Source organism: Zootoca vivipara, chromosome 6 (assembly GCF_963506605.1).
Source record: "Zootoca vivipara chromosome 6, rZooViv1.1, whole genome shotgun sequence".
In the NCBI taxonomy this organism is placed as follows: domain Eukaryota; kingdom Metazoa; phylum Chordata; class Lepidosauria; order Squamata; family Lacertidae; genus Zootoca; species Zootoca vivipara.
Genome location: NC_083281.1, coordinates 49,014,786 through 49,303,143, shown reverse-complemented (window position 1 = coordinate 49,303,143; position 288,358 = coordinate 49,014,786). Strand labels below are relative to the sequence as shown.

Genomic DNA, 288,358 nt, shown 5'->3' with positions numbered 1-288,358 from the left:
AGCCTATGCAATTCAAAGCTGAAACACTAAGGCTGGCCCAACAGCATCCAGCAAAGAAGAGGCATGTATTCAGCCAAAGTAGGAAATCTATTGTAAGTTGGACCTCGCTTACAAGGAAGATTCAAAACGCAAACCACACTCAGGCTCGCTTTTAACAAGAAGCAATTCCACCTTCAACAGTCTGCCATATCTCTGCAGTGCAGGAGGCTGCCACACTTTCTCTGGTTCAGTTATTGCCTCTGCCATGAATTGGCTTGATGGTGTCTGGTGAAACTACTCTTCTTAGCCTCAACTTCTCCATCTGCAATATGGAGATACTGTAATAATATTGATCTGCCTTACATGGAGTGCTCTCAGGATTCCAACAAGATAATGAAAACTGTGCATTAAACTTCCATAAGCTTTTTAAAAATAAATATGCTACATAAACGCTTAATTTATCTGCAGTGACACTTTGGTGGGAGATGTTCAGGGCCTTACTCAGCTGAATGCAATGAAGGGCTCTTGTTCAGCAACATCTGGAAGGCCAAAGTTTCCCAGCACCTGTTCTAAAACTATCAGATTGCATCACTGTTCCTGTCCAGATGTAACCAAGCCCAGCTCACAGGCATCCCTTGCTACCTTTGCCTGTCTCTCAAGTGGGTGAAAGTACATTCACCCTTTCACTGCCTGCATGGCAGATGGAACACAACGGAGTCTACACAGGATGAATTTCCAATGCTCTTCAACATAGCATGTCGGACTCAAGCAAGTGTTTCATTGACCTTCTGGTCTTAACTAAAACTGGAGAGCAGGTCTGTTTGTGACAGAGTAGAACTACATATTTGGATCAGAAGTTGTGTAACTAACAGATGTTCTGCTCTAAGGGATTTCAACAAGTTGGTGCAACAGCAGAAGCAGTAATTGGTTTGGGCCTTGTGGCTGTGTCCTCCTTTCTTTTCAGTGATCTCTGGAGGTTTTTTCTGCCCAAACAGAGCAATCTATGGGACTTCTGGTTTTGGCTGTTGACTTCAACAAGATGTGGACTGCACAGACAGATGTTTCATAACAAGCCATGTTGCCAGAGAACTGTTGGCAGCTGTTCATGCTACAGTACAGTGGATCCCCCTCCCCCGAATAGATAGAGCAGGATTTTGTACTGTACTTTCTTTAATATCCCTCTTTACAATCTTGCACATTATAATTAAAATTGCATGAGTGGTATATATACCTGAATGCCAAACAATACTGTACATTATGTGGCATTGGATGGAAGTGGTTACTCCAAGTTGTAGTCAGGGATAAAAACTAATAATGGGGGAGAGCTTGGGGGGGGGGGTCAAGTCCCTTCCATGAATTTTCAGTTTCTTTGGTTTTTTTTTAAAAAAGTTTATAGCCTTATAGTTTATTTTATTTCCTATTTTATTTTATTTATAAGGAGATATGCAGGTAAGATCATTCCCTCTAATAGCAAATTCAGGTGGCTGAGTGTTAACAGGGTTATAGCCAAAATGGGGCCAGTAGGAAATAACAGGGCGCACTTGGACAAATCACAAGATTTGTAGAAGTACAAAACCCTAAAATGGGGGAAAACCCCTATGCAGTAGCTCAGTGAAGACTGAGCACACCCAATAGCTACAGACTCCTGTGTGTCAGGAAAGAAAAATGGAAAGCTCACGGGTTGGGTGAGGAGGAGAGATGGAGAGGAGGTTGCCTTGCTTGTGCTTCAGGATCCCTAAACAGGAGCACTCCTCTGAAGTGAGGATATACTACAACATTTTGTTGTTGTGGGTCCCACTTGCTCTTCCTGATTGCTTACTATATCTTCAATTGCTTACCTCTATCTTCCTCGGTCCCAGCTCCTGCCAACCTAGCAGTTTGAAAGCATGTCAAAATGCAAGTAGATAAATAGGAACCGCTACAGCGGGAAGGTAAACGGCGTTTCCATGTGCTGCTCTGGTTTGCCAGAAGCGGCTTTGTCATGCTGGCCATATGACCTGGAAGCAATACGCCGGCTCCCTCGGCCCATAATGCGAGATGAGCGCCGCAACCCCAGAGTTGGACACGACTGGACCTAATGGTCAGGGGTCCTTTTATCTTCCTTCTAGCATTCCATTTGGCGTGCAAAAATACTAGAAAAACCAGGATTATTTTAAAATCCTGCAAAATGTAAAAATGTATCTTAGTAATATTTAAATACATTTAATCTACTTAAATTATATATTCTGCATTTGCATTCTGGTTGTTCAGTAGCCACTCCCAGCCTCCCTAGCTCCCCTCACTACAAAAGCTGTGACCTTTGGAGGAAGAGGAGCAATTTTAAATCTGAAATACAAAAGCAGTTAAAAACAACAACACAACCCTTCCCTGCTCACCTTTCCTTGGTACCTGACTGCCCATTCCCCCCACCCCCTAAAAAGAAAAACCACGGGGAAGTTACATGAATGCCTGCCCTTTAGTTCTGAGTCCTTAAAGTTAGTGACAAACTGTTATAGGACTAAGAGCAGAGCACGTCAGCTGTATTTGCCTCCTGTAATTCTAGATCCTGCTTGTGTTTGCTCAGAAGTTCTCATTCATAGCAGCCACTCCCAACATCCCTAGCTCTAGTAGAAGATGCCTCCATGATTATGCAATTTGTATACATGTGTTAAAAATCTCTCCTTCTTTTGCTTAGCGGGAAATGACCAACCATTCATGTTCATGTTCATGCAAAAGGCAAAGAGTGGGCAAAGTGTTTCTTGCAGCAGCTTGAGAAGTTGCATCTCAACAGAAATATGTAGGTTATGGTTTTGGCACTAGTGTGATGATGCCTAGTTGTCCTGAGGGAATTTAGAAGCAGAATATTAAACTGGGGCAAATTGTTGAGCAAGAGGAAAGATATTAGGCATCCATTCTGCCATATAGCATTGATCCAGTGATATCTTACAGGCATGGGTGCCCTGATTCCCCCTGCCTGCACATTTTTGCATCCATTCTACCTACCACATAGCATTGATCCCACAGTACTTTGCAGCTTTGGGTACACTATCTATCTAGGGAGCTCCCTCTGTCTGCAAATAGGATTGCAGATTTAGGCATCTATGCATATGAGGCTGCTGGATCTGGCCCATCCAGTCCAGCATCCTGTTCTCACAGTGGCCAACCAGATGCCTGTTGGAAACCGGCAAGCTGGACAAGAGCGCAAGAACACACTCTCTTCCTATGGTTCCCAGCCACTGGTATTCAGAAGCATTGCTGCCTCCCAACTGTGGAGGCGGAGCACAGCTATTGTGGCTAGTAGTGATTGATAGCTCTCTCCTCCATGAATTTGTCTAATCTTCCTTAAAAGCCACTCAAGTTGGTGGCCACTGCTGCCCTCTGTGGAAGTGAGTTCCATTGTTTAACTGAGCACTGTGTCTGTTACAGCATGTAACTTGCCACCTGGGTGCTCTGATGTTTTATGTGGTGCTTCCAATGTCTGCAAGTTGTTGTTGTTGTTGTTTAGTCAGAGCATGCCAGGCACTCCTGTCTTCCACTGCCTCCTGCAGTTTGGGCAGACTCAGTTTGGTCTGCAAGTAGGATTGCTTAAAATTTCTAGTACAGAGCCTCTGATTCAATGCAGCTGGTGAGAATTTTTGCCAAGTGGTGCCAATATTCACTTGCTGAATATTAAGGTTTTGGGCAGTTGTTAAAGGCAGGAGTCCCACTAGGGGAAAAAAAGATGCAAAGACTGACACCTACATTTCAACAGAGCCAGCTAATCATTACACAGCTCTGCTGTTTCTTCCCTGGATCATTTGTACAGCACATCTCTGGAGTAGGGTGTTGGGCTGCGCTTGGCATGCCTCTGAAAAATTACAGCTGTTTTCAAATGTAAAGGAAAAGGGGGGCAGGCATTCACAATTTCTTTCATCAGTCTGGAGAAGGGTCATAGCTCAGTGGCAGAGTTTCTGCTTTGCATGCAGAAGTTCGCAGGTTCAATCCCCAGCACAGCCATGTGAAAAATGTTTGTTAGGATTATTTGCTGATATTTAATTTTACATGTTTAGCTGGCTGGCTCCCTGATCAGAACTGTTGAACCTGGGACCTTCTGTGCTGCGCTATGAATTATGTCCCCCAGCAATATATGTTTACTTCAACAATTTTTTTTTTGGGGGGGGGGGGTTAGCTGGTGGTAGAGCAGATACCTTGCATGCAGAAGGTCCCATATTCAACCCCTGCATCTCTACCAGGTTGGGGTAGGAAAGACTCCTTGTCTGAAATCATGGAAGAACTGTTGATAGACTTGGTATAAGGCAACTTCCTGTGTTGATGCATTTGCTGTGGAAAGGTGGTGTGTGTATTTTTAAAAATGCTTTATTATTCATTTTCCACATACATACAACACCTAGTCATCTTCACTGTCATCAATCCAGAAAAAATATCACAAAAGATACATGCAATTTCAACTATGTGCTTTCTACCTGAACCCATGACTTCCCATCTCCATGTTTCCTTTATATTAAACATCTTGCTTTGATTCGTCATTATTAATTTATAAAAATTCTTTTTTCTATTTCAATATCATTTTCCATCATATATATTATTTACAGAAATCATTCAAAGGCAACTACCGTGTTTAAGTTACAGCTATTTATCCATGTGGGAGCCTCTGGAAAGCTATTTTAATTCATCTTTGCATGCATATTTTTACATGCTCAGCTACTACTTGTTTCAAAAACTGCCTGATTTTTGGTAATAAAAGCATATTGTACACCATTCTAGAATTTATTGAAAGGTAGTAGACAGTAATTGTTTCAAAAAATTTAAATTTAAATAATTGTATATAAACCTGCCTATCTTTGGTAGCAGGTTGATCCAGGTGCCTACATGTGCCTTCCTACCCCACCATCCTCTGGCCACACGGCCAAGTATACAACATCCCCTGCTGATATCAGCAAACACAGCTGGCAATAGAATGCTAACAGTCTTCACACTGGCATGTTCAAAAGCATCACTTCAGAAGTTCTCCACATTCACGCCACCTAAATTTCAGGTGCAGACACCAAAAATAATTTGTTCAAAAACACTTGAGCAAAATGCCTCACTGACTGCTTGAAAGCCTACCTGAGACTCCGCCATTAATGAAATTTTGTTTTAAATAAGGCGCCTGCTGTGGTAATGGCTTAGTTATATTTAATTCTGCTCACTCTGGCAGCCTTTTCTCTCTGCATCACAGGGGGAGCACTGCCCTTAAATGCCCTTTCCTTTTAAAAAATTATTTGCCAAGTTTCAGCAATCTGCTCTCAGACGACAGAAAAACAAGGGGTGCTTGCTCTTACTCCTCCTTGAGTAAGAGCAAGGAGCTCAAGAGCCAAAACTTGACCAGCCACACCATCATTCCAACACTGGGTGACTGTATTAAAAGGATGCAGCTGTTACTGCTGCAGGCAGCGGATGGCTTGACCCTTTCCTCCAGCTTATGCTTCTTCTTTCAGAGGATACCGTTCTCTGAGCAGAAGTCAGGCAAGACTCTAATCCATGATGCAAGGTAACGATGGTGCAAAGGATCGAGGCCACTGCAAATCATCAGTTCGCAGACTTTTCCTTTTTAACCAGCTCTCCAAAATGCTGTAAGATAAATCATTTAATTTACTGTGTTTGCCTGGATGCTTCGTAGGAAAGGGCTGCACTTGCTGGCTGACAGAACAGCCACCACAGTCTGGGCTGCCTTCTCCCCAAGGCCAAGACAAGTGTCGAGCAAAGCACGGGCCCGGCCAGTCAAGGTGGGGAACGAAGTGATCATTTCATAGTCCATCTTGGACAACAGCTGCTGGGAACGCAGAACGTCTAGGAGGTGGTTCAAGCGCCCTTCTGTCATGCATCTCAAGATAGTTTCCCGCCCGCAGGCTAGGATAGAGCAGTTTCCCTCTCTGCAGCAAGGACCTGGGTCCACAGGGGAAAAAAAATATTTTTTTCATCAAATTCAAAAGTAATAGCCAAGCCATTTGTAGCCCCACTAACACCCCCGCCTCCAAATGTTGTGGGAGGTTTCCTAACTAATCCTAACAGGCTATACTTTATTTATGACTCCTCTGCTCCCAACCAACGCCACTTCATATAACTTTGTGAAGTGGGTTAGGCTGAGAAGCAGCAATCAGCCCAAAGTGACATTCCTTACTGAGTGAGGATTTCAACCCTGGGCTCACAGGTTCTGGTTTGACACTCTAACCATTACACCATGCTGGCTCCATACAGTTACAAAGCACAGTAAGTTAGTACCGTATTCCAAGTGGTGGTAGTGTATCTCCCCCAACCCCCAACCCCAAATACAGCACTTCTTTCATTTTTATACTCTCACCTGTTACTGGGTTTTCAGGCCCATTGTTCCGAAGGTTGCTGTATGGGAGGCTGTCATCAGGTGCTTGCACTAGTTGCGGCAGCCGTGGTTGCCAGCCCTCTGACTCTTTGCAAAATGTGGAAGGACTTTTTACAAGTGGGCTTGAATCGGGAATAAGGAAAGGGGAAGAAGAATGTGGATGACTTGACTCTTTGCTGCTACAGAAGAGATGACCTACAGAAATAACAAATATATATATAGTGAGTTGTGAATCAGGGAGGGAATAATGGGCAGTGCATGAGTTTTATGTATAGAAGACACTAGATACTTTATTTGTTGGTGTGATGAGGCGACCCCCGGGGGGGGGATTCTGAGGCTGGTTCTCTCCCCACCCATGCTGGCTGTTTGGAATTAAGCCCGGGTGTACTGCAGGAGGGTAGACTTGGAAGAACAGAGGAATGGAGTGGGGTTGTTTCTGCTTTATAAGCCACAGAGAAAAATTGAGAAAGGAGGACAAAGAGAAGAAGAAGAATGACACACTGTAGAGAATGCTGCAGTGGGTTTTTATTGGGCATATTTGGTGCCTAATAGGAAGCTGCCTTATTATCCAGTTGGACCACTGAGCAACCTAGCCCAGTATTATCTATACTTGCAGAACTGGGTTTGCTGTTCGTATATGTGCTTTATATGGTCATGTGGAAGGACAAGGGACTACACAGAATACCACTGCCCTGTTCCTAGACTACCACAAATGTTTTAGCCACCCCCTGGGCTTTTTTTTATAAAAATGTCTGCAGATACTGCTAATGCATTTTCACCCATTTTCACAGCAATAAGGACTAGAAACTTGCTATTTATTTATTTATTTATAAAAATAAAGCTGATATTCTCAGGAAGTGAAATTATGCACTTAATATCAATCTTTGTGCTCCTCTGTGGAAAGTAACTCAGTTTAAGGTCCTCAGTGGCAATACGTTTATTTATTTTTTTGAGTCCTATTAGAAGAACATCATGATTTTGGTTCCCAAAACCATTTCTGTCATATTAAGAATGTGGAAGAAATGTTCCATTTCAGAACAAAAGCTGCTTTGCACATTTTCTATTCATACCCTTAAGATGTGTGAAGTGTATGGAATGTCTGCAGATGCTTTGGGCAAGCTTTGGTGAGGTTTCCTGGATGCATTTTTAATGCACATTTACAAAAAAAATAATGAGCTTCTTTGACTGTTTCCCAGGCAGTTCCCTACTTGTCTTAAAAACAGAGTAGAAATCAGATGGGAAGTGACTCTAAGGTGACCTTCCACCTTTAGACTTGTTTGTTCAGACTTGTTTTGCATCCTGCTGAAATGTTGGGATCCTGTCAGGAAAACAGTGCAGTAGGACAAAGCCAGGCAGATTCCAGTTACACCCAGCTTTTGCCTGTATCTAGACCTTGATTGGGTTTGCTCATGCCAACAGAGCAGATCTCAGTACAGTGTATTAGGAGGAAGGATGTTGCAGGTTGCAGCCATCCTTGTGAGTTACAGCTACATAGGAGGTACTGCTTTAGTACTTGCTTTCCAGCTACCAGCCCGACCTGTGCTCTCAAATTGTTTTTGGAAATGCATCTAACTGCAAGTCTACCAATGGGGCTGGGAAGCAGAAGACATGCCCCCACCACTACAGATGTAGCCCTCCAATTGTGCTTTGAATGCAGCTCTTTTGCTTGCCAAGGTGGACCAGGAGATCTGGGGCTCCTCCACACTGACATTTAATGTGGATAGGAAGCTTCTCCATTAATCCTCCATTGTCCATATGGTGTTCCCTTCCAAATCACTGCTTCCCCATACTTTTCCCTCCCTCAATCTGGATTTTCCCATACCAGGGATACTCCGAAAAGGAGAGAGACAAACAGGGATTTGAACAGGACAAGGTACAATTTATAGAACTTTGGAAAAGTGAGGTGGTGGGGGTTAGTTACAACCCTTTCTTGATTTTATGAATTTTGTTTATTATTATTCTTCAGGCATAAAGGTAAAGGGACCCCTGACCATTAGGTCCAGTCATGACCGACTCTGGGGTTGCGCGCTCATCTCGCGTTATTGGCCGAGGGAGCTGGCGTACAGCTTCCAGGTCATGTGGCCAGCATGACAAAGCCGCTTCTGGCAAACCAGAGCAGCACATGGAAACGCCGTTTACCTTCCCGCTGTAGCGGTCCCTATTTATCTACTTGCACTTTGACGTGCTTTTGAACTGCTAGGTTGGCAGGAGCTTAGACCAAGCAACGGGAGCTCACCCCGTCACAGGGATTCGAACCGCCGACCTTCTGATCAGCAAGCCCTAGGCTCAGTGGTTTAACCACAGCGCCACCTGGGTCCCCATACGTTTTCTTATTCTACTTGAATTTGAATCTTGGATCCTATTTCAACCTTCACCTCTTTTTTCCTTATTTTGTTTATAATTAAGTGCTAGATGGTGTTATAATACAAACTTCATTTGGTGTGTCTATATGCATACCTTACTATTTACTACGATTTGTTTGTTAAGGATATTGGTGATAATGTGTGCTTGATTTTAAAATACAGTATGTGGAGAAAAGGACGCGGTTTTTTGGAAGATCCCTGCCCCGCCCCATCAGCTTAGCTGGGTGCTGGGACCAATGTCCAGTGAGTGTCTCCCCTCCTGTAGCAGGTGTTGCACATCATGTGAATTCATTATGTAACAATATCAAAGAGCTGGACACCACAATTCAATTATTTCCCTTTTTCCTATTCCATTTTTTAAAATCAAGGAATGGGAGTGGGGCTTGTTCTGAGCAGGACTACAGCGAGAGTAAAGGGTTAAAGCCCCCTCTCTGGACTCCCTCTCACATTGTGTTTTTCATATTGTAGTTTTATGTTATGAACTGTCCTGAGATCTGCAGCTATAAAGAGGTATACAAATTCTCAAAAAACCAAATAAGAATAAACAAAATTTTATTACCAATTTCTCCCACCAGTATTCACATTTCTGTATGCAGTTTGGACTGATATAAACATTATTTTATTTTATTTTTTTGGCAAGCGATTCCCCGTGACATAATGCATTGTTGTGTTACTTTCACTATGGAATGTATTTTTTGTACATAGTTTTTGGCTGGAGAACTACATCACAAAACTCATAGTTTTGTTTCAGTTCGCATGTTGATCTGAGAAGTGTGAGTTGAGGTAGCTTCTCATTAAAATGCAAACAAAGCTCAATTTCTCCCCCCATCCCTACCCATACTTATGGTAGATTTAGGAGTTAATAAAAAAATGCTACCTCTTTCTAGTGCTCTGTTTTGAGTAGTGTTGCTGGCCAAGTCTGTCTGGCTGCCATCCTTCCCTGTCCTTTCTGCACCACGCTCAAGGTGAAGGTCAGAGAAGCTATGCGATTTTAGAGTAACTTCTTTGTTGAGCCTGTTGTTGTTCTGAGGACAGATAACCTGCAACAAACAAGAAACAGTAAATCCACTTTGGATAATAATATTAGTAAATGCACTGGCTTTCGACACCAGAACCCAGAGCACTGCATAAATTAAGGACAGAATAAATAAAATAGTTATAGCTTAGATCCAGACTTCTCTCCCACAGATTGGAGGAGGTGGTAGGTTTTGCTGATTCCAGCCTTCCCTCTGCAGCCTCCCCTCTGTAGACTTCCATGGGCAGGAGGATCCTTTCCATCCACAGAAGGTGGAGTCTGACTCCATCTAATCCCATTTTTGTACGGTAGCTTCTAGTAACACAGAGACCATCAAAAGGGTCTCTGCAGAATCACAAGGAATTTAAAAAATAAATAAAAATAAAACAAATGTGGCAAATACAAACTTCAAAACATTCTTTCCTAGGCATCACGTCCCATGGAGCTTCCAAGTGGACGGACACAGGAGGAAAGTGCTGTGAGCTTGTTTGAGAAGCCTAAGGTTTTCTCATTTTAAAGAAAAATCTGTGTTGTGGTTTTGTGACATATTGAAATCAGCAGTAGTAATGTTAAAATGAGTTGGAGACACACAACAGTGCACCACCCAGAAATTTGCTAAGATGAATAAAAATTAAAATAAAACATTATGCTGGAAGTACTGATCCCCCAGGGGCTGTTCTAGCACATGTATGAACCAACCCTCATAGAATGACTAGCTTGGAGCTAATTAACAACTTACTTTAAACAATATGGTATTGTTTATTATAACATTACTAAATCTAGATAGATTCTAGTAACATGTTATGCAGATAACATATGACTCTCCCACCCTGTTTTCCTTATTATTTGTAACACTGTCTTGGCTTAAAAAAAGAAAAAAAATACATGGCTTACAAAACGTATCGTGGATATAGAATATAGACTATAGAATGGATATAGAATATAGAATATAGACTAGAATGCCAATGAAAGATAAGTAGGGAAGTCTTTACTTACTATGATAAGATGATGGATGGATATGTTTTATGTAATTTGAAAAATGTGTAAAAATAAAAGTGGAAAAAAACCCATTCCCTTTCCATCCTTTCACAATGACATCCAGGTCAGAGACAGCCCACATTAGTAGCCTGCTCAAAATACTGCAACACATCTGAAAACCAACACCTTGACCCTACTACAAAATGGCCAACCCCTGGCATCTCCAAGTAGGGCTGAAAAAGGCCCTTGTCTGAAACCCTGGAAAGCCTCTACCAGTCAGCGCAGGCAACAAACTAGATAGACCGTTTGGTCTAATGTAGTATTAAGCCGCTTCCAATGCTTACCTCTAAGTTGCACGCATGTGTTTTAAGTGTATGAGAAACTGGGCTTTTGGCAGAATCTATTGCACAGTCCTGAAAGAGAGGAATACGGCATGAAACAGAGTTAAGAGGAAGTGTGGGTACATCACATTAATTCTGGGAAATGGCCCTCTGGAATTGCTTAATACTAAATATCTCATTGTTCCCTGCTTTCATCGGATCAACTGCTGCTCTTAGTTTCATAACCAGTGTCTATGTCAGTATATTTAAGTTTACTGAAAAGCTCATCCAAATTTGTTTACATTTTTGGAGAAGCAAACCTCTTCTTCCTTGCTTATATATTCCCAGTGCTCTAAGCCAGGCATCCCCAAACTGCGGCCCTCCCATGATACCTAGCTAAGAGGGCCAGTGGTCAGGGATGATGGGAATTGTAGTCCAAAACATCGGGAGGGCCGAAGTTTGGGGATGCCTGCTCTAAGCCATCTGGGATGTTTGGCCTGGAACTCACTGAACAACCTGCTAGTCATGTGCTACAGAGAGAGCCTGGAGATTTGGGATCACCTCTCTCAATAGCACTGGGTGTTGTTCTTCGTGGCATCCAGGTGCATGAAGGGTATCTGAACAGCACTGTTACCTCACAGGACACCTGCCAATTCGCTTAACCATACTTCCAGTTAGTTTGGGCATTTAAAAAAACGCCAAGATGCTACAGAGAGTACACATGCAGAACTCTCCCACTGAAATCAATGGGACTTCATGCTTTATTCCAATTCCCCTCCCTATTTCTATTTTCCTCCAACGGTCAGCTTAGCGATTCCTGCCTGCTAAGCATACTCAGTACTTATTCAGTTGGTTTTAGGAGGGAGTCTACCTGATAGTTTTTAATATATATATATATATTCAGTTCTTCATACCTCAGAATAGTCTGGTGATGGTATTTTACTTAGGTGTGAGTAGTTTTCTTTTGGCTGCATAGGGGCCATTATTGGGAGAAATGAGATCACTATTTCTACAAGCAACTCACCTTTGCTTGAATCATGTTGTATATTGCGTCGGAAATCATCTCCTCCCTAAATGTGCCAAGAATTTCTCGTAGAAGTATTGAGCATTCTGTAGAAGAAAAAACACATGAAGCAGCATTTATGTGCCTGCAGGCAAATCTTTGTACTATCACAGGTCAGAACCAGTTGCTAGCTTACATCTCCTCCTTCTCCCTCCCCCCCCCCGCATATGCTAGCAAACCCCTTGACCAAAAACCCCTTGACATGTAACCTTTGCTCACATAGGTGCAGCAACATCTGAGCTGGCTTCCAATTATGCAGTCTTGCACCCAGATATCTTGTAGAAACACAATATTTACACACCATGCAGCAGACAGATTATCAGCTGGGGTTCAATTTGGAACTCACATAACCCTTGCTTTAAAACAGCTGCTCTGATTGTCAGTTCATTTCCAGGCCAAATTCAATTTGTGTTAGTGTTTAAGGTTCTAAATAGCTGAGACCACAAACTTCTAAAAATACCACCTCCTCCCCATAGACCCTCTGACAAACAAAGCCATAGCCAGAGGCAAGCCAGACCATATCCTTTTAGGGTAAGGGCTCATCCAGGCTTCCTTCTGTGCTGCGCTTTTAGCAGTGCTGGTATAAGCTAAACAAGCTATAGTTTAGGTCGCCACTCTCTTAGAGCCCCCCCCAAAAAATTAAAGGAAAAAACCCCTGGTTGTTCATTTCCAAAATATAAGAGAAAAAGCAAATAAAATAAAACCTACATACAGCAACAGTGCTTTGTGTTGTGTAGGCTCCTATTTGTTATGTGCAAATGGCTTTAGATACCTGTTAGGTCCATAAATTACCATATAGCATATATTCAACACAAAAAAACAGTGACAATTTGTTGTTGACAAAGGACAGCTGGACATGTAAAAGGCCCCTTTGCCTTCAGTAGCTTAGGGCCTCATCAAACCTAAATCCGGCCCTAGCTTTTAGACACAGGTTTGCACTTTAAAGCTCTGTATGCAAGTGCTTCTTCTTCTTCTTTCCCCCTGCCCAGGGCTTTCCCTGCCAAAACGCACTCTTTACTGCTGAAAAGAATTGCATGGGAAACCCAAATTGCTGTTTAGTCCAACTCAGTGTTAAATAGCAGGTTTTCATGGCGAAAGCCGCAGGGCGAAAAGAAAAAGTGCTCATACACAGACTGGGAAAGCGTGGGCCTGTGCTTAGAAAATGCAGGGCAACAGATGAACTCTCCAGGAGACAGAGAACAACTGAGGTAAACAGCCGATTCAACAAGGTTTATGCTTTATTGCTGTCTCTGCTTTTCCTCAGCTGACACACTCATTTTCAGATCTGAGCTATGAAATGGTAGCCAGATGGTTTCCCAGTGGTGAGCAACAATAGATGTTACCTGTAGCATGTGGTCTGTAGCTGGGCTCTTGGTGCCAGCAGAGAACTATGAGCTGTAGCAGCTTGTTGCTATGTGGCAGACTGTTTGGTATGAACTCTGGTTCAATCCCAGGGCGCAAGCCACTGCAGACTCCTGTCACAGCTTCCATCAAAGACTTCTTGCCTGAAGTAGGAAAAGAAGTAGGATCAAATTTCCATGTAACCAAAGAAAGCAAGAAAACAACAGCCACAAGAGGGCAGCATATACCTAAAAGTAACTGTAGTTATCGGTACTTTATTTTCCATTCAGAGTAGGAAGGAATTCCTTCCAGAGTCCAGACCCTTCATCATCTTGCCCACCTCTGCACATGTTCCAGTTTGTCAATGCAGTACAGTACCCTTCATTTCGTTAGCTTTGGCCCCAATACTAGAAGAACATGCTACTTGCACAATGTTTGAAGAGAATTAAGACTGTGAAAAGATGCTGCAGTTGTGCCACCATTCCTGGAATAGGAATGCAGCTAACCCCACCTAGTTGACTGCTGGTGCCAGGCAAGAATGGAAGCCCAAAAAACAACAGACAGAACAATTTGGGAGCTACCCAAGTCAAATGTGTTTAGAAGAAGTGCATAGCTGCCAAGTTATCCCTTTTTTAAAGGGATTTTCCCTTATGCTGAATAGGCTTCCTCGCGTGAAAAGGGAAAACTTGGCAGCTATGGAAGTGATGCATGGAGCCCCTGACCTGAAAGTCCCATTGAACCCTGCAAGATCTACTTCTACATAAACCATAGCTGTTAAGTTTTCCATTTTCTCGCAAGGAAGCCTATTCAGCATAAGGGAATTTCCCTTTAAAAAAAGGGAGAACTTGACAGCTATGACTATAAACATGCATAGGGTGGGGTAAAGGTAAAGGGACCCCTGACCATTAGGTCCAGTTACGGACGACTCTGGGGTTGCGGCATTCATCTCATTTTACTGGCTTCCGGGTCTTGTAGCCAGCATGACTAAGCCACTTCTGGTGAACCAGAGCAGCACACGGAAACACCATTTACCTTCCCGCCAGAGCGGTACCTATTTATCTACTTGCACTTTGACATGCTTTCAAACTGCTAGGTGGGCAGGAGCAGGGACTGAGCAACGGGAACTCACCCCGTCGTGGGGATTTGAACCACCGACCTTCTGATCGGCAAGCCCTAGGCTATGTGGTATAGGGCATACTCCAGAGGTTCTAGGGCTCATTTGTTTGAGATGCTAATGAGAACCCTTAGGTGACCATTTATGGTCATTGTCTTACAGAGAAACTTGTCTGACTAGTTCAGCAATAGAAACCTCTGTTAGATTCTAACCCTCACTTGGTACAGGGCCCAAGAATTGGACGGAACTCTGGGTACCATTTAGATTGACTTCTCTTGATCTCTCTGAATTTCTGGAGAGGATTGGCTAATTGTTTGCTACTCCATTTGCCTGGCTATTTTAAAAACATGCAATGTTTGCTTCCTTAGCTGGTGTTGGTTGTCCCCAAATGCTAGATCTCTCTTGAAAGCTACCTGCATTGTTAGGTTTATGTACAGACCAATTTATAAGTTGCCCAACAATAAATATTCTCCAAGTAATATACATGGTTGAGTAGGCAAAAATAAACCATACTGCAAAAGATTTTATCAAGATTTGTCTGGCAGGGGAGAAAACCTAGAATAAAACATAAGATTTTGGTAGATAAGAAAGAAAGAGGTGGATTCGCCCTGCCAGACTTGAGACTTTATTATGAAGCGTCCTGTATCTGTTGGATAAAAGAATGGATAACTCTAGAGAATACGGACTTGTTAGATTTGGAAGGTTTTAACAATAGATTTGGATGGCATGCATATTTATGTTATGACAAAAAGAAATCACATACCGGGTTTACGAATCATGTGATAAGAAGATCTCTGTACGAGGTGTGGGAAAGAAATAAAAGGCTGTTAGAGACTAAAACACCCTGGTGGGTTTCACCAGCAGAGGTATTAACAGTTAAGAAAGTAAATATGGAAAAGAGGCGGGCCACGTATGAGGAAATCTTGACGAAAACTGAAAAAGGATGGAGTTTAAAACCTTTTGAGGACATTAAAGGAGTGTTAACAGGATGGATAGAATACCATCAAATAAATGATGTGCTTAAAGAAGATAGAAAAATAGGTTTTGAGGATAAAAGATCCAAATTTCAAATAGAAGTGCTAGAAGGCAAAACAAAGCTTTTGGCAAAGATGTATGATCTGTTGTTGGAGTGGTATACAAAAGATGAGCTGACAAAAGAAGTGATGATTAAATGGGCAAAAGATTTGGGGCATAATATTGAATATGATGCGTGGTTGAAACTATGGAATCAAACTTTAAGATTTACAGCATGTACTGCCTTGAAAGAAAATGTATATAAGATGATGTACAGATGGTATTTAACTCCAGTTAAGTTAGCTAAAATGTATAGAATGAGTGATAAAAGTTGCTGGAAATGTAAAGAGAAAGATGGTGAATTTTATCATATGTGGTGGACATGCGAAAAAGTTAAAAGATTTTGGGAAAGTTTATATAATGAATTGAAAAAGATGTTTAGATATACCTTTCCAAAAAAACCAGAAGCATTTTTGTTAGGAATAATAGGAGGAGAGATTAGAAAAGAAGATCAAACACTGTTTATGTATGCAACAACCGCGGCTAGGACTTTGTTAGCCCAAAAATGGAAATTACAGGAATTACCTACAATTGTGGAGTGGCAGATAAAAATGATGGACTATGCTGAACTTGCTAGATTGACATGCAAGATTCGTGACCAGGGGGAGACAAGGTTTCAAAAGGACTGGAGTAAATATGTGGACTATATGGAGAAAAACTGTAGATCATTAAAAACTCTCGCAGGATTAAAATAAACCTTACGAATTGACCAATATGTTAAAAAAGGAACTGCAAAAAAAGGAATTAACAAGAAACCCGCATGAAGGGAGGGGGGGAAGTCATAGCTCGGCGGAGCAAGGTAAAAGATGTGAATATAAGATTTTGTATAAAAGATTGGTTTTGTTAATTTGTTGAATTCGGAAAATTGGAATAAAATGTATTTAAAAAAAAAAAAAACCATACTGCGCAATGACTCAATAAAACCACAAATCACTGGAAACAACTCAGCAATAGTACAACAGCATAATTGAATCATAAAACATAAGTGAGACACAAATCAATGCCCCAATCAATCCAACAAAACTCAGCCAATCTACAAATGAGTGAATTGTCATTGTTCTGCAGAGAGAAAATAAAATTGCATCAAATGAGCACAGACATGCAAAACTGACATCAACCAGAAATAGATTGATCTGTCCAGCCCTGTGACATATATACTTAGTAAAGGAATTATAATATATGAGTGAGGAGTTGGCAGACTCACTAGAGGATCCTTCAGCCACCTCCAAATTATGAAGATGCAGAAGTCTGTGGGTTGCATCCAATTGAAGTTCTTCTCAAAGCACATCCACAGAACTGAAGGACTTAATTAGTTATATCTACTAATTTTTCTTTTCCGCTAAAGCAGGCAAGTCCACTAGGGGCTTATCCACACTTACCTCTTTCCAGGCATAGTCCGGGATTTAAAACTCTGTGTCCAAGCACCACTCCCCCACCTTTTTTTTTTTTTTGCCCCAGAGCATTTCCTGCAAAAACCCGCTCTTTAAAACTGGAGCAAAAGTCAATCCCCAGAAAACCTGAACTGACATTTGCTCCGATTCAGCTTTAAGGAGAGTGTTTTTGTGGGGAAAGCTCAGGGCAAAGCTGCACTCGGACACAGAGTATTGATGGCGGACCTCTGCCTGGAAAGAGTGGAGCCCCAGGATAGAGACGTCTCTTATAGATGTTTGATGCAGATTTGTAACCATCAGGGAAGAATAAACAGCAGCAGTAGCCATGACACTTAAAAGACTCAGAAGGCATCTGAAGTTGCTCCTTCTTCAAATGATAGCCAGCAGAAAAATATTCCAGTATGATTGCATTTAGGAAGGGTCCAAACTAGATAGGAGGAGGTTAAATTAAACAGCACTTCTTCTATATTATGGGGAAGAAGCTAGGAGGAAAATACAATGAAAGGCACACATGCAGATGCCTACCTTTCAATGGCTTCTGTCTGACTAGGATTTCCCAGCACATCATTCCAAAACTAGGCACAAATATGGAAAGAAAAGCATCTGTTACTTTGGAATATCTGCTACCCGTACCACTTAGTTCATAAACTTCGTGCAAAAATCCATTTTTCCTCATTGATCAAATTCTTATTTCAATTGTTTTCAAAACTTGAGCTTCCACAAGAGTTGGTCCACACCCGAGTTTTTCCAGAATGTAACAGTAAAACTCTTCTGTAGTCAAGAAAGAAAAGAAGTTTGAGCCTTTCCAAACCTAACAGCCCTGAATCCGGAAATGGAGAGCAAAAGAAAAAAGAAAAGAAAAAACACCTATGACTAAAAAGACCAGAAGTTCCAGTTTATCTAAAGTATACATCTGCACGAAAGCTTGGGAAGGGCTCCAGGATGCTGCCTTATCACTCCGCCCTTCCACTAAAACAGAAAGGGTATTCAAACAAGTAGCCAGTGTTAGGAAATTGTATCTTGGTATTGCACAGAAAACATTACTATGATCTTCTAGCTAACCCAGATAATGCTTAGAAGTAAGTGATACGCATAGCTGTCAACTTCTGGATTAAAAAATAAGGGCTCAGCAGCGGCGCGGCACCGGAAGTCACTTCTGCGCAATTTCCGGTGTCCAGACATGCACAGAAGCGACTTCCGGTGCCGGCCTGCCTGTGTCCGCATGTCTGGGCACCAGAAATCGCTGGTGATTTTCAGCAGCACTCGGCAATCCCGGGGGATTTAAGGGATATTTTTCAATTCGGGATAACAGCAGGAAACATTTAAATACGGGGGTTTCCCGTGAAAAACGGGAGACTTGACAGCTATTGTGATATGTACAATTGATGATGATGTTGATGATATTAAACCACAAGTTGTCAGGCTCCATCTGATTTCTTTCTTTTGTTTTATTTAGTGCAAGCCTTTGCATGCCTACTCTGAAATGTCCCATTGAACTCAATTCTCATCAAGTAAATGTACAGTACTGCAGTACTGAGATGTTTAATGCCTCTTCCTTCCAACTTCAATGGAAAAATTTCAGTATTACAATAACTTTTAAAAAGAAAATAATAATAGAAATGTAAGCACAAGCAAGGTATAGGCATAAGCAGCAGTTTCAGTTAAAAGCCAGAACATTATATGACAGCAGTGATTTAGCAAATTAAACCACCTGAATAAATTCAAAAGGTCACCTTGTGTTGAACAGATGCAAGACTCATTGTTAAGTGAGACACCCGGAGGAGACCATTTCACAGACTGTCACAGCTTTTGGTCCATTTTGATATCTCAAGTTTTTTGAAAGAAAAACTCACCTGTAAACATCATCTTCTTGTGAAAAGCTACCCCCTTGAAGTATTTCTGGGGAGAGATAAAGCAAATCCCAACAGCTTCTGTTGTTACAGTTCTGTAGGACAGATCTTAGTTGCTGCCTTCTCCATGTGGCTAGGCCAAAATCTGAGATCTGAAAGAGGTGAAATTTAAGAAACAGGATATGCTATTAACTGACCTAGCCCTCTCCTATGCAGTGCCCTCCAGATGCTTTGGACTACAACTCCCATCAACCCCAGCCAACACTCGGGTGCTGACTAAGGCTGATGGGAGTTGGAGTCCAGAACATCTAGAGTGCACCAGTAAATGTTTAAACAGACCCACCTTAGCTCTGTACTGCAGATCTAGTAGGACATTTGAGGGTTTTAGGCTGTGGTGAAAGACGGGAGGCTTCAAACTGTGTAGATAACTTAGGCCCTCTGTCACATCTGTTAGGATTCTTACACAGAGAGGAAAAGGCAGTTCTGGGTAGAGTTCATGCTAAACAAACAAACAAACAAACAAAAACAGGTTCACAAAGCCATTATTTTATCACTACTTCAGTAGTATCAATATTATCTAATGCACTATTTTAAAAAAGGGATTGCCAGTGTAGCATCCTTCAGATGTTAAATGGACCTCAACTCCAATCCTCCCTGAGGATTAGTTGTTCTGGTTTGGGCTGATAGGAGTCCAGCTACATCTGCAAAGTACCAGACTCTCTTTCTCTAAAAACATTCATTTCCAACCCAATTCAAATTAAATATCACTGTGGCTCCTGAAGAAATTTTAACTGGGTGTTTTTTTGGTGAATATGCTTATGTTGTGTGTGTAAGATATGTTCCTTTACTAATAATAATTAGTAGAGGATTCGTTTTAGTATGTTTGGTTTTAAATGCTGCATTGCTATGCATTTTGTGGTGTTAAGTCATTTTGAGATTCTTCTGTAGCAACAAATAATTTTATGCCCCTCCCCAAAAAACACAGTTGGCCATCCAATTCTATACATGTTTGTTTCTGAGACAAGTTAGGCTGACCTCCAGGTTGAATGTGTTTACAGAATTGCAGCCTAAAATGCCTGCTGGAGAAGAACCTAGAGGTTCCAGCCCAAAACAGACCCATTCCATATCCCAATTGTTCATTCCCCAGCCCACAACCAAGACAACCTAAACCTTGCTCTCATTGGTGGTTAATTCAGGACGACCAATACCAAAGTGTTCCTTTACAGAATGAACAATTAAATGATGGAATTTGTTGCCAACTTTTTAACAACACAAAACAAAACAAACCTCCCCTTCCCTGTTACAATGCGCTATCTGAAAAGATAATGGAGTGTCATGTTACTGAAGACAAATGCAGGCAGAAATTAATTATACCCTGTACAAGCAACATAAAGGGGCTCAGTAGAAACTCACAATGGATACTTTGGAGGGCTTGACAGAAAGAACCCACTTCCTCTTACATACCTCATGAATGAGCGAATTGAGAGATCCATTATGCATCCATTCAGTGGCCACCCCAAGAACTCCTTGGAACTTGTAGATCCCAACAGGAGGCATGAGCCTGTTGCACTGTATGCAATGTATGCTGGCTACCTCTTGAAGAAGTGCATTTAAATCTCTGCAGATGTGATAAGGATCAAAAGACAGCAGTTATGCACTGAAGATTTCATTGATGAATTCAGTGAGAGAATTTGAATTCATTACTGCAAAAGTACCTGTCAAAAGTACCTTTGTGGTGCACAGCAATTAAACTCAGAAGTCCATGGTTAACTATTAATTTCACATTTTTGCCTGAACCAGGGATGCTGTGGTTACTAGGTTGCCTCTGGACTCTTGGCAGCAGGGCTTCTATTAGCCTTAGGGGCTGAGAGGCAGGGAAAGTTTACAGTATGGGATGTACTGAAACTGCACTGTTAATTTATAGTGCCTTGCTGAAGGACCTTAACACCCCCTGGAGCAAATACTGAAAGTAATCTACAATCAGTATCTGGGGGACCCCCCCCCCGTTTCTGAATCCTTTCCATATTGTAAGTGAAGGCTGGCAAACCTTGGGCCCAAGTGCCAAAGGTGGCTCTCGAAGCTGCTCTACCTGGCTCTTGGAACTCTGCTCAGGCTATACCACCTCTGTAGGCCACGCCTCTTGCTGGCACTGCTCCGCCCCCTCATCAAGTGCCTCTGCCAGGTTGGAATGCGTTCTTGGACTCTCACAGATGGAGGAGGGAGAGGTGAGCGCATGTTTGTGTGCACAGAAATTCTGACTGGATGCAGCCTACCATACATCTGTGTGTTGCTCCACTCACTTTTGCCTCTGGCTCCCTGCCCCCCTCACTGGCATGTGGCTGTCATGAATTCTGACAGTAACTTTAATTTTTAAATTTCCCCTGAGCCTAGTGGTAGAGCGCATTCTTTGCTTGCAGAAGGTCTCAAGTATGGTTTGGAAAATCTAGTCTGAAATCCTTGAGTCATCACTACAGCCTCCTATGTTGCAACCTTGTACCAGTAATCCATACCTCGCCATATCTACTTCCTTTCACTTTCTCAATATTACATATTTGTGTGCATTCCCACCACTGTAGAGTATTCTATTTCTGTGCAATTCACACTTATTTCCAATGCAGCAGCAGAAGTCACCACCCATTCTAGGAATGAAACAAACAAACAAACAAACAGGAAACCCACCTCTCTGTTGTTCTCTGGCTAGTCAACAACTTCAAGGAGACATCTATGTTCTGAGGTGCATAGAAGGCTTTGAGAGCAAAGCCAAATCCCGTCCTAGTTAGACAAATACTCTCCAGATCTTTCTGGGAAAGGATGGGCATCAGGTTTGACATTTTGCGATGTTTAGAAAAGGACTGGAAAAGAGAAGTGAAGCATTTTGTTCTGATTGCTTGTTTTTAAAAGATCACTACTGCCAGCATATCACACTGCAATACAAAAAGTCCTGAATTACTCCCAAGAGTGCAAACCATTGTACTCCAGAGTCAGGAGCAAGTTGTATGCAAGTGATAATCATATGTAGCTTGAGGGTCTTAGTTGGTGTTGTAAACTGAAGGGAGTTATGTTGAAGCAGACTGGCCAAGCCTGCCATAATTTGCTTGTGTGATTATTAGATGACCAACTCTGAATTAACTGAAGGACAAGCCAGGGACACCTCATCCTCTGCAGCATACATCTGGGTCCATAATTCTCATGGAACTTGTTGTCATGGAACTAGAGCAGGAGAGTCATCCCTTACAAATTAGGAATGTAGAAACAGGTGCATGAATCAGAGGAGCGCCACATGTTATGGGACAGCAAACTCCTACACAATACCTCTGGAGCTGGATAAGAGATAGCATCAATAAATGCGGTAGTGTGTTCCAAAAATAGAGAGGGACTTAAGCAGCGTTAATCCCTAAGTGCATTATATGCAGACATCGCTGAGTGAGTTAGGAAAGCCAGGCTGAAATTAAATATTCTTCAAAATAGAGAATTTAGGACCGTGGCTTTCAAGCGCTGTTCAGGTAAACTCAGGGGCTCCTTGGAAGCTTTGCAAAGCTCACCTATTCATGCATGGGAATGAGCATCAACGATCAGTGGCAGATCTTCCTCTGCTACCATGTACATTTCTATCCCTTCTTGCCATACGTAATAGCTCAAGGTGACTCACAGCAATAAAATATACTAACTACAATAAAATAAAAAGCAATAAAACAGAAGGGTATTGAGTATATTTTAGTGTTGTACAAGCAACATTCAGGCACAACAGGTCTCTGCACCATTTGAAATCTTTTCCATATTGACAAATCTGCCAAGGAATCCTTGTATATTGCAGAGGATTGCACAGGATACAGATGAGGGTGCACCCTGTTTCAAGCAGAGTGCTGGACAGGTATATAAGGCAGCTCTGAAAAACTGCTTCACACGAAGCAAAATGTCCTACAAAGATACATAGAGAAGTGTATATGTTTTGTACCCCATGTATACCGTATTTCATGCCATACATGTGCATCAGCAAGCCTCAAATGAAGACGAATCCCTGTGGCATATACTTGTAGCACAACAGACATGTGTACACTTTTCACATTGCATTTACCCACACATACAATATCAGTTTTCTACATGGAAATGATAAGGCCTCATTGATTGAACCAAGTGTTTCCAGCAGGAGGGAGGGGGGAGAGATAGCAAACAGGAACATGGAAAAGCTGTGTTCATTTCTGAGCTCTGCAAGTATAATCCTAGATTACCTGCCTAGATCACATCATTAAATCAAGATGTCTCTATACTCCCAATTTGTACAGCTTGGATGTTCTTCCTTCAGTTTACAAGCTTTTTGGTATAATCTTTGTCATTATGTATATTTACATGACCATGGAAACCAATGCCCCAAACTAAGCTTTTACCTCTGTGCAAGCAATATTAATTCCAGTCACATAGGCTTGCTAGTTTGTTGCAACAAAGGGTCTTATGGCATCTTAAAGAAGAAGAGATGCATTGCAGCATCAGCTTTCCCGGACTAGAAGAGGGATAGGAAACTCTCCAAATGTTGCTGGACTGCACCTTCCATCATCCCAGACCACTGGCCATGATGGCTGGGGCTGATAGGTGTTGAAGTCCAACAACATCTGGGAGCCACAAGTTCTGCAGTCCATTGTTGTCACAAGCACAAGCAAGTTTGCTGTCACAAAAATAGCCACAGAATTCAATCATGCTCACACACAACTGGCTGATTGTCCTTTGGCTTATTACATTTCCAACTTTAACATTTGAGAACCTGACAATGATTTTCCTTCCTGTAAGATTTACCCAAAGATAGCAATACTTCATCCTACAACGTGCAAGGATTTCAAGTGGATAAAAGGGAGAAGATAGTGGAGAAGGCTCAGAAAACCTTGAAAAACTATTTTGAAATAAATTTGAACACGACAGTCAAAAAAATGCTAATTTGGGACGCAAGCAAGGCAGTTATGAGAGGATTTTTGATTCAACAAAATGCAATAAAGAAAAAAGAACAAAATGCAAGAAAAGAGAGTATTCTAAGCCAAATAAAAGAAAAAGAAATGAAATTAAGATGCAATCCCAAGAATAAACAGATACAAAAAGAAATTAAAGCATTACAGATACAGTTTTCTCAATTGGTAAACCAGGAGATAGAACGGAAAATTAAATGGATGAAACAAAGATCGTTTGAATCTGCAAATAAGTGTGGTAAATTGCTTGCTTGGCAATTGAGAAAGAGACAGAAACAGAATACAATTACAAATCTCATGCAAGAAGGAAAGAATCTGGAGCACCCAGCTGAGATTAGAAAATGTTTTCAAAAATATTATAAGCAGCTGTACAAAAAAGAAAAAGAAGATAAAGACAAAATAGAGCAATTTTTGGAGAAAAATGGATTGCATAAAATTCCCCGAAGATAAAAAATCCCTACTCGGTCAACAAATCTCAAGACATGAAGTGGAAAATGCAATTATGCAAATGCAATTGTGTAAAGCACCAGGACCTGATGGACTGACAGCTAAATACTATAAAACTTTGAAAGATTGGATAATCCAACCTTTAGCTGAGCTATGGAACCAAATATTGGAAGGAGGAGAGGCCCGGAGACCTGGAGAGAGGCTTACATCACTCTGATACCGAAACCTGATACAGATAGAGCTCAAGTGAAAAATTACCGCCCAATTTCCTTATTGAATGTGGATTACAAAATATTTACAAATATTCTGGCCTCCAAATTGAAAAAAAGTTTTAAAGGACTACATACATCACAATCAAGCGGGTTTTTTACCCAGAAGATATATGAAAGATAATATTAGGAATGTAGTGAATATTTTGGAGATGCTTGAACAGAAGAAAAATACAAAAGCTATATTAATGTTTATAGATGCTGAGAAAGCCTTTGACAATATTTCTTAGTTGTTCTTAAAAAAGAATTTAGAAAAGATGGAGATTGGCCAGAACTTTTTGAATGGAGTAAGTGCGATCTACTCTGAGCAGAAAGCAAAGATCATTGTCAACAATGTGGTATCAGAGGAAATTAGAATTGAAAAGGGAACAAGGCAGGGGTGCCCCCTCTCTCCTTTGCTGTTTATATCTGTCCTGGAAGTTTTACTCTCTATGATTAGGAAAGAAGAAGAAATTAAAGGTGTGAGAGTAGGGAGAAAACAATTTAAACTTAAAGCCTTTGCAGATGATTTGGTATTGACCTTACAAGATCCTGAATCCAGTGCAATTAAAGCACTGGATTTGATATATGAATTTGGAAGTGTAGCAGGATTTAAATTGAACAAGAGTAAAACCAAAGTTTTAGATAAAAACCTAAATATTAAGAAAAGAAAGGAATTACAGGAAGCAACTGGTTTGTTATTTGTTAAAAAGGTGAAATACCTTGGTGTAAATATGACAGCAAACAATTTGAATTTGTTTAAAGATAATTATGATAAGTTATGGAATGAAATCAAGAGACATTTAGAAACATGGTCGAATTTGAAATTGTCTTTGTTGGGCCGTATTGCAACTGTTAAGATGAATGTATTGCCAAAGATGTTATTTTTGTTCCAATCATTGCCAATAATTGATAAGATGGACTGTTTTAAAGAATGGCAAAAGGTGCTTTCAAAATTTATATGGTAGGGGGGAAAGCCCAGGATTAAATATAAGATTTTAACTGATAGTAAAGAAAGAGGGGGCTTTTCCCTGCCAGATTTAAAGATTTACTATGAAGCGGCTACATTTTGCTGGATGAAAGAATGGTTTATGTTGGAAAATACTGATGTATTAGATTTGGAAGGCTATGACAATGCATTTGGTTGGCATGCATATTTGTGGTATGACAAAGTGAAGGTTCACAAAGGCTTTAAGTATCATATAATCAGAAAATCATTGTATAATGTTTGGATTAGATATAAAGATCTGTTGGAAAGAAAAACACCTAAATGGATTTCATCTATGGAGGCTAAAGCACACAAAAGACTGAATATGGAAACCAGTTGGCTTAAATATAGGGACATGCTGATAGAAGAAGGAGACCAATTTAAGTTAAAGACATATGAACAGCTGAAGAATCAGCTTGATGATTGGCTCCAATACTATCAGATTAATGAAGTATTTAAATTGGATAGGAAATTTGGTTTTCAATCAGAGAAGTCAAAGCTGGAAACAGAATTGTTAGAACCACAAACAAAAATACTTTCCAGAATGTATAAGTTATTGCTTGAGTGGCATACAAAAGATGAACAGACAAAGAATGTTATTATATTCTGGGCTAAGGATGTGGGACATAATATTTTGATGGAAGACTGGGAAAAATTATGGAAACAGAATTTAAAATTTACTGTGTGTAATCTTTTAAGAGAAAATATAATGAAAATGATGTATAGATGGTATCTTACACCAGCGTTTCTCAACCGCTGTTCCATGGCACACTAGTGTGCCGCGAGACGCTGGCTGGTGTGCCGCGATGTGCGGCGACGAGAAGGGCGATTTGCATTGTCACGTGCCTGGCGGCCGCCAATTAACAACGCTAACCCGCCGGAAAGGAAGCCGGCCGGGTCACGACGCAGGGCGAGCGCAGCTCTCAACAGCCACCACCACGGGAGGGTGGTTTTAGACAAACTTAAAGAAGCTGGCTGGATGAGCTCAACCTGAAACTTGCTGAGCAAAGGATTGTGCTGGCAGAGAAACCAGCGGCTTGTGAAGCCTTATTACAGGAGATTGCAACCAACACAGCAATTGGCAAGTGTTTCTTACAGTCATAATTATATAGTCAATATAGGGCGGCACAGAGTTAATTTTTTTAACTTTTTTAATGGTGGTGTGCCTCGTGATTTTTTTCATGGAACAAGTGTGCCTTGGCCCAAAAAAGGTTGAGAAACACTGTCTTACACCAGTAAAATTAGCTAAGATTTATCATAATCAGGATAATAAATGTTGGAAATGTAAGAAAGAGGAGGGATCTTTTTATCATATGTGGTGGACTTGCCCACTAGTAAGGGATTTCTGGGAGAAGATTTATAATGAACTAAAGAGAGTGTTGAAAAACACATTCATTAAGAAATCAGAATCCTTTCTATTGGGTATAGTTGGGAAAGAGATTCCTAAGAAAAATGTCAACTTTTTCATGTATGCTACAACGGTGGCAAGAGTATTACTAGCCAAGAACTGGAAGATCCATGAATTACCAACGGTGGACGATTGGCAAATGAAAATGATGGAGTATATGGAACTGGCTGAGATGACCGGGAGAATTCGCGACCGGGGAGAAGAAGCGACAGAAGAAGATTGGAAAGATTTCAAAATTTATTTGAAAAAATATGGTAAAATTGTATATTGAGATTAGATTTAGAAGTTTATAGAAACTGAGGGTTTGGAAATTATGTGAAGTAAATTGAAGCATGAGAGATTTGAAATTGTAAGGAATTTTAATACAATGAATTGGAAATTGCTAAAGATAAAGGAGTAATGAATCGCTGATGGAGGGAACTCGAGGAAGTCCCCTCATACAATGTTAAAAGGAAAGGACTTTGTATTTGGATTTTTGTATTTGTCTTTTTAATGTTGTTTTATTGTGTTTATTGTTATTGTTATATTGTGTTGTAAAATTAATAAAAATTATTATTTCAAGTGGATAAAAGGAAAATAATCCAAGGCTTTATGCTCCAGTGCACACAAAGATCCTGACTGCATAACTATCCCTGATAGCTTGGCAAGGTTAAGTCCTAGTTTGAACCCCCACAACCCTGTTCCTCCTATCTTCCCCAGACCCCCCGCCATCTGGCTGAGTGAACAAGAGTGGAGCAGTTTTTATCACACTGCCTAATTCCTCACACCTTCTCGGAAATAAGGCTATTTTAAAATGTGCTTATGAAATACTTCTAGTCATAGTTGGGTTTTTTTTTAAAAAAAGAAAAAGATGCAGTGAAATTGGCAAAGCCAAAGACTGTCACCGTTCTTTTAATCTATTTCACTCTGCTGAAGAAGCACGTAGCCTTGGCTTTATCTTTCACTCCTCTCTTTTATCCACACATTCAGACTGTACCCAAGACTGTTTCAGTTACAACACAGGAAAAACACAACCCTTTCTCAAAAGCCCTGGTGCATGCTCCAGTCACCTCTCTCGTAGAATACTGCAATCTTCACTGTGGCCTCCTCACATCTAACCTGAACTCTGCTATCCAAAACATTAAACTCTCTCATTATCCTGGTCATGCTGCACTCTTGGCTGTTCCCAGATTCCCAGACTAGCTCTATGTCCTTAACTTTGAAGACCTCTATATCTTTGCCACCACTTTATCTCTTTGTTATTATATCTAAATACACCCCTGTCCACAATTTCTAAATCACTTGCTCCACAATCCAAAGGGGCTCCTGATCCCTTCTAACAGCTCCACCCTGTCTTCCTTGCTTGGGACGTCTTCCCAGATCATGCTGCCACCTTTCTTGCTTTCTTTAAATCTCTCTTCAGAACTCACCTTTCTGTACTGAAATCCATAAAAGTTCATAAGGCAAGCTGGAAACAGGGACAAAGTCCACAAACGTCTTGATTTGTCCCCAAAGTGGAATGTGTGTGGAGCAGAACAAATAGAAACCAAGCAGAACAGAAAGTGTAACTAGCAGCTCTGGTGATAGGGCTGAAATAAAAACTGTATCTGAGCTGACCCAAGGCCTCAACCCTGACCAAAATATGGTTTACCAGTAGCAGGCCAAAGTTTGCTTTCACTTTCACATTGTATCTATTCTAAGCTATCACTTGGCATTTCTCTTCAAAAATAATGTCAGTGAGAAACAGAACTTGTTCACCTACTAATGTAAAATGCATTGCAAGGATGTTTAACTTGTTTAAAACCAGCAACTGTGCAACTAGCCCCCAGAAGAAAAGTGGAGCATCTGATTCTGCAAACTGTACCCATTCAGGGCATGGCATTATGTCACAAACAATGGATTTAATTAATTGCGCAATGTAATAAAATCAGTCTGTGACAGCACAATCCTTTTCATGTAAATCCCTTTTAGTTCAATGGGTTGTATCAGTCCAATTCATAAGTGTTTATCAGATAGCAGTCAAAAAGAAATGTTGGGCAATCCTTTTCAGCATTGCTTCACAGAATGAAGATTTAGTTTCAAATCGGACTAAAAGTGAAAGGGCAGGAAAAGTGACTTCTTAAAGATATAAAGATATAAATAATTCTTATATGGCTCCTTCTCATTAGGGTTTTATTCCCCCCCCCCAATATACCATTGCTATGCAAAGAGGTGGGGGAAACAGTATGTTTGGTGTTCTTTTGGAACACAAAGTGTTTAACTATCATCTGACCTGCAAGCATTGGGAGACATTTGAGAACTTGTCCCATGTTACAGAATTTTATTTTTGTTTCTCAATTATGCTTCAAAAGTACCTCCAGCAGTCACGAAAATTTGCAGTGTCATTAAACTACTAGTTGGTATAACACAACAAAGCCTTCAGCAGATCCCATTGTCACCTCCTGTTGTGGGATGCTTTAACAACCCCCCACTAAAACAAGGCAAAACACCATTCGGTAAAAAGCCCACTTTCTTCAGCCATATGGGGTGGGGTGAGGGTGGGGTGGGGTGAGAACACTTGCAAGGGAGCATTAAAACTTACCTCAAAGAATGTAAGCAGCGAATACGCAGGATTGATAGCGGTCAACTGCTCTGGAGAAGACAAGAGAGGATCTCCAACGCAGCACACTTCTGCAACGCAGTCTTGTGCTCTGCTGATTATGAGTCAGATGCACAGACAAACTCCTCCTTTATTGGCTGCTGACAGAGGCCAAATTTTTCCCCAGGCTAAGTTACAATTGTAACTCTTCCGTGCCCACAGATGACTTCATTTTCAACCGTGTCTGCCTTCCTCCTGACATTCTGCAAACACATTTAGCAAAAATTCATACAACATGCAAGAAGGGGGAATTCTGGTTTCTTTGTCAGTAATAAACCCTAATTAGTCAATTCAGACAATACCTCAATACCTTTAACCATGATCCTCTATAATAATAATTTATTTAGATCCTTTTTATATAAATGTGACTTACAATAATTATAATAATATGCAATTAAACATTAGCATAATATAAAACAATACAACAATAAAAACCAACAGTTTAAAAAGAAAATGGAATTCAGACAATACTGCGGTAAGATGCAGAGAAGAACAGAAAGGACAGGGGAAAGAAAAAGGACACAACCTCTTACTCCACTCCCTTGGCTGTTGCATGTTTTTTGTTTTGTTTTAAAAAATGTTTTCATTTCTGGAGGGGAGAGAGACTTTCTGCTGGCCATCAGGCAATGGCTTTTTCACCTGCCTTGACACACCCTCCAACCCAAGAAGCCTTTTCCAGACCATGACTTTGAGAACAGCAGAAGCAGCTGGGGAAGAGTTCAGGGATATTTTAAAAAAAAATTATATGTTGTCTGTCCTTCTTTCTCAATTTGACCCTTTTACATGGTTTTTATGTTTTGTGGTAATTTACGCTGTGTGTTTTGCTGTTATTTTTTTATTGATTATAGATTAGCAATTATTTATTGTAATTGATAAGTGTAAACTGTTTAATTATTATTTGCTGATGTGTTTACTATTAGATTCAAATGGATTGTTGAATATTGTTTTATTTGGTAAGTTGTTTGTTTTAAAGTTATTGTGACTTTTTTATATTGGATCAGATTGTTACTATTAATGTTTGATGTTTTATTATGTTTTTATATGTGTTGGAAACTGCCCAGAGTGGGGTATAGTCCGTTCAACTCCCGAAACCGTTAGAAAACCAAGGTGTAGCTTCCGATTGGCTGCAGGAGGTTCCTACACTCAAGTGGAAGCTGTGTTGGATGTTCAGGTACTGAAAAACGTTTGCAAACCAGAACACTTGCTTCTGGGTTTGAGGCGTTTGAGTACCAAGCCATTTGAGTACCAAGGTACTACTTTCCTAGTAACAATGAAATAAAGGAGGTAGCCAGGCCTGGTAAACATTTGGCACCCGGGGGCAGTTGATGGGGTTTCACCCAAACATCTACCGGTAAGCCCTGATCTGCCTCTTGCCCAGCCCTAGTGTGAAGTCCCACCTGAAGGCTGAAATTGCTGGCCGACCACTTGCAGGCTGGCTCGCAGCAAGAGCTTCACTGTTTGATTCCACTCAATGTACAGAGTGGGCTGCACAGTTGTATTCCTTTTCTATGCAGCAGCTTGTCCTGCACTGGCTTCAGAAGCATAAAGAGTGGCTGAAGAAACCCAGCCAGATGGGCAGGGTATAAATAATAAAAAATATTATTATTACTATTAAAGAAAAAATGTTCTATCCTGCTCATTCTCCAAATGCTAAAGATTTCTTGTTGTTATTATAGCTTTCCAGCATTAATGAGACTGCCAGAAACCTTATTTGGGAGCATGGCTAAAACATATCACGTCATCAGTCGGGTTTTTTGAGGCGGTATGCATTGGTACTCTGTACCACCACCTCACAGGCAAATGGTGATGGGATGGGGGGCATGGTGCATAACAGCCCCTTTTTTCACTGTATGTCATGAGACAGACTTCTAAATAAACCCACAAAAGTTACTAGCTTGGGGGGGGGGGGAATCCAGTCTGCTAGGAAGCCAGAAGCTTATGTTTCCATGCAGGCCACAGAGGATGGGAATTCCCTTGGCATTGGGGGGGGGGGTGTTATAAAAAAATGAAACTGCCTTCTACAAAGCAGGATGGCAAAGTACAGGTGGTACAATCTAGTTCACCTTTGCCAGCCCACTGTTTCCGTCTGCCATGACTAGCAAAGAAAGCAAGTGGGTTGGTAGAGAAGCTCTCTGCCAGAGCATCTATTCTGCATTCAAAAGGTCCCAGGTTCAATCCCCTGTATGTCTAGGAAAAGCTGGAAGAAACCCCCATCTGAAATCCTGAAGAGCTGCTGCCAAAGCAGTGAAGACAAAGCTAAGCCACATGGATCAATGGTCTCACTCATTTTAAAGCAGCTTCCTACATTCCTGTGATCTGTCCCTCCTCCACCAACCCACTCACTTTCCTGCATTGAATTCTTTGTCAGCTACCTGGTGAGTTGTTAAATACAAGCCTGCTGTGTGCAAAACGGCTTGACATGCTACATATTGCATGACTGAAGAACAGCAACGTAACAAAATATTATATCTCAAAATGGGCTCTGGCCAGGACACCAGAAACCAAACAGCAACACATTGCTGTTGCAGATAAGACTGCAATTCCTTAAAAATAAAATAATAATAATAAAAACCAGCTGCCACTGTCAGGTTATATCTTTAATAAAGGATTCAGCTTTTTGTGGGTTCATTGGCTCTTGAAAAGTTGAAGAAAATATACTTTTTTAAAAAGGTGCCCAGGTTTGAAAAATAATAATAATAATCAACAGGTATTAGTTTCAGTGAAAGAAAATGTTATGCAAATGCCAGTGTGGGGTATAGATTAATTGAGTTGATCCCATCAACAACATTCAGAAAGGCTAACATTGTGGATGAGCAATGTATTTCTGACTAAGAAATAAATGAGTCAGAGTATCAGGTGGCAAAACATTGCAAATAAGTAGCATGTAGGCTACCAAATACCACAGCCATTGCACATCCCTGTTCAGAAAGCCTATGGGAATGCTAGGAAGGTGTTCTGGTGAACTCTTTCAGTGTCATTCTGGTTATTCAGGTTAGGCAGCACCTTCATTTGTCTGGATCTGACAGAGACAGAGGACAGACCTATGCTACAATGTCTTGTTGCTCTTTGTTATTTGCCTCTGCACAGAGAAGATGAGCATGAAATGATGCACCGAGCAATTAAAATGACAATGAGCTGTTCAGGCCTGGAAGAGCTGCCACCTTCACCTATTCACAGGTATGCTTCCCATCGGCAGCTGTGAGCTCATGCCATTTAGGTGTACTACAACCAACAGCAGCCTCCTCCAACGTGGTGTCCACAGCTTCATTGGTCAGGGGCCAATGGGAGTTGTAGTTCAAAACATCTGGAGGACACCAGGCTGCCCAAGTGTCTTGCTCAGAAGCCTTGCCTACTGTTTCCTCCATGACATGTTAGTTTTTGCATGCATAGTAGTGTGCGATTAATATGGAGTACCATTCATTTACATGCATCACAATCTGCAGTCTGGTCTGATACTATGCAGAAGTGAAATACGAACCATGTTCAGCTTCTGCCCATTTGAGCTGCGCCTTGTGAATGCTTTATGCAAAAAAAGCTTTGCACCCAAGCAGTCATGTTTAGTTCAAGGCCTGAGCCCTCCGAATGTAAATCAAGAGGGAGAAGTAAAACAGTGATGCCTCTTGGCTGACTTGGCAGGACCACCTGTTTAGCACCTCCCCTCCCAGAACTGCCTCCATCAGCATCGATTCCACCTGCCTCCATCAGAGGGAGAAGCGAGACAGTGAAGCCCCATATGCTGGTTTAGTGGGACATGCTCCTCCCATCCCAGTGTGGACTCTTTGCAGTGGCCCTTCCACTTAGTCATTATGAAAATCAATGGCAAAGTATAGGCTCTGCATGCAGAAGGTCGCAAGATTAATTCCCATAATTGCTTGCCAGAGGATTTCAATGAAAGACCCCAGAGAGTCCTTGCAATGCTGTGATGCATATATGGCAGACTCACATGAACTTGGATTTGTGTGTTTTCCTCTTCCCTCCCCACCTCTTTCTCCTTTTGCATTGTATCCATTAAGAGCTCACAAACTACAAATCTTTTTACAAGCGGTCACAGAAGGGCACTACAGTGGTACTTCTACTTATGAATTTAATGCGTTCTGAACGCACATTTGTAAGTCGAAAAAAATTGTAAGTCGAATCCCATAGGAATGCATTGGGAGAAAAATTTCGTAAGTCGAAGCAACCTATCTAAAAATTCGTAAGTAGAAAAAATCCTATCTAAACTGCATCCAAGATGGCGGGTGGAGCTCCATTCGCAAGTAGAAACATTCTTAAGTAGAGTTATTCGTAAGTAGAGGTACCACTGTATATAAATTCAAAAAACAAACACTATGCTACTGTAGCCTAATGATGCAGCTATGAATCAGAACATTCCCAGTTCATATTTCACCTCTACTATAAACTTGCTTAGGCAAGTCACTCTCCCTCAATCTGAAAAAACAGAAATAACAACATCAGCTAACCTTACAGTTTTGCTGTACAGACAGCAGCATGGTAATACAGATAGCATACTTTGACCACCTTGAAGCACTTTATTAACATTACCAAGCAAAGCCTGTCCATTGCTGCGTTTAGTCAAAATATGCAGACTAGTCATCTAGATGTGGAAACACATACTTCCCATCTCCTCAGAAGAACACAGGCCTTGTTATTGTCCACACCCCCTCGTTAACATCCACAACCCTTTGTTAATGTCCACACCCTTGGGACATCAAGTGCCAGGCCTACCTAGTTCCAGGATGAAGTCTTTGATGATTTAAGAAGCACTGATGATTCATGAGAAGCACTAGGCCTCCCAGACCTTTCCCTGGTTTCTATAAATGCAAGAGCTGTGATACTCTCATAAGGGAAAATGAAGACACAGTAGTGGTTCACCAGCTTCTCCAACAGCTCACAATTCTGGAATGAGCTTAGAGCCCTTTTCAATTTGTAGGTCACATTCTTTATGGGGGCTGCATGCCAGTGGCAGGCAGTGCTAGAAGAAAAAGTGGGTGGAGCAATCAGCATGACTACATCCCAGCCATGCAAAAGTCCGAGATTACACACACACACACACACACACACACACAGAGAGAGAGAGAGAGAGAGAGAAGTGTACATGAGAGTTGTAGCTCAAAGACACCTGGAGGACCAAAGGTTCCCAACACCTGGGCTAGAGCAGGGCTGACAAAGGTGGTGGAGCTATGGAGAGTCCCAGGGTCTAGACAGGGAGGCCTTAAGGGGTGTATTTGGCTCCTGGGCTTGAGATTCCCCAGCCCTGCCTTGGTCCACATCATCCTCTGCAGCCTTAATCAACATGATAGGAACACCTTCCGCAGTTCCAATTTCATGCCATTATTTAGTAACATTAAGATTACATGCCTAAAATACTGGTACTAGCAAATTTAAAGGATGTTGTCAGCACTGGCTATCAATTTTTGTGTCCTTCCTAGGGCCAGTTCAGAGTACTGTACTGTTTTTGACTTGTATCTCTGCCCGTTAGTAATCACCCGAGGCTCTGCTCTGGGTTCCTCTGGGTTTAGAGGTTAAAAGAGGTTTAAAGGGTGGAGAAAGAAGGGAGGACTTCGAAGTTGCTCCAAGGACTTCCTTTTGTTTCTTCTGAATCTTCCAACACTGAGATTCCCTGGATGATCCCAGCTTCCATCATGATGAGAGACTACTTTCCCCACACACTGCATAATTATACACACACACACTTCTATAGTGTCTGGACCTTAAGTCTGATCATGCTATACTCTGCTTATGTTTTTAAAGTAACCCAAAGTGAAGTGGTGGTTCTAGGGTGCTTTCCAGGCAATGCTAAACTGCCCAAGGCAAGTAAGTATCCCTTTCAGCTCTTGGCAGAGCAAGTGACAATGATGAAAGGGACTTTCCCAAAACCACTATTAAATTTAACTGTCTAATTTTAGAATATGGGGGAAAAACATTTTGAAAACCCAAAGGAAAGAGCAAATGGTACGTAGGGTATATAACAGATATCGGTAACATGAATGAGAGAATATTCTTATTTACTGACTGTGGGAAGTGGAAAGAGAGAAAATGGAGAAAAAACTAGTGATTTCTCTTAAACAACCCGAGCTCAGGCACAGTGACTGGACTTTCAAACCTGGCCCTATACACCCTAGATTTAAATACCTAATGTCTCAATGAGTGTGCCACAGTTAAAAAGAATAGAACAAGCTAACACACAACAGTAAAACATTATTTAACATTATTTAACACTGGTATTAATAACCTCCCCAGACACCTAGGGAGGTGGAGTGGGCATAGGATGACCACTTGTGACCTTCATGATCCCTTTACTCAAAAACCAACCCCGCCATGTGGGAATCACTTGCAAATGATCCAAGTCAGGTCATGTATCTTTAATAGTGACCAGAGGAGAAATGACTGCTGGGAGGAGTGCAGAGAGAAGAAATGCCATGGTGCATCTGCAGCAGCACAACTGGATGCCTTCATCTGTCCTACCTGCAATAAAACATGTCTCTCCCATATCTGCCTCTACGCTGTAACCTTCCAACAGTTCGACTTCACCCACCAAGTCTCACTCCTCCATTGTCAGATAAGACCCATGGAAGTTGATGGACTTGCCATTGAAATCAATGTATTTTAAGTTAGTCAAGTCCATCAACTTCCATGGGTCTTCTCTGAGCAGGACTAATATTGGCTAATAACCCACACTTTTACCCTCACAGTAACCCTATGAGATAGGTTAGGCCAGGCATCCCCCAAACTTCGGCCCTCCAGATGTTTTGGACTACAATTCCCATCTTTCCCGACCACTGGTCCTGTTAGCTAGGGATCATGGGAGTTGTAGGCCAAAACATCCGGAGGGCTGCAGTTTGGGGATGCCTGGGTTAGCCTGAGAGAAAGTGACTGGGCCCAAGGCCACAAAGTGAGCTTCACAGCTGAATGAGGATTTTAACTCCAGGTCTCCTAGGTCCTAGTCCCACACTCTAACCCTTACACCAGGCATCCCCAAACTGCAGCCCTCCAGATGTTTTGGCCTACAACTCCAACGATCCCTAGCTAGCAGGACCAGTGGTCAGGGAAGATGGGAATTGTAGTCCAAAACATCTGGAGGGCCGAAGTTTGGGAATGCCTGCCTTACACCATGATGGCTCACTTAGTACCTTCATGACTACAAGAACAGAATGGAGCTTGCTTCTGCTGTTCTGATGCTAAATGCATTTGCTTGAGAGTAACCACTAGACCTTGCAGGTTCTGTAAGAAATTCCATAAAAAATTATTGCTATGGTGCCAAAGCCTTTCCCTTTGTAAATGCACATTATTTTGAGGAAACAATGCAATTTTTTTATTACGCTTACAAGCAATCTGTTGATAGGAAAAGCCCCAGATGATTTCATTGTTTAGTGACCTTTCATTCAACTCCTGTGGTAATTAATTCAAAATGATCTAATGCGCCTGGAATTTAGAACTGGCCTGATGTAATCTGGAGTGATATTCCTCCTCTACTTTTATAGAAAAGCAAAAGGCACACCACTTGAAAACGAAAAGCAAGGAGGGGAAATGCTGCTAGCCCTCCTGCAACCAGAAGCAGTTTTAGGGTGGCCCGACTAGTGTGGTCACACTGGGTGCCACCCTGCAGGGGGTGTCAAAACAATGCTGTAGAAACGGGGGACAAGAGACAGAGGGGTACCAGATTTTAGTGTCACACAGGGTGTGCTGAAATTTGAGAGCCCCAAATCCACCACTGCCACAACAGCTCCTCACTACAAACAAGACCAGAACTTTTGTTGTAGGAACGCTGCCCTCTATAGGAGTCAGATGGCTGCACATGGTTCACCCGCTTCCATTTTTTTCTTCCTACCTTTGAGGTAGGTTAGGCTGAGAAACAAACAGGCCCAAGGCTCAAAGTCACCCAGTGAGCTTAATGGCTGAGTGGGGATTTGAACCCTGGTCTGCCAGTTCCTAGTCCAACACACTAACCAGTACACCTCACTGGCTTCTAAGTGAGTTATTCCAAGCTAAGGTGGCATTTCCAAACAGACATATATAGGACTGAAAACATTCTGTTCTACAATATTTTGAGGTTCATTAGCATTTGGGCATAAAGGATGTAGTAGGAACGGGTCAAGTAACACAAGCCTATTCCAGCAAACTGTTCTCCATTCACACAATGGGTTTCTGAAGTGATTCTGCAAGTTCATACAAAAGTTAAAGTGAAGCGAGTTCTCCATATCATTCTTTTAAAAAGGTAATTCCTTGACAAGAGTTAAAAACAGGAATCCAGCTTTCTGTTTATTGAACTCTCAACTCACCCAAGCAAAACTGCACACTGTATAACCTATTTTGTTGCAAAGTTTCCAAGGGCATTAACTCAAAGAGGAAGTTTTTAAAGATCAGCAACAGGAAACATGACAACAGACTCAACCCTAAACATTCTGTTTTCTTTGTGAGACATGCCTTCCTCATCTGTAGCAAGTTTATACATGACATCAACTTTTGGAGAGAGAGGGAGAGAGAACCCTGCAAGACTCACATATCCAACTGGCTGGGTAGACAGGGGTAAAGAGTGAAGACGTTGCTCAGCAGTAGTGTGTGTGTTTTGCATCTGTGTCTGCAAAGGGCCCCACACCCAAACTTCAGTATCTCCATGTAAGGCTGAGAAAGAGCTCCTGACAATCAGGGTTGGACAGAGGATACACTGAAACCTATTGGCTGATCTCTGGCTGCTTTGCAGGAGATTGGCAAGGGATTGCAATTGCTTAATGATAGCAACAAAAAACAACTTTTCTCCACCCGAATCAGGTTGCTGACATGACGAACCAGGAGTAGACTTTTGTGTAAAAGCACTGTGAGCTAAATTCAGTTCTAGTACTGTTCTTTCATTCTTGCTGTGTCTTTTGCACATAGCTCTGGTTAGCAGAATTTGAGTTTTAGTGAAAAAACACAAAGAAGATCCAATAAGTCTGAAGTCTGCTCATCCTTGACACTGATAATATGGAACGAGATGGGTCAATGGTTTCACTTGAGACTGCTTCCTATATTGCAAAAGAAATGCTTTAGAAATAAATAATGCTCAGTAGCAACTTATTCACCAAGCAGATTCAGTCATGGTCAAAAGCTTTGTGGGTGGCAACATGGGAACACTGTCTCCTGTCTGCTACAGGTAGCATTTCTCTTTAGGTGTCAACCTTGCATGAAGAAGGCCACAGGTCCCTCTACTGGCTGGTCTGAAGGCAGGCGAAGTCACCATTTAGGTAAACCTAAGCAGATCTGGTCAGTGTCTGTAAAGCATATGTATGCCAACTTGGGTTTCATGATGAAGAAAGGTGGTTTATAAACATATGGAAAGTATATGCACAAGCTTTTTAGCTTAGGTGTGAGCTATTAAATGTTTGTTTATTCAAAATATCAATATGTTCTCTTTAAGAGGAAATTCTTCAAAATAAATATAAATATTCCTCTTCGCGGGGGGGGGGGGGAATCGGGGTCGGACCGCGCGTGGCCGCCGTGCCTCCTGAGTCCCAACGAGGTGCAGTAGCGCAGCCGAAAGCGCCCTGGCTCCGCCGCAGCGCGCCTTCTTACCTGAGCAGCGCTAGCACCTCAGTCCCGACGGGGCGGGGCCACGAAGGTGGAAGTTGGCAGGGTTGGGCAAGCAGTACCTGCCGCCGCCGCCCCGCCCACACCTTCCAGCGGGCCAGATCACCACAGGTGTGTAAGAAGGCGCCCGCGCGACGTCTCTTCCTTGGCCCGACGACAGGGGCGGAGCTTGAGAAGAAAGGGAAAGCGCGGGAACGGAATCGGGGGTCCACCAAGCCCCGCTGCCTGGGCTTGGGTAGGCTGAACGGACGTCTCGCGCACTTTAGCAAGCGCACGCGAAAAGGCGTTTGGGTGGTAACTAGGTGTACGCGCGCTGGCGCCCCCCCTCACCTGTGCGTGCGTGGGGGCGTGGCCCCGCTCACCTGCGGGGCGTCGTCGCAGGCAGACCGAGGCCACCTGCTGCTGCCTGGACTAGCGGAAGAGGAGGACTGACTGACTGGCCGGCGAAGGGCCGAGCGTGCGTTCCGCCCTGCCAGCCCCTCGCCGGGTGGCCGCGAGAGAGACTGGCGCGCAATTATTCCCCTCACAAGCAGGTCAGGCTCCCGCCGAGCCTGCCTGCCCCTTCTGCTGAGGTCGACCACCCCGACTACCTCATGGCCTCTGGCTCGTACGACGTGAGCGGCAGCCACGCCCCGGCGGACGTGGGCCCGACGGCGCAAAACAAGCCGGACAACACGGCGTTCACGCAGCAGCGACTGCCGGCCTGGCAGCCTTTGCTGTCGGCCGGCACGGTGCTGCCGCTCTTCTTCTGCTTGGGCGCGGCCTTCATGGCCCTGGGCTTGGGGCTCCACTTCTCCTCGGAGGAGATCCGCGAGCTGGAGCTCGACTACACCGGCGCGCCAGGCTCCAGTTGCTCTCGCTGCGCCAACGTCACCAGCAGCCCCACCCGCCATGCACCTTGCACCTGCGTGCTGCGTTTTGAGCTGTCCGTGGATTACCCTGCGCCCGTCTGCCTCTACTACCAGCTCTCCAACTACTACCAAAACAACCGGCGCTACAGCATCTCCCGCGACGACGCGCAGCTCAGCGGGGACTCCTGGGCGCTGACCAACCCCATCACAGAGTGTCAGCCTTACCAAAAGGACCACAAGCTCCCTATCGCCCCCTGCGGGAACGTTGCCAACAGCCTCTTCAATGACACCTTTGCCCTCTACCACGTGCTTCCCAATGGCTCCATGGTCTCTGTGCCCCTGGACAAGAGAGGCATCTCCTGGTGGACCGACACCAACGTCAAGTTCCGGAACCCCGAATTGGTCAATGGGAGCCTGGCTCTGGCCTTCAAGAACACCATCAAACCTCCCAACTGGCCCTACCCAGTCTACGACTTGGGCAACAACACGGGCCCAAACAACACGGGCTTTGTCAATGAAGACTTTATTGTGTGGATGCGCATCGCCGCCCTGCCCACCTTCCGCAAGCTGTACGCCCGCATCCGCCAGGGGAATTTCTCTGTGGGGTTGCCCCGTGGCAAGTACCAGCTCAATGTCACCTACAACTACCCTGTCCTCTCTTTCAATGGTGGCAAGAAGGTCATTTTCAGCACACTTTCTTGGATGGGGGGAAAGAATCCTTTCTTGGGCATTGCTTATCTCGTCTGTGGTTCGGCCTGCATCCTCACTGGCATTGTCATGCTAGTTGTGCATTTGAAATATCGTCAGCAAAATGAGGAAGATTAATAGAGCAGACTCCGACAGTCAACAGGTTTAGGGGAGGACTGCTGCATAAAGTTTGCTGGCCAGATTCTTTCTGGTATTAGAATTAAACCTAGTTTGTAGCCTTTCTTTTTTAAAAAAGAAGCCTCATCTTCAGAGTAGTCGAGAATCAAATAGAGGCCTCTAATTGTGTGTGAGAATGTGTGTGCTGCCATCTTCAATCTCTATAATTCAGACATGTAGGGTATTTCTGCCAAGGATAGCCAACCACTGCATGGTTTTCTTTATTCACAACAGAGATGCCCCCAAGGAAATCCATGTTTAATTAAGGATACAGGAGACTCTCCTCTTGTTTAGTGCTTATGAAACATGGCCTGTTTTCAGAATACTGAGAAGACATGTCGTTTGAAAAGGGGTACTGTGCCAAAGTTTTAATACTGAGAACATACTTCAGCACTTTGATTTGTTCTCCAGAATTGTTCCCAGGTTGAGAGTCCTACTGGAATAACTTGAATGTAGTATCATACATTTGTGTGTCTTATTTTACAGCAGTCTTCTGTGGATGTGCTGTCTGTCTAACTTTGCAGTCTAACATGTCTAACATGCAGTGATACACAAAGTGTGTTCACTAGTGGGGTTTACAGTATTCTTCATACTCTATTGTGTAGACTATGAGCCAGCTGCACTTGCTTAATAATGCATTTTAAATTCTTTGTTGAGATTCAACCATCTTTGGATGCCTTGGGTTTTAAGATATCAGTTACTTTAGCCTTCTCTTTCACTTATGAAGACATGCCAGTTGAGATTGATGGTAAACATGCTACTGGGAGAAAAAAAGAATATAAAGTAGCATGCATAGGAAATCCACCCATGTTGATTTTCTAGTGTTCTGTTTTGCTTGCAGACAACTGACTGGAAATATCTTTTCTATCGTGCTTTTTGGTAACTAATCACATTTTTAAATTCTCATTCCATAGAAGGTTGAATAAATCTGAATGACTGAAACATATTTTAGTGACATTCCATTTCAAAAAAACCCACCCACCTAGCAGGAAGTCCTACTTATTTCACTGCAGCTAAGCAAAATGTAGTCAGGAGGAGGACTTGGTTGTTAGAGTGACAGAAGACTAAAAGATTGCTTGGTTTTCAGTGACATATGAATGGATAAGAAATCACGTTGCTTGGAGGTACACTTGAGTTCACTTGTTCCCACCCCACTCCCCAGGCTGTATGTGGAAGGCATATCCAGTGATAAAATGATTGTGGGACATCCCAGTTTGGGTGTGACCTTCAGCATATAGTGTGATGCATAGGAGGGGGGTGGAAATGAAGCATCCAAGCTCAAGGACCCTTCCTGATCTTGCGCATTTTGTAGAAAGAGTGGAAATAGCATCTGAAGAGCCCTAGGCATGGACGATGTGAAATGTGTCCTTCTGCCAAGGGGGAACTCAAACGCTTTAGATGTAGCTGTGCATCCTCCAGCATGTAGAGTGAAAAGAAAACTTTACATGTGTGAGGTATGCAAGAAATCCAATTTGCTGACATCCACAAAAGGCTTCTTTCTTCCAGCACCCAGGAGAAACAGCAGCAGTGGTGGGGAACCAACCATAGGTTGTTGACAAATTTTGCCACTGTTTTCCAGCTAGTATGACCAAAAGAGGTAGCCAGTGAGCCTGACCTTATGTATTCAGTCTTTTAAAGAAGTTAATGGTTTTAATTCATTCTCAAGTGGCTGAAATGGACATGGTACAGGAGACTCATGATCAAAATTTCCAGGTCTGTTTCTTTCTTAACTTCAAGTAGGTGGGATTGGAATAGGCACACTTTTTATAACAATAATACAAAGCTGAAAAGGAATGAACTGCAGCTAAAATCTTATGTTCGTTTTTCACATGGTCTAGTCCTCATCTGAAGACTGCAAAAAAACAAAGCCCTACTTCCCCTGCCCACCCCTAATATACTTATGAGGGTTCCTTCTCCAGCCAGAGAGTAGCTGGAAGTGGGGAGGCAGAAAAAGTTCCTCCTTTCCTTCCAGCAGGGGCAGTTTTAATCTGAAATCTTAGGCGTAGTACTGTACCCAGAGCTCAGAAACTGCTTGCAGTAATGAAATTCCCTGTTGCAAAACACGCCTAGAACAGTTTTGAACGCTGATGTTGCTTGAATGCCTTCATCAGACTTCGTTAACCAAAGGGTCAAGATGTAACAATAGCTGCCAATACAGCCACAAAGGTTATCATACACTTGAAAGCTACATCACGTTATTCTTAGCAAGCCAGCCTGAGCCAAAAGTAAGAAATGAATGTAAATGTTACCTTTGCATAGTATGCCAGTTTCTGCGTGTGTGTGTGCATACACCCCCCCATATTGCCCTCCATTCAGAAAAGCAGAGGAGACCCATTCCAGCCAAGCAAAACCACTCAAGGAATATGTGCCGCAAGGCCTGAATGAAGTGTGGAGGGGGAGGCAGGCATGTGGCCTGCAGAGAGTTCTGAGGTTCCCCACCTCTGTTCTACTTCCAGTCTTGAAGTCAGTCTCTCTCTGAATTCTAGTTTCTCTCCCAAGTGGGGATAGTGCTGTTGTGCACTAATCCTACTCAGAGTAGACCCACTGAAACTAATAGACATGGCTGATTTAGGTCTCCTCTGAGTAGGACTTAGTTGGCTGCAACCCTTTGTATCCAGGTCTACCCTGCTTGGATAACTCATTTCATTGGTTACTTGTTAATGGCAGCAAGAATAGGGGAAGCTAGAAGCAAAGGGTTTGAATACACAAAATGGTATAATATAATTTGGGACATAGCACTCTGAAAAAACTGAGGCAAAACTTGGCTAGATGGCAAAAAACTTGATTCCTGCATGGCAGACAGGTGGCCATTCATACAGCATGCAAACAAAGTATCTCCAGAACAGAATGTACCTGCTGCATTCCATAATATATGATTGTGTTAGCAGTCTCCCACTACTACTACTACTACTACTAATTTATTATTTATACCCTGCCCATCTGGCTGGGTTTCCCCAGCCACTCTGGGCGGCTTCCAACAGAATATTAAAATACCATAGTCTATTAAACATTAAAAGCTTCCCTAAACAGGGCTGCCTTCAGATGTCTTCTAAAAGTCTGGTAATTGTTTTTCTCTTTGACATCTGGTGGGAGGGCATTCCACAGGGCAGGTGCCACTACCGAAAAGGCCCTCTGCCTGGTTCCCTGTAACTTGGTTTCTTGCAGCGAGGGAACCGTCAGAAGGCCCTTGGCACTGGACCTCAGTGTCTGGGCAGAACGATGGGGGTGGAGATGCTCCTTCAGGTATACTGGACTGAGGCTGTTTAGGGCTTTAAATGTCAGCACCAACAACGCTCGGAAACGTACTGGGAGCCAATGTAGGTCTTTCAAGACTGGAGTTATGTGGTCTCGGCAGCTGCTCCCAGTCACCAGTCTAGCTGCCACATTCTGGATTAGTTATACTTTCTGGGTCACCTTCAAAGATAGCCCTACACAGAGTGCATTGTAGTAGTCCAAGTGAGAGATAACTAGATCATGCACCACTCTGGTGAGATAGTCCACGGGCAGATAGGGTCTAGCCTGCGTACCAGATGGAGCTGATAAACAGCTGCCCTGGACACAGAATTGACCTCCACCTCCATGGACAGCTCTGAGCAGGGCCGGCTCTAACGCAAGGCTGGGTGGCGCAATGCGCCAGGGTGCCGGGCCGCCAGGGGGGGGCGCCACGCTGCTGTGCCCACAGCAGCCGTGCTGCGTGCTGCGCCCGCCAGACAGCTGCGCTGGAAAATGGGGCGGGGGGCGCCGGAGGGATCTTCGCACCATGGCACAAGGGCACCAGATACGCTTAAGACGGCCCTGACTCTCAGTCCAAAATGACTCCCAGGTTGCGCACCTGGTCCTTCAGGGGCACAGTTACCCCATTCAGGACCAGGGAGTCCTCCACACCTGACCACTTCCTATCTCCCCAAAACAGTACTTCTGTCTTGTCAGGATTCAACCTCAATCTCAATAATAATACTAGCAGCTTTCAGTTTCTATGCAGTTCAGTGCTTTCATTAACTTTACTATTATTGTTTACATCTAAATTTTGTCTTTGGGATGGGGAAAGGGAGGAAGAGGGGATGTTCAATTAGTAATTATTTTCTTTTCCATAAATAAAAATGAAATAAACTGAGTTATTATGAAATAACAAAATCTTTGGTCATGATCAGCTGCACAACGGAGTGGGTGAAAGAAAAAAGTTTTGCCCACCCCTCTACTGGAAAAAACCCATGCTGTCACCTAGTCCAGACCGAGCAGAAGACTGTTGTTCATGCAACTTGGGAATTTTCTCCCTGCTCCTAAAAAAATCCCTTTTGCCTGATAATTGCTGAGCCATCAGATAATGTTATGTACATTCTCATTCCTTTGTATTTTTATAGGAAACAAAAGCTTCACCCCACCTGGCTTACAAATAAAATGCAGATTAGGAAGTCTCTTTTCACACTCAAGTACTCCCCCTCTTTTCTTCAGTTATGCAATAAATATATGCCTTAGCAAAGTGCAGTATCCAGAAGTTAATCATTTGCATAGAGGTGATAGTAGAGTGAACTGCTCTATATGTCCTGTGGAAAGAATGTAAGCAGCATGTATGTTTTACCAAAACTCTGGGCATTTCCCTTTCTTCTAATGGAAATCAGCCAAGGCACTTTCTGCTTTTTGTGGTGCTTTTTTTTTTTTAAAAAAAGAAATACTTGCAACATGTGGCAGGATAAGAGACTTTCACAACCACAGCTTGAAATGGAAGAACTATGTCACATGGATAAACATTACTCAGAGTCAAAGAAAATGAGGTATAGCATCATGAGATGTCCTTGCTCCTACATAGCCTCTTCCTTTTTTGTGCCTTCAGCCCACAATGGGACTATTTAGACCTGGCATAGGTCCTAAATGAAGACAGGAGTGCCTGACGTGCTCTGGTCCATGGGGTCACGAAGAGTTGGACACGACTAAACAACAACAATAGGTCCTGAATTGGCTTGTGAAGCCATTCCCCCACAAACTGTACCCATCTTCTGTCAAAAACCTTACAAAACACATACACACTTTCATTGCAGACAGATGCTCAGTTATTTCCTTGAGTCAAATTTATATGTAACTTAGCAGGTAGTGAAATGCCACCTGCTATAGCTTCCAAGTGACTTTCCCTGTGCCCAGTGGAAAGTAAATATTTAGTCTCATGCAAAAAAGTGAGCTGCAGGCACACCCTCCTGCTGTGCCCTTTCTTCCAATTGCACTTACTCCAGCAAATGGTAGTCAACCTTCCTTTGTTCTCCATCAGCTCTTTTATTAGACAACGGTGGCGGCGGTGGTGGTCATGGAGAAAAAGCAACCTTACCTTTTCAAATCCCTTCAAGGGATTCCACGTATTGATCTGCAGCAAGTTTCCAATGAATGGCAGAGGCCGTGGTCCAGGGGGAAATCGCTTTGGATGGATATTCTTCCAGAAACCCTACAATAGCAAGGAGATAACCAGCAGCCAGCTGAAGAGAGCCATGGTAGCAGCGTGGGAACAGCTACCGTGTCTTAGAGTCTCTGCTGTTGTTTGTGATGGTGATGCAAACATAATCTGATAAACTGAGCTTTCCAGTTCGGCTGTGTATGTGATTCGAAATCTTGAAGGATTAGGCGTATCTGTCCATCACACACCCCAGGAAAAAGCACAAATGTAAAGTTGGTGTGTAGTGGCAGCGGTGGAGCATATGCCTCTGCACTCCCGAGGGGGGGGGGGCAGGGCACGGAGGGTGCCCTCCTACGTGCCACAGTTCAGGGTAGGAGAGGGGCTGAGAAGCTGCTGCTTACTCTCTTCCTGCTCTCCGCAGCTGAGTCAGACATGATCTGGCAAGGGAGCTGCTGCGGCCAGGTGCGCCTCGCCACGGATGGGGAGGGCTGCTCTCTGCCGCCGGGTCAGAAGAGCTGCTGCCGCCGGGCACGAGGTGTGCCATCCACTCGTCTGCCATTTTGCCACCCCCCTCAGTCATGACACCCGGGGTAGACCGCACCCACCGCTCCCCCCTTCCTACGCCTCTGTGTAGTGGAGAAGCAGATTCCCATTCAAGCCAACTAGGATCCCTCCTCCAAGAAATGGGAGTAGGCTTTGCTTTATAGATAACAGGATCAGAATATTTAGGGAGGGAAAGAAGTAAGAAGTTAACTCAGCATAACAAGGAAGGACCCAAATAAAATCTTCATTGTTACAGTTGGTGATCAGTACCAGTGGTAGACTTTGGACTCTCAGATCTCAGGGGGGGGGGCTGTGTAGTACTAAGATTTGGCTCCCCACCTCGCCTGCTCCATTCTACAGCATTGTTTTGGCACCCCCTGCAGTGCTCTACCTTAAAACTGCGTTTGCTGGCCTAAGGAAAGGAAGGACTCACCACATTTCTGAGTTTGTAAGTTGTTTTAAACAATTATTTACATATCAACCATATTACAGTCATATCGGTCATGGGAATTCCCTCAATCTCTCTGAAAGCAAGTGGAGGGACAACAACCAAAGCAACATTCACAACCTTACAGCGCTGGTGGAGCTGTAAAAGAGTCAGTAATTTTTGGATAGAAATTTATGAGAGGCTAAAAAAAATGTTAAAATGGACATTCGAAAGGAAACCTGAGATATTATTATTAAGCCTAATCCCTGAAAACATTCTGGCGGATAGAAGAAATATCCTATTGTACGCATGTGCTGCGGCCAAACTGTTGCTTGCACAAAAATGGAAAGGAGACAAGTTACTGGCCATCCAAGATTGGCATATTAAATTGGTGGAGTTTATGAACCTAGCGAGATTAACAGCAATAGTTAGAAAAGTCCCTAAGCAAAAATGGGAAAAGGAATGGAAATATTATTTTTGTAATGAAGGTATAAATTCCAGGTGGGTGATCTGCGTCGATTAAGTTCGCACAAGTTTATTGGATTTATTATGTATATAGGAAGAAATTGAGACATGAAATAAGGAATTAGTTTCATAAGAGGAAAGCATAGTTAAATTTATTTGTATGTAGGGAACTGATATGGAATGCTGGGAAGTTTACTTTGTTTTATGTTTGTTTGTGATTTCTTTCTTTTTTCTTTCTTCTTTACAAGTTTGTTTAATTTTCTATAATTTTATATTTGCGTTGTGTTGTGTTGATTTTGTTGATTTATGTTGATTTGTATTTTATGTATGGTATTAAATAAAGATATTTTTAATTAAAAGAGAGAGAGAGTGACATCACTAAACAGAGAAGAAGACTGACTAGGTGATGCAATCTGAAAAGTTTTATATTTCTCTCTCTGTGTGTCCCCCCCACTGTTTTTTTCTGCAGTGTGGTAACTCTTGCTTGACCACAGGATTAGAGAACATTTACAGAAAAAGATCTGAGCATAGTAGCATGTGAGGTGGCAAAACATAGCCACAAGCCTTGCATGAGTTCCCTTGGAACAGAATCTTGCAAGAATGGAGAACATTGGATTTATTTATCTTCTGTTATGCACTGGATTTGGCTAAAGCCAGAGCCAAATATGGCACATTTGGAGGAACTGGGGCATTGGATGAGTTGAATGCAGAAAGCCATGAATTGCTACACTACAGGTCAGGTTGGGTGGATCAGAGCAATTTGTTGCTGTCAGGGGGCAGAGAATTAGACAGGAAGGAGATGCAGATACCAGGAAGAAAAAACCCTGCAAAAGGGCCGAGACCTATCCTGAGTGACAACTGAAAGTCATAATATCCCTGAGATTTACAATGATCCTCACTTCCTAAGGCTGTGATCTGACAATAATAAGCATTAGACTGATTGCACTAACAATCTTCTCCTTCTTCCAAATGCTTCACTAAACATGGGGCATTTGCAGGGGGTGACCCAGGTCCTGAGATCTCCTCCCATGAGCCCTTTTTAACTGGCTCCCAAGCCACCAGAACCCTGCTCAGGTCCAGGACCTCAGGGATTCCTATCATCTGGTGTCTAAACAACTCTCTCATAAATCACAACTCTTTACTCATTGGTTAAAAATCTCTGAAATCCAGGAACCACCAGGCTGACTCCAAAACCTCCAACATTTATCTGATGAAAATAGGGGCATCCTATTCCTCCTGCATAATCATCATTTCATTATTTCTATCCTGCCTATCTGACTGTGTTGCCCCAGCCACTCTGGACAACTTCCAACATATAATATAATAAAACATTAAAACAGTTCCCTATACAGGGCTGTCTTCAAAGGGTTGTATAGTTGTTTATCTCCTTGGCTTTGGGGGGGGGGGGTTGGATAACTCCATACCTTCCAATATTTCTCCAATGAAAATAGGGACGTCCTAAGGAAAAGCAGTACATTCCTGGATTAAATCAGAAACTGGGAATGTTTCTGTAAGTCTGGGACTGTCCCTGGAAAATAGGGGTACTTGGAGGGTCTGTGACTCATTTCACTGAAATCACTTAGAAGGACATTTTGCTAGATAACTTTCATTCTAGGAGGGCTAGAGACTGACTTCTATTTTTTAAAATGCTCCGAGTCTTGGACCCATTGTTTCACCAGAGAGACACCAGTTCCTGCCTTCACCCATTCCCTCCCTTGTGGTGCCACCTGAAGTGGGTCTCTTCACCCCACTGAATGGCAGGGTTGGCCCAGGGATGGCAGGCAGCAGTCTGTAGTCTTTCAGAGCTCTGCCCGCTCTCTTTTCTGTTGCCATACCATCAGGGTGGAAGAATTGTATGCCAGCAGTAAAAACCTGAGCCCACAGTGCTCCACTTGCATCAAGTGGTGCTGAAGTTCCCAATACTTCTTGTATTGGTTCAGAAAAAGGAAGCCCAGCTCATCCTTGGAGCAACAGAATAATGTGAGCTGAGCTTTGAAGTCTGCCTTGACCCTCAGTTGTTGGGATGCAGAGCCCTCTTGTGACTTTACCCCATCCCTGCATGCCTCACCTCTTCTTTCCCCCTACATACTACTCTTTTTTGTTTAGATGCTTTTTAGGTTAGTTTAGATCAGGAGTTGGGCACCAGTAGTTCTCCAGATGATATGCAGCCCTCCACATGATGCAGCCCTCCACATCCCTGACCATGTGCTATCCTCATGGTCTGGTGGGAGTTGAGTCCAGTAATGTCTGGAGGCCCACAGGTCCCCCAACTACCTGGCTAAAACCCATCATGTGAGCGGCTCATTCAGTTTGGGGGCAGTGCATTGCCCCCTGTACTTGACACTGGCCAGACAGCTCCAGTGGGATACTGGCAGGGCTCCAAAGAGTACCGTACTTTTCTGTGTATTTTTTAAAATATATACTTTAAAATGAGGTTAAAAATCTGGGGGCATCTTATACACAGATAGTGCATATGCCCATTTTCTAAATTTGGGGTCCCCAAAAGTAGGGGACATCTTATACATGGAGGTGTCCTATACATGGAAAAATACGGTATGTGGGGGAGTCAGGGGGCCAGAAGTGTGACCCAGGAGAGGGTCCCAGTGATTTATGGGGCTTGGTGCCACAGGGAAGAGGAAGAGTCCGGGCAGTCTGAGATGGAAGAAGCCACAAGGGATGTGGTGGAGGAAGAAGAAGCTATTCAGGCAAGAGAAGGGCCAGTCAACTCCCTACCTTCTCCTGCCCTGCTGTCTCCTCAAAACAGGAGCTTGAAGAGAGAAGAACAGCAGTGACTTTCATGGGTGCGACCAGTCAGGGGAGGGTATCTAAGCTGGAAGAGGGCCAGGGCCCCAATGTTGCTGCAACTGCTCTGCAGGGCCTAGACCTGTGGACTGCTGGCTAGAGGCTAGAAGCATGCAAGCATGTTTGTATTCAGAGCACTATGGAAGCTGTTATTGGTGCTTCACTTGTCGATAAAGAGTTAACTTTCTGACATGTGCCTTCCTTAGCTGGGGTGGCTGCCTGTGACAGACACTGACCTGCTGTAGAGGAAAGGAAATGGTGGATCAGTTAGATAGTGAAAAATCAAAACAAACAATGGGCACAAGAGAACACAGATATTGGCCTAGCAATCACCAAGGGGGCCAGTCCAACCTCCTGTAAAGTGGCACAAAGCCCTCTACGCTGAAGTAGCTTTGGTCAGCTTGAGGATCGCTTCAGTGTGGATGAGGTGCACAGGGAAACTAGCCTGAAATCAAAGGAAGCCCATTGAAAATGACGGCTCTGAGTTAGTAATGCCCATTCATTCCAATGAGCCCACCCAACCCCATTAACTTCCATTATTGTTTGCAAGCAACTCTTTGAAATTGTGCTGTATTTTATTTTACCACTGGGCGGCAGTGAAGGACTGCCAGTTTTGCTTCCTTTTTCTTCCTCCTTGTCTGAATGGACTTCTGCCTGCCCTTGTCTGCCTGCCCTTTCATTAGCCCCTTGTCTTCAGGTGTGTGCCTGTGCTTTCCAATCACAGCGCCTTCTCCCCACTTCTCCTCCCTACCAAACAATTGAGTTGATTCCGGCTGTTCCTGTTGGCGTCCCCATTTAATGAAATCTGGGGACAGTCTGGGGTCAGAATTTGTCCGGGGACAGATTTGCAATTCTGGGGACTGTCCCCGGGAACCGGGGACGCCTGGCAACCCTAGCCTGGGAGAAACTCCAGTCTGAAATCCCGACTGCCAGTCAGTGATGACAATACTGAGCTAGGTGGACCAGTTTCCTGATTGAAAGAAAGTCCTTGCATGGGCCCAGACATGCTACTGCCTCAGTTTTTGCATGGTTGTGGTGAATTCTTTACCTCTACCCCTCTTCCTTATTTTGAGACAGAAAAGGTTCTTCTCTGTATACAGGCTTTATCATGCTCTGGATTTATAGCAAGCATCAGTGCTGCTGCTAGGAAAGCAAAACCCAAAACTGAGTGCATCAATGTACTCAGCTGACCTCAGAGCTCCATCTTTCAGCCGCACCCCAAAGATTTCTGAAGAAGCTTTTGTCCAGCTCCCTGCTGCTAGGTGTCTGGTTACATGGTTGTCATGGGAGCAAACATTGCTCCGTGATCCCGAACCAAGAAACCAGACTCTGATGTCTTACATAACTTGCTTGCCTCCTTTCATGGCAAAGCCAAGTTCCTTGAAATCCAAATCATGGCACAGTACAAAAGGGTGGAGCACTCAGTGACATAACAAGATTAGGAAACCTTTTTTATTATTATTATGAAAAAGCTAAATGTTCCTGCTTCACTTGAGGCAGAGTTGTTGCCAATGCCCTCAGGTCAGCCAAGCAGAGGCAGAATGAAAGTAGGGGTGGAGGAGAAACCCAATTCAGTTCATATTTAAAGGCAAACCTACCAAATTATCACTTTCTGAAACAACACGTGAACCCATGTTTTGGAAGCCTTCTGAAACAATACACAACCATGTTTCGGAAGTCACACCAACCAGCCAAGTGTTATGTACGGGAGTGTGTCTACCAGCGTGAAATGCACATACAAATATATACATTAGTGAAAATAACAAGCAGTGACACATTATATTGTGATACATTGGCTTTGCAAAAAAAAAAAAGAGTGCCTATTGTAATTGCGAACAAAAGATGCATAGATTTGAAGAAAAACTAAAATGCTGATGAATTTTCATGGAGAGCTTTTTTAAAAAAGAATCTTCACAAACTGATGCAGAATTATGGAAAGCTGAACTTCATACCGGAGAAAATGTGAGAAACCAAAATCAACGTCATCCATCCTTAGGTGGGAGCAACTCATTCTGGGAGCTTATATAGGAGCTTGGGGCTCCCCACCCTGTGATGCTCTGATCTAAGCAAGTATTCCCACTTTCCCCTGAATAGCCTCACTAGCTGGGAACTTGGGTGGTGCTTCTGAAGTTCTTTGCCTGGCTTGCTGTATCACCTGCTTCTGTGGCCCTGAGGAAGATGGTGCATTTGCCAAAGCTGCCTTTCTTCAATGACTGCAGCTGTGTAGGTCAGTTTTTCATGATCTTATTTCCAATAAGGGTGTTTGTTTCCTCTCTCTTTCTTGGCATATCTCTGCAGAGCAAAAAGTCCTGCATTGCAGGGGATTGGATTAGGGTACCTTCCAACTCCACATTTCTATGGTTCTTTGATTCTAAACAAACTTAGATGGAGTGATGTGGTGGGTCTGTCACATTCACCTTAAAGCCCTCCCTATTCCTGGCTCTGTTAAAAATTGACTAGCTGGCCCTGGAGGATAAATGTTCCCCAAGGGTAGAAGCCATGGACCTCTTCCAAGGTTTATTTGTTTCTCACCTTTTGACCCCACCTTTCCTTCAAGGAGCAGACAACATGGTGCCCTCTTTTCCCATCTCTTTATCTTGCCCGGGTCTCATTAGGTAGATTTGTCGAGAATGCTGTTGAGGCCCCTATCGAGTGTCATGGAGAAGTGGGGATTTGCACCAAGGTTACTCTCACAATCTGACACAGCACTACCAAGCCTTAAAACCAATCCAGTTTAAATGGGAGTACAATCCCTGTCCAGAAGATGCTGACCACCACCTACCACCATCTGTACCACTAGCCTGTCTGAACCACCCACCAGCAGTGCCTCTGACTTTTCTAAATTTAACCTCAGTTTAATGGCCTCATCCAATCCATTAGTGCAGGGGTGGGGAACCTCATGCCCAGGGACCGAATATGGCCACCCAAGCCTGTCTGTTTGACTCTTGGGACTCTCAACAGGCCACCTCCCTCACCCAAATTTTTCTGTTGATCAGGCTGGTTAGCCTGCTTCAGACCAAGGGGCACAGTCTTTCCTGGGGATCATGTGCTGGTGGTGGCTGTGCCCAATGCACACCATTCTTCTTCCTTTATCCAGGCAAGCAAGGAAGGCACTGAGCAGGGCCAGGGAGGTCCGAGGTCTGGGAGAGTGTGGCCTGGGCAGAATCCCAAGGGCTTATAGAGAGGTCTAGGGGGCCATATTTGGCCCACAGGCCTGAGGTTCCCGATCCCTGATGCAATGCAGAACAGCAGAGAGAACAAAATAAATCCCTGTGGAGCGCTATCACATAACTGCCATAGGGCACAACAAGTGTTTCCCAGCACAGGAAATTGCCATGCAGGTAGGAACGGGATCAATGAAGAACAGAGTCCCAATTGCCACCTTGGACAACTCAGGCAACATCCTATTTGGGTTAGCACACTTGTATGTGGAGCTGCTAGATGCATATCTCATATGCAATTAAAAGTACCATCCAGCTTATTCAGTGAGGCTCAGACGAGCCATTAAGATACATGGTAAGTATCTGCATCAGCTACGCACCAGAAATTTCCTTTGTGCATGTATCTCCCTTGTGGATCAGGGCTAATGTGCTTCTCCAGAAGATTATATGTAAAGATGGAAAAGTTGTATTATTTGCAGTTCATTGGCTGCATTTCACCTAGACCAGACACCCCCAAACTTCGGTCCCCCAGATGTTTTGGACTACAATTCCTATCTTCCCCGACCACTGGTCCTGTTAGCTAGGGATCATGGGAGTTGTAGGCCAAAACATCTGGAGGGCCGTAGTTTGTGGATGCCTGACCTAGACCTTATAGAGCTACAAAATTGAATATCATTGTCGGTATGTTTGCTTTCATGCTCAAGTGTAAACATTTTCCAAAGGACTTTGACTTGTTTATACAGCTCTACCAATGTACATTGCACTTTGCAGAATTATATTTTTGGGAGAGTTTGTCTTTGCCTCAGCTTACATTCAAAAGCTGATACACAAATTTATCTCCGTTTTGGGAGATTTCACTCTAGAAGTTTTGCTTCTCTTTCTTCAGATCCCTCCTTTTCTGCAAACCCTTGATTTAATCATTTAATCCACATCACAATCTGAGCCCCCATCCGCACCCTGGGAATGGCATTTTCTGTTATCTATTGTGACACTCATTTCTCCCCCTCTCCCCTCCATCATCTCCCCAAGCATCAAAATTTAGATTGCAAACTGTTTTCAGCAGATGCCTGTCCTATTTGCTTACAGAGCTTTAAAAAGCTCCATTTACGTTGATTGTGTTATGTAAAGAATAATTACAATAAGGCTACTATTTTTAAACATCATGGGTACATTTAGCCTGGTGATAAGAAGCCTGGATGGAGCCCTAGCACACTCTTCAACTAGTCACAGAGATCTAATGGCCTCCAGATGCAAGGGGGTAGATTTGGGCTGAACATTAGGAGAAATTTCTTGACAGTTTGGCTATACACACATTGGTGGTTTAAAATGCAGTTGCAAGGAGAAGTGACTACTGCAGCTTCTGGGTTCCAGCAAGATTTCACGAGAGCCCTGCAAAATCTGGCAAGAGCCCCATGCAGAGGCCTCTACACAATATCACGGGGCTCTCAAGTGGCCTGGAAGCTGCAGCTGTCTCTCTCCCCCCCCCCAGGCTTTGGTGGGGCTGGCAAGGGGCGTATATGGTTCAAGTGCAGGGCAGCACCTTCCTGTTTCGCCTCAGGTGGCAAAACAGGAAAGGCTGCCCCTACCCTCAAGACTCTCTCTTAGCCATCTTCTCTCCCCAAGCCTCACCCCACCCCACTGGCCTTGCTCCACTGTCTCTTTGAGTGCTTTTGCCTAGTTGGCGTGCGTTGCAGCTCCACACTACAGCATTTTATTGCGGTTCCAGCTTGTCTTGTCTGTGATGCACATGCGTGTAAAAGCAAAGGTTGGGAAAGTCAATCTCTCTCCCCCTCAAGAGACAGAAAGAGAAGAAAGAGACACGCACACATTTTGCTTTTTCTAAAGGATCTGGGTAAAAGCAGCTCTTGTGTCCTGCAGCAACTCGTATTCAAAGGCATTCCACCTCTGATACTGGAGGAAATATGTAGGCATCATGACTAACAGCCATTGATAGCTCTCCACCACAGATTTGCCGAATTCCACTTTAAGGTCATCCAAGTTGATGGCCATTGCTGCCCCTGGTGGTAGCAACTGTGAGCTGCGCGAAGAAGTCTTTCCTTTTGTCTGTCCTGAATCTTCCAAAATCCAGCTTCATTGGATGATCTCCCAGGTTCTAATATTATAGGCTAGGAAACCTCTCTCCACTTTCTCTACACCATGCAAAAGTTTACACACCTCCGAGTCTCCACCACCACCTTCCTTGACTTTCCCTCCCTAAGCAAAAGAGCCTTCCATCCTAGGGCAGCTGCTCTAACCTGCCGATAATTGTGGTTGCCCTTTTCTGCCTTCTCCCTGACATTGCTCATTTCCTATGTGCAGGGGATTCATGAAGTAGCATCCACTGCCACAAGCCCTCACCTGCAGTTTCAGATGGTGCAGCCCCCATCCCAAAGTTTTCCATCTTGGTGAGACCTAAGCTCTAGGTGTCAAAGGCATGAGTAGCCTCAGCTAATGGAGATCGCAAAGGTCATTTTATGTCCAGTAGTAACCTATTTTTTTTTAAAAAAATGCAAAAGCTGAAATTGTGCAAGTTTTTTTAAAAACTGTTTTTAGAGGGAGGAGAAAGAGAATTTGGACCTAATTCAGCATTTGTTGAGGAAAACAGGTTTGTCTGGCATTGGGCCAGGAATGCAGTCAAAAAGCACACCTGCCATTATGTGCCTGTTCAGTACATTTAATCTAGATGAGGCCTCACAGAGCTGGTTCTGAGGTCATGCTGTGCTGTCCTCAGATTTCATGAAAGCTTTCTTTTCTCTTCCTGGCACATTTGCACAGTGCTTTCGAATTTCTTTGTGATTTCCATGGGTGTGAGGCTCAGCTTATCTTGTGAATACAAAGTGGTTGAGGGTTATGCCTGTGTGTTTTTGTTCACATCGCACATCCCTCCCATCATGCCACAGCTTCCTGTGCATCCCAAACTGAAAAGGAAGTCAAATGCCGCACTAGTGGGGAACCTCTAGCCCACAAGCCTAATTAGGATCACTGCCATGGCCCCATGGAGATGACTTGGAGGCAGCAGCCCAATGGGGAGGGGGAGGACCAGGAAAGTTTGCAGATGTGGCAGAGTCTGATCCAGAGGAGAAGCCTGGCAGGATGGAAGGTGGCAACTGGGACAGGCCAGAGGGCTCTGGCCCATTGGGAACTGGTGATTTGGGACTTAGATATAGACCCAAACTGGCAGTTTCTTAGGGGGAGCTGGGCCAGCCATGTGGCACACACAGCTCTGCCCTCCAATGTTTCATTGCCACTACCCAACATCTGCCGCTGGAGGCAGATGCTTCACTCTGCCTAATACCAGTAGTAGAGCCAGCACTGAATAAAGATGGTGCTCTTAATACTGAGAGAGAACTGGCCAGCCATCCTTCTACTGTACTTTTGATCGTGACAACACGTACTGAATCATAAATTGTAAATTTACATTTGAAATAGGTCCAGTGTTAAAACTTGGTTAAACAGAGTACAGAGACCATATATGTAGTGGAATGTTTTCACATGTTGAGATTCTGTCGAGAGAAAATTTTAATAATTGCAGGATTATTTGGTTAACCAGGATATCATTGTAATCTGTAGGAAGAGGTGATTTGATCAAAATGTACTGTTGCAACTATTATTTTCCCATGGGGAGATGCTTGCCTCTTATCCTCACCTATTTTATCTCTTTTAATGTTTAGTTTAGTTGTTTCCGACAGCTGACCCGCAATAGAAGCAGCCATCCATGTATGATAGTCTCTGATGCTGCATGAAATATTAATCTGATAGTTGGCTTGCAAGAGCATTCCATGGATGTTGTTTTAACTTCATTTGTTTGTTCAATCAACTTCACCCTTGAGTAGGTGAAGGGAAAACACCTACTCAAATTTAGATCCCAAAATAAATAGCTTAATTCAAAAGCCCTAAATCAGCCTTTGAGCTAGTGGCACTCCAAGCACCTCCAGGTAGTTGCCATTTCCCATTTCCCACAATGCTCCAAAATAGCACCACTCGCAGGGGCTCATTTTAATTTCCCACAATGCCTCAAGGCCATACGTGCCAAGTTCCGGATTGAAAAATCTGGGACCAGCAGCACCGCGGCACCAGAAGTCACTTCTATGCACTTCTGGACATGCGTAGAAGCGACATTTCCAAAATGTTCGCAGTGCCAGAAGTTGCTTCTACGCATGTCCTGAAGTGCATAGAAGCAACTTCTGGCACTGCGGACATTTTGGAAATGGGCACAGCGGCATCGTAAGTCGCTTCTACGCATGTCCGGAAGTGCGTAGAAGCGACTTTCAGTGCCGGCGCGGCACCAGAAAAACATGGCCACCAGCAGGAGCTCCGTAATCCGAGGGGAATACGGGGTATTTTGCCATTCGAGACACCTGCAGGAAACGGTAAGAAAATACGGGGGTTTCCTGGGGAAAACAGGGTACTTGGCAGCTATGCTCAAGGCCAATCTGCATTCTGGGAAATCAAAATGGCACCTGGAGCCAGATGGCACCCTTGCTGCTCACAGTGCTGGCCCAGGCTTTTTCCATGCGGGTGGGGTAGGAGCAGAGCAGAGCCACACCAGTACAGGACCCTGCCAGGCCACAGGGAGGGGGGCAGATACTGCCCCAGGGTTTCTGGGTACTGATTCCAGCAGATCCTACACAATGGGAATGATCAAAGATCCCCATACGCTCTCTCCAGCATTCTTGCTGTTTCTGCCTGTATCCAGCAAGGGTGCACTGCCAAATTAATGGCTTCAGGTGAAGCTGTCCCTGACAAGCCACTTTGTGATGGGATCAACTTCTTGCATTTCTAAGGAATTATTAAACACCTTACATAATTTCCATCATCGTAGTCATGACATTGTGTATAGGAGCGGCTTGCCATTGCTTGCTTGTAAGAACAAAACCGCCTGTCATTTGGCATTATCCCACCCATGACTTATTTATACAATGTTCTGACTTTGTTTTTGTTCCAGTATCTAAATGAAATCCATCTTGATGTGGGTGGAGGGGAGCTGTGCTTATGCCTCAGAGCAGTACAACTTTGAAGAACCACGTTTTGGCCTATCCCTCATTGCACTAAGACAGAGTGATGTTAAAGAGGAGAGGTGAATGCAGGGTTAGCTATACACTGGCTTTTGAACGTCCTGAATTTTCTGACACAGTCATTAGATAGATAGATAGATGATATAGATCAGGCATCCCCAAACTTTGGCCCTCCAGATGTTTCGGACTACATTTCCCATCTTCCCCAACCCAACCACTGGCCCTGTTAGCTAGGGATCATGGGAGTTGTAGGCCAAAACATCTGGAGGGCTGCAGTTTGGGGATGCCTGATCTAGATGATAGATAGATAGATAGAGAGAGAGAGAGAGAGAGAGAGAGAGAGATAGATAGATGATAGATAGATAGATAGATAGATAGATAGATAGATAGATAGATAGACAGACACACCCATCCCCGAGTAGCTTTTTTGGGGGGGCCAGTTGCAATTGGAGGAGAGGTTCTGTTGTGTGAGCAGAACTCACACCATAAGTTTGTTGGACTATGCATAGAAATTCGTATTTTGAGAGAAAATATAAGAACGTAGGGAGCTGTCTTATTCTAAATGATACCACTGAGCCACCTAGCAAGTGTTGCCTACAATGACTGGCGGTGGCTTTCTTGAGTTTCAGACAGGATTCTTTCCCAGCCTCATCTGGAGATGCTGGGGATTGAACCTTGAACCTTCCACCTGCAAAACAATGTTTAGAAAAATATATATTGGGACAACGGCGTTTCCGTGCGCTGCTCTGGTTCGCCAGAAGCAGCTTTGTCATGCTGGCCACATGACTGTCTGCGGACAAACGCTGGCTCCCTTGGCCTATAGAGCGAGATGAGCGCCGCAACCCCAGAGTCGTCCGCGACTGGACCTGATGGTCAGGGGGCCCTTTACCTTTACCTTTATATGGGGACAACAAATGAGTACAATTAAGAATTAAATATGTATTTACACACAAATTTCCATGCAGATTTTTTTTTTCCATGCAGAATGGACTTGGGGCAAACAAATGGAAATAAACCTACCGTAGTATGTCCATCCCCCATTGAATCCAGTTGCAGCTGTACACAGTTACATATGATTTTTATTTGGATAATAATAATAATTTATTATTTATACCCCGCCCATCTGGCCGGGTTCCCCCAGCCACTCTGGGCGGCTTCCAACAAAACAGAAATTCTAAAATACAGAAATCCATCAAACATTAAAATACAGAAATCCATCAGACATTAAAAGCTTCCCTAAACAGGGCTGCCTTGAGATGCCTTCTAAAGCAGCGTTTCTCAACCGCTGTTCCGCGGCACACTAGTGTGCCGCGAGACGCTGGCTGGTGTGCCGCGACGTGCGGCGACGAGAAGGGCGATTTGCATTGTCACGTGCCTGGCGGCCGCCAATAAACAACACTGACCCGCCGGAAAGCAATATTTCTCCTCCTCTTTCCCAAAGCTCAGTGCAAACGAGCCTGGCGGCCGCCAATACACACCGCTCACCCGCCAGAAAGCAATATTTGGCAAGTGTTTCTTACAGTCATAATTATAATATAGGGCGGCACAGAGTTAATTTTTTTAACTTTTTTAATGGTGGTGTGCCTTGTGATTTTTTCCACGGAACAAGTGTGCCGTGGCCCAAAAAAGGTTGAGAAACACTGTTCTAAAGGTCTGGTAATTGTTGTTCTCTTTGACCTCTAGTGGGAGGGCATTCCACAGGGTGGATACAAATGTATGGCACTATCAGTCTAGATAGTGCTTTCCAGAGTGACATAATACATATAACAAATGCTAATTAATGTGTAGTCAACTCCAGTTAGGAGGGAAGGTAGCATAATATCTACCTGCTGGAATATGATGTGACCTTCTCTGAGTGGCACCACATATGCATCAAGAGAGAAGAAAAGAGGAAGTTTTAACTTTGTTTAGGAGGACATTGTGCCTGATTCTTACAAGATTCTTGCCACTCTTGGGGAGTGGCAACGGCATATTGTTTATTTCAGAGGACTGTTGCTGTTTTGGAACTAGTACTGCTAGTTCACGTGTCCACTTGATTACCACCTGCTCAGTCTGTGTGTATATATAAACATCACAAATCTCCAATTTCTTAGTTCCCCTTTCTCTTAGAGCTTACCCACACTTACTGTGTGATTTAAAGCTCCATGTCTGACTCTGAATGCCCTTTTCTTTTGCTCCAGAGTTTTCCCTGTGAAAACTCTCTTTAAAACTGAATCGGAGCAAACAGTAATTCAAGTTCCCTTTGGGTTTCCATTTGCTCCAATTCAGCTTTAAAGAGTGTGGGCTTTCATGAGGAAAGCTCATGAGCAAAAAAGAGGGGAGCTTTAAAGTGTGGATCATGCTTGGAAGGCTCCAAGGAAAGCTAAGTGTGGATAAGTCCTCAGAAGAAAATTAACCTTATAAAGCAGAAGTGGAACTTCCTAACTGTCAGGGAAGTGGGGAATGTGAAATACTGTATGTTCATATTTTGCCCACATGGAGCAGGAGTACTCTTGTCACAGTTACTAGTTTATCAATGCTTCTAACTCTTCCACTCCAAAAGCTGGTTGAAGTGATTGCAGACCCCCAACCTCACAGATCATTGTTAATGACTACCTGCTTCAGCTCTCCCTCCTCTGCAACACTGTCCCAGCAGGCTATATGTTCAAACGCAACCCTTCCAGCAGGGACAAGCTGGATCCGCATTCTCTCCTCTGACATGCTACTTATGTGAATGGTCATAAAGATCACCATCACTTCTGATGTGTTGCTACAGGCTGAAGACCTAGAGATTACTCCTAACTGCGTAAGTGTGCACTCCCCAGGAAAGGAATGCCATTGCATTACCTTGAGAGCATTGGATAAAAGTCTTAATAGAAGAGGCACACTTTTGCATTTGGGAAGAGGGACAATAAATTGGGATCTTAGCTGGCAGGAAACCTTGGGGAACTGCAACAGTGCCCCACAGCCTGCAGCAATTGGTCACACAATGACATTCCCCCCTGGAAACTTCATAATGTAGACGATCACAGCAGGCTTACTGTAAGTGTTGAACAAGAAGCCCACTGGAATCTACACCTACAGTGAACTCGAAAGCTCAGCTTGACTTGAAGCACGTAATGCAAAGAGTGTTCCTCTGTAGGCATGGCTCAGACTGCACCCACAAAAGACTTTGTTTTTCTTTGGTCACCTGACCTCAGTGTAACTTCTGGGGGTTGACAGGTAGGAAGTCCTCCCCACCCTCACCCCATCCAATGTCCTGAGGAGGGTGGGACCAGGAAGATCAGGTTCTGTCCTACTGGATTTAGGGTGAATGGTGCCATTTTGGAATCAAGACTCAACAAAGCAAAATTGTGTGTAATGTTTGCATTCATATATAGATATAGAAATATCTACTTTTCAAAGGAAGGGCTGGAACTCTGTGGTACAGCCTTTGTGTAGCATGGGAAATACCCCAGACCCAATTCCCATCATCTCCAGATTGGGCTGCAAAAGACATCTGTGTCTCTGACCATTTGAAGAGCTGCTGTCAGTCAGTGCAGACATCTCTGAGCCACATGGACCAATAGCCTGAGTTAGGGGCAAGGCAGATTCCTATGTTCCTAAATAGCACAACCTAGTCAATGAACATGATTCTTAAACACGATTATTAAAAATGCAGTACCCTGCCCTGGGCAGCGTACTTTACAACTGTTTTGGGATTGGGGAATGGGCATTCAAGTAAACAAAGGATGGATATGAGTAAATGAGTAAACCCCTATGGTTATGCTGTTATAATTTGCGGGTAGCCATCTGATCTTATTTTGATTTTAATCTGATTTTAAGCTGTATTTTATTGCTGAATTGTATGTCTTAATGTACTATATATTTTGATAGTTACAGGTAGGTAGCCGTGTTAGTCTGAGTCGAAACAAAATAAAAAAATTCCTTCAGTAGCACCTTAAAGATCAACTAAGTTTTTATTTTGGTATGAGCTTTCGTGTGCATGAATAAGTGTTCTGAAGAAGTGTGCATGCACATGAAAGCTCATACCAAAATAAAAACTTAGTTGGTCTTTAAGGTGCTACGGAAGGAATTTTTATATATATATTGATGTTAGCCACCCTAAGCCCGGTTCTGGCTGGGAAGAGCAGGATATTAATAAAATTTATTATTATTATTGTTATTATTATTATTATTATTATTCTAGCTCTTTGTTTGAGACAGGGAACCAGGGATCCAGCCAAATGCACCGCAGGAAAAAAGAGTTAGGGGTGGAGGATTTGAACAGGGAGAGAAAGAGAGACACAAGTAGACATTCTCCCTTCTCTCCTAATATTGCAGAAACAAAATAAAAAAATACCTTCCAGCAGCACCTTAAAGACCAACTAAGTTTTTTTATTTTGGTATGAGCTTTCGTGTGCATGCACACTTCTTCAGATACACTGAAATATTGCAGAATTATCCAATGAAGCTGAATGTTGGAAAATTCAGGACAGACAACGGAAAGGACTTCTTAGTTAAACTCTGGGATTTGCTTCCATAGGAAGTAGCGGCAGCCACTTAAAAATTCAGGCTATCAATGGCAGCAACCACAATGGCTATATTCTGCCTTCATTGTTGGGAGCAGGTTGCATCTGAATTCCAGTTGCTGCAAATGGCAAGTAGAGAGAGTGGTGTTGTATCTGGTTGGCCTCTGTGAGAATAGGATGCTGAATGAGATGGGCCTTTGGTCTGATCCAGCAGGGCACTTCTTACGAACAGAAAGAATTTTAAAAAGCAGCAAGTGTGTCAGTCTCCTTTGGTACACAGTCAAGAAGACTTCAGTATTAAGGGTTTAAATTGAGGGCTATTCACAGTTTGGGGCTGTTGAGCTAGTTTATGCATGGAGGCAAGGAAACCTCTGTTCCATGATGCCCAGACTAGCTAAGGTTAATAGCAGTCAAGGAGATTGTATCCATGTTCGTGTTTCTCAAAGTGACCTTGCAACAGTCATAAGTCATATCTCAGGATGAGGGTTGCTGATAAGATCATGGCTGGCATGACTCCACCATCTCTGAAAAATGCAAGAAGCTTCAGGCAAAGCAAATCAGAGAAGGCAAAGGGGCCGTGATGCATGCTCAGAAATGGAAGGATGCAGATCCCTTTCACGTGCTATCTTCTGCATGATACGGAAACCTCATTTAGGGGTAAGAGCACAGCATCTCTTCTATAAGCAATGAGTGTGTCCAAGGATGGGACAGGACAGTGGATCAGGAATTGGGGTGAGGAGGACACAGTTCCAGGATTTTTTTCATAGCAAATCTGATGATTGTCAACTCTTAGACTGAGCACTAGGACTGGATCAAATAAGCGGTTCAGTGAAACGCATTGTAAACTTATACAAGGAAATCTGGTAGGGAAAGACGGGAATCCACAGTGCCATCTAGTGTCACAATGTTATATCACATATACAATGCATATAAAACACTTTTCCTTTACCTATCTAGTTGAGTCTTATGGTAATTCTTTGCCCTGGCAAGTGATTAAGGGGATAACAAGGTTTTCATGCTTTACTATTGTTTGTGACAATTCAGCATAGAGAAAGTCAGAACATGAAGAAAATAAATAATGAAACAGAAGCTGGGTACGTCTTTCCTTTTATTTGATGAGGTTGCCACTTCATGCTAGCAGTTTATAGGCTAACACCTCTGGGCATGTGTAATTCAAATCTAAAGACTGCATTTTAGCTGACTAAACATGTTTTATTGAAGCTCCATGTGTTTTTGACAAGCTGAACGCATGCAGTCAGAAATAAGCACGACTGAATTTAGTGGCACTTACTCCTATAGCTGTGTGTGTTTTTGGATTCCCCTTGGGGCCTTGGCTCTGGCAGCTCTGGTGATGAGATTCCACACTTCAAAATTTACTGCTGCATCACTAGAAGAAAGATGGGAATAACCTTGCTGTCATTCTCTCTGCTTCCTCTCTTTTAACCCCCTAGTTTTAGCATCTTGCTCTGAGCACACCACTTCCTAAACCACCTACCGTAGTTTAGAAAGCAACAAGTGCAGAGAAGTAGCTTATTCAGTCACAACATTCTGCTGAGTCACTGTGTCAGGAGTGATTAAATGATTCAGCCCTATCTGGCTGCAATGGATGATACATGCTATTTGCAGATCTACAGATCATATTCAAGGAAAGATTATATTTTTGTGTCAACAAAGATAATTTAGATATGTGAAATCAGGAACTCTTGGATCATGACTGTACGATTTGTAAGTTTGTCTTAGCAGAATGCAGGAAATATAAATGGTGGTGATTATATGTAAGTTTATTAGTAGATTAGAGAGTCAAAGAGAAGATAAGGGAAGCAATTATAACTTTTAAAAAATCCGTAAATATGCCTGAAGATGTTGATTAATGAATAGCACAGGATATACAAACGTCATCTGTTAGGTGCCAGTTTATTATAACTAAAATGGATTTTTAAATGGTTTTTTAAATTATTACAGCAATTTATTTTCCCTTTTCTGGTTTTACACTGCTTGTTTTTATACTGACCTTTAAACTGTCATCATTTTGTGCTATTTGTCTATGGCTGGTTTATAAGATGTTAATGTTTTTCTGATTCTGTTTTGTATCCACCATTCCTACCACAGTTTTCCTCGTGTAGGACGGGTGGAACCAAGTTTTCTCCAGATTAACATTTGCTCCAATTTAGCACTAAAGAATGGGGTTTCACTGAAAAAGGGGCACTCAGTCAGTGGGTGGCATTGAAATGTAGCAAGCAAGAAAGAAAGCAAACAGAACTCAAAAGTAAAACTAGGCACAGCACATAATTAAACTGTGCGATTTGCTGCCACAAGAGGTAGTGACAGCCACCAACATGAATGGCTTTGAAAGAGGATTAAGCAAAACCATGCTTGAATATTTACAGCTGGCAAAACTAACTGACTCAATAAGGGGATCATCACCACAAAAATATATAGAAAGAATGGAGCGTCTATAAAAAATATCTAAAAATATACTATCCAAACAATTCTTTATTAGCAGAAATAGAGTAACGTCTGAGAAAGACAAAGATGAGGAGAATAGAAAAATCAGGAAAAGAAAGCAGAAAATCTATAACATCAACCCGTGGTACAGAAAGAATTTGATATTGGTTAATAAGGAGGTCTGGAAGTATCTAAGACAAAATAGGAAGAGATATGTTAGTTATAAACTGTTCACATTGCGAACAAAGAATTTTGTGTTTGATTATATATTCTTTGCATATATTTTTTTGTTGAATTGGAAACTATACTATATATTTATGTTATATCCATGTAAATTTCTTTTTAAACAATAAAGTTTGCTAAAAAGAAAAAGAAAGAAAGAAAGAAAGAGGATTAAGCAAAACCATGGAGAATAAGGCTATCAATTGCTACTATCCACTGCGGCTATGTTCTAGTTCCACTGGCAGAGGCAGAGATCCTGGGAATGCTAAATGGAGAGAGTAATGTTGGCCACTGTGAGAACAGAGCGCCGGGCTAGGCAGATCTTTAGCCTGATCCAGCAGACTCTCTTGTTCTTAAAAGGGGGGGGGTGGAGTGTAATATATTTATTTGTATCTGATGCACCCACATTCAGCCTTCAGAAACTTGGTACCATCTCCAGATGTTTTTGTGCTATAGCTCCAAGCAGTCATGTTGACTGGGGCTGATAGGAATGGTAGTCCCAAACATTTGGAGGGCCCCAGGTTGGCAAATGTTCTAATTGAACATTCCCGAAGGCTGTTCCAACCAAACGTTCCATTCCACTGACTGGCTATTGAAAGAAAGGCAAAGGACCAAGAGTTCATTCCTTACCGCAAAAGCATGCCAAGCCATGAAATCATCTCATGTCACTAGCAAAAAATAGCATCAATAAGAAGCACCTGACTCTACCTTCTACAGTTAATCAATAGCTCTTATCAAGCTGTTGCATAATTCATGTGCCAGCTCTTTCGGCAATGTTGGTAAATTAACTTCAGCACGTCTCCTTGTTAGGAAGGAAGGTGGCCCTGTGATGTTCATCTGATTTACTGCTATGAGTGCCACCTGCCTTTATTAAAACAATAAGGAGGAGGGCATCAAAGCTAATTCAACTCCCTGTAAGGGCAAGTGTGCTAGGATAGCTTGTAGTTCTCAGGACTGCGCTACCTTGAGCTCTTGTATTTATAAACAAGCAGCTTGCGATAAGGAAAAGAACACATCTTTCCAAAGGCATTCCAGGATTGACCTTTGATTAGGCGGTTGGATTTCAAAGTGTAAGTTGGATTTTCCCTGCCCCTCTCTGAACAACAAACAAGGTACTGGTGCCAGGAAAGGCATGCCACTCTTGGTTGACAAACTGAGAAGCAGGGCATGCCCTACCATACAGATGGACCAGGTAGGTACCAAGCAGGGTCGACCCTGCCAGCAGGCAGAATGAGATGAACACTATAGATGCTTAGTAGGCCAAAGGTGTTTTACCAAACTCTTATTCAGTGGGCCTTATGAGAAACATATCATTGCAGTCCTGCAAAATAAACAAAACAAAAAAAGCATGCCGAGATTAGCACTTATCACAGACAGGCTTTGATTTCTGATTTGGAATTGCTTAAAAACATGGGGAGAGAGAGCTCAGGCCCAGGCACCAAATCTACGCCTCCAAGCCTCTGTGGCTGGCTCTGTCCTGGGAGTTTGTAGTCCAAGATGTCTGGAGGGCATCAGGTTCAGGATGGCTGCACTAATTCGCTCGTGGCATTTCCAACACCGATTCAGGCCCCAAGGTGTGTTTCTTGCTAGCTAACTTGAGGATTAACCACCATCTATATTTTAATTAGTCAGGAGACCAAGCCAACTGAGTGATGCAATTCTGAAGAGTGGTGCGAACTTGCTGCTGCCCAAAACGTGTTGCTCTGAAGGTGTGATTGAACACGTTTTAAGTCCATAAAACAACATGTTCCTAACAAAATCCAGGAAGTTTTTGTTTTGTTTTCTCTCCCTCCTCAAAAGAAGGGCTGGAGGGTTAAACAGCTTTTCAAATTATCTGGAGGAAAGGGTGTTGCCCCTTTTCAACGGCAAATGATGAGCTTCTTTGTCTCTGCTTTGAACGGAGGCAGCTAAAAGCACTGTAACCAAAAATGGTGCACATCTGCAAACAATAAAATATTGGATAGATGAAGTGGAAAATGCAGTAGAATGTGCCAGGGATCTCTGATTATATCTGTTTAGAATTGCATCCAGCACTGTTTTACCCAGAGTAGACTCACTGAGCAGCATCCAATGAAAGAGTTCCATTAGTGCAAGGACTTTTGACTACAAAGTGGAACTTTTCCTTGTTTTCCCCTCCCCATCCCTAAATCTGTTCTGGGTCCCCCCACCAACCCCTTTTGCAGAACAAATTTGGGGATAGGGTGTGGGGAAGGGAGGGGGAGGGGAGGTTCCATTGGTACAAGACAGTAACAGAATTACTTTGATGGATAGCATCCAGTTAAATTAATGGACCTAAGTGACTCATAGCCATTAAATTCAATGAGTCGACTCCATGACTAACATTGGAAACAACCATTATTTTATTTTATTTTTAAATATATACATACTGCCTTTCTCCCAGGTATCAAGGCAGTGTACAACATAAAATCAAATACATTAAAATTCCATTAAAAATACAATAAAACAGCATACAGGGAGCCACTGAGCAGGTAAGAGGGAGTTCCAGTAAATGCTTGGGCAAACAATTCCTTTTAATTGTTTTTTTAATTTTTTTAAAAATCAAACTAGGGAGGTTTTTAATGACTGATGTTTTAATGTATTTTTCATATTTTGTTGGAAGCCGCCTAGAGTGGCTGGGGAAACCCAGCCAGATGGGCAGGGTATAGATATTATTATTATTATTATTATTATTATTATTATTATTATTATTCAGTCCCCACAAGCATTCTAGTGACTAGATTTTTTGTGTGCATTAGCTGAGGCTTCTGAACTGCCTTTAAGGGCCGCCCTACATTGAAAGTATTACAGTAGTAACAAGTATGTGTGTAACTGAGGCCAGCATGCTGTCCTCAGATTGGGTTGCACTGGTGAACCAGCCTTAAGACCTTAAGATAAGCCTGTTGGGTCATTCTAACGTGCATCTAGCCCAGCATCCTGTTCTCATGGTGGACAGCCTGTGGGAAGCCCATAATCTTGAACTGAGCGCTACAGCATTCTCCCCACTTGTGATTCCCAACAGCAGGCATTCAGAGGCAGACTGCAGCTGACAGTGGAGTTAGATCATAGCTTGCAGCCATTGAGAGCCCTCTCCTCCATGAATTTGTCTAAACCTCTTTTGAAGCTATCTATGTTGGTGGAAATTGCAGCCTCCTGTGAAGATGAATTCCATAGTTTACCTATGCACAATGTGAATAAATACTTTCTTTCGACATTGACAGCCTTGGCTGTGAAAAAGCATCTCTAGTCACTGTTATTACTGACGTCATTTGAATCACTTAACCTGATTGTATCCACTTTCCTACAATGTGTAGATCCTGTACCAGGGGTCAGCAAACTTTTTCAGCAGGGGGCCGGTCCACTGTCCCTCAGACCTTGTGGGGGGCCAGACTATATTTTTTGGGGGGGAAATGAACGAATTCCTATGCCCCACAAATAACCCAGAGGTGCATTTTAAATAAAAGAACACATTCTACTCATGTAAAAACATGCTGATTCCCGGACCGTCCAGGGGCTAAGGATTTAGGCCTTAGTTTGGGGACCCTTACTGTATGCTAAAAGGAGAAATATATTGGGCAATTCAGCTTGAATGGCTCTTCCAGTTTATTTCTCCATTCCCCCAGAAGCAGCCAAGTGTCTGCAATCTCCAAAGTCAATATTTGTATTTAAGTTTGGTTGGGACAGTGAGCTGATGGGATACTTTGCCCTCCCTATAAGGCATCAGTAGCAAAGTCCCACATGCAAAGCCAGGCAAGGTGCCAGGAGAAAACAGCAGCAATTTGGGTGATCCTTCACCCAGTTCCAGGAGATCATGAGAGAAAGCTAGACAACATTTTCTGTTAAACTTAAGAGCTTGGCTGACAAGCCTCTGAGAGAAATTATATATTTTGTATTTATTCATTATATTTCTATCCCACCTTTCCTCCAAGGAGCCCAAGATGGTGCAGCTAACTTTCCTCCTCCCCAGTTTATCTTCAAAACAACCTTGTAGGGTAGGTTTGGCTGAGAGTGAGTGACTGGCCCAAGGTCACCCAGTGAGCTCCATTACTGAGTAGGGATTTGAACACTGGCCTCAAAGATTTTAATCCAACACTCTAGTCCACCACCGTGCACAGTAGTTTTTCATGGAAACTGAACTGTAGTGGACTAGAAACAGCGCTGTTTGCAATAAAAACAGGCTGAGGAAAGATATTTCTGGAGTGTTTTCTCAGGGATACTATGGGAGAAGGACATTCCTGAGAATATTTGGTGATATGCCTCAATTTCTTTGCCTACAAATAGGGTTAATTTGGGCATGCCATTTTCACTAAGCCCTGGTTTGAAAATGAGCTTATTTTTGTCTTATGACAGATTAATCCTTGTACACAGGAAGTTGCCATATTGAGTCAGATCATGGATCAATCTATCTCAGTATTATGGATTGGCAGGATCTCAGACAGAGGTCTTTCACAGTCCCACAGTGAGATGCCAGGAACAGAACCTTGGAGTTTCTTCATGCAAATAGTGTGCTCTCCCATTGATTTTTTCCTCCCATTAGGATAACCTTTGCCTATGTCCCACACCTGAAGCCAGGTGAGTGACTAGTGGGTGCTGCCAGCTTGAAATAGCCTCACAATTCAAACTGGAAGGTCCAGTGAGCCAGCGATTTCACCACCACCGAACTGAAGCTTCATTCTTCCAATGTACACTGAACTGGGAGCAAGTGGGACTTACTTCTGAGTAATCAGGATCATGCTTCTCTCATGGCCCCCCTTCTACAATTTGTAACCTCCCCAACTTACCTAACTGACAGGGCTGCAGAGAGCACATTCTCGGACAATATGCAATCAAACAAGTAGGAGGTTTTTCAGAAAAGCCACCTTTAGGTGAACTCAACGCCCCAGGGCACCTTGCCTTGTGTGATTGGGAAAGCGCAGTCCCCATGTTGATATCAGATAGCCCTCTGGGCAAGACAGTCACAGGGCAAAGTTCTGCCTAAAAACAGAAAAAGAAACATGGTTGGATTCTCCATGCCACCCAATCTCAAATCACCTCTAAACATGAAGTCATTAAGCTTATGGTTAAAGAGGTTGTGTCCCCCTGCCCTGCATCCCAAATGCAGCTGCTAGGTGTCTAGCAGACATGGAATTGCATAAGGATTATCATTCTCTGCACTGGTCTTGGTCTGCAGTGTTATTCTTCCTGGCTGGGAAGTCAATACTGGGCCACAATGGCTCCTGCAGCCAATGAGTTTCAAGTAAGGTTGCTTGCTGATTCCAAGCTTCTCGAGTGAATCTCTGGACAGCAGGGAGCTGATTAATGGACCAAAAGATTTCAATATACTGCTCTCTTGGAAAGCATTGTGCAGGTCAGCTGGGAAACAAGGCAGAGATGCCCAAATGCAAGGTGATGCACATTCAAGGTGATGGGGGAGGAGGACTTCAAAGCACCATGCAGGACTTGCAAAGGCCTTCCCTGTGTTGCTGAGGCTCATTTCTTACAACAACAACAAGGAACCGAGTCTTTAGTTTCAGTGGCCCAGTCCCCAAGAACACTCTGCCAATAGAGATTCAGCAGGCACCTTCTGTGCCAACTTTTAAACGTCTGCTGGAAATGTTTCTGTTCCATCAGGCTTATGCAGGCAAGTAAGACTATAATTAGCTGGTTTCTGATTTTAACATGCTTTTTAATGTAAGGTTTTATATAGAATTGTTTTCTACCAGATTTTTTTTAAAAAATGAATTGTTGTTGTTTAGTCGTTTAGTCGTGTCTGACTCTTCATGACCCCATGGACCATAGCACGCCAGGCACTCCTGTCTTCCACTGCCTCCCGCAGTTTGGTCAAACTCATGTTCATAGCTATGAGAACACTGTCCAACCACCTCGTCCTCTGTCGTCCCCTTCTCCTAGTGCCCTCAATCTTTCCCAACATTAGGGTCTTTTCCAGGGAGTCTTCTCTTCTCATGAGGTGGCCAAAGTATTGGAGCCTCAGCTTCACGATCTGTCCTTCCAGTGAGCACTCAGGGCTGATTTCCTTCAGAATGGATAGGTTTGATCTTCTTGCAGTCCATGGGACTCTCAAAATGAATAGTGGCACATAAATACTTTTATACTTAAATAAACAACAAAGAAGCCTGTGTGGTGTTTTAGAGTGCTGCTTCTCAGCTGATGATCACTGCTTCACAGCCCCAAGCAGGGCTCTTTGCAATGAACAAGGGGCTTTCAAAGCATCCAGCTTGGCTTTTCGCAAGACCCTTCAAAGATCAGCCAGCTGCAGAGTTCTCCATGGGTAACTCTCTAGCACAGCTAATCTCAAGTCAGCACCAGTCAGCTGATAGGCAGTGGCTTCCAGGTTCTGCTTTCTGATGGGAGTTACTGTGCTATGGAGTTCCCTGTGGGTGACTCAGTAGCACAGCTGATCCCAGCAAACTTCACTTGCCAATGCACAACCAGGAGTGCATTTTAAGGCTCCCAATTTTGCACTGGAAGCCGCATCTACTGCTGCCCTTCACCTGACGTAACAGGTGGCGACAGGTGTGGGGCAAGTGAGTGTTGTCTAGGGAAAACTGCCTTGTGGGAAAAGCCATGCTGTGCCAAAGAAGGCCCATAGGCCATGTTAGGGTTAAAAGCAAAATCAGCAGAAACTGGTTGAGAAACTTACACATAGAGACCAAGACTTAAACAAATGCTTGGTTTAATGGAGAAAGTAAAAATAACAAAAATTAAATTAAGCTTGCACAAAATACCCGCACAACCAAACCACCCACCAAGAGCACACTGGGAAAACGCCCAGCACAGAGGCAACACACAACACCCCTGATATACCCTGCATCATCAGCTTCACAGCAACACCTGTAGAGCTGCTCCACAGCTGCAGAGCCCCAGTCATTAAATCTTTCCTGACTCTTAAAGGTACAGTGAAACAATAATGACACTTTTACACAATCATTCAACAGGCCATAGGTTCCCAACCTCCAATGTACACCCTCCTCAGCTCCTTGGAGGAAGGGAGGGACAAGAATGAAATAAGTAATACTTCCATCCTGAGACACTAAAGGAAGTATAAGAGCCTGAGGCCAAAATCTGGTTATTTGCATTAGCTCTTCCAGTAAACAGCCACCCTTCTGTATAGTAATTTGACGTCAGTGAAATTCCAATACTATTATTAGTAATTTACGTGTATTTGCTCTATAGACCATAGACATCAGATACAGTACAGGGGTACCTCTGGTTACGAACTTAATTCATTCCACAGGTCCGTTCTTAAGTTGAAACCGTTCTTATCCTGAGGCGCACTTTCGCTAATGGCACTTACCTCTGGCGCGCAACTTCCACTCACATCCTGGGGCAAACTGAGCCCCTGGATGTTTTCCAGTAAATAAATCTATCTATCTATCTATCTATCTATCTATCTATCTATCTATCTATCTATCATCAATCAATCACATCTTTAACCTAACTTTCCTACATGGAGTTGAGTATGGCATAAATTGTTCTTCCCATTTTTATCCTCACAACAACCCTGCGAGGTAGGCTAGGTTGAGAGACTGTGACTGGCCCAAGGTCATCCTGTGAGCTTCATGGCAGAGTGGGGATTTGAACCCTGCTCTCCCAGGTTCTAATCCAACACTCTAACCACTACACTGCACTGACTTTCTAATTTACTGAGTTTGTAGATCCAAAGTCTGGATGGGATTCCATAGATCAGTGGGCTGGGGTATCTTAAGATGGTACCATGAATGGGAGGCAAAATGCCACCACATCTCCATTGTGGGAGTATTGGGTGGGGGCAGTGGGGAGTGGTACTGCTGCCAAAGCAGAAGTAACAGAGTAGGCATGTAGAGTGAACCTTGTGCAGGTTGGGTGGTGCTGGTGAGTGGCTGCAAGCAGTGCCATGCCTAGACCTGCCCAAGTCTGGTGCTCACCCTGGTGTCTGTGTGTGGCCCAGTTGATCTCATTGGCCCTAGAGAAGGTGATCCTGCTGCTTTTCCTCACAGGGCAGGCCCTCTGTGTGGGGTGGAGGGGCCCAGCCCAGCCAGCGAAAGAAGCAATGACTGCAGGTGGCACTCCATGTATTCTTACAGCAACTGTTTAGCAAACTTCTCATTAGCAGGACTGAACGGGCCAAGGCAGGGTGTGCTGTGGAATGTCACTGTGGCAACCAGCGTCCTCACTCTGTATTTTGTAATGAGTGCATAACTTACCAGCATTACAGGCATCAGATTCTTAGAAGCATGTGGGGCTGGGCATGGGGAAGCAGCCCAACATCCTCTTCTCTAGGTATGCTGCAACTACCTCATAGCATAAATGGTATTTCCTCCACTATACAAACAGCATGGGACCAGGTGAAAGTTCTTGGCCATGATGTGATGAAATTCTTGTCGCTGATCTCACCCGTTCACTGCAACTCACACAGTGCAACAGGAAGAATGTGGGCAGTGTTCACAATGGAGGGAAGTTCTCTGGACAAGCACTGCCTAGGCATAAAGGCATTTGAGATTTCAGCAAATCAACTGATTGCATCTATTTTGCAATTTTTGAAAGTGAGAGGGGAACGGAGGCTGCTAAGTTTTTGTGATGCATAGAATGTTATTATTATTTATTACTTTTTTATATTGTTCTTCATCCAAGGATCACAGTGATTGACAATAAAAACACAAAAATACACACCATATTAAAAGAAAATAATGTGATGATGCTGACATTTATATCTCACCTTTTCTCACCTTCTCCACCTCTCCAATTTATGTTTACAACAACCCTGTGGGGTAGGTGAAGCTGAGCTATAGCAGCTGGCTCAAGGTCACCTAGTGGGCTCCATGGCTGAGTGAGGATTTGAACCCTGGTCTCCCAGGTCATAGTCCAGAATTCTATCTGCCTTGTAATTTACAAGTCCTATGGAGACAGTTGAGAACAGGAATTTACAAGTCTTATGGAGTAAGTTCAGCTGAGTAAGTTTAGCCCAGAGAAGGGAAGATTTAGTGGGAGTACAGAGGGTGAAAATGACTTCACTTTGCATTTGAGGACAAACCTACAGACTTGCACTTTCCAAAACAAGGTGTGAACCAAAATCCAGCCAACTTTCAGAGACATGTAGAAGTAGCCCAACAGTTATGCTTATTGAACTATGTGCACCGACAAGAGATTGTTAGATGATCTCATATACAAACTTTATTTGCAGTATAGGAACCATTGCAAGGGTATGATATCCTAAAACTAAAAACAGAATGAAAAAGAGAAGCTGAACTAATTAGGAAAATATGGGAGCAATTAGAGATTATGAAATTAGTGGCAATGATGAGTCCCTACAAAAGCATTGGAGAGGAAATGGGCAAGTGGGTCACAATAGTAACATTTTAAAAAAGGGTCCTGGGCATAACAGATACAGGGCTAAATTATATGTTGCCGTAAATAACTTTTATGGAGGGAGAGGTGTTCGTATGTGTAAAAAAGTCTAACATTTGTGTGGCTGAAATGTAGCTGACAATACAAAAGGAGGAGTCACATATTTTGCTCCACCCACATTTTTCCTCTGGCTCGGCCCCCCACTGGCACACAAATCCCCCCCCCCGGAAGGTTGCTCATGAGGGAGAGTGGCCTTTGGGCTGAAAAACACCCCTGGCATCACTGGTGCATGCCATCTGGCACCTATAGACAATTGGTGCACCTGAAATAAGAATGTTAAGAATATTACATGTGTTGTTATGATCATGGTTTCTGGAGTGCCCTCTGTGCCCCACCCTCCAGATGTTAGATGGGTTTCAGCTAGGAAAACAGCCTCTCCTGTTGTGCTGCCCTGACTCCAATGACTGGATGCTGGTGTGCAGTTAAGTGTTAGGTATCAGGCTAGGGTTTTTTATTTGCCCAGGCTTTTAAAGACCAAGAAGAAGAAGAAGAAGAAGAAGAAGAAGAAGAAGAAGAAGAAGAAGAAGAAGAGGAAGAAATTGCAGTTTTACCGTATTTCTACTTCTGGAGCAACTTCCTTAAAAAGGGGGGGGGGAGAATCCACCCTAACCTCTCTTGACTGTCATTTGTTTTAAAGTGATTTAAATAAGTTCCAATGAGTTCAGTGGGACTTGCTCTCAGGTCAGTGTGCCAGCCATCCTATGCTCAGGTACCTGAGACTGAAGTCCAACTGTGCTCAGAGGAACATACTTCTGAGTAGACCTAGGGTCACCCTGGCCTGGAAGAAAATGAAAAGGTAAAGGGACCGCTGACCGTTAGGTCCAGTCGCGAACAACTGGGGCTGCAGCGTTCATCTCGCTCTATAGGCCGAGGGAGCCGGCGTTTGTCCGCAGACAGCTTCCGGTTCATGTGGCCAGCATGACTAAGCCGCTTCTGGCGAACCATAGTAAAAATCAGCCTGGCCACATCCATCCTTTTTGTCATGCTGAAGATGGCAGGGACCATCTTAGCTGTACAGTTTTTTTGGGGGGGGGGGTTAATCCCAGCACTGCACTGTTACTGTCCCTTTGGCTCTAAATAACAAAATCTACAAAATGGTCTTCTATGCCTTTGGCACCAGGGGAGTGTCAAGGCTACTTTTTATCCAGTTCTTTTTCATTCTAGGCTGTGTCCGTCCGTCCCCCCAGTCCCGTCCCCCCACGCAGCAACAGTTACTGTGTAGCTCCATTCATAAAAGTGCATAAATGACTCGGCTGCTGCTGCTGCTGCTGCTGACTCATGCTTATGAGAGAGTTTCCTAGCCCTGCCCATAAGGCCCTGAGCCCCGCCTCCTTTGGACGGGAGACTTGCCTGTAATATATTTAAACTGCAGCTGGAGAAGGGAGGGCGGGAGAGAAGCAGTTTCTCGAAACAGCCGGCTGGTTCATTCTTTTCTGGCTAGAGGGGCACCTGTGACTGATAGGCCTTTCTTGAGATCCAGCAGACTTTTTCCAAGGTAAGATGACACTGGAAGGATGCCAAAAAGCTTTGCTTAGTTGACGGTCAGTCCGCATTGTAAGAAATAAGTGCATTTTAAAAAGAGAAAGGCATCAGATAACCAAGAATTCACCCTCGTTCATGCTAGGGAATTTTTGGGGGGTATGAATCAGCCGAGCAGAAGGGAAGCACTCCTCTTGACAAATGGGAGCAGAGATGTTTCTGCCTTTTAGAAAGCAGAAGGTGGTGTGGGACCGTGGGAAAATGCCAAGGGGGCAGTCTCTCCACTGTATATTCAAAATTGAAGTGACCGGAATCAAAGGAGTGTCTGGTGGCATGTGACTTTGCATTCTTGGGACGCACCTGTCAGACTGGTATGGCTGGCAGAACTTTTTAACTCTCTTGCTTCAAAATAGCTGTGTGCGGGGGGGGGGAATGCTTTTGTAAAAGGCTATTTGGGTCCTAATGAAATCACTGGTAGATCCTCTAGCAGAAATGCTATCACTTACCTTTGGTGTAGGATTTCTAAGATACAGTTTCTTCAACTTGGAAGCATCTCCCTGACTCCAGTGGCCAAACATGGGTGAACCTGGCATGGTTTGGCCAGAGGGAGGTCTCTCTGCTGAGTATGGTTATGTAATGTTATCACCACGGTGGGATACTGGTGCTGGCAGTGTGAATGTGGAATCTGCAGATCAGTTACAAAGAAGTGGAAAGATACCAGAGAGCAATTTCAAGGGATCAAAGGCCAATTTCACAACTCTGAAGTCATCCTGAATGATAAACTCAGGTTTATGTATTTAGCACACTTTCTCTCTGCTGGCAACTATGGCGTGCCATAAAATGAGGACAGAAAAGGCAATATTACACATGCATTTTACATTCAGACTGTATTCTTAATGTATGACAAGACTTGGCCCTCTTAATATGTTTGCAGAGTGCTGTATGCTACAGCTGGACAAAAGATAGAATTCTTTGTTCTGTTCAAGGCCTTATTTTGTTACCTTTCAAATGATCTGCTTAAGATTTGCAGCTCACCTCTTGCTTAGCTTATCTTTCTTCCGTCAAGAACTGATGCCTCAGGAAACAAATTTCTTGAAGTTGAATATGGCAGTTCTTCATTTCTCACAATGCACTCAATCTAGTGTCTCTCTGGGGTCACTGTGGGAAATTAAAAGGGTGTCTAAACCCAGTTGCCCAGTGCTGTCTAGAGCTCTGCCAGTGCAGCTAGGTAAAGCCACAAGGACCCAGAAAACAGGGCCCATTTAGTTCTGCATTGCCTGTACTGATTGGTGGGGTTTCAGACTGGGGACATTCCCAGCCCTACCTCAAGACGCCAGACTTTGAGCATGGGACTGTCTGCATCCAAAACAAATGTTCTGTCACTGAGCTATGGTCTTTCCCCAGGGCTGAGCTCTGGCACTGCAGACATTGGCTCCATCCCTAGCTTGAGCCCACTGTCCTTCACCAGAATACCCAGTGGGGACTGTAGCTGTCCACCCCTTGCTCACTCTATATGGAACATAGGCAGCTGCCTTATATTGAGTCAGACCATTGATTTGTAGTGGTTCTCCAGAGTTTCAGGCAGGGGTTTTCCCTAGCCCTACCAAGAGATACCAGGGATCAGTGGCGGAGCTTCATGCTCTGGCACTGGGGAGCGGAGAGCAGGTGTGGGGGGGAGCTGCGATGGCACCCTGCCGGGATCGCGCTGCCAGGGGACGGTGTGCTCCCCCCGCACTCCTCTTCCTCCGCCAGTGCCAGGGATTGAACCTGGGACCTTTTGCATGCAAAAGGTGCTGCTGTACTACTGAGCTATGAGTGCAGTCCTTCACTGAGGAACTCTGCTATTCCAAATGCTCCTCAATGCTCCCCTCTAATCCCCTTACTTAACCTCTTTTGCCTTGAAACCATCATGGCCAAGCAATTGACTCTTGGGAACCTTGTGACCTTGCAAAGTGGCAATAAGGCACTGCATTGTCTGCTTGGCAACCTGCATGCCTCGAGCGATGAGAAATGAATATTCAGGAGCTAAAGGGCCAGGAGGGATAAGGCTGTTTGGGGTTAAGGTTGGCCTAGATAAGAGACCTTCTTGAAGTGATATACACTCCTCCTCTCAGAGCAAATGTTGTTGACACAGGATTGAATTGTCAAATTTGTTAGTGTGTGCTTCTGATTACAAGGTGACAAGCAGTTAGAAGCTAAGCCATAGAGATAAGAGTGAAGGGGCAACATGGCAGATTGCTGCAACCCCGTATTGCAAGCGTAATCTTGCATAGGCAGCTGTCCTTGTGGGATGCATGTAGTTGATTAAGAACCTGAAGCATGGGACACAGAGTACCCAGTTAGCATGGGAACTAGTGGCCCTCTAGATGTTGCTGTGGACTACAACACCCCTAACCCTTGATCACTGGCTATGTTGGCCAGGCTGATGTCCATTGGGGTCCAACAGCACCTAGAGAGATACATTCCTTGGCCTTGACCTAAGATGAACCTTGCTGAATCAGTTTAAAATGAATTACAGTACAGTCACAAGAATAGGGCAGGTCCTAAAAATATAATTTCTCAGGGTCCAAAGGCCAGGGCAAAGTGGTGGGTCTTCATCATATGATGAAGACTGTATAGTGAAGATGCCCAACATATCTGTGGGGAGGTATTTCCACAACTTAAAGGCTGCTGAAGAGAAAGCCCTCTCCAGGCTGCCAAACCCACCCTGAACGTCTGAAGAAGGTGGAACTACCAAGAGGTCCCCAAGAGGGTCTGTGGAGATTTCCATATGTGCCCACTTGACTGCTTCGATCTGCAGTACTTCTACTTCTCCAAATGTGTCTTAATGCGCATTCTGCCCTCGCAATGAATTTTTAGCATGACAGTATCTTTGCTCTGGCATGCGCTGCCTATTGATGCCAGGCAGTCACTTTCATTATACAGTACTGCTTTCATCGCCCACTAGAAACTTTTTTGTTTAGGCAAGTCTCTATCCAGACATGATTTTGAAATTATGTATTCATGACTGCCGATTTTATCTACATTCGGAAATCTTTCTGTTATGTCTACCTGTTTTTAATGTTGCTTGATTTTATCAGCATTCTCTTATGAATATTTTTAATTAGTTTATAAAATAATACAGAGCATTTTACTTCAAGGTTTTCCCCCCTCAATTAAGCAATATATACATCTTGTTAAAGAAAAATAAAGAAAAATGTATGCTTCATAAGAAGAGCCTGCTGGATCTGGCCAACGGCCCATCTAGTTCAGCATCCTGGTCTCACAGTGGCCAAACAGATGCCTGTGGGACTCCAGCACAAGAGCACTTTCCTCTGCTGTTGTTTCCACCAACTGGTATTCCAGTGTGATCTAGAACCTGGATAATCAGGGTTCTAGTTTGTGAGTGTGGAAAGCCTACTTGAGCATGGCATGCTTTCACCTGCAGACTTTCAGTAGCTCACCCCCCCCCAAAACTTCCCCTCATCTTGTGAAGGGCATAATGCCTCAACAGGGCTTGTGTCGCACACCTTGTTTAGAACTTGGCTTCATACAATTCTAAAGCAGGAGCTGTATTTTTCAGTCCGGTATACCTGAAGGACACCACATTCTGTCTCCAGGTTCCAGTAATGCAATGAGTTTGAGGAAGCTACATGCCAAGCCCAGGGCTACTTGCCAAACTTATGGGGAAATGTTATGGGAAAGTTGTCAAAGTTCTTTCTCCACTCAATGAGCTCAGCAGAAGTGCCTGATTCAATGGGATGTGCTCTGGTGACTAAGAACCTCAAAAAAGCAGAGTTATTTCAAGAATTCTCCCCCTCCCCAGCTCATCCACTCCCCTCTCCATTCTTGAAGATTTGAAGATTCTTGGTTTTCAACAACTCTGAAAAAGCAAAGAGAAGAAAACCAGGAGAACCTATAGCTTGAATTTGGTTGCATTACTACCTTTGGGTTGACTTAAACATTGCTTGTAGTTGGAAGAATGACCTGCTTCTTGGCTGGTGGTGGTGGTGGTAGTTCCTCATAGAAGTGATATTGAGCATCATATAAGCTCTCATAATTTCCCATGCAAATAGAATTGCATGAGGGAGTTTGGGATTGCTCAGGATTCTCAGCGGTTCTTAAGAAGTTCTTCCTCTGACAATGAGGAACTGCAGGTTGCAGAAAGCTGGGGTTGTCACAGGCCTCCTAAAAAGCACTTGAAACTCACCTTTCGGAGTGGGGAGACAGACAGAGCTTTGCACCCAAGATGCAAATTCAAAAAGTGGAGTGGACGTAGCATGCAGAATTCTCCCATTTTAAAAACTTGGTTGCTGATGGTACTTCTTCCTGCTCTTTTTGAACATGCACATAAGTAGTTTTCCGCTGTTATCAGGGTGGTGGGAGAGGACAATGTTCTGGTGGTAACAAATATTTGCTTGGCTTTATTGTTACAGACTGACTTGGAGGTCCCCGAACTTTGCTGGTGGAGAGTGAGCGAGCACCCAACCATGTTGCACGCACATCTGGAGCAGAGCAGTGCCAAGCCTCTTCCTGTAGTGATCATAGGTAAATATACACCATGGGGAGTAATCTCCATTGGCCAGGGCTAGTTATCTCGCCAGGCCACCATGTGCTCAGCAGCCTCAAGCTGCTGTTCCAAGAGCTATAATTAAAGCAAGAAGTGTCCTGGTATCCCCCCCTCCCTTTTCACTGCCAACACAAGTTTGCTTACTGGAAACAAATGGGGTTGCAGTTCTTTGCATGCAACAGGAATTTATCAGGACTCTTTCCACCCTCTACAGGGACACAGATTGTGGGAAACATAAGAGTTATATAAAAATGCAGAGGTTTTACTCCCAAAGAGAAATGTCAACAACATCCACATTAGGGCAATCCTTTTATTAAGCAAACCAAAATGTTATGAAAGAGCATGCAGAGTTTTGAGATCTCCAGATCAGAATAAGGGGATGGGAATTGGCTGATACCGGAGCCACAGAGGGAATCTGCATTTCGGCAACAGCCTTAAGACTGAATGTTAGAGGAGAGAGTGGAGGCATTCAGATGAGGCTTTGCTGAGTGCTTTGAGGTCTCACGAGGGACTGCTGGGAAGGAGAGGCAAATAATAGTTGATTCTCCATATTTTTGGAAATATAAAATGCAGATGTCTCCATTGTTAGGCACAGGAGTGGGGAAGAAATTTGGGTCGGTTCCATTTTAATGTGAGCCCACCTAATTTTCACTTCCCAAAACTATATGTGAAGCAAAAACAGCTGTCCTTTGAAATTCACACTTCTCCAAATTTTGCAATACAGCTCTCCAATTTACATACATTTTGTGCACAAAAATGTGTATATGATTGGAAAGTCTGACAACAATGAATATATTTCTGAAGATGGCATGAAAATTGTATTATAATTGGCAAAACTGATTGCAATAAAGAGGAAAATTATGTGCAAAAGATTGCATATTAGGAGAAATGCACACTAAAATGCTGCCAAGTATTTTGTGAGGACCTAAAAATATATATGCTGGTGTGGAAATATGGCAACCGAATTTAAGATTGGAAAACAGCCACTGAGAGAAACAGAAATGGACAGTTTTGTCCATCCCTACGAAAGACAAAGGTTCCTCGGTAGCGACAGAGAAATTAGGTGGATTTTATATTAAGAAAGCGTTACGTAGGAAAACTGTTTGCTGCTCATTAGTCCTACAATTACTAAGACAGGGGGTGGCTGGTCTGACTTGGTCTAAGCTTCCCTTATTCCACCTCTGTTGTTCAAATACTTCAGCACCCTTCTCATCTTAATTGTATGAGCAAGCTTAGGAGTAGCCAAGGTGCTGTCCTCCAGATGTTTTGGGCTACAGCTGCCATCATCCTCAGTCAAAATGGCCAATAACCATGGATTATGGGAGTTGTAGTCCCTAACATATGAAGGGCACCACACTGGCTGCCCTGAGCCAGGTTCTAAATATTCTTTCCCCTGCACAGAAGGCAGAGAGGGAACTTTAATTCAAGTATTTCTGCCCACTGGTTCTTGACTGCAGCCTAATTGCCTGCTTACCTCCCCTCATTTTCTTTTCTCCCTCTCCCCTTTCATTAGTTTAAAAAGCTTGCTAGCCCTTATCTGTGAGCATCTGGCTGCTGGCTGTTCAGAGGTTTGTTTGTTTTTGTCTTGCAAAGCGGAGCCTTACATAACCTGTACTATGCAGGCTCAACTTCAGATGAGATGCAGGCACTTACAGTAAATGCAGGGGATTTGGGTGAGCAACTTTACTGGACCAAATTGGCCATAAATGTTCTTTGCAGCCAAAGAAGTACCAGTGTGGGCTCAGAAGTTTCAGCTGGGCATTTGAGCACCCCACAGGCTTTGGATAGCATGGGGGTGGATGGTGTCCCTGCGAATATTAAGTGTCCCTGCCTGAGACCTTCTTTGGTTGATGCTAAGCAAGGAGGGAGCACTTTAAATATAGCTCCTTGAGAAATCTCTCCTCCCAGCTGGCTTTTTACAGTGTGGTGACTGTGCCAAGTGGCATAGGGATACTAATGCTCTGATAGGTTGCTGTGTCACCCTAACCAGCTTTCTTGCATTATGCAGCTGTTGGTTTGGACACATTCTAGTGAGGAACTGAGCTTCAAAAAGTGGCAGATGGTTAGACAAAGGCCCTGTAAAATATTAATCCAACTCAGAAGGAGGCTGGGAGACTGAACCCCGTGGAAACTCTGCCTGAAATAGTTATTGGTTTCCAAGGCTGGCTGAAGATGTTGTTACTTTTGTTCTAAATTCATTAGGTGCCCAACAGCTGTCGCTCCTTAGGCGCCGTGGAGGAAAAAATTAAAAGCAGGATAAAAATGGCAAAACCTGACAATGTGCAGCATGAAGGCAGCATTGAACGATTGCAAAAACGAAGCTTGAAAACATCACGAGCAGCAAAACCAATTTTAAAATGCTGGCGACTAAAAACATATTAAAAAAAAACAGCAGAAATTATATTTGGTTTTCAGCACCAGCCTTAGCCTTTCAAAGATTTTGCAGTAGCGAACATTTGACAGCAGAATCCAGAGTGTGAGAATTGTTGGGATGTAAACTTTAATTGGAGTGTACTTCATGGCTTATGTAGATTTATGAAAGTGGCTATCTTAGGAACATATGAGACTTAATTGGTGGACAAAAAGCACAGTTGTCAAACAGTAGATAACCAGCAAGCAGGGCGGAGCTGCCATTGCAATTTCCCACCAGGTAGACTGCTTCTTGCACCTCCATGCCGCCTCACCCCTTCTTCTTCCGGTAAGCGACAGCAACCCTTCTGCAGGAATGCTGGTGTTGCGGCACTATGCCACCTGCCAAACCATACTGGATAACAGGGGCTGGCAGGTGGCAAACTATGTGTGATCAACATCTAGAACCCTGTGACTTAGTGGGAGAACATTTGATGCTTTTCCTCCAGCAGCAGAATGTCTTGGGACTGTTTGATGAGCAGAAGAACCTTCCCAAGTCCTGCGACCTGAGCCTCCATCTCTGGATAAAACACTGTGCCTTATGGAGCCATCTAATTTCTCTTTCAGGAAACGGCCCCTCGGGGATCTGCTTATCCTACCTACTGTCTGGTAACATTCCCTATGTCCGAAGGAGCCCTGTTCATCCAAATCCCATTCTGCAAAGGAAACTGGAAGAGACACCTGAAGTTTCCATCTTAGACCAGGTTGGTACAGCTCCCAGCATCCTTGGTTCATCCTTCAGCAGAGGGAATTTGGGCTATAAAATGATTCTCTACTTTAGAGCAAGTCAAGCATGATCTTGGCCCTGTTAGGGGCAGCCTTGTATATTAAAGCAATTGCCCAGTAGGCACCAATGAGGCACCCACCTCCCCTATGTCAGGCGTGAGATGACTAAAGACACAGTTGGGCCAAAGCAAGGGTTTTAGGCACCACCAATCGGCTTATTGATAGCATCAGTACTTTGTGAGATAGTCCTTTGCAAGAATCAGCCATTGGCTAATTGCTGGGGCTTGCCGAGGTGCTTGGTGCTTATGCAAGCCCTGACAATTGTCTGATCACCCACATGACAAAAATGGCTTGTCTCATGCCACTGTGCTGTCAAGTGATGGACAGGTGGATGGGGTGGCCCACCTGTCAGACTTGGCCCATGAGGTGTTTATGTGTGAAGGAGATAAGAACCTCCGTTCCTTATCCTTGCATTAAATAGTGCATCCAGGGTATAAGGAGTGCCACTTAGAATAAACAGGAAAGGGATTGTACATTCACCTAGCATTCATTCATTCATTCATTCATTCATAGCCCACTTTTTTCTCCAAGGAGCTCCAGGTGGTACACATGGTTCTCCCCCTCATCATTTAACCCCTGCAACAACCCTGTGAGGTACTCAGGCTGAAAGGTAATGACTGGCCCAAGGTCACTCAGTGAGCTTCATGCTGAGTGGGGATTTGAACCCTGGTCTCCCAGGTCCTAGTCTGACACTCCAACCGCTATGCCACACTGGCTCTCCAGATGACTGCCACAACTAAGCCTTCTTAATCCAGAGTTTGTGATGATTAGAAGATATTGGTGTTCATCAAGAGTTCTCTCTTTCCCTCCAGGATATTGAGTACCTATCTGAAGGTCTGGAAGGGCGATCCTCCAGCCCAGTTGCTCTCCTTTTTGATGCCCTGATGCGTCCAGATACTGATTTCGGTGGGACTGCAGATTCGGTCCTTGCTTGGTCACATCAACCTGACAGAGCCATTCCTCATCTGGTTCTTGGCAAAAACCTTCCTGGAGGAGCCTGGCATGTAAGTGCAATTCTGTATACTGGATCCTTTAAAACATTGGCAACAGTTTGTTGGCTCATCTAAGAAGTGGTTGGTACCTTAAGGCTCAACCCAAGCTGATATTTTCATCCATGAGGGATGACCCATCACAGGAGTTGAGAATCTTTTACAACCCAAGGGCCACATTACCTTGTAGAGAACCTTCCAGAGACCACGTCTATAGGGTGTGGGACCACAGGGAAAAGTGGGCAGGGCAGTGAGCATGGGTCTTACCTTTGAATGATAGGGTAATTTTCAGCCACACAAAGTCAGAGAGCTGTACCCACAGTTCTCTATCCCCAGCAGGCAAGTGACATCACCACACTTTCAGGACCTGTTCCACCTAGGCAAAAGCTTTCGGGGGGAGGGGAGCGAAGCAGGCTTGGTGACAAGGCCTGGCTTGGGAAGAATCCCAAGAGCCTGAGGGGGTGTATTTGGCCCCTGAGTTTGAGGTTCACCACCCCTGGCCTATTGCAATCTTCAAGATGGCTAGACTTTTTCCAGTTCAGGGTTGAAATATGTCAACTAACTTCTAACTATGGAGTTATGGGATGTGCTTGAACTGCAATTTATCTGAACAAGTTCTGAGCTGTTTATATGTATTCCTGCTCTATCAGTGAACTCCAGCAGGAAGAAATAATGGTAGAAAGCATGTGCTGGATTTGCTAGAAATGAGCCAATTTAGTCCCTGTGGCAGCTTTCTAGATGTTTTGGACCACAATTCCCATCAACCCAGCCCAACACAGCCATGTGGGTTAGGATTGATGGTAGTTGAAGTCCAAACATCTGGTGGACACTCCGTTGATGAAGGCTACTCTGTGGCTCTGCATATTTATGACAAGCCAAAGGAAGATTGAACATTCCACTTCATCTCTTGCAACACCCACATTTATTTTTAGAATAGGCAAAGGAATTAAAAGGGTGGCCAGAGACCCCATGAGACTTGCTACACTGCAGTGCAGTTTTCATCCACCTCCAACCATAATTAATTGATTGATGTGCTATCTTCTTTCTTTTTTTAGTCTATCGAGGGATCCATGTTCACACTGAGCCAGGGAGACTGGATGGGGCTTCCTGACCTGCAGTTCAAAGACTGGTTGAGTAAGAAGAAAAGGTACGCTTGCTTTTGGATGAAAATAATCAAATGAGAAGCTTTCCTTATTATTTATTGCATTTATATCTCATCTTTCCTCCAAGGAGCTCATAGTTCTCCCTCCCCCATTTTATGACAGCCCTGTGAAGTAGGCTAAGCTGAGAGACTGGCCCAGGCTGACCTAGTGAGCTTCATGGCTGAATGGGGATTCGAACTCTGATCTTCCAGATGCTAGTCCCACACTCCAACCATTGCCTCACAGTGGCTCTGTATTTAGTAGGCCCAGTAGATCCAAGGCATCGTGTTACCGGTACCTGTCCTATTGTGAACATCCATGATCAAATAACCCTCTTGACTGCACAAAAGCAAATAAATGCATATAAAAAAGTCCTTCTTGTTGCAGTCTAGTCACTGAGAAGGAATTTTTTCAAATGCCTTATTTGGGATGTCTTACAGGAGGCACTATTCGGCTGGTATGGGGAGGAAAGGTGGCTTGGCCTCTGCCTAGCGTTTTGCTTGTAATCCACCCAAAGCCCTCTGGGTAAAACTGATTAACTGCAAATGGGATGTTCCACCTCAGTTCTGCAGGTGCAGACTGAGTCAACAAGCAGTCAGTTGAGTGTACAAGCCCAAACACAAAAGATAAGTAGAACAAAGATGCAAAAGGAACTACTGTAACCTTGAATACAATCCACAGAATCCGATAACTGGGTGTTCTTTTCTGTGGGCTGTAGTTATTATGAATTGGACACATTGCAGCTATGAATTCCACTGAAGCTGGCTGTATTTTGAAGTACTGTAGAAGCATAGGCAGCTGACTTATACAAAGTCAGAGCATAGGTCCCCCTAGTTCAATGCTGCCTACACCAGTGTACTTCAGCCTTGGAACCCAAATGTTGCCCCATCAGCCCTGGTTGCTGGCTAAGTGTCATAGACCAGCGTGCTCCAACCTTGAGGCTCAAGACATTGTTGGACTATAATCCCCATCCAGCATGGTCAGTAATCAGGGATGGTGGGGGTTATAGTCCAGTGATAATTGATGATCCAATGTGGAAGGTAGGCTGCTTTAAAAGTTAAAATGTGTACCTTGAATTTTCCTCAATGACACCTTGGTGAGCAATGCAAGGTGGTGAAGATTAGCCTGAATAGGTTGTCATAGGAAATGTGTTCCTTGATCATCTGTCTGTACTGATAGTCATATTCTTGTTACAGGGGCTTCAGAAATAACAGGGCAACTGCAGGAGACATAGTCCAGTATTATCAGTACTATGTGGCAAAGAAAGGGTTAAAGAAAAACTTTCGCTGTGGAACCCTTGTGACGTCTATAAAGAAACTGAGTGTGGATGTAGACTCCTGCTACAACAGTCAAGATCCAAGAGACTCTAGCTCCACATGGGAAGCACAAACCAACACCCAGGTAGACAGTGGGAGCCTCTTCCAGGTTGATGGGTTTCTCACGACGGTCAGTGGTACACAGCCCTTCTCTGTGTATGCGGAAAATGTGGTTTTGGCCACAGGGACATACGACAGCCCATCCCGCTTAGGGGTGAAAGGGGAGCACCTTCCATTTGTCCACCACACGCTCTCCGCCCTTGAAGAAGCTGTAAAGAACAAGGAGATTGGCATGATGTCTGACCCGATCCTGATTGTTGGCGCTGGGCTCACTGCGGCAGACGCCATTCTCTTTGCTCACCATTGCAACATCCCAGTGATCCACGCCTTCCGCAGGAGGGTCAATGACCCAGCCCTCATCTTCAACCAGCTCCCTAAGACAATGTATCCCGAGTACCACAAAGTCCACCAGATGATGAAAGAGCAGGCCATCCCTTACCCGGGGCCATATGAATGCTATGTCAGCCTTCCTGAGCACCACATAGTCACCTTCACAGAGGACAGGAAATGCATCTTTTGCGATAAGAGCGGCCACCAGAAAATACACAACATCTCCATGGCGTTTGTCCTCATCGGCTCCAACCCTAACCTAACCTACCTGCCCAACAATGGTGTGGACTTGGCGGTGGACTGTGAGCAGCCGGTCAGCTCCAAGAGGAACCCCATTGATGTTGATCCCTTTACCTACGAGTCTGTCCATGAGAAGGGACTCTATGCCATGGGGCCATTAGCTGGGGACAATTTTGTGCGGTTTGTGCAAGGCGGTGCTTTGGCGGTGGCCAGCTCTCTGCTGAAGAAGGCCAACCCCAACCCCCCATAACACTTGCGGACATTCCCCTTAGAGAAAGACCCACGTCAGCCTTTGAGGTGAGGGGAACTGAACACAAGCAAGTCTTCCAAATATGAAGTCTCTCCACTGTAGCATTCGGTAGGTCTGCTCTGAAAGGCCAGGTCGCAGATTCAAGACAGTGAAGACAACGTGCTTGCGGGACGTTCGCTTCTCAAGCTGCCACATGCCCAACCTTTTCTCCCTGCTTTACCAGTTGGAGAGGCAGCTCTATGCAGGCTTTGGCATACAAGAAGTGGAAAGGTTCTGGGGCAACTGCTGGTTTCTGAATACTCAGAGTGAAATTGGCAACAGGGTCTTGTTCGAATGTAGATCAGTGTTCACATTTATTATGCAGATTTCTCTAATCTTCACTGTCCCATAAAAAATACCATTCTGAACGGCTGTGAAATAGAAAGCATCGCTCGAAAAGAGTGCGTGACTTGGATCCAAAGTTGCACAAAGCTGTAAACTTTATTTTATTTCTTGATACACTAATGGTGCCAAGCGGGTTTTTCTTGGCAGTATTTGGCAGTAGCCCCTTATTTCCCCAAAGTCCCACAAACATTGGGGGGGGGGGATCCTCTAGAGTACATTTTCAGGAGCGTAAGAAGGTTCTGCAGCTAAGGTTGGGATAATTGGCAAACCCTTCTCCCCTGCCACCGTGTGCATGTCAAGTTTCTAAAGGCTCTAAGGCCATAACCTGCTTTTGTGGGTATTCTTAGGGCATCCTGATGTTGAATATTGTGTTGTAGCCCAGCCTTCTCCAACCTGGTTCTCTCCAGATGTTTTGGACTTTAACTCCCATCAGCCAAAGCGGCACAGCCATGCTTTCTGGGGCTGATGGGAGCTGTAGTCCAAAATACCAGTAGAGCACTATGGTAGTTGGCAAAGGCTTCTGTACCTGCTACCCACTGATCTCCTTTAGAGGTGTGGATTTTGAGTAGCCTAGCTCATGAATGCAACAGCTGAAATCTCAGGAAATCCTTCAATACCCCCTTGTTAACTTTAGGTCTACATGCTGGAATTTTATAAACTTAAATTTTGCTGGTTTTTAAGCAAAAGGTTTTTCAAAAAGATTAAAAAATATTTTATGTATGTGTGGAGTATTTTTTGTATACTGTTTTTAAATAAAAATATTTTGGCATTTTACAAATGTGTAGTCTCTCCACCCTCAAGCAAAGTTATTGCCCCAAATGTGTTCTGTTTAATGGGGATGTATGTGGATTATTCATCGCCAAGGTCAGTGCCTAGCTGGGACACAGAGTACCCAGTTAGCAACATTTTCAACCAGGGAGAGCCAGCTGTAATTTCTGTTCTGATGCACTTGGGTGGCTTAAATAAGTATCTAGGGCTCACATCTCTTTTTATCAGGCAAGATCTGCAGAGCAAACTATTTGTTCCCAAGTTCCTGAATTGCTCTTTTAGCACAGCCAACCTTGGACAGGTTTATCCTTAAATAACACTCCTGAACTTGTGTTAACTTCTGAGTTTACACATTTGAGTGGAGGAAGAGAAGCTATAGTGAGCTGGAAGTCAACCAACCCATGCAAGCTCTGGGCCTCGTGAATCTCCTTCACCCTTATGGAAGAGGGAAGTGAAACAGAAAATCGGAGCAGAATTTGCCAGGCTGGAGGTCAAATGGACTGGTGGTTGGATCTCTGACACAGTTGCCATTGTTTAACACAGAGAGGAGGAGGAGAGAGATTTGGCCTGGCTGTGTTTTCTGTCTGACTTTACTGTGCATGCTTTAACTTGTGTACTTTTTTGCATGCACATTAGGGTGTCGGTTTACTGAGTTCAGTTCCAGCTACAAACGCTTGAGGAATTAAATATTTGTATCATGCCAAATTAGCAGATTAGGAGGAAGCTTCCATCCTGTCTTCACCAGATGACCTGGCCAGGATGGAGGTGGGGGGAGTTGGTCAAGTCAGATTCTGCTCCTCCACTTCCTGAGAGCAAGGATAGCCCCCCAAAAGCAGCTGGCCATTGGCAGTGGCAGCTGGGTTGGAGTCAGAGGTAGAGTCAGAAGGTTGGATATAGGTCCCGTCATCACCAGCATGAACAGATCACCTCACTGCCTGAAGTAGCACTTGCTTGCAAGCAGACTTCTCATTTGGGGTGAGAACTGGTGTCCCCTTTTTCTTTGAAAGCAGAGTGGGAGGGGCGTGTTGGGACAGTGTATTTCCTTAGCCATGTATCCTAGCAAAGGATTTGGGGTTTTCCCAAGCTGAGAGCAAGAATCTTTCATCCAAGGCAGGAGCCAGGGCAGGAACTACTTTCAGGTGTAGTTTAGAGATCACTGAACCAATTGAGCGAAAATGGTTAAACCATACTAGTTCATTCCAAACAGTGCCCTAGGCTGGAGCGTGCAAAAATGACACTGGCTGGACATTGGCAGACTCATCCATCCCTAATCTCAGCAAGCCACTTCACACAGCGCAGCTTGTATAATGGCTCCACAGCTGCACCCACAGGCTTGGGAAGCAAGATGGTTGCTGGCAGGTAGAATTTCTTGCTGCAGGGCTTTCTGCTGACCTCTGCTTCTATGCCTGATCCGCTCCAAGCACCGTCTCCTGGCCCCCACCCAACTCCCAGGATTTCTGAAAGTGAAAGTTGACACATTTAGCCCCTCAGAGTCCTGCAAGGGTCAGGCACTCCACAAAACTATGGAACTATTTTTTGGGACGCAGTACTCCAGGTGGGGTTAGAGTGGGACTATGACTTCCCTTGATTGGGATACTAGACTTCTGTTGCCGCAGCCTAGAGCATAACATTAGCTTTTTTGCTGCAGCTGCATCACACTGTTGACTCAGGCTAAGCTTATGGTCTACTAAGATAAGCAAGATGTCCCCCATCTTATATTTGTGCAGCTGGTTCTTCCTGCCTAAGTGTAGAATCTTACATGTGTCCCTATTGAAACTCATTCGTTTTTGCCCAGTTCTCGAATCTGTTAAGATCATCTTGAATCCCAATTCAACTCCTTCAAACAGAGGGCCATCCTCTGTAAAACAGGACACTTGGCCACCCTGACCTCAAGCTAAGTCTAAAACCATACCCCTGATTTGTTCTGAAACTAGGCAAAACCCTTTTCTCTTTATACTAGCCTATCTCCATTCCAGGAGCCACAGTGAAGTTCATGAACTGTAAATTTCCATCGTTGCACCACATTGGCTTTCCAACTGCCTGTGCCTAAAAAAGAAATAAGAATAAATAACTGGGCTGTAGGCCCTTGCTAAAAATAGATGCTTTGGCCAACTCTCAAATTCCTGCATCAGCAAGGACTGTAAACTGGTGTGTCTAAATGAGTGGGGTGGGGATATGGGGTATTTTTGGAGATGACGCTTGCTGATTCCCCCTCTGCCATTCAAGCCCTTGAAGCTGAGCGTCACCCCCTCTTCATACAGAAAATTCCCTTGAAGCTGACCCAGAAACTCCAGTGGGTGCAGAATGCCGCGGCGAGGCTCCTTATGGGGTCCTTGCCACTGTACCACATTCATCCATTTCTTTACCAGCTGCACTGGCTCCCGGTGGAGTACAGGGTCGGGTTTAAGGTGCTGGTTTTGACCTTTAAAGCACTATGCGGCCTAGGACCCTCGTACCTACGGGACCGCCTCTCCTGGTATGCTCCACGGAGGACCTTAAGGTCCACAAATAACAACACTTTGGAGGTCCCGAGCCGCAAGGTGGTTTGATTGGTCTCAACTAGGGCCAGGGCCTTTTCAGTACTGGTCCCGACTTGGTGGAACGCTGTGTCACAAGAGACCAGGGCCCTGCAGGATTTGACATCTTTCTGCAGCGCCTGCAGAATGGAACTGTTTCGCCTGGCCTTTGGTTTGGACTCAGTCTGAACCTTTTGTTTGCCTCTGCTTATGGTTTTGATTTATGGGCTACTACTAAAATGAGTTTGCATTTTAAATTGTATTTTAACCCATATTTTAATTAACTGTTTTTTCTTTTTCTTTTACGTTTTATTGTAATTTTATTTGCGTTAGCCGCCCTGAGCCCAGTTCTGGCCGGGAAGGGCGGGGTATAAATTAAAAAAATTATTTATTATTATTATTATTATTTAGTTCAACTAGGATGGAGATGCCATTTGCAGTAACTGAACTTCTGTTTCAGGGCCTCCTTTAGCCAAGTGAGGAGACGAGGCCGCACTGCAAGATAATTTTCTGGGCAAGTCTCCCAAATGAAGATTCCAGGGGAAAGAGTGGCAGGCAGGCAAAGACCACACAACAGACACATTTTTGCAAAGCTATTTTCCCCAAATATAATGCTTTTTTGTGCATGAGTTTCACTGAGGTATGCATTCTTATGCACTCATTCACGTATCCACAGTTGTGTAACACATTTTCTGTTTGGAGAACTGCAGCACAAAATTTGGAGGAGAGTGACTTTCAAAGGACAGCTCCCCTCAGCCCCTGTCAGCATGGCCAAGGAGCAAGATTTATGGGAGTTGCCGTCTCTCAACATCTAGAGGGCCATAGGTTTCCCTGCTCCCTAACAGCAGATGTGTTTTTCAGGAAGGTTATGGGAGGCCAGATAAGTGGCTTCGTTTCCCCCAAGGGAAGGAACACAACAAAGCAAAAGGCAACAAAAGAGCTTTTCAGTCCCGGCATGGATTGTAGCGTGTGTGCACTCACTGCTGAACAAGCTGCCAAGTCATATGGTCGATGGATCGGCATCATTTACAGGAAAACGTCTGATTTACTGAGAAACACAGGGAGCCAGTGTCAGCATAGATTATAGTCAGCCAATAGCTGGTAACTCTTCAGAAACAGGGACAACAATCTGGATCGCAATACCCATCACAGGCAACCAAAATACAAGGAAACTTCAGAACTTGCCTTTAAAAGTTACCAGCTCCGCCATCCCCACACACTAGGGCAGTTTTTGAGCAATTTTTAAGGAAATTCGCCAAAATCTAGACTTTTGACATGGGCTGCCATTAGAGGATCACTGTGGTGCATGTACCATTTTAGGTATGTGTTCATTTTATTCCACGGCGCAAGTGCTGATGCCAACATTTCCCATCTAAAACCTGCACTTGATACTCTGGAAGGGTTTTGCACCGTAACATTGTTCAAAGGAAGAGTTGTTATGATGGTTCCAAGAAAAGACCGGATGGGAAGGGCGTGAGAGGGACCGGGAATTCAGGGGGTGGGGAAGGGGTATGGACTGCAGAGACCACATCACAGGGTGTCACTTGGCATGGTAGAAATATGACAAGGGGCTCAGGGAAGAGGTATTCTGGAGTAGGTCTAGCAGAAGCACTGATCTGAAGCCAGCAATGGAGTCAGGAATGGTTATGACACAATCTTGGCAGCAGGGGAGAAATATGAACTTTACTGCTGCATAGTTGGATGGAGCTAAAAAGGGAAGAGGTCAGAATGACAAAAGGGATCGAGCCAGAGAGAGTGGAACATGCTTTCAACTATCTGTCATTCATCTGCAGGCTTTGATATTCCCCAGGGAGGATCGTCCTGCCCTGACACTCCCAAGGAAATCCTAGTTGTGGCACTAAAGGGCCCTGTGCAAATGCGACAACTGGGAGAGTGACAAGAGACAGCTTTGCCATTCTGCAAACATACGTGCTAGTTTAGCTCAGAAGTGAAAGAAAGGAGAAGAGAAGAGAAGAGAAGAGAAGAGAAGAGAAGAGAAGAGAAGAGAAGAGAAGAGAAGAGAAGAGAAGAGAAGAGAAGAGAAGAGAAGAGAAAAACTGGTAGTGCCACATAATATCTGTTCTGCTTTTGTAAAAAATATAATGATCTTTTAGTGTGGCTTTCTGTTCAGGCTGGGCCATGACAACAATTGTGTCTTCTTTGTTCAACCCCTGACTCTTGCTTCAGTATTTTTCCAAGCCTCAATTCTGACGCCAACTACAGATGACATCCCTATTGTTATTCCCTAGTGCAAACAATAAAAACCCTCTGGTTGGCAACTAATATTTCGTAGAAACTTTGGGTGGTAGCCAATGCTAGTCCTACTCAGAGCTGACCCATTGAAATGGGTGGGCCTAAGTTGGTCTTGTTTAGTAACTTCAATGGGTCCACTCTGAGCAGAGCCAGCATTGCATACTGCCCTATATTTGCAACTGAGGAAGCGTGAAGTAAGGCTGACTCTGCCCATTGACATTTTGAAATACGTTTTTTATGTATGCTGATCTTAGAATAGAAGTGACAGATTAATTTGAAAATTGGAAGAAACTGACTTATGCAAAATTGACCAGGAGTTGTATCCCCACTTGAGTCATTGTGGTGGCTACTAGCCATGATGGCTATCTTCTACCTCCACTGTCAGAGGCAGTCTACCTCTGAATGTCAGTTGTCTGGAATCACAAGTCAGGGGAGGGCTGTTGCATTCTGCTTCTGCTTGCAGGCTTCCCATAATGGGCATGTGGCTGGCCACTGTGAGGTGGACCATTGGCCTGATCTAGCAGGGCTCATCTTACGATCTTAACCCAGCTAAACACAATCCGCCAGTGGAACCAATGACATTTAGGCCCAAGAAAGGCTTTTCCTGTACTCTGATTTTTGATGCCTAAAATGTAGCTTTAGGCCACCTTGTGATCAGGCCCGTCTTGAGGCAAGATTCCCCCCCCCACTCTATTTGATAAGTAGTCTGGGAATTGGAGACATTTGGCAAACAAGAAGTAAGAAAAGCAGATTAAAATGGGTTTTCTCCCAGGCTGGGCTGTTCACAGGCAATTATCACTTTGTTGGCAAAGGACAAAGCAAGAAGCTTTTCATCATGGGAAGGCAGGAGCAGTGTCTTCCGGGGGTTAAGTTGTGTAATATAGGGAGTTTACATGGGAGAATGTGAGAGCTGGTTTGGGGTTTCATTTCTGTTGCATTGCGGGCCATCGGTTATATAATCTTTTTGTGTAGAAGCCAGTCTAGATTACGGGAACAGATTATGCATTTTATGGTCAAAGGAAAGAAATGAGTCTATACATGCTTTGGAAGATGCCATCTCTGGGTATGTCTGTCAAGGCACAGAGGAGTTCTACACACCCAGGCGCTGAAAAAGACATGTGCTACACTGTTGAGGTTAATCCAACATAAGACTTTACACGTTGTACGCAAACATGTGAAACAGAATGTGGCTGGCTAGTGGGTGTTGTCTTTCTTTCTTTCTTTCTTTCTTTCTTTCCATATTCAACCTGCAATCTTCTTCTTGGAACTGAGTCTACAAACTGACATAATAATAATAATAATAATATCTACACCAGGGGTGCCCAAACTAAGGCCCGGGGGCCGGATACAGCCCAATCGCCTTCTATATCCGGCCCGCGGATGGTCCGGGAATCAGCATGTTTTTACATGAGTAGAATGTGTCCTTTTATTTAAAATGCATCTCTGGGTTATTTGTGGGGCCTGCCTGGTGTTTTTACATGAGTAGAATGTGTCCTTTTATTTAAAATGCATCTCTGGGATATTTGTAGGGCATAGGAATTCGTTCATATTTTTTTCTTCAAAATATAGTCCAGCCCCCCATAAGGTCTGAGGGACAGTGGACCGGCTCCCTGCTGAAAAAGTTTGCTGACCCCTGATCTACACCCTGCCCATCTGGCTGGGTTTCCCCAGCTACTTTGGGCGGCTTACAGCATATCTAAAAACAAAATAAAAAATCCTCCTGATATAGCTATAGGATTATAGTAAAAATCCTTCTGATATAGGGCTGCCTTCAGATGTCTTCTAAAAGTTGTCTTATTCTTTATCTCTTTGACATCTCAAGGAAGGCTATTTCATGGCTACATCAGCCAAATTTGTGTTGGTATAGAAAGCAGAATTCCCTGGATGCCAAGAGGCATATACTCTTTGGTGAGACAACCCCAGCAGATATTTAAAATCACAAAACATGCAGCAAAGTAAAGCATGGAAATACTCACTTTAAAATATGTCCTTTAAAGTGAGTTCCAAAATTTGTCTCTTCTCCTAGCCTAGAAAAAGACTTTTTTAAGTAAAAAAAAGAAAGGGGGGGGAAAGGTTTACAGTGGAACCTCGGTTTATGAACACCTCGGTTTATGAATTTTCGGTTTACAAATGCCGCAGACCCATCTGGAACAGATTAATTCACTTTACATTAACAGACTTCCGGAACCAATTACACCCATGCTTTGGGTTAAGTACGCTTCAGGTTGAGTACTCCGCGGACCCGTCTGGAACGGATTAATCCACTTTCCATTATTTTCAATGGGAAAGTTCGCTTCAGTTTATGAACGCTTCAGTTTATGAACAGACTTCCGGAACCAATTGTGTTCATAAACCGAGGTACCACTGTACTTACAAACTCTCCATAGGTCAGATTCACATGCTCCGGAATAGTTGCACAGGCAGTAAAACTTGGCTTAGTTACAAAGTGGTAAAAGTTCCTAAATTAGTGGTATAGGAACTCAAGAGTGGCAACCAGCTTAGAACCTGAGCTTCTCAGCTAGACTAGGAGAACAAATGCTTGATTACCTAGTTCCTCTCATGGTGAGGGGAAGTAGGCATAGCTAAACCTGGCAGGACAGCTTACTCTATAGTATTAACCCTTCATGCATCAATTAGACTTAAGCACGTTGGTTATACCAGGCTGGTTATCCCACAATCTGCTGTACTGTTTTGTTTTCCTAATCCCCCCAACCCTCTTGTAACATCTTGCCAGATAAAAATGCAAGAACCTTCTGAATCAGAAGGTGGCCATTACTGCCTCTTGTGAGGGCAAGTTCCATAGTACTCATGGAGAAGTACTTCCTTTTATCTGTCCTGAATTGTCCAGCATTCAGCTTCATAGACTGCCCATGAGTTTTAAAACACTAAAATATTTCTCTACCCACTTTCCCAATGCCATGCATAATTTTATGAACTTCTGTTACGTGACCTCTTGCTCACCTTTACTCTAAAGTCTCAAATGCTGCAATCTTTCACCACAGGGGAGTTGCTCCAATCCCTTGATAATGTTGGTTGCCCTTGTCTGAACCTTTTCCAGCTCTACAATATCCTGTTTAATAAAGAGTTCTGGAGAACTCAATAGCTTTCCACACTTTTGTTTTGACATGTTGGCTGGCCCCAATAAAGGCATCGCCCAGCTGTGGATTTTGGACTCTCTCTCTCTCTCTCTCTCTCTCTCTCTCTCTCTCTCTCTCTCTCTCTCTCTCTCTCTCTCTCTCTCTCTCAAAAGCAGATTTGGGAAGGGGCAATTTTCAGTGGAAAAGCAGCAGAGGGAGGGGTGTTTTCTCCATCACCACTCTAAAATTAGCTTCCATGAGGTTGCAGGCAGAAGTGACTGCAGGGGAGCATGCTCGTAACAAGGCTATGAAAGGTTGTCACTAGCTATAAAACGGATAGCACCACCACCCCAAGAATCCGGTAACAGTAACCATGACCAGGTTGCCTAAGCTAGTAGGTGGTATTTCATCTTGTAAGCCTTCCCTATGGCTTAATCTAATGCTTTGCTTAAGAAACTGCCATTGTAGCTGCCATATCATGACCCCAGTTCTCTGATTTTAGCTGTTTGTACATTCCCACATGGAGCAGTGATTTATGACCATGCCCAGAATAGGGGGTATTGCACATGGTTCTATAGCTACCAATATGTTGTTTCTGTGACATCTATATTTCCTTCTTATTTTTTGCATTGGAACCTTTTATCAAATTATTGTTAGCTTACGACACAACACAATAACATAGAAACTTAGGAAGCCGAGTCAGGCCAAGGTTGGGTCTAGCTCTGTACTGTCTACACTGACTGGCAGCAGCTCTCTGGGTTTTCAGGCAGGGGACATTCCCAGCCCCACCTGCAGATGCCCTGGCTTGAACACGGGACCTTCTGCATGTGAAGCAGCTGCTCTGCTACTGAGTCACTTCCCCTAATAAAGTGCGTTTAGACAAAATAGCCAGTGGTGCAAAAGTTGAAATTGGGGATAGCTCAGTAGACCAAGTATCATGAGAAACAGGGAGAGAAAGAGATGAAGTTGGGACAAAATGCATCTCAATCTGTATGGCATTGAACCTTCCGCAAGGAATCAATGGCAATCAAGCTATTTCAAACTTCATATTCTGTTCACCGAATAGCATGTTCTGTTTCTAGACAATCATAATTAAACCACAACAATGGGCTTTTTTATATATAGCTCAGACTTGCTTCTAAGGAAGACCCCCCCTTTAATCGTTTATCTTTTAACTCAGGGGTGAGGAACCTCAGGCCCAGATGCTAAATGAGACCTCTTTACACCTCTCTATCTGGTCCTCAGGGACTCTTCCCACACCCTATCCTCTCCTCAGATCACATCCCTCACTGGCCTTTTCTTGCACCCTCCCAGGTGATTTTGCCTGGCTGGAATGAACTCTGATCATGCCTCTTGCTTGCCTGGATGCAGGGTGTATGGGCTGTGTGTGTGGTAACTAGCTTACTATATAAAAGTAAATGTTACATTAATTGTTCACTATAGGCTCTGGCCCCTCCCACCCCTGGCATGTGGCCCTCAGAAGGTGGTCCTCAAGCTAAGGAAGGTCCTCCACCCTTGTCTTAACTCCTTATCGTTTGCATTTTTTTCATATGATGTGAAATTTGAGGTGACTCATCACCATGAAGCTGTCCTTGTTCCATCTTAAATCATATGTCTTCTGGCATGAGGTTGGAGCATATATATATGCTTGTCAACTTCTTGGCTACAGCTTTTGTGACTTCCCTGTTTGGGGAGTTATTTATTACAGCAAACTTGCTGAAATGGGATTGCCAGTCAACTGGAGCTTCAGCATGGCAATAAATGTGACCATGACTTTGCACTTTTTGTTTTGTGCTAAAGCAGCATGAGACTAAGGAGACAGGAAAGTTTGGTGCTGCAGACACAGCTTTCAGATCAATGCATGGAGATGGACAACTCTTGATGCTGACAGCAGTATGGTGGCAAACGCTATCATTGCTCATGATAAGAAGATGAACTAGATGCATGATCCCAATCAGGCCCAGGTCAAAAATTCCCTCTGTGAAGTGTTCTCTGCCCAGCTCCCATATCAATAAGCTGCTGGCTCACCTGGTTTTGTGGATGGGAAGTAAAGAGGAGCTGCAAGCAGACACCTTAAATGGTGTAGGCTGGGACTGTGATAGGATGGAAGAAAGGGAGACCTATAGTAGATGGTGCCAGAGCCGATGATAGGCAAGGCCACTCCTTGGACCCAGAATTATGCTATGCCGGGGACATTGTGGGAAATGAAAAATGCCAGCTTGCAGAACCACTGAGGGGTCTCCTGTTCCGTGGAAGAGCATTCCTGTTGGGATGTAACAGGCACCTGCTATAGGCACTTTCCAGAAACAGTTGAAGATGTTTTTGTTCCAACAGGCTTTCCCAGCTGCATAAATGGGTCTTTGCCTTTAGTAACTATTTTGCAGGTTTCTAAATTTATCTTCTTTTTTTGCTTTTGTTTTTTTATAATATATTTTTATTATATTTTACATAAAAAAACCCAGACAATAAAGAAAAGCATTACAATAAAGACAATAAAAGAAAATAAACACATAAACACATAACCAAAAATTACTTATATCTAAGATCCTCTCACATTTTGTAAAGGGACCCCCTCGGGCTCCCATCCACTGTGGTTCATTGGCCTATATCTTTTTAGCAAATTCTATATCAATTTAATCTCCTCAATTTTTATCTTATTTTACCTCTTATCGTTAACATGCTCATCGTTTCCACAGTTTAATTCCAGCCTGCTTTTAATCTTAATATATAACTTTTACATATTTTTTAAAATACAGCTTAAATTCTTTCCAATCTTCTTCTGTCGCTTCTTCCCCCCGGTTGCGGACTCTTCCGGTCATCTCAGCCAGTTCCATAAACTCTCTCTTTTTTAAAAAATACATTTTTTATTCCATTTTCCAAATTCAACAAATTAACAAAACCAATATTTTATACAAAATCTTGTATTCACATCTTTTACCTTGCTCCGCCGAGCTATGACTTCCCCCCCTCCCTTCATACGGGTTTCTTATTAATTCCCTTTTTTGCAGTTCCTTTTTTGACATATTGGTCAATTCGTAAGGTTTATTTTAATCCTGCGAGAGTTTTTAACGATCTACAATTTTTCTCCATATAGTCCACATATTTACTCCAGTCCTTTTGAAACCTTGTCTCCCCCTGGTCACGAATCTTGCATGTCAATCTAGCAAGTTCAGCATAGTCCATCATTTTTGTCTGCCACTCCACAATTGTAGGTAATTCCTGTAATTTCCATTTTTGGGCTAACAAAGTCCTAGCCGCAGTTGTTGCGTACATAAACAGTGTTTGATCTTCTTTTCTAATCTCTCCTCCCATTATTCCTAACAAAAATGCTTTTGGTTTTTTTTTGGAAAAGTATATCTAAACATCTTTTTCAATTCGTTATATAAACTTTCCCAAAATCTTTTAACTTTTTCGCATGTCCACCACATATGATAGAATTCACCATCTTTCTCTTTACATTTCCAGCAACTTTTGTCACTCATTCTATACATTTTAGCTAATTTAACTGGAGTTAAATACCATCTATACACCATCTTATATACATTTTCTTTCAAGGCAGTACATGCTGTAAATCTTAAAGTTTGATTCCATAATTTCAACCACGCATCATATTCAATATTATGCCCCAAATCTTTTGCCCATTTAATCATCACTTCTTTTGTCAACTCATCTTTTGTATACCACTCCAACAACAAATCATACATCTTTGCCAAAAGCTTTGTTTTGCCTTCGCCAGTTCCATAAACTCAATCATCTTCATTTATCTGCTAAATTTATCTGCTGTTTAGGTGTGCTTGTGTTCCTTTTTTGCCGGCATATGTCCATTTCCCACATTGTTATACTTCACCTGCCCATTTGGCTTTTTCTCTTTAAATCCCTTATTCCAAAGCTTTGGATTTCTGTGAACATAATAGCTATTGCTCTTAAAGACTGAGGACTGGAGTGATCATTCTGAGGTATTATGGCAGTAGTCAAAGCTGTAATGTAACACTTGATTTTGTGGGAAATGTATTGTTATTATTTGTTTAATATTAAATAAATGTTTGGTGTGTTGCTGTTGATTTTTTTTAAATGATCTTACTTATAACAAAATCCAGCCAGCATATCATGTGAGAGTAGATGTTGAGCTATTTTTTGGGAGGAAGATAGCCATTAATCCAAGCAACTCCCCCCCCCCCACCTGAGAAGAGTTATTTGACCTTTTAAATGAGGCTGCTTCCACAGGAAGAAGTCTGAATAAAAACATTAATGGTTTGTTTTCGTTGTAGTAATGTGCTATCTAATCGCACTTCATCAATAAGACATATGAGACCTGCCTTTAGCAGCTCCTTATCAATTCCTTACCATTTTAGGGAGTTGCAAATTTCAGTCCACTGTTTGGTCATTATTTATACTGCAGTTTGTGCAAAGCCGAGTGTTGCCTAACTTATCAACTGGCTCATTTTTTACAGTATCACATGGGCTATTTATTTTAACGTTAAAATGGTAAAGGGAGGGGGGTGGAGGGGTGTAAGAAGCCAGCAGGAGTAGCACAGAATACGAGGAGAATGTCAACCTTTTTCCAAAGAGACATTTTGCGCTTAATTAATTGTTCCTTTATCAAGGTAGCGGATTTCAGTTGTGAACTAACTACATTTACAATCTGTGTGCCTTCTCGCAACAACTCCGGAGACTTCAATTGTAAGAGATTCAGTAAACTGTGCATGGTAAAAAGCAGGGCCAGGGAACTTTTTTCAGCCTGATAGCTGGTTTTTCCACAAGACAACTTTCTGAGGGCCATATGCCAATAGTGGACAGGGCTGGGGGCAAAAATGAGTGAATCAATATGTGATTGCCCTCTTTGTACAGTAAGCTAGTTTCTACATGCGCTAACAGACTCCTCTCTTATCTCCATCCAGAGAAGCAAGAGGTATTGTCAGACTTCAACAACACATCCCAGTCAGACAAGACACCTGGGGTGCGATGCAGGGCCAAAAAAGGGATATGACTTGGGGGAGCTCCAAGGTCCAGATAGAGAGGCCTGGGGGTGGGCACATTTGGCCCTTGGGGCTGGGGCTCCCTACTCCTGGTGTACAGAGCACTTTTCTTCCTTCTTCCATGAAACTAGAACTTGGGGACATCAAATGACATTCTTCAGGTGTTCAAGTTTGAAGAGGGACGAGGTGAGCATGTCCTTGAGATTTTCCAGCACAGCCCTTCCACTCTTGATCTTTGCATATTTGGTGCAAACATCTAAAGAGGGATTTTAAGTGCATTCAGGCAAATGCCTTTGCAAGCCCCCTTCACACCTTTGCACTAAACACACAAAGGACAGGCATGGAGGGCACAGCAGGCATGCAATGAGAAATATGGGGCTCCCCAGGCTGAGTTGCTGAAGACAGCTACCGGTATTGTTAGTCCTGAATCTACTGCCAATCAAAATAAAGTACTTTAATTGCATGACATCGTTGGGTCTTCCCCCCAGCATTTTGTGGGCCAAGCTAGCCCTGCCCCTGACATCTGCATATACAGCAGATGGCTGTTAGAGGTGGGGTTAGCCCAGGCATGTGCCCCTGGGGGTGTGGCCAAAGGGGCAGTCTCTGTCCCTGGTTATTGTGTGATCTCCCTCCATGCAAATAACATATTTGATTGGGAAGCTATTACCTTCTGGAATTCATTGTTTCCTCCCCTGGCAACCAGCTCAAATGGCATTAAAAGAGAATTAGCCATATTTATGGCAGAGGAAAGGATTAGCTGTGGCTGCAACTCATGATGGAGAAGCAGATTCTCAATTTTTAGAGGCAATATTAACTTGGCTGCAAAAGAAGCTTTTGTCGGGCTATAAAAGGAGCTTTAATGTTTAACTTGACTAGGTGACTACACTTTGTTTTTGCTGCAAAGATTTTTGTCCATTTTTCATCATTACTCATTTTAGAAAGTCAACTTTCCAGCTCTGCAGCTCAATACCAAATGACCTGACCAGGCTAAAGTGCCGAGTCCTCCAGTAACAGCAGGATGAAGACAAACCTGACTCACGCATTACCCAAGGCCACATAGAAACACAGAATTGCAGCGTTCGAAAGGACCCTGAAAGAAATCTAGTCCAACTCCCTGCAATGCAGGAATCACAGCTAAAGAATCCCTGACAGATGGCCATCCATCCTGTGCTTAAAAACCTCCAAGGAAGGAGAGTCCACCACCTTCCAAGGGAGTCTGTGCCACTGTCAAACACCTATTACTAGCAGAAAGTTCTTCCAAATGTTTCGTCAGAAGCTCCTTCCTTGTGACCTTAATGTTACAAAAAAGGACTTGGCACATTGGCCTTGCGGAGGGTTTAAAAGGGCAAATCAGGGTGATTCAGGGATCTCCCTTCCCTGTCAAAACATGATGTCAATAAACTCCAAGACAAGGACCTTGAGAAAGTTGCAGTGTTCTCAGTCACTCCACTTTTCTGTACAGAATCTCTGTATGTTTTCATATACAGTATTTCTCTGTTTCTCTAGATCTGTGGTGTTTGGCAGAAGTGAGGCTGTCCAAAATGTTGCCCGCAGAGCACCAAAGCGCTCTGGATTGTTGTTGTTGTTGTTGTTATTATTATTATTATTATTATTATTATTATTATTATTATTATTATTACAGCACAGCAGAAGATGATTAAAAAAGAGAAAGAAAGTTAGAAGCTTCATTTCGTTTTCATTTGAAATAACATGTGTTGCTCCTTTTAAACAAGAAAACCAGAACCAGGTAAGGCCCCCTCAGATGCCTGTGGCCTATAAGAGGATACAGACAAGTGATCACTTAAATGTACAAGCAGGAATACACAAAACCCAGTCAACTCTTAATTATTTTAAGGTAAGAAAGCAATAAACAAACATCTGCTCCCCCACCTCATAAGGGATTATGGAGGAAAGATAATTCCTTTTACTTCCTCCACACAAAAAAACCTGGATCTATTTGTCTGCAATTTGGCAAGTTTAATCCAATATGGAGAGGCTCTAGTGCCTGTAAATTTCATCCACTTTGGCCCCAAGGGGAATAAGTGTTTCTATACTGCCCATTACTGTATAGTGAATGTAAAAACAAAGAGCTTTGCTTTAATCAGAGCAGTTCAGAAACTTTGAAATGAAGATCAAAGTGACTCATAAATGGATTTATTTTAAAATATATACACATATACAGATATACCCCTGATATATTTCTGAACATATTGGGCAATAGCCAACATTGGCCCTACTCAGGGTAGACCCATTTAAATTGACGATCATTACTAACTTGGTTCCATTAATAGCAATGGGTCTTCTCTCGGTAGAATGCAGTGGTAAACAACCCATTTTATCAGAAATGCACCCCTAAACTTTATTTATCTAAACCCTCATTTTTAAATGCATTTTGAGTCAAATTTCTATGGGTAGCTATTTTCTTATCCACATGGTAGTCGGAGAGACCTGGATCAGGCCAGTTTGCATTATAATTCATATACAACAAATTTCCCCATCACCCCTACATTTTAGTCCTCCAGGAGTTGAGGAATTTCTACCTACCTAAATCGTGATAACATCTTCAGGAAGTTTGTCAACATGCTGTTGCTGTTTCAACAGATTCCCTTTCCTTAGGGCAATTCCACACTGTGTCTCTTTGTGGAGAGCTCTAGTTACTTCCGTCTAGCAGTCATTTCAAGATATTAATTACAGCTGTACAGTTTAGTTACTGGGCCCACACCCTGAAGTGTTGAGTGTACAAGCATGTAATTAACATTACAGCATTTGTGAGGGTGTGCCTTACAAAAAAAAAACACCTCACTGGCTCAAATGCCCCACAGTTTTAAGATATTGTGTTCAGGTATCAGCAACACCAAGCTAAGAACATAAGAACAGTTTCTAGAGAATGGTGTGCAAGTTCTGTTATGTAAAATGAAACTTCTTAGGAAACACAACTTGTCTTCTTCTCCTTTGGAAGAATAAATTGAAGCACTCTAAATGATTGGACAGTGTTCTCGGAGCTACGAACATGAGTCTGACCAAACTGCAGGAGGCAGTGGAAGACAGGAGGGCCTGGCGTGCTCTGGTCCATGGGGTCACAAAGAGTCGGACACGACTAAACGGCAACAAAAACAAATGATTTGTCCATGTACATGCACAGAAAATAGAATATCTAGCTGAAGGGAGCACATGGAAATCTAATTCTTAATATTGTATCGTTATAAGGTTATTATCTCATCTTAGGAGAAGGTATGGCAGTGACTATCATGAAGAGAGCCCACACCTCTGAATTTTGCACAACACTACTGTTCCTATGTTCCTAAAACTGAAAACCTTGAACTCCACCCACCCTGCACATCCCTTTTGCCCTGCTTGGCAACCTGAATCCTTCCTGAGGCCTTTCAGTAAACTGTACTGTCTATTGAGAACGTTTATCAGAATATCGGGAGGGGAGGACAACGTATACAGGTCTCATTTCTTTTGCTTAAATGGATTTACTTTGGGGTTATTTTAATTGCCTAATGCATGTTAAGCCACGTGTCTACAAACCAAGCTGTAATTATCTTTAACCTGAGTGGTTGCTTACCACACCCATTAATCTCCTTAAGCAAAAATACATACACCCCCCCAAAAAAACAATAAAACAGTATATTTGTGCCCATAGCATCTTCTGTTATATTTTCGCCATCCAAGTTATTAGGGCAGAATTTCATTACATGTGCATGTTGATTTCAACAAATCCAGGCAGGCCTTTTTGTAGACACATGCAGATGTTTTGCAAAGTAACCCACCAACTCAGCAAGTCACTATCTTTATGCACTGAAACGAGAGATTAATTGTTGAACTAAATTTAAGGCACTTTGAAAGCTGGTTTTGAATCTTCAAAACTGGCTTAATCATAACTCAGCTATGGAAAAAGTTTACAGCAGGCTGATTTACATACACTTGCTTTTAGCGGAGAATAGGTACCGGTAGTTGGTGGCAATAACAGCTTACTACTATCTGCCATGCACAGTGTATTTAAGGATTCCTCAAAAGAATGTCATCAGTAGTTTTGCTGTTTCAAATTTCCCTGCTCATAGATACAAACCTCAGCAGCTTCTAATATTCTCCTCAACTAAGAAATGAGCCAACTGTTTCAAATATATCTCAGAAAAGGGCAAAGCTTTTCTGAAACTTTAAAAACACCTGGAAAGAGCACTTGCTAAAAACTGGTGAAGAGGTTTTTCTGAGGCAGCTGGGAATAAATCTGATGCCAAGCTGCCACCCACTCCAGTTCTGCTGGCTGGAACACAAAGACCCCAGCACCCAAACTTCACCTGGCTATTCCAACTAGAATGTGTGCCTGTTTGCTTCCTCAGTCTTGAAACCCCAGCTGTTTGTCCCACTAAACGCTGTACCTGACCCATCCTTCAAAAGGAAGTTTCAGGTGCCATGTTGCTTGTTGGTTCAGCATCTCAGCTCCTGCCTAGCCATGCCTTTGATCTCTTGTGTAACTTCTGATCCTTGCAACCTGTGATTTCCCTTATGCATTGGTATTATCTGAAAATAAAACCCTTTGGCAAAACCAGAATTATGAGCTCCAGTTCCTCATTGGATGGGGAGCATAGCTGTCAAGTCTCCCATTTTTCACGGGAAACCCCTGTATTTAAATCCGTTTTCCACTGTTATCCCGAATGGCAAAATATCCCATAATTCACCCAGATTTATAAGGAAGCAGCTCCTGCCTGCTAAAAATCATCTTGGGCATGCACAGAAGTGATTTATGGTGCCCAGACATGCGGACACGGGTAGCCCGGCACCAGAAGTCGCCTCTGCACATGTCTGGACATGCGCAGAAGCGACTTCCGGTGCCGCGCCACTGCTGATCCCTTATTTTCCAATCTGGAAGTTGACAGCTATGATGGGGAGAGCCAGGACACTTCTCTCCCCTTGCAACATATGAAAAAGCTACCTTCAGCAGATGGCACCAAGAGAATAAACACTCAGGCATTTGGGATCTATACTTGCACTTGTTGCATGTTTGTATTGCTCCCCTGGAGGTGAGCCCCGCACTTTTCGTCCACCCTCCCTCCCTCCCTCCCTCCCCAAACCGCCTTCCGCCTTTTAGTTGTGTTCTGATGGTATTTACTTCCACTGTATCATGCTGCACTACAAATTGCTTTGATCCATTGCTGATCTTTCTCCTTTCTCTATTTTTACTCATTTATTATAATGTTAAGGAAAAATAAATGCATTTTAAAAGTTAGCTTTAGATTTAAGCACAAGCTTGCTAAGCTCAACAATTTTATAACTTTATTAAAATGTCTAGATCCAACATACTCGAAAAAGGAAAATGCATCCCCCCTAAAAACCATTCTCACCACCAAATTTGTTGAGATGTTTACACGTGGTTCAGAACTGAGAATTTCAGCTCTATCTGCCATTAGGTGAAGCCTCCAGTTTAGGAGCACAGCACCCTCTCCTGGTTGTTGATTATTCCTCTCCTCTCCTAAGCTCTCCTTTCATTTCCCTGGGTCAGAGGCAGCGCCGGATTTACGTATAAGCTAAACAAGCTATAGCTTAGGGCCTCACTCTCTTGGGGGCCCCTAAAAATGTAAAGGAAAAAAATATTTTGGAAACTGTACATATCCAAAATATAAGATAAAAAACAAATAAAATAAAACCTACATACAGCAACAGTGTTTTGTGTTGTGTAGGCTCCTATGATGTAAGTAATGGGCCCCGCCTGCTAGCCTGCTCCCTAAAATATCACTGGCTTGCTCATTTCTATATACAGTTGTACCTTGGTTCTCAAACTTAACCTGTTCCGGAAGTCTAAAACAGTGTCAATTTGTTGTTGCCAAAGGACAGCTGAACATATGAAGGGCCCATTACCTTCAGTAGCTTAGGGCCTCATCAAACCTAAATCCGGCCCTGGTCAGAGGTTTTCACCCTTTTTGAGTCCATGGCTCCCTTGACCAACTACATTCTTTCTGCAGCACCCCTGTGGGGCTCAGGAGCCCAGTTAGCTCACCCCTTGCCTGCAGAGCTGGCAGCCTCTCCCCCTTTTTAGAACACACTCCCTTGAAGAGTGTTCCCTCAGCCTCCTCTCCTCTCCCCTCTCATTGGGAGTCTTCTGGGCAGCTGCTGCTGCTGTCCATGGTCTCTGAGGCGCCATTCTCCTGGGGAGCTTGTAGTCAGGGCTGCTGCAATAAACAGCTGTGCAAGCCTTTGGGAGGCAGAGATGCAAGAGGGCATCAGAGGAGGGAGGGAAGGGAACAGATGCCAGTGTTGCCCATGACACCCCTGGCCATCATTTAAGGCACCCCAGGGTACCACGGCACACTGGTTGAAAACCACTGTCCTAGGTGATGTACCAATGACATCCTTGACAAAGATGGAGGTGTTATTATAAAACTAAAATGTGAACGTCCATGTTTGTCCTGCCAGTCTGTCATCAGACTAAGCTATGACGGCTGCCGAATTAAAATTGCTAGATGCTGGAAATAGGAGGAGGAGCCATCCAAAGGAAGCAGGTTCAACAGTGTAGGGGCTAGGGCTCTTTCTGAATATTTTATGCAGCATCAGAAAGTGGCCAAAGGTGAATCTTAGCAGGTGTTCACATGAGCTGAGCCTACTTTCTGGTCACGTTTGGTCCTGGAGGATGTCTTCTTTTTCCTAGGAGAATTAGTGTCTGCACTGATTTTGTTTGACAGTTTATATGCATGCAGCTATGGGTTTTTGTTTTTTTCTGTGTTCAGATGTTTGTTAATATTTCCCATGTTGATAAGATTCGGCAAGCCTCCCTAAATTCTGTAGAAGATTGTACTGTAAGTTAGCCTGGATCCAACCCATAATGATTATGGCTGAGGAAACTCAGCCAGATGGGTGGGGTATAAATTATTTACTATTATTATTATTATTATTATTATTATTATTATTATTATTATTATTACTACTACTACTACACCCACCCACACTTGGGAATTCCATGCCTGTTGACATCAGACATGTGCCTCCACTATACTCTTTTTATGCCTGATAAAAAAAAATGTTTAGAAAAGCCTACCCAGATATGTAGAATGTTGACATGTATTTTAAACTGTTTTTAGCTTATTGTTGATTTTAATAATTCCTGAATGTTTTTAATCCCTCTTTTAAACTGTTTTTTTTAAAAAAACAGATAATATTACTGTTTTAAGTCCTTTGGGAAGCCCCTTCGAGCCATTCTGTTTTATTTTTACGATCAAGAGCTATACAGTGGAACCTCGGTTTATGAATTTTCGGTTTATGAACGCTGTGGACCCATCTGGAACGGATTAATTCATTTTCCATTACTTTCAATGGGAAAGTTTGCTTCAGTTTATGAACGCTTCAGTTTATGAACAGACTTCCGGAACCAATTACACCTATGCTTCAGTTTATGAATGCTTCAGTTTAAGTACTCCGTGGACCCGTCTGGAACGGATTAATCCACTTTCCATTACTTTCAATGGGAAAGTTTGCTTCAGTTTATGAACGCTTACTCCGCGGACCGTCTGGAAAGGATTAATTCACTTTCCATTACTTTCAATGGGAAAGTTCGCTTCAGTTTATGAACGCTTCAGTTTATGAACAGACTTCCGGAACCAATTGTGTTCATAAACCGAGGTACCACTGTATACATTTTAGGAAATAAATAAATGTTACATATCCAAAGACTTACCTGCTAAGTTTGCAGTATTTTGAATCTCCACGAGATGTCAGCATTGCTTATGCAGAGTTTCAAACTCAACAAGTCAATTGAAACAGTAGTTGAAAGGAAGGCTGCTTTTGGCAACTTTAAATAAAACTTTCCTGTGTAAAGTATATTTCCTTATCCTTTGTGAGTATGTTCTCTTTGGAGACCTAGGATCTTCCTTTATCCCACTACTTAAAACAACCAAGCTACAAAATACAAGTAATATTAAAAGGTAAAGGTAAAGGGACCCCTGACCATTAGGTCCAGTCGTGACCGACTCTGGGGTTGCGCGCTCATCTCGCATTATTGGCCGAGGGAGCCGGCGTACAGCTTCCAGGTCATGTGGCCAGCATGACAAAGCCACTTCTGGCAAACCAGAGCAGCGCACGGAAATGCCGTTTACCTTCCCGCTGTAGCGGTACCTATTTATCTACTTGCATTTTGATGTGCTTTCGAACTGCTAGGTTGGCAGGAGCTGGGACCAAGCAACGGGAGCTCACCCCGTCACAGGGATTCGAATTGCCGACCTTCTGATCGGCAAGCCCTAGGCTCTGTGGTTTAACCCACAGTGCCACCTGCGTCCCTTACAAGTAATATTGCAAAAATATATATTTCAAAACATTGAGAACATGAGGCTAATAGTGAAACCCTGTGCATGTTTGTTTAGAAATAAGCCCCACTGTGTTCATCTGCAGCAGGCATCCCCAAACTGCGGCCCTCCAGATGTTTTGGCCTACAACTCCCATGATCCCTAGCTAACAGGACCAGTGGTCGGGGAAGATGGGGATTGTAGTCCAAAACATCTGGAGGGCCGAAGTTTGGGGATGCCTGATCTACAGTGTGTGTAGGGTTCGCAGCCTAAGAGATCCAGTTGAAGGACCAAGATCCAAAGAGCTAGAGCCCTGCCACAGATACATGTTGGAAGTGTAAAGAGAAGGAAGGTACATTTCACCACCACATGTAGTGGACGTGTAAATAAACAAAAACATATTGGGAAATAATTTATAATGAGTTGAAAAAAATGTCAAAATAAATTTTGTAAAAAAACAAACAAACCCTGAAGCTTTTTTATTAGGAATTCTAGGCCCAGAAATAACTAAAGATCTAAAGAGACTATTTATGTATGCTACAACAGCTGTGTGGATGCTACTTGCCCCAAAATGGAAGGAGGACAATTTACCTACAAAAGAAGAAAGGCTGATAAAGATGATGGACTATTTTGCTGAATTGGTGAAAATGACCGGGAAAATCAGAGATCAAGAGGACAATAAATTTAATAAAGAATGGGGGAAACTTTATAAGTTACCTGAAAGAACATTGTAAACAATTGGAAACACTGGCAGGATTCTAAAAACATTTGCAATGAAGCGAGAATAACGATAAAAATGAGATTTAAGAAAATATGGAGAAAATGAATATCTGAATATTCATTTGATATTTTGAAAAGAATACCTGGGGAAACCATGCAGTGGTGGAGAGCAGGCGGAGGCAGGGCCGGCGGGGGCGCGTCGCATCGCCCGCAGGGGCGTGGCATGCATCTTGGGGGCGTGACGTGCGCGGGCAGGGGGGCAGCGACAATGGCTCCCGACCGGGATCGCGCTACCGGGGGCGGTGTGCTGCCCCCGCACTCCTCTTCCTCTGCCAGTGAAACCACGGAGGGGAGGAGGGGAGTTTGGGGATTACGCGAATCCTACTTGTAAGATTTGTATACGATGATAAATGTTAAAAGTGAAAATGAGTTTTAATTTTTTTAAAAACAAACAAACAAACCCAAAGAGTTACAGCCCTTTCCCATACTAGAAACATAGGTGGCTGCCTCTCTACGAAGTCAGACCACAGGTCCATCAAGCTTGGTATTGTCTATACTGACTGGGACTGGAAGTGGCTCTCCAGTGCTTCAGGCAAGGGACATTCCCAGGTCTACTCAGAGATGTTAGGGATTGGATTTGGGACCTTCTGCCTGTAGGGCAGATGCTCAACCACTGAGCTGCATCCCTTCCTGTGGGATGTCATTAATATTTGAATATGTGCCCAAAATAGTGGAACTTACTTTAGTTTGGTACTTCACAATTTTATGAAAGAGCTTCTAAGGTGGTGATGGTTCCTGTATCGGGACATGATGGAAAAGGAAATGGAAATCTTCCCTTGCACACTTCTATTTACACAAATACCATAATGATTTTTCTTATAGGAATTGTACTGGGCGGGGGCAGGCATTATTTGAGATCCCAAAGCCCTGTGCAGGTCTAGATTTAAATTCCCATGCTGTACTGGGATGCTATATTGATAACTGCTGCGTTTCTTCCATGAGAACCTTTAGACTATTGTGATTTAACAGAAATGTTTTTAAGAAGCCCTTCTAGCACAGTCTCAAGGATGGAATATGTTCATCTAAATCAATTGCAGAAGTAGCAAGAGGATTTAAAAACGCCATCCTTGGTGCCACTTAATAAATAAAAGGAAAGCTTCCTTTTGATATAGATTAGAAGTCGACTCTATTTGGAGCTCTGGTTAATTCTAAGAAGCAGCAGTAGGAAGCCGCAGCAGGGTTTTGTAATTGAATATAGTGAAGCAGAAATCCCAGGATTAACTGAGGATTCTAATTGGACTTTTCACATCTGCAACTCTGCTGTTTCTGAATTCTTTCTGCAGAGAGAAAGATTGCACATTGGAGGGATTTTATGACTTGACCAGGGCTTCATTTCCTACATTACATTTGGAGGCATCCACAACCACATTGAAGGCAACATACCTTAGTGTAGAAGCCCTCAAATTCCAGTAGCTCTCCCTACCATACCACATGAATGCTTCTTCATCATTAACAGTATAAAGAGTAGTTGCTTTTAAAAGAAACTGCAAGGGCTCTCTGCAGGGTTCTCTTTATGGTGGACGCAGTATTATGGAGCTCCATACCCTCAGTGCTGTGCCACTGGGACTTTGAGGTCCACAAGCCTCTTCTGGACCAATGAAGATCGGCAGGGTCAGGGCCAGTCAGGCACAGCTGAGTCAGATCAGATGAAGGACGAGGGACGCGGGTGGCGCTGTGGGTTAAACCACAGAGCCTAGGGCTTGCCGATCAGAAGGTCGGCGGTTCGAATCCCCGCAACGGGGTGAGCTCAGTCCCAGCTCCTGCCAACCTAGCAGTTCGAAAACACATCAAAGTGCAAGTAGATAAATAGGTCCCACTCCGGCAGGAAGGTAAACGGTGTTTCCGTGCGCTGCTCTGGTTCGCCAGAAGCGGCTTTGTCATGCTAGCCACATGACCTGGAAGCTGTACGCCGGCTCCCTCGGCCAATAATGCGAGATGAGTGCCACAACCCCAGAGTCGGTCACGACTGGACCTAATGGTCAGGGGTCCCTTTACCATGGATAGCTCCCTGCAGGTCCTGCTGGCTCAGTCTGTTCCTCTTCTGTTTCAACTACAGAAGGATGTTGCAGCAGCAGAGAAGTGAAGTCCTACTGTGTTTCTCCGAAAATAAGCCATACCCTGAAAATAAGCCATAGTGATAGGCAGTTTAACCTTGTAGGTTAAACTGTACCATACTTAATAAAAAGAATAAGACATCCCCTGAAAATAAGCCACCGTGCGTTTTTTGAGGAAAAATAAATATAAGACAGTGTCTTATTTTTGGAGAAGCCAGCTGTGTTTTTTAAAGGCCCATTGTCTGACTCTGTATTTTGTTAGCTTCTGGGAAGATATGGTTGCTGTCAAGGATCTGTTTTTTGCACTGCACCAACCTTCCCACCTCCTCCCTATCTCCTTCCCAGCTCTGCAGTACCATGCTTCAGTGTTCAAGGCCAAGGTAGTGAGGCATCGCATGGCTATTTCTATGCGTGCTGTCATGAAGAGGAATGTTAAAAGTTCTTTATGATCATTTGCTGTAGTAGACATGTCCTTTATTCCAAGTAAAGCAAGTTGAGAAGAAAATTGTAGGCCTGATTTGTAGATTAAACCCAGTTCCTTAAATACCAAAACCCAAAGTGGATAAACAGATTTGCAAAAGCACTACAAACATATAAATGATCTAGTCTTCTTACCTCCCCTCCAACTGGTTGATGTTGCCCCGGTATCATGTGGAATATTAGAATGGGGGAAAATATATCACCTTTGCAATAATTTCAAGGAGGATTCCCTTAATTGGGTCAAAGTGTGTTCCATTTTTCATTAGATCTTATTACCTGAAGGTCCTCTTCCCAGGGAATTTTTGTGGCTATAAGATGGCCAAATTCTACCTCAACTGCATATAGTTGATCTGATGCCATTTGTTAACTTTAATATATGCTATTATAGATATTCTTTAGTGTGCAGGACTGTTAAAGTATATATTATTTTGTTGGATAGTGGGGATATAAATATTCTTAAATAAAAAAGAATTGGTTCCCAGTTATACTAAATTCCAAACTAAATGCAATACAAAAATGTTTTTACTGGATCTCTCAATGCCTTTTTGTTGTGTGCTTTTTCTGTGTGGAAAACTACCATGCACAAGCACTCACATTTTCCTGGTATGCTTTCTCCTTTGTGACTAAAAGCAGCTCAGGCAAGGGGAGGGATTTGCAATTTGGAATAGATATATGAGAAAATGCTGCAGCCCAGATCCCTATCATTCATTCCTCCATGGTTGCTTTTTGCAAAAGAAAAAGACACCGGAGAAACCAATCATGGGCATCCTTTGTATTGTGTTTAGTGTGCCCTGGCATGAATCCCATTTTCAAAGCCATAATCCATACATATCTTCCCTACGGGTCAGAAAGCATGAAGATGGTTTTTCATTGTCATGGGCTGGCTAGATGCAGAGGAATGGTGGGAGGCACCAGCCAGCGAACCCCCAGGGAAAGAAGAATCTGAGCCAGGGGATTGGTGGTGGGACAACAATGAGTGGTCAGAGGGAGAAGCCTGGCGGGAGGAGGAGGTGTAAGCAGCAGAAGAGGTGACAGGGTTTAGTGAACACAAAGAGGCTGTGCGATTGAATCCCCTCAAATCACACAGCTGATCCCTGAATAAAATAGCTTTGCAAAGCCATTCTTTGACTTTTGGGAAGTGCTGGGCACGTGGCTGGCGAAGCCCCTCCCCCCTTGTGGTATGGTTTCCAAGAACCTGACAACTGAGTGTCTGTCAGGTGATTGGGAAGTGTTGCACAAGGGGCTTTGACAAGTGGGTGGGACAACGTAGCCTGCCAATCGTCTGATGTCACAGAGAGTCTTCTTCTTTCTTTCTTTGGCGATCACTCGTAGCTGAGTAAGATTGTCTTCCATAAACACGGTTTTAACAATGAGTCCGTAAGTGACTGTGGAGCCAATTCTGGACCCACATGTCCTTCCACAGTGGGGACATTTGTTCCTGGGCGGGAGTTGATCACGTTGTGGATTTGCCAAGCATGCCTTCCTCTTAGCATGTTTCTCCCTTGTGTCCTGAGATCAAGTGTCTTCAAAGTCCATGACACCTTTGGTAAAGGTTGTTCTCCAACTGGAGCGCTCACAGGCCAGTGTTTCCCAGTTGTTGGTGTTTATACTACATTTTTTTAGATTTCCCTTGAGATGAGACAGTCTTTAAACCTCTTTTGTTGAGCACCAGCATTATGCTTTCCATTTTAAAGTTTGGAATTGAGTAGTTGCTTTGGAAGACAATCATCAGGCATCTGCACAACATGACCAGTCCAACATGACCAAAGTTGATGTTGAAGAATCATTGCTTCAACACTGGTGATCTTTGCTTCATCCAGTGTACTGATATTAGTTTGCCTGTCTTCCCAAGTGATGTATAAGATTTTTCGGAGACACCGTTGATGAAATCTTCCGAGAAGTTGGAGATGGCGTTTGTAAGTGGTCCATGTTTCACAAGCATACAGTAAGGTTGGTAGTACAATGTAAACAAGCATTTTGGTTTCCCTGCGCATGTCCCGGTCCTCAAATACTCTGCACTTAAACTGGGAGAAAGCTGCACACGCACAGCTCAGGTGATGCTGGATTTTGGCATCAATGTTGGCCCTTCTGGAAAGATAACTGCCTAGGTAGGAGAAGTGATCGACATTTTCCAACGCTACACCATTGAGTTGGATTTGTGGTGCTGCCGAGGGGTTATTTTTTACTCGTTGGGGCGGCGCTTTGGTTTTTTGGACCAAAAAAACACAGAGAGTGCCACAGAGAGTGTCAGGCAATTGACAGTTGGGTTGTCCCACCCTCCTGTCAGAGCTGGCTTGCAAGGGTAGGGATGGATAAGGATCTGGCCAACAGAGCAAAAAAGGTTCCCCACACCTGTCGTTGATCATACAAGGCAGCAACAGAAGTTTATATTTTATCCTAATGCTATAGGACTATAACAATTAGATTGGAGATAACACAATAGCCATACAGCACTAAGATTGGAGATAGGCCTCTGCCTGCTCCTACAGCTTCAACTGCAAAACACCTGACACTGTATGATTGCTCCTATATAAAATAAATTAAAACTCACAAACTCACATACATATACCAGTATGCTAATTTAACACAGATTGGAAGTTAGTACAATAAAGCTAATTTAATGTAAATAGTTCCATTCCCTACTCCCTCATTCCACAAGTTCAGGTAAAATGTGTTGCAAAACAGTGGTGTAATGGACACTTTAAGCCCTTATTCAATTCCAGCTTCCTTTCATCATTTCCATTTATTATTATTGAACTAGGTTGTTATCCTTGCTTTTCTTCAAAGAAGGGCAGGAAATTGAGAAATAGGAGTTACGGTAGGAATTTGGTCTCCTCAATCTAACCACTACCCCACACACTGGCTCTCTATTTAATGGGAGAAGGTTTGGGCTCCTTCTGATCTGGAAGATGCATCTTTCACTTTGCAATTTCCCTTCCATCGCCAGCACCAAAATTCAACAAAATCTTTACATCAGGGACAAACCCACATTTTAAAAAAGCACATTTAAATATGCATTTTTGAATGCATTTTCTCACAAAATTCACCTTTCTAAATTCCATATGATATCTGAAATGCATTTTTGTATAGTTTTTGAGCTGAAAACAAAATTTATACAAATGCAAAGCACAACTATTTTCAGGTCTTCACTTTAGCCCAGTTTCCATCAGAATTTGCTAGGAACAAATCCCCGCAACCATGCTTAATTGGGGGGAGATTCCCAAAGGAGACTCCTGACCAGTCCATGCCAACTCCATTTTTATCTTGCTTCCTGTGGGTTACCCAAAGCGTCAGAAGAACCTTTCATATTGGGCCTTGCATTCACGTCCCTCCAGACTTCTCTTTGTGAATACAATCTGTTTCTATAGCTATCGCGGTTTGCTTTGTTCTTGCCAGAATGGAGCACTGCAAGTACTGGAGAATATGCCCACTGGGGATGAAGCTCAGTGAAAGGTCAGCACCGGCACTGTATCAACAGCTTCAGTGAGTCAAAGCCTGCAAAGACCATTCTGCTCCAATCAGCTGCCTTTTCTGGTAAGCGAAGACCTGGCATAATACTAACAAGGACATCGGTAACAATGTGTATCCATTTTCAAGCTTCCATTTTTAAATAAGCAGCATGACAGTAATCCAGATAATTAAACCAGCATTCCCTGATGGCAGGAATAAGCTCTTTATCACAGTCTCGCAACATACACACGCTCAACATGTTTCCATAACAGCCTCACCTATGACAAGTTGCTCTTACTGAGGTCCTGTCCCGGACAGGAATATCAGGGCCGTCTTAAACGCCCCTGGCGCCGTGGAGCGACGGATCCCTCCACCCCCCGTTTCCCAGCGCGGTGGGCAGGTGGGCGCTGCGCGCAGCGCGGCTGCCACAGGCGCTGCTGCGCGGCGGGCGGGCAGGCACAGCGCGGTTGCCGTGGGTGCAGCTGCGCGTCGAACCGGCGGCCTCCTGACGGGCCGGCGCCGTGGTGCCCTGCGCCACTGGGGGTCTACCTAGAGCCGGCCCTGCAGGAATTATCTGAGTACAGGTGGGATCCTATTGTTTCCTCAGGTCATTTGATCTTATTACATTCCACCAAGAAGCATTGCCCTCTGAAAACCACAAGTCCAGCAAAGTTTGCCTTAACATGGCTGGTTCTTCGGATCATAACAGCAGGAGAATCAATATGACTTTGCTGGTCCCTGAATTTTTTTTGCTGGTGCTGCAATTCTGTTCCAAGTCTTCTATAAAGGCAAAAAAAGTAAAGAACCCCTGGATGGTTAAGTCCAGTCAAAGGTGACTATGGGGTTGTGGTGCTCATTTTGCTTTCAGGCCGAACGAGTCAACATTTGTCCACAGACAGCTTTCCAGGTCATGTGGCCAACATGACTAAACTGCTTCTGGAGCAACGGAACACAATGATGGAAACCAGAGAGCACAGAAACACAGTTTACCTTCCCACTGCAGTGATAAGTATTAATCTACTTTAACTAGTATGCTTTCAAACTGCTAGGCTGGCAGAAGCTGGGACAGAGCAATGGGACCTCATCCTGTTGGGCGGATTCAAAGTGTCAACCTTCTGATCGGCAAGCCCAAGAGGCTCCGTGGTTTAGACCACAGTGCCACCTGCATCCCTAGTCTTGTATTATGGATCTGTTGTGGAACATATATTGTGGAACATACATGTGTTCACCATGTTGGCTGACACTGCTGAGTGTTGTTGTCCCAAACATGTGGAGGGCACCAGGTTGGTGAAGGGTGAGGTAAGATATGGCTGACTTCTCTGAAAAGACCTCGTATTTAAACTAAACAACCTCCTCAGTGGGCACAGCTATCTGCCTGCCTTTCTAAAGGAGAGGACCCTGTGCCTATACCAACTGTAAGGATTCCATCCATTGAGAACCTGCCATCTTCCTGATCCCTCCTACTGCAAAATCCCACATCCCTCCACTCTTATGTCCTCTTCCTCTTTATCACTGACAGTGGGAAGCACCTGGGACTTAGTGACCAAGAACAAGTCAGAAAGATGGACTGATTGCAGCTAGCCTAGCCATTCATCTTGCATGAGTTTAAGCAGGTTGTCTGAATTATAATACTCCCTGCACTTTGGCAGATGTTACATTCAAGGCTACTGTTTCATCATCAACCTCTCACAGTTCTCACATAAGGAGCTGATGGAGGGCAGCCTTGTCTTCTGAAGTTGGACTGAGCTAATACTGAATCTTTAAAAGAAGATTTCTGGCTGCTGTGGCAAAGCTACAGCAGCGCAGGCACTCTCCTAAACCACCTTTGCTCAGAGTGCCACATCCTGAGGAAGGACCTGCTTCCTCATGGCTCTGGTGCTCTTGCGGCATTAGTGGCAGCAAAACTATTTTAAACTGGGGTGGGAGGGGTGGGATTAAGAGAGGAGGATGAGGACTGGGGGAGTGGACAGTGGAGGTAGCAGCCTCCTCAGGCAATGAACTGACCAATGCCAGACCTGTGTGGGGCCACCCTAAGCCTGAGACCTGGTGTGGTCTTCCAAGTTTGTTGTACCCTAGAAATGGCACTGCTCACCCCATCTGCCTTTTCTTATGAAATGACTCAATACTTGAGTTAATTACTTTTCAGTGTTTCCTCCCATCCTGCACTGTCATTAATGGAATCATTCTTTGCCTCAGAGGCCACTTCCCTCAGGAAACTCTGAGGCTGAGCAGGACTGTGTCAAGGAGAGAGAGAGCCCTCTCCACCCCGGGAGATAAGAAAACTAACAATTTGTGGTAGAAGACAATTACAGGCAACTGAATCTAGCATGGACAACTCAGAGTAATTGAAATACATATATAAAGGTTTATTTATATATATAAGGCAAACTTCTCAGTTACTCAAACTGTTGGCCAAGAGATTAAAACAAGAAAAGCTACATACAAAAGAGGCAGAGTTGCAAAGGAGGAGTAAAAGACGTTCTTGGAACCCCCAACCAGATTCAACAGCACATCAGAGGGTTTGGCGTAACACCCAGTCAGGTTGCACTAATAGTGTCTTTATGACAAACTGTAAAATCTGGCAGCCAGCCAACCCACTAACAAGCTGACGCACAAAGAACCTGGTTAACAGCACCTGGCTTTGCTAGTTAATCAAATCAGCACAAGAGTAATTGCACCTGGGCAAGAAATATTCTTGATAGGGTGAAGCTCAGTGGCAGAACATTGGCTTTGCATATAGAAGGTTCCAGATTCAATCACTGGAATTGCCAGTTAGGACTGGAAAAGACCCCTGTCTGAAGCCCTGGAAAACTGTTGCCAGACACTGTGGACAAAACCGAGGTAGGTGGCTCAATGGTCTGACTCAGTAGAAGGCCTCTTCCTGTGTTCCTATTTAAACCAGCTCTTTATTCAGAAATGCAAGTACTAGAATCTTGCTTCATCTACAGAGTAAGAGATTATCTCAGCAGCAGAGCATGTGCCTAGCACACAGAAGACCTAGGTTCAAGGCCCAGCATCTTCAAGTATGGTTGGGGAGAACACCTGCCTGAAATGCAGGAGAGCCACTGCCAGTCAGTGTCAACAATACTGCCCTAGATGGACCAATGGTCTGGCTTGGTATTAAAGCATAAGATGAGCCTGCTGGATCAGGCTAATCCAGTCCAGCATCCTGTTCTCATTGACCGGATGCCTGTGGAAAACCTTCCAACAGGATCCAAGCGTAAGAGTCCCCTCCTGCAGTTTCCAGCAACTGGTATTCAGAAATAGGACTGCCTCCCAACATATAAGGCAGTTTCCTTCATTCCTTTAACTGTGAGGAGATATGAGAGCCATCTTCAAATATCTGAAGGGCCTTCTCACAGAAGATGGAACACACATGTTTTCTACTGCTCAGGAGGGTAGGACCTGTCCTGAACCAATGGATTCAAATTCATTGAATCCTTGGATGTTTTTAAGCAGAGGTTGGGTGGTCATCTGTCATGGATGCTTTAGCTGAGATTCCTGCATTGCAGGGGGTTGGGCTAGTTGACATTTAGGATCCCTTCCAACTAAAACTCTATTATCTATCTTCCCTTCCCCCCAATTCTCTGTGTGTGCATGTGCAAAAGACACACACCTACCAGAAAAAGCCTCCCTTAGTATCAGGGAGAAAATGGGAGAGGTTATGACAGTGCCTCCCACTCCCATTTTCCACCTCCTGAGGTGGATTCTTGAAAGGGCCAGTTTTGAAGTCCCAGCACATGTAGTTTTTGTGCCCCCTTGTGGCTCAGACTGTCATCACAGCATGATGACATACCAGTCCAAATTATATAGAGAGAAATGTGGCTGTGCATGTGAAACAGAGAAGGCAATCTACTTGACAATAAATATGTCCATTTTCACGAGGAAATGGGGGAAATGTTTATAGCTATTAAAATCATAATGCATGCATTTATAGCACTTTTTTTTTTAGACAAACTGCAAAAGTTCCATTTAAAGGATTGATTTTGTTGACACTTGCTGCATGAAATATTGGAAACACTCTACATCATTTGAATAATCTATTAAATTCTGATTGCAACCTTCTATTTAAAGTAAATCCAGACTTCTAGGAAATCTTGTAAAGCTGTCTTGCAGCTTGGAAGGCTGTGCATTGAAAGTACATTCTGCACACATTTTGGGAGAAACCTGGAATAGCAAATGGAGCAACAGAAATGGATGACAGGGGTTCACAAACTATTACATGGAAAAATGGAATGATGAAAAACAGAGGTTCTTCTGGATAAAACAAAATCAGCAGCCCCTCCCAATTAGGGATACTCAATGAAGTAAATCAATCTATATTCCAATGGGAACTAACTTGATGAGTATAAGGCTTCTTCCTATGCTCCTATACCTGGCCCTATGGGTACCTGCTACAGACAGGTCCAAACAGCTTAGTATGGATGGCACCAACCCTGGGAGAGACAGGTGAATAGTGAGCATGACTGCTAACCATCTCATCTAGATTGGTCCTAAGCTCCGGAGAGCTGTTCCCTGTCACAGTAGACCTTATCAAGCTAGTTGGACCAATGGGTCTTCATGTGTGATGTGTGTGCAGTGTTATTACGCCCTTTGGATGCTAAGCACTTGGAACTCTCCACAGTTTGTCAGTCATTAGCAAATATGAGCAAGTCTCTCTGACATTTGGCTCCAAAGGGAATGGATGCTTCTGCCTGTTGGAAGCCTTTAATTAGTTAAAGCATCCAGCTGAGGGTTGGAAAGGGGAGGAAAATATTATTCCAAAGGGAGATGAAAAGTGGCCTTCTTTACCAGACATGGGGAGTTGTCAACACTCCAGATTTTTGCTCTGCTCAAAAGATATTAGACAAGAATCTTTACCTATGGTAGCCTTGGGTTTCAATGGGTGATTTCAATAGGGCAGTATATGTAAATGGTCGTCAACTGCTTGCATCATTATCACCACCAACTTCTTCATGATGTACATTTATACCGTATCTTTTCTCAAAGGAGCTGAAGGCAGTGCACATAGTCCTTCTTCATGTTTATCCTCACAGCAAACCTGGCTCCAAACTACACCCCCCCCCACTAGCCAGACTGTGTCAGTGCCTCAAAGACTGATGAGTCTTGCATTCTAAAGGCTTGAGAGAGATGCCCAGCCACCAAGGGACATTAAGAACGAGATCCCTGGCTCCTCATTGATTGCCCATTTGCAGTAATCAAAACAGCCTAAATCAGGCATCCCCAAACTCGGCCCTCCAGATGTTTTGGGACTACAATTCCCATCATCCCTGACCACTGGTCCTGTTAGCTAGGGATTATGGGAGCTGTAGTCCCAAAACATCTGGAGGGCTGAGTTTGGGGGGTGCCTGGCCTAAATGCTAATTCAATAAGGTCTCCCTGAGTTGCAAGCCTGCTGGTGACCACATATACAATGGGCACTGAGAGATGGGTCATGGTTTGTAGGGCTCTGTTGATCTTCATCTAAGTTATCCATGATGAATGGAAGTGTTTTCCTGTGTACAAAGCTACTTGCTCTTAGGATCACAGTTCCTGGGTTGGGGCTGATGGGAATCATAATCCAGCAACAATTGGAGGGTACCACATTATCCCCTCCTGTACTAGTAGATCTCTGGGTGGTCTGCAGTAGTTTGGCAAAAGTTTGTGATTGCCAGTTTAACAACAGCACCAACAGAAGGACTTGTTTCACTTAAATTAGGCTGCTGAAATGAAGAAAGGACTGGACTTTTGTGTGAAAGGACTAGTGAGCTCAGTTATGGAAACTGGAAACAAATTCCTAGTCTCAGAATGTGCCTGTTCTTCAGTTCAAAGCCTATATCTTTAGCAGCTGGCACCGTTTGCCACATCTTGAGCTTCTACTGAAAGAAAAAGGGAGAATATTTAGTGCAGTGTGTGTGTGCCCCCAACCTGGTGCTCTCCAGATGTTTTGGACTACAACTCCCATAATCCTTGCTGGGTGGGGCTGATGACAGTTGCCGTCCAAAACAGCTGGAGGGCACCAGGTTGGGGAAGATGACCTAACAGGATCACAAGGCCCCTGGCTATGTATTCTGTAACTTCCAGAATATATGTATATGTATATCTGTATAATAACAACATCTGGAAGATAAATTAACCTGGGATAAATGCGCTTGAAGCGTCCTCCTCCCAGCCACCCCCTCTCCTTCCCCGATGCATCCCTTGCAGGCAGCCCCCATCCTGAGGTGGGGGGTGGGGTGCGATCTGGCGACCCCCTTCCCTCGTCCCTCCTCCGGGGAGTGTGGCAGGCGGGGGTGGGGTTTCGCCTGCCCGCTCCTCGCCCGGGAGCCGCCGTCGGCGGGGTGATGTAGCCTGTGTGGGAGGGAATACCCCCGGCTCCAGCATGAAGGCTCCTGTAAAAGATGTGTGAGCAGGCAGCGCGCTACTGCCGGGAGAGCGTCCACAAGCTCCTCCGCAAACAGCAGCCGCAGATCGGGGGGCTGGACGGACTGCTCCGCTGGATAGTCACCAAGATGAGCGACAAGAGCATCCTGCCCGACCGGGAGCTCCTGCAGGAAGGCCAGGCGGCCGCCGGGCAGGACGGCTGCTTCCCCGAGCAGCGGAAAGGCGCTTCCGTGATCCTGGATGTGAGTTCCCTTCTCTGAGCCGAGAGCTGCAGCCCAGACCCGGGCGGGCGGGGGGCGGGAGACCAGGCAGACAGGCAGGCAAGCAGGCAAGCAAGCAAGCAAGCAGGGGAAGAGGCGCCCTCGCCCTCCGCCTCGCCCGAAACTGCCCAACAAACCTGGACCTTTTCTCCCCCTCTCCGCCTGCCAGCGAAAAAAATAGATCGATTTCTACTGAAAGGCGACCTGGTCTTCTTTATGTGGCCAGGCGCCTTGCAGCACGAGAGGTTGGAGGCTCGCAAGTGACCTGGCGAGTGGGTCCCCTTCGCTGCTCTTGCGCGAGGCGCTAGTAGAACCTCCAGGTGCGGGCGCAGTCTACCTTTGCAAAAGCCCAAATCCTTTCTTTTCACCCCCCCCCCGTTTTTTTGGCGGGGGGCAAACAGCAAAGGAGGGCTGTGACTTCTCTGCTGGCCAATGAGGGAGTAATCTCCCCACGCTGATTCGCCCCCCCCCCGGAATTCCCTAGCAGGTGGGGTTTTTTGTTTTTTGTCTCATTGGGTTTAAAATGGGTATATCCCTCCCCACTCCAAACTATATGGGGAAGGCAGTTTTGGGTCTGACTCTGGAGGAAACCTGAATTGTGTGGGGTGTGTGCGCATCAGGATTTAAGTCAAGAAGGGGTTTTATTCGGTTCTTCTTAGAGCCAAGGCTTCCAGGTGGGGTAGACCGAAGTCCTGAACGGTGTCCCTTGAGCTACCGTAGTGCAGACCGCTTTCCCTGCGCCACTGAAGGGTAGCCAACTTTCCCCCTCTCCAGGAGGGCTCCAGGCTGGAATTTTGCAAAGGAAATCATCGCTTTCATCTTCTGGAGTGGGAGCCTTTCCTAATAAGTGTTTTTGCCTTCCAGGCAGCTGTTAAAAGCAGAGAATCTCTGTCAAGAGGGGGGGGGAGTTAGCAACCTCAGAGGAAGCGCTTTCAAGGCGGGGAGGCTGCCCTCATTTAGGCAGGGCTGTGTCGTGGGATCTCTCCCTGGAAGGGCAGGACAGTCAACTCTTGCATGGTCCCAGTAAGAGACCCGGGCTTGGTTGTTCTCCTGGCATATCTTTCCCAAGAGAATAAATTCCCATTAAAAGCAGCCCAGGGGAAAGGCAGTGCAGTCCACTTCAGTTAATGGGCACAGGAAGCCGTCACACACACACACACACCCCTCAAAGAGGGTCAGGCTGGCATTGGAGTTGCTTTAGATTTTGGCAACTGCTCTCTGAATTTCACACATACAAACACAATACAAAGTAATTAAGCTGGGGAGCTTTCAGAGATTCCAGTTATGGAAGATGAGGACAGTGAAAAATGTCATCCTAACACGTTGTGTTTTATGTCACACCGTGGGGTCTTTGTTGCACTTTGTAGCACTTTCACCTACAGGGGAAACTCGGAAAATTAGAATATCGTCGAAAAGTGCATTTATTTCAGTCATGCAACTTATTATTTTTTATTTTTATTTTTTACAAATTCCAGAGTAATAAAACAAACAGTTACAACAATACAAAAATAAACATCGCTATTACATTTCATTAATTACATTCCATTTATAATTGACCTGCCTAACAACAAATAATTGCAATGACAACAAATAAAGGATTGACATATCTTGCTTTGCAAGTCATGAGTCTATCTCATATATTGGTTTCACTTTTTAAGTTGCATTACTGAAATAAATGCACTTTTCAACAATATTATAATTTTCCGAGTTTCACCTGTACATTATCTCAGTAACTCTTACAACAGCCCTGCAAGGTAGGCTGGCCTCAGATTTTCCCTCATCGCAGGGCTAGCAAATTTTACTGAATTCAGAAGTGCCATGAATTCTGTTGGATGAGCAGACATTGCAGGGAGAATAGGCATTTGGAAGGATGAGATTGGTTGTGATTTTTATTCCCCTGACCTGGAGAAGAGAAACATACACCTCCCTATTTTCAATGCTTGCCATGACTTCTGTGGCAAATGGATGCAGAAGTCTGTGTATAGAGTCTTTTATCTTAGTACTGTACGGCAAAGCAATGGTATGCAACAGGGAGGGTTGTAGCTTAGTGGCAGAGCATCTGCCTTGCGTGCAAAAGTTCCCAGGTTCAATCCTGGCACCTCCAGATAGGTCTGGGAAAGAATGCTGCCAGAAACTGTGGATTGCCACTTCCAGTCAGTGCAGACATCACTGAGCTAGATAGATTGATGTCTGACTCAGTATAAGGCAGCTTCCTGTGAGCCTTTCCATAAGTGGGGATCTCGGCAGTGTGCCTACAATTGAGAAGGGCATTTGGTGGGTATACATTACAAGATGTGATGTTTTGTTGAAACCTATATATATATATGCAGCTATATGCAGCTTATGTGTGTCACCTCAGTGAAGGGGTTTGAAGACTCATTTTACCAAATGGACAGTCCCATTTGGAAACAGATAAGAATTGATGTTTTCTATTATTTAATCTTAGCAATATGCAAGGCAGATATGTGCTGATGATGGCAGTTAGAAATGCTGGTTGGTGCTGTTTTCTCTTCCCATCAGCTAAAAAGTTCAATCGTCTTTTTGAGATTTTTGAAACAAAATTTGCGCTCTCCTCCCTGAATTCCCCTTCCTCAAAGGGGGATTGAACCTTAAACTCATGATCATGAATGCCTAACTTCCCAAGTGCTCTCCATATATATGGCCAACTACCATTATGTATCAAATTGGTTACAAATTAATGGTATTTGTCACACCCACCCCTCTCACATACACACAACACAAACACTCTCCAGGACAATACACTGATGAAAACAAGAATCAGGGGTTTGCTGTAAAAAATGTTAGCAGGCTGGGTTCCTCCCCCTCTACTCCGCGCTAGCTCTATTTTTACCTAAGTGCTGTTTTAAGCTAGTGAATCCTTGCAACTTTTAAAATCAAGGCTACCTGAAAGATGCCAAATGAAAATCTGCAAAGAGTTTTCTCGGCTTTCGCTAATGCTTAATGTATCATGATGTACCCATAATCTAAGTTCTGAATAGGGATGGAGGGGGGAAAGTGATTCAGATCACATTTAACAACAAACCTACCCAATTGGTACCTTTTGAAACAATATGTGAACTCAGCCGTACTTCAGAATTTGTGCTTGTCTGGATTTTGCAATGCAGTTCTCCAGCCAGCTAATGTGTACAAAAATGCAGATACTAGGGTAAATTGAGCATAAAAGGCATATATTAGTAAGAATGGCATACAAAAATGAATCGTGAGGAAAGTTGCTTTGCAAAAATATGTAGATGTTGTGTATATGGAGAAATTTATACAAAGATACTGGTGAATTTGTATAAAGGGTATTTAAAAACGACATAAACTGTTATGGAAAATGTGGAGAATGGAGAATGGAACTTAATACATGAGAAACTGAAGAAAAACTGAAATGATTCACCCATCCCTAGTTCTGAGTTAGGCTCAAAGACAGATTGAGGGGTTAGATTTGGTCATTCCCAAACTGTATGCCAGAGTGTGACCTAGTGAGGTTGGAGAGAACCACTAGTGCACTGTGAGAAAACAAATTGAGTAATCAAAGGCAAGGCTCACCAGATCGCCTTCCAATCAACCTTCCGTGAAGGCAAGTAATTTTTGTGGCTTTCTGCATTGGGAAGATTGAATGATCCAATCATGGGACCCAATGCAGAGATGCACTGGAACAAATTAACCAGGAGAGTTCACACAGTGTCTCTAAGTTATTGCTCTGCACGTGCCTCCTTGCAACTTCTCTCTCCTCTCCACAATCCCTGATATATCCTTATATCCAATGTTATTATTATCATTTTAAAAATAGTACATCTTGGGAATTGGGAAATTTGACTTAGATGGAGGAGAAAGCAATGGTTTGCATAAAAACCTCAGGGAAAAAGAAATATATAACATCTCTTTCCCTTTTAAAGAGCTTTACAGAATCATATTATGAAAATGAGAAATTAATAGTGCCAGCTGGAATTGATAGTTAATGTACCAAGTGTAAATTTAACTCTCCTAAAATTTGTTAATATACTTGACACTTTAATAGCAATACCCCCCCCCCATTTTTAAAGGGGGGAATATTATTGGTGAGTGAATCATGCTGGCTCATTTAACACTGTTGTCCATCAAGCAACCCCTCTCACAACAACTGATTCATCTATACTACATTAAGGCAAGCCTAATTAGTGAATGCATTTATATCTTCTTCCATGCTACTTGGAATGAAAAACTGGTAGCGCAAAGTGACTTAATAACAGCTCCAAATCAAAGCCTCTTGGAGAGGCAGGCGAATCCAAAATTGGTCACAAGAAAACTTCTTTAAAACAACCACCACCATGTATTAATTTCTCTTCCAGGATTATAAAACACAACAACAAATGAATCCAAATTTCTACACACAACCCTGCTGATTTTCAACCCTTCTCTCAAGTACTCCTGTGGTTATCTGTTCGGTCTGGAATACCCCTTGGGAATGCTGTTAATGTGACAGAGAAAACAAACAAGAACTGATTCTTTTTGAGATTGAGGACCAATCTAGCTGTGATGTCACTTGCATGGCTGCATCATGCAATTAAAGGGGACATTTTTTTAAAAAAATGATGTAAACAACAGCTTGGGGGAAGCCTGATCAGCCTCTTCTGGGTGTGGGAATAAGGACTTTAATCCTATCTCTCCCTGATCACTCCCCAACAAAAAGCACATCTCTTGAATTTGAATTTCAAGGGAAGCTCTAGCCCTGCCTTTGCCAACCCAGTGCCCTCTTGATGCATTGGACTACATCTCCCATCAGCCCCAGCCAGCATGGCCTTGCTGGCCAAGGCTGATTAGTTCAAAACATCTGGGGGGCACCAGGTTGGTGACTGTCAGGAGCAGGCCAGCGATAAAACACCTGGTGTCAGCGAAGTTCACTCTTTATTCAAAGAAACCAAAGCAGTGCAGGCCTTGTGATCACAGCAACTCTCCCCAGTGGGTCTTGTCCAAATGAAGGTCCCCGCCTTCCCACTGCTCTCTAAGGCTCCTCTCCTGGGTCCTTCCCCAGCAACCTGTGGCTCCTTTGCCTTGTCTCTGTTTGCTCCACCCTCTTCATTGCTCTCCATGCTCTGGGAGACCAGGGAGGGGTGCAGCTATGCACAGCAGGAAGGGGAGACTCCCCGGCTTCTTCAGCAGCCTCTGATTTTGGACTGCCCTCTTCCTTCTCACTAAGCCCTGTTCTGACAGCTCCTCCTCTTCCTCCCAGTCTGCTCCCTCTTCTCTCTTTGACCACTCATCCCATCACCAATCCCCTGGCTCTGAACCTTCCTCCCTTGGGAGGTTCCCTTGAAGGTTCTCCAGCTGCTGCCTCCCACCTCTCATCTGCATCTAGCCAGTCCATAACACCCATGGCTGTTCTAGCTCAAAGAGCAGTAATGTCTTAAGGGTATCCAGCGCCGTGGTGCAAGAATGCTCCGCCCCCCCCACGATGGCAGTAGTGCGTGGTTGAGGGGCGGCGATGGAGGATGGCGGAGCCTGGACGGCACGCACCACCTTGCAGGGGGCTGGCTTGGGTGCAGAGCCCACCTCCCACAGAGGGGGCTGCTCGGCCTCCCGCCCTGGACCGCCCCTCCTTGGCGCCTCCCTCCAGTGGCCGCAGCGGTGGCATGCGGCCATTGAGCTTCCTCCATGAAGCAGAATGAACGAGACTCCTGCCTAGAGTGGCAGCGGGCGCATGGTGCCATTCTAGGCAGGAGTCTCGCTGATTCTGTTTCATGGAGGAAGCTCAATGGAGGAAGCACTACTGCCGTCGTGGGGGGTGGGGGTGATGGCAGCAGCTGCTACCAGAAACCAGCCATTTGGTGCCCCTTCTGTGCCCCTGGTGGCCAGGCACCCTGGCGCCACCCAGCCCGGGGCTAGAGACGGCCCTCTCAAAGAGTCTTCCTTCAAAATGCAAATGTAGCTTTTGCACAATTTATGATGCATCTCATTTCACCATTACCATACATTTTAGACAATTTTCACTTGCACTGATGTAGGAAATGCATAGGAAGCATCCTAGCCACCACTTGCTGAAGAAGCCAATACCGTAGTTCCAAGTAGGTGCAAAAGAAAATTAAGTTCTGGTTTCCGGTTTCAATTTAATGGATTTGCAGATTTTGAAACAATGGATGGTATTCAGTGTTAGTCCTACTCAGAGTAAATCCACTGAAGTAAGTGGATATGGTTAACATAGGGTTTTTTAAAAAACAAAATTTAGCGGGTCTACTCTGAGTAAGACTTAAAAGGTAAAGGGACCCCTGACCATTAGGTCCAGTCGCAGACGACTCTGGGGTTGCGGTGCTCATCTCGCTTTACTGGCCAAGGGAGCCAGTAAACAGACAGCTTCCAGGTCATGTGGCCAGCATGACTAAGCCGTTTCTGGCAAACCAGAGCAGTGCACGGAAACGCCGTTTACCTTCCCGACGGAGCGGTACCTATTTATCTACTTGCACTTAGACATGCTTTCGAACTGCTAGGTTGGCAGGAGCTGGGACCGAACAATGGGAGCTCACCCCGTCGCAGGGATTCGAACCACCGACCTTCTGATCAGCGGTTTAGTGGTTCAGTGGTTTAGACCACAGTGCCCCCCACGTCCCCTGAGTAACACGTAGCTGAATACAATCCAACAAATGACCCAAAACACAATAATCCTTTGACATTCACACTTCTCTGAATTTTTCAAAGCTGTTTATCTGCCAAAGTGCTGGCAAAAAGGGCTTATATTAGGGTAACAATGCACATATTAGTAAAAATAACACCCACAAATGCATTATATTTGGGGAAATTGTCTTACAAGAATTTGTATCTTAGGCAAAACCGCATGCAAACATGTATACAGTGGTACCTCTACTTACGAATTTAATGCGTTCCGAACACACATTTGTAAGTCGAAAAAATTTGCAAGTCGAATCCCATAGGAATGCATTGGGAGAAAAAAAATCATAAGTCGAAGCAACCCTATCTAAAAATTCATAAGTAGAAAAAATCCTATCTAAACCGCATCCAAGATGGCGGACGGAGCTCCATTTGTAAGTAGAAAAATTCGTAAGTAGAGTTATTTGTAAGTATAGGTACCACTGTATTAGGAGATATTAGCAGTAAAATGCTGATGAAATTTTGTGATGACTTTTTTAAAAAAAACCTCAAACTGATGTGGAGATATCCTATCCCTAGTCTAGATGCAGACTAAACTGGAAATAAATTGTAGAAACCTTCAAAAAGAGAACTGTTGTCAGTGGTGCAGTTAGGTAATTTTTGGCTCTGGACTTAATGTACCGTGTTTCTCCTAAAATAAGACACGTCTTATATTTATTTTTCCTCCAAAAAAACACACCACGGCTTATTTTCGGGGGATGTCTTATTTTTTTGAGCGGGAGCTGGCAACAGCATGCCCCGACCTGTTGAGAGCCGGCAGCAGCGCACCGCGGGAGCAGAAAATAAAAATGGCAAGGCTGCCCTTGTAACAAAGCACAATAATACTGTAATACTGCGGAGCTGCGGAGCTCAGCGGGGTTCCAGCCCTCCCATTTGCATGCTGCTGGGGAGCAGAAGAAACGCCGTGATCCAAGGATCCAAACGCGTCGGCGGAGCAGGAAGCAGCCGCAGAGGCGGCTGTGAGAGAAGCGGCGGCGGAGGAACCAGCAAGAGGCGGCTGCACGGGAGCCGCTTCGGGGAGCGCAGCGCAGCGCGAAGAGCCTGGTGAGAGGCAGCTGCGGATGCAGATGAAGCCCGGGATCTGCGTGGGCGACTGGGGGTGAGCGCCCTGAGCGCTGCGGCGGTGGCGAAGAGGCGCCCGATCAGCTGAGAAGTGGGCTGATCGGGCGCCTCTTTGCTACCGCCGCAGCGCTCAGGGCGCTCGTCCCCAGTCGCCCACGCAGATCCCGGGCTTCACCTGCAGCCGCAGCTGCCTCTCACCAGGCTCTTCGCACTGCGCTGCACTGCACTCCCCGAAGCGGCTCCCACCCCCGCAAAACACAGTGAGGCGGCCGCGGGGGAAGTGCCGAGAGCACCCAGGAGCGCGGCTGCAGCGACGGTAATCCCAGGGGCTGCGGAGGTGGCTGTGGGCGTGCGCCAAGCCCCAAAGCACGGCGGCGGCGCTGGAGACGGCCACTTCGAGTGGCATGAAAAGAAGATCGCCAGCAAGCGCGCTGTTGCCTCTTGCCGGCTCTTCCGAAGGCGCTTAAATGCCTTCCTTTCCTTGCCAGACCTGCTTCCCCCCTGGCTTATTTTCGGGGGATGTCTTATATTTATTCTACTAATGAAAAGCCTGACATGGCTTATTTTTGAGGACCGTCTTATTTTAGGAGAAACACTGTACTTACGAGGTACCCCTGTTTAGATGGTAATGGATATCATTTTGCTTAGTTCCAAATGTGTCAAGTTAGCCATTCTGTGTTTGGGGTTCTTTCCTGCCCATTTTGCTGACATTTGCCCCAAAGTCTTTCCTGATTGTACCACTGACGGTCATATAAAACAGAGTGGAGAATACAGTGTTTGCTGTGTGGTGTTTGCTATACAGTACAGTACTTTTAACTGAGCCACATGCAGACTCTTGGTTCTTCTAGTCTTGATATGTAACTTTGATACTATGGATTCCCTGTTCCTTGTGTTTTGGCCTCCTGATTACTGAACGATAACCAATTTCAATAATGAGCTTGTAGTCCGCAATCTGAAAACAGAGCTCATGGGTGTGATCTGACTTCTCTCATGTTGATCAACCTCCAAAATGAGTTGTGATGCTAAAGTTGATAGCTGCCTTGGCCTGCCCTTTGTGCTTCCTTCGAGCCCTCATTAATAAAGCATTTGTTGTGTAATGTTCTATCGATTTGCTGTACTGGCCTAATTTCCCCCTTTTGGCTTGTTGCTTCCGCCTTAACTCCTGTAGAAGCTAATTATGATTTCCCTTCAAATTACCTCCCAATTTGTCTGGGATTTCTATTATTTCCCACTCTTGACAAGCTATTCCATTATTGCCGAGATTCCACATGCTCTAGCCAGCCTTTAAGATTAGCTTATTATTGATTCTAGGTCTTGCAGGTGGGGGGGAGGGGGTTCATGAAAAACAATACAGTATGCTCTGCTTTTGGGAGACGTAATATGGCGCAGATGTGTTGGCGATGGACTGGACTGCAAGCACAAAATGGGGTTATTGATAAACTCCCTCCATATCTATTTAAAGGGGCTCAGTTTCAGAGACTGTCAAGCAGATAATCACACTGAAGGATGCAGTTCTAATAACTATCCCGTACAGTGCAATTAAAAGGCCAGTTTCAGGTCAGTGTCCTTGGCATCCAGCCATATCACTGTTAATTTGAATTCATTGATGTAGGACTTCCGGTCTGTCACGGCGGAGAGAAGGACGCAGGGACTTCGAGTGCCGAAGTCCCTGGCCTCGCGGAGGGGGGGGAAGTCCGCAGAGCGAGCGGACTCCCCGTAAAAGCACCGGGTAGAGAGTCCCGGTGACTCACGCGCCCAGCGGCTGCTCCGTTTTGCGGATCCCCCGCTGCCCGAGAGCTCAGTAGAGCGATCGAGAGCCGGCGGGGTGGAACCGCGGGAGCCATTTTGGGCTATATCTTACCTCCGAGAAGCGAAGCTCCGAGTCCTGACCCGGCAAGCGGCGGATTCTTCCGAATATAATTAAAGGTTTCCATGAAGTAAGTGGAATTTTGATTTGGACTTTAAATTTATTAATTGGAAAAATAGGAGAGACTTTAAAGAAACGGAAGTCGGTCTCTTCCTAATGGAAAACTGGGAGGCGCTTTAAATAAACCTAAGCCGAACGACGAAAAAGTATTTGGGACTGTGGACCCGAGAGGAAAAAAGATCTTTTCGAACCATCTCAGCTCCCGAGTCCGGCACCCCTTGAGGTACAGCATTATTAAGGGGAAGAGCGCTTTGACAGCTGTCAAAAGCTGTCCAACTGTTAAAAGACCGGGTGGATTTATTGCATTGCTGTGAACAGTAAAAATTTATGGAAAACGTGGTAGAACTATTTAAATTGGAATTAAGATTGGATTTGTGATTGAGTTAAAGAACAAAGGAAAAGAACAGCCAAAATGGAGTCGATCGTCTGAGGAAGGAATTTTCCAGCACCCTTTGTTCCCTACCTCCTGTTTGTCTGCGGTTAAGAGAAGTATGAAAACAAAGTACTCTCGAGCCTTCCAGGAGGCTGTGCTGAACTATCTACAAACATGGGAGGACATTTACAAGGAACGGCAACATCCCAATTTACCATCAGTTGAGGTTGAAGTCCAAGTTCAGGACTTAGAGGATAATTTGGATTTGGAGACTGCTGAGTCTGAGACTGTGTGTGAGGAGAAACAACTTGATGAAAGTATTAAAGAGGACTTGGACTATAACAAATATGTTTGGGATGAAGCAAAGCATGGATTTCAAAAGGAAGAAAAACAAGCAGAGCAAGAAATTGAGAAGCAAAGGAATTCAAAGATCAATGGAATTGAAGATCCTGGAGGGGTTAAAATGTGGGGTGGTTTTTTTGAGGGATGGGAAGGACAGGGACAGGGGGGGGGCAAAGGCCTGGAGATGGATTTGGGAAAGAATGGGTGTGGGGTGAAAATTTTAGTTAAAAGGTTTTGTCTTGGCTTTTGAAAGACGGTTTTTGAAATTTTGGCTTGTTAACGGAAATGCTGATCCAATTGCGGGAAAAGACTTAGGGAGAGGAGATGGAGTGTAAAAAAGAAAGAAAAAAAGCTGTGTTTTCTTGAGGGAGTTATAAGAATGGCCTAGGAAAGAATTTTTAGGTTGATGCAAATTTTTGTAAGTTAAGATACGTGTTTAGGCAGAAAGCTGCCTACTCTCCTCTCCTTACTCTGAGATACTCAGTGGCAGGGGGTACTCAGAGGGGTGAGGAGGGGATTTAATGGAACCTTGGAAATGCTGTGCCCTACAGGTTCCTCTTGTGGCAGGAGGGGACCTGTGGGAGGGCAGCATGGAAAAGGAGGAGGATTGAGTTAATATTATAAGAAGAGGATTTTGATTTGGAATAGAAAACCCGCCATAAGCATTAGAGTTTGTTAGGAAAACCAGGAGGAAGAGTATCGAGGAAGTCACAATTACAATGTTAAGATAATAAGAATTGGGGAGTTAAAACTCTTCCCTATTGTTGTTATGTTTATATTTGTTTATGTATGTTTTTGAAAGAGCTGGGGGAAACCAATCCTCAGAGCTCCTCCATTCCTGTCCTTTCAGTGGCAGGGGGGGGGATGTGGGGGGAGGAGGGAGGGGGGAGGCCAAACCCAACTTACAAAGGACCCCTTTGATTCTTAAAGCTCACGGGTACCACTGGTGGCAGAGGTGGACCGGTGGGTGGAGGGAAAACGAAGGGACAGTTTTATATTGTATGTTTGTTTTGTTTGTTTTGTTTGTATAAAATCAATAAAAATTATTATATAAAAAAATGAATTCATTGATGTAATCTTTTGCAAAAGAAGCTATATTTTCCATAGGTGGTGGTTATGCTGCTTTGATCCTGGAATGATTAAAAGGTTAAGAAAGGACCAAAAGAAGCACATAACATGGAAGATCGGTGCATATAATCTCTCACATTTATTTTAAATGTTAATAGAAGCACCCACCTACCCTTATTCAGATCTGCACCGTAACACTGAGGGGATGGGTGGGAATTTAACCCTTTCCTCCATGGTGCTTTCCCCCATTGAAATCACACACACCCCAAACTGCTATTTGCCCCATTGGAGGGGAAATATATGAGTGTCTAGATGTGTGTGTCTGGTGGGGAAGGACAGCAGCTTCATGATAGCGCATCTGCTTTGCACGCAGGTGGTCCCAGGCTCAATACCTGGCATCTCCAGGAAGGGCTGGGAATGTCCCCTGCCTGAAATCCAGGAGAGTTGCTGCCAGCCCGTCCAGACAATACTGAGCTAGATGGACCAGTGGTCTGACTCAGCGTATGACAGCTTCCTAGCCATTTTCTTTTTAAATAAATTTATTTTGTTTTTCAGATTAAATTTTTACAGTCACATGTCCAACAAACAACATAAAAACAAGATTCCAAGGAATCTCTTGGACTTCCCTCCTCCCCTTTTTGGGTCCTATTCCTCCTGCATCTTTTATAATAATCCAAATCTTTTATTTCTCCATTGTATCCAGAAATCACCATTAAACTACAAGTGATATTCCAATCCTACTAACGATTGTAACTGTTTACAATGGTCTTTAAGATAAGTTATACATTTCCCCCATTCCTTATTAAATTTTTGGTCTTCCCAATTTCTGATTCTTCCGTTCATTTTAGCCATTTTGGCATAATCCATCAACTTGATCTCTTTTAAACTGCACAACTCTGGGCAAAATAAAAAAATTCCTTCAGTAGCACCTTAAAGACCAACTAAGTTTTTATTTTGGTATGAGCTTTCGTGTGCATGCACACTTCTTCAGATACACAGAAATAGGAGTCCCCAGGCGCTTATGTAGAGAAGGGGTGGGGAGGGGGGAGGGGGGAGGGGGGATCACTCAGAAGGGTGGTGGAAGTGGGTGATTGACTGACTGATAGCTGTTGATGACAGAAAACTCCTATTTCTGTGTATCTTAGTTGGTCTTTAAGGTGCTACTGAAGGAATTTTTTTATTTTACTTCAACCCAGACCAACACGGCTACCTACCTGTAACCAACTCTGGGCAAGTTCTGTTGTGGTTTTTAAATGTGTGCAGCACTTAGTAAACATTTGGCAACAACAACAACAATAATAATAATAGAAAGAGAGAGAGAGAATTTACAGGCTGCGTTATCATCAAGGTTTGTACCTTCTCACTGTTGTCGTAGCCCACAGAAGCCATGGCCTTTCAGATGCTGTTGGATAGACTCCAACTCCCATCAGCCTCAGCCACCTTAGTCAGTGGCCAGAGATGATGGGAGATCTGGAGGGCCACACTCCATCCCTGTCCTTGCCCTGCCAGTGAAATCCAGTGAGTTTGCCCACATGGAACTGAGCACCACATCAGTCACTCATTGCTTTTGCTTTCTCACCTTGGTGGAATTACTTTGCTTGACTCTGCTGAGCAGAGCTGAGGAAGCTCCATGTTTCCCTCTGCAGAAGGGCAGCATTCTCTGTGGATAGTATGACATTGGTAGACTGGCTGGAGGCAAGAAGTGAGTGAGGCAACAGGTGCTGTACATTCTAGCTACAGACGTTTCTACACATCCACTCGCTCACTCCGTTCAAGCACATTCTAGCCAGGCAAAAGTACTTGAGGTAGGCATACCCTGGGGAGAGTCTGAGGGCCACACATGACCTGCAGGTCTGTGGCTGCCTAACCCTCCATTGCAGGAATGGTGACTGGAGGAGAATTGTTGAGCCCATCCTGATGAAATGCTGCTTATTTGTCTGGTTTCCAGAAGCAGCCCCTCTAGCATGCCTCATCCCCTCTCTGAACAGCAAAATTAGTCCGATCAACACCGACGTGCTTTTTGCTTGGGAGGTGTTGACACCTGACAACACTGGTAGAAACTTAGATTTAGCTAACTGCAGCTCTGGTCTAAATCAAGATTTCCTCCTCTCCCAGAACTTTCAGAAAAGCTGCATATTTGCTCAGCTTTGCAGTTGAATTTGCTGCTGTTCTCTCCCACACATATACATTTTGGGTGCTATTGGCCAAAAGCTCCATTTTATTATAAAGGGGTACATTCGAAATTCTCCTCATCCAAATGCCCTCCCTGGATTTTGGAGTCCCAATTTGCTTTAGTTTGACTCTGTGTGTGTGTGTGTGTGTGTGTGTGTGTGTGTGTGTGCGTGTGTGCGTGTGTGCGTGTGCGTGTGCAGATACTCTGATGCACATCTACAACATGCCTGCATGGATTAGATGTGCACAGGCCACCCTACACACTACATGACCCGGTTTCTCCTATAGCCACAGTCGGATGCAGCAATGTCTTTGGATGCCAGTTGCTGGAAACCACTGGAGGGGAGAATGTTCTTGTGCTCAGGTCCTGCTTGTGGGTTTCCCATTAGGGCATCTGGTTGGCCAGTGTGAGAACAAGATGCTAGACTAGGTCTAGCCTGATACAGCAGCAATGCTCTTTATGCTGCCATGAACATGACATGCCAAGAAAAAGAACTCCCTCACTGCTGTGGTGTGAGGACATTCTCCATGGTTTCCACAAAAGCCCCATAGGATCACTGGCTAAAACAGTTCACTGCTGAGGACTTGCTTTGAGTGATTTTTGCAAAATAAAATTCAGTGTATAAATACAATACAAGGAGGAAAGGCAGGAACACGAAATGAGAAAGAAACAGTTTATTAAGTATGAAATCAGGCCCACAATAGGGAGGAAGGAAGTCTATTAGAATATAATAACAATCGGATATAGATAATTAGATAACAGGTCTGAGCGCAGAAATTCAAGGACCTATGGTTATATGCTTATCATTTATTGTGTATGTTCTTTTTGGTTTGTTTGGATTTTCTTTTTAGTTTGTTTGTATTTGTAGTTTTTTAAGCAGGGTCGTCTCAAGCATGTCGGGCGCCCGGGCGCCGTGGTGCGGAGATCGCTCCGGCGCCCGGGCGCCCCGCACTACCCAGCCTACCCCTAGAGCCGGCCCTGTTTTTAAGTGTGGTGTGTATGTGTTGTAGTAATGGTCCAATAAAAAGCATGGTTAAAAAACAACAGTTCACTGCTGCAAGCATTGCAAATTATGTAGACAGAAGCAAGAACTAAAGGAAATTTGCAACTATGGGTTGCTAATGTTTAGGGTAGACTCACTGAAAATTATGAACATCGCTAACTTAGGTCCATTGACTTCTGTGGGTCTACAAACTTAGCTGGATGTGATCCCATGTCAATATTTGGGTGATGGTAGTTTAATTTTCCTTTATTGGTTTTCATGTAGGCTAAACACTACACGGTCAAAACCCTCCCCCATATATGGGTGCAGGAGAACCGCATTTCAGATCCCAGTGTCCGTTCAATGGATGTCAGTGTTCATTTGAAATTCCTCCAGTTCTGGATTCTTTTCCTTCCTTGGTGTTACTCCAAACTGCTTCCCTGTATGAACACTTGTACAATCCATTAGTTCCTACATTGAGCCACTGTCATTACAGTGACTGTCCAGTATTTAGGGTCAAAATGCAAGGATGGCCAGCTAATTGAAGGATATGTTTGCATTATTTCATAACCTTTTTGGTAGTACAGTGTTAAAGTACCATTCAAATCTTAGACTGCCATTTCAAAACTGTATGCGCTTTAGCTTGTTAATGGCATGGTGAAGTATTGTATAATTTTATTTGTATTGTGTTTATTAGTGTTGGGCTCCTGTTGGGAGAGAGATAAAAATAAAGATGCACACAGTGGAGGACTAGGACCTTGTATGACAGTCTTCACCAACCTGGTGATCTCCAGCTGTTTTGCACTACAACTCCCATCAGCCCCAGCCAGCAGCTGATGGGAGTTGCAGTCCCAAACAGTGGGAGGGCACACGGATGGAGAAGGCTGCTGTAACCATGAGCACAGTATTTCCTTCAATGAAACTCTTTCATTTCAATCCATCTTTCATGCAGTCAACTAGCCTTTCGGATGTGAAATTAAATTATATCTCAACACAAAACTCTATAATTCAGCAATGATTTGTAAAGCTTAGCCTTTCAGCAATGGACTTTCAATGGTGAATCTGCTGAAATGTGGCGTTTTATCAGTTTCCTTTTGAAACCGACTTCACCCGGATTCGAGCATCAATTGGAGTCTATTTCTTTGTTAAGAGACTGAAATCAAATCAAATTGGCTTATCCGTGCCTGTGATAGTATTGCTCAAGGAATATTTTTTGAGTCAAACATTTTCCAGTTCAATCCATTCCTACAACCATTTTTATTACTGAACCATTGTTACCTTTGAATGCTTTGAGTTATGACCTAGAAATAGAGAATGTTGTTCTGTGGCTGAATAAAAACTTTTCTTTTCTCCTTTTTTTTACAACACCCTTTTGTTCGCTTCCTGGAAATAACAGTAGCTTTGTTTTGTATACTGTATGTTTAACCAAGTTTCTTCTTTGGAAGAGAATGAGTTCAGGAGAGAAAGAATTCCACTGCTGTGCTATAGAAGCATGTGACTTGCCATAAGCAATTTTTGTAACCACCCAAGCCCCTCATGGTGTCTTGATGGCTTTATATTGGGCTGTGCAAAATTTTCCCAGGGACAGTGGGACGTAAGAGTCATTAAAACTAATTATGGCAGAGCTGCAGAAACTTTTTCACCGTGGGGCTGCATTCCTTTTACCCAGGGGTAGGCAACCTAAGGCCCGGGGGCCGGATCCAGCCCCATCGCCTTCTCAATCCGGCCCGCAGATGGTCCGGGAATCAACGTGTTTTTACATGAGTAGAATCTGTCCTTTTATTTAAAATGCATCTCTGGGGTATTTGTAGGGCATAGGAATTCGTTCATATATTTTTTCAAAATATAGTCCAGCCCACCACATGGTCTGAGGGACAGTGGACTGGCCCACAGCTGGAAAAGGTTGCTGACCCCAGCTTTTACCTATGTATGGCACACCAGTTTCTACACACAAACTCCTCTTCACCCAGGGAAGCAAGAGGTATTGTCAGAGTTCAGGAACATATTGCAGCCAGGCAAAGTGACTCAGCGTGTGAAGCTCAGTATTGTCTACACTGACAGACAGCAGCTCTCCCAGATTTCAGGCAGGGGGTCTTTCCCAGCCCTACCAAGAGATGCCAGGGATTGAACCTGGGACCTTCTGCTTGCAAAACGGATGCTCTACCAGTGAGCCAAGGCCCAGTGAGTCAGATGAGTGAGCAGTGGCAAGAGGGGTGAGGAGGAAATGCCAAGCACATTCAAGGAGGGAGTCCACTGAGAGCACATTGCTCAAGCCCTGCACCCCCCCAAAAAAACCTGGAGTCAGCACTGCATCGCCATGATGACTGCTCCTTCCCCTGTGTCTGGCCATTCCCTGAAATGTACCAAGTGGCACATCTCATGTTGAGTTTTTTCCTGTTGAATGTCTGCCTGCTGCATAGATGCCAAGGACACAGAACCTTTGTTGAGGGGAGGTGGTTGGGAAACACAGTCACTGTACAGGTATGCTGTTGGGTAATCCAAGCTTTATTTGTCAAATTGCACCAACCACTTTTCAAACCTTTCCTCCAGGTTTTGCTGCACTCGCCTCCCTTCTTTCTCCTCCCTGATTTGCAGCAAGATGTCTTCTGTTGTTATGTATTCCCCCCTCTTCTCTCTGCTGCTTTTGCTTTGATCTAAATTTATCTCCTTCCCACGCAGAGTGAGCCGACGTCTCTTTCTTTACTACTGTACATTAATTATACAAGCAGTGCAAGATCATGGAAATCTGCTTGCTGACAACCTCTTTTTATGCCAGAATATCAAATATCATTCCACTGTATTTCGTTTGCAATACTGCCCTTGCTTCCTGCCTTAAGGTTCTGTCTCCCCTGGGCTCAGACCTGTATTCTTATTATGTAAGGCTACTTTCCCCTTGCTTGCACTCTTGCTCTGTGAATGTGTTTTCCAACAAATTTGGGGATGCAATGTATGTGACAGAACCCCTCCGGTGCAATTAGCTTATATTTGCTACAACTTTTGAGTTCTCCCTGATCACTCATTGCCCCTCATTTGCTTCTGCAATGCTCTGGAATGTCTGCAGTGCACCTGCTAAAAGAGCCACAAAGGCACATTGAAGGACAAATATGCCACTTAGAGCCTCAAGCTGGGATGTTTTCACGCAAATAAATTTACTCACATGTAGGTGCAGCAGCACACCTTATAGGGGAGGAGGCTGTGAACACCATGCCCAATGCCTGCCTTTTACTGTGTGAACCAGGGGAAATATACCTAGGTCCAGTTGCTGACAAATAGCAGCTGGCAGGGGGCAGAGAGAGAGAGAGAGAGACAAATAATTTTTATTGGGATATTGCTGCGAGCTTCATACCTATCTGGATTGCCCTGTAACATTCCCCCGCTCCCTGCAAAAATTTAAAGTAACCACGGAACAAGACCTATACCTCTGTCTCTGTGTGTTCTGTCTCTAAGCGAAAGTGTAAAAAGGCAGGGAAGCTCCCGAGGCTCAGAATGTTCTCCATTCACCCCTATTTGGAATAATGAACAATGTTCTCAAAGTGGTAGGTAAAAAAAAAAAGGATGCCAGGACAATGGCAGAAAGATATATATTTGTGTTTGATTTGTAACAGCCAAGCTATTACAAAATAGTAAAACTGTGCCTTTCTTTGATTCTAGATCTTCAGACGAGCTGACAAAAATGGTAAGTTGTCTTATTTATGAGTGTGGGTGTGTGCTTGTATTCATTTGCTTGTAAAATTAAATGCCATATGTCATTTACAGGGGATTCCAGGGGTTGAACCTGGAGCCTTCTGTGTGAAAAACATGTGTTCTCTCACTGTGCTAAGGACCTTCCCCTATGGCAGGCTTGGTGGAAAAGTTTTGCTAATGCAATTCACATCTATGTGGCATTTATACATTTGCACATCTATGTTCCACCCAGCTGTGCAAATGTATAAATCTTCTTCCCATATGAGTCCACTGGATTTCATAGGAGTTACCTGCTCTGTGTTACCTCCCAGGGAAAGGATGCAAATGAAGTTCCCATTACACAGCTATGCTGCTGCATGTCAGCTGATGCTCCTTATACAATAGCTGCCAAGTCTCCTGTTTTCCCCAGGAAACCCCCGTTTTTAAAGCCCGCTGTCATCCCGAATGGTGAAATATCCCATAATTTTCCCGGATTTCTTCCGGTGCCACTCTGCCCATGTCTGGACATGCATAGAAGCGACTTCTGGTGCCGGCGCTGCTGATCCTGTATTTTTCTAACCAGGACTTGGCAGCTATGTCCTGATGGGAGAAAGACTGAAATGTCCTTTGCAGCTACAGCTAAAACCCAAACTTTGCATCAGTGATAGTCATCTACTATCACAGCCACAATTCTCTTCTTTGAAAAACTTGGGCCTAATTATTCTGGGTCCTTGTTAAAAAACATACAAAGGCAGTGCTATGACAGTTGGAACTCAGAATGATTGACCTTGAGGAAGAAAACGTTCCATTAAAACATTTCGTTATATCCAACGAAATCATGGAACAACTTCCAATCGTGCAACAGAACTTCTCCATTCCCCCACTAGAACCCCTAAAATCTGCCTTGGAAGTTCCCCCAACTCTCTGAAGCAGGTTTTGGAGTGCATGTGGCAGATGGGATGGAAAGTTCCTTTGCACAAGCAGAAGTCGTTCTACTCATGGAATGACTTCATTGGGTACCACCCCAGCTCTCTGTCATCCTGGCCTCTTTTAGGAGTTACCACTGTTCAGTACATAATCACTGCTGACCAGAGGTGTGGAAGACCAGGACCATGGTGCCAAATGCAGCCCTCCAAGCCTTACCTATCTAGTCCTCGGGACCCTCCCAAGCCACGCCCCTCTCTCCAGGCCATACCCCTCCCTGGTCCACCTTCATACTGCGGCTGGATTGGGTCCTTGAACTCTGATTCAATGTCTCTTGATTGGATGGAGGGTAGAGGGAGTGTATGAGCGTACGCAGAAACTAGCCTACTGGAGAAAGGTAAACATTTACATTAATGGCCCCACCCACTTGTTGCCTCTTTCGCCACCAACTGTTGGCATTTAGCCTTTGGAAAGCCACCAAGGAGGGAAGGGGGCTGAGAAAAGTCTCCAGGTACAGACAGTACTGAGCTAGATTCAATAGGCTAACTCTGTACAAGGCAGCTTCCATGGGGAACCAGGCTTGAAGGTAGCAGTTGAAGTTCCTTGAAAAGAATGGAAGGAGCATACAGGATAGGTGATTCTGTACTACTTGAAAATCCATCTCCTAATTTTGAAACACTATTCAACCCACCCATCCACACGGGCACCTGGAGGGATAAATTGCAATTAATATATCCTCTCCTATCCATTAAAACCCATCCCACAAAAATGACAGTGGAAGAGAGGCAGAGATTAGAGGAGATGGGTGAAGGAGGATGCCTGCATGTACCAAGCTGCTGAATCAGCCCTTGAGTTGCTATGTAGCAGCCCAGCTTGCTACTGATGGTTCAAGGGAGAGTTTTCAGAGGTACAGATGATAAAAGGAGTCATTACATCAGCATCCCACAACTTGGTGAACTTCAGATGTTTTGGACTACAACTCCCATCAGCCCTAGCCAGCCGGCTGGGGCTGATGGGAGTTGTAGTCCAAAATATATGCAGCTTGCCAGCATAACTGTCAAGTTTTCCCTTTTCTCGCGAGGAAGCCTATTCAGCATAAGGGAATTTCCATTTTAAAAAGGGAGAACTTGACAGCTATGCTTGCCAGGCTGGTGAAGGCTGCCTTATATAAATGCAAGTAAGAAGGAAACTTTCCCTCACTCCCTCACATTTAAAAATAAATCGCAGCTGTGTGTTTTATGGTTATATAATTGGAGAGTTGTATATTTTCTTCCACAAAATGTCTTCAGCTGCATGTAGATGTTCTTTTTATGGGGGCAGAAGGTTCTGTCTTTTGTCTGTGCTAAATTGGAAGCCGAACTCTGAAAAGCTCTGCCCACTTGAAAACTTGCATTTCCCCCACGAAGGCTACAATAGTACCTATTCATTAGGTGTCTGACACAACTGGGCTTGCTGTGTAGGTTACTGGTGCACAACCAATATGCTTTGAAGACAGCATCTCCCCTCTAGGCCAAGACTGGAGAATCTCCAGCCTGTGGGTCAACTGTTGGGCTGCTATGGATCTCATTTGGCCCATCAGGCTGTTCCTGACAAACCACATCCACCTGCCCCAGACCTGACAAAATATATGGCATCAGGTGTGAGCAGTAGTGTAGTAGCAAATTCAGAAGTACAGGGTCCCTTCATGATAGTCACAGCCATACTTGCTCACAGGCCTGCCCCCCTTCGAAGCTTATACAATAATCTTATAATTATACAATATTAATTTAGGATGCATTGCAACAATCAATGCAGATCACCATGTGTTGCCTTTCAGCCTTTCTACTATATTCTGTGCATGTACCTGGACAAATGATTTGCAGTATTCCAAGATCGTCTTCTGTTGATTTGAAGAAGTTGTGCTTTCTTGAAGTTCCACTGTACATAATAGAACTCTCACGCCATTCTCTTGACACTGAAGTACCTTGTATGTTCAGTGTTCCTAAATGCTTAGCTTTGGAGCATACAGAGCAACACTTCCTTGGTGTTCTTCTTGCGTGGTTTTCCCAGAGTGATCCTAGGAGCCAATCCTTGGTGACTGACATACTTCCTTTCACTCTGACTGCGTCTAATCAGCACAAAGGATGAGCAGACTTCTCAGTGGCTAAATAGCTCTCATTTCATGCTGATTGGGCAGCTCTAGATGCTGGAGACAGAAACCCTGCTGCAGAAATAGTAATGGGTCCCATGACCCTGGATCACTACACCTCAGGACAGGTATTGATGTAGTGAACTTCCAGTCCTTCATTTCCTGAAGCAAGGTGCACTCTCGCTGCCCATCAGCTGACCCTGATCAACTGATGGGCAGTGCCAGCTTGCCTTGTCCCAGGAGCAGGAAAGGATTTCAGTGCAAACCCCTTTCTGAACACCCGCTCCATTTTAGCAGGCTTTCAATGCAAATTTATTTATGATCCTGAAACAAGCCTCTGCGAAGGCACCCTGGGAGCACAGCTTCAAAGAGGCTCATCATCTGATGTCGTTGTGAAATCGGTTGATTGTCAGGTGGGTGACCACTCACTGCAGTCTAAGCTCAGACTGTAATTCTCCAACTGCCGTCTAAGCGGGTGGGTATTCTTGTAGCTAGCAGGCACCCTCTATTCATTTTCACAAATCCTTGACCTGGAATCTTTGAAAGAAATTGCAAATGGTTTGGCCAGTTGATCAACTGGAGTGGACAGGTTCTTTGCGCTACAACCATTGGTGTCTGCCACTTATACATGTGCACAAACGACTAGTATATCACAGTCCTCAAAGATGGAGACAGTCTTTGTGTAAGGTGATGATGGAACAGTTGCTGTGTTCTGAGTTACTGAGGGTTAAGAAGAATGCTGTGCAAGCAGGAGCCACACAGTTTTCCCACTGAGGAGTCCCTGAGAGTTATTGCTTTCTAAAGGAACCCTTAGCTTTCTATTCTGCAACATACTTATCCTGACCTTTGAAGGGCACAGCTCTAATCCAATGGTGTTGTTGACATGCATTGATGCTTTGTCTTTTCCATGCAGTTGTAACTAGTGACCTGTAAAATATAATTCAAGCTGACAAATTATGGCTGCATGTTAACAAGTAGGAAGGCAAAGTGTTAAAACACAGCCAGCCTCTTAAAAGCCTTTGCATGTTGTGCTCGTCAGACTTGTGGGGGTGAAATAAAGTTAAAATTGGAGTGAGGGAAAAGCAAGTTCTATGCAGCGAGCCATTACTTAATAGACTCTGTATGCAGCTGCTAGGCACTTTGAATTAAAATGGGTTTGCAAAGTCAAGCTTGCATATATGGATTTAGTGCATCCATCCCTGAATGTCTCTTGCATGGATTACTTAAGAGTCGTAGTAGAGAGGATATATTGGATTTGTTGAGTTGACCATTAAGGGTGGTCCATTGAGTGGGTTGGTAGCAGAGTAGTCATGGAACTGAACTCTGTTGTCCTACTGATGCCATTTCATTTTGGGCAAATTGCTTAAGCCCAGTGTGCATTTCTGCCTATTAAACATCAGTGATGGGGACACACAGCCAGACAGTTTGGATAATGAGCATTTCACACAACAAAGCAAAAAGCCTGTTAATATTTCCTCAGCTTCTAGCTGATTGCTAACCAGCCGGAACATCTGTTGTGAAAAGCTGAATTGTCATAATATTAGGGAGACAAGGTGTTGGCACTTTCAATCCTGTTGTGGAATCTGTAGATGTATGTCAGTGAGGTGCTAGGAAATTTTTGTTTCCAACTGAGCTGCGCACTAGAAAATATGAAGAGAGGGATGGTGATGGGGAGGGAGAGAGATGGGAAGATGCGACTGAGTGTTATCAAAACACACATTTCCTGACCTAGAAAGTCCATTTCCTGGCTTAGAAAGTCAAACACTGCTTGCTTGCTTGCTTGCTTGTATCCTTGCATCAAAAGAGAACCTAGTGGAACTTTTTCTTTTTTCTTCAGAGAGCCATTCCTCTCAGACTTTGCCCCTCTCTCCCCTTCCAACAATCCTTATCCTTCTTTCTACTTGAGCATTGGTAGGCTAGAAGAAGAGAGGTAAATCTCCCTGTATGTCAGGGACTCTGGAAAATGTCATTTCCCTAGTTCCCTTGTCTAGTTCCCTTTTCTGGGAAAACCACAATTCCCAGTACCCCTGGCATCTGGTTCACAGCTCTGGCAGTGAACCAGCCATTGGAAGGGCATAAAGTTCTCTCCCTCCTTTCAGGTACTCTACAGTTGCCTCTGTGTTCTTGACATATGTATGATTACATACTAGAGCCACAAGGTCATGCTTAGTAGGACTGTGCCAGACAAATCCCAGATCCTGAACTGAATCCAGGGTCAATTCAGGTCAAACTGAGAGTTTCCTGGAGTGGGTTGTCCCTAATGGGCTCAGATCCGCCAATAATGATTGGGGATTGTCAAAAAAAGAGGCAGTTGGGTGACTGCATGTTGAATTGGGAGTTTAAACCCTGAATAAACCACCCAGTTGTCGATGAGGAGAGGGAGGGAAGAAGACACAGGCAGAGACCCTAGTTTGTCTCTCCACCACCACCACTTACTGACCACAAGTTTATTTAGGGTTTAAATACCTGATTCAATATCTAGTGCAGGGAGACGAAGGAGGAGTCACAGGCAAGAGTCTCTGTCTGCTTGTCCTCATGCCAATCACATGGTTAATTGGGTTTAAAACCCTAATAAAATAGTTAGGGTTGCACAAGTTTCAGTTTAGGGACTGGGCTGTTCCATGTCAGTTCCAGGTTGTCCTGGGTCAGAACCTGTTGGATCCAATGTGCTGAATTGGGCCCCAAACTGGAGCATGCACTGAAGGGTACAATCAGTGTGATTTTTGTTTTTGTTTTATATTTCCTTATGCTGCAGCAACTGCTCTCCCCACTAGCTCCCGCATCAGCTGCTTTTGAGATACCCCTTGTTTTCAGAAGTGGTTTCCCATGTGGGAATAGGGCTATTATCTGTAAAACACAAGCAGGAACATATCCAGAAATGCTCTCTGTGTGGGGCCCCATCAATTCTGCTGGGGCGTATAAAACACCTTGTAATTCGCATGCATAGCACAAACTGACTGGGACACACCTCTCCATTTTCTTTTTGTGGTTGTGTGTACATGCTTTGTTTCTTAGGCTCATATTTAGAAGCCCACACAGAGTGGCAGAGAACCACAGAGTGGGAGAAGAGGGTGATATTCAAACTTCATACCTTCTTTATCAATATGAAGGTTTGTTTATGCATTCCACTGTTCGAGTGATAGACTACCTACTTGCTCAGTGATTAACAGGGTGCACATCTCTTCCTTTTGCTGACACTGCTCTGGGTAGAGATGGAATAATCTATCCAGAAATTTCAGTTTCTCATTTTTCCAATCTTAAATTCAGTTCTCCACATTTCTGCATCTGCTGGTGACCTATTTATTTATGTATTTATAGCCATCATTAAAATTTGTCTGCATTCTTCTGCAAATTTATCTAAATACATACACTTTTTTTTTGTATGCAGCTTTCATTACTACCGGTATGCTATTTTTGCAAGCAATTTTTTTCTAATATAAAGCATTTGGTATGTTATTTTCACAAATACATGCATTTTTATGCACAATTTACTTTACTGCATGCATTTTTGTACTCATTACTTGACTGGATGATTGCATTGCAAAAATCTGAGTGGTGCAAATTAAGAATGCCTGTGTTTCAGTTCAAGTATTGTTTTGAAAGTGCCAAATAGGTTATTCTTTAAATGCAGACGGAACTGAATTTCTTCCCCATCTTTAGCCAACTCCAAAGAGCTCAGGTTTTATGCGGTAGGTGTTTTTTTTTGCAAAGTCTTTTATATTCTAAATGGAATTCTGTGTCCACTTTGACTCCTGCTGTGTTATGTTAAGGAGGGAGAATTAAATCCGCTCACCTGCTTTTCATCTCTGGACTTGCACAATCTGTCATTTGCTCTTTGCTTGGAAGATCGGTTCTGTCTATGCCACCATCTCCAATGCATTCTTTCTTGTCTCTGGCCAGCTGTCACCCCCTCTTGTGATGGCATCTGCCATGAATAGACTGAGTGACAGTCTTTACCATTCTTTACCGTTTCCCCCAAAATGAAATAATCTCTGTATCTCAGCTTTAATAAACTAACTGAGCTTGCATTTAACCGAACACTGCAATGAAGTACTCAGCCCAGCTTAATTGTGCAAGTTTCAGGAGTGGGGCAAAGCACCCTAAAGATTGAACTAAGCTTTTTTTTAAGGGGGGGTAGGGTTTTCCAAAGGTGGTCTTACCTTTACATACAAGTTAGCCAACATTTATTTATTACCTCCTCCTTTCTTTTACAGCTGTAGCAACAACAAAAACCTTGCTGTATCATTATGTACTGGCATTCTTGGGGACAAGAGATAGGTACCCCCATTGTGGCAAGGGATTGCTCTGAAAAATAATGGGCCTGTCCATACTTCTGCTTGTCCCGTGCCTAGAAAGCATAGATCCTAGTGGTTTTCCGCTTGACATATGCTTTCTTGGAACAGGTCTGAGCAATCTTCCATTTACCCCCTCCTTTCCCAGGGAAAATCCACTTTTTAGTGCTAACTAGGAGGAAATGTCAATCCAGAGAAATCCTGAATTGCCATTTGCTCTGATTGAGCACTAAAGAGCAGTTTTCCCAAGGGAAAGTAGCAGGCCAAGAGGAAGGGTGAATGAGCCCTCAGAGGAGGCCCACTGAAATTAATGGATCTATTGTAGCCATGTTCACTCATTTCAATGGGTCTGCTATGAGTGACATAGTTGAATGCCGCACTTTGCTCTCTACCCACCTGTCTTGGCTAAGTCTAAATCCACAGAGCAAAACTGGAACCAAACTGTACTTCCCCACTAGTCAGCTGTTTTAGTGTCTCAAATATGGACAGGGCTTCAAGCCCATTTACAGTAAACAGGACAGCCTAAATCAGCCATCCCCAAACTCGGCTCTCCAGCTCTTTTGGGACTACAATTCCCATCATCCCTGACCACTGTTCCTGTTAGCTAGGGATGATGGGAGTTGTAGTCCCAAAACAGCTGGTGATGTCAGGTGGTTGAAGCCCCATCGGGGGATGGAGGAGCTCAGGATGTAGCCCATTGGCTGGGTCGTGTTCCCCACTCCCATATTATTAAAACATCACATTTCCTAGTATAGCATGTTATTTGAAGGCTACATCCCAGTCCAATACATATCTCCTTTGGAAAGCACCACTATGTTCAATGTTGGAAGACTGCAATGCATTGAATGCTGCAATGCAAATCTCATCCCAAAATACACAGAGAGAGAGAGAGAGAGAGAGAGAGAGAGAGAGAGAGAGAGAGAGAAAACATGAATACATTCAAAAATATACATTTTATTTGCGCAATATTTTTGAAAATATTGATGATTAAGGTGGAAATGGGGCCACATAGAGTTATCAGCAAACACATGCATAAGTGACAAAGGAATAAAACCCACAGAGCTAAATGAGCGTTAATTAATTTCCATTTATGAATCACTTTCTCTAAAATATCTCAAAGTGGTTGAACAATAAAGCAATAGAAAATAAAGCAATTACGTACATAAGACAATTTCAAATTCAATGCAGATAGAGACTGGTATAAAAGTTGAGCCTCAAGGCAGCTCCTGGGTTTAGTTAAGCCCCACAACTTCTTAGGGTTGCTGATCTTGTTGTAAACAAGATAATGATATTGTGACCACAGTGACCTACTGCTCTGGTGCCCTCCCTCATGATTCCAGTGTGCACTGTCAGAAGAACGAGACTTCAAAATATATTCCAAAACAGAAAGAGCACTTGATCATTTTTTCCTTTGGAAGTGAAACATCTGGATCAGAGTTGGTCATGCAAGGCCAATCTGGCCTCCTTTGCCATGGGCTGCCAGCTGAATAGGTAATAGAATGATAGTGGCGTTTATAATTCATAAACTCATTTCCTGCGAGGGATTGGACAGATGCCCCCAAATCAAATTCTGCTTCTGACATTAAAATATTAAAAATGCACATAGTTAAACTGGGTAATAATGATTTATTTATCTTTAGTTCCATTCATAGTGCGATGGGGACTGTAAGAGAAGGTTTTTGAGATGGGCAACTTCCAAGGATCCGAATAGATGTAGCCCGTCTCTCAAGAGAACACTTTAATGCATTGATGATCCTGTCTGTGAATCATGAGACTTGAAAGAGATAATAAAATGTGTGTCATAGCCTCTCCCCCCTCCTTGCAAACATAGTGTTATGAATTTGGGGAATAGGTCAGTCTGCATGAAACCCTGGTTCCCCTTCCAAACTTGGGATCATGTATTGGTGAGAGGAGAATGTATTAGAGGAAGCTTGCCAAACCAGCTCCTTTGTCAACATAATGCCTTTGGCTGGCTCATTATGTACCAGTGTGCAGCAGCTAGGGATCACTAGGAATGGAAAATAAAACTGCCTGTATCATAATGCCATTATGCAAGGGAGCGGGTGGCACTGTGGTCTATACCTCTGAGCCTCTTGGGCTTGCTGATTGGAAGATCGGTGGTTCGAATCCGCATGATGGGGTGAGCTCCCATTTCTCTGTCCCAGCTTCTGCCAACCTAGCAGTTCAAAAACACACCAGCTCCGATGGGAAGGTAAATGGCATTTCTGTGCACTTTGGCTTCCATCATGGTCCTCCATGCATCAGTAGCGGTTTAGTCATGCTGGTCACATGACTTTGAAAGCTCAAAAAAGCAGTGTGGAGCTTGCAGGCAGTCCGCCCGCCGCCTCCCTCTCAGGAGAGACGCGTGGCTCAGGCATGCTGCAGGCCCTGCGGCGTGACACCCAGTGCCCCCCGCCTCACCTAGCTATGCCTCTGGATTAGGCAGATTCATGGAGGAGAGGGCTGTCGAAGGCCACTAGCCATAAAGGCTGTGCTCTGCCTGAAAAGTTGAAAGCAGCAATGCTTCTGGTTTCTGGAAATAACTCAAGGGGAGGGTGCTCCTGCAGTGGCGGTGGGTGCAGGAGTTATTTTTTTTCAAAACCACATATTTTTGCCATTCTGTCACCCCCCCCCTCAGTGATGACACCCAGGTCGGTCCGCACCCACCGCACCCCACTTCCTACGCCACTGTGGCTATGCTCTGCCTCCACAGCTGGAGGCAGAAAAGATTCTGAATATCAGTTGCTGGGAACCACAAGAGGGGAGAGTGCTATTGTGCTGAGGTCCCACAGGCATTTGGTTGGCCACTGTGAGAACAGGATGCTGAATTACATGGGTCATTGGTCTGATTCAGAAGGCTCTTCTCATGTTCTTTTGTACTAGCTCCTAATCCCACCCAGGAAGGAGAGGCAGATGTCAGGTGGGAGGGAGGAAGAGGAGGAGGAGGGGAAGGCCTTAGAGAAGAGTAAAGGGTCCTACCAGGTTGGCTGTGTCCTCTTGGGGAAAGGTGGAGTTGGTGGATGCCTTCGGATATTAAAATTTCTATCCAGCCTCTCCTCCTTGCCATGCAACACGGGTCCCCTGAAGCAGCACCTGACGTGATTGAATTTTCCACTCAACATCTGTTGATCAGATGATCCAATCATGCAGGTTGCTCCTTTGCAAGCACCTTCCTTCTGCCTTCTCAACAGAAGCAACATAATACAGTATAAGTTGCACGCATCACATTACACTATGGTACTAACCATATTCAAATTGTTTTGCTACTACTATATTACTATATAAGGGCTGTTGTGTGCTTCTGCCTCTTGCATATCCTTGTCCCAGCCACTTTTCCCCTTTTCTTATACCTTCCTACTTACTGCTCTCATCTGCTGTCTATCATTCCACTTGATCACCAGAAAAGAAAACCATCCTCAGATGATCCAAGTTTAAAAATAAACCAGCAGGCACCAGTGTCTAATTACATATCTAATTTTATAGACGTACGTTCAGAATATGGCATGATTAGAATTTAAGGATATTAATTTTTCATTAGATCTGTCATTAAGTAGAGTTTTCCTGGCAGCAGCAACATTTTAAAATATGTGCCCATTTGCAAGGTCTTAACATTTCAGAATGAAAGCTGGAATATGGATCCATGGGCAAGATTGTGGGCCAGATCGCAAGCTCACCTAGCCATCCTGGAAGCAGAAGAGCCATATAAACAGGAACCTTAGCCAATCATGTCTGTAACCCAGCTTTTGCATCTTGGTCTCATATATACCCATTTTAGTTAGAAGCAGAATAGCTACTACAGATCCCTCCAACAGTATCTGCAATTGATTTTACCACACTGGTCTTGTTGATGGCAACACTCTGTACAAAATTCAGAAATATCACAAGAAACAAGAGACAATTCCTTATACATTGTTGTTTGGAAGCAAGATTCAGGGAGAAATTGTGGATGAGGGGAAATTCAGAAGCATTCCTAGCTGGAATCTGAATTTTAAAAATACACCCATAACTACTCCCTACTACGGGCTCGTCCACTCTTCTTAGAAAGCATGGGTCTGAGAGGTTTTGCCTTTATCCTGCCACTTTCCCCTAGAAAACCTGCTCTTTTGCTCAGAATTGGAACAAACAGCAATCCACAGAAGATTCAGTTGCAATTTGTTCTGATTCAGCACTAAACCATAACTTTCCCCTTGGGAAAGCAGCAGGGCAAACGGAAGTGTGGGTGCTTGGCATTTCAAGTTTTATTTCTTCTCAAGGTTTTCTACATCTTACTGTGTCTAAGCAAATCAACAGTTAAGAAATATTTTTTTTTCACAATTATTCCTGCTTTAGTGGGGGGGGGGGACAACTTGAGAATTGCCCACGCAAGTAGAGTAACACTGGTGATTCATCCTTCATCTATACCATGAAATCTGGATAACTTTTTTTATGATGAATGCAGAAAAGGACATCAAGTTGTTAGTCAAGGCAACATATCCGCTTCCAACTCCTTGCCTTTTAGTCACTATGAAAATGGCAGAGGTGGTCTCCGCTGATATTTAAGGAGCAGATTCTGGCATGCATTCAAATCTTTACAGAGTTTCATAAGGATCAGAAAGAAAATACCAACATGCTTTGCTGCACAAACACACCTGAGCCCCTTGAAAGTAAAGCAAAGCATTCCCCTGGACTGTTAAGTCAACCCTGTTTGCACAGGACCTCTGCTTGGGGGCACAAAACAAGCAAAATGCTTTGTGTAGTTTGGGGAAGGGGGGCGAGGAGCAGGCTTGTGGAGAATCTTGTCTTTCAAGACTGGGTTTAGGTTGGACTTTCTAGCCACCAGCAATGCCTACCATCAGTGTCAAAGGCAGTGATCCTCTGAATACCAGTTGCTGGGAATCAAATAGGCAGCTTACAGGTCCTGCTTATGAGCTTCCCATAAACATCTGGTCGGCCACTGTGGATAGAGAGAGCTTTGCCCTGGTCCAGCAGGGCTCTTCTTGCATTCTTCTTTTCCTATGTTGTAACTCTCTACATCCCAGAAGTCTATGATTCCTTACAATTATCTAACCTCCTGCTGGAGCTGAAACGAGTTAACCAGACGCCCAGATTTACCTCCTCAAAATTTGATGGCAAACATCATCTGAACTGAGTGAACGTACCATGATTATTCAGCTGACAGCTTATCTTCAGCATCTATTTTTGACAGCCAGGCACAATTTCTGAGAGTATCAGAAGTGTAGCTGTGGATATACATAGATCAGTATCTGAGAGCATCAGGCATCAGCATTTGATAGCTGCCTCATAAAATGAAACCCCCCAAAAGTAGTTTAAAATATATTTGCAGAGGGGGCTGGTAGTGGTGATGAGGCATTGGCCCGCCAACCTCAGTCTGTCTTCAGCCAACTCCCACCTACCTGCTTTTTTACAACCTGCCAGGGTGGAGGGTGGATTGCATTACCCGTGTCAGCTTCCTCTTCCCTAGGGCTCGTCTACACTTGCCTCATGCCTAGAAAGTATGAGTCCGAATGGTTTTCCACTTGTCCCATGCTTCCTAGGCATAAGTACAAGCAGTTTTGCATTTGCCCTGCAACTTTTGCCTGGAAAATACACTCTTTACCACTGAATTGGAACAAATGGCAATCAACTGAAAACCTGACTTCAGTTTGTTTTGATTCAGCAGCAGAGAGTGGGGTTTCCCTGGAGGAAAGTGGAGAGGTGATTGGAAGTGATTGGACTACAATTCCCATCTTCCCCGACCACTGGTCCTGTTAGCTAGGGATCATGGGAGTTGTAGACCAAAACATCTGGAGGGCCGCAGTTTGGGAATGCCTGAGATAGAGATTGGCCTAGGGTGACTTGGATCTGCCTGCCACTGTCTCTAGCAGCGGCTCCTGATGGGCTCCCTGCCCTCCCCTCTACCCAATCTATACCCTGTTTATTTCACAGCTCACAGCAGTCACATTTTGGATTTTGAAATCACATTTAGATTGCAAGGTTCCAGTGCCGGTGTTAGGATAAAATTTCAGCCTCAGATCCGATCTTCACATTTTAGAAATCCATTTGAAATGTTCATGCATCTAGTTTCACAGTTCCACTTTAGGCATCAGCTTAATTCAGTTGCAGCAGCTGTGACACCCCTTCACTTTTCCTTCATGCGCAATAAAAAAAAAAGACTTCTGAATGAGACGGGTGGAAAGACCATTTCAAAGTGTTGCTTCGTGCTTCTTTCTTCCCTAAGGATAGTTGTTGTCAACCTTTTGCATTTACTCCCTCATGATTGTAGGCATCTCAGTCCCTGAAGGAAGAGAAATTGCTAGAGTCCTCTTTTGTAGTAACGGATATCTAGATGAAAGCTTAATGCCTCCTGGGGCTGTGATCTTGCTGTATGTGATTTGATGCTTTTCTCACTGATTACGCTGCCAGTGTTCACGCACTTTCTATTTAAAAAGTTAGGGATGCATTTTACTAGTTCAAAGGAGCAGCAAGCCATAGAGTGGCATTGCCAGGCTATGCTGGACTTCCCTTCTCAACAGTGTCCAGGCACTATGTCTCACAATCTGTCACACCCCTTTCCCTCACCCTGCATGACCCTTTGTCTGTTATGTCCTTTATACTGTAATCCTAGAGATCCTTACCTAGGAATAAGTAGACTCAATGGGGCACAAAAACATGCTTGAGTGTGACATGCTTGAGTGTAACACACAACTGTGGGAGCCACAGTTCAGATACAGATAATGTACTAGGACCTTCCCCTGGATCAGTCTCCTCCAACTCTCCTAGCTCTGCTCATTTCTTCTCCTCATCTGACCACCATCTTTGGGACATCTCTATGGGACTCATGACAAATAGTGCCCCATTCTTCCTAATGGATCAGCCTCCACTATGTGAGAGTGAGAAAGATGTCTTCTTCTGCATTGGGATCTTATGGTGATGGGCGAGTTATGAATATTTTTAACAAATGAATAAATAAGTTGGAAGTTCTTTGAGGTGCAGGTTGGATCTGGCCTCCATTGTGCCCCTGATGACATGATCAGATGTCATGAACCCCGACATACCTGGAAGTAAGTCCCACTGGTGCACACAGTCCCAAGGGCACCGTAGTCAGACAGTCCAAAAGGTCAAATACTGGTCTCGGTCCTCTACCATGTGCGAAGTCTGAAGTCAAACAGTAAGGCCAGGTTCCCGCCTCTGCAGAAGATCTGGGATCAGAAAGCCTGGGTCAGTCCTGAAATCACAATCTAGGGCAGTGTTTCCCAACCCTGGGTCTCCAGCTGTTTTTGGACTACAGCTCCCATCATCCCTGACCACTGGTCCTGCTAGCTAGGGAAGATGGGAGTTGTAGTCCAAAAAACAGCTGGAGACCCAAGGTTGGGAATCCCAGATCTAGGGGAGCTCTTGAAGAAGCCAAGCCATGGCAATGTAGAAAGTTAAGCAGATATCCCTTCCAATCTTGATTGATGCATTTTGATTTGCTCCAGCTGAGCAGCTATGTCTCTCCACTTGACAAGGCATGTGATCCTCCCCTGCCCTGAGCCTCATCCAGCTGAGTGACCACAAACCTCCTCCCAGACCTAACGAGCTTCATGATCTCCACCTGGTCAACTAGTGAGCTGGGCTGTGTTCCCTTGCCTGCCTCAGTTTTCTAGAGTGCACTGTTCTCGATGCTTCAGAGCCTGCAGTGTCAGCAGAGATGTGGGTGCCTCTGCTTCTGGTGATGTGTTCCCTTCCCCTGGCTCCTGTGAGCTGTCAGCTGCTCCTTCGACATCCTCTGATGTCCCGTGAGTACCTACCTCCTAAGTCCCCAACCTCTCCTTCCGCCATCTTCAGCTCATGTACCAGTTTTGACTACACCCCTCGTTGGGATTCTCTTTCCCTTCCTCGGTGTCCTGCCAGTTCATGACATCAGGATGCATTGGGATCCAGTATATCTGGGAACATAACCTACTTTTCCATTTTGGTTGGTTGGTTGGACTTTGATTTTCTGAACCCAATTTTGAGCCTTTCTGTTGCATACCAACCCTCTGTAGGCTAAATACACTAATTTTGCAACAAATATTAAAACTAATGAACATCCTCTAGGAGAGAATTCAAATGAACCACACAATTTGAATACTGCTCAGGCCTGGTCATATTAATGCTTGGGATTTCAACGTACCATAATTGTCTCCTGTAAATGCCCCATTAAAAAGAGAGGGAGGGGGAAATCTGATGGATCCTTCCTATGGCTGGCATTTGAAACCTCACAGAAGAAGAGACGATGGCAATTCAATGTCTGAGGCTCCATGGTGGAACTAGATGGAAAAACAGAAGGGGCAGGAGCTGCATTGAAACCCAGCTATTTTGATCCAGAAGGCCGTGTTTTTCAAACACTCCTGGCTTGCTTTGAAGTATACCAATTAAGGTGTGATCTTCAGTGCTAACCAGAAGCAGCCAGCTCTTCTTCACTGTGGGCCGAGAGTGTGCCATTTCTTTGCAAATTCTCATTAGAGAGATCAGGTGCGAGGGAAATGAATGAGACATTGTTGTGGCTGGGGAATTTAATGGCCTTGGTATGATTTGCAGAGGCCAGGAGGAAGAGGCCCCCATATCCCCACTCCTCCTCAGAGGCCTTGAAAAGCCATTCAATCAGAGAAAGAGGACTTATTAAAGAAATCTCTTTCTCAGGTGGGGGGAAAGGACCGCTGCACACATCTGACATGCTTAATTGGATATCGCCTAACTGACCTTGCTGTCGTTGGGCTACTGCGGTGTGCAAAGGGCAACATAAAACATTTATGGAGCTGCTTTCTCATTTAAGATCACAGGAATGTTATTACCAGCCCATGAAATAAAGTTGGTGGCTCCAAGGATGGAAATAATACAAGAATATAAAGTTCTTCTCTAAACCGGTGCAACAAGGGCCAATCAAGCAAAACAGGTTGCTTGCCCTTCAGAGATTATTAATCGTTTGACTTTGAGTGCTTGGGACTGGAAACAATAAGATCGAACACTAAAATAGCCCATGAAAATAAAAATAACACTAAGGTCTCCATCAGAAATAGTAGCTGTATTTCAGGAATGTTTTCAGCGTGGTCAACCTGAAGCCCTTTTTTGTAGGGCTTGTGAAAAGGTTCACCATCTCTCTGTGTCATTTACCCTCAGTTCTGTTATCATGGATAGAAATCTGTGGTGCAGTGATCCAGTTCACTAGGTAGCCCCTGGTTGGTTGGGATCACCTGTGTGACAACTCTATGAAAATGTATATGTATTTTCATAGGGCTTTTTAAAAGGCAAAATGCAAACTGATGCAAAATTGAACTCAAAATTGCAAAATTTGAGGAACTGAGAAAAACTGAAAAGATTCATCCAACCTTAGTTTCAGGCCCGGGAGTAGTGTTCCTAAATGAGGAGTGTATGATGCTTATTCCTGGAAGGGCTGGAGAACAAGGACACCATCCTTCCTTCCCTTGCTCTTGTATAATCCCAATGATGCAACAAAAAGGTGGGCTGCTACATGGATAAGGTTGCTTTTGCCTTCTTGGAATATTTGTCTGTGGTCCAATAATAATAACCTGGTAGGCCATATTTGACTGGCCAGTTGACCAACATGCCAGCTCTCAAGCATGGTTGACCCAAAATAGTGTTCCCCCTCCCTTTACTGCCATAGCTAAAGTCCCGCAGAGGGCCTGTACCACTTGTGACACATCTCAACTGAATTTGGATACAAATGAAGTGCCAGGGGTATGAATGCACCTTAGAACCACATGGCAGCCCAATTTCAGCTTTGCTTCTTGCCACTTGTTTCCTTGATGTGGAAGGCAACATCTGGTAATTGCTTCATGCAAGTGAGAATCCAAAGGGCATGTTCTTTGCTTAGCTATGAGTCATTGAGAAAGTAGTAGAGTCACCCCACATAAGCGCCCCCCCCTTCCAGTCTTGCATGCAGATTTCTAATTACAGTATTTGTACAAGTTCAGTATTCTTAATTACTCATTATAGGTAGAATTTCCAAATGGGGGTGTATTGAAGCCTATTTTTCCATTGTTCGTGCAAATCAATTAATACATATATTCCAGGCAATATAATTATGCATATGAGTAACTCGCCACATAGATGTTGGTCACTGCCTATGTAGTTAAAAAACAAAAACAGCAAGACAAGACAAAACAGGCACATTATTTCTTTGTGGCTGGCTAAAAAAAGAAAGGTACTGTGATTCTTGGTAGTACATGATTTGGTCCCAGGTTCTGTCCCTGGCATCTCCAGATAGGGCTGGGGAAGATCCCTGTGAAAAGTCCTGGAGAGCACTGTGTGTCAGTGTAGACCAGAGATGGGAGACCTGTGACCCTCAAGAATTTTTAGACTCAAGCTCAGGATGATGGGAGTTGGAGTCCAACCTTCCCTGAAGGGCCACATGTTTGCCATGCCTAATGCCAGGCCCACTTCTGAGCTAGATGAAACAATCTGACTCGGCATAAGGCTACTTCCTGTAGTCCAGTTTTTGATTGGTTGATTTAAAATGGCCTCTTTGAACTCATCTACTTCTCTGCTACTGTTGTACAAGAACTGCCCTAGAGAGAATCACAAATGATTAAATGACTGAGTAATCTGAAAGGGTCTAGTAGAATTGCAGCTGGAAAGCTCCCAGGATGTTTTGGGTTGCTGGCCCATTTCATACTACAGGTGTCATCAAAGGCCATAGTTTCTCAGCTCTGAATGTGAACCTCAGAAATTCATAATGCTCACTTGAAATGCAGTCTTCCTTTCTGGTGGATTTTGCCAATTAGTTTAAATGTTATGCCTTGGATTTCAAAATGGAAGGAGTTGACTCTGAGTGTGGCATACACAACTTTCTACCAAGAAGTCACATCAGCACAAGAAAGTATTGCGTGGGAAGAGTTCCTAAGGATTCTTGCTTGAGTTGTAGTTTGGCTAATGGCATCAGAAGCATCCATAGTAACAAAATGGATTCCAGCCCAGACTAGATAACAACTCTATTTTCCTTGCAGATGTGACTGTAGGTTCCCCCCATGCATGCTGGTGTGAAATTTTGGGGACCGCTGTGTTTCCATGGCTATTCTGCTTGACAAAAAATTTCATTTCTATCTTCCAGAGCATTTGTTTTTTAATGCTCAGATCTAAAGTGCTGCTACGTTTTATAGCATCTTTAATCTCTCATCTGCCAGGGAACATGTTGCAACTACCCACAGCTAGGCACTTCTCCAGGAATAAGTATACATCTGGTCCCGTCCCCCCCCAGTTTGATATTCTGATCTTTTCAGATTACACATAGTTGCCTGGGGACAGTGTGATATATCTTTCATAGATATGCTATAACAAAAATATTGGTCCATTTTTTTATTAAGAAAAAAAGCTCTGAGCTACATCCATTTTGTAAACTTTAATTAGAACTTTATATGTATATTAGATTCTACTTATGTATATATTTTTGTACTCAGTATACATTTTTGTGCAAAGCAAGTTCCCCTATTATAATACCCTTGGATATTCTATCTTCCCCAGTATATGCATTTTAGTACAGACTACTTGGCTGGAGAGCTTCACTGCAAAATTAAGAGAAGTGCAAAATTCACTTTGAACGGTACTTGCGTTTTGGTCCACATGAGATTTTGGAAAGTAGGAATTAGAACTGAATAAAATTTCTTCCCCATCCCTAGTGGCAAGGGGGGGGGGGAAGGATTCCTCTCCCACTTTTGCTTCTAGTTCTTCCCACTGCCAGCTCTGGTCTTACTACTGATAGACTCCCCCCCCCCATTTCCAAGAGAATACAGCTGTTTACCAGGAGGTCAGTAAATTTTGTTTTACAGCTTGTTAGGAGTAATTTGTGTGCTGGCTTCCATATAGAAAAATGGGCTATAAATGTACTGAAATATAAGTACATGATAACTAACAATAACATTGGGGGTAAAATATTTAACTGAGTAAAAAGCTAGTGGGGAGGGACAGAGTTGAGCACATAGCCATAAACAGCAGCATTAAACTAGTGATGTGCCACTTCCAGAGCAATTTTGTTTTGAATTCAGTTTTCCTCTCTCAGAAGAAAAGATTTTGATGGGACATCAATCTGCATTTTCAGGTTTTGGCAGATCCCTTTTCACTGCCATACTTCTAATATTGCAAGAACTCGGGCCAGGAGGAAGATGAATTTCAAGTAAATCTTCAAAAGGTTTTATTTATGTAATGAAGAATTCAAATAGGAATCAATTCCAATATAATAGGCAAATAAAAATAAATTCCAGTGAAAAAATCCCAGTGAAACAATCCCAGGACAAGGCCCTGTTTCGACAATTCTTCGTCAGCAATGTTTTAATGGTCAGAGTGTACCAAGTATGTTTGCCTATTATATTGGAATTGATTCCTAATTGAATTCTTCATTACATAAATAAAACCTTTTGAAGATTTACTTGAAATTCATCTTCCTCCTGGCCCGACTTCTTGCAATTTACTGTTTATTTCTAGACTTCACGAAGAACTCCAATTTCTACAACACTTCTAATACTAGCATTTGCTGGCTTCATGTTGAAATTCTAAAAGCTTTTGTGTATTCATATTTTACTCACTGCATAGTGGGTTTTGTAGTCTCGGGACTCAGCTATATATGTTTTAAGTGTGTTTTAAGTGCATTATACAAATGTGACACTAGATGGTGCTGGTGAGCTAATGGCAAATTCCATATTTTAAACGTTTGGGGGTTTGGGGTTTTTTTAATTTTAAGGATTTTACAGTGTTTTTTAATGTATGTGTAGATTCAGCCTCAGCGCTGCAAAGAGGATTCTTGAACGTGATTTAGTATAGCAAACATCTAGGATGTGTGCTATTTAAAGTTTCAAAAGTCAGTTCAAATAATGTTTCATCATTCAAAGGTCTAAACGGCCAGAAAGATCAATATGAGCACCTGTGGATTTTTCCAGGGGGGGGGGCACACAATCATCCTCCTTTAATTCAAACATTACTGCATTACTATTGCCAATGTGGGCATTAAAATCGCTCACTAAGATTATAACAGAGTTTGGATAGCTAGATTTAAATGACTGCATTGTAAATGAAGGGGAACTGGTAGCCATTTAGAAGCTATAGGACTACCGTGTCATAGACTGACTGTTTTGTTTCTTTGAATAAAGAATTAACTTCCCAGACAACTTGTGAGTATTGCTGATTTGCTCCCGACTCCCGCCTTGACAACCTGTTTTACCCAGCATGGCTAACAGTCAGGGACGATGGAAATTGTAGTCTAATAGCAAAGGTTGCCCATTCCTATTCTAAGAAAATAAAGGAGAACATTTTAACTAGTTGGCTGATGGATTTATTGATACTTGGCTACCCAATGTGGCTTTGACTATGACTGTTTTAACACTGTTCTGTTATTTTTTATGAGATTTTATTGAACCATTGTGCATTGCATCTACTCCCATTTCTTCTAAGGCAGACAATGTGGTCTAAAAACTTAAAAGAAAAAGAAAATGTGCCATGTAGATAAGCATAATAGAGCTGATGGAACATAATTTTGTACCATCAAAACTCTCAGTTTTGGCCCAAAGTACATTTTACCAAGAACTGGGCAGTGGAGCAAGTTTTTCTACTAGAAAATGAGAAATCCATGAGATATGGAATAACAAATGCAAAAGTGGTTTAATTGACATGATGGCAGAAGGAAGGTTACCAGATTGTGGGGTGGGTGCAATGATCTGCTATTTGTGTGGCTTTAACACTGAAAGGGGACACTTGGCTTTTAAAATCTATTTATCATGTTCAGATGAGGAACCTGGCATTTAATAGGTCATTTGGGGAAAGGGAAGAAAAGAAAGGGGTGTTTTTTGAACAGCAAAGTCCGTCTGTGAGTTCCTCATTAGTGGCTGGCTACATCATTTGTCACAGGGTAAATTGCTGCCTAATTGACACAGTTTCCTTCCATTTTGAAAGGTATTCTCTATTAAAAGCCAGGAAGAAAGACAGAGAGTCAGATATAATAACTTGAACAAAGTCCCTAGACACTAAATGCAGATGTTGTGGATTTTTCTCTGCTTTTTATGTATTGTGCATTTTTCATCATTTGTTTTCAGTGGTATTTATTGAGAGTGTGATAATGTCTTTGAGCAGAAATCTGGAGCCAGAGGGGTTTTAACTCCAGAATTATTTACATCCTTTCCTGAGATGGCCCCCAATGATACCTGCCAAATCAACTTTAGCCCCTAGACCAAAGGGGAAATGGGAAGCCACGTTATACCAGTTTAGATGATTTGTTAGTAAATAATCAATAGTTTATTAAGATTTGAAGATAGTGGTGCGTAGCATAAATTATCTGTTCTTGCAGCCTATGGCCTCTGTGGAATTGGAGCAGTCTAGTGTTTGTTTCCTGTAATATGTGAGCCTGGGGTTGAGAACCTGTGGCTCTCCAGTTCTTTAGGGCTGGACTCTAGCTCCCATCAGCCTCAAGACAGCATGGTAAATAGTAAGGGCTGGCAGAAGCTCTAGTCTAGCAACATCTGGAGGACCACATGATCCCCATCTCTGATACAGGCAGATATCTGTTGACTCTGACTAGCAGTGGCTCTTAGATAGGAGTCTTTCCCCACCATCCTGCTACCTGATCCTTTCAGCTGGAGATGTTGTGTTGAACCTGAGACTTTCTGCTTACGAATCGTATACTTCACCACCTTGCGGGACATCTTCGGGAGATGAAACGACTAAGGAGTAAACCCAACACAAATCTGGATTGTAGTCCCTAAGACAGTTGTATGGCACCTTGTACGCCTCCTTCCAGCAACTCCTGCAGCCAAGCTGGTGCCAAATGTACTTTGGACCACATCAGCAAGGCCGAGAGTGCATACGCTCCAGTATGTCACAGAGGAAAATCGGGACACACATCTTTTGGGGTCAAGTTACATGACACACATCTTTCACTAGAAGAAGAAGTAGAAGTAGAGGAGGAGGAGGGGAGTTTGGACTTGATATCCCGCCTTTCGCTCCCCTCAAGGAGTCTCAAAGCTGCTAACAATCTCCTTTCCCTTCCTCCCCCACAACAAACACTCTATGAGGTGAGTGAGGCTGAGAGACTTCAGAGAAGTGTGACTAGCCCAAGGTGCATGTGGAGGAGTGGGGAAGCGAACCCGGTTCACCAGATTACGAGTCCACTGCTCTTAACCACTACACCACGCTGGTCATAGACTCATAGAACAGCAGAGTTGGAAGGTCTCCTGAGGATCCTCTAGCCAGCCCAGCAGTCCTCTTGCCCTCAGCCATGTCAAGCTCCAGCAGGTACCACTAAATTCCTCAGGATGCTGCTGGGCACCTGCATCTCCTTGCACCTCTAAGAGTGCAGTGCGCCAGCTGCCTCAGCATAGTAGGGGTGGGTGCACCAAGGGTGAGGCAGCAAGCAGAGAGAAGCACACATTGGCAGCACAACTGGTGCTTGGCTGTGACGTGCACCTTGTCCTGTCTGGGAGGCAAGTGGCCAAATGGGCACCCACAATCCCTGAGTGGTGACAGCGCTGTCTCGGGAGCCTCTATCTCCATCCAAAATTGGAGGAAGATAAGGTGGTCTCTGGTCCCATCATGTAAGCAAATCTTGCGGGCTACACGGTGATATAATTTGTTTCTAGGAAAATGAAGACATTAAGTGCACTGTGTGATATTCATGTGCAATTGGAAGCACACTCCTTTGAGTCAAACAGAACTTGCTTCACATGAGCTTGCCTTTGCATTGAGATCATGATCAAAGACCCTCTGCCATCAGAGATAAGTCTCCCTCCATGCCTCCTGGCTGGCTGTGCTCCTCACCAGCAGCTGGCTTTAAGGAGAGAGCATGTTCTCTCAGCCTCTAGGAAACCTGCCCTGCCCCATTCTAATTTACATGATGATGTCACTGATGGAAATGAAGCTAATGCAGAGTGATTTTGTGTGCCCTCATGGATATTGTCTCATAGTAGAATCTGATTGGTTATATTATAATGTCAATTGTTTATAGAGCAAAACCAGCGAGGGAAAGGAGAGAGAAGGAACTCCAGGTGCTTGAAGAAAGGTTTATTTAAGGCTTAGTGTGCTCTAGAATAATCCTTTTAGGAGGCATTTTTGAGAGCTGTTTCAACTAAGCACATGAACCACTATAGTGGACCTTGCCAACCTGGTGCGCCCCAGATTTTTTGGACTACAAATTCCATCAGCCTCAGCTAGTGCCAGATTGGCAAAGGCTGTGCTATAATACCTCCTGGCGCACATGGAGTTCCTTGGTCTTCTTTTCCCTTGTCAGTGGTGCTTTCTCTTGTTTTGTGGACTTGGGGTGAGTGGTGCTGATTCAGAGTATACATTTTAAAGGGGTTGGGAAAATTCTTCTCATCCCTTTCACTCACTATTCTTCTTTTGCACGAGAATTGTTTTCCAGCAAATGTTCAGCCCACCTATAGCTAGAAAGTTTCATCAGGATTTTTGAACAACTGCAGATGCCTGCAGCACTCGTCTTACAGCTGTGTTGTTTTGCAAGAAGCAGAGCCCTTTATTGTTTAAAAGGTAAAGGGACCCCTGACCATTAGGTCCAGTCGCAGATGACTCTGGGGTTGCTTTATTGGCCGAGGGAGCCAGCGTTTGTCCGTGGCCAGCATGACTATGCGCTTCTGGCGAACCAGAGCAGTGCACAGAAATGCCGTTTACCTTCCTGCCAAAGCAGTACCTATTTATCTACTTGCACTTTGACATGCTTTCGAACTGCTAGGTGGGCAGGAGCAGGGACCAAGCAACAGGAGCTCACCCCGTCACGGGGATTCGAACCGCCAACCTTCTGATTGGCAAGCCCTAGGCTCTGTGGTTTCACCCACAGCGCCACCCGCGCCCCTTCTTTATTGTTTACAGAGTGCTTAAAAATATTTTTGTTCATCAATTAGGCAGCTTCATTCTTGAGTGAATTTTCAAAGATATGACATCTGTTGTTAATGGAGTTCTTTTTTGGAAAAGAAACTGGATCTTGGACCGTAAAGCATGCTATCTTAATGACTAACATGGTTAGTGTTTCAATAAAACGTGTTGCTCTCACCAGGGGTTCTGTTCTCTAAAGTGAATAACCTTCAGTGAAGCATCACATGTGCAGGGTAGAATTCCAACTTTTCGTCATTGCTGTAAAATTGCCGCTAAACTCATATTTTATTAAAAAGTTGTGTTAAGTCCCTCTAGAAGCATGTGTGAGAGTTTTACTCATTTCCTTTTTATTTCACACCTTAGAATTCTAACGGGCGTCTTCATTGTCATTAATTCAAGCTGTGTTTCTTACCTGGTATTAAGGTGAATCTCCCTTTGATCACTGAAAGGAAGTGATTGACCAGACTTCATTCTGGAGGATAAGGGAGACATGACCTCTGTCAGATCAATTTTTCCCAAGTTTTATTTGGTCCAAATGGTAGCAGTTGTTGTGGGCTGTATTCTTCACCTCCCTCCCTGTTTATAGGGTGCCCCACTAACTCCCAGCATCTGTTTTCTTTTATTGGTTTTCTTTTCACAGTACATGAACTATAGAATTCACTCCTGCAAGAGACAGCCATGGTCATATTCATGGAGGATAGGGCTATCAATGGCTACTAACCATGGTGTGGCCATGTTCTCCCTCCACTGTCAGAGGCTCTGAATGCCAGCTGTCAGAAATTACAAGTGTGCAGAGTGCAGTGGTGCTCAGGTCCTGCTTGCTAATTTCCCACAGGCATCTGGTTGGCCACTGTGAAAATAGGGTGCTAGACTAGAAGGGCCTTTGGACTAATCCAGCACCGCTTCTCCTATGTTCTTAAGTTCTCAGGGAGCTGCCCTACCTGTTACATTTGCATCATGATAACCCAGCTGTGCCTGTTCAAAAGGATTTGTGTCAAACTGGAATCCGCTGAGGTGTGTGGGTGTGTGGGTGTTTAGCTCTAGTACATACTTTTCAGTCACTATCCTTTTTGATAGTCCGTTGTTCTGGCACAGGCTCAGGCCATTGCTCCAGTTTAATAATTGCAGCAAGCAGATAAAAGGCATGCATACATCTTCACACATACACACACACAGTAAAGATTGTGTGGAAGAAAAGTGTGCATTCAGCAAAAAATGAAGGCGCACCAGCATTAAAAATTCACAAGGCTTCTTTGAAATGGTGTCTCTGGGTGATGTGGTTTAATATGCTCTTACAGTACACTATACTATACATTAGCCTTCACCAACCTGGTGCCCTTAAGATATTTGGGACTACAAGTTCCATCAACCCCACTTGTGATGCTTGGGGATGATGCAAGTTGTAGTCCAAAGAGGGCACCAAGTACATGAATTCTGACATAGAGAGATTGAATTATAATGTGTGTGTTGTGGAGGGCGAGAGAGGGAGAGATAGGAAAGGTGTCTGTGTGCCCACCTGCATAATTTTTTTGCTCTCTACAAGTTTTGCAGCCTTCTGATGTCTTCATGAGTGTCTGTCTGCATCCAAAGTGAAGGGTAGGAGGGATGAGAAAAACCATCTTTCATCTTGACCCAAATTATCTGTAGAAGTAGGACTCCCAACCAGACTCTTAAGTGTGGTGCAGTTCCTTACTGCCAGTGGCCTGGTTTCCAGGAGAGAGGGGTGCTCACATTCAAAGATCTGTGCTATCAAAGAGGCCATTTGCACAAACAGTAGAAAAGCTGGTGAAACTGTCCTGCTTCAGATTGCAAGTGGCAGTAGGGATTGTGGGGCAGAGAGAGATGCCTAGTTGAATGCTACACCATGAAAAGATTCTCTGCACATAAAAGGCTCAGTACTTTGAGGAGATTATATAGAAATTTTGCACATACTGTGAGTGTTATATGAAGAACTTCTGGCTTTAGAGTTGAGGGGGCCTTTCACAAAGTGCTGCCCCATGGGACCCCTCTTACAGTGGTGGGCCCCCTAGGATTCCTGTGGGAGCACTAGGAAAGATTTCCTTCAGAGATGGATAATGGTGGGCTGCTTGTGGCCACAATTTTGTTTTAGACAATGGCCTGAAAGCCAGGTCATTTTAGAGGTAACTAACCTGCCAACCTAGCAGTTCAAAAGCACGTCAAGCTGCAAGTAGATAAATAGGTACCGCTACAGCGGGAAGGTAAACGGCGTTTCCGTGTGCTGCCAGAAGCGGCTTTGTCATGCTGGTCACATGACCTAGAAGCTGTATGCCGGCTCCCTTGGCCAATAACGCAAGATGAGCGCCGCGACCCTAGAGTCGGTCAAGACTGGACCTAATGGTCAGGGGTCCCTTTACCTTTACCTTTAACCTGCAAATTTGGAGGGCTGTAGCTCTGTGATAGAACACTCACTTTGCATGGAGAAGGTCCCAGGTTCAAACCCCGGCATCTCCAGGTAGGGCTGGAAAATACCCCTGCCTGAAGCCCTTGAGAGCCACCGCCAGTTAGTGTAGACAATAACTGAGCTAGATGTGCCCAGTGGTTTGATAAGGCAGCTTCCTATGTCCTTCTGGTGGTAGCCATTCCTCCACCCCACCTTGCTGGCAACCCCTACCTAGAGTAGACCTATTCAAATTAAGAGACCCAAGTTAGGCTTGTGCCTTAATTTCAGTGGTTGTACTCTGCATAGGACTAACATGAGCTGCAACCCAGAGAGCCGTCCACTGAACTCAGTGCAGCAGGAGTGGCTGTTTTTGAGAAGGAGACTGGTTTTGAAAAGCACTAACTAGACCTAAAGATAATTTGCTGATGATGTTTCCAATCTAGGGAATTCATTTTACAAGTGTTACAGATAGCACTTTGCAGCTACTTCTAATAATTGGGCAAGCGTACATCCAATGACAATTAATGTAGCTGACTCCCAACACAGTTTCCCCCCCTGTGAATAACTCTGTAAAAGTTTAATTGGACTGCTCACTTCATTCAAGAGTTGGGAGTGAGAACACACTCCATGGCAGAGAATTCTAATTTCCCGTTGAAGTGCTTAGTTAGGCTTTGTCGTAAGCAAGATCTTGAAGTCTACTGGAGAGAGATCATGGGGAGCTATGTGTGTGTTTAGTGTTGAGCAGAGAAAGATAATCACTTTATAGAGATGAACTTGTTCGTGCCTCGGTTTTCTGACCTCTTTAGTGGTTGAGTGCAAGGGCCAAATGAGTGTGCTTTGTCAGCTCAGGCATCACCCTCTGTCGCTTGGATTGGGCTCAGCACTCAATGCTGTTTTCCAAAATATCAGGAAATCACTTGGTGTGTCTCCCCCCACAAGTTCAGCTGTGAAATTTCAGCTTCTTTTAGGGAGATGACACTCACTTCATCATGCAATATGGTTGTTTGTGCCAGGTATGTTATGAGCCAGGTAGTTGTGAACTTCTCAGTGAGCATCATTCTCAATGAGGGTTGTGCATAGCCTCCCCGACCCTAATCCAGGCTTGCCTGGGGACCACCCACCCTGAATCTGGCCCTGAATCAATTTTTGAGTGAGGTTATTGCTTCATTAGGGTTTTTAAAGATTCTGATTAAACACACGGTTGGGAGGGGGAAGGAGACATTGCATACCCATCTCCCCCTCTTGACTGAGAGAAGAGAGAAGGCAATGGGGGGGTGTTTCTAGCTCTACCTGAGTCCTAGTTAGGATAGCCTATGGTCCGGGACGAAGAGAGTGAGAGTCCAGCAACATCCAGAGGGCACCTTTTTGGCTACCCCTGCTACACACCATCCAAGCAGGTTGACACTTCTCATTTTAAAGCGCATTTTGATTCTTAAATCAATGCATGCCTAATAGGATTCAGCCATCAGGTCTTAGCACATCTGAGCACCCTTGGACATCAAATTATATCTTGAGCAGAATTACCTGCCTTATCCTACCCATAGCCCAGCCATGTGACTCTACTTCCAGAGTACATTTCTGTGCCCTTCCTGATAAGGCTGCTAGCATACAAAGACTTCCATATTCAGCATCACTTATCTTAACTTGTACTCGCTGGATGAGCAGGGTATTACATCTGTTCAGCCAGTCGTTTGGGGAGGGGAAAGGATTTTTTTAAAGTCTCTTAATCACAATTTCCAAGTTTCTATGATATTGGCTGGTCTTATCTTCCCAAACTGCTCGGGTCTTAGTCCTGGTTCTCCATTGTGTCAATACCTGGCTTAATGCTGTGATGTGTGCACGTTTTTAAAAATCTATTATAGATATATAGCTTGAACGAACAGGTTTTAAATGAGCTTTATGTAATGTCAGTCTTAGCATGCAGTGCAAACTTCATTGTCGGCTGTGAAGGATGCTTTGTGATAAGATTTAACCTTCTGGGTAAAACTTTTAAGGAATTGAGATCAGCTTAGGTAGTTATTGTTGTTAGTTAACATTGGGCTGGTCTTAGTTTGGAGAGAATGTTCTCAGTGATGGTTACATGTAGGTAGCCGTGTTGGTCTGGGTCGAAGTAAAATAAAAAAATTCCTTCAGTAGCACCTTAAAGACCAACTAAGTTTTTATTTTGGTATGAGCTTTCGTGTGCATGCACACTTCTTCATGCACACGAAAGCTCATACCAAAATAAAAACTTAGTTGGTCTTTAAGGTGCTACTGAAGGAATTTTTTTATTTTATTGTTCTCAGTGATGTTTTATTATTGTTGTTGTTGTTATTATTGTAGGGGAGGCTAGCCTCACTTTTCTTTTTTAGTGCCTTAGAGACAGGTTCACACTTGCCCAAATGTTGAGGGACTTCATAGCTACAGTGGAAGTTCAAAAAGAGACACACAGTCTCAAAATGCACCCACATTCCGGGGACACACACACACAGTGATGTATGAAGATTAGTTGAGGAGAGGACATTATCACACCATGTCTGCTCATCAAATGATCAGTCTGAGGAGACACTCTGCAATCCTATCAAGTCATTTTGGCTGACTGTGTTAAAGGCAGCATTCAGGTGGAAGATGGAAACTTGGTTAGGTGGCTGGGCAAGGAAAACTCAGCACAGGAACAAACCGGCTGAGCCTCAGGTGCTGGCTGCTTAAATGGGCGAGGGGCGGAACTGAGGGAAGCCCACCGCTGGCTCCATTGGCCCCACCCCCCAGCACAGCCCAAGTCCCAGCCTGCATCCCCATTTGCCAAAGCAGGGTGCAGGCCAGGATCCGGTCCCTGATAGGCGGAAGGGGCTTATGCCCTCTCCGCCTATCAGGAAGGGCCCAGCACTTTGAATTCCTTTGTCTCAGGGCCCCAGTGAAGCCTCCTCCATCCCACAAGGCCGCCACACAAAAGAAAAGGGAGAGCAGGCTTAGGTCTCTGAAGGAACTGTCTATACGTTTATTAAATGTTTTTCTCCAAAGTCAGTAACATGCATGAAACAAGGTAACATTTTCTGAGTGAAAAACATGCCTTTGATCTGATTAAATAAATGACGTTTCTCATACATTGACAAGAATAAATATTTCTAGGCAATCTATGAATCTGTGGTGATCACTCGTAGCCGAGTAAGATTGTCTTCCATAAACACAGTTTTAACAATGAGTCCGTAAGTCAGGGGTGCCCAAACCTTTTTCAAAGAGGGCTGGATTTGGTGAAGTGAACATGTGTGAGGGCCGACCAAGGTTGTTGAGCTTTTTTTAGGATTTAACCCTGGGACATATGCTGCCATGGCGATCAGATTAAATCGACCAGCGGGCTGGGTTAGGCCCCCGAAACAGACTATGGATATGCCTGCCGTAAGTTACTGTGGAGACAATTCTGGATCCACACATCCTTCCACAGTGGGGACATTGATTTCTGGGCGGGAGTTGATCACAGTATGGATTTGCCAAGCATGCCTTCCTCATAGCTTGTGTCCTGAATTCGAGTGTCTTCAAAGCCCATGACACCTTTAGTAAAGGCTGTTCTCCAATTGGAGTGCTCGCAGGCAAGTGTTTCCCAATTGTTGGTGTTTATACTACATTTTTTAAAAAATTGCCTTACTGTAAGACAGTGTTTCAATCTCTATTGTTGACCACCAGCATTACACTTTCCATTTTTAAGTAGAGTAGTTGCTTTGAAAGATGATAATTGGGCATCCGCACAACATGACCAGTCCAACGAAGTTGATGTTGAAGAATCATTGCTTCAACACTAGAACAGACACATGCATGCACACACACTCTCACATGCCTGCCTTCATAATGCCCTTTTAAAAACACAGGCATTGGTTGGATCGGTTCTGTTTCTTTCGAATTATCTTGAACTGATGAAGACGGGAAACGGCTTTTAGGGTTTTCTCCATCCATTTCCTGACTTGCTTTTAAATGATCAGTGTTACCGGTAAGTGTTGGTGATATTTCTGTACTGGTGTTTTCAGAATAGCTATTGATGATGATTTTTTTAAAAAAACTAAAGGACCCATTACTTGCATGGGAAGGAGGGAATCTTTAATGCATTGATAAAGAAATGCATGTTGAATGGATTAGGACTGTGGTGAGGTAGAAGAGAATTTAATGCTTTGTTTCCATGCTGATTTCTCAATGAAAATCCAATCTTACCTGCACAAAACTACCATTTCCCTGTGTCATATATGTTGTTGTTGTTTAGTCGTTTAGTCGTGTCCGACTCTTCATGACCCCATGGACCATAGCATGCCAGGCACTCCTGTCTTCCACTGCCTCCCGCAGTTTGGTCAAACTCATGTTCGTAGCTTCGAGAACACTGTCCAACCATCTCGTCCTCTGTCATCCCCTTCTCCTAGTGCCCTCAATCTTTCCCAACATCAGAGTCTTTTCCAAGGATTCTTCTCTTCTCATGAGGTGGCCAAAGTATTGGAGCCTCAGCTTCACGATCTGTCCTTCCAGTGAGCACTCAGGGCTGATTTCCTTCAGAATTGATAAGTTTGATCTTCTTGCAGTCCATGGGACTCTCAAGAGTCTCCTCCAGCACCATAATTCAAAAGCATCAATTCTTCGGTGATCAGCCTTCTTTATGGTCCAGCTCTCACTTCCATACTTCACTACTGGGAAAACCATAGCTTTAACTATACGGACCTTTGTAGGCAAGGTGATGTCTCTGCTTTTTAAGATGCTGTCTAGGTTTGTCATTGCTTTTCTCCCAAGAAGCAGGTGTCTTTTAATTTCATGACTGCTGTCACCATCTGCAGTGATCAAGGAGCCCAAGAAAGTAAAATCTCTCACTGCCTCCATTTCTTCCCCTTCTATTTGCCAGGAGGTGATGGGACCAGTGGCCATGATCTTGGTTTTTTTGATGTTGAGCTTCAGACCATATTTTGCGCTCTCCTCTTTCACCCTCATTAAAAGGTTCTTTAATTCCTCCTCACTTTCTGCCATCAAGGTTGTGTCATCTGCATATCTGAGGTTGTTGATATTTCTTCCGGCAATCTTAATTTTGGTTTGGGATTCATCTAGTCCAGCCTTTCGCATGATGAATTCTGCATATAAGTTAAATAAGCAGGGAGACAATATACAACCTTGTCGTACTCCTTTCTCAATTTTGAACCAATCAGTTGTTCCATATCCAGTTCTAACTGTAGCTTCTTGTCCCACATAGAGATTTCTCAGGAGACAGATGAGGTGATCAGGCACTCCCATTTCTTTAAGAACTTGCCATAGTTTGCTGTGGTCGACACAGTCAAAGGCTTTTGCACAGTCAATGAAGCAGAAGTAGACGTTTTTCTGGAACTCTCTAGCTTTCTCCATAATCCAGCGCATGTTTGCAATTTGGTCTCTGGTTCCTCTGCCCAGGAGAGGTGTCATATATGTAGCAGCAGCCATTGTTTGCTTCTGACATCTTCTAATGACTGTCCCTGTTTTCCATAAGGTAAAAAGGGTAAACGTAAAGGATCTTTTATTGATTTGTTATTTTTGGTTGCACTTTTGCTTTAATGAATGACATTTTTATAGTGTACACTGCTTAAAGATTTTTAAAATATTAAGCAGTTTAGAAATACTTTTAAATTAAATCAAATTACATGTGATGTCCAGTTATCTGTAGAAGCTCATTGCTCAGCATCTTGTCTTTTGATGACTCACAGCTTAATGTGTGAATTATTGCAATTGGCAAGCATTTCATTTTGTTTTAGAAGATGTTGAGTGGATTGTTGAGTGCTATAATGGGTGTCCTAGACATGCATTATCCATGCTGAGTTTTACAGGGGCCCACAAATTAGGAAAATTGCACCCTTAATTTAGTGTTTCATCCAGATGGGTTTCGGGAGTGGTCTGGAGGGTGGAGCAGATTATGATCACTCAGTTGTCATGGATAGATCGTTAGATCAGGAGGCAGTGATGGCTACCATCTTGAATGACTTTGAAAGACGATGAGATAACTTAATGTCAGTGGCTACTAGCAGCAGCGGAGGCTATGCTCCATGGACTGTGGAGGCAATGCTCTGCCTCCATGGTTGAAGGCAATATCCTTCGGAATACCAGTTGCTGGAAACCACAGGAAGGGAGAGGGCTTTTGTGCTTGGGGCCTACTTACAGGTTAGCACCTGTGGCCTCTACTTGACCAGTTAGGTCAGGGTTCAGCAAACATTTTTCAGCAGGGGGCTGGTCCACTGTCCCTCAGACCTTATGGGGGGCCGGACTATATTTGGGGGGGGGGAAATGAATGAATTCCTATGAATAAATTCTAAATAAACCAGAGATGCATTTTAAATAAAAGGACACATTCTCAGGCCCGGCCCTACGTGCAGGCTGGGTGGCGCAGGGCACCATGGCGCCGGCCCGCCAGGAGGGCGCCGCGAGCTGCGCCCACCCGCTGGCCGACCGGTCCGCCGCGCAGCAGCGCCTGTTGCACCCGCGCGGCGCCCGGCACCCACCCGCCCACCGCGCTGGGAAACGGGGTGGGAGGGCACCGGAACGGGGCGGGAGGGTGCCGAAGGGATCCGCTGGGCGCCAGAGGATCCGGCACACCACGGCGCCGGGAGCGCTTAAGACGGCGCTGCACATTCTACTCATGTAAAAACATGCTGAATCCCGGACCGTCCACAGGCCGGATTTAGAAGGTGATTGGGCCGCATCCAGCCCTGGGCCTTAGTTTGGGAACCCCTGAGTTAGGTCATTGGCCTGATCCAGTAGGCTCCTCCTTATGGTCTTATTGGATGTGTTTTCCTCCTTAGGGTATGGGTGTGGGTGTGGGTGTTTAACTTGCTTGTGATACCTTCTGTTTGCTTGCAGATGATGGGAAATTGTCCTTGGAGGAATTCCAGGCCTTCTTCTCCGATGGAACTCTTAACGAGGAAGAACTTGAAAAACTTTTCCATACCATTGATTCAGACAACACCAAGTAAGTCTCTCTTTCACACACACACACACACACACACACACACACACAATTCTTTAAGCCCTCTTAAAGATTCCTCTTGTTCACGTTGGTTTTCTTCGTGGGCTAATTGGCCATGTGAACGATAGGAGAGCAACTACCTGAAATTCTGTGTGCAAAGTTAGTGGATTGAGAAATCAGTATTCTTATTCTTCCTCTTTGGTGGTCACTGGTAGCTGAGAAGGATTGTCTTTCATGAACACAGTCTTAACAGTGTAACAGTGAGACTATAAGTGACTGTGGAGGCCAATTCACCAACCACTGGGCTGAAGGGAGCTATAATCCAAACATCTGGAGGCACCTGGTTGGCAGAGGCACACAATGGCAAGAATATCTTGCTGGACTCCCCATGTGTATTATGGTATGTAGCATCCAAATTTAATATATACAGTCATACCTCGGGTTACGTCTGCTTCATGTTACATACGTACTTTCGGGTTGCGTACTCCACAAACCCGGAAGTATTTTTTGCCGAGCGTGCAGTCTGTGCAGAAGCGTTCTCTGCAGTTCGCACGTGCACAGAAGTGTGCTTTCACGCTTTTTCGGGTTACGAAACTCAACCCGGAACGAATCAGGTACGTAACCCGAGGTACCACTGTATACAGATTTCATGGAAATAAAACTCCAGATCAAAGGAAGTTGGCAGTTGTTAGAATATTGTATTGTTTCCTGAGCCCCTGTTTCCCAAGCAGTAGGATGTCACAGGCTCAGACTCCTCATGATGAGACAGTACTGAAGACATTTAGTGTAGTGTCCTGGAAATGGATGCTTTTGCAATATCTTTTCCTTTACAATTATACAGGTGGAGCAGATGGAAAGTATGCAGACATATGGATGGGCAGTGATAGTATTACAGCTGCACCAGTCCCCCACTAAAAGCAATAAATATTTGTTGCTGCTTCCTGATTGTGCTGTAATAGTAACTTTTTGAGGTGTACACCAAAATAAGAAGCTGAAGGAGTCCTGACATCTCTTTAGCATGCAGTTCTCCCACACATTTGCCTTTTCTTTTATAAAAGCTTTGTCAGAAGCAAGAGAGATTTCTGTTGTTCTGATCAGTAATGTCAGCTGCAAGAATACTTGCTGAAGTTCTCTTTTATTGGAAAAGCCCATTATTCCTGCCCGGGTACGGAGTTGCTGTGGCGGCGTTCAAAGCACCCCTCCATTTTTGCAATGTGGGAGTTTGCGCTGGGTACATATTGTTTTGTGAAAGTAATATGGTGTTATGGTAGATTCTCTTGTGTTGCTGACAGAAACGGCTTTCATGACCAGGTTGTTGTTGTTTTTTAACTGCTTTAAAAACGAAAATTCTGCATCTTCCTTACAAGCACACACACACTTTTACCTTCTACAAGTAAATGCCGTGGTGTTATGCATGACTCTGCCCTAGATAAATGAAACCCTCTTTTCTGCCTTGAATATCAATAAAGGCTGCCTGGATTTTACATCCCTCTGGAGTTCAACTGCTTGGAGGAGGATGTGAAAAAGAGCCAAATGGAAGCTTATGCTAGCTGAGTGCCTGAATTAGAAGAATTGGGTTTTGAATCTAGTGTAAGAAGAACAGGGAAAGGGGTAATGCCAAGGGACATTGCACCAGAACCTGAGGATAACTAGGGGACATTTGTTTTGTTATTTTGACTCTCTTTCTATACGAGTGCTGAGCTGGAGAGCATTGTCTATATTTCATTTCATTTCATTTTTGGCATTTACATCCTACCCTGTTCTTCAAGGAGCTGAAGGTGGCTTCTCCGCCCCCCCCCCCTCCTGATTGGTCATCCAGTCAAAGATTTGTGAGTGGGGATTTGAATCATGGTGCCCCAGGTCCTAGTCTCACACTCTAACCACTACATATATGAAGCTTTCAGGTACATGTCATTATTGTTGTCGTTGGCATCTTACTAAGTTCCTTCTGTCAAAAGCAAAGAGGCATTGAATCACCTTGCAAACCAGGGTGCATATATTTCCCCAAGGAGCAAAATAGTGTATTTGGCCAGACCCACTGAGACCTGAGGAGAAATCCTATGTCATTTGGGGTAAACAAAGCTGCTAATCCTTGGGAATTTGCTCTGCTTTGCTCACTGGAGCAAAGCTTTGGAGATGGGACAGGCAAGTTCAATAAAACAAAGACAGGCAGAACAATGGCATTAGAGAATCCTAAAAATTGAGCTGTATGTATGTGCATGTATATGAATAGATAGATAGATAGATAGATAGATAGATAGATAGATAGATAGATAGATAGATAGATAGATGATAGATAGATAGATAGATGATAGGTATAGATATAGATATAGATATAGATATAGATGATATAGATATAGATATAGATATAGATAGTACATCTCTTATCTGTTCTTAAGGAATGCCTAAAATTTCAATAATATGTCAGATGGTTGTGATGAATAGATAGCTGACTGAATTCTCTGAACTAGCAGCCTCATAGGATTTAACAGTTTCAAGTGCTGCCATGCATTAAGCATGGAAGAAGCAGGCTACTATCTGCCTTTTGAACTTGTAATTCTATCATTGGGACTCTTTTAAAAAAATGAAACAGTGAACCCTCAGTTCAAAGCATAATTTGTGCCTTCTACCTCAATGTTAGTGCTCAGTTAGGGAAACTAGAAAAATGGTACAATGGTGATTGCATTTTGATATTGCACCTCTACCAGTTGGATCAGCAGAGTAGCTCAGCAAAGCTTCAGAGTCTTCTCCTTTCCCAGTTGTCAGCCTTTCCAGATTTGACAGTGAAGAAAACTCCTTGTCCACACAGTTCAGTATACAGTATTCTATTGCCTCAAGGCACAGGACAATTAAAACACGTGATATACATAAAATATACTATAAAGTAAAGTATACTACAAAATACAGTAACTTGGTCTTAGAGGTTAAACTGAAGAGATCCAAATATACAGAGAGCTCCAAGTTTGGAGGGAAAACCATTACCACCACAATTCACTACAATTCACCCAAATTGCTGAGTAAGAGCTGGAGACAGCCCTAGGTCACCTACCCACTCTTGGGGAATAAATATGGGAAGCACTATAAAAAGCTGTGAGTGACACTTTGAAAGCAACCAGTGGCCCAGACAAAATTGCTCCTTGACAATCTAACAAGATCAGTCCTTAGAAAAAACAACATGATATCTCCTCAATGATCAGCTTCATCTATCTGAAGCTGTTTCAAAAATGACTTTTCTGCCCCACTGAGGCTTGCAAAATTAGCACCTTTCTATTTTGTTGGTTTTAGGAGTTGCTTCCCCCCCCTTTTTTTTACACACATGCACACACCACCCTGGGTGTAACACAAAAGTACGTTAAAAGGGCATTTTTTTTCATCAGATCTGCTTCAAGCATAGCCCTGCTTTGTTGGACTTCACTTGCCAATGCCCAGGAGACAGTGCCCTCTAAACACATCGGGGAACAGCTGGAATTCTCAGCTAGCAAATCCCAGACTATATTGTGTTAGGGTTACTCAAACCACCTAGCCCAGAAGTGAAAAAATGGGAACCTACCAATCTAATGAAGACAGTCAGCTTCTCATATGCATAAGCACCCTCACTGGCTGAGGTGCAGCTGCAATGCTAGGTTCCCAGCAGGTGGGTCACTGTTTCTTACTGGGAGAGAGTGGGAGGTGGAAGGGAAGGGTGCATGGTGCAAATGCAGCAGTGGAGCAAACCTGGTGCTAGTGTGTTTGTACCATGCAGTACTCCCCACCACCCTGCCTCTCCCCCCCCCCTTTTTCATACTTCATGCATCCTGAAAAAATACATGAACTGAAACACAGCTAGCCATTTTTATAACCCATGAAAATACGTTTACTTTCAAAATATGAGGGAGGGGAGTATCAAGGGTAGAGATCCATTTTCCCTTATTTATTTCTTCACTTTGTTCTACATTTCCCCACCTTGTTGCCTGTAGCAACATCCTCCGGCATATCATCATCCGGTATATTTATCATTCTGATATCTCTGCCGCCTTGATTCATCCATAGCTATCGTCAACCTAAAAATAAAGCTGTTCAAGGAACACTTTCAGTGTCTCACGTTCTGTGGAACATGCTCCCCCCTGCAGGAAATAGGAGAGGAAAGAAATTGCTAGTCAGCATCCTAAATGAAACCTGCTGATGTACACGAGTCGTGCACACATTCCCCGGACAAATGAAGCTCTAAGCTATTAAGCGATCTAATTTGTAGGAAGCCATCTGACATGTTTCAGAATCGCATGTTAGCCAGAGGTGAACCCAGATAATATTGACCATCCCCCTTTTTTTCCAAATGCAGAGCGGGAGAAACAAAATTGGAAGCAACTTGGAATAGAGACATCAGTTTAAAGAAAATTGGGGCAGCTGTGTTCTTTTTTTTTTTTTGGTCTACATAAAAAAAGAATGAGAATGTGTGTGAAGCTACAGAAATGAAATATAAATTCTTAATCGGAGAAGCCCTAGTTCTTCTAAGAGGCCAGGTATTAATTTACAAGGCCCTTAACAACTTGAGTCCATGATAGCTTGAGGACTGCATGATACCTTATAACTCTGCCCTATCCATGTGGTCCACAGGGGACTCACTCTGTCTTAGTGGTCCTCCATGACTCAGATACATGGCTTGTATCAAACTGCAGCTGTGTGTTCAGTGTTGTAGGACACACACACACACACACACACACACACACACACACACACACACCCTCAGTTGAGCTTCCAGTGCATGGCGAAAACTTTTTTAAAAATAATGTCAGCAGGTATTTAAGAAGTCTGCCCCCCCCCCCCGCCGCTGCCGCCACAAATTTATGGTTGATTTTAATTGATTGAATGCTATATCCCTTTTGTGTCCCAACTATACACTGTTTAGAAATTATTAAGCAGTGTATAAAGCATTTAAAATAAGCACATTAGAGACCTGCAGCTAGGGACCAAGGGCCAAATCCTTTGAGAGCCTCGTTCTCCTCTGGCCGCAAAAATGCAAAATGCAAATATGTTTATTCGGCTGTACGCCCATCATAAAACACAACACAACAAAACAAATCAAATAAAAACCGCAGACTCGTACAAACCACAGATAATATAACACAATTCACAGCTCACAAGGACAAATATTAACAATTCAAAAAACATATCTTGAAGGTTTAAGATTAAGATTAAAAATTTAGGCACCTAACTAAAATCAATATCTGATGTCATTAAAAAAAAATTCTTATAACTATCAATAATCAGCTAACATTCCATTCCGTCTCTTGTACGAGAGGACGGCTGTTAGGAATTTAGCAACCTGTAGAGTGATATAAGGGTCCACATCTTGAAGAACCCAGGCTAGCTGAAGGTCAACTGGATTGTCAGCCATAGGCTGGATTATGGAGTTTAATATACTAGCACGAGCCGAACTGTACATAGGGCAGATAAACATGACATGGTGTAAAGATTCAGTTGATTTCATTTCGCAAGCACACATTGAAGAGACTTGGCCCTTAGTAAATCTATGTCTCAGCACGTTAGTTGGAAAAACATTGAACCTAGCTTTAAGGAAGGCATATCGATGAGACGCGGCCGTAAGCATTGTTAAGTGGCCGCCAATTAATAGGTGAGGCATGATGGCTGTAACAAAGAGATTTTCTGGCAGACAGCTTGGAGAATGAGCTCAGCAGCCTCCATCATATTCATTCAAGCATGGATGGGGGTAGCCTAGCCACCAAGTCCCATTAACTGGTAACTTCAAGACTCCATTACTGCAACATGCCATGGGGCTGCCCAGGGATGGGGAAGAAATCTGATTCCGTTCCTCTTTAAAGCTGAAACTAGCTAATTTGCACTTCTGAAGCAATTGAAACACAGCCTTCCTTTCACATTCATTCTTCTCAGAAATTTGCAATGCAGTTCTCCAGCCAAGGAAACATATTAGTGAAAATAAAACACATTTGCAAAAAATGTGTATATTATGGAAAGTTCCATACAGAAATGTGCTTACTAGGAGAAATTCACACTAAAATGCTGATGGATTGCTCGGTAGGCTGTCTTCTGTCCTGTAAATGATGTCTGTGCTGAAGGAGCTGCCCTGGCTGCCAATTAGTTACTGAGCCAACTTTTAAGTTGTTGACTTTTGATGTATAAAGTCTTAGATAATTCAGGACCAGGTTGTCTGAGGGACCACTTTCTCCCAGGTCACAGCTGTCTGCAGGTGGGACCCTCCTGTCTATACCATGACCTACAGAAGTCCAATCGGGGGAGTGTGTGTGCGTGGACAGGGCCTTCTTGTTGTGATACCTACCATGCTGAGTGCTCTCCCCATTGAATGAACACAAGGGTGTTCATACCACAAGGGTCTTCCCTTAGCTGCTGAAAAATTACCTTTTTACCTTGGCTTGCTGTGACCCTTATTATTACGAAGGTGGGTTCCTGATGTCCTAGGCCAGGCACCCCAAAACTGCGGCCCTCCAGATGTTTTGGCCTACAACTCCCATGATCCCTAGCTAACAGGACCAGTGGTCGGGGAAGATGGGGATTGTAGTCCAAAACATCTGGAGGGCCGAAGTTTGGGGATGCCTGTCCTAGGCCATTCTGAGGATTTTACTGATTTTATCAAAGCTTTTTGTGGATATTGTTGTGCCTTATGGTGTGAACTAGTGTTGCATTTCTTTTTATGTAATTGAAAAGCAGTTTAGAAATATTTTAAAGAAAATTACTAAAATAAAATTTATAACACTTTTATATTTTCCATCCAGCATTGGTCATGATGGCTGGGGCTGATGAGAGTTGGATTCTTGCTACACCTGGAAAGGCCCCACATTGATTACCACTGCTTTAATTATTTCAGACATTCATTCTTTATTTGATGCTGCTATGAATAAATTTTCCCCACCCTTATTAAGCAAAGCTTGGGTCAAAGTCGATTTAACAAGTTAACTACAAATCTTTCTGATCCTCAATCCTTTAATAATCAATTTGCTTAGCTAATTATCACTTCCTGCATCTTATGCTATACTTGAAAAAAAATAATTGAGCTAACTGTTTTTCATCAGCTAAACCAATTACCCTCATTGGGCATCAAATTAACTCATTTCAAACTTCTGTATATCAAACAGTGATTCTCATAGAAAAGGGTAATTTATTCTGGAATGATTAATATGAAAATTACATTGGAAGTATCTACTGTAATTTGGTCTATAAGACTACAATCCTCACTTACAAGGGAGTAAGCCCCATTGAATACGGCGGGGCTTACTTCTGAGTAAATATGTATATGATTGCACTGTTCATTGCACCATTAGTTTAAAGCAGTCCCCTTTCCAACCTGGTGCCCTCCAGTTGTTTTAGACAACAATTCCTATCAGTCCCAACCAGCATTGCCCATTGGCAAGCCTGCACCCGGTGTCAGGTCAATGTATGCTCTCCAAGGTGCTGAAAAGCTGCCTCCTTGCCCTGCCACCCTGGCTGGGAGCTAACACTGTCTACTGGATTTGGCTGGTCTTGCCTTGCTCTCCTGCTCCTGCTCTCCAGCATGTCACTGCTGTCCTATTATTGAGTGCCCCACCATCAATCTGCCCTCTCCTGGGAACCTAAGCTGGAAGAACATAAGGAGCTGCCTTATACTTAGTCGGATCATTGGTTCATCTAGCTCAGTATTGTCTACATTGACTGGCAGCAGCTTTCCTGGGTTTCAGGCAGGGGTCTCTCCCATGCCTATCTAGAAATAATAACGAATGAACCTGGGACTTCCTGCATGATGCTCTACTACTGAACTACGACATATTTAGGGAAGTTTTTAATGTTTGATGTTTTATCGTGTTTTTAATATTCTGTTGGGAGCCTCCCAGTAGGGCTGGCGAGGCCCGGCCAGATGGGTGGGGTATAAGTAATAAATTATTATTATTATTATTATTATTATTATTATTATTATTATTATTATTATTATTTTATTATCCCCTAATACAGGACACTGGTTGCTTTAAGATTGCCTAGCCAGCCTGACAGTTAAATGGGGACTTTAGCACAATACTTTATTCCATGACTCCAGCTGTCAAAGGAATCTTCCCATCATTATCTGTAAAATACCATCTGAAATTCTTGAAGGCCACAATGAGTTAATCCCAAGTTCTGTACTGTTTGGGTCCATTTTCTCATTTCAGAACCCTCCAAAGGCACAGTGTAGTTTGACCTTCAGCTTGATTGTAAGTGGAATTGATCTCCTGGGAAAAATATATCCTGCAAGGAGCGAGAAGTTGGCATACAAGCTGAATGCAGTTAAATATTTTTTTTATTGGCTTGCAAAGGAATGAACTCCTGATGCACCAAAAAGAAAATCTATACTTCCAACCTAAGCTGAGAGATGCCATTTGCCTTCATTACACTCGGGTAGATCTAAAACAGGCTGAAATTCTCCACACAGAGAATGCTATGAAGGTCAGCTAACCTCTAATACTTGTCAGTGCTGTTCCTGTTGAATATTGCAGAGCATACGCAGACTTTCTGGAAGCATTCGGTTGCAAGCTGGCAGGATGAAGCAGGAGCAAGACGCTGCTCACTAGTAACTTGTTTACTACAGAGGTTTATTATTTACAGCACACTCACAAGTTACTATATACAAGATACAGACACGGATCTTAACTCTCTCTCTCTCTGAACAAACTCCAACTAACTCCAAGAACTAACCACACACCAACCAACGGAAAGTCATGAGTCATCATGCCTATATGGGTGACCTTATCCAATAGCAGAGTTGTATCCACGGCTCCCATATCACTAGGCAGATAAACTCCCTCTGCTCAGTCTTCTTGGCCTTCGGCCAACTCATTAATTGCTTCTCTGGGAAGCTACACATAGGCTAAGTCCCAACAGTTCCTACACAAACTATCTGGATGATAAACTTAATAAACAGTATGACTTCAAGGAATCGTGTGGCTAAGTGGCTTCTATTTCTGAGAAGCTGGCCAATTGTTTTCCCTGAATGAGGTGGTATTATCCCTGAAGGAGCTGGTTCACTACCTGAGGTGCTTCTGGATCTAACTTTTTCACTGGAGACCCAAGTGGTCTTGGTGGCCAGGAGCACCTTTTATCAGCAGCAGCCATTCATCAATTGGGGTAGGTTGACAGCAATAGACCAGACATTGGTAACTTCAAGAATGAATTACTGCAGAGGTTTATTATTTACATAATATGTAAATAATATGTGGGACTTTCCCTGCATTTGATTCAGAAACTGCAGTTAGTTAGTGCAGAATCCTGCAGTACAAGTGCTGACAGGAGTGAGATCTTGTCAGCATATTGTACCCCTGCTCAGAGATCTGTCCTGGCTGCTAATTTGTTACTGGGCCAGATTCAAGGTGGTACTATTACAGTGGTACCTTGGTTCTCAAACTTAATCTGTTCCGGGAATCCGTTTGACTCCCAAAATGGTTCAAAAACCAAAGCATGGCTTCCAGTTGGCTGCTGGAGCTTCCTGCACTCAAGCGGAAGCCACGTCGGACGTTCGGCAAACCGGAACACTTACTTCCGGGTCTGCAGTATTCAGGAGCCGATTTGTTCAGGAGCCAAGCCATTCAAGAACCAAGGTACTAATGTACTACATAAAGCCTTCAGCAGTTTGGCACAACTTTACTGGCCCATATGTGCCCATTCAACTGCTTCAGTTGAAGTGGCAACTGAAGTGGTACTTTACAACTGCCACCTAATAATAGCGATTCTGTACCTGCACAGAATTGATCGCTCATTTTGGTGGAGGTACCAACTCTTAGGAACTCTCTGTGTATTGATATTAGGCAGGTACCTCCACTGCATTATTTTCCACACCTGCTAAAGCTATTTTTTGTTTCAGCAAGCCTACTCAGGACTGCTATTTCAGCATGTAATTTTGTAAGGTATAAATGTTTTTAAATTGCTTATTTTATTGGCATTTAAAATTTATGTTCATTTGTTTTTGGTGTTTGTTTTTACTGGTATTTTTAATGAATCTTTTAGTTTGCCTTTGTAGACTGCTTAGAAGGCTTTCAGTCGAGGAAGGAGGATATAAATTTTGTTTTACAATATTTTGAGTCCTCAGAACTTGGTCAGGTGTGTGGCACCTTTTATAGACCCTGCCAGTGCTTGGTTTAACCAGCAGGTGGCGCAACAAATGTAAATGTTACCTTTGAGTGGTAGACTAGCTTCTACACATGCTAATACACATCCTTCAACCAGCAAGCATTATTAGGGCACATTCCAGCCAGGCAAAAACATACAAGGGTGTGTGTGCAAAAGGGAAACCAGTGAGGGGTGAGGCCAGGCTGAGGAACAGCTTGGTGAGAGTCCTGAGAGGCAGAAAGAGAGCCATGGAGAGCCATTTTTGGCCCTGGGATCTGTGGTTTGCTACTCCCCACCCACCCACCCCAGGTCAAGGCTTCCCTCCCTCCCTCCCACCAGTCGTGTATGTTTAATAATGTGAAATGTTGTGCATTTCAAATGAAGAAAATGCAATTACTCTTGGTATTGAATGATAGAGTTTGGGCTTTGAGATGGCCCTGAGGGCACAGAAACTATTTAAGGAAACCCTCGAGCAACTATTAACTGAGATTATAAAACTTCAATTTGCATTACACTTAGGAGAAGGAAAGGAGCAGATATAATGCTGTGCTGTGTGCCATGGACAGCCTGAGCAAACGAAAGTTGATGCAAGAGTAGATAACAGAGGGAACCTACGGAGGTGGTGTGTGATAGCAGAACTGCCACTTTATAAGCCCAGCAGGTGGGAGATAGGGGAGAGGCTTGGCTCCCCCCCCCCATCACGAATGGGAAGAAAAATCACCATAGTGGATGAACAAATTGGCTTGGGGTCCTTTGCCAGGGCTCATCTGTTAGATCAAACTAGAATGACTTTCAAGAACTAAGCTCCTCTGCTAGGCTGCTTAACAGCTGTGGCTCTGTTGCTAAAAGAGCTTTCTTACAAAAAGGTAAATGATAAATTACAAACAGAGCAGACAGCAAACACACACCTGACACAGTTCTTTTATGTGACATGGTAATAGGTTACATTTCCCCCCCCAAAAAAGCCAAAGGAGTAGGTCCCCCCGAAGAAGGAAGAGGAACAAACAAAAACCACAGGGACCCCAAAAAGCGCGAAAATCGTGCCTATGAATATCAAAGAAAAAACTACCTATATGTAGACAAAAGCTGTGGCTAAAGTTTTGTAAAAAAAATGTTGCTACAGCAGGAACATGCAGGAACATGATATTATTATTATTATTTTGAAATACCCCTTTATACGTATTTGCCTTTTTATATTTTGAAACAATGTGAGCAACAAACTCTTTGTGGCAGAGCACCATTGATTATGTTCTTGTAGAAGAGCTATACCAGATGAACAATATTAGCATAGTTTTGAAAAATCAACCAAGAGCCTCTAAGGGGGGCTCTGCAGCTGCCATCTGTGAGAAATTCTCCATTTGTGTTCTCAGGAAGTACAAAACTGGATGCAATCCAGGACAATTTAAGGTGTCTAGCACAAATGTTGCAACTGTTTCACAATATTGGTTACCACTTTTGCCTACAGATACATCTATTTTATATGTAGCTTTCTCTTGCTACTCATAAACTATTTTATACACACTTTTCATTGTTTTGGAGGTTGATACATTTTTTTAAACATACATTTCTGACTGCGATTGAATGCACACAAAAATCACAGGTAGCTGGGTTTGCCCATAAGGGGAATTCAAAAATTCTCAGCCAGGCAATGAAGGCCAACCAAAATAGCGTGCTAGCTTTCAAATCCTCCAATCAACTTCTGATTAAGAGATTGGAGCAACTCAAAAGCTTGCTTACTCGTCTGTTACTATTTGATTGGTCCAAATAAAGATAATGCCTTGCTGAGGAATTTGGAGTACTTTATTTAGTGAGCTTAAGCATGGCTTTCAATGTGTATCAAGGCATAATGGGGGACATAGTTTTATTTTTCACATTTTACTCTGCCATCTTTAATAAAAATGGCGTGTGTCATCCAAACATTGATAAAGACCACCACTCCCTCCTTGTGAACCCTCATGCCAAGTTTGGGGACAACATCTCAAGAGGAGGCCAAACCTATGTCAGAAAATATCCAAAGTCACACCAAAATGGCATTTCAGTCTGCCATCTTGATTCAAAATGGTGCCTGGTGACAAACTCTGTTGCCCCACCTCAGAAACCCTTGTACCAAGTTTGGTGACAATATCTCAAGAGACAAGCAAAGCTGTGCCAAACAAAGGGTGACGTCACACCAAAGGAATGTGTCAGTTCTCCATCTTAATTCAAAATGGTGGACAGTGCCCACCACCTTCCCCTCAGGAATGACAATTTCTCAAGAGGCGGCTGAATTCATAGATAACAAATTGGCAGGCAAGCAGTCAAAGCACTTTCCAAAATACTGTATACTGTATAGTAGATTAACAATAAAGGGTGGTGGTGGCAAGCCTTGTCTTTGGCCCAATTATTCATCTCACTGTGCACTGTGGTGAAATTACATAACTTATGCATTTAATTACACAAATAAAGTAAGTTATGTACTCACGTGGTCATTAAGTTATTCCACCCCGTTCATTTCAATACAAAAGAAAAACAATACGTGTGTGTGTGTGTGTGTGTGTGTGTGTGTGTGTGTGTGTTTGTTTGGGGGTATAATCCATTACACATCATATGCAAACTGTAAGCAACAATAACAATATCAATCATATTCATGAGAATAATTTCCATCCCGTTTCTGTTTTTGCTGGAATTCTCTGACATCCTTTACGGAAAGCAACAGTGGTGGAGGGGCTCTTTTGCACAGTGCAACCAGCCTCCTGCAACAGCAGCAGCTGCTGCAGTGAACCTGCTGGGTTTTTTGGGGGGGGGCGGTGCAGTGAAAGCTTATTAGTTTCAGCTAATGCTGATCTGGTGATGATTGGCATTTTGAACAGCCCTGTGGGAACATAATCCATGTGAGATTCACACACATTAAAGAAGAGCCTTTGATGTGCTTTCCTCTTGTAAAATCTTTGTTGTTTTGTTTTGTTTTTAACTGTCATTCTGTTCCCTAGGCTGCTGCTGCTATCTATCTATCTATCTATCTATCTATCTATCTATCTAATCTATCATCTGTTTGTTGGGTGGTTGGTTTGCTTCTTCCTTTATTACCCATCAATGTTAGCAGTTTTCAAATACTAATATAAAATGCTATTGGAGAGGGGTAAATCAAATCAGTATAAACCAATAACATAAAATGAGAGTCAAATACTCCAGAACTACTTTAAAACCAGCAAAACAAAAATACAGCACAGCTCGATTTTATGAATGAAAAGGCCTAGGAAAATATATTTTTGGAGGACTTAAGTCTTGAAATGCTGGGAAACTTTTGCTGAATATGACTCCTGTCTTAAGACTTCTTGACCATTGTGGTCAACCATTCTTGACCATTCAAGAATGTGGTCAACCATTCTTGACCATTCTTGACCATTGTGGCCATGCTAGGTGGGACTGGTGGTGTTTGGAATCTCAGCACTCTTAACACACTACACTTCCCGTGATTCTTTGGGGGGAAGTATCGTGACTGTTTAAAGTGGCATCATAATGCTTTAAAATGTATTGTGTGAATGGGGCCATAGACACCAAATTTTTTGAACTTTGACAGTAGAATGTGTGGGGCAGGGGAGGATATCTTTGAGAAACAGGAACTTTAATTTCACAATTTAATAGATGAAGTACACTCCTGAGAGTATGTATCTTCAGAAGAAACATCAAGGTTCAGTCAGTGACCTTGCGGGATATATTTTTCCTTGCTGAGAAGTTACAGAACTCCAGAATTATATAACAGTTGTTTTTAACAATGTGTTTTTCTAAAGGTTTTTTATAATTCTCTCCATTAAATCACGGTTATGATTTCAGTAAATGCTTTAATTAGGTATGCTAATAGAAATGCTGATTAAATTGAAAGTGAATTTTTAGTCATGCTGAGTGCTAGCCTAATATACGCTTAATACACCTAATATACACTTATATATTAAGCTTTAATGTTTAATGTTCCTTTTTTTTAAGGGTGCAGACTTTGTCAGGAAAAGGCCTACTTATGAGTAGGACCCTGGCAGCGACACGTGCCCGGCTGGCATGTTCTCCCCCTCCTGGGTGATCGTTCGGGAGCTTCATAAGCATTCTCCAGCCCGAACATCACAGCGACTGGTGCCAGAAGACACCAGCACACTTTAGGGATCAGCAGAGGTTGTGCAGTAGCGTAACAGAACTCAGTAGCACAGCATCTTGGCTAAGCTAGTTTATTTACACATAAACACACGGAGCACTGTAGCATGGCTCCCCCTCTCTCTAGCTTCACACAGCAAAGAGAAAGAACAAAGGAACAACAGTTCCACTTAGGAACACAGTAAGACAAACATCTTGTCTACATCACTTCCACTCTGTGGAATGAAAACACACACAGTCATATGACAAGCCTATAACTGCACACAGGGAATTAATCTCCCAGCAGACCTATCTCTGAACCAAGAAGCTTTCTTCGATAGGGGTGCTTCATTGTGCAGTTTTTGCTCTAGTGTGGTTTTAAAGTCCCTGTTCATATGAGGTTCCTCAGTCTTTCTGGATGGGGTCTCTTGTTTGGTCGGGAGAGCTCACAGCCCAAGTCTATAGACACTGGTTCAAACAGAACCTAGTATTCCTCGGGAAATGGCTGCCAGTTTGCCCCAAATATCTTAAAGACTGCCTCCTTCTCCACAGACCCTCCTGGGTGTTAAGATTAGTGGTGTCGGCCCTCTTGGTTATTCCACCACCCTCAGAAACTCAGGGTGTGGTGGCCCAGAAGGAGACATTCTCTGTCGCAGCCCTTATCATGGAATTATCTCCCCACAGAGATGTGTAGGGCTTACTATACAGCTCTCAGCAAATGTTAAAGACATACTTCTTTACCCTGGCCTTTGACACCTGAGCCAGGTGTTTCTGGGGCATTATTGCACATATGATCAATATACATACAGAAATTAGTGGTTCCATCCATCATAAAAAACCAAGTAAAAAAGTCCATTGCTTCACTGCAGGTGAAATTCTGTAACCAAAAGTCCAACTAATTAACTTGCATCTACATTCAATTACTCCTGCTCTTCAGAAAGTAGTGTTCTGTTTTCTGCCTACACTGTCTTCCTCCTTATAAATTTGGTTAGGATTCTGATTAAGCAATTACTTGCCCCTGGTGTGCTCTGAACTGTTCTCAGCTAAAGTAGGCTAGATTTTATTTAGGAATTTTTGCATTTGCATGTTTAGCATTTCAATGGCATCAGTTTGAGAGTAACATATGTTCATGGAAATTAACTCTCAGTAGCCCTGCAAAAAAATTTTAGGCTTTGGGAACCAGAACAGGCTCAGGAGAGATTATTAAATATTAGCTAGATCTCAAAGACATGGCTTTTACGCCATGGATGGTTGACCTTTTGGCCTGCCAGGTGTTGCTGGGCTGCAACTTCCATCATTCCTGATCATAGTCATGCTGGTTGTGGCTCTTGAGAACTAGAGTCCAACTACAACTGAAAGGCTACAGGTTAGACACCCCTGTTTTAAGCCAAATTTTGTGTATGTGTGTGAGGGGTGTGTGGGAAATGAGACATATGGCTTGGAATTGATTCAGCAAGAGAGTGCTGTCAATCACACACTATCCTTGGAAGCCTTATCAGGATGAAACTATATTTTAAAAATGAGAAAAAACTATATTTTAAAAGTGAGAATAGCCTTGCTCCTCAGCTAGCTGATAAGGAACATCTGCTAATCCAAAATCCAGTGCCAAGGGAAGCAGTTTGTTGGCCTCATTCTGAGAAAAATATACCTTGAATTCAGTTTGAAACAGGACAGGCACAGGCCAGCTAAATATCTAGACTGGGACTGCAATTTCAATGAACCTTCTGTTCTCAGATTCTAATATTTCAATATGGTCAGAAGATAGACCATGGTTCCCTGGATGTAGTGGACCATCTAAATCAAGGGCAAAGAACTTGTGGCCCACCAGATGTTACTAGACTCCAGGTCCCATCACCTCTGGCCATTGCACATGCTGGCTGGGGCTGATGGGAGTTGGAGTCTAACAATATCTGGAGGCCACCAGGTTGGGCAAATCTACCCGCAGAGTACTTGGGGAATGCTGGCATGCATTTAAGAGGAAAACAGAAAATTGGGGAGGTTATTATCCACTTTTATACTGGCTTGGTCGATTAAAAAACTTGCATTGTTTTAAACTTTGTAACTTGCATCTTGGAAACTAGGAGTGGTGAACAGGATCTGGCAAGCATGCTGAATCCTGAACTCGCCCACCCCATGTTGGCCACTATGGCAAGTGGGCAAGCTACCCACCTGTCAATCACCTGACATCACCATGATATCAGGTGACATACTGTAAACTAATTAGGAGTGTTCTCTACGTACACATTCAATTCTTTCTTTCTTCTTTTACAAATGCAGCGTGACTGTTTTTCATTTGCAGCCCAGCTTGAGTTTCAAGAGGGAGTGGGAGAGAACTTGAAATTTCTCACATCTGACATCATACGTGACCTAGGGCTCAGAAAACATGGGTGTGGTTTGAGTAAAACAGCCTGTGGGCCAAAGTAAGCCCACAGACCAGAAATTCTGTCTCCCTGTTGTAAACCTACTGCTAAATCAGGCCCTATAGTACTTCTTTTGAAGCCAAAGATGTTGAGCCTAATTTGCAGCAAAACAAATATTTGGGTGAAGGGTGTTACTAAAAATAAAATAAAAATAAAATAACCTAAACACAAGGCTTTTGAGTGTGTTGGGCTGGGCACATTCAAGTCAAAGTTAAGGCTTTTTCTATAATCCTTTAGCTTTAGAGATACTTGAGAAATTTGATTTTTGTGAATGAGTTGACATTATCAGCACCTCCAGACTGATGTGAAAATCAGAACTTGGTTATCTGCCAGCTTCCTCACTCCCCTGAATGTTCTAGCATGGTTCTTGTCTCAAAAACATGTAACAAAATTAATTTTAAAATGCACATTTTGAGAGACAGCACATCAAAAAAATCTGTGCTTTATGAAACAAATACATTTAGGCTTCAATCCTACAACCACTCACAGAGAGAAGGAATTTAGGCTACCTCTTTCCCTGATGAGCAAGGTTTTCATTTGCTGGGGATTTTTGACATGGGGAAGCATCTAGGAATTGACCCCATGCCAGCAGTCTGAAAGAATGCACCATAAGCTATTTCTGAATTTATGAAGCAGCCTTAAGAATTCTAGCAATGAAAGGCTTTTTGATTATTCTTTCTCCATAATCCACTTAAAATTTGACCCATCAGTCAAATCAAGAATGAGTCTGAGTTAATCAAACAGTTCTCTAGCACATAAATAAAACCAGTAAAATAAAAAATTCTAGGACAGAAGGGTTTTTTTTTATTATTGCCTTACAAGGCAGTGGCAGCATTTGCAATGAAGCTGTAAGGCTCTCAGTGACAAATAGACTGGTTAGCACATCCATAGAAGGTTTGTTCTGCATATATGAGCATATGACAGAGGTGCAAGAGGAAGTGCAGATTAAAGACAAGAGGATATACATTGCACATGTCAGACAGAGGTATAGTGGAGCTAAGGAGACCCTCTTTCAGCCTCTGACCAATGCTGTTTAGAAGAAACAGCAGACCTACAACCTTTCTGGGATAATTTGTCCATTCCAGAAACTATAGCTCCTTGTGTGTTTGTTAATCATGTAGTTATTACATAAGAACCAGAAACCTGAAGGCATGCCCCTCCGGATTGCCACTCAACAGCCTTAATGTCTGCTGAGGGACCCCGGTTTACAGATGAAACCCATGGGGGTGCAGTTTGAGGTCTTCTTAGTGGTGGCACCCCAGGAATTTTGATTGGAGTCAAAACTGCTGAGCTTTCAATGGAGCCTTAAGATCCATCTCTTTTCCTTAAGCGTTAGGGAATGTTTGATGTTGCTCAACATCAGATGCACTGCTGTGGTTGTAATGTAATAGTTTGGCCTCAATATTCCCATCAATGCTTATGTGGTTTTATTGTATTTATTGTTTAGTTGCTATAAGCTACCTTAAGATGATGATGATGAAGGATGACTAAATGAACTAAGGAACTCTAGAGCGGTGCAGCAAGAGAGGCATTTCTGTATTGTGACTCATTGCTTGCTGTTTTGAGAGATGATTACAGCAGTACTGTACAAAGGCAAGATTTTAATAGGACCTTGGACAGCTCCATGCAGGGCTCAGGGTTGTTGTTGTTTAGTCGTTTAGTCGTGTCCGACTCTTCGTGACCCCATGGACCATAGCACGCCAGGCACTCCTGTCTTGCACTGCCTCCCGCAGTTTGGTCAAACTCATGTTCGTAGCTTCGAGAACACTGTCCAACCATCTTGTCCTCTGTCGTCCCCTTCTCCTAGTGCCCTCAATCTTTCCCAACATCAGGGTCTTTTCCAAGGATTCTTCTCTTCTCATGAGGTGGCCAAAGTATTGGAGCCTCAGCTTCACGATCTGTCCTTCCAGGGAGCACTCAGGGCTGATTTCCTTAAGAATGGATAGGTTTGATCTTCTTGCAGTCCATGGGACTCTCAAGAGTCTCCTCCAGCACCACAATTCAAAAGCATCAATTCTTCGGCGATCAGCCTTCTTTATGGTCCAGCTCTCACTTCCATACATCACTACTGGGAAAACCATAGCTTTAACTATACGGACCTTTGTAGGCAAGGTGATGTCTCTGCTTTTTAAGATGCTGTCTAGGTTTGTCATTGCTTTTCTCCCAAGAAGCAGGCGTCTTTTAATTTCGTGACTGCTGTCACCATCTGCAGTGATCAAGGAGCCCAAGAAAGTAAAATCTCTCACTGCCTCCATTTCTTCCCCTTCTATTTGCCAGGAGGTGATGGGACCAGTGGCCATGATCTTGGTTTTTTTGATGTTGAGCTTCAGACCATATTTTGCGCTCTCCTCTTTCACCCTCATTAAAAGGTTCTTTAATTCCTCCTCGCTTTCTGCCATCAAGGTTGTGTCATCTGCATATCTGAGGTTGTTGATATTTCTTCCGGCAATCTTAATTCCGGCTTGGGATTCATCTAGTCCAGCCTTTCGCATGATGAATTCTGCATATAAGTTAAATAAGCAGGGAGACAATATACAACCTTGTCGTACTCCTTTCCCAATTTTGAACCAATCAGTTGTTCCATATCCAGTTCTAACTGTAGCTTCTTGTCCCACATAGAGATTTCTCAGGAGACAGATGAGGTGATCAGGCACTCCCATTTCTTTAAGAACTTGCCATAGTTTGCTGTGGTCGACACAGTCAAAGGCTTTTGCATAGTCAATGAAGCAGAAGTAGACGTTTTTCTGGAACTCTCTAGCTTTCTCCATAATCCAGCGCATGTTTGCTATTTGGTCTCTGGTTCCTCTGCCCTTTCGAAATCCAGCTTGCACTTCTGGGAGTTCTCGGTCCACATACTGCCTAAGCCTGCCTTGTAGAATTTTGAGCATAACCTTGCTAGCGTGTGAAATGAGCGCAATTGTGCGGTAGTTGGAGCATTCTTTGGCACTGCCCTTCTTTGGAATTGGGATGTAGACTGATCTTCTCCAATCCTCTGGCCATTGCTGAGTTTTCCAAACTTGCTGGCATATTGGGTGTAGCACCTTAACAGCATCATCTTTTAAAATTTTAAATAGTTCAGCTGGAATATCATCACTTCCACTGGCCTTGTTATTAGCAGTGCTTTCTAAGGCCCATTTGACTTCACTCTCCAAGATGTCTGGCTCAAGGTCAGCAACCACACTACCTGGGGTGTACGAGACCTCCATACACCAGGGCTCAGGGTAGAACCAGCATAAGAGGAAAGCTCAAATGTTGTTTCAGCAGCACCCATAACCCAGGGGTGCATATATGACAAAATTCTGCAGTGGCGCAGGAAAAACAAAGATGAAATTCAGCAAAAACAAAAACAAAAAAACCACAAACCAGCTTCCTAAGAATCTCAGCTTTCTTTTCTTTTTTAGAAAGTTTATTCATTTAAAAACATACAGTTCAATATAATAATAAAAAGATCTCTGTGGTTTACATTAAAAAGTACAGATAAGAAGCAATAAAATTTCCAAAAATGTAAGAAAAACAGAAAACATGTGTTCCACAGATAAAATCAGCAGTGTTCAAAACAGAATTAAAAATTAAGAGGCAGAGTCCAGGAAAGCTTGGGTAGATATATATGCTTTTAAGAGGCATTTAAAGGTAATTACTGCCTCTGCATTCCAGAGTGCGTGTTTTCACCCACTGGCTGCAAAAAGAGACTTGAAAGGATGTGGACAATGCTTGCTGAAATTTAAGAAGTCAACTAGGCAGCTGGATAAACCATTTCAGACAATTCTTAAAAACATAGAATTGTCAGTCCAACTACCTGCAATGCAGGAATCACAACTAAAAAAAACCCTGGTCAGCCTACCTCCATTAAAAAAACTCGAATGAGAGCCTGCCACCTTCCAAGATAGTCCATTCCACTGTTGAAAAGCTCCTAGTATCAAAAAGTTCTTCCTTATATTTAGCCCACATTGTGATTAGCTAATATACCAATAAATTTAGCAAAATAGCAATATTATGCAAAATGAGAGAAACTATGTAGATATGATCAAGTTGTGTGATTCTGTCCGCAGAATTTAATTTGTGTTAAGGCAAGGAATGCACAGTTAAAACATAACCCTGAAAGTACTATTTGTCCCTGCCATGATCTGCATAAATGAGATTTTACTGTACACTAATTACCTTTCATTGCATTCATTTGTTAACAACAACAAAAGCAAAATACAATATGTGCAAAGTGCAATTCAGTGTATTTAATTACAATTGGATCAGGAATGCTTGATGTGAAAGTCCTGGCGTGTGGCTTTTGAAATGTACGTTTCATTGAGAACAGCAATATATAACATCTTTGAACATTGGTAGTGATCTTGTTCTGGCTCCACTTTTTCTCAGTTTCTTGCAGCTCCCGCTTTCTCTCCTTCTAATTTTGTGTATTCTTATTCTTTCCTGTCTTTCTTTTCTTTATTTCAAAGCAACGTGGATACGAAGGAATTATGTGGTGAGTATCTTATCTTTTGGCAGCTCAGCAAATTCCCTGATCAGCTTTGTTGGTTATAACAGCATTGGCATGCCTGTGTTCAGTAGGAACATTTTTAGGTATGTAGTCAACGGCCCTGAGATCTACGGTATAGGGTGGTGTACATATTTAATAAGAATAAGAATTGGAAAGTGAGCCAGACCAGTGACCCATCTGGCGCAGTATTTCACTGACATCATGGCAGCATCTCCAACATTTCAGGCGGCAGTCCTTCCCAGCCTTACCTGGAGAGGCCAGACATTGAATTTGGTACCTCGTACTTGCAAAGTATGTCCCCTACTGCTGAGTTACACCCCATGCTTAAAAAGATACCACCTTATTTAAAATCAATCACAGGAAGCAGCCGTACATGGAATCAGACCATGTTGCTCTGAATTGTCCCCATCCTGGGATCCTTTGCATGCAGAGCACATTTTCTAACAGCAGTGCAGAGCACATTTTCTAACAGCAGTGCTGATCAGACCCTGTCCAAGTACTGTACCTCCAGCAAAGTCAAGGCCACACATTTTATCCTTGTTAGTTGATGGTAAGTGAAAAGAAAGTGGGTTGCTATAGGAGAGTGTCCCCACATGCACAGCAGCAGCAGCACTTCAGCCCTAAATGAACACAGGAAGCTGCCTTACCCTGAATCAAACCATCCGTCCATCTAGCTCACTACTGTCCACACTAACGAGACAATGCCAGGGATTAAACCTGGGGCTTTCTACATGCAAAGCAGATGCTCTACCACTGAGCTACCTATCCAGGCAACTCTAGTTGTAGTGTCTGAGATATCATCCAGACAGAAATAATAAAAATATATAACTACCTTATCCATATAAGGAAGGCAGACCAGTGCTTCACCTAGCTCAGTACAGTGGTGCCTTGGCTCTGTTTCTGAACGTTTCAATTCCCAAACGGCGAAAACCCAGAAGTAAGTGTTTTGGTTTTTTAACGTTCCTTGGAAGCTGAACGTCCAACGTGGCTTCCAATATGCAAAAAGCCTAGCTGCTAGCCAATCAGAAGCTGCACCTCAGAATTTGAACGTTTCGGAAGTCAAATGTCCTTCCAGAATGGATTACGTTCAGCTTCCAAGGTTGCACTGTATTGCCTAAATCTGGCATGGGGGATCTTTCCTAGCAGGCAGACCCGACTATTATCTCCTGGCCCCTCGCAGGCCAAATGTGACATAACTATGACATCAGGAGCTGCTGTGCTCTGAAGCCATGATTGCTGGGACTTCAAAGCACAGTATGAGCTGTTTGAAAGTCCTTTTGCAAGCAGCCCTGCACTGCTCTTTAAATCTCCAAAAGAGAGCTTTAAAGAGCAACACAGAGCTGTTTTCAAAATGGCTTTCAAACAGCCCTGTGCTGTGCTTTAGCTGAGTGTTCCTGTTCCCAGCCTACGGCAGAAGTTCTGTATGTTCACATAGTTTGCTCCAGATTGTGTTATCCTGTTCTTGAGAAGGAATTTATCTGGATCCTGGCATGAATGCAAGAATAAGAGCCCTCTCTGACCTTATGACTTTGTAGAATTGAACCCCTGCTCATTAGCTGATGAGCAGGGATTAAATCCTGCTGACACTCAGCCAATGAAGAATGTCTTTGACCCTCATCAAAGTGACATCAGTTGATTGGCAGGTGGGCATGGTTTTTTTTTTTAGAAATAGCCTCGCAGGCCAATTTTGACCCCCTCTGTGGTCTGAGATTGGCCTACAGGCTGAAGGTTCCCTGCCCCTGGTCTACATTGACCAGCAGTGGCTCTCCATGATTTCTGACAGAGGTTCTTCCCAGTTCTACCTTGAAATGCCAGGGATTTAACCTCTTGCTCTTCAGCAAGATCTGAGAAAAGAGGGGGAATGGGTTCAGGTGAGTTCCACACTCATAAAAAGTATATGTGACTGGAATGCCATTCCCCCAGGGTTTGAGCGGGCTCTATGCACAACACATAGAGAATATATAATAGCAGAACTTGTTGGGCCAGGTTGATGAACCCTTTGGGCACCCCATTGGTCATTTCCATTCACAGATCCCTTTCACAAGTTGGTTGATTGTATGAATGGGGGTCATGTAAGACTCAAATTGCAGGGTTGAGGCTGGCCTGCCTGTCTTTGTGACACATGGAAGCTTTTGGTCAACAAACAGAGTGCTTGTCCAGCCCCAACCCCCCAAGTCACAAGTAGATTAGATTGTGCTTCTCAGACTGTTACACTGAGGTAGGAAACAGAAGTGGGGAAATTAATGTTGCTAGACAATTCTCTTAACTAGGACATCAAGATTGAGATCAAGTTGAGAAAGGTAGTGGATACATACTTTATCTTCAGATGTTTATGTCCTTTGCTAAAAATAAACTCTTGGCCCAAAGGCACAACAGAAACATCTGGCAAATGCTTACCTGCACTTGATTGTAATTGCACCTACAGCGACCTAGGGATCACATAGCCCACTCAGGATTAAACTCCTCTTACCAATATGTCAACATGCGTAACCCCTGTTCAGCTGTTGTTTTCCAGCTAGGGATGGAAGAGGAATTAGATTCAGTTCTCATTTAAAGATGAAGCTGCCTAATTTGCACTCTCTGAAACAATGCACAAACTGAAACACAGACACCGTTTGCAATCCTCCCGAATTTTGCAATGCACTTATTCTCTGAGTAATGTGTGCAAAAAATCATATACTATGCAGAGATATAAATGTGTAGATTGGTGAAATTCACACTAACATGCTGATTCATTTTCATAAGGATTTTTTTAAATAAAAAGATAAGCTGACATGGAAATGTGGAGAACTGAACTTAAGACTGGAGAAATGAGGAAACGAGAGAGAGAGAGAGAGAGAGAGAGAGAATGAATGAATGAGAGAGAGAGAATTCACGGATTTTCCAATCCCTGTCTAGAATGCCCACTTCTGTGCATGTTCTCTCAGCGTCACTCTTCCAACTTCCTCCTTCAGCTCTAAGAGGCCCCTGAATGGGATGGGTGCTGAGAGGCTTTATTGTTGCTGGGGGGAGACTTCAAGGGCAACACTGTGCCCACTTTGGTGGCCCCCTAACTATTACAACCTCTTCAAAGTCATCTTGAGAATCTCTCAGTTGAAAGACCAGGGCATAAATAAGCCAACCTTCTAGTGTCCAGCAAGCAGCCATTGGGCTTGTGTTAGGCTTACCCTCAGCACTTATTTCCAAGTGCCTAAAATCTCCCGTTGGTCCAGGTGAAATCTCTCTCTTGTGTTTGCAAAGGCTTTTAAATCAAAATTACAATTTAATCATGTTTTGCATGTGCAGCTTTTCAGTGCCTGCCCTTGCCAAAATCGCGGTCGTATTTTTCTTCTTCTCAGGTTTTATGGACTGTGTCACAAGTTTTGCTTTATCATCTCCAGAAAAGGTTTTACTTCTTCCATTCCTCATTTCTAAAAGCCATTCCTTCCATTTCTAAAAGCCAACTCTCCAAAGCAATTTGTTTATTTATTTTTCACTCCCTTGTATGGTGAGGAAATATCTGCAGCTGCTGGAAATTAGGTGGCTGGGTTTTTAAAAAAATCAGGCTCAAGCCGCTGTGGATCACAGTAGAAGGAGGACTCCTCACTGCTCTTCCAGCAGTTGCTATCGCTCCCTTCATCCTGCATGCTGTTCAGAAAGATATATGGCATTTTAATTAAGCCAAGGGAGGCTAATTAATGGACTGTCTTTTGAGGTTATTTATAGGAGAGTTCTGTAAGAAATGTCAATTCAATATGAATTGCTTCTTCTTTTCTAATAGAGATTATGTTAGCACCAATTTCTGCACTTTATAAAAAAATAAAGACGGAAAACTTACTTAGATCTAGATCTGCGGGTGGAGGTTCATAGATAAGTGTCAGGAGTGGGAATCAGAGGCAGGTCAGCAATAAATCACACTGTGTCAGTGAAATTAACTCTTTATTCAAGGAAACAAGGTTAGCTCAGGAGGCCAGGCCTAGTGAGCACAGCAACACACCCTGGTAGATCCCCACAGTTGCCTAAGTCTCCTCCTCCCCTGTGTACTCCCTAAGCAATCTGAGACTCCATTGCCATGTTTGTCTCTGCTCCTCCCTCTTCATACCTCTTCTGGTCCTAGGAGATCAGAGTGGTGGGGAACTGGTCACAACAGGAGGAGAAGACATCCTGGTTTCTTCACCAGCCTAACTCATATCAGCCTCTTGGCTCCCTTCCTCACCAGCCTCTGCTTCTGGCTCTGACTCTGAACTGCCTCTGCCACAGACTCTCCCTGCTCACTAAACCCTGTTACCACTTCAGCTTCCACCACACCTCCTTTCTCTTCTCCTGTCATCCCACCACCAATCCCCTCACTCGGAGCCTTCTTTCCCTGGGGTTTTCCTTGGGGGTTCCCCAACTGGTGCCTCACACATCTCCTTTGCATCCAGCCAGTCCATGACATCAAGATCTGCCTTCCTAAACCTAGTGCCATCCAGTTGTTTTGTACTACAACTAATAGGATTGTTCTATTGGATTATTTCACTTACAGATATTTTTGAGGGCTGTGCATTTGGTCCAGACAAATTTCAGGTCCCGAACGAAATCAGCATGACTCAGGCTAATCTGGGATTTGCCTGGACTAGGTCAAGGCAGCCCTAGATCACCTTGAAAAGGCATCCCCCAACTTCGGCCCTCCAGATGTTTTGGACTACAATTCCCATCATCCCTGACCACTGGTCCTGTTAGCTGGGGATCATGGGAGTTGTAGGCCAAAACATCTGGAGGGCCGCAGTTTGGGGATGCCTGACCTTGAGTCAGGTCCACATGGACTAATCTGGGGCTGTCAAAAGAGAGGTAGCACAGGCAGGAGATGATCCAGGCAAGATCTGCTAACAATCCTGATCAAATGTGTTAGGGGGGTGACAAATGGTTGCGGTCTCCCTCTTTCCTCTGCACATTTCAGCTTAATGGTGTTCTGGCCCAGCCACAAAACAAATCTCTTCAACTACTATCTTGGTGTACAGAAAAGGTCATGCAAATTATCCCTCAAAAATAAATGTAGCAGAACAGTAAGAACTTGCCTTCAACTATCAACAACCCTTTGAATAGGTCTTCAAGCAGAGGCTGGACAACCACCTGTTGGGACTAGCATTGCATTTCCTACAAGCCTGTCGCCACTGCCCAGCTCTATGATTTGAACCCCTTTCACCTACTAAACACAATGGAGTGCACTGTTTTTAGAAGTTGGAATATTTCCTGGCCGGTACACTTTGAAACAGCAAGTTATCAATTTGGACACTTTGAAACAGCAAGTTATCAATTTGGACAGTTACCTTGAGGCAAGCAAGTATGATTAAAATGTTATCCTTTATTTTTCCCTCCCTTCTCCTTTAATCCTGCAATATCCTTGGGGTCCAGATTATTTTACCGACCACATGGGAGATTATGAAGATGTTTTGGCTTCCCTGGAGACCCTCAACCTCTCCATTCTGAAGGCCATGGATTACACCAAACGGGTGAGTGTTCATTATGTCATATATATACAATGCATCTATAGCTGCTAAAGTTCTGGGTGGGTCAAAGCTGGATTCTTGGAGTGTGTGACTTCTTTATTTGGGGGTAGATCCTGCTGAAGGAAATGTGGAGAACTGATGCTTTTCTGGTCCCCCAGTGCACATGAAAACTGGGGGCTGGGTTATACAAGCCCAGATGCTAGAGGGAAATAGGTTTTTTAAATGAAAAAAGACAAATGAGTGAAAGAATCTGGCAGGGCATTGGATAAGGTGGGGAAATGGCCTTCAATTTCTCACCACCACTAAGCCTTAGGATTGCAACCTAAGAATGTATAAGCAAATGAACTCCATGTCTACAATGGACTCTTTACTGAAACAAGTCAGAAGCCAACATGATGAATGGCATCGGTAACTTTAAGCCCGTGTGAGAATAAGGTGGCATGCAGACAGACTGTTTGCAGCTGGCAATATACCTCAAGGCAAAGATGAGCCCCTTAAGCAAGGTGTATCCTCCTCAGATTGCAGGATGAAAACCCCAGCAACTGCTGTTTTCAAGCTTAGTTTGTCAATATTTTATGAAGCCTCATGCACCATTCAGATGTCCTCCCACCATCCAATGGACATGGCAGAAGCCTAATAGTGCTGCCTTCTCCAGCTTGTCCCTGTCCCTGCAGGGCCAACCAGATTTCCTGGATAGCCTTTGAGCAAGATCTGAGCTCAAGAGCAGTCTCCCTACTTGTGACTCCTTGCAACTGAGTTTCAGAGGCTTGCTGCCTCTGTCGGTGGAGGTAGAACAAGTTCCTTATGAGACAGAGAGAGATGGAAATGAAGGCCAAGAATATGTTCTGCTTTAAGTTCCTTTGGCTACTTATTCCTCAGAAACAGGCTTTCTGTGTAGAGTGACTTTCATTAAAGTTTGTGTAATATGTTTTCCCCCTTCTGGTCTCTCCTATTCTTGAAGAAATAAATTGCTTTTCATTTCAAAGGAAAACTCTGATATGCCCTTGAGTGCAGATGTGTTTCTAGCCCTGCTTCCTGAATTGCCAACCAAATAGGCTAAACTAATCTATTAGAAGGAAAATCCTCTCCAGACACTATTTGTTGTAATCCCCCACATACTTTTTTTAAAGAAACTTTTAAAGCAAATGCAGGTGCAAGGTTCTAAATGTGGCATATTGGATGTGTCTTATTAACATTTTTGCTATAGGCCTGTTTTACTTGTGAAGTGCTTGTATAAGCCATTTTAATTGGTGTTTATACTTTGTGTCTTGAAAAGAACGCTGGTAGTTTGTTTCTTTTAAGGAGACATGTGGCAATTATTTTCTGTGGGGGAAGCTCGTAAACTATCTCTGGTAATTAGGCACTAAAGTATACAAGCTAAACAAAGTGTGGGACTGTAATTACTTTCTGATTTAGGGAGATCTGCTGCTGTCGCATCCAAGTGGTAGGTGAAGCAGAAAGTTCAGAAAATTGTTAAAATAATAATAATCAGTTTTCTTCCATGTATGAAGTTCTATTTCATCTTGGGCCTGGACCACTGATGGCTTAAAATTGTCCCAGCTGTTGTATTTACTCATAAATTGTGCCGTTTAAATGAAATCTGCCTGAAAGTTGTGGAAGCCAAGTCATGATTGTTCAGTATATGGTACTTCTGTGTTGCCATCTGTGCATTTTTCCAGTGCAAGGCTAGAAATGGTGTTTCAAAGGATGAGCTGGTGAACAGCATCAGATGATGTTTCCGTTTATACTGAGTAAATGGTCAGAAATCATCTCTCTCTCTCTCTCTGCCTAGAATATTTGATAATTGTATTGCAACCTGTCTGTAGCCCCTTGAGGCATAGCTGCAACACAGACCTGGGTAGCAATGCCAAACAGTACCCTCTTTCTTCATTGTGAGGGTTCAAGGACATATTCCAGCCAGGCAAAGGGTGCAAAGTAGGGCTGGTGACATGGCATGTGTAGAGGGGGTGTGGCCTGAGGAGAGTCTCGAGGGCCAGGTAAAGAGGCCTGGAGGGCCATTGTTTTTTAGCTACAGTTGATTTTAATTATCTCTTGAATGTTTTTAAATACTTGTTTTAACTGTTTCATCAACATAATTTTTAAGTTACATGTTATATTTTTTTGTGAACAGCTGAGAGGTTTCCTTACCAAGTGATAATAGAAATTTTGTTAAACAATATAAATGACAAGTAATGTTAAACAGAAATATTTTTGAGTCAATAAGCTCATGGCTTATCACTTTGGTTCCCTCCTTGAAAACTGATGTTCTCTCAGCTATAATTCTTCACTCCTGCAGGAGGAAAATGTAAGTCATGTTCAAAATTCTAAGGACTGAACTAGATGTTATGTGGGAAATTCATGAAGTATCCAGTGGCAGGTTTTGTATTATTGAAAAGCAGCTGTGGGAGGCTGATGCTCAGAGCAAAGGAGTGGCAGGTGGCTGGCTGCTGAACTCTTCCCACCATGCACCATGTGTTTCCTCAAAATCATTCTTCCCAAAATCTGGGGACCTATTTATTTACTTCTTCGGGGAGAAAAGTAACTTGGGCTTCATGATTATTTATTTATTTATTTATTTATTTATATTTTTGCTATGTTCTTCAGCCATGAAAAGTTCCCAGAGTGGCTTCCAGTGATAAGACAGTCCCTGCCCTCAGGCTTACAATCAAAGATGCAACACAAAAGGAAAAGGAGATCAGGAGGGAGGAGGTGGGGCTAGGGGAAACCAGAGTCAGGATTTTGATCATATACAAATGATGATAAAAGAATGGATTTCACACCCCTTAGTATTATACTACTCCCAATTCCTAGATCAAAACAATGTCCCAGAATATATATCCTGCTATAATAACTTGCGTGTACTTTGGGAAACAACTAATGACAATGTTTGCATTAAAACTTTGCGGCTGTTTCCTTCCTGTGTTGTGTGTGGCTGAAAGCAGCCTTGGGAGAGATCAGAGTTAACTTTGTAGTCAAACTACAATTTATTGGGCTTAAGCTCACTTTGCAAGTCTTTTCTTATTTGTAGGAGGAAGATCTAAAAAATAGGGCATTTCTGTTTTGTTTTGTTTTTTGAGGCTCAATTTAATAAGAAATACTTGGTCTTAATGTAACCCATGCAGTTCTCTTAATTGCTTTCATGACTGGAAAGAAGCTTTCCTGCTGATGTCTCACATCTTCAGTAAGAAACTCTTTAAAAAAAACGGCAAAGCAAGACGTCTTGGGAAAGGGCAGCTCCTGTAAGTCTGGGGGACTAATGGATTGTCAAAAGCAGATTTGCCATAAGATGGCCTGAAAACAAGGGAGAGAGCTACCTGGTGACTTTCGATGGCTTCCTATTATATTTATGACAGTGGCTGAGATGGTGGACCACTGAATAATTGAAGAGAGCTGTGGAGCCAGTGGACTTCGCCTAAAGCAGTATAGCTTTAGCATTAGTGAAGAGCATTAGTGCTGCATAGCACTTAGTAAGGAGGTTGAAGAATTCTGAAGAAAACAGATATCAGTGGAAATTGTCAGTGTTTATTTGGAAGAGAGACTATTTCTGCCCAATCAAGCTCACAGTTCTTATGGAAGGTGAGAAGTTTGCCAAGGAGGGCTGAGCAGTGGACAGGGGCCTTCACACACCAACCTCTGGGGAAGGTGGAATGTGACAGGCCGCCAGCAAATGAGGCAGCTGACAGAGGATCAGGCTGCAGACAAAGCAGTCTCACCTTGGGATACTGATGGAAGGCGACAATGTGGGAATATTTGAGGACTTGAAGTTTGAATGAGTACAGTAGCATGCATAGTGTATTGTCTGCAAACCAGCTTCTATGACACACACACACACACAAACACACACACACACACACACCCGCAGGGTGAGGTAATATGACCTTGGCACAGAGGTCAGGCAGCTTCTGTAAGAGGTAGGAGTAGGGTGACTTTGGTACACACTTGTCAAATTACAGAATTATGGGGTTTTGGGGAGGGAGCCAAAATAGCTAGATTTGCCAAGACCAAACTGAGCCAAGAGGCTTTGCGTTCCTTTGGCTTTGCGATCCTGTGACTGGACAACATATGTCAGCTATTTAAATGCTATGCTGAAGCACTTTTTGAAAATGGCGCCTAAGATCTGCAGAGATTTCACAATTCTGTAAGCCCAAACTATCCTCATGATGATTGACCTGCTTGATAAGCTTGTGTTGAGTTGAAAGTTTCTTCTGTTGGCTGGTGTGTTCTGTTATTCTCGATTTAGCTAAGAATTTCTGCTCTTGAAATTCCACCAGAAAACTGTGGGGTGGCTAACTTTATAATGCCCTCATTATGCCTCTGAAAATTCTCACCCTCTGCCCATGGACTTCAAAAGGAAAACTGCTAGGCTGGTAAACTTGATTTTATCACAAGCACTTGTTTCAATGTGTTTGTATACTCTCATTTTTCATTTCCTTGCAGAATTGGTTTGGGCGCTCACAAACAACAGCAGATGAGAATGTCAACCTGTTTTTCATTAGACTGAGCCAACTCGAGCAATGCCTGGATCCCTCTGAATATACCTGATTTGTCTTAGGATTTGAGCCTTGGCCAAATCGAGTGCATAGCCTTGCTGGCCAGCCCTTTAGAGAAGCGTCTGTCCCCCACAAAGCAGGACATGTAACCACCTTGTATTGCACTTTCCCCAGAAAGATAAGAATCAACTCTGGGAGAATGGGGAATACAATAACCTTTCAAGTTGTATTCACCTTGGCTGATTACTTTTCTCTCCCTTATATAGATATATTTTCCTTCAGATCTGCTGAGCAAGCTCCATAATAACTCATTTTCACACCAATTCCTGCAGAGAGCAGGTTTTTATATGCTGCGTTCCCTTGGAGAATACAGCATTGTGGCAAAAGGGCTTTGAAACTTCTACATTTAACTATCATTGCTGTTAAGTATAGTAAATGTATAGATAACAAGATATCCCCAGAAGGAAAATTGCAGTTTTAAAAAAATGTGCAGGACTTGTTGATTGCACTTGCAAAACCCATGCCGAATTTGTGTCCCCAGATTTCTTTCACATGTGTTGCTCTGTTTGATCCTGGTGGTGTTTTCAGTCCCCCAGCTCCTGTCCCAAGGCAGCCATCTATTGATTTATTTTATTTGTTAGTTGCATTTTTATTCCACCTTTATCTCCAAGGAGCTCAAGGTGGCATCCATGGTTCTCCCTCCTCCTCATTTAATCCACACAACAACCCTGGCTGAGTGGCAGCGACTTGCCCAAGGTCACCCAGTGAGCTTCATGGCTGAGTGGGGATTCAAACCCTGGTTTCCTAGATCCGAGTCCAGCACTTTGACCACTACACCGGTATCTACTGTGTGGTGTAGTGGTTAGAGTGCTGGACTGGTATCTACTATGCATCTACCATAACATCTACTGTAGAAGTTTACAGAAGCAAATAATAATTATTGGAGGCTTGTCCTTTAAGTCAAATGGGGCACTGTGCCACCAAGCAGGGCCGGTGCTAGGGTTTTTTGCGCCCTAGGCGAGATCACCTTCTGGCGCCCGCCCCCCCCCGGGTGTCTGCCTCCTCCCTGCGGGCCTGGCCCAGCCTTCACCCCCTTCCCTTCCCAGCGCCCCTCCCACTATGTCCTCCACACTCTGCTGCCCTTGGTGCTCCGGGCACGCCTTGCCTGCACCGGCACCGCTGCTGCCATCCGCCCTGGACGCGGGTAGGTGGTGTCGGGGCACAGCGCCCGCGCGGCAGAGCAAGTCCTGTGAAGCCAGCAGTGCTCCCCATCGTGCCAGCGCCCCCTCCATTTTGGCACCCTAGGCAACTGCCTAGTTCACCTTAATGGACGCACCGGCCCTGCCACCAAGCTCAGTCTGTCCTTAACCAGCCCCCACCTGCCTGCCTTCTTCGTTACAACTACCCCACGGGGGGTGCTCTATTGGTCATTGGCACTAGCTTCACCTACAGTTAGTCTCTCTTTTTGCCCCAATGGACACCAGCCCTACCACCCACCACAATATTATTATTTTGTAGTCTCCACTTCCCTGAACAGAGAGTTGCAGAGACTGTTGGAGGAGAGGTGATTGGAGAGTTACAGCACTTTGTTGTGCATGATACATTCACAAGTATGACATAAGTGGAGGATAAGCACTCATAGCAAAACCACTGATGCCCACCATATCAACCAGAGAGAGGTATGCACATCCCAAGGTGCCTTCAGAGCTCACAGCCATCACCCATTGCAACTGACGTTCTTTCTGGCCAAAACTATAGTTAGTTTGACATACAATACCCACCCTTATCTGGGTAGTGGATGAGGATAATTCATAGTTGTCACTCACATTTCAGAAATGATTTTTACTAAGCCTGTTCTCCTACAAGTATTTCCTTTAATTAGATCGTGTCTCATTCTGACCCATAAACACCATGTGAAGGAACAGAATTTGTGCATGAAACATGGGCTGTCAAATACTTGCCTTATGCTTTAAAGGCTCTCCTGCACAGGAAGGCTAAAGGTTCAAAGGAAGGTAAGATGTATGAGAGGATGCTTTGCTCGGGAAGTTGTACACAGGAGGGTCAAAGATTCAGCCAATTAAGGAGAAAGAGTGATGCAACCAGAGGTTTATTCTCCTCCTGATTGGCTGAAAGGTTAGGAGGAGGAAGGAAAATATTGTATGTAACTTGGAACGTGGGGAAATACCGGTAAGTTAGTGAAGAAAGTCGAGGAGTCAAAGTTAGCGTGAAGTCACAAATCTGAAAAGGTGAAGAGTTGTGAAGAGAACACCATAAAGAAGCACTGAAAAGTGTTAAGGAGCTTAGTTGAACAATGTCAGGAAGGAAAAGAGGACCATGAAGGGACCGAAAAGCTGAACAATGGAATACAAATTGAAAGGTTTTGGCTAAAACAGCTGTACCTTCATGTCTCATCTTTAGTTTAGTTTATTGTTACGGTTCTCGACCAGCATACACATATATACATAAAACAATCCAAAATACAATCTAAAATATAAGCAATAAATATAAACCATTTCAACCATTATAAAAATTATTAGATAAAAGAAGATATCACTACTTGGGAGGGTACAACAAATGGTAGCAATGGATCATCTTTGGCTTTGTCCTGAAATTTTTGAGCACTACTTATTAGGTCGGCTCGGATTTTTATGGCTCTAGCACAGAACTTGGCTACCTTTGCTGTCACATTAGAGTTAGCATCTGAAAGAAGCCACTCTATATAGAAATTGTCCAAGCGTCCAGGAAGCTCAACCAGTATTGTGTGGATGAGCTCGCCTCACACCTCCTCATAGTAGCTGCATTGCAGGAGTATGTGGCCAATAGTTTCCACTTCCCCAGATCATCTTTTGTTCTTATGGGTAACATCTCAAACTGAAATTATCTTTTTTCTTAAAAAAAAATCTTTGTAACTTCCTTACTAAATCCTGAAGTGTAAACATAGTTTCTTTGGGGTTTTTTTTGGGGGGGGATACTCTGATCTCTGGTTGTTCACCCCACATTTTTATTGTCAGAATGCTGACAGGAGTTGTAGTCCAACAACAGCTGAAGGGATCCTGGTTCCCCAACACCAGCTATATTTCAAACTGGGTGAACTATGATGAACGTCAGCAACTTCACTCAGCGGAATCCCTGCAATGTAGAGACCCCAGTCCCCAAGCCTGATGAGCAGCACAGTGCAATGCATGGTGGCAACCCAATTGCTCTTGCCCATTTGTAAATAGGGGCCATGCAAATGCAAGAGAGAAAGAACACATAACTGGAGCAAAGGCTTTTCCAGAGCCAAGATATTGGGTGGGCTAGGTTCCAGCTAAAGACATCTTCAGGAGAAGAGAGGAGGTCTGTGATAGTGGGACAGTAGGGGAGAAATACGTTTTTGAATGGAAAAATATGTTTTAGGCAATGGAATAAACCTTTAGCAGCTTTTTCAAGCAGAGCATGGAAAGTAATCAAAGGATTTGGGGAGTTGGGGAAGATGCCTCATGGCTCTGTAGAACCCAAACTGAGCTATAGGCAGTAGGGTAGAGAGTATGTCAGATCAAACTAGATTTTGCATTTTAATGCTGGTAACAATGTTGTATTTCCCTTGCTTCTTTTAAGAGCTGGATCCAAGTTCTGCAGACCAAATAGATTGTGGCCGTTTGCACCTTGCTCATATATATTTCAGGAGCAAAGAGCTTTGGGTAACCTGCCAGAAACATTCATAAATATTCACTTTGAACAAGTAGGACAGGTTGCAGATACTTCAGTTACCTTAACAGACCTGCCCTGCCCAAATGCCACTTCTTATATTTCTACAGTTCTGGAATGAAAGCAAACATTTGGCAATGTTGTCTTCTGCGCCCCTGTTCATACACCCATTGGAGCTGATGCTCAACTTGTGTGGCAGATGACCAATCATGCACATCATATAATGCATTCAATGCAGTCTCTTTTAAATCCAGGGGCAGGGGAAGAAATCGCTCAAAGTTCTTATTTAATTTCTTTTATTTATTGCAGTTACAGTAGATCCCAAGGATATAAGTGCATGGGTTTGGGGGACACTACTACTGGAGAAACCCAAGGGGTAGGCCCTTCTACTTGCTCAAGAAAGCCAAACTCTTACAGATGTTTTAACTCTTCCTCAGCTGGCTTTCTGGTGATGTGTAAGAGAATGCACCCATGTGTTAGGCACACTGGCTGAACAGTGTCATCAGTGTGTTTGCTTTCTTTTTAGCTTTCCAATTCTTTGAAACTTTTCTTGATGGTTCTGGACTTCCACAGGCATATATCTTGACTGCTGTGTTCTGTAGTGGTGGCTTCTGAGGGAGTGCATCATATGGACACTCAGCCATCAAATTCACAGGTGCACCTGTGTCAATGAAAACTTCAGCCCACTGTCCCAGTATGAAAATGTGGTGACATGGCAGACAGTTCTGTTTGAAAGCAGTTGTTTGTGTGGAATACCTGTGTCAGGCATAGGCAACCTTGGCTCTCCAGATGTTTTGGAACTACAGCTCCCATGATCCCTGACCACTGGCCCTGTTAGCTAGGGATCATGGGAGTTGTAGTTCCAAAACATCTGGAGAGCCAAGGTTGCCTATGCCTGCCCTGTGCGAACCTACTGGTCCTCTTCTTTTGGTGGTTCAGTCTGAACAGCAATTCCTTGCCTTTGGATGTAACTATGTGGTGTAATTATGCAGGTGGACCTGCATACTCTTGAGTAGTTACTTCTTTTCCCTTGATTATGGCAAGCTGTGCTTTTGGCTGGGCAATGGCCTCTGTGGGATCCTTTGTCATTGCAGCAGGTGACCTGAGCTGCCTTCAGAGACACCAGAGCCCTCAACATCCTTATCCCCTGAAGAAGGGGAACCTGACTCTAGGGAGGGAGAAAGAGTCACGGGCTGTCTGCAGTTTTCAAGATTTAGATGAGGTCTGTGGAGGAGGAAATGAATCAGTCCAGTGAAACACTCTAGTTTCTGTGTGTGTGTTGTTGAAAGGAAGTGGCTGAGCAAAACCAAACTGTGCAGGTGGCTGGATGAAAAGGAGGATGCCTCTGTGGCATTGCCTTACTGCGCAGTTGGCATCCGTGAGCTGGTGAGTGGGCAATAAATATCTTGGTCAGCATGAATCCATACAGCAACGTTTCCTCCCCTCCTTCAGTTGACAAACCGCTTTCCTTTTTTCCATATTGATACCTTTGCTTTCCAAGAGAGCAAACTGTGAGTAATGATGTCGGGAGATCCCCCCCACTCTTTTCTCCAAGGGAACGAGATGACCTGACTCCTCTCCTCTCAAGGAGGGTTGGAGATGATTCAATCCAGAGGATAGGAGGAGGAGAGACTCCCCTTACTCCAAACGCTGACCCACCCATGTCTTTGGAACAAAACAGCAAAAGAGCTAATTGCCAGCAGATTCCAGACATGCACCCTTACCAAGAAATTTGCATGATGTCTGCAGAAACTATGGTCTTAGTTCTCCAAAGACTGAATGAAATTCTCACAAAAATAGTTAATATAGAGGAGAAATTGGATATCTGCCCTCCCTTTACAAAGCCCAGGCATAGCTATGTTAACGATTTGCCAATACAAGTCACGGACCAAATAAGGTCCTGCCAAGTTCTCCAAAAGAACCAGATTATGCTTGAGATTCATCGCAATGTGTACAGGTGGACGAATCGCAGGTCAATTACAACATCCTTATCCCAGCTTTTGAACTGCCATTATAAAAAAGTAGACCTGGAAAACTTCCACTTCTTGCCCAACACAAGAAATGCCACACGTTTACTTATGACCTTTAGTAAACCGGCATTCCCATCCCGACTTATGGAGATGAAAAACATCCTATGGCGGTCTTACTCTCTCCACCCGGTAAGGGTTTTCAAAGATGAAGTAGTGAGACAGTTGGTCCCTGACAGAGAATCAAAACAAATGCTGAGAAGGGAAATCAAACTAAACAATAGAGACATCATAAATACGAAAGAGGAAGAGAAAGTCGTGAGCTCAGAAATACAAGAACTGAAGAGAAGATTATTAAGCATAAAATCGGAGATTTCAATTCAAAGTATAAGGACACTACAGCCTGGAACACAATATTTAAATATGCCCAACAACTTTCCATCCCAAGGAAGGACATCGGTCCAACACTCGGATCTCTTCCTAAGTGATAGCAATGAAGAGGAAGAGCCTGGCGACCATGATAACTCCATGTTAACAACTCCCAAAGAACTTCAGGTTGCTGATAGACTCTTGATCCAAAATACTCAGGCTGGTCCTTTGCTTAATACTCCCAAAACCCACGAAGACAACCGTTCCTCCCCATTCCATCTTTGGCAAGATAGGACAGATGGAGTTCCTCAGCAGGAAGCTGGCTCTCTGTTGGCGAATGATCCCCATTTTACAGCACATGCTTCTTTAATATTCCCAAAGGCCCAGAAAGAGTTAGCAGCCCCTCGGTCATCCCATGAGCAAGAAAGGGATTGACAGCTAGTGGGCCATTGTGGGGCCGCCCTCCTTACATGGGGTGCTGCGGGATGGGCCATACCTAGTGGGGATGTTTGTCCAGCTGATTCCATACTCCATCATTATACCCCTCCGACCCAAGAGACCTGGCCCAGGGATGACTGGTTAGTGAGGGGATACCAGTCCTTTATAGATGAGGCCACCATGGGGTTTGGGATCACCACCATGGAAGGGCGAGGGAGGTATGGCGGTGGGGGTAGATTTTACAGGCGAAGGGTTTTGAGATGTGGTGATGCTCGAATCCCTTCCAATCTTCGCCCCATCCCGAGGGACGAGGGTAGGGCGAGCAGGGATTACCCACCTCCGTCACTGGTGTTGTGCAATGCTAGGTCTATAGGCAATAAAACCGCCACTATGAGAGACTTTTTCATCTCACTGGAGGTCGACCTGGCTTGCGTGACTGAGACCTGGGTGCGTGAGGGCGAAGTAGTTGCCCTGCATGAAATAACACCCCCGGGCTTCTCCGTCCTCCACCAGTCGCGGACTGTGGGTCGGGGGGGAGGGGTAGCGCTGTTAATCCGGGAGGATTGCTCTTTCAGGGCTCTGCCATCACCATCAATCACCGGCATTGAATGTGTTGGCCTAGTGTGGGGCACCAAGGGGGGCTTGGCTGTCTGGCTGGTGTACCGACCACCTAGCGCACCAGCAGCCACCCTGTCGGACCTGCTGGAGGTGGTGGCAGGCTGGGCCTTGGAGTTCCCTAACCTACTGGTTTTGGGGGACTTCAACGTCCATGCAGATGCCACCCCCTCCTCACGGGTTCCGGATCTGGTGTCTTCCATGGCGACACTAGGGCTCTCCCAGTTTGTTTTGGGTCCCACACATCAAGCAGGCCACACGCTGGATTTGATCTTTGGTGCGGGTATAGACGTGATCATGTCCCCAACTGTGGAAGTGCCATGGTCTGATCACTACGCTCTGAAAGCCAGGATTGACTTCCCGCCCCTCCCCTGCTTGGGTGGCGAGCCTATTTGGGCTCGCCCGCATAGGCTGATGGATCCTGATGGATTCCGTCAGGCCTTGCGGGACCCTGCTCCCCCTGGCGGCTCATTAGAAGAGCTGGTCGAGAACTGGAACAACCGGCTCTTGGCGGCCATCGATGAGATCGCACCTAAGCGCCCTCTGCGACCCCGCCGAAACCGGGCCCCTTGGTTTACCGAGGAGCTTCGGAAAATGAAGCGGGACCTTAGACGGCTAGAGCGAGTATGGCGGCGTGCTCACGACGGAGCCTCAAGAACATCTTACAGGAAACTTATGAAAGCCTATGAGATGGCGGTGAAAGCTGCAAAAAAGTCCTACTTCTCAGCTTCCATTGCATCCGCTAGCTCTCGCCCAGCACAACTTTTTAGAATAATCAGGTCTTTAACAACCCTAGAGGAACAGCCAAATTTAAATACGAATTTGACCCATAGCTGTGAGGCATTTGCGAGCTTTTTTGCGGAGAAAGTCTTGACACTCCGCCGTGACCTCCCTGCCAATTTGGATACAATAACGGAACTGGAGGCCCCTCGACTGTCTTCGAGTTCAGTATTGGACCAATTCGATCAGATACTCCCTGCCGATGTAGACAGATTCCTCGGGGCTGGAAGGCCCACCACTTGCTCCCTGGACCCGTGCCCGTCTTGGCTGATTAGAGCGTGTCCAGATGAGGTACGGGCCCCCCTGGGTGAGATCATCAACTTGTCCCTGGGCACAGGGACTTTCCCAGAGGAGTTGAAGGAGGCAGTGGTGCGTCCACTCTTAAAGAAAACATCTCTAGATCCTTTAGATCTATCCAATTATCGCCCGGTTTCGAATCTTCCGTACCTGGGTAAGATAATTGAGAGAGTGGTTGCCGAACAGCTTGGTAGGTTTCTGGATGAAACATCAGCTCTAGATCCATTTCAGTCCGGCTTTCGCCCTGGTCATGGGACCGAGACAGCTCTGGTAGCCTTAACAGATGATCTCCGTAGACAGCTGGATCGAGGTGGGTCGGGACTGCTGATTCTTTTAGACCTGTCAGCAGCCTTCGATATGGTCGATCATGACCTTTTAGACCACCGCCTTGCCGACGTGGGGATTCAGGGCACAGTCCAACAATGGCTGCGTTCCTTCATCTCAGGTCGGGGACAGAGAGTGGCGCTAGGGAGGGAGTTGTCGCCGCGGCACCCCTTGGTGTGTGGAGTCCCGCAAGGCGCAATCCTTTCCCCAATGCTTTTTAATATCTTTATGCGCCCCCTTGCCCAGATTGTCCGGAGTTTTGGGCTGGGTTGTCATCAATATGCTGATGACACCCAGATCTATCTGTTGATGGACGGCTGCCCTGCCTCAGCCCCGGACACACTCACCAGGTGCTTGGAAGCTGTGGCTGGATGGCTACGTGGGAGCCGACTGAAGTTAAATCCTTCGAAGACAGAGGTCCTCTGGCTAGGTCGGGGCGACATGGGGTTGGGGGGCCAACTCCCATCTTTTGCAGGGGCTCAATTGGTACCAGCGCCTTCTGTCAAGAGTTTGGTTGTAACCTTTGACGCCTCCCTTTCCATGGAGGCGCAGGTTGCATCCACAGCAAAGGTGGCATTTTTCCATCTCCGCCGCATCAAGCAGTTGGTCCCTTACCTCTCTCGCCCCGATCTGGCCACAGTGATCCATGCGACGATCACCTCCAGGCTTGACTATTGTAACTCGCTCTACGCAGGGTTGCCCTTAAAGCTGACCCAGAAACTCCAGCGGGTGCAGAATGCCGCGGCGAGGCTCCTTACAGGGTCCCGGCCGTGGGATCACATTCATCCAGTGCTTTACCAGCTGCACTGGCTCCCGGTGGAGTACAGGATCAGGTTTAAGGTGCTGGTTTTGACCTTTAAAGCCCTATGCGACTTGGGACCCTCGTACCTACGGGACCGCCTCTCCTGGTATGCCCCGCGGAGGACCTTAAGGTCCACAAACAATAATATTCTGGAGATCCCGAGTCATAAGATGGCTAGATTGGCCTCTACTAGAGCCAGGGCCTTTTCAGTACTGGCCCCAACCTGGTGGAACGCTCTTTCCCAGGAGACCAGGGCCCTGCGGGATTTGTCATCTTTCCGCAGGGCCTGCAAGACAGAGCTGTTCCGCCTGGCCTTTGGGTTAGACTCAGCCTGACCCCTGTGTTTTTCTCCCTCATGGCTTGGATTTATGGCCTACTTGAAATGAGGCTGCACTTTAAATTTTAATACTGTATTTTAATCTGTATTTTAACTAATTGTTTTTATGTTTTATTGTGGTTCTGTTGGTGTCAGCCACTTATGGCCTACTTGAAATGAGGCTGCACTTTAAATTTTAATACTGTATTTTAATCTGTATTTTAATTAATTGTTTTTATGTTTTATTGTGGTTCTGTTGGTGTCAGCCGCCCTGAGCCCGGTTTTTGACTGGGGAGGGCGGGGTATAAATAAAAATTTATTATTATTATTATTATTAAGGTGAAGTGCCATCTTTTAACTAATTTCTGCGGTATAAAGACCAGACCACAGAAATCTTGTGCCTGTGCTGATTGGGGATGATGAGAGTTGCAGTCCAAAATATCTGGGGGTGGGGTGTAGGCTCCCTTGGACTAGGGCAGGCATAGGCAACCTTGGCTCTCCAGATGTTTTGGAACTACAACTCCCATGATCCCTAGCTAACAGGGCCAGTGCTCAGGGATCATGGGAGTTGTAGTTCCAAAACATCTGGAGAGCCAAGGTTGCCTATGCCAGGACTAGGGGCATGGACTCAGTGGCGGAGCTTCATGGGGGACAGAGAGCAGATGGGGCAGGGTTGGCACATGGCCCAGGGGCATGGCACACCGCCCACAGGGGCGTGGCACGCATCCTGGGGGTGTGGCACACTGCCTGTGGGAGGGGGTGCCCAGCACGGGCTGGGGGGGCAGCCATGATGGCGCCCCACCAGGATCGTGCTGTGGGGGGGCAGTGCGCTCCCCCTGCACTCCTCTTCCTCCGCCAGTGCGTGGACTCAGCTGCTCAGCATGCTGGGACCAATGGGGGAAGGGCTGCTCCAGAGGCAGTGCCAGTTCCAGGATGTGGTGGTCCCTTAGACAGCAACAGTTCATTGGGTCATGGTTCTCCTGTGTCCTGCTTCATTTGTCTTTTGATTAAAGGCCAGGACAGCTGAAGAGCTCTGAAGGGCAGCTGGGAACTACCTTTAGCTCCAGCATGAACTAAGCACAAATGAGTACAAGCTTCAATAAACCTTCCCCAACCTTATGTTCTCCAGACGTTGTTTCCTACAGCTCCCATTAGCCCAGCTAACATGGTGTGACGACCCGTGTCCCACTCTACCTTACTATCACTGCGACACAGGAATCCAGAGGGGAAAAACACCCACCCTCTGGTCCTGCCGCCTCAAAAATAAACCCCTTTTCCTAATGGGTTTCTAAGTAAGGAGAGCCTTCCAGCCTACGTGGCCTGGTACCTTAAGAAACTCTAGGCTGTCCCCCAGGAATAACCTCTTGCCTCCAGTAAAGGGTCTCCCTCAGTTGGATTCCCCCACTGTAGAAGTTTGCCCTATGCACTCTGGCAACTTCTTGGCACCTCAGGTTACCCTTCTAAGCCTCCTCCGTGTAACTTCAGGACACAAACCACCACCTCCCTGCCTGAGGTGAGTTTTGCCCTCTCTTGAGTCACCACGGCTGTGAGTCCTGGTACCTCGCTGGAAAAATACAGACGGACCTCTTGTTGGCAAAACAGAGATGAAGTTTTATTGTGTTAAAAACATAAGTGTTTCTTTAACGTGTCATTTATTAATTAGCTTTGTTCCAGTTGTACAAAATAAACTCAGTCAAACATTTAACTAAAGTTTTCCTAGCTGTCTTCATACAAGCCACCACATAACATCACCTCACACCACACCTTCCTCCCTCTCCCTCCTTGTTGTAAGCCCAAAAAATGGCTTATCTTCTGAGTTAGCCAATAAAACTCAGAGACAAGAGGAGTTAGGAGTCCATTATGTTTATTGCAAAGCAATAAGGTTCCAGTCGAATCTTTTCGGAATACTGGAACCCCGCCCAAAGGTCGGGCAGGAATTTATAACATTTCAGACAAAGGATTTTGATTTAACCAATCACATAAAGCATCACATCATTTAATATTTTAATATTCATCATTATCTCATTTCATATTTAATACGTATGTCATTACCTAATCTAATACGCATGCGCAATAAGCATTGCTAACTAAACTTTGATTCTTACCATGATCTGTTACATATTGTTAGTTTGCATGTATGGGAACCTGTGTTACGTGTGGATGTAACAATTTATGTTCTAGTTTATGAATTGCTTCTTTGTGATTTACGTATTAGCTGACCTTCTATCCCAGTAGGGACGGCTTCTTGCTGAATCATCAGTTTCTTTAAAGCAACAGGTTACCATAATTCACTAATATAAGCATATTCCAGGATTTATAGGGAATTGCATTATTAACTTAATTGGGGCCCTTTGGGCCCCTGCTACATTTCTCCCTTTCACTTCAAGCTAGAGGTGCGAGGTTACTCGCACCGATCAGCTTGACACTTATGTAACTCATTTAGCTTCACCCTCAGGTAACTCAGTTAGACCTTCCTGAGGCAATTGGTGATATTGCAAAAGTAACTGCTTTTTGGGCCATGTTTTTGGACTATGTTGGGAAGGATTTAAATACAGATAGTCATCAAAATTTGGTACTGGGTTGGCACCATTCCTTTTAGCCAGTAAAACCAGTGCAATCCCCCTACTAACATCCAAAAATGTATAGAATTGCCATTGCCCTATTTGGATGAGGATGTTAAAAATAAGGGAGTCTTTTAGATTTGGAGATTAGGATCGAAGAATCCTCAAACTTCCCCTTCTGCGTAGAGCAAACCAGCTTCCGGAGTGTGACGTAGGGATCCTGTTGGTACAAAGTCAATTCTAAGTCAAAGTCTTGGTCCTAAGCACACGTCCTGGTGCTCACAGACCAAAGGTGAATCCAAGGAACAAACCCCCCAGCAATCGCAGTCTGTGGTCAGCGAAACAGCAAACAGTCCTCGCCAGCGCGGTGTCAATGGCTCATCAATCCACAGATTCAGCCAGATATGTACTGGTGCGCTGGTGCAGAGGCCATCAAAGGGGTATGCCCAAGGACGCACCTGGGGAGAAAAAGAAACAAAACACGGCAGAGAGAGACTGCACATGGTGATGTAATGCATGTCCCCCAATAACCACCAGCCCACTGTTGACCCACAGGAGAAAATTGGAGGGTCTAGGGAATATCTGCAAACAGGGCAATGGGGGTCTGTGAACAGGGCAATAGGGAGAAGCTCAGACAGAGCTAGGTTGCTTGACAGAGCCAAGTCATTGAATTAGGTTTAGAGCCATCGATTGGCAAATCTCATTGTTCTACACTGCCGTGGCGGCCAGCTTGGCGTGTTTGCCAACTCCACTCTACGGTGTTTTGCTTGGACAATGGAGTTAACCCTTCGATGTGCTCTTTCAAAAGGTGACAATTTCAGGGTTGCTTTTGGGTAACAACAAATTCTGGACAGGGTAATAGGGAGTACCACTGTCTATTTTATCACAGTCTCTGAAGTGTTTGCTTTGTCCACTCCTCCAATACCCCGGAACCAGAGCCACCTTTGGGCTCCTCTCATCGTCCCATGCTCTCCCGTGACAGGCAGCCTGGCGGGCCACCAACTCCTTGGCAGGCCGCCAACTCTGCTCCACGGTGTTCTGTTTGGACGACGGAGTCACCCCTCACATGTGCTCTGCAACATGGGCACGGAGGGTTGTGAAAGCACACTCCAAATCTGTGTAGAAGATAGACATTGCCCTCAAAATGTGTACACATTCTTCTTCCATCCTGTTTTTCTTCCAATTATTCCAAATTTCTGCCCCACGGCCTGTCCACCAATAGCATCCCACTCTCTCCCTTTTTCTCCTGAGGTTCAAAAGTACCCCACGTCCTCACAATGTCAGGTCTACTAATGTAGTTGCTGCTGCCAAGAGCCCCACCTTTTCCATTTCCAATATCCCATTCTTCACTTGCCACCCTCATTCCTCATTACATAAACCTTCATTTACATTCCTCAACAGTACTCAGTTCACATATTCACTGATCATTGGGAGCCAGGCTCCTAAGCCAGGGATTGTAAGGCTCCTCCTGAGGCCCTCCTACCACCCTCTTGCTTAGAATGTTGTGCAGGAGGGTCTTATGACAAACCAATATCCTTCCTCCATTCTTTTCCTAACCCATTTCAAAATGCATCCACTGCCGGCACACCACTCTCTCCCCACTTAAAAAATAAAATACTGGGTGCAAGAAACTACAGGTCATTTAGGTTGTCAGAACTGTCAAAAACCTGAATAAAAATGTGTATTTTTTAAATGAAATACCAAGGTTCATCCAGTTTGTCAGAACTGCCAAAAGGTTGTGTCAAAAATAAATAAATAAAATAAAATACTGGGTGCATGTGTGCTGGGAAAAAATCTTTAATTCAGTTTAATGCAAAAAGGAAGCCTGAAAAGGCTGAAAGCCTGAACAAAACGTGAAAATGTGTGAAAAAAATAAAATACTGGGTGCAAGAAACTACAGGTCATCCAGTTTGTGAAAAGCCAGGTCAGAACTGCCAAGAACCCGAATAAAATGTGAAGTTGTGTCCAAAAAAAAAATGAAACACAGGGTGCAAGAATCTATAGTTCATCCAGTTTGTCAGAACTGCCAAAAACCTGAACAAAATGTGAAGGTGTATCAAAAAAATGAAATACAGGGTAGGGCCTACCATACAGTAATGTAGGCCCAGCCCATACAAATTCGGCCGGGTGGGAGAGCTAGAAAATCAAGCTGCTCCCAGCCACCCCCTTTCCTCCGATGAAAACTGGGAAAACAGTGGAAAGAGAACAGTGGGAAAAGAACAAAATATGATACAATTCATACTGCTAGTCAGAGAACAAAGGGATTACACACACACACTCCAAGGGTGCCCCCTCCATTTACTCCCAGAAGGTAGGGGAGGGTGGATAAGAGTGGAAGGGTGAGAGAGGGGGTCTGTGTGAGAGAGGGGGGTCAGAGGTGCCACCCTGCACACACAGACACAGAGGACAAACCTATATTGTGTTAAAAGTAACTCAGAAGGACAGCAGAAAGAAATGCACTGATCTGCTAACGTTCTGGGGGGAAATGATACAATCCGAAATGCTAGCTTAAGGAACACATAGTCCTTTTCACACACACACAAATGCAAACGCCTGGCTCTTCGCACCCCCCCCCCTTCCATCAGGTTGGAAACACAAGCCTCAATGCAAAAAGCACTCAAAAAGAGAAACGGCCACACAGTCATGCAAAGGTCTAACCCCCCCCCCTCCCCAGCCCTTTTGCTCAGGAGGAAGGGGGGAAGCCCATAAAAAAACATGCAGAGGGTACATGGACCTGGATGTTTCTACCCCCATGTTGCATAGACAGAGAATTTGTGGAAGGAAAAGCACACTCACACACATACACACACACAGTACACAGGCAACGTTTAATCAGGGATATAGAGAGCTTTTATTTCGTAAAAAGCAACTAGGAAGGAGCAGAAAAATTTCCTGTAACTTACTGCTTTCAGGGAACAGTTCCTATCAACAAGATAACTCCTATTTGGTTAACCGGAAAGGAGGAAAACAAAGAAAGTCCCTTTCCTCCCTCCCGGGCATTAACACCCAGATAGGATAACGGGGAATAACTCAATAATCTCTCCCCAGTCCCAGCTTTCAGCTGAAACTCGGACCTGACGCACACCGACGCAAACAAACTCACACTACCTAATAAAATTCACCCCATACAGGAGGGTTTCAGGGGAGCTGCTATTTAAAGTCAGCCCGTACAGGAGGGTTTCAGGGGAGCTGCTATTTAAAGTCAGCCCGTACAGGAGGGTTTCAGGGGAGCTGCTATTTAAAGTCAGCCCGTACAGGATTGTCTCAGGGGAGCTGCTATTTAAAGTCAGCCCGTACAGGAGGGTTTCAGGGGAGCTGCTATTTAAAGTCAGCCCGTACAGGAGGGTTTCAGGGGAGCTGCTATTTAAAGTCAGCCCGTACAGGAGGGTTTCAGGGGAGCTGCTATTTAAAGTCAGCCCGTACAGGAGGGTTTCAGGGGAGCTGCTATTTAAAGTCAGCCCGTACAGGAGGGTTTCAGGGGAGCTGCTATTTAAAGTCAGCCCGTACAGGAGGGTTTCAGGGGAGCTGCTATTTAAAGTCAGCCCGTACAGGAGGGTTTCAGGGGAGCTGCTATTTAAAGTCAGCCCGTACAGGAGGGTTTCAGGGGAGCTGCTATTTAAAGTCAGCCCGTACAGGAGGGTTTCAGGGGAGCTGCTATTTAAAGTCAGCCCATACAGGAGACAAAATAATATGAGGGGAGGGTCTGGTTAGCCGGAAAGGAGAAAAACAAAGTGAGCCCTTTTCTTCTTCTTAAGAGATAACACCTCAAAAGGATATCAAGGAAATAACTCAATAAATTCTCCCCAGTCCCAGCTTTTCAGCTGGAACTCGGACCTGACACACACAGAGACTCAAACAAATTCACACAACCTATAGAATAAGGAACCCATAGAGAAGGACCCCATTGCACAAGCACACACACAATAGAAGGCTGTCACACAAGCACACACACCCAGTCACACAAACAAAATTTTTACAGCTTCAAAGCATACACACACAGAGTACTGGAAGATTATTTCAAATCTTAAGTCTTTACACAGCAACAAAGTTTCAAATTCTTACTTCAGCTAAATCTGGTTAGCCCCGCAACCCTCAATTTCCCTCTTGGTTTACTATTCGGCCCACTAGCAGTACCTTCTGCCCTCTGTGACCTTTCCAAGGTGGATCAGACCTTGCTTCCCCTTTTTAAAAGGAGGTTCCCAAACACCAAGAATTTCATACCTTTCTTATCTGTTGGCCGTTTGTTGCCGGGACTCCGTCTCCTCCTCAGTTGGTTGAAACGCGGGTTGGGCTGTCTTTGTCCTCGACTGCTTCTCCGGATTTTCCCAGGATTCCTCCCTTGGCACGCGCTTTGAAGAAAAATCCTTCGACTCGGCCGAAGTAGTAGAAGAGAAAAACGTGTCCCAAAGCGTCCTGCTTCAACCTTGGTACATCCGAGAATTCACGGCACCAAATGTTGTAAGCCCAAAAAATGGCTTATCTTCTGAGTTAGCCAATAAAACTCAGAGACAAGAGGAGTTAGGAGTCCATTATGTTTATTGCAAAGCAATAAGGTTCCAGTCGAATCTTTTCGGAATACTGGAACCCCGCCCAAAGGTCGGGCAGGAATTTATAACATTTCAGACAAAGGATTTTGATTTAACCAATCACATAAAGCATCACATCATTTAATATTTTAATATTCATCATTATCTCATTTCATATTTAATACGTATGTCATTACCTAATCTAATACGCATGCGCAATAAGCATTGCTAACTAAACTTTGATTCTTACCATGATCTGTTACATATTGTTAGTTTGCATGTATGGGAACCTGTGTTACGTGTGGATGTAACAATTTATGTTCTAGTTTATGAATTGCTTCTTTGTGATTTACGTATTAGCTGACCTTCTATCCCAGTAGGGACGGCTTCTTGCTGAATCATCAGTTTCTTTAAAGCAACAGGTTACCATAATTCACTAATATAAGCATATTCCAGGATTTATAGGGAATTGCATTATTAACTTAATTGGGGCCCTTTGGGCCCCTGCTACATCCTAACTGACCAAACCGACACTCCCTCCTTTCAAACCGGGCACAGTCCCGCCCCCATCAGAGTTCTATGTCAGTCAGGCTGGAGGTGGGTTAACTCTTTGCCAGCCGGGCAGGAATAAACATTTTAAAAGTGCTTCAATTTGTCACATATCTCCCCCCACCACAAAGACATTGTGTCGGCTTGCTCTTGACTAACTAGAGCAATGCCAAAGCAATGGGCTTGGGGTCAAAAATACTTCAATGCATTCTATAACATTCATATTACAAAGTCAACTAAATTAACATCTCATAAACTTGTACACAGATAAACCATGTTTGGCATGTGTCAGATTATAACGCCTAAGCACAAATGTTCTGCTAGGGTTCCCACCATTTCATATAATACTTTGCATCATTCTATACCTCTCAAAAATATACCTAGACAAAGCGTCCGCTATGATGTTTTCCTTCCCACTTATGTGCTTACCCTGTGTCTATTTTATGAGTTGCTAGGCTGGTCCTCCCTGGGATGTTTGAGAAGATCTGAGCAAACTGAGCAAGGACTAATTTTAACTGCTCCTTTTGCTCTGGGGTCAGACTTTCATCGAATGACACCTCTGCTAGAGTTGTGCCCTTACTCAGCTCTCCCCACCCAGTTAAATGAATTCCTTGTGTCACCTTCCCCTTTACTTGTAACACCAACTTATTTCTGTCAAAATAAGGCTTAAGTAAGTTTACATGAAAATTTTTACATCGGTTCCCTTCCCCATCTAACTCTACTAAATAGTTCACCGCTGATATCCTCTCGACCACTTTGAAGGGACCGTCCCACGACATCTCCAACTTCTTTCGACGTCTTGTTCTTAACACGAGCACACTGTCACCGGGCTGGAAAGATCTGTCTCTTGCGTGTGCATCATACCAATGCTTCTGTCGACGCTGTGCCTGCTGCAAGTTGTGAGCAGCTTGCTCCCGTAGCTCTTGAAGGTCGCTCTGTAGCTCCTGTAGATACGTCACAACATCAGGGCTGTCGATCTGCTCCTCCCCTGACCACGCTGCTTTCATCAAGTCTAGGGGTCCTCGTGGCTGTCGTCCAAATAGGAGTTCAAAAGGACTGAACCCTGTGCTCTCCTGCGGCACTTCGTGATAACCGAATAGGAAGTGTTGCAGCCTCTCATCCCAGTCGTTAGGATGATTGATGGAATAGGTTTTTAGCATCCGGCTCAGGGTTGAGTTAAATTTCTCCGTCAAGCCATTCGACTGTGGATGATAAGCCGTAGTTTTAACATGCTTAATCCCACAAAGAGTTAAAAGCTCTTCCATGGTCTTGGACGTGAAGGATGTCCCTAAATCTGTTATAATTTCTTTGGGGAATCCCAGCCTTAAGAACACCGACATGAGGGCTTTTGCTACAGTCTTTGAGTCAATGTCCTTTAGAGGTATTGCTTCTGGATAGCGCGTAGCATAATCCACGAGGCATAAAATAAACTTACTCCCCCTTTTTGTAACTCTGGAGATAGGCCCGAGGATGTCCACTCCTACTCTGGAAAAGGGCTCAGTAATTACAGGAATAGACTGTAACAAGCCTCGCGTTTTGTCCGCTCTTTTGCCTGCTTTTTGGCAGATCACACAGGACTTGCAATACTCTTTGATGTCCTTGCCCATCCCAGGCCAGTAAAATCTTGCTTGGATTCTATCACTAGTCTTTCTAATGCCTAGATGCGCTGCTGAGGGTGCGTCGTGTGCCATTTGTAGCACTTGCAACCGGTAAGCTCTTGGCAACACTGTTTCTTCCTTTCCCAAACAGCAGCAGTTTTCCTCCTCCTAGAAATTCTATACAGTCTTCCCTCAATGGTGGTAAATAAGCAGGGGTTCTCCACAGTTACTTCTGCAGTAGGACTTTGTGCTTTACCCCACAGCTCTTTTATAGTTTCATCCTCTTTTTGATCACTCAAGAATTGGGCACCGTGCTCCTGGACCACTGGCACGCTAATCAGCCCTTCATCCTCACCAGGCTCTATGGGTGACTCTATAACTGCAGGAGGATTACTCTCAGTGACTTGAGACTGTGACCTAGTTATCACTTGAATACGGTGCTTCTGACTAGCTAGGTCATTCCCTATTAAAAAGGGCACCTCCAATTCATTTAGGATTCCTACTCTCCATTTGCCACAAAATCCTTTGTAGGTAATATCAACTTCAGCTAATGGTACTTCAAAATGTGGGCCCCATATGCCTTTTAAACTATAGGACTGACCCTTGAGGTACTGCTCCTTTGGAACAAATTGTGATTTGACCAGTGAGACTTCTGCTCCTGTGTCCCTCAAACCAAAAAAAAACTGACCATTTAATTCAATTGGCTCCATGTAATCTTGGTTGCACTCCTGCTCAGCCCTCCAGACCTGTAAGACCTTAGAAGTAGTCTCAGCTGGACTGTCTGCTTTCTCTGAGCCTTCTGTCTGAGGCGAGCTATTTTCCTGTGACTGCGTTATCAGTTTTACTTGTTTAGCTGCAGAAGGTGTAGTTTGCGACTTAACCAGCAGGGGGCACCTGGCACGTACATGGCCCTCACGATTACAGAAAAAACAAGTGATTTTCTTAGACCCTGTCTTGTCAGAAACTGATTCCCTGACAGGAAAATTTTCTTGCCTGTCTTTATTTTCTCTGTTTCTCCATGGATTACCCTTCTGTGAGTGTTTTGGGAATGCTATTTCATTGAAATCTCCTTGTAGTTCATCTAAGACCCCTGCAACCTCTGCCACAGTTTTCAGTTTTTTATCCCTCAAGAACCAACGTAAATTGCTAGGGATTTGCTTAAAAAATTGTTCTAAACAAATTAATTGTTTTAACTCATCAAAGTCCTTCACTCCACTCCCTTGAATCCATCTGTCAAGTAATTTATCTAAGCGGCTAGCTAGTTGGGCATAAGTCTCTTTATGTTCCTTTTTTGCCTCACGAAAAGCCTTTCTGCTTTGTTCAGCCGTGAGCCCACATCGAACCCTGACCCTTTGCTTAAATACTTGGTAACTTGACAGCTCTTCTTCCCTCAGGTCAGCATAAATTTCACTTAGTATCCCACAAATTTGAGGTCTTAAATAAAGCATCCAGTTCTCCTCAGGTATTTGAAATTCCACACAAACGCGTTCGAAGGTAAATAGAAACGATTCGACATTATCGTCTTTTCCAAATTTGGGGAACCTTTTTAAATTAATTGCGGTACTATCATTGTTAACTGGACTACTAGTTAATTCTGATCGCAAACGTATCTCTTCAAGCTTCATTCTGTCCTGTTCTAATTGAACCCTTAACCTCTCGGACTGCATTCTCTCCTCAGCTTCAATTCTAGCTTTTTCCCTCTCACTATCAATTCTAGCTTTTTCCCTCTCACTTTCAGCTTCAATCCTAGCTTTTTCTCTCTCACTTTCAGCTGCTATCTTTTCCCTCTCAGCTTCAATTCGGGCCATCTCAATTCGTAGTTTCATCAGTTCTACCTGAGAATCTGGGCTTCCCTCAGCCCCTTCCGTTCTTTCATCCCCTTTTGCCTCTCTGGGTTTTCTTACGTGAGTCATTTTCCTCACAGGAAAATCCTGACAGACTCAAACCAAACTAGGCGCGTGAGCTTTGAATTTCGATCACGACGCTGCCACCAAAAATGTGACGACCCGTGTCCCACTCTACCTTACTATCACTGCGACACAGGAATCCAGAGGGGAAAAACACCCACCCTCTGGTCCTGCCGCCTCAAAAATAAACCCCTTTTCCTAATGGGTTTCTAAGTAAGGAGAGCCTTCCAGCCTACGTGGCCTGGTACCTTAAGAAACTCTAGGCTGTCCCCCAGGAATAACCTCTTGCCTCCAGTAAAGGGTCTCCCTCAGTTGGATTCCCCCACTGTAGAAGTTTGCCCTATGCACTCTGGCAACTTCTTGGCACCTCAGGTTACCCTTCTAAGCCTCCTCCGTGTAACTTCAGGACACAAACCACCGCCTCCCTGCCTGAGGTGAGTTTTGCCCTCTCTTGAGTCACCACGGCTGTGAGTCCTGGTACCTCGCTGGAAAAATACAGACGGACCTCTTGTTGGCAAAACAGAGATGAAGTTTTATTGTGTTAAAAACATAAGTGTTTCTTTAACGTGTCATTTATTAATTAGCTTTGTTCCAGTTGTACAAAATAAACTCAGTCAAACATTTAACTAAAGTTTTCCTAGCCTCTTCACTGTCTTCATACAAGCCACCACATAACATCACCTCACACCACACCTTCCTCCCTCTCCCTCCTAACTGACCAAACCGACACTCCCTCCTTTCAAACCGGGCACAGTCCCGCCCCCATCAGAGTTCTATGTCAGTCAGGCTGGAGGTGGGTTAACTCTTTGCCAGCCGGGCAGGAATAAACATTTTAAAAGTGCTTCAATTTGTCACACATGGCCAATGGTAGGAGATGATGGGAGTTGTAGTCCCATGAAGAAAGTGGATAAATAACAGGTTTTCTCCCTCTCTCACAACACTAGAACTACTGAAGCAGCTTGGGAAAAGCAGAGTCAGCTCTGATCAGTGCCTTGGCCAGGTTTTAGAGGCTGTTTGGGCTATATTTCTCTTTCTTCAAGGGGAGAAGAGTCGGACACGACTAAACGACTAAACAACAACTACATTCAATTTCTAGAACCAATATTTTTTCCTCTTTTAAATACCTTTTTGCCAATTTTTTTTACCTTTTTAAACCCATTTCCATACTACTCCTATTAAAAAAACCCTCAAAATATATATCTCAACACTTAATTAAATTAGAAATGTCTAAGGAATTTGATTTCTGTGAATTCTGATTGTGAACTCACTTTTTCACATCTCCTGAGCTAATGAGATGTTCAGAAAATAATTACCCTTCAGATTTCACACTTCTCTGAATTCTGCTGTACAGTTCTTGGCTCACAAAATGTACCAACATTCATATTTTCAATAAAATATATTTAGAAAGACATGCATTAAGGTAAAATGCGTATTTAAAAGCATTATTAAATATGTATTGAAAACCATTTTTATTTATATAACTAAATACTTAAAATGGATTTTTGTACAGTTTAGTTTGTTTTCAAATCACAGATTAATGCAGAAAGAAGGAACCTACGAATACCTGAGAAACTGACATGACTGGAACCAGAATGATCCATCCTGCCTTCATTTGAATACATACAAACACATTTTTCTCAAATTATGCTTTTCAGTGTGATTGTTCAATGCATATTTTAACATGTTTAAACTGCTGAGAAATGGGCTGCAACATTTGAAGGGCGAAATCCAGTGGGTTCCTGATTTCTGATCTGATCCAAGAGGTGGATCAAGTCATTTTGTTTAGGAATTTCCAAAGATCAAATTTAAGTGCCTGAACAAGGAACCTTTCTACTTCCACTTTTTAAAATCACCACCACACACCCCTATCAAGACAGTACTGTACTTGAATTACAGAAGGGGCCTGTCTCTATTACAGGGGTAGGCAACCTAAGGCCCGGGGGCTGGATGCGGCCCAATTGCCTTTTCAATCCGGCCCACGGATGGTCCAGGAATCAGCGTGTTTTTTACATTAGTAGAATGTGTGCTTTTATTTAAAATGCATCTCTGGGTTATTTGTGGGGCATAGGAATTCATATATTTTTTTCCCAAAATATAGTCTGGCCCACCACATGGTATGAGGGACGGTGGACCAGCCCACGGCTGAAAAAGGTTGCTGGCCCCTTCTCTATTACCTTTTGTGATGGCCTCCTTTGCTATTTTTTTTAAGGCTCCAGGGGGTGTGATTTGGGGCAAGTCAGGGATGTAGGTTCTTGTTGAGTTCATTAAGAATCCAGCCTTACAATGCAAGTAATGAATGAAGACTGTCTGAGCTGGAATGCACAATCAAGTACTTGGTATTTTCTATTAAACTTGATACCAATACAGTGCTACACTGATTTTGGGGGTGGAGAGCCATCTTCTAGATTTAGTCTGGTCAAGTTTAGCCATCCATCTTCATTTCAAATACAAAAAGAAAAAAAATATATGATTTTTAAACATCTTCAGTCCTGGGTGTGTCTGGAGATCTTGCACAAACAGCATTTGACACTCAGGAATGAGTCATTCTTTTTAAAATTGTGAACTTTCTCTTCCGTTTAAAAATAATCATTGAAATATCTTTATAAAGAATGAAACCTGTCTCACACACACAAAATAATCAGCTTCCCAGACTGCTCTAAAGAAAGATTTCTGGCAAAAAAAGGACTTCTTTATCTAATAAATGTATGTAGCAGTTCCTTTTCTTTAGATCCAGGTGTCTTAGATTTTCTTTTGTGTAAACCTTTTTGCACAAAGACAAAGCCTCTTTCATATGTTAATACGTCTCCTTTATCAACTATTTGATTGTTTACTCATCAGCTTGATGCTGATTACCTACTACCGGTATGCAAATTCTGTTTCCCCATGTCCACTTGTTGGAATAGCTTTAGCAACTCCCGAAGTATCTTGGGCCAAGCTGAAATGCTACAATATTTTTCTTTTTGACACACACACAAATTAAGACCCTAACTTGACTATGGTAAAGACAAAAAACCCCTTTTTGCAACTGGGTTTTTATGGGTGCTGCATTGATATCTGACCGATAAAAATAAGAGCAATGTGCCAGCTGCCTTAGGTAGCAGAATTGGTGGGAAAGACAAGGGGGAGTTTTAATGGAATCTTCCCCCTTCCAATTCAATTTTTTTAAGTACTCCAGAATACTTTGGGCTCAGCCATCCTTATTGGAAAGGCCAGTAAGGGATTGGGAATTTAATTCATCTGCACTCGCCTTGTTTATGATATGACAGAAGTTGATTTTGTAGGCAATCTTGATAACTAGATTGTGAGTAAGCAAAAGTGGCCTGTGGGCATTTTAGAATTCAATTCCTCTAATGTTCTCCAACTGCAGGGTTTCTTAATAATGGAAGCAAGAGGAGGTCTTGAAATTTTCCATTTAATGAGAAATGTATTCACTTCCACACGCCAGTGGGGCAGGGGGATGTTAAGCATTTGTTTGGCTCATTTGTGTCCAACTTTACAGAGAATAGTCCTCTATCTGAAGGGGTGTCCAATCTAAGTCCAGGCAGGACCTGCAAGAGTTCTGAGATTAACCAACTACTGTAGCTGTGCACTGAGCAAACAGACAGGACACCTACTTACCGTACAGCCTTCCCCAATATGGTGAGATGCATCATAACCTATTTAAATTATAATAATTGTTTCTAAATTTGCATGCACACATATAAAAGTAAATGTGTCACCTTTTTACAGCTCCCGTCACCATGCCCTGCAACAGAATAAAATAATTATTTTCCTTTACTGCACCACTTCATAAGGAAAGTGAGGAACTGAATGACTGAATGCTATCTCTTTTATTTATTTTAAAAAAATCTGTGCTAGAGAAAGAGGATAGGGATCCAGAGATCATGCTTTGTTTAGTCATTTAGTCGTGTCCGACTCTTCGTGACCCCATGGACCACAGCAAGCCAGGCACTCCTGTCTTCCACTGCCTCCTGCAGTTTGCTCAGACTCATGTTCGTAGCTTCGAGAACACTATCCAACCATCTCATCCTCTGTCGTCCCCTTCTCCTTGTGCCCTCCATCTTTCCCAACATCAGGGACTTTTCCAGGGAGTCTACTCTTCTCATGAGGTGGCCAAAGTATTGGAGCCTCAGCTTCAGGATCTGTCCTTCCAGTGAGCACTCGGGGCTTTTTAATTTCGTGACTGCTCTCACCATCTGCAGTGATCATGGAACCCAAGAAAGTAAAAAATCTCGCTGCCTCCATTTCTTCCCCTTCTATTTGCCAGGAGGTGATGGGACCAGTGGCCATGATCTTAAGTTTTTTTGATGTTGAGCTTTAGACAATATTTTGCGCTCTCCTTTTTCACCCTCATTAAAAGGTTCTTTAATTCCTCCTCACTTTCTGCCATCAAGGTTGTGTCATCAGCATATCAGCATATCTGAGGTTGTTGATATTTCTTCCAGCAATCTTTATTCTGTCTTGGGATTCATCCAGTCCAGCCTTTCGCATGATGAATTCTGCATATAAGTTTAATAAGCAGGGAGGCAATATACAGCCTTGTCATACTCCTTTCCCAATTTTGAACCAATCAGTTATTCCCTATCCAGTTCTCAGATGCAAACCCTAGATAATATTTTAGAGACTAAGACCTAAACCACATTTCTAATGGCTGTCATATTCGTATTGTTTATTATTATATTCTATTGTAAATTCAAACTTAATTCGATTTTGTTTTATGTTCATTTAGTACGACATGTGAATCTGGTCTGGGACCGTCATGAACTTCATTTCATTTCAATCTGTACTATTGTGCCAGGGAGTACAGTTCTGCTTAGCTTTCTCCCTGTGTTGCTTTTAATTCTGCATGTAGGGAGCTTTTCCCCCCTTCCAGCATGCAAACTCCCACCTGTGCTCTGCCTGAAACAAAGGACTCAAAGGAAAGCTTGATTCTTCTGCACGTAGTAACTGTGCCCCATTCTCCGCTTGTGCTTCCCGGGGGTGAGAGGGAGAACCTGTTACCGGACTGTACCACTTTAGACTGTGGACGAGGAGAAGATTAAATGTAAAAAAGCAACTGCCAATAAGTCAGGGGGAGAGCTAGGCTAAGGCCGAATCCTATTCACAGGGAATCAAATTTCTCCCCCAACCATGCTCCTCATTTTGAATTCCCAATGGACATCCCAGGAGAAGAGCAAAGAAACCCAAAAGCTTCTGCTCAAATCCTGAGACCTAGGAACACAAGCAGGCCCTCAACTGGCACCTTTATAGTTAGCCTCTGAATGTGCCTCAGCAGAATGTAACCTAAAATGATGCTGAGCTTAAGAATTTAGAGGGACAAAAAGAAGAGAAATAAATGTCTCCTTGACTTCAGGTCCGGGCTGCCTTTTGAATCCAATGCTCATTAAAAGTCTCCAGGGTATTTTTCCTCCCCTGTGCTGGAGCTTTAAACTCTTGGCAGAAAACACTTTTAATTGCCCAGCATGTGGACTTCTAGAAGACTTAGCAAATGCAAGCTAAAGCCTTTAAGAGCTGCATCCTGAGGTCACATTAGCACCTCCAGACCCCTAGGTTTTAATGGAGGGCTGTTAAGTCTCTTCCATTTCCCCATGCAAAGACAAGTGGGGGGGGGCCTTGAAAAAGTCCAAAGAGAGAAGCAAGTGTGCTGGATTCTTTATTACTTTAGCAAGATGGAAAGACACTAAGTGTTTTTACATGGTTTTGGGAAAGGCTGCAGAGTGCATCTGTTCAAACACTGAGTGCTGAAGCAAACTTTCCCAATCTGGTGCCCTTATAATAACCTAAATAGTGTTTTTTTCTATATATAAAAAAATGTTTAGGGGTGTTACGAGAAAAAAACTGCTCCTTTTCCCTTATGGGGTACCCAAGAGCCCATATAGAGTCCTTTTGTAGGTTCTCCATCGGTAGGAGAAAATAACAGAGGCCAACCAGAGAATATTGAGAAGCAAATCCGCTAGTAAGCCTGATCTTTATTAAAGCTGTTACAACAGGGTGTTCCCACACATGCAAGAGAGAGGAGGAGGACCCTGAGCCATGCGCACAAGCCCTTATATAGACATTTTAAATTGCCCGCCCTGGAGTCCAAGACCACCCCCAGAAACATCATATATACATCACAGAAGGGGTGTGGCCCAAGACCACCCCCTTAAAACATCAGAGAAGGGGTGAAAATCTGGGTGTGTTGTTTCTTCCTGTCTGCCAGATTACCTGATTGGATTACCTGGGCATCCTGGCCACACTTTTGTTACGATAAGTACTCAATTCCTGAATCCAGGTCACAGGCTCATATATTAAATGTGCCCTTAAGGCAGGATTTGTGAAAGAGACAATGGGGAGATTTCCCATTTCTTTTGACCTTGCAGAGAAATATTTGAGGTCATTTTGGGGGAGAGAAAATGGTTTTAGGACTTTTCTGTGGGTTTCAGACGTGGTTTACATATTTGCATGTGTTTGCTTGTACATTTATGAACATCTATTATATATATATATATAAGACCTTAAAATTCTTATAACAGGGGTGCTCTCATTTTGACTCAAGAAAATCACCATTTTATAGTTCAAATCGGGGAAAATAAATACAGTAGGTCGAAAAATTCGTAAGTCGAAAAGTGCCATTGGAAATGCGATTTCCCATAGGAATGCATTAGAAATGAAAAAATTTGTAAGTCGAAGCAACCCCATCTAAAAATTCATAAGTCGAAAAAACCCTATCTAAAACCGCAGCGGTTTCCGTTCGGATGTCGAGAAATTTGTAAGCGTGCGGCCATTTGCCCCACTCATAAGTCGAAAAATTCAGTTGTTGAGTCGTTCATAAGTCGAGGTACCATTGTACAGTAAATGGACAAAAGTACAAAGATTCACAAAATGTTTAGGGGTATACGTACGCCAGCTTTGCTGTCTCAGGCCAATGGCCCATCTAGTCCAGCATCCTGTTCTTCAGGTGACCAACCACATGCCTATGGGAAGCCCACAATAAGGACCCGAGGGCAACAGCCCTTCCCCTCCCTATGATTCCCAGCAGCTGGCATTCAGCGGTGGTCTGCCTCCATCTGTGGAGTAGAACAAAGTCATTGTGGCTAGCTGCTTTTGATAGATTTATCCTCCCTGAAATTGTCTAATCCTCTTTTAAAGTTGGTGGCTACCCCTGCCTCCAGTGGGAGTGAGTTCCATAGCTGAACTATATGCTGTGTGAATAGCTTTCTTTTATCTGTCTTGAATGTTGCAGCATTCAGCTTCACTGAATGTTCTAGTGGGGAATAGAAATGGCTTCTCTACCCTCTTTCGGCTTGCCATGTGTAATTTTATAAACTTCTATCATGTTACTTCTTGCACGCTTTTTCTCTATACTAAACAGTCTCAAATGATAATATTATAAATGGTGAATTGTGGCAGCTACATGGTTATTATCACACTAAAATGTTAAGATGAGGATCGCGTAAAGATAAGAAAGGAGATAAGAGATTTGGTGTGCATAAAAGTGTTGGAAGGAAGGAAGAAATTGGTCAGCTTTATTCTTGCAAAGTTTTGTTTTCTGAGACAAATAACCTGAACAGGATAACTAACAAGATATGGTGATGCTTTCTTTAGCTTTTCTCCAATCTTAAAACTGGGATCAGTTATAAAGATGATGTAAATATATTCCTCCTTGATTTCCTATTTAAAAATGGCTTAACTGACCAACAGTTATTATACACTGCCTCTGGCATAAATATTTTATCTTGTTTTTAAGACACTGAACAGGAAATAACTATTCAGGGCAGAATTAATCAGAGCAAACCTCATTAAATCTCCCTAGGACAGGCTGACAAATCTGTTAATAAGGCTGAGGGCTGAAACACTTTTTGATCATTGTCATCTTAATGGCCTGCTCTTTGCAAAACAAGTTAACGCTATAAGGCAACAAAAATTCAGACAGATTATTATTAAAACACACATATCTGAATATGATTCACCATGTATATTAGTATATAAATCATTGGGGCTGATTCATATAATACAGGCAATTGCTCAAAAATTGGAGTGACATTTTTTTAAACGAGAAAGCAGACAGGGAAACATGTAGTTGCCATTTCCATAACGTGGTTGGTTTTGTCTTTCAGATAAAAATCAAAACTTCCTTTTTTCTAATTTAAGAGGGAGATTATCTAAAATTCCAGGAATGGTACCTACACAGTTTGCCACAATGTGTTGCCTTTTTATTTTTCTCAACTTCCAATCCTCATCCCACCTCTTCCTTGCAAATGAATGGAACTTAGTAAGGCAGAAGAGGGAAAATATTGTAATGCAGGATGGAAATTAAAGCTATAATACAGGGAATGGTGCCCATGTGGACCCCCCCCCCCCCGAAGTTGTTGTTGGACTCCAGTCCCCATCACTCTTGCTCTGTCATCAAACTCCTTGCCTGTGCTTCCCACCCTTCAGCATCTGCTGCCTGAGGTAGCTGCCTCACTGTCTAATGGTAGGGGCAGCTCTGCTGGCAACTGTCTAATAGCAGCACTGGCTGTGTCAACAGCTGGCTTTCCCACTGTGGTTGCCATTGACCATGCTGACTGGGGCTGATGGGAGTCAGAGTCCAACATCATCTTATGGTGGAGGTGTGTTTGTATTTACATAGTTAAAGAAATCAGAATGGAAGAAGGGCAGATTTTGAAGTCATTCTAGAAAACAACAAGCGGTGATTCAAAACCAAAGAGCATATCTGCTTAGAACAAAATATATGCTTGATATTTCTCTTGAAAGATGCCAGAAAACACTTTCTTTGCCACCCTTCACTGGAGGGGACTTGCTTTTCTGTTTCATTCCCTACTGTGCCTCCATCAATAGCGGCTTTCAAAAGCCGAGTCTGCCAAAGAATTTCAATTTCATATTACCCATCTTAATTGCAGTTTTAAGAACTGTTTCTCAAAGAGGCACACAAAGTCTGAGTTTGTATGCAACATCTGATTTAAATTCACTTCCTTATTAGGCCATTTTGTTTTATTTTGGTGGACTTTCTAAAATGCAGATAAGAAAGGAAATCAATGGCACAATTCTTTGTAAAATGAAGGATTTCTTAACATAATAGATTTCCTTTATGATCAACGCTTTTACCACCCTCCCCATTAATGTGCAGTTAATCTGCACAATTAGGCATGGAAATTATAGTCAAACCCAGCTGAAATGTAAGTGTATGATCCAAATCCAACTGAGGAGGAAGCACATTTTGTAACTTTAGGCTACGTCTTTTGGAAGCAGTTAAACATAATGAGTTATTTGGGGGACAGCTACATGTTTATTCCCAGCATATATGCACACACACATATTGTAAAATTAAATTGCATTTTCTTTTTCTTTAGAGGGCACCTTTTAAGGTTCATCCATGTGAGAAGTGAAGTGACTGTGTGAGCCAGGGAATTCTGGGTCCTCCATACTTAAGCTATGAGTTTGCAAAGTGACAGCCTTGCAAGGTTTCAGCCTTCTGGCATATGCTTGTATTTGGACCTCCATACACACTGTCTAGGCTGTCCCTGGGGAGGTCATTTTGGTGCTGCTAACACAGGGGTTTGACTTCACCCCCAGAGGTGCACTCCATTGTCTCCCGAGACAAATGAATGCCAACAACTGATTCAGTCAAGCAAAATTACATGTGTGTTTGTGATGTGAAGCACATCAAACCTTCCAAAGCATGGATGGAGAACTCACAACTCCCAGATTTTGCTGGACTACAACTTCCAAAATCCGCTCAGCAGGGTTAATGGGAATTGGGGTCCAAGAGAAAGTAGATTAGATAAATCCACAGAAAACAGCTCTGTCAATGGCAGTATGCCTCTGAAAGTCAGAACAGCAAGTGATGACTGTAATCTCTGTGCCTTGCTCTTGTGCTTGCCAGAAGCGTCTGAATTTATTTTATTTATTGCATTCCAGTTATATCCCCTGCCATCTTCCACCATGGAATGCCAGGTGGTATGCATGAGGTTCCTAGGTGGTCAACCATCCAAGCACTGACCTGACCTAGACCTGCTTAGCTTGAGCAATGGGAGACCACAATGGGGAAGGCAGTTGCTGACAGGACCAGTGCTGCTATTAGACAGTTGCCAACAGGGCTGCTCTACCATTAGACAGTGAGGCAGCTACCTCGGGCAGCAGGTGCAGAAGGGTAAGGAGCACAAGCAAGGAGTTTGATAACAAAGCTTGCTTTGCATCCCCTAAACTAGCCCAGGTGTGTTGGATGCCAATAGCTGCCAACTTGGTTGGCTTCTGTACATGGAAGCGTAGGAAAGCATCAGTGTCCTTTTGCTCAGGCACCAAAATGTCTTGGGCCTTTGGATCTGAACCATTGGTCTGAACCAGCAGGGCTCTTCTTGTGTCCTAAATGCTCCCATGCCTTAATATGGTATGTGATAGGCATGCTTACAGAGCCCTGTATAACCCTTTCTTTTCTAAAAAAAAAAAACCCTCTGCAGTCTGCCCTGTCACTAGAATATGTTATGCAAAGAGGGCAAATTTGTGTGACCTTAACATCTGAACACTTCATTTTGTTTGTTCTTCCTACCCTGCAGAACGTGAGCTGAGTTTATTTCTCACTAATTAGGTCAAAGAGCCTCCCTGATCCCTGCATCTTCAATAAATCAGCTTTACGATCCCTGCACTCTTGTAAAAGGGATAAAATGTCTGGATGCAATGCAGCCACTTTTACATTCAAACACCTATATGCCAGTGTCTCTCCAATTGGTGAAGTGCATGAGTTGGGGTTGTCCTTGGAATCCTTTGAATGTTGGGGGCCTTGGGGGCACATTGAGCTCAGTTGCCTATCCCCATTCTGCTAATTTTATTGAACGAGTTAGACATCCTGAATTCCAAGGTCTCAGTTTTTACTTGTTCACACGTTACACTGAACAAGCCTAAACAGATAGAAGCTGTTTCTACAAATGCACAAGCGTTTGTGCGAAAGAGTGTGGATTTCTTGATTTGCACAGCTCAACTATTATGCACAAAGCATAACAGATTGTACACTAATTGAAAATTACATATGGATAGCTGTACAAGTGTACAGCTCAACTAGCCGAATATTCTACAGTAGTTGTATGCAATGTGTGAACACCCTTGTTAACTTCAAATTTATCCCTGCTTGCCTTTCCCTGCAAGCTGGCTTTTTTGTTAGAAGTGAGCTCTTAATGAATCTCTCCTCCTCGCACCCCCACCATATGTTTTGTTCACTTGCTGCTGCTCTGCAAAGATGTTATTTGCCTTCTCATTATTATTATTTTTAAAAAGAGGATGGGTTGGGTGCAATCATGCAGACCAAAGAGCATTGCAAAGCAAAGTACAACAGCATTCAACGCTTGAATATACATTTATTTATTTGGATTATTAAAAGGGTAGATTTAATATCACCACTGACTGTATATAACTAACAGACCCAGAAATGGAGAGATGGTATTTAACACCTCAAAGATTGAGGAAGGCTGGGATGGATGGAAAACCAAAGGCAGTTCGCCCACACCATGTATTTCCAGTAGCTTACTCCTGGTTTGGAGGCATGCAGGGGAATTGAGGAAGCATTTAATCATTTGTATTGAAGCCTGTCTCTTGACCTCATGCCTCCCAACCGACCTATTGGCTCTACTGATGTCAGAACTCCAGGATTGGTAGAACAAAAGCTGTAGAAGTTGCTGTGGAAGTTGGGAAGAGAAATTCAATGACAGAACTCTCTGCTGTTGGAAGAAGAGATCTGATGCTTTCTAAGACACCTCCCCAGCACACAAGGGATGCTCACCACAGGATTGCACAGTGCACAGTACATATCCAGGAACAGATGGGCAATTTTGTACGTGTGGATATAAGAGGGCAGATAGAACTTACTTTTTTGTACTGTCCAGACTTAAAAATACCAACAGTCCTAAGAAATGTGCTACATTATCTATAATGTATAAGCAATACATAACAAGCCTGAATAAAGGAGCAAATAAAGACATTTGAGAGAGAACAGGAATTGAGGAACAGGAATTTGTGGAAACTCACCAATATTTATATAACTAGGAAAGACAGGTGGGGAAGCAAAAGCTTTGTGTGAAACAAGATTTAAAAACAAGATTTATGATTCATTGGGAACACTGTAAAACAGAACAAGATGGAAAGTAGACTTACGGTGAGATTTATAAAAAAAAACCTAACTCTAGAAAGTGGGTATGAAATATTTTGAGGAAGGTAACAAAAATGATATATGGTTATAATATCAATTCTGTTGCATATTTGTATGTGTCCATTTCATGGAAAGTATGGCTCTTTTCATATACATTTGCTCTTTGGAAGCAATATTCAGAAGGGGAGCGGAAGGCCGAGAGACCCAGGGGGGATAAACATCCTTCTTTGGTGCCATGCCATGTTTATGCCAGCAAGGGAGAAGTGAAAGCAGAGAGGTGAACTTGCAGCCTCCACCCTCCCCCACTTTTATTTTTTTTTAATACGTTTCCTTACCATTATTCCCAGTGGGAGGGATAGAAATGACATCAGCTCCTGAGCCAGTATATTTTTCACATGGGTTCAGAGGAGTGTTGGTGCAGTGGAGAGTTCTGAAAACAGCACATTTTCTGTGTGAATGAGAGGGGAAACCTTCTGAGGAGAGAATATTGTGATCTGCCAAGGAGTTTCAGAATTTTAAGTCTGTCTTATGCTTTTAGTAATTTAGCTTTTACATAATTTAATCCAGACTTACATAAATGTATTTTATCTCATTTCATTTCAGTATTTCATTTCAATATTTTTTTTAAAAAGGAACTCTCTTTTTTTTTAACCAAGTATGCAATGCTCTGTACCTTTAAATGGCTTGGTTCCTTGGTATAAAAATATATTATCTGAAATACAGTGAGTCCGGCATGAACACCCCAGGTGCTACTCTGCAGAATGATTGCCAGTTCTCTCCTTCCAGCTCTGATGACGATGTAAATTCTCTCATGTGTCACAGGTTCCCAGGATGATAAATGATAATTCTCCCATATTTTTCCCTTGGCAATTTCGCCACAGACATTCCTTGGCAACAAAATTGAAGGGGCAAGAGATGAGAACTTGTGAAATTCTTTCATTCATCTGCCCCCTCCCTTCCTTGTCAGTCTGTTATCATATAAGGGAGGAGTTAGCCATTTCTTTTCTGCTGAGGGCAGACTTCCCTCAGGGACAATGTGTTTGGACACCACTTCAGTTTTTATTATTGTTGTTGTTGTTGTTGTTGTTGTTATTTATTTTGTGTTTTTATATTGTAATTGTGAACTGCCCTGAGATGTGTGGGTATAGGGTGGTATACAACATCATCATTATTATTATTATTATTATTATTATTATTATTATTATTATTATTAATTTATTTATTAATAGACACAACTGGAGCAAAAAATGGATGGGGCCACCTTTTTCTCCTTGATTCTGCTACACCCTTTCACTTTCTCTCTCAGTTTCTGTCACTCCTTTCTCTCTCCCCTCCAGCATCTTCTCTCCCCCCCCCCCCCCCACATTCCCTTCTCATTGCCACCCACACTGAATTTGCTGGAGGGCTTCATGCAAGCCTGGTACCGGTATATGTACAAAAAGGTCTGTTGGAGGTTCACACTGAGTGGAGGTTCAGCACTATGGACAGAGCACTTCAAACACTAGAGATGAAGGGCAGTCTTTGTGACCCAGGAACTGAAACTGCTTAAAAACTTAATACTTAGCCTACTGTATATTCTCCTTGAATTCATTATATCTTGCCTTCCCATCCATCAGGACACATGAGGCTCCTTAGCAGAAATGCAAAACACAATGAAACAACAAAGCAGTAACAAAGCTTAAAGATTGTGATTAAAAATCTGTCTCTAGAGTCAGACCAGTAGTCCTATCTCTTTTTTTCAAATAATAGTTATTCATTTTATAAGAATAGGAAAAAAATGCAAAATACACAAAAAAGGAAATAAAACACAAAAATGCAGAATGCAAAAAATGGAAAAGAAAAAAGAAATTCATAATTCTTATATCTTAACATTTGTGACTTCCTCGTGTCGCCCCTCACTGCGTTTCCTTGTAAATCATCTTTAGTAATTTATATATCATAATTCCAATCATCTTATATCTTCTTAACATTCTTAACATTTATTTCATTTCTTAATTAATACTTGTACCTAAATCTTAAAATACATTAACATATCTTTCTTCTACAACCTCTAAATACTTCCAAATCTAAATTAAACACTACCAATATTGCAATTCTTTTTTATATATACTTTAAACTTCTTCCAGTCTTCTTCCACCGACTCTTCTCCCTACCTAATCATGTAGTCTCCCGGTCAGCTCGGCCAGTTCCAGAAATTCAATCATCTTCATTTGCCCAGTAGTCCTATCTCAATGTCAATAATTGGTAGTAGCTCTCTGGGGTGCATGTGTTGTGTTCTTGCTGTTTATAGTCATTCTGTGTATACTACAGCTTCCCATCAGCTTACACTACCTTGAAACTCTGCAGAAGGATGTTTTGTCATGGCATCTTCTCATGATGTCAATGTTGTCATGTCCTCCAGCGGAAGTTGGTCCATTTAGGTAAATGGGGCTCTAACCCTACTCACTCCAGTCAGCCTTGCTCTAGCTCTGCCTGCCTTACGAGACCAAGGGGTGACATTGCCTGCCAGCTTCCTCCTCCTCTGTGTCCATTTAGCTCTATAAATCTTGGTGCTGCTAATGCAAAAGAAGAACCCAGGTAACATACAATTGTGAGAGAGCGGGTTCAGACCAAGAATGAGGAAGGTGATTCCCCAGTCAGGAAACAGTCAGGATGATACAAATGTATAAAATGATGCGTGTTGTGGAAAAGGTGGGTATAATGCAAGAAATCATAATGCAAGAAATCAGCACTAAAAAAGGGCTTCTTCACACAGTGCTTAGTTCAGGGGTAGGCAACCTAAGGCCCGGGGGCCGGATGCTGCCCAATTGCCTTCTCAATCCGTCCTGCGGACAGTCCGGGAATCAGCGTGTTTTTACATGAGTAGAATGTGTCCTTTTATTTAAAATGCATCTCTGGGTTATTTGTGGGGCATAGGAATTCATTCATTCCCCCCCCCCAAATATAGTCCAGCCCACCACATGGTATGAGGGACTGTGGGCCGGCCCATGGCTGAAAAAAGTTGCTGACCCCTGGCTTAGTTGCACTGTGGAACTCGATCCCATGAGATGTTGAGAAAGCCACCAACTTGAATAGCTTAAAAATGGAATTGGAGATGTTTGTGGAGGACAAAGCTATCAATGGCTGTTAGCCACAATAGTATGTTCTTCCTCAACTCTTTGGGCAGTATGCCTCTGAATGCTAGCTGCTGAAAATCACACAAGTGGGGAGGGCGTTGTTGCACTCTGGTTGGCCACTGTGAAAGCAGGATGCGCATAACATTTTGTTATTCTTTCCCATGATGGTCAGCTCCCATAAATAAAATGTGAAAAATTTAACAGAAAAATCAGGTGGAGATCAATATTATTTTTCTTTCATTCCCAAAGATAACCCAGCCTCTATGAGGAAAAAAAGATCTTGAAGTATATTTCAAGATATCCCTCTGTGCAGTAGAGGGATATTGGTATTCTCTTGCTTGCTGATTCATGCAAAGGATTCATTATCTCAAGTTGCACCTGATTATCATTCCCACAGTGATATGATTTTAGAGAATCATGAATTTTATTCAAATGTTTTTTACTAGCAGATTGGCCTTGTTTCCAAACATTTATCTTGTGCATTCTAATGAAGAAGATTAGTTCCTGGGATGTGGATGTGCTGTCAATTTATAAATATGCCTAAAATTTGATTGAGGGCTAACGCGAGCATTTCTCTGTTCCCTTGCACTATTTCAGTTCACGTCTGTCTGTATGTTAATACCTGCTTAACATCTACTACTTTGTGTTAATTTGTAATGAGTCAAGACCGTAAACCTTGGGAACAGAGGGAAGAATTCATCATTTATTTATTTTTCATCTTTAACGTTGCCCTGGAATACCCTGAAATGACATTTAAATCTCTTTTTCAATGGTGGCGCCACAATCATGGAATGACTTTCCCACTGAAGTGGGCCTCATTCCAACCTTATATTCTTTTAGATGCCACAGTTAAACATTTGGAGGCGACTCTATTACAAGGATAGAGAAACTGTGACCTTCCGTGTTGCTGGTCTACAACTCTCATCATCTCAGACCATTTGGCATATTGGCCAGGACTGATAGGGGTTGGAGAGCTCCACCCTGGTTTTTCTCCCTGCAGACACCCCCTTTCCCTGTCCCACTCTACTGTCATCTCACTCTGCCCTTGATTGCACAGCAGCAAGATCTGAATGCAGGTTCCTCTGATTACAAATCCCACTCACTATCCACTGCACCAGTTCACTTGCTTGGAAATATTTCTCTTGGCTTAATTAGAGGTGGAAGAGGAATGTATTTTAAGCAGATTTAGATAGCTATTTTAGTGGCTCTTTGTTCACATTAGACCGCTTCCTGCATCGAGAGTCTACTTATGTCTGAGCCACTTGGCATTGTCAGGTTTTGTGTTTTTTTAAAAGGCCCATCAAATTATATGCAAGTACCCTAGTATATTCTAAGTATAATGCATATAAGAGGGGTGGCTAATGTTTAGGAAAGTTTTTAATGAGTGATGTTTTAATGCATTTTTAATCTTTTGTTGTGACGCGGGTGGCACTGTGGTCTAAACCTAGGGAGCCTAGGGATTGCCGATCAGAACGTCGGCAGTTCGAATCCCCGTGGCAAGGGGAGCTCCCTTTGCTCGGTCCCAGCTCCTGCCAACCTAGCAGTTTGAAAGCACGTCAAAGTGCAAGTAGATAAATAAGTACCGCTCCAGCAGGAAGGTAAACGGTGTTTCCGTGCTCTGCTCTGGTTCGCCAGAAGCAGCTTAGTCATGCTGGCCACATGACCTGGAAGCTGTACGCCGGCTCCCTCGGCCAGTAAAGCGAGATGAGCGCCGCAACCCCAGAGTCATCCGCGACTGGACCTAACAGTCAGGGGTCCCTTTACCTTTTCAATCTTTTGTTGGAAGCCACCCAGAGTGGCTGGGGAAACGCAACCAGATGGGTAAGGTATGTAAATAAAATATTATTATTATTATTATTATTATTTATTATTATTATTATTACTGAATCAAGATTCATGCTGACTTAAGAGATTAGAGAACTGGGCCAAAACTAACAAAATAAATTGCAGTAGGGACAAATGTGTGCTTTAGTTGAGAGTCCTGCATTGCAGGCAGTTGGACCACATGACCCTCTGAGTCCCTTTCAACATTACAATTCTTTAATTCTATGATTCAAGTCCCATGCGGTTATATATTTATGCAGTGTAATGATAAACACACACACACACACACACTTTTTAAAAACAATATTAGAGATATAGATACAGAGAGAAAGAGAGAGTGTGTGTTATATGCATTGTTGTATGTATCTGTTGGCAGGAGCTGGGACCGAGCAATGGGAGCTCACTCCGTCGCAAGGAATTGAACCGCCGACCTTCTGATCGGCAAGCCCTAGGCTCAGTGGTTTAACCCACAGCGCCACCTGCGTCCTCAATCCCAGCTCCTGCCAACCAGTTCGAAAGCACGTCAAAGTGCAAGTAGATAAATAGGTACCACTCCAGCAGGAAGGTAAACGGCGTTTCTGTGTGCTGCTCTGGGTCACCAGAAGTGGCTTTGTCATGCTGGCCACATGACCTGGAAGCTGTACGCCGGCCCCCTCGGCCAATAACACGAGATGAGCACAGCAACCCCAGAGTCTGTCACGACTGGACCTAATGGTCAGGGGTCCCTTTATGTATCTGTTTATATGCTGGTTACTTTAGGAAACCTGGAGTGTATATGCATGGAATATTTGTATATCATAATATGTATAATGATGCATATAATATGCAAGAATTGGTTAGGTTTTTAGTGGAACTCAAGGGAAATTTTTGCTTCTTGCCAAGATCAAGGAGCAAACAGGAATTAGAAAAAAATCATGTAGGTAAACTAAGCTTTGCGATTTATCTCTAGCTCCATCCCTAGTCTCAGTTGAGCATTCCTTGAATGCATGAAAACTATCTTCCTTCAAAATACATTTAGGGCAACATTCTCTCACAAATATCTTTCTTTGCATAAAGCATCTCATTGACTTTGACAGCAGCATATTGTAACTTGCTCCTAGATAGGGAAAAGGGTTGATTTGTTTATCCTCTCCTAGCTACATTGCGAGATTCCTGCTTCAGTCAGTAAATATAATTCAAAACAAAGACCAAGGCAATCAGGATTGTGAAATGCATATTGTTATGCAGAGCTGAAAGTTGGAAGTTTGGTCACTGCAATGAGAAGCTTTAAACTTTTTGATGCAGATATCTGTCTTCAGATATCCAAGTTAGTTCCCAGCATACATAATTAATCATTTATGATTATTATTAATTGCAAATATTTGAAATTTAGAAAAGTATCCAAAGGCAACTATCAGAATAACATTTCATGCTGCTGCAGCAGGGGAAAATATAATTTCAGACTCAGTTGCTTTGATTGTCACAGGGCATCGCATTTGAAATGCCCTAAGGCAATGATGGGAAACAGAAGGAAATAGAGGAACATCGGTGAATTTATGAAACGCAGTGAAATTGAGTAGATTTCAGAGCCCTCCAAGTTGAGTAGATTTCAGAGCCCTCCAAACCTTGAAGCATGGGGAGTCCCAAAAAAATATAATATAATTTGGCAGAATATTTGGATATGTATATGTATAATTTGGATTATTATGTGATTTGATTGAATTGTTAATTTGGAAAATTTAATAAAAATGATTTATTTAAAAAAAAGTGAATGATGGGAAACCTGTGGCTTCCCAGATGTTCCTAGACTACCCATCATTCTTGACCATTCCCCACAATAGCTGGGGATGATAGGAACTGGAGTCCAGCAACATCTGGAGAGTCACAAAATCTCCAACCATTTTCTAAGTTGTCAGGTGTTGCCCTAAATGTATTTTGAAGGAAGATAATTTTCATGCATTCAAGGAATGCTCAACTGAGACTAGGGATGGAGCTAGGGATGGATGTCAGGTGACTCCCTATCTCAGACTCTGTACTTGGACTCACTTGGTGGTTAGGATTAACAACTTTATTCCAAGCTACAGCAACCAAACATAAGTCAAGCTAGAGTTTACAAAGGCAGGAAGCATGGAAGAACTTGAGGCAACAGTAGTTCCCCGGCTACCTTCCCCCATGTACAAAAACACATGTATTTGAGGAGAACGTGCATATAAATGCTTACATTGGTGAAAATAAAATACAAAAGTGAATCAAATTAGGGAAGGTTGCTTGCAAAGTTTGTGTACATTGGGAAAAACTACATACAAAAAATGTTACAGTGCCACTACATTTAAGCCCTGATTCGTACATTGTACAAAATGGACTTCCCAAGATGGCATCATCCACCCAAAGAGGCCACCACATACAACCTAACACCACAGAGAAAAAGTTGGGTTAGTTTCCCCACCCCCCGGCAACAAGATATAAAAGTGCTTAAAGAATGTGCAATTAATTGCCTGAATTATTTTGTATCTGGAATTTGCTCCTCAGCAAGCTTCCAGTCGTCTCTTTGCCTTTCTTTCCCTCCCTTTCTTCTTTGGCTTTGTTTTAAAAAGAAAGGTGGAAGTGCAGCCTTGCCTCTTCTGAGATCTGTGAGCCTCCACAGGTTGGCATGGCAACAGACCTCCGTTAATCTTTTCTGACATAAACCCAGAGCAATTTGCATGTATGAAGCTTTGATTATTCAAATTGCCTGTGCATGTGTTCAAATAAATTATAATGAGTGATATCTCTGTCCTGTTATTATCTCTTAGTTTAGTTATTAAAAATAGCTAAGGATAAAAACATAAGTCTCTCCTCCATCTTTGCACTTTCTCCCTGCTCACCCCCAACCCACCCCAGTCAAACTTTTAAATAAATGTTCCCTATGACTAGTCTGAAGCCCCTGCCCTTTCCTGCTGACAGCTCCCTGGACCCTGCAGTCAAAATAAATTGCCTCTCCCTCCCCCCCCCCGTTTTTGGAAGCTGGGTTGAGGGTGTTAATCTTTAATCATATTAGCTACACATGAGAAAGCCGCAGAATTATAATCAATGCAATTAAAAAAAACAAAAAAACAAGAACACAACATCTTATTTTTCTCCAAGGAGCTCAGGTCAGGTGTGGGGAACTTTTGGCCTCAGATTATTATCATCACCACCATCATCATGATTAGTAGTAGTTTTAATATTATTATATTTTGTTGAACTCTTAACTCCCATCAGTCCCAGCCGATGCGACCAGTGGTCAAGGATGATGGGACCTGAAGTCCAAAATATCTGGACAGCACTGGATTCCTCCTCCAGCACCACACTACATTCGTTAAATTAAATGGAAAGGAACAGCACTCCTTAGATCTCCTAGATTTACAGGGACAAGAAAGGGCTGTTCCTAGTTCTGCAAAAGGAACTGACAACAATGCCACTGGCATCCTCAAATGGGGGCAAATTTGCCACACCCCAACTCCCCTGGGAAGGTGACTCAAAATGGGGGAGGAGTTGGGGAAGGGTCAGGTGGGCCAACAGGCCAATCAGGGAGGAGGGAAGACCAGGATTTATAAATTGGTCCCGCCCCAAACACTTCTCCCTGTTCTTTGCAGTGCCCTCCTTCTTTCTCTGCTCACTATGGGCATTGCTAGTTGGCTGTTTGGAAGCTGAGTAGGAATTTTGGGGAGAGTCCCTGATTGGCCTTGGAGCTCTTTATTTTGCCTACTCCATATTTCTAGGAGTCCTGTTCTTGGAGTGGCATTTTTGATTGTTTTGATTGGCTTTCAATCCTGGCAGGAAAGAGGAGTTAGGATCTGGTGAGGTAAGTACCTGAGTCAATTTTGGGTTAAGAGCATTCTTCATTCCACTATGTTGCCTTGACATTGGGTTCCTTTATGCTTGGCAATAACACCAGGGTCAATGCCAACCCAGCAATACCACAGCAGGTTCACAAAGCCAAGTTTCTCATAGCAGGGAGCAAGAATGTCTTCCAATTCTTTGCTGTGGGCTCACAGGTGGAGCCTGGAAATCCATCCCGGTGTGGGGAGGGACCCTGTCCCTTCCATCTTGGGGAACTTCCCTGTCCTTTCAGCTAAATACACTTATTTGGTTGTTTTCAGATCCTATATGTTGCTATATTTGAACAAATATAACATTTTCTACCAGTTGTGGTTTCTGGAGGGGTTTGGAGGGGTTTCTTTAAGGGTTTGCTGGCAATGTACCCTTGCAGGAGAACTACAGACTCCTGCAAGAAAAGTGGAATAATTCAAGGCAGTTGGAGGTGAGTGCTAGCCCACAGATTCTTAAACAGGAAAGCAAAAATTATAGCAGAACTGAGAGGAGGGTCTTTTCAGTGGCTGCTCCCAGACTTTAGAACTCCCTCCCTAGGGAAATTAGACAGGCTCCGTCCCCGTTGTAGTTCCACCAACTTGTAATGACTTTCTTGTTCCAACAGGCTTTGGGGAATTGACTGCTTTTTAATTAAAGGGCTGATGCTGTTTTTATTGTAATTATTTGTATGGTTTCTGTGTCTATATGTAGTTTTAATTCTATCAATGTTTAATTGTATTTTAATAATTGGGGTTTTTGTTTATTCTTTAGCTGTTCTCATTTTTATCTGTAAGCCACCTTGAGTCCCTGTTAGGGAAAAAGGTAGGGTATAAATAAATATATTACAATAATAATTAATTTTTCAATTCACACTCTGTGGCTTATTACCTGCTCCTCTGAATTGATGTCTCTGGATCACTGAGGGCTGCTGGGCCTTTGAATTGATATTAGCCTTTATACCGTAACTAAGTTGACAAAACATGTTATATACAGTAAATGCTTTAGCTGTAGCAGAATAGCAGAAGGGCAGGGTTTTTTGTCTGCTTAGTTATACGGGCTAAGATTAATTCAAAACCACAGATGAATCCAGAGGGACATCAAATTAATAACAACAGAGTGTGAATTCAAAAAGCTTCCATTTAATTGCTGAAGAATCTGTAGGTCTTCAGTCACCTCCATTTTCTTTTGCTTATTTCATCTTTCTTGTATGAGTGTGCAAGTCTTCTGCAAGGAGGCATCCAGAACACATCAGAAAAGCCTTTCCTGTCTAAGTGAATCTTGGAGATCTAAGGAACGCTTTTCCTTTCAATTTATTCTGACATAGATGACATATATAAAAATCCAGTTGCATTTGTGCAGCAAGAGCAAATTCAATTATCTATGTAGTGGCACATTCGCAGTTTGATACTGTATTTGTATGAAAGTGTAGGATGCTGTGGGGTTGATTCACTTCTAAGGGACAAGAATTCTGGAAGAGACAGGAGACTAAAAGCATGTGGCACCATCCACAGGTCTTCATGTACAGATCAAGGTGAAATGGTTGGGACGTTCAGCTTCTCGGTTTAAACAAACAAACCAGAATCTAGGGCTCTACCAAACTGACAGAGACTAGTTCACAATCCACATTGTTTGTTTGTTTGTTTTGGTGTGAGGGAGTTGAATCACAGCCATTTTGTACCCAGAAAGTCCTGTTCTCCTGTCTGAGGCACGTTCTGGGAAAATTCAAAATGGTGGCCACCACAAAAATAGTTACCTCCTATGCTACCCCCTAGGAGAGAGGTCATTATGGTGGGTTGTATTGGAAAGTATACACACTTTTACAAAACAGGCTTGAAAAAGAAGGAGAAGGAGAGACAGTATTGCGTACACATACGCTAAATCCTGTCTGTGGTGCCTACCCGCTTCCTCAATAAAGAGTCAAGAGTATGGATTAAAATTGGCCACAACTGTATTGAATTCCAGAAGTGGGAAACTTGGCCCAGGCCTTGGCAGGTAACCCTCTCAGCCCGTCTGGCTGAGGATATGCAGGCTGATGAGGCCAGTGAGAGGGGACTGTAAAGCGCAAACTTACACAGCATACCCTTCCACTAACCCCATCCGGGAGTTTGACCTAGGAGCCGCTGCTCCAGGGCCAGGGACTCCCGATTTTAGCTCTTTTAAATGGGCCCCTGCAACGCCGCCGCATGGGAAGGGAGCCTGATTGCATCCTTCCCAACTTGAAGATAGACAAAGGGAAACCTTGCCAAGGCCTAAAACCGCCAAAGTTGTGACGAATTGCTGTGGGGAAGGTGAAACCTGCCAATGCAGAGGAAAATCCTTCCCGGTTCTGAATACAGCAACCATCTTATGACCGCAGCAGCACCCGCTTACCTGCAATGCAGAATATTATGCTGTAAAGAAAACACTGTTAACCTGATGATCGCTGACCTAGGAAGGAATTTTTTGGGAAGAAAATGTTAAGTGAGGGAGGATGGGTGGGTGACTCCAGAAGGAAGAAAGAACAAAGAGGCTTCTCCACTGTGCTCCGCCTCCTTTCTTCGGCCTTACTCCACCCCCTCCGGCCAGGCGTCCTTTGTCCTACCTGGCTGGGTGGCAGGTCATAGGCCAACTCGCACAGGTGGGTGGCACTGGCCAGGTAAGCCCCGCACGGTGTCACAAAGCTCGCCCACCTGAGGGGAGGGGTGAGGGCGGATATTTTCACAGTATATCGTCTACACTGAGGTCTCGTCAACACTTCTGTTTGTCCCATGATTTCCAGGCCCAGATTTGATAGGTTTTTGTTTTGTCCTGCCACTTTCCTTGGCAAAACCCACAGTTTACTGCTGAATTGGAACAAATCTTGACTGAGTTTTCTGTAGATTAACATTGTTTGTGATACAGCAGTAAGCAGCAAGTTTTCCCAGAGAAAGCAGTGGGACAAAAGAGAAACCTCTCAAAATCTGTGCCTAGAAATCACAGGGCAAACGGTCGTGTGGGCGAGCCCTGACTGGCAGTGGATTTTAGGTGAGCTACTTTCCCAGACTTTACTGCAGATTAAACCTGGGATATTTTGTGTGCAAAGCCTGTGCTCCGTCACTGAACGATGGCCCTTCATCTCTTGCATGGCTGAGTAGGGAATGCAGTCGAGGTCTTCTTCACTTACTTACTCAGTCATTCATTTATTAGTTTGCTATATATATTTTGCTTTTCATTGTTTCCCAAAGCTGTTCATGTCATTTAAAAAAAAAATACTGTAGTGGAGCGGAGGGTTCTGTCATTGGGCATACAAAAACAACAAGACGACTCACAAGGGAAAGGAGTATGGAGGGAAAAGCAGAGGAGTGGGGTCAGTTCTTCAAGGCTAGAGAACTGTGGTGAGCTAAAAGAGGGTCTTTATACCCAGGTTCAGGCAGGTGATTCTTTCCTATGGCGCTTTTGCTTCAAAATCAATTGGTGGGTCTTGTTTCCCTGGTCAGTCGGTAGCTATCCAACCCACTCTGGTTCTGATCCACTCGGCTTTGATTGGTTTGCTGCAGTCACCTGTGGGTTGAGCCCCAGCCAAGCCCTGATCAAATATATGGACATTTAATGATGTGAAATATTGTAATATGATTTACACCAGGCTGGGCGACAGTGGGTGGATGAAACACAGTGACTCAATGGGATTTGTTCCACTGTGTGAAGGCAAGGCAGCTTCTGTATCTCAATGCACAAAGGGGAAAGCATTGCTAATTTGCAATAAACATGGTCTCTACATTTTCCACTTCAAAAGAACTGCTCAGATTCATCACATATGTTGTCCTAAATCTGGAATGGGGAGTTTGCTGAAAAGCCCGAGGGGGGGGGGGTGTTGTAAAAAATGCCTGCTAATAATGAACTATTTGCTGCAGCTGGCAGGGAGGACAATGTGACTATATGGCACTCCAGCCATCCACTGAGCAGGATGTTAATATTTAATTTGGACTAAAATCCTGCTCGTTGAATCTCTTAGAGTTTCTCTCCCTCATCCAAGCTCCCTCTCTGCATCAAAGCTGAAGGTGCATTGCAAACATTCTGTTCATTTTGTAACAATAGCTGGACCAAATGTTTGCATGTGAGGCAGACAGCAGGAAAGGACTGTTAGTTTTGGTTTCTCTCGGTGTCTAGATTTTTCAGTCTTAAAGTCAGTTCTGTAGCAATCTGAAAAAATGATAATAATAAACTAAATCACGAAAATTCACCAGTGTTTTAGTGCCATGCAGTATCTCCCAAAAGACTTCCGGTTGACTTGGCAACAGGTCAGGCAGCTTGCCCTGGAGCTCTGCAGATAACACAATTTTAATTGAGTATTCATGAGTTTTCTTTTAATATCTCCCAATATACACTTTTTATATGCAGTTTTGTTTACATAAATATTTTTACAAGCATTTCCCTCCAACATAAAGCATTTTTGTATTTTTTAATGTATGCATTTTGATGCACACTTCCTCCTAAATATTTTCTGCATTTTTGTACATAATTTTTGGTCATGCAACTGTATTACAAAATCCGCAGGATGTGAATTTTGAAGGATAGCTATGTTTTGGTTCCTGGATTGGTTCAGCAAGTATGAATTAGGTAGTTGCTTATTAAAATGCAAACAAAATCCAATCCCCGCCCCCAAAAATCCGTAATTGAGGTTGCATAAAAATACGTATAAACAGGAGTTGGATAGCGCTTCTCAGCAATCCACACAGCAAGCAAATCCAGCTGCCTCCCTCTGGCCATCACAATGCCTTTACCACAGTCCACACACACTTGCTTTCAAGTCTCCTCCTGATTCAGATGCAATTTCTAGTTCCACTAAGCTACCTGCTGCTTTAACAAAAATCAAAAATCAAACCAATCCTTGTATGTTTATGTGCTCAAAAGTTTTTTTCATTGCATGACATTATTTTAAAACAAAATTTCCCCAAATTAGAATTTGGTTTTATCATCATCATCATCATCATCTTTCCTCCTCAGTATTATTTGATACATTCCAAACACATAACAAATCAAATACAACAAAAAGGATATTACAGTATATTTTAGAATCATAGAATTGTAGAGTTGGAAGGGATCTGGGGGTCATTTAGCCCAACCCCCTGCAAGGCAGGAATCTCAGCTAAAGCATCCATGACGTATTAATTGCCACAATTGATACTTCCACTGACGGATGTAAAGCACAATTTTAGTGACTTAATCCCTGTCTCCTGTTTCCTGGTTTCCACTTTCCCTAGTTTGGTAACTACGAAGTTTAACTTATCTATGTATATTACTTTGTGGATCTGTTTATATGTTTGACTCGGCCTCTAAGCGAGCAGATATTATGAGTAATGCTCAGCATTAGTTATATTTAGAGGAGATTAATTGAAATCAGTGGGTCTAATCAAGTATGATGAACACTGGGAATCGCCCTGTGATCAAATAATGGCATTTTACAAACGAGGCCACTATAGATATTATAATAATGCAAATAATGTGATTCATTATGAGATTAAATAAATAAAGCCAACTCTGGGCATGTAACAAATCCACTCAGCAGTATTCAATAAATGGATTCCAACTTGCTTTAAAAAATATCACAGCTGGCACATTCCAGGTGGCATTTTAGCAATGGGCAGTGGGCAGAGGTGTCCCTTTTGAACTGTAGCCAACCTTGGCTGCCATCCATGGTGGCTGGCCATCTTAATTTGCCCAGATCAAACACTCACCAGACCTAAACTGCTTGGTTTCAATAGAGTTGCAGCTTTATGCAACCTTAGACCCTTCCCTTTTCTGCTATGGGTCGTTGTCTTCTTCTTTGGCGATCACTTGTAGCCGAGTAAGATTAACATCTCGGCAAAAAGTATTATTACTTTGCACCTGTGCAGAAACTTTTCTTACTGCACGTACATCAAGTAGCAAACCACAAAGAAGCAAAGAACCGGAAGGTTGACAGTGACTTCCTGACAGAGAGTGAAAACGCAAAGGGAAGCAGAAGCCTGACACAACACTGATCGATCAAACAATGTTGCTGTGGGTAGCCAAGTCTTGAGAACTTGTCAAGAGTCTCCCCCTTTGATGATCTTGGCTTCACCAAGCAGAATGGGCAGCATGTAAATATAATCAGATATGCACACAGAAAAATCCGTCAGAGAAACGGCTCCTTGGGGAAAGCAAGGAGACAGATCTCTTGGCAGGAAAAGAAGAAGAGCTGGGCTTTCATTTCAGGCTCAGTGCTACACAGATCATGCACACCTGGTTCCTGCCCTAGAGGCCAGAGAAGAAGGGGGTCTCGAGATGCCTGCTGGAATCTGGCATTGCCTTGTAGAAAGGGCCAATTAACTGCCATGTAGTGGATTAAGGATAGATGGGTCTGACAAGTTTGTTTTCTCTGCTTCTCAGTTTTTCAACCTTAAATTCAGTTATCCACATTTCCAAATCAATCTGTGACTTTCCCCCCTCTTTTTAATTTTTTTCATGAAGCTTCATGAGCATTTTAGTGCAAATTTCTCCTAGTATGCAGTTTTGACTAATATACAGTTTTGCAAGACATTTTAACTGACACGAAGCATTTTTTGTATGTTACATTTATGAACTAAGGCATTGTTATGCACATTGCCCCCATAACATTTGCACACTTGTATGCATCAGTTGGAGAACAGCATTGCAAAATCTGAAGGAGTGCAAATTTTGAAGGACAACCATCTTTTAGTTTGCGTATTGATTCAAGAAATGTGGGTCGAAGTACAAAAAAAATTGAATTCCTCTGCATCCCAGTAAGATGAAACAGAATATACGGTAATAGGGATGAGTAAGCAGTTCAAGTTCTAAGGAATTAACCTTGAAACAGTGTCTTTGTGTATTTTGTGAAACTTACAGAGGATATTGTCTATGATGTCGCTCAGTGTCCACTTTATAAAGATTCCTTTGGAAACTATTTGTTGAGTTTTCTTGAGAGAGGAATGTTGTCACACCTTGCATGCTTCTTGCTGTTCAGTAGTGTTACTTTGCATTTTTCTTTATTTGTGTTGGCAACCAGAGCTGCATTTGTGGCTCAAATCTGAATGTTCTTTCTGCTTTTTTTGTTTTGTTGCAGCTTATAGCTAAACAAAATGACACACAGTGGAACCTCGGTTTACAAACGCAATCCGTTCCACAGAGGCGTTCGTAAACGGAGGCATTCACTCCCCGAAGGCACGCTTCTGCACATGCACAAAGCACTGATAGATCGCTTCTGTGCACGCACACGCTGCGTGGATAACGTCTGCGCATCCGACGCCACAGAAACCGGATGTAAACACTTCCGGGTCCTTGGCGTTTGTAAACAGGACTGTTTGTAAACCAAGGTACCACTGTACTGTATTACCTGCCTACCTCCTCCTCTGGCCCATCACATTGTTCTGCCATTCCAATGGCCCTTTTGCTCTGGGCTTGGCCACTGAGTGCTAATGGCCCCTAAGTGCTGGGCAATGCTAAGCCCACTTGTCTGGGAGGGAGCTGAAGTGGCTTTAGATTTTGACCCGAGGAGGGACAGAAACAGCACTGCAGTGGGAAACACATGGGGTGCAAGGAGGCTCCACAGTGCCCTCTACTCAGAAGTAAGTTCCATTGAGTTCACTGGAGCACTTACTACTAGGCAAGTGTATATAGCAGTGGTGGGGGAACCTTTTTTCAGCATTCTCTGGCCACATGCCAGTGGTAGGTGGGGCCAGAGGCAGAATTGGGTGGAGCAACAAATTTTCCCTTTGTGCAGTGTGAATCAGACCTGTATATCGAGACACACACCTCCTTCCATCCCAACAAGTGAGAGGCATCAAGAACACATCCCAGATAGGCAAAGGTACTTGTGGGGGCGAGCAGCAGGATTGGCTTTGGGCAGGAACCTGCAGGGCTGCATTTGGACCCTAAGCCAGAGGTCTCCCCACCCCTGGCATATAGAGTTACAGCCTGAGATTACTTATTATTGAAGCCAAAGCAAGGGTGAACGTTGGAGCTGCCTGGCAAGATGCAGTCTTGGAGAGCTGGAGGCATGTGCATTTGTTTCAGTGGGGACTTACGGATGCAAACTGCCGCTGTTTCTGCTGGCCTCCCTCATCTGCTTTACTTGTCCATTTGTAAAGAGCCAGATATGACAAAAACATCGCAAGTCTCTCCACTGCTTTGTCCTCAAAGGAACTGTGTGCCAGAAGCTGCCCTTTCCTCCTGGCCTGGACATTGTTACCAACTCTGCTTCTTCCCAGGGAGGTGAGGGGCTGCTCTTTATTCAGAGCAGGGCAGCCGGACCCACTACTACCATCTCTAGAGCAGTTTTCCCCAACCTGGTGCCCCCTACTGGTTTGGGGTTGCAACTCCCATTAGCCCCAGGCAGCATTGCCAATGGTCAGGGATGATGGGAGCTGTAGCCAAATCTTCTGGAATATACCAGATGGGAAAGGTCATTGCAGAGTGACTGTCGTCTTGATGTAGTAAAGTGAGAACTACATATGATGGAGGTATAAACAGCAAACGGTGTTTCCGTGCGCTGCTCTGGTTTGTCAGAAGCGGCTTTGTCATGCTGGCCACATGACCTGGAAGCTGTATGCTGGCTTCCTCAGCCAATAATGCGAGATGAGATCCATAACCCGAGTCGGTCACGACTGGACCTAATGGTCAGGGGTCCCTTTACCTTTACCTTTATAAACAGCAAAAGCATCCCACATGGACACACACGTATCCTCAAAGCTGGGGGAGTTACATAAAGATGGTTCATCTTCACATAGTAATATCACATGATTGTTTGGACAGAATACAACACATATCAATGTGGGACAGAACTATTTTTCCACTGTGATAGGAGTTGTACATAATTTTTTCCCCTTCTAAGGCTTCAGATTTCCACATTTACCTTTCTTAAAAGAAAACCACAGTTCATGGAGGAAATGTTCTTTGGGTGATGATGTTCATTCAGGCAGCTTGGGAGTTTTCCAGCAAGTTCTATTTTCTTCCTCCCCCACAGGTGTATGAAAGAGGAACCAATGTGGACCAGTTTGTGACCCGTTTCCTGCTGAAGGAGACAGCCAATCAGATTCAGTCTTTACTCAGCTCGGTGGAAAGTGCTGTTGATGCTATTGATGAGCAAACCAGTCAGATAAGGTCAGGTCTTTCATTTTTTCCTATATTGAATTCAACCTGTTCAGCAGCCTGACTTCTGTTTTCTGTCTACTGCTGTGCTCTGGAATCTTCACAAGATGATTGTTTTTGGTGCCCTCTTAAGACAAACATTCTTCATGCTGTCTCTAGCAACGTAATACCTTAACCCCCGGGGCCAGTTCCAGGACTGAGGCCATCTGGCTAGGCCCAGCTTTGTGGGTGGAGCGGTGGTGGGTTCACCTGGTGGCAATGGCAACAGCAGACAGTAGCACTCTAAGCAGCGCTAAGCAGCCAAAGGCTGCCATTTTAAGCTCCCACACTGCCCTAAGCTGATGGGATATTGTGGGTTTTGTGGGAAATTAATATGGAAGCTCTCAGATCCTCAGCCACTTGATTCTGGGAAATATTTTAAAGGGAACCTTGAAAAAGGCATGATTGGTGGGTCCTTTGAACCCTGCTGCCTTCACTCTTCCACTCCTTGTTAGGGATTGTTCCTATTGGAGGAGGGATGGCACTGGAGAAGCCAGAGCATTTCCCTCCCAGAATTGTGCTGTCTTGTCAACAGAAGTTTCAGAAAATGGGGGAAGTTGCAAATTAGGGCAGGAACAGGAAAATCCTGTGGCTTCTATTCTCCCCCGCCCACTTGAATCTTTGCAAAAAGCTAGAAGCAGCAGGGAAAGCACCAAAATAAAAGGGTTACCATGAAACACAGCCTGGATTCGGCCACAAGGAGTTAAAATGTCACACAGCTCTACAGAGCTTGTTGACCAGAACCCAAAAATGGTTGCCATGGAAATGGGGGAAATCTGAAGCTCATATCAAGAGACCTCTGCACCCACCACCCGGTGTTCTAAATTAAAGAAAATAAATAGCAAGCTACAAAGTTCCAGCAGGCAGCTTGTCAAGGAAGTTCTTTCCATGCGTTGGGACCTTGTGGGAGAAGATTTCATCCAGATCTTCTAAACAGCAGCCCCGTATTGAACTCTCCCTCTGTATTGTATTTCTCTATAAATTCTAGTTGTTGTTTTTGCATGTATGCATATGAGCATGCAAATTAGTGGCTCTGTGTGAACCAGCCTGACATGTGAATTGACATAGGTTGCATACACACCATAGATTTAAAGCATGTGGCTTTCCCCAAAGAATTCCGATTGGTTATGGCACAAGATAGACCAATGAGAACAACTGAAAGTCTCTAATCTGTGGGTGCCTCCCTAGTACACATTGCCTTTAGATATTGAGGAGTCCAAGTGACCAAAAAATCCAAACGAGACTTTTCCATGTTTGCACAAATGTAGCACACTGGAATTGCTTGACTCTGTCTTCATTTGATTTGTTGTTCAGTCGTTTAGTCGTGTCCGACGCTTTATGACCCCATGGACCAGAGCACGCCAGGCACTCCTGTCTTCCACTGCCTCCCGCAGTTTGGTCAGACTAATGTTGGTAGCTTCGAGAATACTGTCCAACCATCTTGTCCTCTGTCGTCCCCTTCTCCTTGTGCCCTCCATCTTTCCCAACATTTTTTCCAGGGAGACTCTTTTCCAGGGAGTCTTCTTTTCTCATGAGGTGGCTAAAGTAGTAGAGCTTCATTTGATAGGATCTCCTTGATAGAAATGATGGTTTTACTGAAGTTCATCTACCTTGTGCTGTTCTCCCCACTGAAATTCCTGTCCAACGTTTTAAATGGAAACTTTCATTTTAAAAGAAAAATGCCCATGTACTGCTAAGATTCTCAGATACTGTACTGTATATTTAAAAAAAAACAATGGAAGGAGTGTGGGGTATTCCCTTTTTGAAACTGTATTATGAGGGTTACCTGCTCAGGCACTTACTATCCTATATTAGACAGGAGTGCCTGGTGTGCTCTGGTCCATGGGGTTACGAAGAGTCGGACACGACTAAATGACTCAACAACAACAACAACAACAAATTAATGACTCAAGTGGCAAACCCTGGAAATGAGTAGAGCGTTCTTAATTACAACAGTCTAATCCACAGTGCATTTCATTTATTGAAAAAGAAGCAAATAAAAGTCTGCAGATGGGATGCAACATATTGAAAATGATCCTGAAGATTTGGAAATGCAGAAAGCAAGCCTGAATGCTCACCATCTCTCTGTTAATTCCAATACATGAATACCCTACATTCTATTTAAAAATCAGAGTGTGAGTGAATGAAAAGAAAAAAATACGGATAAATTTTGTAAATATTACATAAATTCTAAACCAATTTCCAAGGATGCATAGAGGAACCACCTTCAAAAACACAACACAGACTTGGTTGATGTGGTATCAGGTCAACTTCCACAGGGTGCTAGGGAACTTACACAAGTTCAAAAATTTATGTCTCAGTAGTTTAAGGTGCTGAGCTACAGTTCCCAGGATTTGAGGGGGGAGAGAGAGAGATGACTGGTAAGGTGGTATCAGAGTGCTTTGAATACATGGTGTGGATCTGATTTCCTGGCTCTGAAAATATGTCTTACAGGTGTGTCTTACATATCTACATAGCGCTATTAAGTTCAATGAGGTTTACTCCCTGGTTGGAGGGTAGAGGATTGCAGCATTAAAATATATCTCCCTCTCCTTTCCCAGCCACAGAGGGAAATGATTCCTGTGGACACTGAGGGCAGAGGAGGATTAATCAGGGGGAGAAATGCCGATGGCAAAAGGGTTAAGCACCAGCTCACCTCTGCTGCTTCTCTGGTTAAATTTACTATCTCCAGCAGTTGTATTTCAGTTGTAAAACCCTAGACTAGATTGGCCTTGAAGATCAGATTGGGGGAGGATCTACAGGAAACAATAATACTTTCCCACTCTAGCTTCACCGCTATCATCAGGGTTGGAACACCAAGTTCTGCTATGATGACACCACTTTTTTTAATAACCAGAAAACTTAAACAGAAGTACCTGTTATGGGTGGGGTGTGTTCCATCAGGATAATTTTTGAAATGACAGATATGAATGTAAGAAAGAACCTGTGAAGAACCCTGCTGGATCAGACCAATGGCCAATACAGTCTAGCACCCTTTTTTCACAATCGCCAATCAGATGCCCCTGGGATGGTGATGAATGAAAGGCCTCTGTCTTCTCATTGTTCCCCAGCTATTCATATTCAGATGCCTACTGCCTCTGACCCTGGAGGTAGTTACAGCCATCCTGGCCACTGTGGCCCTCCAGATGTTTTGGCCTACAACTCCCATGATCCCTAGCTAACAGGACCAGTGGTCAGGGATGATGGGAATTGTAGTCCAAAACATCTGGAGGGCCAAAGTTTGGGGATGCCTGCACTAAGCTCTTAGCTCTGAGTAGCAAAAAGCCGTGCTCATGTTCATGTATTTCAGTCGCCAGCTTGAAGATGCTGGAGTCAGGAGTGTTTCTGGAGCTTCTCCTCCTTTTCTGTTCTCACTCTGCTTCTGCTGCTTTTGATTTATTTTGCATCAGTCTCTGGTATATTCAGCAGCCTCAGCAGCCAATGTATATTCATGAGAATTACTTAACAGAGCAGAATGGATCTCCCTGCATTGCCGGTGGATATGATGCATCAACACTCTCCTCTCTGAGTATGGCCATCAGTTTGGTGCCGAAGTTTCATTTTTAGCAAGTGTGCTATTATCAAGTCTAACCTCCCCCCCCCCAAAAAAAATGGGGCGGGGTGTCTGCCTACAAAGCTTGGACAAGCAATATCCAAAAAAGCTATGTTCTTCTGCCTGTGTGTATTTGGCAGTGTTCTGGGGCAAGACACAGACCTCAGGAAGAGGCAGTGCACTGCCCAAGGCTCCAGTATTTGGTGATGAGGACAATCTGCGGTTACCTCCAGACTGTCAGCATTTGGGGAGGGGGGGTTCAAGTGTAAGAAGGAAATTTTAGGCTTGCCCAATTAAAGTGGATTAAAATGCTCTGCACTCCTGTGTGCCTGATCATCTCATCTGTCTCCTGAGAAATCTCTATGTAGGACAAGAAGCTACAGTTAGAACTGGACATGGAATAACTGATTGGTTCAAAATTGGGAAAGGAGTACGACAAGGCTGTATATTGTCTCCCTGCTTATTTAACTTATATGCAGAACTTATATGCGAAAGGCTGGACTGGATGAATCCCAAGCAATTAAGATTGCCAGAAGAAATATCAACAATCTCAGATATGACACAACCTTGATGGCAGAAAGTGAGGAGGAATTAAAGAACCTTTTAATGAGGGTGAAAGAGGAGAGCGCAAAATATGGTCTGAAGCTCAACATTATAAAAACCCTAAGATCATGGCCACTGGTACCATCACCTCCTGGCAAATAGAAGGGGAAGAAATGGAGGCAGTGAGAGATTTTACTTTCTTGGGTTCCATGATCACTGCAGATGGTGACAGCAGTCACAAAATTAAAAGATGCCTGCTTCTTGGGAGAAAAGCGATGACAAACCTAGACAGCATCTTAAAAAGCAGAGACATCAAGTTGCCTACAAAGGTCCGTATAGTTAAAGCTATGGTTTTCCCAGAAGTGAGAGCTGGACCATAAAGAAGGCTGATCACCGAAGAATTGATGCTTTTGAATTATGGTGTTGGAGGAGACTCTTGAGAGTCCCATGGACTGCAAGAAGATCAAACCTATCCATTCTGAAGGAAATCAGCCCTGAGTGCTCACTGGAAGGACAGGTCCTGAAGCTGAGGCTCCAATACTTTGGCCACCTCATGAGAAGAGAAGAATCCTTGGAAAAGACCCTGATGTTGGGAAAGATTGAGGGCACTAGGAGAAGGGGACGTCAGAGGACAAGATGGTTGGACAGTGTTCTCGAAGCCACCAACATGAGTCTGACCAAACTGCAGGAGGCAGTGGAAGACAGGAGTGCCTGGCGTGCTCTGGTCCATGGGGTCATGAAGAGTCGGAAATGACTAAACGACTAAACAACAACAAAAGTTTTCTGCTGCTTGTGGGTACAACAAATGTGCTTTTCTTTAAAAAAACAACACTGACTTTTTGCGGTTAAAAAAGTGACAGGTAAATGCACTGAAAACCATAGGACAAATGAATGATTAATAGGGAGGTGTAAAAACACTGCTCAAGTAAATCAGGATGAATGGAAGATTGTCATACAACTTTCCCGCAAACTAATCAGAGCAACTCCTCAGTAAAGACTGGGTGTAGTTTGACCTTCACATAAGTTTTGTGCAAGCAAATCATGATGAATGTTGAATTAAAAGGTGATCTAGAGGAGGTGTGGGAGTGAATGAGACAGGTAACAAGAAAAGCAACCCCATGGTACATGCTTGAGCGACTGCTGTGCTGGATCATGATGAAGCCATGTAATAGCCAAACTACACTACGCAGACTTGGCATAGGTGTCCCCCTTTTCCAAAATGTTGTGGCCCTTTCCCTAAAGAAAAAAGTCCTTTACACCCATCAGATTGGTCTGCCAGGCCAGTGGAATAAATAGGAGCTATGCATATGGATCCAGGTTAGGGGTCACCAACATGATGCTGTTGGAACCAGTTCCCATGAGTCCTGACCAGCATGGACAGTGGTGAAGGAGGATGAGTTTGGAGGGCACCACATTGGCTATACCTGATGTAAGTGCTCATTTTGAATTGGGTTTGATGTTAAATATAGATGCAAAGCAGCCTGGTATGGTGCATTTTGGGATCTGTGTTGATTCTTTCTAGACACTCACATCTGTGCTTGTGGCCTCTATGTTGTATTTCATTCTGAATAGCATTGCCCTTGCTGAAGGATTCAGAGAAGTAGCCTAAAACTGCTTCACTCTAGCACATGGCCTAGATGGAGGCTGGACAGTGGATTCTATAGACACCTGACCTCCAGCTGCTGCTCTCGGGTTAAGTGAACAAAGGAAGGTTTAGCATTCACATCAATTACTTCTATTTTATGGTTCAGGCAGCCTTAGCCCCCCCCCCCCGACCTAATGTATTATAATGCAGGGGTGTGGAGCCTCAGGCCAGGGACCTCAATGCCTGCTCTGCACTCTCCTGTGGGTGTTTTGACCTGGCTGAAATCTGTCCTTGAAACTCTGAAAAGGCTTCCTGCTTACCTGGGTGGAGGATAGAGAAGGGTGGGGGTGTATAGAATCAAGCCTACTATAAAAGGTAAAGTTACCCCTGACCATTAGGTTCAGTCACAGACGAGTCTAGGGTTGCGCGCTCATCTCACTCTATAGGCCGAGGGAGCCGGCGTTTGTCCGCAGACAGCTTCCACGTCATGTGGCCAGCATGACAAAGCCGCTTCTGGCGAACCAGAGCAATGCACGGAAACACCGTTTACCTTCCCGCCGGAGCAGTACCTACTTATCTACTTGCATTTTGACGTGCTTTCAAACTGCTAGGTGGGCAGGAGCTGGGACCGAACAACAGGAGCTCACCCTGTTGTGGGGATTCGAACTGCTGACCTTCCGATCGGCAAGCCCTAGGCTCTGTGGTTTAGACCACAGCGCCACCTGCACCCCAAGCCTACTATAGAAGGAAGTAAAAATTACCACTCACTTTTACTTCAGGTCCTGCCCTCCACTGGGATGTGGCCCCCTGGAAGGTTGTGTGGAAGCCTGTTGGTACATTATAGCAGTTGGTACATTATTATTCCTGTTGGTACATTATAGCAGAACTGCATGGATAAACGGTCTGGAAACCAAGTCTTATGAGGAATGTTTCAGAAACTTGGGTGTGTAGTGAGAGGTGATAGGATAGCCATCCTTCAAATATCTGTAGAGCTGTGACATGGAAGCTTGTTTTCTTCTGTTCTGGAGGGTGGCACCTATGAGTCTATATCAGGCATCCCTAAACTGCGGCCCTCCAGATGTTTTGGCCTACAACTCCCATGATCCCTAGCTAAGAGGACCAGTGGTCAGGGATGGTGGGAATTGTAGTCCAAAACATCTGGAGGGCCGAAGTTTGGGGATGCCTGGTCTATATGCATTGGTTACCTATCCATTTCCATTTGCTGGGCGCTGCCTTTAACCTTTTGAACTATAAAGCTCTGGGTTGCTGGTATGTTTTTTCCACCCCATTGTGAGCTGGTGTTTTAAGCTTTATTTATTGATATGTCAAATGTTGGTGGTTGTTAAAATGTTGCAGGTTTTTACATTTGCTTGTAAGGCACCTAGAGATTGTCCTGCATTAGGAGACAAAGGGCTTGTTCACATTTCCGCTTTGTCCCAAGCCTAGAAAGCGCAGGTCTGAGCAGTTTTCAGTTTGCGCCATCGGGAAAACCCACTCTGCCATTGAATTGGAACAAACACCGATCCATGGAAAACCAGTCGTTTCCCCCCCCCCCCCCCGGGGAAAGTGGTGAGACAAGTGGAAGTGTGGAAGAGCCCTAAGAGAGCAATTGTAATAATGATTTTATTCTATACAGCTGTGATATTTTCTTATGAGTTGGTGGTTTATAAATACCCATAAATAAAATAAAGTATAAATCAAGTGTCTGCTCAGAAGTCAATTCAATTGGGCTTATTCCCAAGTTAAGTTGGGTTATGATTGCAGCGACAACTTTAAAAAAGAAAAGAAAAAAAAAGGTGTGGGTGTGTGATGTGGCCTGGCTTTAGATGCCAAGCTTTCTTCTGTTTGAAAGTAAATATATGTTTAATACATTGGCAGAGTTGTACTGAGCAGGTGCCAGATCAGCAGAAGAGGAAACAATCAAGAAGCAATTAGTCCTTGGATGGAGCAGCTAAAGATTTATTTCTCTGCTCATGGGCCTCCAGATGAAATAATCAATGACTGCTTGCTTTCCACTTGCATTGTATGAAACTCTGAATAAACAAGATAGGAGCAGATGATTGCTTCTGGAGGAGTGGGCTTTCCTGCAGAGACCCTGGGGGTAGCTGAGAAGAGACCCACATCCCCCTCCCCAACATGCTGCTTTTATATACCAAACAAAGCACTGTTATTTCTGAGCATCAAGCGTATCAGCTGGAGTGATTGCACTGTTACGAAATATCCTCTCAGTACCATTATAACCATACTTTTACCTATCCCCCACCCACTCTTCCATTTCTTATTTTTCAGACACCTTTTTTTTAACCTTTCCTACATCTTTCCAATCTTCCACAGTTGTCAAGGGTACCAACTTATCTCGGTGATGAGAGTAGACATGAAATTGTTCCCTTGGCAATTAACAGTACTGAACGGCAGGTTATGTACCTGCTAGCAGATTGCCTCAAAGCTACTGCAAACTTGAAACAAAACATAATTCAGTATCTGCTAGGCCTGTCCATGTGAAAAAGTGCATCTCTCATCAATATCTTAAGTTAACAAGAATAAGCAAGAAAGGCTTATCCTTGTCCTCCTTATTGATAAAATCCTATCATAGCCATGATGGTTATGATCTGTCTCCCCTGTGGGGGGCAGTGTGCCTCTGAATATCAGTTGCCAGGAGTCACAAGGGTGGAGAGGGATGCTGTGCTCGGGTCCTGCTTGCAGGCTTCCCACAGAAATCTAGTCGGCCAATGTAAGAACAGGGTGCTGCTGGATTAGATGGGAATTTAGTCCAATCCAGCAGTGCTCTTCCGATGTTCATCATGTATATTGGTTAAATTGGGAGAAGCCAATATGGTACCCTCTCAATCTTGTTAAACCATGAATCTCATCATCCCTGACCATTGGGCATGCTAGCTGGGTGTTGATGGGAGTTGGAGGGCACCATTTTGGCTACTCTGTGCTAAATTACCCAGGTAGGCATTTGATCATCTGGCCCTAACCTCTTGATGCAGGCTGTTTATTCAGACTATTTACAACCCATCCTCTCTCAAAACAAATGCCATGGGAAAGTTGTAAAGCGCACACACACACACACGCACACACACACACAAAAGCCATCCCAAAACCTAAACCTAAAATAACAATATACTGTAAAATGCACCATCAAATAAATAAAGTAACTAAAAATAACAGAGTACATGAAACACTAAATCAGCTTGCAAAACTTAAATGGCCTGAGCAAATCAGTCTTAACCTGGCCCAAAACAGTCATCAACAGCCAGTGTGGCGTAATGGTTAGAGTGTTGGGTTACAACCTGGGAGAGCAGGATTTGAATCCCCACTCAACCATGAAGCTCACAGGGAGACTTTGAGCCAGTCACTTTCTCTTAGCCTAACCCGCCTCGCAGGGTTGTTGTAATGATAAAATGTGAAACACATACACCACTTTGAGCTCCTTGGGGGGAAAGGTGGTATATTGATGCAATAAATAAATAAAGGAATAAGATAACAAAGTCTGGAAGAGGAGGGCGTTCCATAGACGGGGATGCAATCTTCTCTCAATGGTGAGGTGTAGCACAGTTCTCCAGACAAGTAATATGTACAAAATAGATATACTGGTGGAAAGTGATTGGCTGAAATAACATACAGATATGTATCATGTCATGGGAAATGCTTTGTAAAAAATGTATATATTAGGTAAAGTTGTTTACAAAAATGTGTCTATTAAGAGAAACTTGTACTCAAATGTTTGTGAATTTTTATGAGGAGTTTTAAAACTAAAATTTGCAAACTGATGTGGAAATGTGGAGAACTCAATTTAAGATTGCGGGTACAAATGAGAAATGGAAAGTATTGGTGGTCCAGTTGCTGTGCTAGTGCTGCATTTCATTACATCATCATCATTAGAATTTGTTTACCACCCTATACGCATAGATCTCAGGGCAGTTCACAACATGAAAAGCTATTTATTATCTAAATGGGGGGGGGGGAATATGTGTTCTTTTGTGTTAATCCGTTTCTCTCCTCCAATTGCAGACAGTTCCACAGTAAATCTGGCCACGGTGTCATGGACACCTGGTACGACAACCCTGTGCCTAATTATCCCCCCAACAACAGAATGGTAACCAAAGAACGCAGGAAAAGCTTCCAGACTGGTAAGTGTTGCTCCAGATGCTGGGAAGCCAGCCTTGAGTAGGTTGGTGGGTTGCATGAGCATCAATGGAAATTAATCAATGGGAGATAAGCAGTGCTTTTTTTTTTCTATAAAATTAATAATTTGGGATACTCTTTGCAACCACAATCTGAATTCAAACTGCAGCTGTGAAGGAAGACTCCAGAGGGGCCCTAGAATGTGTTCCTGATTATTCCTTGGACACTCCTGCCTACCTGTCAAACATGGCTCTGACCTTAGAATAAGGCAATTTTGTATATGCCAAGGGAGATATACGAGGTCAGCTATTCAGCTAAGGAAGACTGCCAAATGCTGTGAAACCTTTTTGTGTGGTTGTCCCTCCTGGCAAATGCTACTGTTTTCTTTTGCAGCCTGGTCCAGAATGTCTGCAATCTCTTGCCCGATGTCCTTTTCTTGCCCCATAACTACTTTTCTTTCTGCAGCCTCTTCAGACACCAAGGAGGAAGGCTTGGAAGCTCAGATCAACAGGTTAGCAGAGTTGATTGGGAGGCTGGAAAACAAGGTAAGGAGGACCTTATATTTTTTAAAAAAATAATCTATTTTGACAGTGTCATCATGATGAAAACAACACTGTGATTCCATCAGTTTCATTAGACACTTGTAACAATAGCACTCTGACATTAAAGCACACCAGATTGATCAGCCTTTTGATCCAACACTGCAGCTGATATCACCTCCAAGAGCTCTGGCAGGCTGGCTGCTAGACAGTGGGGTGGGCCAACAGAATCCACCAGGTTCCCAACACCAGGTACAGGTGTCGTAACTCAGGGGTCAGCAAACTTTTTCAGCAGGGGGCCGGTCCACTGTCCCTCAGACCTTGTGGGGGTCCAGATTATATATTGGGGGGGGAAAATGAACGAATTCCTATGCCCCACAAATAACCCAGAGGTGCATTTTAAATAAAAGCACACATACTACTCATGTAGAAACACGCTGATTCCCAGACTGTCCACAGGCCGGATTTAGAAGGTGATTGGGCTCAATCCGGCCCCCAGGCCTTAATTTGCCTACCCATGTCTTAACTCATCCAACAGCTGATGTAAGCCCTAAAGATCAAATCTGCCAGTCTCTCTAACCTCAACTCACAGCTGGTGTGGTAGGGCGATGACTTTTTCATTTTTTTCCACAAAAATTATTTCCTGTAGGACAAATGGATGAACTTTTGCCTATTAATGACTAAAATGAGGTATATTCCATTGAAATATTAAAAAAGGGTCATGCACAAACCGTTTTTAATTTTTTTGTATGCCGTTTTACCATTTCATAAAATTGTATTAACAATTCTATATATATTTCGTATCAAATTTGGACACAACACCACATTCCACAATGGGGAGTGTTGTTAGCAACATAGGGTATACAAATGTCACACCTGCGCAAGGTAAAAGCCCCTTTTTGGGACCTCAAAACTCAGCCAGCAGACCCTGCCGGACATGCTGGGAAAAGAACCTACAGGAGAGGTAGCAAAACATCGTCCTCTAGCGGCGTCTATACTGTTACTGCAGCTAAAAAAAGCTTCCTTGTGTGTTTGATGACCCTATATAATGTTGTATATATATGTGACTCTAAAGCTTGGGTTCAATTTTATATCTGCTTACAGTGACTTCAAAAATGGTCAAAAAACTGATAAATAAAAATCATTTTGTGCATGAGGGGTTTTTTAATCAAATCTCTTTGAAAGATTTTATCTAATCTTTAATGAAAGCTCATCAAATTATGATACAGGGAAATGAGGTTGTAAAAAAGTCATCACCCTAGGTGGAACCACGAAACCTGGAAGACACACTTGGGAGAGGCAAGTCCCTCCTGCTTTCCCCAACCAGGTTTTAGTGACACAAGCCACGTCTGCAATAGCACCCAAAAAACTGAGAGGACTTTAGGTTTGGACCCTAGGTAATAAAGGTTGGAAGATGGACTGGATGAAGAGTAAGCACACAGTTGTCTTGCTTGCCTTCCCTTCTAGTAATTCTGCCCTGCACCTGCACCCCTGTTGTACCAGTGGTCACTGTAAGATATAGAAATTCAGTTTATCTCACCATAGTGGGATGAATTGTGCCCATGCTCTCAGTCTGCTGCCCAGGGACTAACTGTTGATGGAGAACTTCAAGAAATCCCCCCCCACTTCCTTAGATTTTTTTTTCTTTAAAACAGGTTTGGGCCAGACTGGCTTTCAAAGAGAAAGCTCCTCTAGCAACCCATCTCTGAAAAATAGGACACTTGACCGCCCTGCTTGTTGACAAGCTAAGTACTGAGTAGGAACTCATGGAATGGAAATGGAGCAGAGAGGAAACCTCAGAGTAAATAATGCATAGCGTATCACCCTTGAATTCTTAAAGTGAGAGGTGAACAGGAAGACCCAAATGTGATACAAAACAGCAAGCTAGAACTAAAAGCTGTGAAAATGAGAAAGAGAGAGAGAGAGAGAGTGCAGAAGATCATGGAAAGTGGAAGGATATAATGAAGGGCCTATATTCTGCTCAGAATAAAAAGGACAGTGTACTCCTGACATTTGGTTATACAATGTTTTAGTAGAGTACAGTAAGATCCATCCTATTTGTATTGCACGATGAGCATTTTATTTAATAATATAATCAATGGTTTTCATCTTTTTGTGGGGTGGGACAAGATTGAGCATTTTTTGTCAATCACCTTTTTGATGTTATTTTTATGTTTTGTATTCTGGTTTCTGTGCTCTGTATGCTTTTACAGTTTTAAGTAGCTTTGAGCAGTACGTGTGAAAAGGATCTAGGAGTCTTGGTAGACCACAAACTTGACATGAGTCAGCAGTGTGATGCAGCAGCTAGAAAAGCCAATGCAATTCTGGGCTGCATCAATAGGAGTATAGCATCTAGATCAAGGGAAGTAATAGTATGGCTGGGTTTTGTGAACAGTGCTTTGCAGCTGCTGTTGATCAGCAGTGCCTGCAAGCTCACTTTTGGCTGAGATTCATCTCCCACCTACCCCATCAGTTGATTGTTGGATGAAAGCACTGTGCAAAATAGTGCTCTTAATTGGGGTTTTTGAAGATGTCTCCAGAAGTGCCCTGCACTTTGAAAGGGACTTTATAGACACCACAGAGCAGCTGATTTGCAGTGCCCACAAGCATCTTTTCTGCTGAGCCCCATCCTCTCCTGCTGCACCCCTGATATCATGCATCACATCCTGTATAGGTGGGCAGGTGGGCGTGACCTTTTGGGTGTAATGAAGGCAGCAGGCTAGAGGTCTTCCCTGCTGTTCTAAGTCCACCTTATGTATTCTAATGCTGGTACCTGGATTTTCTTGCTCCCGACAGGAGCAAGAATTTGTTGGATTTTGTTCCAAAAATAATTCATAGAAATGTACACACATTCTAAAGCTCACAAATATGGACTGGTATTCTCTCTCTCTCTCTCTCTCTCTCTCTCTCTCTCTCTCTCTCTCTCTCTCTCTCTCACACACACACACACACACACACACACACACACACACACAGTTACCTTGACAACCAGCTTCTAAAAATGTGGCCAAGATGATCATTATTTTATAGAGGTGCCCCTCTCCCTGGGTTGTTATGACAACACAAAAGAATAACTGTGAGGTCTCCAGTATATGACTCTTCCAAAGGATTCTCTGTAGCAAGCAGGCAATATTTGCACTTTGTGGGAGTTTGGAGATCCCTGGCCTAGCTGGTTATCCAGAAAGCCACCCCAACGTAGCCACACAAGGGGTTTAAGGGAGCTTCAGCCCTAGACACTTGCTGACTGTTCTGCTCCTGTAAGGTGCCAGAAGTTACCGACTAAGGGCTGAAGTAGGAGGACCCTGGGGCTTGGCAGAGCAAGGAGAACCTTGTCTCTTTGTGACTGTACTTTAGTGCCACCATTGTGAGTAGTGACAGGGTGGAACTGCAGCTACCAGTTCAGAAGAGGTGATAGAAGAGGTGAATATGGTTCTCCACCTAGTCCTGTATGGAAGTGTGTTTTTTTAAAAAAAGAAAAAAGAAAAGAATAAAATTGCAAAAAATGTTTATAAATTTAATTAATAAGCAATACAAAACAATTATCTAACTACATTGTAGGAAAAAGTTAAGGACAAAAATCTTCCTGTTGCCTATAGAGCAAATCAGTGAAAAATAGTAAAATTGAATTCTTCCTTAACTTAACATGTAATCAGTCACAGTTCCTTCTGTCTCCCATTATCCAGTCTAATTGTTAGCATTTGCCATTTGTTCCTCGATCTTTCCTGGCTTCCTTTTCTTTTTCTTTTTTTGCATACATGATCCTTGCTAAAGTGAAGATAGACAATACTTGGTGACAGATGTTCTCAGATCTCCTTGAATTGTTCACATTGTTCAATAGGCATAGCAGTAGTCAGCCTGGAACCCCAGAGAGCTGCTGGCCGTCAGAGCAGACAGAACTGAGCTACAGTGCAGAATCTGGAGAAATGTAAATTTCAGCGGATTACAGAGTTTCAGTTGAAATATTGTATCAGAAAGTATGGATCACATTAAAATCCAAACCAAACTGAATTTCAATGTTCCCCCACCCCCAATCTCCCTCCACTCATCTGCAGCCCTCCCTGCTCAGAGGGAGACTGGCCCTGTCCATGGCTAACCCTTCCTGCAGCATTTCCTATAGCTTAGGGAATTTGGATCGGAAAAGATGCCAGCCTTCTTCCTTCTCACATTAACAATTCATGGGGAGGAGGGAGAATTTCCCTTCCTCTGATGCACATCACACAGCAAATGAAGGCATTTAATCTATCTCAACACCACAGGAGAAATACGAACCCTTACAGGAGCCACTAATTAAGAAATGGACTCAGGTTATGCAGTAGCATGACACATTTGGGGCCCATGTATGAGAGAGAAAGCAGAGATTTTGGGTCCCCCCCCCAAAAAAAACCAGGAATATGGGATTGTTTGTTTGTTTTAAGCATTGTGGTATAATTTTGGTTGCCTCTCCCCAAAAAGGATATTGTAAAGTTGGAAAAGGTTCAGAAAAGGGCAACAACCAAGGAGATGAAGCAACTCCTCTGAGAGAAGAGGTTGTAGTATCTGGGATGTTTTACTTTACAGAAAAGGCAAGTAAGAAGCAACACGATAGAAGTTTATAGAATTATACGTAGGCTGGAGAAGGTGGATAGGGAATTTTTTCTCCCTCTGCCATAACACTGGATCCACCCCTATCGTTCTGCCCAGACACTGAGGTCCAGCTCCAAGGGCCTTCTAGCAGTTCCCTCCCTGCGAGAAGTGAGGTTACAGGGAACCAGGCAGAGGGCCTCCTCAGTGGTGGCACCCACCCTGTGGAACGCCCTGCCATCAGATGTCAAGAGAATAAACAACTATCCGACTTTTAGAAGACATCTGAAAGCAGCCCTGTTTAGGGGAATTTTTAATGTTTGATCTTTTATCGTGTTTTTAATGTTCTGTTGGGAGCCGCCCAGAGTGGCTGGGGAAACCCAGCCAGATAGACATCCTTAAACTATGGTACTACTCATTCCTCAATTTGATGGTTTGAAAAGAGGGTTAGACAAATTCGTGGAAGATTATGCTATCAGCGGCTGCTGGTCCCAAGGGCTATGTTCGGTCTCCAATGTCAGAGGCTTTATGCCTATGAGTACCAGTTGCTAGGAATCGCAGGTGGGCAGAGTGCTGTTGAGCTCAACTCCAGCTTGCAGGTTTCCCTCAAGCATCTGGTTGGAGCAGTATGGTGGACTGGCTGGGCCACTGACCTGTTCCAGCAGGCTTGCCTTGTGTTGCATCAAAAGATTGGGTGGAACTTCTGGAGTTTGGTCAGTTTAATTGTGCCCTAAGGTTTTTTTACTTGTGAAATTGTTTATTGCCCCTGCCCTCTGGCCATGCTGGCTGAGACTGATGGGAGTTGGAATCCAACAACCTCTGGAAGGCCACAGGTGCATAGTTTGGTTTTTGTTTGATATGTTCCCACGTATTTTGGTGAGCATACTGTTAATTGATGCAGATGTTGTTTTCTAATGCTTTGTTCTTGCTTTGAGCTCAGCTTTGTTTTCGGGAAAGCGGCATACACACATGGAATCAAATCAGAGTGAAATGTTCGCTAAGTGGTGAAATTTGCATGTTTGTGTGAATCGCAGAGATTAAAGAGGAGGCAGAACTTTCCCTCTCTGCGTGTCAGCTGAGGCTTAGCCTATAAATACAGCAAAATGAAGTGGTAAAGTCCTACACTGGTGGAGTGATCTGTGCCCTTTCAGACTGCGTGGGGAATGGAGGAAAAAGCACAGAGCCTCGGTCCTAGATGACACTGATTGCTGCAATGGGTATCAAATAAATAAACTTCAGTCGCAATGTATTGGTGAATTCTGATTAGATACTTTGTGTGTGAAATATGATCTGTTCTACCTAGGGCTTGGGGGAGAAATTTGACTTTGTTTGCCTTTTAATGAGAAACTCTGTAATTCACACTTTTCAAATTGACTTGTGATCTGAAACACACTTATCCTTCAAAGCTCAGATCTCTGAATTTTGTGGTGCAGTTTTCCAAGCAAACCTCGTGTATGAAAATGCACATAATTGGGTGAAAATATTCTGAAAAGGCATATATTGGTTAAAAGAACTATAATGTACATGCATTATATTGGAGAAATACAGAAAATTTGTATTTTAGTCAAAACTGCATACAAAAAATGTGTTTATTAAGCAAAATTAGCACAATCGTGACCAATTGCCATAGGGATTTTTGTTTTGTGTTTTTTTTTAATCAAATTGTTTCGGAAATGTGGAGAACTGAATCTAATAGAGGAAAGGTTAAGCACCTAGAAAAACAAAATAGATAGATTAGCCCATCCCAGGTGGTGCTGTGGTTAAACCACTGAGCCTAGGGCTTGCTGATCAGAAGGTCGGCGGTTCTAATCCCTGTGACGGGGTGAGCTCCTGTTGCTTGATCCCAGCTCCTGCCAACCTAGCAGTTCGAAAGCACATCAAAATGCAAGTAGATAAATAGGAACCGCTACAGCGGGAAGGTAAACGGCGTTTCCATGTGCTGCTCTGGTTTGCCAGAAGCGGCTTTGTCATGCTGGCCACATGACCTGGAAGCTGTACGCTGGCTCCCTCGGCCAATAATGCAAGATGAGCGCGCAACCCCGGAGTCGGTCACGACTGGACCTAATGGTCAGGGGTCCCTTTACCTTTACCTTTTTACCATGCTGGCTCTTGCAATGGGTGTTATACAGAACAATACTTAACTGCAATGTCTTTTGGTGAATTCTGGTTAGCTAGTGTGTATATGAAATAAGCTCTGTTCCACGTGAACTCCTATGCCACACAGCTGCTAATGGGGACTTTTGCTGATTTTTCTTGTTTCTGGTGGGGTTTTTGACTACTGCAGCTTCTAACCTTTCTATAAATTGTTTTCCCCACTACAGACTCTTTGGTTTGACCTGCATCAGCGACTGTCGGACAGTGAAAACACAGCTTGCACAGTGAGTACTCAAAAAAGTTTCTGCCTCTCTTCAGGAAATAAAATACATTTACATATACAAATCATCAGAATGGGAGGGACGTTCACCCTAGACCTCCATCTGCTGCAAATATGACTCGAAAGGTCATTTCTTCTTTATGCAAGCCAGGAGGAAGGACTAATGAGCATTCACCTCCTGTGGAATCCTAGGTTGTCCAGCACATGCTGTCCCCTCTTATATCAACATGAAACGCCATCTCAGCCATAAGGTCCATTCGCTGTTTTTGCAACCCCTTGAGAAAGGAAGCAGGTCCCAACTTTCTTAAAACTGGAGGAGAGACTTGTTTTCTTTAACAGAATTTGTATACCACTTAATTGTAGAAACCTCTAAGCTGTTAAATAAAATAGACAATAAAATTGCTGATAAAAGTCAATGGTTAAAAAAAGTGCACCTAACTAAAAACAGATGAAATGAGCAGTTAAAACACACACATTAAAAATAAAATTGCATGTTAAAATACATGTCATCTTGTCTAAACAAAAACGTTTCTAGCATACACTGAAAACAAGACAGCAAAGGTCCAATGTCAATGGGCAGGGAGTTCCACAGGATAGGTGCTGCCACACTGAAAAATTGATTCTTTCCCAGGGGGTTCCGGTTTCCGCCTGCAGGAATGGCGGACCTGTTTTCCATCTCTCTGACCTTCGTAAGGAATTTGGCGGTTGCTAGGGGAGTAAATGGCAACCCCCTACCCTCTCCGGGGGTTACGGAGAGGGGCCGCTGGCCCGCGATGCCCCCAGACCCACTCCGACTGTTTTTGGAGTGGGGGGAGCTTGGGCTGAGCACTTACGAGGGCCAGGACTCCCGGACGCTAATCTGCATGGCGGGGATTTCCATGGTTAAAGAAGATAATTAGGCTTAAATCTATGGACATACTTCAGAAGGAGGGGAAGAAGCGCTGTTTACTGCTGAGAAATTTATGCTGCTGAGGGAGAGGAGTCAAAGACTGTACTGCATCTGGAAGAAGGATTGATGGGGACGGAGTGATAAGGGAAGTGAGTTTTTATTTTTTTTCTTCATATTGTTGCCTCGTACCTTCCCGGACGCGATGTCCTGGCTTGTTTGGAGTGAAAGAGAAGCAAAAGACTGTGTGAGTTGAACTTTATAACTGTTGTTACTGAGCATATTTTTTAAAGATGTGGAGTTGCCGATGAGAAAAGCCCCCCCCCCAGTCGGACGGAAGGAGTTCTGGACGCGTTCGGAGGATTTATGAGCTGTGACGCACTTTAAATTGGAGCAGCGACCTGAAGCTAAGTTCAGCTATAGGGCAAGGAGATCCATTAATTTACCAAGAGTTTATGGTTTGATGTTTGGGTCTCCTGCCTGGAAAAGCTGTAAATTCTATAATGATTGTAAATCTTCATGGCTATGAGAGAAAACGAAAGTGATTTGAGCTTTTTAAGATGGCGCTGCTTCGAGCTGCTTCGACGCAACAGGGAGCTCCATTAAGAAGATTTATGGGGAGGCTGGACTGATTAACTCACACAGGAGAAAGAACATCTGTGAAACTTTGTTTGATATTTATCTCAGCAGCTGGGAAACAAACGGATGAAAGTGGAAAACATCTATGTGACTGTAAGGGGAAGATCTGGATTATTATGAACTTGGAGGACGATTTGAACTTTAGAAAAAAGACGGCAGTGGACAGTTGCGAGGAATTCCCAATTTCTTGAAGCATGGGAACCCAAATAAAAAATTCTTTAGATGATTTGGCATAACATTCGGTTTGATTGATATATATATGTGTATAATTTGAAATATTGAATGTGATATAATTGGTTTTAATTGGAAAATTAATAAAAATATTTTTTTAAAAAAAAAAAAAGAAAAAAGAAAAATTGATTCTTTCCTGTGCAGAACAAATATTGACTGACACTTGTAAAAGTGCCAGTTCTGCATATCAAAGTAGTTGAGTAGACACAGATGGGGGAAGGTGATCTTCAAAGTACAGTAGTACCTCTACTTACGAATTTAATGTGTTCCGAATGCACATTCGTAAGTCGAAAAAAATTGTAAGTTGAATCCCATAGGAATGCATTCGGGGGGAAAATTCGTAAGTTGAAGCAACCCTATCTAAAAATTCGTAAGTAGAAAAAATCTACCTTCTAAACAGCATCCAAGATGGCGGACGGATCTCCGTTCGTAAGTAGAAACATTCGTAAGTAGAGTTATTCGTAAGTAGAGGTACCACTGTAGTCTATAGGCATTCATGTTTTGCTTTGACTCTCCTCCAAGCTGCTGAAGGGGAATACTTTACTGGTTGACTCTGCAGAGCAGAGCAGTACAAATAAGAGACATGTTTGTCACACTTGGCTAAGCCTTGATCGCACGCTGAATGCATAAAATGCCTTGAAAATGCAACCTCTACCTGCCAGGGACTCCCTGCTGATTCCTTGTGACAGGTCCCAGATGTGTTTGAAAAGATTAGCTCTGAGATCCTGTTTTTGTTGTTGTGTGAACTGAGCTGTTGCCTGGAGAATGTGCTGCCGTTGAAAGTATTGTGCCAAAGATTTAAGCAAGTCCCTGTCCCTGATTCCCTCCAGACAATCTATTAATCAAGCATCCTGATTTGCTTGCACAAACCTTATGCAGTGGTTAGATTATATCCAGTCTTCATTGAGCATTCATTCTGTTTGCGGGACAGTTACATGACATGAGGCATTCATCCTGATTTGCTTACAGGGTGTTTATATGTCTGCCTATTAGCCATTTGTTCATCCTACGCTTTGAATCCATTCCACCATCACATTCCAAATTGCAAAATGCCTGCTACTTGCAAAAGTGGATTTGGCGCACTAGAGCAACTGAGACCTTTAACCCACTTTACGTGTGCAAACCTAAACTTCCTGTATGTGCAGAAATCCCTCCCACAAAGTATAGACAGTCTCGAAATCTGTCACCTCTGCATATACAAGCAGACATCTTAATACTCGTACACCTCTAGAACAAAATCTGCATGAGTATGGGCTAGAAGCAGATTCATAATGATGCTAGGCATCACTGAGCAGGAGATTTAACTCTGCTCTAGTTTTCTGGCACTTGGATCAAACTAAGAATGTAAGAAGAGCCCTGCTGGATCCGGCCAATGGCCCATCTAGTCCAGCATCCTGTTCTCGCAGTGACTAACTGGGTGCCCCTGGACAACCTGCAAGCAGGACCTGAGCACAGCAACACTCTGCCCATCTGGATTCCTGCACTGCAGGGGGTTGGACTAGATGACCCTAGGGGATCCCTTCCAAGTCTACAAATTCCCAGCAACTGGTATTCAAAGGCATACTGCCTCTGACTGCAGAGGTAGAACATAGCCACTGTGGCTAGTGGCTGTTGATAGGCTTACCCTCCATTAATTTGTCTAACGTATGCTTTCTTAATTATAATTTTTTATTAATTTTCAATATTAATGTAACAACAATCCTAAGAAATAAACAGGGGAAAAGATAATAGAAATTTAGGGTTTGGGTTTTTTTTTTTCCTAAATTAAGGCATTTTTTCTTCCCTAAACCTGAGTTGATGTGTAGCTCAGTTCCAATCCTCCCTTTGGTGAGGAATTTGCAGTGTGGGGGAAGAAGGCGGGAGGGCAAAAAGAAAACAGGCCTCCTTTTATTGCCTTCTATCTCCCCAGGCCCACCATAAGGTAGAGCAAGGCAGCCACCTGCGGCAGGTAGTGGACAGGGAGCCATGTGGCCAGATCTGTGTGTCGTATTGCAAGAGTCAGCTGCCAATCTGTTTCGCTTCTGTATGTGGAATGGGTGCCATTTTGTCTTTTGCCTCAGACAGCAAAATGTCTTGGGCCACATTTTACTCTCCTTCACCCTGCGAGCCCTATCAAGGGCCCCGTATTTCCTCCGTATTAACAAGCGACGTGGTTTCAAAGCTTTGCTGTTTGGTTCCAGTTGTGAGCAAGGTTAACCGGGGTGATTGCTTTTCTAATCAAATCCAGCCACTTGTGATTAAGAAAGCAACTCGAGTATGAAAATAGGGCCTGAAAATAGCTTGCCTGCATTTGACAAGAGTGCCTTCGTATGGTATCTCATGGCGGGGTGGGGGAGTATTTTGACTTCGTAAGGGCAGATTCAAAATCCATCTACCTTCATCTTTGCAAATGGGGGTGGGGTGTAGCTCTCTAATACAAAATGATGGTATTTGAAGAATGACTTCTCATTTGCTTCACTTCATCACTGCTTGATATTTGGAGGCAGTTGTTATCAAGGGGGGAGGAAGGAATCCTCTTTCTTATATTGCATGGTTTTTGAACATTTGGAATTTCGGAGCTGGTATGGTATTCGTGTGACCATTGCCTGAGCCACTAGAGTTCAAATTCCCCACACTGGTATGAAGCGTGCTTGGACCAAACATTCTCTCTTGGGCTAACCTACACCACAAGGTTGTTGTTGCTATTAACTTGAGTAACACAGATAGAGTCCAGAGATTAAAGAAAGTGATAATACTTTACTTGGTAAACTGAACAAGGACAGAGTATAACTTGAGGAGAAAGAAAGATATAAGCATTTTACATAAATCAATATAACATATCAATAAAACAAACAAGTTACAAAATGCATTAAAATATAAAGTCAGCAATTTTAAAGCAAATATGCATAATAAAATTACACAAGACAATGAGAACCTAGAATATATCTATCTTCTCTCTCCTTCCTTTCATATTTATGTCACTGGTTTTCTTCCAAGGTAGGTACCCAGTATGTCAAGTCTTCTTGATAGTAGATGGCACTTTCTTGGGTCCAGGCTCTTTCTTCCAGAGGGAGGGGGCAGAAGGAGTGACAGGGTGGACTTGGGGATTGAGGGATGGTAAATATGTTAACCTACAAATAGGGATGTTGAGGAATTCCAACAAAAATAGAAAAAGAAGCAGAAATCCCTCCAGTTTGCACATTTTTTTGTGGTCAGGAAAAGAAATCTGTTGAGCAAGTATAATCAGTATTCATTTACATCATTGTTGTGTTTTAAGCCTGCAAACAACTCATATAATTGATGACATTTTCACATTCCCTTTACATTAAAGCGAATGTAAGTTATGTAAACGATTATGTATCTTATGTTAAATTAACAGACAGTGAGATGTGTTTCGCAGAAACTGAACTGTAGTGGCATGGAAGCATTGCTAATTGTGAATCTAGGTCAGAAAGGAAATCACTGCCTTTTTATTTCCTTGCCAGCAACTCATTTGTATTGCAGGATGTAGTCACAGTGACACTACTCTGCACATAGCTGCATGAGATGGACTCGTTTGTCAGCTTTGATTATTCTCCATGTCCCAGGCATGCATCGTAGAAGAGTAGGTCCCCCACCCTATTTACCTGGGGTCTTGCTAGCTGGCTGTGGAGACAGAGGTAGCTAGAAACAGACAGAACACTTCCTGTAGCAACCACGAAGTGAGCACTGTGGGTTGTATGCAATGCTAGTTAGACCCAGAGTGAACCCATTGAAATGAATGGATATGACTAATGTAGAACTATTTATTCAAATGGGTCTGTTCTACTTAGAATACAACCTTATGTACCAAATGAATGCTGGTGTGCAGCATTTGTATATCACTTTCAGGCAATCAAACATTATCTAGTTGTAACAACTACAACAACCCTGTAAAGGCAAGTCGGACAGAAAGCCGGTTCCTTGAAACTTTCTAGTGAGCTCAGAGCAGGGGGGTGGGAGAGAGAGAGATGAACCTGATTTGTAATTGTGGCCAAGGCTGCAATCCTAACCCCACTTACCTGGAAAGAAAATACCACTGAATTCAGTGAGACTTACTCCTGTGTAAGCATGGTTAGGATTGCACTGTTAGTCCCTTATTCACTACTGCACCAGCTTTCCAAAGCAAAGTTTATCTATCAAAGTCAAGGTTCAACTACGTGAAGATTCACTTCACTTTGGTTTTCTTTCTCTCCTCTCACTCTAGTATCTTCTTTTGGTACGAACTGAGATGACAGTTTCCCAGAAGCATCTGGGGGAGTTCTGTGGCTCCCTTAAGCAGTACTTGAAGACTGTGGCAGGAGAACGGGACTGCTTTCAGTAAGTACCACTTCTGTGCTCCTGCAGGAATGTTGGATATGATGGGGCAAAGGGTGGGGCGTGATCGACTCTGGTTCCCACAACCTCCTTTTCCATGTCATTTCTTACGGATATCCTACTGGGATGGGATTGTGAGTGGAGCCCAATGCTGGTTGTGATCATGGGCCAATGCGCTCCCATAAAATTTTATAAATAGATCCAATTAAAGAGTGGCTGTCACATTCTTTTCTTAATTTCACATTCTTGTAAGAGGCAGACAGTTCACGAGAACTGCTGTGGTTCATCAACCACAGAGATAATTGCTGAATAGTTTCTGTTTTCATGACAAGTGGGAGCACTAAGAGGGGAAATAATTGTAAGAAGAATTCCAATATCCACCAGCAAGAAATAATTTTATGGGGACCATCCAAAATGCTGCAAAGAATATAAGGCCATTCATGCTGTATCCCTTAACCACAAAGCTTTTTTCAACTGCTGCCCACATTTCTCTCTCTCTCTTTTTGCAGTGTAACTGCAGTCAGGCTTCCTGATGGGGTCACTTTCATCGTCTACGAGTTCTGGGAGTCAGAGGATGACTGGAAGAGGTAAGGCAAGACAGCAGGTGGACTCTTAGCAGCCATTTGGAATGCAACTACAAGGAAACTGACCAATGCAGCAAATTATTCATGAGCAGCAGCAGCTCACCATATAACAGCCAATAGCTGTTACTTTTTTTTGCTGCACATATTTCAACTATGAAACTCAGTCATGGCCACTGGGTGGTTTAAAAAGAGGATTAGACAAATTCATGGGGGGGGGAGGGCTGTGACAGCTCATGCTCTGCCTCCACAGTTGGAGATTGTGTGTGTATTTACTCACAAAAGTTTAACTTTGTACATGTGTGTATCCATCCTTGGAGGATGTAACGTTTTTAGGTGCTGGGGCCAATTTGGGAAGGAACTTTTCTGCATTAAATGAAATCTTCCTTTGGGCTGAATTCCAGAAACAAAAAGGGTCTCGTGATACACAGTGTCCCTAAGGGGCCTCTCCCCCAAACCCTGGGGACAGTTTTGCACTTTAAAAATTGTTTCTATGTGTTTAAAAATCAGTGAGGAAAAAGACTACAGCATAAACCAGTACAATGATTTAGTTTTTAAGGCAGCCAGCATAACAGCAGCAAAATGGGGGAAGCAAAGCTTGACAGCTTGAAGGAGCGCTTAGTGCATTTGTATCTAGTACAGCTGTCATTCAAAATGCAAAAGGCAGGAGGGGAGCTGCAGGGGTCCACTGCGGGCTCTCTTGGCTTTCACTTTTTAAAAACACACACACATCTGCCTTAGATCTGTGCCAAAAGTCTCACCTGCATGATGACTCTCTTCAGTTCCCTGCAGAGCCTTCTGAACATGAAACTCCTTGGCCATCTGTTGGGATGGGCACCACTGCTCCCCTCACCCCCTGGCCTTGTGCCCTGCAGTTCATCATAGCCTCCCACCTGAGCACAAGGCCCTGAATGTGCTCATCACTGGTCAGCAGCCGGGCAAAGCTCTGTGGCACCAAAGGCAGCTGATCAGAGTGTGTGTCAGGGGAAGGAAGGAGATGAGCAAAGCTATAAAGGGAGCCCCCTCTTGGGGCACAGTACAGTCACAGAATTTTGAGAGCAGCAAAGGTACTTTGACTGCCTTGTGGACTTGTGCGTTTCTGCAACTCTGATGCATACTCCCTATTTTTTTAAAAAAAAAACTGGCTCTGCAAGTACATAAATTGCAGCAGTGGTGGTACACCTGGAAAGGATGGATTGAATGGCTGATGCCTAAATCCCCTCAGCACTTTTGCAATCTTAACCTCATGTAGGTGTAAGTCCGATTTGATCTCAGTGGGACTTACCTTCTGAGTAGATGTGTGTAGGATTGCACAGTTTAAAATGTTTGCATGCTGCTGTTTGTTTTTAAAATAAAAAAGAACAAACTTTTTCAAAATAAAATTCTGCAACAGCAAGCAGCCTTCCTGAAGCATGCATGAGGGACTAGTTTGCCAACCTGTAAGGCAAAGGTTTGGTGCAGAAGAGTCTGCTGGACCAGCCCAGCATCCTATTCTCACAGTGGCCTGTGGGAAGCAGACCTGGAGTACCACAGCACTCTTCTCAACTGTGATTCCCCACAACAGTTATTCTCTGAATTTTTGGGTTGTGGTTAGTAGCCATTGATAACTTTATTCTCCATGAATTTGTCTAAACTTCTTTTAAAAAGCCACAAATTGGTGGCAAACACAACATCTACAGTAGTTGCAGCAAGTTCCATAGTTTAACCAAGCCCTGTCCTTCTGTGGATCTTGAATCTTCCAACATTCAGTTTAGCTGCATGACCCATTTGGCATTGACCCATCCTTCTTTGGAGGTCTTTAAGCAGAGGCTTGACAGGCATATGTCAAGAATGCTTTGATGGTGTTTCCTGCTTGGCAGGGGGTTGGACTGGATGGCCCTTGTGGTCTCTTCCAACTCTATGATTCTATTAGGAAAGGGAAGAAAAACTCCTCTGCATATGACTTCACTCCATACATAATCTTCCCTCCCCCATTACTTGTCTTCCCCCCCAAAAAAACCTAAAAGGCCCCAGTTGTTATAACATCTCCATATAGAAGAGTTGCTTCAGCTTCTTGAGCATTTTGGTTACTTTTACTTTCTACCCTTTTTCCAGCTCTACAATATCCTTTTTGAGGTAGAACAACTTAAATTGTAGTGTGTTCCATATGCAGTCACACGATAAATTTAGATAAGTGCATGGTGATATTAACAAGTTTGATATCTAGTCCCTTTCCTAATGATTCCTAACATGCAAAATTCCCCTTTTTCGCAGCTGCCGCATGCTGGGTTTTGCATTTCACCTGCCATCATTGCTGGTTAGCAGCAGCGATGGCTGTGCCCATTAGGCTCCCAGTTTTGTGTCCTACCAGTCCCAGACACAGTAGATGGAGCCAGAAACAGGCAGAGCCAACTAATTCCAGTTTTATTCCATTCTCCTCTTTCCTGTCAGAAGAGGGAAATGGTGGGCATTGACACTCCCTGGACTGGTAGTAGTATGTAAGCAGCCAGGCAGTAGTGCCCCTTTTCCCTCTACTAGAGTTGCCTCCACTGGTTAATGAGCTGCACTGTACAGATCAACTACAGTGGCAAATAGTGCTTTTTTCCACAGCTCCTGTTGGACTACAAAAAAAAACCCACAAAAAAACAACAGCACTTAAGCCAGAGGGAGAGTCTTGCTCACCCCACAGCAAAATAGGAAGGCGGTGGAGACAAGAAAAGTGTGTTAACACGCCTGTTTCAAAACCTCCCAAGGCACTTCAAAGGATAAATGTTCTTCCCTTGGCAAAAGTATTAAAGAAATTCCCATTCTAGCTAGCCAAACATGACAGATATAAATTACCACTGAGTGGTTGGGAATTTTTTGTGCTAAAGCCACTGATTTTTATCCCCCAAGAAACTCAGTTCTGTAACTTGTATAAGTTACACACATTAAATACTTCTCTGTGGGGAAACATTTATGCTCAAACCAAATCCTCAGCCAACTTGGGCTAGTGGGTTAGTGGGGTGTAGGGCTCCTCTTTCACAAGCTCAGCCCTTATTTCATCAGCTCATTGCTCAGGTAAAAGTGAGATTGTCTCTAAAAAACAAACAAGGCCACCTTCTCTCTCTCTCTCCTGCAGGCATCTCCAGAGTCCTGCTTGCAAAAGCTTCCAGCATGTGAAAGTGGATACGCTCACCCAACCGGAAGCAGTCTCCAGTGTGTCGGTGCCAGGTACAGATCCAGAATGTGATATATAGGAGGGAGGAGAATGAACTGGGAGATAGATAACAGATTCTCTGGTGAGCAGTTCTGTTTCTGTAACTCAGAGCAGAATGTGATGCTAGCCTGATTCAGCTACTCTTATGTTTCACGTTAAGTCAACATATGAAGGGAGGCAGAAGGAATGAGCACACTCGATCTGCTTCTCCCCCATGAGAGGGAAGCCTGCTCTATTCACATGGGGACCCAGGGTTGCACATCACATGGGGAACCTACATGAGGACAGCAAGCTCCCCACTGCAGATGGTCAACCTCCAGGTCTCTTCTCTCCGAAACGGAGGCAAGAACAGAGCTAGCAAGCCTCTCTCTCCAGTCTTCCTCCACCCCTCTGGTGTAGGAAACCTCGAAAGTGGCCTAGAAAGAACCTAGAAAGATTTCCCCAAGCTCAGAATTGTCTACATTGACTTTGAACCTGGGACCTTTTGTATGCAAAGCAAAGGCTCTACCACTGAGCAGCTTGCCACGTGTGCTGATACAACACAGCAGATGAAGACCTGAGCAGAGTTATTGCCTTGCATTAACTGCCACAATCGCCACCCCAAGCCAACCACTTGCTCAGGTTTTCAACACTGCAATGTAGCACCAGATTGTAGTGCTTGGCTGGTGGCACATTGCAATGTTGAAAAGGAGGGACAAGCTGTGTTGCCCCTGCGAAGCGCCGGAAGTCAGATAAGGAAGGACATAAAAAAGAAAATCCCATTAACACAAGTAGAGGTTAGGGTTGGGTCCTTTTCTTTTATATTTGTGACAAGACAAAACAAAACCTTTTTTCCCCCTTTGCAGCTGCTTGGTGCACCCTCAACCAAGACTGATCAGGGAAGGCTGGCATTGTTCCCTCTTCACCAGGCACTCTTGGAAGTTTCCGCTGTTTTGCAGAGAACAAAACTCCTGTCTTTTCTAACGACTTTGTTAACAGGTGTTGTCTTTCTCCCCCTCCCCCCCACGCCCTCCCAAGAACATTTCTAACTGGAACTGTTATTTACTTGCTTGCTATCTGAAGTGAAGGAAAAACAAAACAAGCCAAAACCAAAAGCCTAACTTCTGACCCTGCCAGGCACACATTTCCTCTTCTGAGATCAAAGCTCTCTGCCATTTGTTGCAGCCACCACCACTCTGCAAGTTACTGCTATCAGTAGTATAAAACTGCTGTTAAAGTATGTTGATAAATTGAAAGTTTCTCCTGGGTGGGCATGCTGTATGCCACTCATGCATGGGCTGTGTTTTCAAACTAATGCTCCATCCAGTAAATTGAACAGAAGGAAGCCCCTCTAGAAAAGCAGAGAGTATTTTTTTTGGGGGGGGGATTGCCAAAAGGGAAGAGGATGCCCACCGCTTCCCTCTGTTTACTTTCTGTGACCCTGACCGCCTGGTAGTTTCCCCCTCATGCCAGGCATATTTTCAATATTGAAGCCAAATGGGGGGGGGAAGGGGGTGTGGGGAGAGTTCAGCAACTCCTGAAGGAATTGCCCCACAGGCTCCTTGCTGCTAGTTCTGCACTTGACATGTGGGGAGGCAGAAATCAACCAGAGGTGAGAAAAATGGCCATTTAACATTTACAGTAGTCATCTTGTTGGTAGAAACTGGTGCAGAATGCATTTCTGCAAAGGGATTCTCTCTGCCTCCCAGTACCACAGATCCAACACACCAGATTGTTCCCCACTAACACATAGGCAGCAAACGAGTGACAATCACATTTGTCTGGCCTTTGCACAAAGAATTGAAATACAGTGGTACCTCTACTTACGAATTTAATGCGTTCCGAATGCACATTCGTAAGCCGGAAAAAATTGTAAGTCAAATCCCATAGGAATGTATTGGGAGAAAAAAAATTGTAAGTCGAAGAAGCAACCCTATCTAAATCGCATCCAAGATGGCGGACAGAGCTCCGTTCGTAAGTAGAGGTACCACTGTACCTTTTCTTCCATGAAAAATTGAGAGGTTTGGGTTTTTTACCATGGGAAGCTGCCTCAGACTGAGTCAATGCTGAATCAACCTAGCTCGGCATTGCTTACACTGGCTGGCAGCAGCTTTCTGTGGTTTTAGGCAAGATTATTCCCCAGAATTATGTAGAAGGAATGGGGTTCCTTCTGCATGCCAAACACTCTACCACTGAGCTTCAGTTCTCCACACAAATACTTAGTGGTGCCTCGCTAGATGAATTTAATTTGTTCCAGGACTCAATTCGACCTACGAAAAATTCGTCTAGTGAGTCCCGGTTTCCCATAGGAATGCATTGAAACTTATTCTCTGGGTACTGCCAGCTGGCTCTGGGACTTCCAGCTGCTCCGCCACTGCTGTATCATTGGGGGGGTGCTTCCCGTTTCTCAGCTAAGAATTGGGAAGCACACACCCCCACGACACAGCAGCACGCGGAGCAGTGGCAGGAAGCACACGGCACTGAGGGGGCCGATCTGGGCCAGCCCAAGGGTGAGTGCCACACACTTTCTCCTCCTCGCCTCGGCAGTGGCGGCGCTAATACAGCCAATCCCGGGTCGGCCCGAGGACGAGCGCAGCGTGCGAGGCGAGAAGAGAAAGCGTGCGGTGCTCGCCCTCTGGCCGGTCCAGGTCGGCCCCTTCAGCGCCGCCACCTAGGCAAGAGAGAGAAAGCGGGGTGTTTTGCCGCCTGCGTTCCCCAAGCCAAGGGGAAAGCAGGCGGTGAAAAGCCCCCCGCAGCTCCGACAAATGCCGGCTCTGTCGGGCAAGACGGAGGTGGGGAGTAGCGGAGGCTGCCGAGGGAAGCCGGCTTTGTGCCGGGCGTCGTCGTGAGAAGCAGTTCCTCTGCTTCTCCCGCCACAGCCTGGCACAAAGCTGACATCGGACAGGGCTTCAGAGAGGCGCAGCGCTTCTCCAAAGCCCCGCCCTATGCTCTCGGGTGTCCGTGGTGTGGCGGCAGGGGGGAGAAGTGGGGGGAACAGATCCGTTCCTCCACTTCTACCCCCCTTGTTTCCACACTACAGCCCTTTGTGTTCTGCTGGTCTCTGCCGGTTGCCCCTCACCGGCAGAGACCAGCGGAACACAAAAGGGAACCAGCTGCAGCCCAGGAAGAAGGTGCGTCTCAGCTGATCTTCCTTTGCTACAGCTGGTTTCCCTTTCGCTAGACAAATGCCCCTTTCGCTAGGTTTTGTGAGCGGAGGTTTTTATGGCCACGCTTCGCAAGACGAAGTGGTGGCCATAGAAAACCTCGTCGTCTTGCGAGGCAACCTCTGATCGCAAAACCTATTCGTATAACGGAAAATTCGTCTAACAGGGCATTCGTCTAGCGAGGCACCACTGTATCACTAACCCAAACACTAAAATAGTTCAAATATGAGAGCAATAGCACTTCTGGAAAAGAGAAGAGACAAACAAGAGAAACTGAAACCTACAGATTCTTTGATAAGAGAAATA

The 288,358-nt window shown here is 43.7% G+C and overlaps 4 protein-coding genes across 4 annotated transcripts; 3 read left to right on the top strand and 1 right to left on the bottom strand.

Annotated features, from left to right (window-relative positions):
- Positions 1 to 1,324: 1,324 nt before the first annotated feature.
- On the bottom strand, positions 1,325 to 39,153 carry LOC118087093 (receptor-interacting serine/threonine-protein kinase 2-like). Its single transcript, XM_035119422.2, has 13 exons — positions 39,035 to 39,153; positions 29,429 to 29,688; positions 21,505 to 21,677; positions 20,290 to 20,443; positions 19,169 to 19,324; positions 18,829 to 18,977; positions 17,501 to 17,550; positions 13,399 to 13,560; positions 12,017 to 12,102; positions 11,017 to 11,085; positions 9,557 to 9,719; positions 6,299 to 6,511; positions 1,325 to 5,883 (listed from the first exon to the last, which is right to left on the bottom strand). The coding sequence occupies exons 3-13, from the start codon at positions 21,654 to 21,656 to the stop codon at positions 5,585 to 5,587; spliced, it is 1,653 nt and encodes a 550-aa protein (XP_034975313.2). The 5' UTR covers positions 21,657 to 21,677; positions 29,429 to 29,688; positions 39,035 to 39,153; the 3' UTR covers positions 1,325 to 5,584.
- Positions 39,154 to 39,168: 15 nt separating this feature from the next.
- TMEM30B (transmembrane protein 30B) lies at positions 39,169 to 40,834 on the top strand. The gene has a single exon (XM_060275948.1). It carries the CDS (start codon positions 39,643 to 39,645, stop codon positions 40,723 to 40,725), a length of 1,083 nt encoding a protein of 360 aa, XP_060131931.1. The 5' UTR covers positions 39,169 to 39,642; the 3' UTR covers positions 40,726 to 40,834.
- A 35,616-nt stretch (positions 40,835 to 76,450) lies between these two features.
- OSGIN1 (oxidative stress induced growth inhibitor 1) lies at positions 76,451 to 92,533 on the top strand. Its single transcript, XM_035120217.2, has 6 exons — positions 76,451 to 76,590; positions 80,990 to 81,101; positions 84,100 to 84,236; positions 85,131 to 85,322; positions 86,363 to 86,454; positions 87,646 to 92,533. The coding sequence occupies exons 2-6, from the start codon at positions 81,044 to 81,046 to the stop codon at positions 88,643 to 88,645; spliced, it is 1,479 nt and encodes a 492-aa protein (XP_034976108.1). The 5' UTR covers positions 76,451 to 76,590; positions 80,990 to 81,043; the 3' UTR covers positions 88,646 to 92,533.
- Positions 92,534 to 175,943: 83,410 nt separating this feature from the next.
- On the top strand, positions 175,944 to 285,907 carry NECAB2 (N-terminal EF-hand calcium binding protein 2). The gene is made up of 11 exons (XM_035119359.2): positions 175,944 to 176,017; positions 197,067 to 197,092; positions 202,481 to 202,578; positions 257,632 to 257,768; positions 267,494 to 267,612; positions 268,073 to 268,152; positions 275,028 to 275,084; positions 281,041 to 281,153; positions 281,660 to 281,737; positions 284,832 to 284,923; positions 285,755 to 285,907. The coding sequence occupies exons 3-11, from the start codon at positions 202,498 to 202,500 to the stop codon at positions 285,781 to 285,783; spliced, it is 786 nt and encodes a 261-aa protein (XP_034975250.1). The 5' UTR covers positions 175,944 to 176,017; positions 197,067 to 197,092; positions 202,481 to 202,497; the 3' UTR covers positions 285,784 to 285,907.
- The last annotated feature ends 2,451 nt before the right edge of the window (positions 285,908 to 288,358 follow it).

Coding starts and splice junctions, on each gene's coding strand:
- LOC118087093 (XM_035119422.2), bottom strand. CDS start 21,656: ATGTCAAACCTGATGCCCATCCTTTCCCAGAAAGATCTGGAGAGTATT. Junction 13,561..17,500: donor CAGACAGAAGCCATTGAAAG/GTAGGCATCTGC, acceptor TTCCTACTTCAG/GCAAGAAGTCTTTGATGGAA. Junction 6,512..9,556: donor AAACAGAGCACTAGAAAGAG/GTAGCATTTTTT, acceptor TTATTTCTGTAG/GTCATCTCTTCTGTAGCAGC.
- TMEM30B (XM_060275948.1), top strand. CDS start 39,643: ATGGCCTCTGGCTCGTACGACGTGAGCGGCAGCCACGCCCCGGCGGAC.
- OSGIN1 (XM_035120217.2), top strand. CDS start 81,044: ATGTTGCACGCACATCTGGAGCAGAGCAGTGCCAAGCCTCTTCCTGTA. Junction 84,237..85,130: donor AAGTTTCCATCTTAGACCAG/GTTGGTACAGCT, acceptor CTTTCCCTCCAG/GATATTGAGTACCTATCTGA. Junction 85,323..86,362: donor TTCCTGGAGGAGCCTGGCAT/GTAAGTGCAATT, acceptor TTCTTTTTTTAG/TCTATCGAGGGATCCATGTT.
- NECAB2 (XM_035119359.2), top strand. CDS start 202,498: ATGGGAGATTATGAAGATGTTTTGGCTTCCCTGGAGACCCTCAACCTC. Junction 202,579..257,631: donor CCATGGATTACACCAAACGG/GTGAGTGTTCAT, acceptor CCTCCCCCACAG/GTGTATGAAAGAGGAACCAA. Junction 268,153..275,027: donor TTGGGAGGCTGGAAAACAAG/GTAAGGAGGACC, acceptor TCCCCACTACAG/ACTCTTTGGTTTGACCTGCA.